The 252,574-nt window shown below is 33.8% G+C and overlaps 11 protein-coding genes and 1 long non-coding RNA gene across 25 annotated transcripts; 5 read left to right on the plus strand and 7 right to left on the minus strand.

Moving 5' to 3' along the window:
• Window positions 1-1,238: 1,238 nt before the first annotated feature.
• LOC129805784 (sodium- and chloride-dependent GABA transporter ine) lies at window positions 1,239-36,490 on the minus strand. 8 transcript variants are annotated; one of them, XM_055853924.1, is made up of 8 exons: window positions 36,362-36,490; window positions 30,752-31,208; window positions 28,763-29,021; window positions 19,473-19,660; window positions 5,948-6,082; window positions 4,470-5,644; window positions 1,801-1,977; window positions 1,239-1,730 (listed from the first exon to the last, which is right to left on the minus strand). In XM_055853924.1, the coding sequence occupies exons 2-8, from the start codon at window positions 31,083-31,085 to the stop codon at window positions 1,488-1,490; spliced, it is 2,511 nt and encodes an 836-aa protein (XP_055709899.1). In that variant the 5' UTR covers window positions 31,086-31,208; window positions 36,362-36,490; the 3' UTR covers window positions 1,239-1,487. The 8 variants fall into 8 exon arrangements, with proteins under 8 accessions (XP_055709899.1, XP_055709900.1, XP_055709898.1 ...); XM_055853925.1 differs by having other exon boundaries at window positions 36,359-36,490; XM_055853923.1 differs by having other exon boundaries at window positions 36,344-36,490.
• Window positions 36,491-39,963: 3,473 nt separating this feature from the next.
• LOC129805786 (CKLF-like MARVEL transmembrane domain-containing protein 4) lies at window positions 39,964-54,624 on the minus strand. 2 transcript variants are annotated; one of them, XM_055853933.1, is made up of 4 exons: window positions 54,512-54,624; window positions 41,356-41,774; window positions 41,122-41,294; window positions 39,964-41,021 (listed from the first exon to the last, which is right to left on the minus strand). In XM_055853933.1, exons 2-3 carry the CDS (start codon window positions 41,755-41,757, stop codon window positions 41,166-41,168), a joined length of 531 nt encoding a protein of 176 aa, XP_055709908.1. In that variant the 5' UTR covers window positions 41,758-41,774; window positions 54,512-54,624; the 3' UTR covers window positions 39,964-41,021; window positions 41,122-41,165. The 2 variants fall into 2 exon arrangements, with proteins under 2 accessions (XP_055709908.1, XP_055709909.1); XM_055853934.1 differs by lacking the exon at window positions 54,512-54,624 and adding an exon at window positions 47,696-47,891 and having other exon boundaries at window positions 39,964-41,294.
• LOC129805785 (probable cytochrome P450 28a5) lies at window positions 45,691-47,663 on the plus strand. Its single transcript, XM_055853932.1, has 2 exons — window positions 45,691-46,159; window positions 46,219-47,663. Exons 1-2 carry the CDS (start codon window positions 45,722-45,724, stop codon window positions 47,293-47,295), a joined length of 1,515 nt encoding a protein of 504 aa, XP_055709907.1. The 5' UTR covers window positions 45,691-45,721; the 3' UTR covers window positions 47,296-47,663.
• A 65-nt stretch (window positions 54,625-54,689) lies between the features above and the next one.
• LOC129805787 (epsilon-sarcoglycan) lies at window positions 54,690-58,367 on the minus strand. Of its 3 annotated transcripts, none has more exons than XM_055853935.1 (4): window positions 57,207-58,347; window positions 57,070-57,129; window positions 56,845-56,979; window positions 54,690-55,338 (listed from the first exon to the last, which is right to left on the minus strand). In XM_055853935.1, exons 1-4 carry the CDS (start codon window positions 58,148-58,150, stop codon window positions 55,239-55,241), a joined length of 1,239 nt encoding a protein of 412 aa, XP_055709910.1. In that variant the 5' UTR covers window positions 58,151-58,347; the 3' UTR covers window positions 54,690-55,238. The 3 variants fall into 3 exon arrangements, with proteins under 3 accessions (XP_055709910.1, XP_055709912.1, XP_055709913.1); XM_055853937.1 differs by having other exon boundaries at window positions 57,076-57,129; window positions 57,207-58,339; XM_055853938.1 differs by lacking the exon at window positions 57,070-57,129 and having other exon boundaries at window positions 57,207-58,367.
• Window positions 58,368-58,672: 305 nt separating this feature from the next.
• Window positions 58,673-60,010, plus strand: LOC129805788 (uncharacterized). The gene is made up of 3 exons (XM_055853939.1): window positions 58,673-58,862; window positions 58,919-58,999; window positions 59,067-60,010. The coding sequence occupies exons 1-3, from the start codon at window positions 58,791-58,793 to the stop codon at window positions 59,883-59,885; spliced, it is 972 nt and encodes a 323-aa protein (XP_055709914.1). The 5' UTR covers window positions 58,673-58,790; the 3' UTR covers window positions 59,886-60,010.
• A 3,491-nt stretch (window positions 60,011-63,501) lies between these two features.
• Window positions 63,502-139,691, plus strand: LOC129805789 (schwannomin-interacting protein 1 homolog). Of its 2 annotated transcripts, none has more exons than XM_055853941.1 (10): window positions 63,502-63,779; window positions 108,991-109,276; window positions 114,123-114,282; window positions 114,450-115,429; window positions 122,174-122,600; window positions 122,683-122,780; window positions 126,741-126,867; window positions 132,666-132,973; window positions 133,051-133,325; window positions 138,490-139,691. In XM_055853941.1, exons 2-10 carry the CDS (start codon window positions 109,001-109,003, stop codon window positions 138,569-138,571), a joined length of 2,733 nt encoding a protein of 910 aa, XP_055709916.1. In that variant the 5' UTR covers window positions 63,502-63,779; window positions 108,991-109,000; the 3' UTR covers window positions 138,572-139,691. The 2 variants fall into 2 exon arrangements, with proteins under 2 accessions (XP_055709916.1, XP_055709915.1); XM_055853940.1 differs by lacking the exon at window positions 63,502-63,779 and adding an exon at window positions 81,739-82,189.
• Window positions 139,692-139,744: 53 nt separating this feature from the next.
• LOC129805790 (tetraspanin-7-like) lies at window positions 139,745-141,202 on the minus strand. Its single transcript, XM_055853942.1, has 2 exons — window positions 140,920-141,202; window positions 139,745-140,851 (listed from the first exon to the last, which is right to left on the minus strand). Exons 1-2 carry the CDS (start codon window positions 140,995-140,997, stop codon window positions 140,198-140,200), a joined length of 732 nt encoding a protein of 243 aa, XP_055709917.1. The 5' UTR covers window positions 140,998-141,202; the 3' UTR covers window positions 139,745-140,197.
• Window positions 141,203-144,488: 3,286 nt separating this feature from the next.
• LOC129805791 (G-protein coupled receptor Mth2-like) lies at window positions 144,489-173,568 on the minus strand. Its single transcript, XM_055853943.1, has 8 exons — window positions 172,640-173,568; window positions 153,231-153,409; window positions 149,258-149,389; window positions 149,068-149,188; window positions 148,885-148,938; window positions 148,786-148,810; window positions 145,271-145,452; window positions 144,489-145,196 (listed from the first exon to the last, which is right to left on the minus strand). The coding sequence occupies exons 1-8, from the start codon at window positions 173,517-173,519 to the stop codon at window positions 144,658-144,660; spliced, it is 2,112 nt and encodes a 703-aa protein (XP_055709918.1). The 5' UTR covers window positions 173,520-173,568; the 3' UTR covers window positions 144,489-144,657.
• A 6,962-nt stretch (window positions 173,569-180,530) lies between these two features.
• LOC129805792 (trithorax group protein osa-like) lies at window positions 180,531-191,049 on the plus strand. Its single transcript, XM_055853945.1, has 3 exons — window positions 180,531-181,312; window positions 181,417-182,050; window positions 189,741-191,049. The coding sequence occupies exons 2-3, from the start codon at window positions 181,429-181,431 to the stop codon at window positions 190,715-190,717; spliced, it is 1,599 nt and encodes a 532-aa protein (XP_055709920.1). The 5' UTR covers window positions 180,531-181,312; window positions 181,417-181,428; the 3' UTR covers window positions 190,718-191,049.
• A 14,243-nt stretch (window positions 191,050-205,292) lies between these two features.
• On the minus strand, window positions 205,293-232,262 carry LOC129805793 (uncharacterized). Of its 3 annotated transcripts, none has more exons than XR_008752122.1 (5): window positions 232,134-232,262; window positions 212,684-213,617; window positions 211,986-212,626; window positions 205,644-207,829; window positions 205,293-205,551 (listed from the first exon to the last, which is right to left on the minus strand). XR_008752122.1 is itself a non-coding variant. In XM_055853946.1 (4 exons), the coding sequence occupies exons 2-4, from the start codon at window positions 213,564-213,566 to the stop codon at window positions 205,718-205,720; spliced, it is 3,636 nt and encodes a 1,211-aa protein (XP_055709921.1). In that variant the 5' UTR covers window positions 213,567-213,617; window positions 232,134-232,247; the 3' UTR covers window positions 205,293-205,717. The 3 variants fall into 3 exon arrangements, 1 of the variants encoding a protein (XP_055709921.1); XR_008752123.1 differs by having other exon boundaries at window positions 212,684-213,608; window positions 232,134-232,253; XM_055853946.1 differs by having other exon boundaries at window positions 205,293-207,829; window positions 232,134-232,247.
• On the plus strand, window positions 218,782-219,907 carry LOC129805794 (uncharacterized). Its single transcript, XR_008752124.1, has 2 exons — window positions 218,782-218,962; window positions 219,056-219,907. It is a non-coding gene; the product is annotated as an uncharacterized LOC129805794 (long non-coding RNA).
• Window positions 232,263-235,094: 2,832 nt separating the features above from the next.
• On the minus strand, window positions 235,095-243,912 carry LOC129805795 (multidrug resistance-associated protein 1-like). Its single transcript, XM_055853947.1, has 7 exons — window positions 243,557-243,912; window positions 240,414-240,495; window positions 239,439-240,348; window positions 237,718-239,382; window positions 236,983-237,636; window positions 236,180-236,785; window positions 235,095-236,100 (listed from the first exon to the last, which is right to left on the minus strand). The coding sequence occupies exons 1-7, from the start codon at window positions 243,584-243,586 to the stop codon at window positions 235,512-235,514; spliced, it is 4,536 nt and encodes a 1,511-aa protein (XP_055709922.1). The 5' UTR covers window positions 243,587-243,912; the 3' UTR covers window positions 235,095-235,511.
• Window positions 243,913-252,574: the final 8,662 nt, after the last annotated feature.

The following is a 252,574-nucleotide window of genomic DNA, read 5'->3' on the forward strand; positions in this document are numbered from 1 at the left end:
GTGTAAGAATTGTTTTAAGTTGCATAACTTCGTAAGGAACAGTGTCCCGATAAGCTCTCTGGTAGACAGTTTCTTACACTGAATGTAGTATATCTAAAACTGCAACTTTGCTAAAAACTGTTCAGTGAGCATACTTAAAACTGTCTTTCACGTAGTTTCAGAAGTTAGAATTTAATGTTTATTTGTTGGACATACACTGAGAAAAAAACGGGGGTGCGATTAACTTTTTTTCCTCATAACTTTAACACTTTTTAGGTGTAAAAATATATGAATATTTTCTAATGTTAATTTTACACCTTTCTAAGCAGGGGGGTGACATTAGCTCTGAAAAATTCGACCAGTTTTAGTGTAAATTTTGTCCTGTTTTCGTACACATTTCACGAGATACCTCCGAAACTACGTAGGTTGCCAATTTAAGGTTTTCAGTTGCCCATTCCATATTAAATTGGCTTTTATTTTGTATTTATATTTTTTGTTAATTCATTCCACAATGACAGAAAACACCGAATGAAATCCAAAGTTTTTTCGGCACGCTAGAAACACATGGGAAACATAGGAAACGTCATGCCCCTGTTTCTAAGGGTAAAAGTAACATGAAAAGTGGTAACTTTAATCCCTAATACACCTAAAAATCATAATATTTACACTGATTTTGGATAAATACTGCAGGGTAAAATAAATATTTTCGGAATGTTATTTCAACTTTTTCGGATATCTCACAGAAACTGTACCATTTCATCCTGAAATTACACAGCAAAAAAGGACTTCCAAGAATTTTACCATTAAGATATAATCAGTTCCTAACAATAAACTATTAAAATAATTAGGTATCAATGTAATTCATTTATTAATTCCACTAAACTTAAGTGTTTCTCATAAGATTTTCTAAATTTTGATTTTTTTATCGTCCTTTTTGTAAAATAGTCTCAAAATCCAATTTGATATTAAACTAACTGCATTCTTCTCTTATAAGTTGAATACTATTGCCAAACACCAAATATAGAGGTTGTAAATATTCTAATATAGGTTATATGGGCTATTTTCAAGCCAGATATAAGAGTTAAAAAATTCCTCTTGAGTATCACAGTAATTAAAGGTCCCCAGCAACACCAAAAACCTTGTTAGGTTGAAACCTTGCGACATCATTTAAAGATCAACCTAATAATTTGTTTATAATTTTGCACCTCCTTTCTCATTAGACAAGGAAAAGCCCAGAAGATTAAAAAAAAAACCACAGGTAAGTTATTTACAATTTATTCAATTTGATTGTTCATGATTTTTCGCTTCACTTCTCAAGATAATACTCGCAGCATTTATTTTTCAACTTCTCAATGTCTTTATATAATCACAACCGTTTTACTTTATAATTTGATCTTTTGGATTTTTGCCTCATAGATTCCTACCTCTTGGAAGCAGTGATTTTGACTAAAAATGGTTCTTTTGATCTACTTTTGCACTCTATTGCCAATTAATCTATTCATCATCTGTCAGGTTCTCGTTTCAGTGTGATTTATCCCATTTTCTGGACTTCCAGAAGTACCTGGCATTACTCTGTTGTTCCCCGGAGGTGGTGGTTGCAAGACAATGGGAATATTAGTTACACCAGGAGCTCCCGGAATGATAGGATGTAGTTCCGCAACAGCCTGATCTTCAGGGAAATCATGCTCGCAGTGATGTTCTCCGCAAATCTTGCATTCGTAAATATTGGGTTTAATGGAATTTTTTAATTTCTGCAAAAATGAACAAATAAAGGTAAGATCTTTGCAGATTAAATACTGTTACATATTGAAAGATGCTGACCTGTAGGAATGTTTCACCGTTTGCTCGGATGATGTTAACAATTGCATAGGTTGGAATGCAGATGAGAGATGTCGAGGCAATGGCCCATCCAAGAGCAATGGCCCAATTGGGATAGTTGTACTGACCATTGTGATATGTTGGCTGTTTGTAGTTGATTAAACTAAACACCCAGAGTGACTGAAAAATTAAAGAAAAAAATTGGAATCACAAAAGCAATTTTATAATGGATTTGAATGGAAAAAAATATCACTTAAAGTTGTTCGTAAATTATATAGCTTACCAAAAAGTTTCTAAAAGTTTGTAGTGTTCTAGTGAACATTGTTCGTAACATGATCACTAGACGAGCATTTTTTTGTTCATTTGCAAACATTTGTTCGTACATTTTTGTATGTCTGACAAAAACTTACGAACAAAGTGATACATTTTACGAAAATTTTTTGTATCTTTACAAATATTTACGAACCGATGTTTGTAAGAAAATAAAAAATGCTTGTTAAGTGATAATGTTACGAACAATGTTTGTGAAAAAAGTACAAACATTTGCGAATTTTTTAGTGGGTTATACGATATACGAGCATTTCGTAAGTGTCCAGTAGGAATTCACAAAAATTTACAAAGAATTTTACGAACTACTTCCTTCTGCGTATACATATATGCAATAAATAACTTGGAAAGTATAGGGCAAGTGTGCCAAATTTCGGCATAATTGCAAATAAGCATCGAAGTCCTAAGTTTGAAATGCAATATTTTTAATTCATATTGATATTTCTTGTTAGGGGAAAGCGCGCTACCTTCGGACGACTCAAGCTTCGGACAATTCAATTTTTTCTCTATGTTGCTTATAGATTTTACTCATAGCTCTTTTCTTAAAATTTGAGGAAATGAACTAGCTATTAAAATATAATATTATATTGGGCCAAATGCATTTATAACACATTGAAAAAAATGATATGTGCGAAACATAAATCGTCCGAAGGTAGCGCGCTTTCCCCTACTTCCTTTTCGGGAGGTTTTTGTGAAACCTTGAAAACTAGTTTATCACCTTTGTTTTCTTTAAATCACTTCCTAAAATATTGAAAAATTAATAAAAATGTGGACATTACTTTGGGTAGTATTTCAGCCACTTTGAGTAAAATTCCGGCCACCTTTTTTCTGACCACCTTTTGTGACGGAACGGATAGAAAATTTCAAAACGTCAAGCGGAACGAGTTTAATATTTAGTTTTATAAGTTTATGACCCACAAGCCCTAAGATCTTCCGTGTAATTCGTCCTGAAGACTTGAAGAGTATTGAAGAGTAACATTTTTTAATGTAAATTTTACACCTTTTTAAGGGTAAAATTAACGTGAAAAAGAGTAACTTTAACCCCTAATACACCTAAAAAGCATAATATTTACACCGATTTCGGATCAATACTATAGGGTAAAATAATCATAATGTCATTTTTACTTTTTCGGATTTTTCTCAGTGGAGCAACGATACGGTATTAACGTGACGATCCGAGGAACGCTGCCGATCGATGGCGCTCTTCCCTTAGTTAATCTCTGCTAAATCTGCAGTATTAGTAAAAATCTGGTCATCGTTAGTCTATCTATATTGAATGTTTTTTGGCCAAACATATTTTATTGTGCCTGAACAATCAGAAATAAGGTTTTCAATTGGAAATCCTCCAGAATTTCAGTACAACATCTAAAGACTCTTATAAAGCATTATTTCAAAAGGAATATTCCAAACAAAACAATTCAACGTCCGAATTTTTAAACACCGTTTCGAAGCTTATTGAGCTTTTATGTTGCTTTTTTTTTTAAGAGATTTCACTCGGCCTTTTTTCTGCATTCCCCGAGCTGTAAATGACGAATTTGGTGGAAGCCGCGATGCACGAAAAACATTGAAAAAGAAACGAAATAAGCAGATGATATTGAATGAAGAACTTTTGGCGGTTTTTCCGGGCGCATCGAACGTTTTTTTGAGAGGGATGAAAGAATGGCACCAATTTCACAGAAAGCTTCTGTAAAAAAGTCGAGAGAGAGAGAGAGGTTTGTCGAAATAAAAAATCCGTTGAAAGAAGTTGATTAAAACTTTTTCCCACCCTTTTTCAATTTAACAATACAGCGAAATTTATTTCTTCCGGATTGGACGTGGTTTGCACTATTTCCCATTTAAATAAATATTTAAAAGCAAAATGAATTCATTGACTATTCGAAGATTAAATATATAATTTTAATTAATTTATTTGCTTGGCCGAAATTACACTCAATGTGGCCGAAATTAGATGTTGGTCGAAATTTGGCACACTTACCCTATTAGAGCTATGGATAAATTGCGAAATTGCAATATCTTTTGGGTTTTCTTGCTTTCTAATTATCCATTCGCTTTTAGACTTTGGTTATCCCTGATTCTGGGACCGAATGCCTTTGTATACTTGGAAATAAAAGTTTTGTCAAATGAGAAAAGCTTGTCCAAAGGGTATTCTTCCATACAGAATATGATAAATTGATAAGAACATCCTTTTGACAAAATCCATTTGTCCGCTTAGCAAAACTTATAATCCTTTATCACAGTCATTTTAATAGAAATGGGGATACGGACAGAAAATTTTCAAGTAATGTAGGCCACCTATCCCTGAGTATTCCCAAGTAATCGTGAGATTTATGCAAAATATTACTCACGATTAAAAGTAATGGTGCTCCGATGAGCCAGCAGAATCGGAAGTACAATGAAGGGGTATTTCCAGTCATCTGCTTGACATTCTTAGATAAACGTGGTACTCCATAGAACCACGCAATGGCAGTGATCTGGAAGAATGCCAGGAACATGATGGAGATGGATGCGGCATAATGATCGATGAGTTGGAAAAAGTAGATGCCACCCTGGATGAGATTTGGCAGGCCAAAGAAGAAACTCACAACGCACACAATCAGCACCAAGAGCTCGTGATAAACCAGCTTTTTGCGGATCCAATTGGGAAATCCATCCTGAATGGATGTCACAACGACCTCAACGATGGCAAATTGACTGTTGAGTCCTAGGCAGAGTAGCATGAAGAAGAATAACACTGCCCAGAGATTTGATACTGGCATCTTGGCCATAGCTTGTGGATAGACGATGAAGATGAGCCCAGGACCATCGCTGATGACAGCTTCTACGGTTGTAGATTGCTCCAGGGCAATGTTGCCAATGGTGGCAAAGGCGAAGATCCCCACGAGAACACTGGTGATGGCATTGACGAATGATACGGCTAGAGTGTCGTGGAGGATGTTATTGTTGTACTTGTTGTAACTGGCGAATGAGATCATTGACCCAAAGGCGATGCCCAGTGAATTAAAGTTCTGCGATGCAGCATTAATCCATACATTGGCGTTGCGGAGGAGTGACCAATTTGGCTGGAAAAAGTACCTCAGACCATTCTCAGCTCCATCGAGTGTTAGGGAGCGACCCAAGAACACGAAGATGAGTACGAAGGGAAGTGTTGCTGTAAGATACCGCACCTTTCCGGAGGATTTGATTGACTTCCAGATGGCAAAGTAAACCAGAACCCAAGCACAGACCAAACAAGCTACAAGTTCCCATCGCATCCCACCGGGATATTCAATTCCTGGACTGATCTGCAGAACTTTGTTCTCAAAGAATTCTTCAGGAGGTGTCCGGGAGACGTGTGGACGCGTGAGATTGGATTCCTGTCGCTGTGGAATCCAGCAATCTGGAGTATTCCAGCGATTGCTGCAATCCGTCCAGGGTAATTCTGGTCGAAAGGAAGTGAAGAAGTAGTAAATGGCATATGCTATGATCACACTGTAGTACGTCGACATTAGGAAGGATACTACGACACTTGCCAGTCCAGCTCCTGCAATAAAAAAAATCATCTAACTTTGTAGATTGATCTCTAAAGCATAATCTTCAGACAAGCTTCAGGTGCACTCATTTCCTCTTCTTTCATCTGAATAGTCTGAATATTTGAAAGTCAACTAGGCTATAAATTACAACCTTTTCAGGCAATAATTTATGGCACGCAAATTAATTGTTCATTTGTGGAATTTTTATTTAAATTTGCTGTATGATTTATGTTGACAATCCGGGTGGGTTAAAACAAGTGTTATATCAATGGAGCAATTAGCACACAAGCGAGGAAAATTCTCAATGCGCATACCTTTGAAGAGTGGGCAGATTTGACCGAGAGCACCAATAGGTCCTCTTCCTGTGTATTGTCCAACTGCGAGTTCCATGAACAGCATCGGGATGCCACAAATGACCAAGATGATAAAGTATGGCACGAGAAAGACTCCTGCAAGACACAGTTCAATGTATGTACTAAGGGTATTAAGGTGTTTATTGAGTGTAATTGAAAGTGTTATTGAGTAATTTATCTCAATTGCTAAAGGAGATTTGCTTAGAGTTCAATCATTTTAAAGTGTTACAAAATATTTTTGAATTTTTCATTGATTTCTCGCAACGAAAGATGCAACTAAAACAGATAATAATACAAAACTCAAAGTTAAAACTTATAATAAAAATGATAATAATCAAAATAATAATACTGAGTAACTTAAAGGAATCCGGCCGATAACTTGATGATAATAGAGAAAACACGGAAATTTCGATCAGAACGTTGGCTAGAAAATAAAGGAGGAGAAGAAGCAGGTCGAAATTTTCGTGTTTTCTCTATTATCATACTGAGTAACATCCCACGGAGGAACACTTCTCACAGGCGAGATTTCTAGAGAAATATTATTATTTTCTTACATCAGGAAGGAACAATGTCATAGGGGAATGTAGGCATGGTTCGCACAGAGTGAACCTTCAAACGATGCGAATTTTCTCTTTGTTTGGAAAGAGCTGACTTACCATTTATCGTCTCATATCATGAGCTTAATAATTATCTATCTTATGGCTAAGAAATGATGAACTAGCTCTTTGCAAACAAAGAGAAAATTTGCTTTGTTTGGTTAACTCTGTGCGAACCATACCTACATTCCCCTATCTTCTGGTATCAACTACGGAATGAAGTTTAGGAATACGATTATAACATCTTTAAGACCAGAAAATTTTCTGTTGGTATAAAATACATTCGTACACTACAGTTAATAAAAAACTATAGTATTGAAACAACTCTATCGTCCAGTTGAATTAACTCGAAGAATATAGATGTGATTGTTACTCTTTTTCGATGTAAAATTTCATCTCGACTGAAGTATATGCTTAAATTTTTTAAATTTGGGAATATTCTTCAGTCAAAATGATTTTTGTTTGGCAAAGTTCACATGAAACTTCAATTAGAAATATATATATAACAATGTTTCATGAATACATCTGCAGTGCATCATATGCGAGTATCTCGGAACATGGGAAGCTCGAGATAAAGAAAAAATAAATATAGGAAATTGTAACAATAAAATAAAAGTAAACAAAAAATAAATAAAAACAGCAAAATTTGTCTAATTTCCGATATGAAAAAGAATTGTTTTCACTCTTAAAAAGAGTTATTACTTCTTTTTCATATTATTGTAATTTCGGCCATTTCTTTTGTTCCTTAAATTTCCATGAATTCTTAGTTTTTGCATAATCTAGAGTATAATCTCTATCTCAAAAAAATGTCTAGGCGAAAATGATTATGTAAAAAATACTTATGAAGAACTCCAGAAGGGCATGAAATTATGAGAATAAAGGTGGCCGAAATTAGCCACCAAAGCCATATCTACATTTTTTATTCATTTTATTACGTAATAAAAATAATTTTAGAGAAAACAAAGACGATAAATTATCTACAATGTTTCAAGCACCACTTCTTACAAAGATGTACTTTTCAAACTGAAGAATTTGCCGCTTACATGCAACTATGCTAAAATTTGGTACACTTACCCTACACCTAAATATTGAAGTACAATACCTTCAAAAATATAGTTCTTCGGAAATCACATGAGCTAATTTAACAGTGATTAGAGTACACCGAGAAAAATGTGGATGGTAAAATTTACCATCCTCCATACAAAATTCTAATGGCCGGATAGTAAAAAAGTCACCCAGCAAACGCGATATTAAATTGGACTGTCAAAAATTGTAGAATATATTGTATGGATAGTAAATTCTAATAGCCGGATGGTAAATTCTAATATCCCGGATATTAGATTTTACTAGCCGGATGGTAAATTTTACTGACAGGATAGTAAATTTTACTAGCCGGATATTAGAATGAAAAATGTCGGAAAAATTTATTTTTCCCTATTTTCATTGATTTTTGGGCATTGTTTGAGGGCTTGGGGCCCTTCCTGGATGACATTCTCTGTATTTTCAAGCCATTTTGGTGCGTGAAAATTGACGACTGCGCCGAGATTTGAACACGCGACCTTTGTGATGACAGTCCAGCATCTTCTAGCTGCGCCACGAATTGCTATAATGTATTCAAAGCATATCGGGAAGCGTTCCATCGGCACCCACGATATTCCAAAATGACATTCTAACAGCAGGATGGCAAATTTTACTGGCTTGGATAGTAATTTCAATCCAAATTACTATCCTCCGTTAAAATTTACTGTCTTCCAGTTAAATTTTAACATCTAATATGCGGCCAGTAAAATTTACTTCCCGGATATTAGAATCTAAGAGAGGTCAATGTAAAATCTAAAGGAGGATAGTAGATTTTACTATCCGGCTGTTAGAATTTACTATCCATAGGATAGTAAATTTTAAAATGTCAAGATGGTAGATTCTAAAGGAAAGTTTCTATGGAGGATGGTATTTTCTACTATCTTTTGAGATAGTAGAATTTAAAGACACGATTTGTAGAAAATACCATCCAAGTTTTTCTCGGTGTAAGTTTATTACATGCACTTTCGGTTAAATTCAAATTAAAATTGAGAACAGTCGAAAAGGTATTTAATGGTCAGTCGGGATCCCGGGCATTCTGTGTTTTGTGTTTGTGTCTGTGTGTAGTGGGGCACTGGAGATCGCCGAAGGCGTTATAATCGGTCACCTTCCTTTGGAAGGGCAGTCTGGATTGGAGTCTGAACGAGTGTGCCTCGCACTAAAATCTATTTCCTCCTTAGGGAAGAAAAGGGGTGAGGAGTGGTTGTGAGAGTGAGGAGGTGCAAGTCCTTCAGTGCAGTGGGAGTCCTCGACATCCTTTTACCCACGGAGGGAACAAAGGATATTGGTTATGGGTGGAGAAGAGAACTACCGTGCTTGGGAGGTAAACCCATAATACTGATCCGGAAGAGGAGGCTAATCTGGGGATCTTCGGAACTACCACCATCATCGGAGGAACGCCATGAGGAACACCCGGTGCGAATTTGGATTGAGGTTATGTGACCAGAGACCTCTCGGGATGCACCAGACGGAGGGTAAAACTGTATCACTCCACGACTTCGGGACCCTGAGGACTCATCAGATGCCACAGATTCCGGAAAAGAATAAGTACCCCCCCCCCCCTGCATGTCAATAGTCCCTTAAAGATTTTTAGTTATTAAATTAATGTTTATATGGGCCCTAAAAAAGCTTTCCCTTTGCGGTATTGTGAGTGATCATTGGGGTTATCCATAAAAGGAAGATTGCAAATGAACATGAGGGGCTTTGAGTTGATGTGAGAGGTAAGGAAGGGTGGTTGGAAAAGAGATCAGGGGGAGAAGGGTGAAAGGATCTGTCGGATGACTGGAGGAAAGATCAAATTGCACCGGTTCAACGTAAAAGATAGTTATATTTGGCGCCCAACTCGCGGCTTTATAACCCTATTTACAGTAACTTAATCTATTTATTTGCAGTCTCATTCTCTATTTTATTTCCCACGGTTAAAGTCTTTTTTCTTTTTCATCATTTTCTTTTTTTTTGTAAGTGGGAAGAGGGTTGGTATCATGGTTATCGTCCTCAAATTTTCAATTTTGAGTCCAGAATTTGCATTTATCAGAACTTTTCTTTGGGACGAATGAGAGGAGCTAATGGTTAATTTCGTATTGATCATTTCCTTTCCCCAAAGACGTTCTTTTAGGGTATTTCATCCCTATAAATTTAGTTTTATCGGGAATCGTCTCTGGGACGAATGAGGAGGGTTAATGTCTAAGTAGTATGTGGGCATTCCTTCTCCCCAAGGACTTCCGGCAGTAATTTAAGTAATTTTTCTTTAACCGTATAAACCCAGCATAGCTTCGAAATAAATCCGTGACTTTCATTGAGCCTCAACCAGACTGAGTTTGTTCAATAATTTTTACTTTAGTTTTGTCCGGCCCATATAATACTTTTATGCTACTTTAGATTGCCTTAATTTATCTAATCATCCACAAAGGGAATTGGGGTGGTAATTTAAATGCACTCAATGCAATAATTTTAATTCTACGGAGCAATCTTCGCTACCCGGGCATTGGGGTGGTAAATGTTAGAACATTTCGGAAAATTTTAAATGATTAGGGCAAATCTATATGTGTGTGTTGTGTACTTTTTATGTTATTTCCGTGATTTAATGTCCTGGTGATGAGTGATCTTTAAAAAGGGCTATATTAAAAATAATTTTAAAAAAAATGTTCAGAATTTCTTCGATAAATTGGCACATGGGGCGCGTGTCTCGGATTGACTTGGATTATTTCAGTGGGGTACAGTTAGGATAATCCGATTATCCGATGGGCCATTACTTTTTTGTCTTGGCATTATCCGACAGTATGGAATAAAAAATTTCTATACCTATTATTTTAAAAACAGCTACTGATTATTATCCGATTAAATTGGATTTTTGTGCCTTTTTTACATTTTACTTGAAAGTGTGCCCTGAACAAAGACTCTTTTTGCCACGTCTAGCTGTATATTGTTTTATTGTCGACTTTTGGTGAACTTTGAATATCCATGCGATCCCTACTATTTTCTCGAATTTTGTTGGATTTTGATTGTCCCATAACCCATAGTATTTGGCTGTGAATTTTATATTGGCTATTTTTCATCATCGGGAAATTATAGATGGGGTGGGGGGCAACATCATCTTGTAAACCCTATAAGTGCTTATGCTCTCCTAAGATTTATGGAACATCGTGCGCTTCGGATCATGAAGCCGAATGGGAGTTCAATGCAGCTGGACATTGCCTTTATGGGGAAGTTTTGGGATTGTGGGGATTCAGATATGAGACCAAATTTGTTTCGTGTTGAAGGATATAGTACAACCGTCTATGATTCGGAAAGCCCAAAATTCTACCCTTGAGATAGCTTCGGTCTTCGGAAATAAGCTGAGCTATACAACATTTTGTCGGATATATTGAAATCTGAAATGAATCTTTCGGCTAGAAACACATCCTCTGGATGGTGCTCTTACGGTTGGCGCGGGTTATTCACTGCAGGGATATTATACCGGATTTTTCTTTTTCTATTCTATTTCGGTCCAATTTTTTTTCGATTCAGAATTCGGATTCCGTTCCGGCCCCTAATTCTATCTTTCCTTTGCGTTCTTCCATCCGCATCTTAGACAGCTTCTTTAGAAAGCGCAGGCGTTCGTCTTTCAAGATGCCCTAGTTTATTATCCCTTTTCTTCGGTCTTTTAAAGCTTCATTGGGAAGTATTGACGTCGGCCTTTCTTGGGGCTAAAAATCGGTTTCGGTCTTTCGGTTTTTGGCTCCTTGGACAGCTTCCTGTCGAAGCATTGGCGTCTGCCTTTCAGGGTGCCTAAAGCCATTTTCTTTCGGTCTGACTACTCCTTGGACGGCCTCTTTCGGAGGTTTGGCGTAAGCCATTCAGGGATACTGTCGGAGTCGGTGATATCTGATGATATCTCCTGTTCGGAAAACCATCCAATGTGGTTTGTGGCCACGACTACTTGGATGTCTTCGGTTAACTTTCGGAATATTCGGTCGGTGCCGGTCATGATTGCCCTAAAGTTGCAAATCCTGCTCTGGAGCCATTATCTATTCCGCAAGGGAAGTGCTCTAGTAAGGATTGTAGCTCAGGCTTTTGCGTTCGGTAATTTTTGACAAAGTATGTTTCGGATAGTCCTGATATTTACTTTTTATTTTTCGGTTCACCCATTCATTCGGTTTTCTGTTTAATCCTTTTCGGTACTTTTAACATTACACGGTATAAGTCTCAAATTTGAATATTTTTACGTGCACCTTCTTATGATAGTTCAGTTCGGGTTCCTTGCCGTTGACCTAGGCATTCTGAAATGCAAACATGCCGGTCGGATATCAGAATTTGCCCATATTTGAAGTTGTGAAGAGCTTTCCGTGCCTTCCGAGTGGCGAACGTTGAATTGGTTCTGAGAACTGCATATAGTACCCCGGGAAATCGGTGTCCATTCCGGTATACGAAGGGGTCAATGTAGTTCCACTATAAAGCCATATTTTGGTTAGTCCACTTTCCACACTCCAGTTTGATGTTCGGGGAGGGAGATCCGACCGCTTAGGCATCTCGGCCATTGCCTTTTTCAAGGCAACCTTCATGGAGAGTAGCACCGTCCTTCACCAAACGTCCACTCGATAAACTGCGGAGAACATCTGAATCTGCCACAGGCATTGAACATGTCACCGCTTAGCTAAATGTCAAGCCTATAAGGACATCTGCAGAAGGTCTTATAGTCCACAATGCGGTTGAAAATAGAAGCAAAGCAGTTTCACTCAGTTACACATCATGGAGGTAGTTCTCAGGACATTTTGAGGATCGAAGCAATCCGCGTGTTAATGTAGCGGTTTTGATCCTGAAGGAGAAATCGACACAATTCCTTTGTCGATGTTACGATCTCAATATCGGCGCTGAATTGAAATGGTCTCCAGCATCGAAAAATCAGTCACAGTAACCAGTCATAGATCAAAAGCAGACTAACAGCTGACACAAATTTATCGGATTCCGGAAGTTATCGGAGCTGACAATGCAGTCTGAGCCTGAGCAAGCCAAAAGCTCAAAATGGTATCAATGTGAACCGGACAGCTGGCTGAGAATGGAGACAGGCCGAAAACAAGTTCGGTAAAGTCGGGAGAGAAGGTGCCGTGGTTGGGTTCAGAAGAGCGAGGGGGTACCGTCCCTTGAATTGATCCTGGAACTGGAGAGTGGATTGGCAGTCCCAGTAACGTTTCCCCTGTTTGCCTTGCGAATTGATTCCCTTCTCTACCGGTGTGCATCCTTTGTCGGAGGACTTATGGGAGTTGAGTAGGGATTCGGTGGGGGTCCGAGTGGAAGGTTTGGGAACTCATAAATTCAATACATATATCTAATTACGGCAAGGTTCTTGTAATTTGTGCTGTCTGATTTTCTTCATTCGTATTCACCTGGGCTACGGAATGTCCAGAGGGATGATGAGGGGGGAAATCTAAGATGAGTGTAGAGAACTCATGGAATTGTGGTTGAGTTTCAACTTTGGAACTTTGAGCATCCGGTGTATTGTTGGGTGCGCTCAATTTGGAGTTTGGGTCGATGGATTCGGTAGGTGTCCTGATGACTTTCCTTACCCCTTTTTCTAACCTATTTGAGGATTCTCTCAGAGAGACTTGTAAGTTTTTCATCGAATGGGTGAAGGAGTGGGGGTGATATTTCTGGATTTCTCATTTCTCTATGCAATTTTTTTTCCTTTATCCTCTTAATTTTTATTCTCTATTTCCTTAACATTTTTCGGAAACATCTTCTGGTGTTCCTGCGGTGGATGATCGTTGCGTTAGTCTGAGCATTGACAGATTCTTATCCTATTTCTTTTATTATACGAAAGTATTTTCATTTAATAATTTTAATTCAGTTCTAATAGTTTAAATATTTTAATTTAATTTCTTTTCTTATCTTCGACTGTTTCTTTCTTCCTCGTAAGTTAGAGCATTTTTTTTCTTTTTCTTTTTTCTTTTTTTTCTTAAGAAAGAGGAGATATTACATGCACTTTCGGTTAAATTCAAATTAAAATTGAGAACAGTCGAAAAGGTATTTAATGGTCAGTCGGGATCCCGGGCATTCTGTGTTTTGTGTTTGTGTCTGTGTGTAGTGGGGCACTGGAGATCGCCGAAGGCGTTATAATCGGTCACCTTCCTTTGGAAGGGCAGTCTGGATTGGAGTCTGAACGAGTGTGCCTCGCACTAAAATCTATTTCCTCCTTAGGGAAGAAAAGGGGTGAGGAGTGGTTGTGAGAGTGAGGAGGTGCAAGTCCTTCAGTGCAGTGGGAGTCCTCGACATCCTTTTACCCACGGAGGGAACAAAGGATATTGGTTATGGGTGGAGAAGAGAACTACCGTGCTTGGGAGGTAAACCCATAATACTGATCCGGAAGAGGAGGCTAATCTGGGGATCTTCGGAACTACCACCATCATCGGAGGAACGCCATGAGGAACACCCGGTGCGAATTTGGATTGAGGTTATGTGACCAGAGACCTCTCGGGATGCACCAGACGGAGGGTAAAACTGTATCACTCCACGACTTCGGGACCCTGAGGACTCATCAGATGCCACAGATTCCGGAAAAGAATAAGTACCCCCCCCCCCCCCTGCATGTCAATAGTCCCTTAAAGATTTTTAGTTATTAAATTAATGTTTATATGGGCCCTAAAAAAGCTTTCCCTTTGCGGTATTGTGAGTGATCATTGGGGTTATCCATAAAAGGAAGATTGCAAATGAACATGAGGGGCTTTGAGTTGATGTGAGAGGTAAGGAAGGGTGGTTGGAAAAGAGATCAGGGGGAGAAGGGTGAAAGGATCTGTCGGATGACTGGAGGAAAGATCAAATTGCACCGGTTCAACGTAAAAGATAGTTATAAGTTTTAATCGTTTTTTTTCGAATGTGCTCAAGATATTTGCATCATATGGCGGATGCTCAACCAGTTAATCAATTTCTTTCCTAATCTTAGCCATAAGTGTTAAAATTTTCTGCTAGCAAAAAAATCTCTCAGTATGAGAAAAATGCCAAAAAATTAAATTTTTATATTATTTTAAAAACTTAAATTCTTATGCCTCTCACAGAACTTTAGATCGAGAAGGTTTATGGAAACAAAATTACCATCCGTTTTTTTCTAAACTGCTTTGTATATATCCAAATCTTTTAAATTCAAAACTAAATTGAATTTGTTCTGATGGTCACGTTATTCATCGCCTGATTGTCAAGAGAAATTAGACAACCAGAATTATGTAAAATCTTTGGCCAGACAGGAATCAAAAAAATATTAAGGTATAATTCTAGAAAATGAAATTAATCTAGGTAAGTAATAAAATAATTTTAGAAATAATTTTTATTTGTGGATTTTATTATTTGAACAATTTTTGGACAAAACAAGCAATGCTCAGAAATTGAAAAATTTTGATCCAGAAAAATTAATTTAATGAGTCTGAAAGGATTGTGATTTGATCATGGTAGGGGAATGTTGGCATGGTTCACACAGAGTGAACCTTCAAACAACGCAAATATCTCTTTGTTTGCAAAGGCCTAGTTCGTAATTACTATGGCGTATACACACTAGTAGAAATTTCTTTAAAAAATGCCTTTTTAAAGAAAATTTCCCTTATTCTTGTAGGCAGAAAAGTCACATTTTTTTAAAAAAGGCAATTTTTGATGAAAATTGCTTCTAGTGATGTAGACGCCGCCATAAGGTATGTCATTATTAAGCTCATGAAACGAGATGAGAAACGGTAGGTTTGGTTGCAAACAAAGAGAAAATTCGCATCGTTTGAAGGTTCACTCTGTGCGAACCATGCCTACATTCCCCTAAAAGGTAGATAAATTTTATTTTTATTTTTCTAAAACTGTTCTTATGTGTTTAATTTAGAAACAGCGAGAAGGCAATTCTTTACCATATCCGTAATTTCGTAATTTACCCTTATCGTTGGTTGCATTATATTCAAACAAATAAATTTTTGGAAAAAATTCAAATAGTCAAAAAAAATGAAAATCGTACAAAAAATGAAAGTTTCTCAATGTGAAATTTAAAATTTTGAAATTGAAATTTAAAGTAAATTTTTCATTTAATGAAGTTATTTTTTTTTTAACAGTTTGTCCTATATGAACATTAAAATATATCGAATTTATTAGTAAAAGCCGGACTTGATTTACAAAAATTACTTGAAGTGAAATAACAACAAAAGTTATATGGAATAAATAAAAGTGACAGAAATTTTAATAGGTCCAGCCAGACACTGGATTCGTGGCAGGACAAGACCCTGTACCAACATACTACACCCTGCTGTGTACCATTTGGTATAGGGGAGACTGGGGCACATGTAACCATTTTCGATAGATGCGAATTTGAGGTGATTTTCCAAGGACACCGTGATTTTTTGGAAAATATTTCTTAGCTCATGTTTTACCCTTGGGTATAGGCAATTCGTCGAGGGTAATGCGGATGCTGGAAAACAATTGAGTTTTCCATAAAAATAAAATTTGTGTCACTGTGCATTTTTCTCTTTTCACAAAATACCTGGGGTAGAAGTAACCACTTTCTGGGGAGGATGTAAACACCTTTTTTCCCACCCTTGAAATTAACTTTGCACCACTTTCTATTATTTTAATGACTTAAGAGATATATAAAAACTGTATATTTTTCAAAAAATCACGACACTTTTTACAAAGAATAATTAAAATAGCAAAAAAAACTAAAAGCATGCATATCAAAGACATTTTTCAATGGATTTTCCCCATATTTTGACATCATGTGACTTTTTATTGAACACAGTGCCACCAATTTTTTTCGTAATCTATGAATTATAGATATTTCGCATGAAGGTCAATTCCCGCTCTTTTACCTACTCATTTTGTGAAATTGAAATTGCCTGATTACATCTACCCCATATGCTGTTTTCTGACCAATTATTAATTCTTTCAAAAAAATGAGAATATGAATTTCTCTAGTAAATGCATAAATATAATCCAAAAAGATGTAGGAAAGAACTGATATTGCTACATTTCGATTATTCTACACAGTTTTTAATTTCCAGGTGGAAATCCAAATGATCAAAATAATTGAAATATCAACATTTTCAGGAAAAATGATTTTTATTTTTAAAGTATTAGGATTATATTGACCAATTCATCTGTGGACATACATCCCCATGGTATCTATGAATGCTTATGGGTTTTATCCTCTGGAGTCTTAAAATTATTGAAACAGTGTTTACAACTACCCCAGATTACTACTGCCCCAGTTCCCCCTATTATATTTGAACATCTCTCTCTGCAGGGAAAAGTATATTACAAAAAAACGTCATATTACTTACTTTTTACATAAAAGAAATTTCAAAATTTTGACAAAAGTGTCATTAGGGGTTCCCTGTCGAACAGATGTTCCTTCGGACCTTAGTATCTCATTAAAATTAATGTTTTTCAATTAATTTTAATGAGAAATCATATAGAAACTTAAGTCCATTTAAACCAATGTTCCTGTTCTGTTTTTATGAATAAATAAAACAAAATCTTTTAATTTCTGTTATTAAAAATTTATAAATTTATACTCATGTAAACACCTCATAATTTGAATCGTCTTAAAATTTTTATGTGATGTGTTATACTAAATTATAATAATATTGTTTCTAATATTCAGTAAATTCTAAAACAATTCTGAAAGATTTGTTTTAGGTTCTAAATTTTTTTTGAGCTTGGGTAGTTTCCGTGTTCAGTAAAGAACCATTTTAATTTAAATCAATTCAAGCTATAGATTAAGAAAACTCATAAAAAATTTTGCTTTGAAGAAACTTATAAAAAAAAAGATTTTTTGAAGACATTACAAATGAAAAATTACAATAAATATTTCTTTTAAGGTTCAAGTGTATTTATAATCTAAAAATTTAACAATTTAATATTTTTTTACAATTGTTTAAAGCAGAAAATTTGTACTTTCTGTTCCATTATTAATATTTAGAAATTAAAAATGGTCAATAAAATATTGTTGTTTGGTCAATTGATATCCTTTAATTCATTAGAATTCTCCTTAAACTTCTAGGTTGTAAAGATGATTACCAATTTTTTCAAATTTATTTTCATTAAGGGTGCAATTGGTACAAATGGTAAGCACGTTTGGGTCTTGGGTGGTGGGACCCTTGACTCGACTGTCACATTTATGAGTTCGATTCTCGTCCGGTGCAAATGATTGAACCGTCTGAATGGATATTTTTTACGAAGCAATATGAATAAAAATTTGGAAACTGAACAATGTACAAAATTGAAATAAAAGCCGGGTACTGCAAAATAAATTTATAATAGTAATATTTTCAAAACCCATTTATATTTGACGCATTTAACAATATACATAAACTTTAGACGATTTAATCCAATTTTTTCTGGACGATTGCTTTAGTTAAAAAAGCATTAGTTCTTGAATAAGGTGGGAAAAAAACCAAACAAAACTAGAAATTCATTACGCAAAATTTTAAAATTGCATCGGTTTTGATAAATTTTTTCTTCTTTCTCCTTTCTTATTTGAGTTCTACTAGATGACAAATGTTCTTAGAAATTCATATTACGTAAATAAATGTAAAAATTTTAAATTTAGTTATTGATAAGGCTCATGTTTGATAGCGTCTCATTACTCATCTGATAAGATGCTAGAATCATCTATCAATCAGCAATGAACAAATTCCAAAATATAAACATTCCTTCACCGGTATTTCAAGTAAATACATTTGCTTTAATGGGTTAGAAATATTTTACACTACCTCAGTCCCAAAAAAAAGTCATAGGGGGAAGTGGGGCAACTTTGAAAGTCGGATACCTTTGAAATTGTGATTTTTCATCTATTTTTAAATCAAATTGAAACTTATGGTGATATAATTTAGCTGCACAAACATTTTGATAAGCTAAATTAAATTATGATTTAGTTCAGTTCCACCTAAACATAGGAGAAAAATCCCAATTTCAAAGGTGCCCCACTTCCCCCTACCTTTGGAAAAAACTTTAATCCATAGAAATGTTGTTTCTTGCGAGTGAAATCATTGATCATGAGGGATTTCTTAGGGCAAATTTTGAATGTTCTGCAAATGCTTCATGTATACATGTATTTAAGACTTTTACCAATAATATAATAATACTTATAAATCATTTCTTAACATTATTTTTTTTATTATTTTATTCTTATTATTCAAATTATTTTTTTAATAATTTGTTTATAGTAAAAGTAAACGTAGTGGAGACTATGCAGTCAACATCACTTGCAATGAAAGTGCTGTTTAATTGTGGATTTTTATAATATAACTGTGGACCACAATCGTTAGTTTATGTCAAGACATCATGAGCAAACAATGTGAAATAAGGTTTAATGACTTCTCATTGAAAATAGCGTAATTAAACCTTGCTTTATTGCACAGCAATTTCCAGTAGGATTTCAAAGAGAGTGGATTTTTAGAAACATTTCAGCAATATTAAGAATTTTGAAATCAGTTCCAGAAAAGAAGATTTTTCCATTAAGAAACATTTTAGAAAAATTTCCATTACTTTTACCGAAGATTTATTGCTTTTTGTTTAGTCTTTTTTCGCAATATTTAGAAGAAACCAAAAGAAACATTTATTCATCAATCAAAAATCTTTCTTATCAGCTTATCACAATCTACTCTGTGGGAGATTACTAATTGCGACAGCTTCTCTGACATCTCGTGCTTGTAAATTTCGTGAAATTTCTGAAACCTTATCTCAGCCGCTGAATGGGCTTAATAAAAGAGCAAAACAGATAGGAAGTTGCGATATATGACTGTCTTCTTGCCAGGGAGAGTGGGTGAAAGATAATAAAGCTGGCAATTGAGCTTAATATGGCAAAAAGAGCAACCTACCTCCGCCACTTGAGTAGCACAGATACGGGAACCGCCACATATTGCCCAATCCAACGGAATATCCAATGCAAGCCAGAACAAACTGCATCTTATTGGCCCAGTGCTGTCTTCTTGGTTTCAGATTAGCCGAGTCTGAATTATCGGATATTCCAGCATAACTATCATTCTCGAAATCCTCCTCTTGTGGTCTGCAATTGTCCATGAAACCAGAGAAGAATATTAATTAAAAATTTAATTGTTCATCAATCATATCAACAATTCAATTGTATGTCAATCACAGGACAAAAGCTCAGAGAATCTTAAACTACCTTCGGGTATTTGTAGGGAATTTAAAAAGACTGGGTTCTTTAAAATGATTAGTGAGAATTGTCGTATCCTGCTTTTCTACTAACACCACTTTTGCACTCTTTTCACCGGGCATTTTTTTAATCTTTTAATATCAGTAAACACCTTGTTACTCCATTGAGCCTCACTTTTAGACTAAAAGAGACCCAGTTTTGTGTGAGTTCAGCCTCATTCTCACTCACCCAGAGCTTCGGAATACCAGGTGCTAAGTAATCAAATAAATGCGGCAATATCGTCTCACTTAGCAATTTAGAGAAGAGTGATGCCAAGTATAGTGCATAAATTTCACTTTCGTGACCATCATTTGGTTCTTATTATGTCATTTGATCTCTTTGATCTCAAGACCAATTTAAATATTGCTTTCTTGAAACACTTCTATCAGTGTTTAGACTATAGACAATTTCTATAGATTGCAATGCTTGATAAAACACTTTTCAAAGTTCACAATTAACATGTATGAATATTTCGTGTCAATCAAGGTTAAAATAGTTTTGACGTTGGAAAAAAATTGATAGCAACAATTTTTCTATGATTAGAATTGGAGCAATTGAACGTTCGTCTGTAAAAATCTATGATCCAATGGTTGGCAGGAAACATGAGACAGGAAAGTGATTAACCACAAAAAGTACTTGTTTATTTTAAATAAAAACTAGCACAATTCACTCATTAATTTGATCGAGAAAGAGTAAATGTGAATTTAATTCAAAACAAATTAAATGGCAACATTTAGATTTTGACGTCATTCAATACAATTTGAAAGTTTTTGCATATTTATGAAAAAAAGCACGGAAGTTTAATTTAGTTTAATAATAAGTTTTCTTAAATCTAAATTTAGCCCTTGGACGACTAAGTCACAAGGGTCATAAGAGACACAAAGAAATTTTTAAAGTTTCAAGGTCTTTTTTTTTAAGTTTAAAGGTGTAGTGGGTAGTGACCCACTACACTTACACCTCCCTACTATACCTTGATCGTTAAATCAAGTATAAAGATTCAAAGATTTTAGTGCTTAGGGGAAACTGGGGCACCAGCAAACACGGGGTACCACCAAACACTGCGATTTTTTAATCGAATATTGGATATCAGACGATAAGACCGATTGGAATTTATTAGGCACTATAGGGATGCTCGTCCACTGAAGGAATGGTCGAGATAGTCCAAGTAATTTAGAAATAAAAATTAGTGTTTGGTGGTACCCCGTGTTTGGTGGTGCCCCAGTTTCCCCTAATTGTAAAAGAATAAGATTTTTAAGATCAAATCAATCTTAAAAATCAATATTAAAAATATATATACAAATTACAAAATTTTAAAGAAATTAAAAAAAAATTAAAAGTCACTTTTCAATTTTTGATTTTCAAAATTTTCTTTGAAAAATCCGACTTTTAGGAACTTAGAAATTTTTAGAAAAATTTAGAAAAGGGGTGACAAAGCGTATCATGCTTTTGGAAAAACATGGTTTTGGAGTGGAAAAGGAAGGATGCAGGGAAAAATGAGAGGCATGCTAACAATCCTTGGGTTGACTTATGGGGAAGTCCCTCCATCTCTAACCATTTAGCCTCTAGAGCTGGCGACATCCGAACGGACAAACATCGTGGGCCACTTTTGAAATTAGGCATTTTTCTCCTACTTTTAAGAGGAAGTGGACCTTACTGTGAATAATTAAGATCTACAAACTAATTGTGAATCTAAATTGCATTATGATAAGGCTTAGTACTATTTGAAAATTAGCATAAAAACGTCTAATTTTAAAGGTGCTCCAATTCAAAGATGCCCCACTTCCCTATATTAAAAATTACTTGAAAGAAAACAATGACTATAATCTACTTTTCAAGACTCTAAAATACTCCTGAAAAGGAATTTCAAATACAATTCAATTAGCATTAAAAACTAAGGCAAATCTAGGACAAGATGGCTAAATGAAATTCAGGATCTTGCTTTGAAGCGTCTTGGGATTGGCCGCGAACATCTTCCTGAAGTTGCGGAGGATCGACAGGCCCGCGACCCCATTAGGGATAGGCGGTTGTAAAAGTTGCTGATGATTAAAATTTTTGCATTTCAAACATAGAATTAAGAAGCTTCCATGAAATATGTCCTAAATTAGGAAAAAATCTGCTTTTATTTGACTGATTGACTTAAAATTGAGAGAATAATTTTAACATATTGCAATAAGATAAAAATACGAAAAAATTAACAAAAATACGTGATTTTAAAGTTCATCTAAAATGCCTTAACACTTTAAAAATGAAAGGGCCTAAAACTTATGGCCTATACACACTAGAGAAATTTATGTCTATATTGAAGAGTTTTTCCTACATAAGCGTAGGGAATTTGCTTCAATATGGACATAAATTGCTCTAGTGTGTAAAGGACATTACTCTTCTGACTATTTAATGCAAAAATACATTTATCAGAACGTAAGGAAACCTCTAAATTTAGTCAGAACATTTATTTGGTTCATTGCTTAACCACTTGCCCTTAATACCCAGCCAAGTGGTAGAGCACCCGCTCTATGATGCAAGTGTCCCGGATTCGAATCCTCTTAGATCACCAGGCATTTTTCTGGCGTTAAAGGTGTTCGAATTGCATCCAGTGAGCTTCACTGCACTTGATTCCACGGGGCATGGGACTGATAACCTAATCCCTGTACAGTAGAATCCCGCTATAGGCTATCGCTCTATAGTCCACAATATATCGGCCGTTGATTTCAAAACACTGATTTTAAGTTAGATTATGTTTTTTTTAGTACGCGACATGCAATGTTGTCATAATTATTTTAATATTTTTGGCAAACTTAATTGAGTAGTTGTGATAATTGTGATCCATAATGGAGAGAGCGAGGACAACTACCACAATCGCAAAGAAAGTGGAAGCCGTCGAGCAATTTCAATACTAAAAGTCGTTGATAATTTTAAAAAAATGACATGGACTATAGTGGGACCCAAGTGTCAAATCTGGAACCAAAAGTGGCCTATAGCGGGGCTCTACTGTATATACAATGGATCTGCCCTCCCACTCAGAGGGCTAACCTTAGGGATAAGGCACATGGTGTACCCAATCAGTCTTTGGGGATTCATAAGACTGTATAAGAAGATACTGTATAAGAAAATATAATAAATGGATGTCCCGAACTCGCCCTTGTGGGAAGGCCTATAGTTCCTCTATGGAACTTTTCTTTTATAAACATCTTTTCAGTCTGACTACAACAAGTAACATAACAACAAATTTGAAAAAGTTTAATCTTGCGTATATTTCTTGTGCTTCCACCAATAAATTACAGAGAATTATTTGCAAGAGACCTATTATATAGTCTTCTACTGTACATTTTTTGTTTTTAAAATTAAGATGTCATAGAACATTTGGAAATATTAGTTCTATTTATGAAAAATTAAGAAAACACAATATTGCATATCCTGACTTGTCAATAGGACAAATTTTTTAAAGGTTTATTTAAAGGATCAAAGCCTAATATACAAAAAAAACTATCGTTTAATAAAAGATGTCAAAAGAATATTGAAAATTGAAAAAAAAGTAATTAAATCGCGAAATTCTATTTAACAAAATAAGAATTCAATACTTGAATAAGTCTGTTAATCAAAACTGCCAATTTAACATCTGCAACTATTGCATTGCATTCCATCCAGGAAGTATTTCCTTTCCTCCCAAAAGCTTTTAGCACTAAATTGAGCGCCCACGGACTTCTTGTGGAGGTGCATTTGAATAAAATTGCACTTGACAATGCATTGATCAATTTAGCGGTCAATCTTGTTTATGTTGACGATGGTGAATGACAAAAAAAGTGTGCAACAATCGGGATGTTCATTAGCAATTTGTGGGCTTAGAGTGCAATTTCCTCAATTGAGTTTCACTGGCGGTCATTTCATTAACATGGAGTGGAAAAAAGGAAGGTTTTTCAATGCCAAACCGCACTCCAAACGAAAATCAGGCAATTTTGTGTGTTAATTCATAAATAAAGCAGAAGATGTTAGTAATAAATTTCGCTAGCGACATGCGTTCCCATTAATTGTGGACACCACATCTTCTCCAGCCTCTGCAAAATGGGCTTGAACAGCAAGAAAAAAGCCACTTTTAAAATATATTGTATCACCTGTGATGATCATCTGTGCAAATAGATCGAAAGCCTGGAGGAAAAGATGTAAGAAAGCTCGCTTTTTTAAACTCAACAATACACCCGTATTTTAGCTAGAGTTGTAAATTCTATAGAATAATCAGGCTAAATAGCCAGATTTAATATTATCAAATAGATGAAGTAAATGATCTCAAAATGAGAAACATCCACTTTCGAGCTCACAGACACTCTGTAAACAATCTTGGTCTGAATTCTCACACCACAATTTGACGTCAATTTGCCTGTGAGAGAGACCTGACATCCAGTCATATGATTGTGAATTACAAATTAAGTATGAAAACTCTTGTGTGCAATTGTAATAAATTTTTTGTCAACTTCAGGTTCAAACCAGGCAGTATCAAGGAAAAATCAGCCACCATGGCGAAAATGCACTGTATTTCATTGGGAAAATAATGGGAAAAAAATTCTGCAAGTAATCAAACAACTGGAGATGATCAAGTGACCGGAAAATGACAACAAAGTGCAGGAAGAGCATAAATGGCTGAGAATTTTAAGAATTTAAATAGGTCGTAAATTATCTGCTTTTCTTATCATGCGATCGTGTGTCTAAAGTGATCTCTTTTAAACATGTTCATCATTTTTATTGCCTAATTTTTAATGAGGTGTAATTTTTTGAAGACTTATTAAAAAGAGGATTCCAATTTGCAAATTTAGCTGTTGATCAATTTCTCTTCATAGGTCAAACTAATTGAATGATTAAAATTTAAACAATCAAAAGAAAAGCGAAAAGCAAAGGGTCGAAAGCTTTGGAGTAAAATTTTGAGTTTTTAATTGAGGAAAAAGCTGCCCCTGACGAACACCGAAAGATCTGAATCCTATATAATCCGTCAGATACCCCACCTATTGGATTTAAACAAACATTATTCATTTTAAATTTAAATATTTTTTGATTGAAATACAGTTTAAGAAATATAGTTTTGTGTATATCTATAACTTGATATAAAATGCCTCAAAATTTATTTTCTAATCGAAATCGCTTTCATGAGTTAAATCATTAAATTACGGAAATGCCTTTAGGACTCGCACACATTCTGTATTCTAACACTTTACATTTATTCCCAAAATTCCCAAATGTTCAAAATCCTGAAAGGGATGAAATTATATGAAGAATAGTGTAGAATAATTTCCCTAAGCACAGATAATTTCCCTTTGCCTCCAGCAAGCGCGAGTGCAATCGTGGGACTAGCTATGACACTTTTAAGAATTCGGGTTTTTGGCTTTCGGGATTTTGGTTTTCGGGATTTTGGCTTTCAGAATTTAGACCGGGATCCGGAAAAATATGAAGTGTTCGAAGATTAGATGTGTGAAGCCTGAAGGCCTTCCCCTCTTTATTAAAAAAATCATTAAAAAAGACAGATCATCTAAGTGTCCTAAAAGATTCTATTATCTTTAGGAATATAGAATCGTTGCTTTTCTTAAATTGAAGATTAAATGAATATTCCTACGAATCTGGCTTAGAGGAAGGTTTTCAATCTTTGTACGTACACATTCTGGTTTCGAACACCACATATTCTTTTAATGTATCTAACCCTTGATCTGATCCAGTTTTTTCAGGAAATGTGTGACTTAAGACTAGCTATTAAAATATATTGCCATACATTCAGATTGAGTAAAGAAATATGCGAAAAATATGAAATGTTCGAAACCAGAATGTGTGTGAAGTCCGAAAACCTGCTCCTACATAAATTTTTATTCAAGATAAATGGGGAAGAATTATTTATACAAAATGATTCACACAATATTTTGTTTTTCTTGAAGGTTTAGGATTGTATTTATTTATTTAATAAATACTTTAAGAATTTTAAAAGACTATTTTATATGAAGTAAATATTATACAATAATTTTTCCATTAGTTCATCTTGGGTATTCTCAGATTATTTGAGAGACAATTCTGCATACGAAAACGTTCAAAATTTTAGCAAATTTATAAAACAAAGTGAAAAAATATTAGAATTTTTCTTTCACTCAAATAATTTTTTTTATATTTTTATTTATTTGTTTCTTAATTACACTAAAATAGTTAAAGCACAATTTTTGAATATTTGTAAATAATAAAAAAATCCAAAAAGAAATTAGAAATATAAATAGTAATTATTTCTCATCAAATCAACATTTCTGAAATAATTTAATTTTTCAAATTCTGAAATCAAAACAAATGCTTAAAAATAAATATTTGATGGAATGGTGAGTATAAATATTGCAAAAATTTACAATCTTTTAACTCAAAGATCACAGCTTGGAGTCGTGAGTTGGATACTTAATAACCCCTTGTAAATCATGTACCATCAATTGAGCAAATATTTCCGTTTTAATCTGTAATTATCTCAAATCATACTAATAATCTGTTAATTAACAAAAGAAGAAAAATTAAAATGGTATGTTTTAAACAAATTATTATCAATTATTAAAAATTATTAAACAAAATATTATCAATTCTATCAGGCAATGTCGTATTAGACATGGTTTACTAAAGCATTATCCGCAATCCAATGAATTTTTGAAACCTGTATAGTATGTTGAAAAATATTAAATAATTTAAAAAGTTATTTGAAAACGAAATTCTTTTTTCATTTATGTTTTTATTTAAATTATAATTATAGTTTACCTATCAGACTCAATTTTCAGACAATAATTCACATATAATTAATTATTTGATCTTAGAAAAATTTTTTTTTGGCGTACTCAAATAAGTTATACCACGTGGAAAAATAGGTTGCAGAAGATTAGGTAGTATTTTGGTAAAAATGTTCAGTAAAACAGAAAATTGATAAATATGGTGAAATATTAGTAAAGGGAAATTTAAAAATCTTACACTATTTAATTTTTTACTGACAAAATAGATTTTTACTAACTTTAAGTTTATTTTTTGATGAATTTTAATTTTTTCTTAACAAATTTGCTAATTCACTAATCACAAATATATTTTCGGAAAAAACACCATAAAGTAAAAATTATGTCATGAGAATTTTAGTGGTACGTAATTAAATGACTAGGGGTGGCCCTAAATTCTAGACGCTCCGTTACCTAAATGTTACGTTATTTTTGCATAAAATATCTATACCAGAAACTTACAAAAAGTTAATAAAATCAGTCTATTAGGTGTTTTGCTTAGATTACTTCCGTAATTGTTTTCTAGGTAAATTTTACGTCAGTCTAACGTAAATATGAATACGTATTTATGAATAAGATGCATAGATTTTTGCTCTGGTTTCTGGTTTTGATTTATTCTTACAATTGCATATGATATTTCGGGGGCACTTTTCCCTTTCCTTAAGAAGTTACGTGGGTCATGAAAACTAAAAAAAAACAGCATATTTTCCTTTACATCTTTTTTCTTTAAAAAATTATTACTTGTCTTAAGCATATAAATCAGAATTGAGGGTGCAGATGCAGAATGCAGACTCGAATTTAAAAAAATGTGCATCTTATTGCAACATTTTGAAATTGAACTCAAGTTCGATTCTATCTTTTTACATATTTAAAGAATTTTCAACGTTGAGAGGTTATGATACTTTACTTATTTATTGAATTTTCTATTATAGTCTTACTACATTTTGTTAAAAACAACGCTATCGTTTTTTTTTGTATAATGTTCTCATTCTAAATGATGAAATTTAACATTCTTTATAGTCTTTTAAAATGGTTGTCGCAGATTAATCAGTATTTTGATAAAAAATGATCAGTAAAAATTTTACTTGATCAGTGAAATAAGATGCAAACAGTAAATTGTTACAATCACAATCCTAAAATAACAAAATATTAATGGAACAGTTATGATCCATTTCGGCATTTTCAATATGTTTTTATTAAATAAAATAGTATTTTTTGAGCGACGTAGTATTCCATACTAACCATTTTGGAATATTTAGTGACTAAAAATGATAATACCTTTTTAAATTATTTTAATGTCTCCACTATGTCTCTACAACTGAACTTCACACTTGAATACAACAACAGAATGACAAGTTTACGCAATTATACAATTTAATATAATAATTTTACATAAAATCTCTATAGCAATAAATCAGCTATAAAAATGTACGTGGGACGAATATACCGGAAAACCCCTATAAAAATGGATAATTCAGTGGATTGCATTTGTAAAATTGCAATAAAATCGCGAGAATGACTTTCAAATGCTCAAGCATTTCTAGTTTAATTATTGTATTATTTGCATATCTTTCATGATGTTTCAATTCTAATCGCGTTCATGAATTTTTATTTGGTAAGATCATCTCATTCATGATCTGCTAAAATTTGCTGACAGTTAATGATGAAAAATGTGATATAAAGTGAATCGTTTGAGACAACTATTTTAGATTGATCCGAGGGCATCTATTTGGTGTGAAAATTGGGCTGATCGAGAGGAATCTGGAGTGGAATTGCGCAAGGGAGTCTCATGAGAGAAGATTCATCAAATTTACTTAATTAACAGAATTTTTTTTTCGGCGCTTGTGCTTCAATACCGGTAGAAGTCACGCAACCATGTAATGAGAATCTTCGCAACTTTTCAACAAGAGCAAAAAAAATTGCCCTCCCGATCGCCGTCTAACCAATTTATCTTGCTCGCGGATGCCATAAATAAAAGTGTGAATTTTGCACTATTGTGAGAAGGTGGTCAGTTGATATAGTTATAATGAAATAGGGGCCAATGTTGACATTGTTTCTTTTGCCATAGATTGCGGTGGCAGTGACAGGAAAATTATAGTGTCCGCACTTCCACTTCCCAATCGATGTATTGTTAATTTTAATTAAGGGAAATTGGACATGACCTCTGAAATCTGTTTCTGTGTACACTTACATTGGGGGATTGAGGATGGTGAGAAGTTCCGTGGGGGAGTTTGGCACACGCCGGATGACCATTTTTCGTCCATCCGTAGAACCCATTCCAATTGATGCCAACGATCGTACAGACGTTGCGTCTGAGAACAGGCGCGCTGATCCACAATCGCTGAAGACGTAGGAGCCAGATCGGGCGAGAGATGTTGGTGGATGATGTCCAACGTGTCCAACAGTTGGAGTGGATGTAGCCAGAGCTCCATCGTGATGCATAAGAACACCTGCCCACAACAAAAGTTTTAGAATCATTAGAAACGGGCATAATTTCCAACCAAAAAGCAGTGCAATAATCTTTGATCTTTCTTTTTAGAATGCTTTTGGCTTTAAACCCAGTAATAAAATCTTTTTATTATTTTATAAGTGATTTTTATGGTCAATTTTTTCTAATAAAACTGCGGCATTATGTCTAGTCTAGATTAAATACAACACTTTTAATCATCAATGACGTCAATTTACGACAACAATAATCATCAACAATAAATACCACTTTAAAAGTGTTTCGGTAAGAAATCGTCCATTGATTGCCAAGCCTCTAAACTAATAAATCATTTCTTAAATAAATAAATAAAATTGTTAAATTGAAAGAATTCTGGAAGATATAATAAATTCTTTAAAACATGTTTTATGAAAGATTTAGAAGTTTGATTCTTATTTTTCCTTAAAATATATTTTAATAGAACAACCTTTTTTTCGCGGCTAAAGTTCCTGTCATTATTATGAATTCCCAGAGACTGATTGGGTACACAAAGTGCCTTGTCATTTAAATTATTTTTTTACATAAAAAAATTATTTTCTAAATTATTCGTAATTGTTTTTCTATGGCATCTTCTGGAACAGATTTAATATCAATATAATAAGTTAATTTTATATAAAAACAATAAATTTCAATTTGTAACAGTGATTTTCTCCCTGGGATCTTAAGCTATTTTTTCTATTGCTTAGGTCAAATGTTTTACAAAAATACTCATAATTTTGATTTAATTTTGTTTTTGTGCCTGGAATCTAGAAAACCGTTTATGCCGTTTTATGATACTTGTATATTATCATCGATTTTGCTGAATCGATTAATTTCTTAATCAAAAATGAAGCTAAAAAATTCGGTATTTCTTAATGAAAGAAATCAACTTTATACCAACTTTAATCAAAGATATCTCGAAAACTAAAACTGTCTTTTACAATCTGTTTTATGGGTTTAATTTAGAATTTTATTACCTATATTTTACTTCAGGTACATCTTTCTCTCAGATTGTTTTTTACCCTCGATATTGAGGTTAAAACGAGAATTTATTATGTTGAAAAAAAAAAAATAGAGAAAATATGGTTGAAAATTGAATCACGAATGCGATATTTTTTTATATTACTACTAAAAGAATGATTATTTCTTCTTTATCCGCTCCAGTTTCTCTAAAAACATTTTTTTTTAAATAATTTCTGCAATTTTATTTGGAAGTGTTTCTTTTATGTCAAAAGACAAATCTTTCTGAAAATCGTACTTCTATTTCCATACCGACTTTAATTACGAATTCATTTGAAAAGTGTTTTTAAATTTTCAATATAAGTCTCTCAACCTATTACGAGTGGAATCGGCAAAGATTTGCAATCAAATATTAAAACCGAATATTATTAATAACTTTGTTTTTTTTATTATCGACTAAGTGTTATTAGATTTACCACATAAACCGAATTAAAACGTTTATGAAAATCTTTAATAAGATTAGGATTATATAAAATCGTGGCTCTTTTTAGCTGCCGATCAGTAGATCTAAATCTCACAATTCATTCACCACTAATCCTTCTGATTTACCAACTGATTTTATTTAAACTCAACAGATTCATGAAACTATTTTTTTTTCTTTTAAAAATTTGATGTTAAAATATTTTTCAAATACCAAATTTGCTTATGCTAATCCCTTTTGGAATATTTAATCCATATAATATTGACTTGAGGTACCTGATCTCACCGATCTCATGCTGTTGAAGTGCTTAGGTCTGGCTCCCATGGGCAGTGGAGACATGATGGGGCTCACATTGGATGAGGCGATGCTGTCTGTAGGTGATGCAACAGCGAGGGTGGTCTTCTTAACACTCGATGGCACAATGATGAATTTTTTGGAGGTGCTGGGCAGAAGTCTAGCAGACTCCTCCGTTGTTGTGGGTGTCTCCAAGGTATGTTTGTGCCTCATACTACCACCCATGGCATTGAAGTGGAGCTCAGCCACTGTTTTGTGATTCCTTTGAGCATTGATGGACACTGTGTCCGATCCATTTGCCGGCGGGGACTCCATGACTGAGTCCCTTTGGCAAGTCACACACTTTTCAGTTCACTTAACTCTTCGCGAACGAACTCGTCAGAGTCTTTGGCATTCGCGTGTCATTTTCCTGGGGAGGTACTCAGATAATATACCATTCTGCGAAAAATTGAAAGAGATTGCGATCGTGCTTTTCATAGAATATTGTAATTTTCTGTGAAAAATTGCAAAGAGGAATCTTTTTGTGACAATATGATGAGCTCATTGGGTGTCTCTTCTGAAATTCAATCATCTGTTCCATTACTGACCTAATGACTCGGTCAGTGCGTGCGCCATGTGGCTGATTGGCGGCACTCACTGAGACGCGGGAGTTCCCGATAAAAATAATTTCTTTTCATAGCTCTTTTTTCCTCACTCTCCTCAATTCTCTTAACCCAATAATAAATTCTTCTCACGACATACAAAATGCTCGGAAAATGTTTTGTGCGAAATTTGATGTCCTCGCCTCAAATTCTGTATCTTTCTCGTATTTCAAAGGCAACACAGAGACAATTTGAATCAGAATTGGAGAGTTATTGCTGAGAGATTACAAAGATTTCAAAATTCATTAATTTTAATTTTTTTAGATTTTTGAAAACATGAAACATTTCAGTTAATCTGCGGATAAACGGGTTTAATTTAAATTAAAAAAGACCGAGAACTCAAACAATGTCAGAGATACTTTCACTGAAATAGAATAATTTTCTTAATTTTTTTTTTCAGAAAATGATATGATATATGGAGAGAGTGGGGCAGTTTCATCCATGAATTGTATATTTAATTTTGTGTACGTTTTGCAAAAAAAAATGATAAACAGAATTTGATATTAGTTGTACTTCTTTTAATTTCATTGGTCTGTTGTGCAGAAGAAGATTTCACCTGACTAGCAGAATGCACTAATCCATCAATGTGGGGTAATTGCACTCAAATATTGGGACAGTATTAATAAAATAATAATTAGTTTTTACATAAAATTCGCATATTCAAGATGGATTTAAATATTTTATTTTAAGACATTCGAAGATTGTTAATCAGAAAACTATAATCAAGGAAGAATTTTATAACATAAAATTCATTTTAATTGTATAAAAGGCAGGAAACATAAAATATTATCATATATATCTGCTTTATTGCTCGATTTTAATAATTTTTATGCGGATGGAAGATCTTTTGTAGATATATAAGCTATGAGAATTGAAAGCTTCTACAATGAACTGATTGGTACTTTCCTGTTTGGCACAAAAGCCTTTTTAATAACATTTTGAAGTCTTAAATAATTATAATAGGGGAATGTAGGCATGGTTCGCACAGAGTGAACCTTCAAACAACGCAAGTTTTCTCTTTGTTTGCAAAGAGCTAGTTCGTCACTTCTTAGCCATACGATAGATAATTATGAAGCTCATGAAACGAGATGAGAAATGGTAAGTCAGCTCTTTGAAAACAAAGAGAAAATTCGCATCGTTTGAAGGTTCACTCTGTGCGAACCATGCCTACATTCCCCTACTACAGAGGGAACAAAATATTTTAAGAAAAACATTCCGTAACATTATTATTACAATTCTCAAAAACACTGAAAGATTTCTTTAGTAAACTATCTATGTATAATATATTTATAATTATGGAAAAGTGTTTTAAAAATTCCGAATTTTATTTACAGAAACAGTTAGCAAAAGATTTTATAACATTTTGAGTTATTTTTAACAAGTACCGTAGGGGAGACTGGGGCAAAAAGTCACAAAACGGATATTTTATTTTTTTGAAAGCTACCCGAGCACCTCCAAAATTTCTAATTAGCACAGTTTTATAGGAAATTTAACGCTCTACAACTCTGTGAAAGTCATTTTCTTCTATTTTGTAAGGAAATATATTTATTGAACTGTTTTCTAAAAGGTAATTTTGTGACTATTCTCAAAAAATGCTGGGGCAAATAGTATCAGGCATAGGATACTATCACAGTTTGATTCGCTGGGATTCCGTAAATTTAAGTAAAATAGCGAGATTACATATTTTCATGGAAATTAATTCTTCTACACCTTTGTAAAATACCGTTTTCTCTGCGAGAAAAGTGAGAAAACGAGAAAAGCGCATTTTAAGCTATTTTACAAAAAACACACACAAAAGACTGCAAATCGTTTGACCAATGCAAACAACAAGCGGCGACACATAGCATTGACGTTTCTTTTCACCGTGGAACATCAGAAATTGTTTCGGTTTTTGTTACTTTTTACCCCAAGTGGTCATTTTTAATAAAATGATTTCTAGAGAACACAATCTTTATAAAATTCTAAAATAGATAGCGGATTCGTATTCAAAGAATATCCAGATAATTTGGGAAATACTCACCAGTGCAGTGCATCAAATTTAAAATAAGTAGCTAATAATTGATATCTTCTGCACGGAAAATATTTAATAAATAGGGCTAAAAATTTCGATATTTTTTATTTCGTTAATTCCTTGTTCAAATTCTAACAAACTTACGACATTGAAGAAGACCTGTGGGGGCTTTTTATGGAAAAAATTTTAAGCCGCTATCTTATTTATCTTAAAAGATATTGAATTTTAAAATTTTCGATTTGTGACTTATTGCCCCAGTCTCCCCTATATATGCGGGTGACTTTGCACTCCGGGTGTGACTTCACACCAAAATTTTTCGTATGCTTTTCTATAATTCTGTCTGGGACTTAAGGATAGTCCTCACAGATCGGACATAATAAGTTAAAGTGTCCTCAAGTCGGCTGGTTCCTCAACTTGGCCGGTGGAATTATTTAACCAATTTTTTAAAGGTTTTCATATAATAGAAATAGGATCATATTTTAGAAAATGTATGTAAATTGAATAAATAACCCCATACTGGTTGATTTGAGGAATCGGCGGACTACAGGATACTTTATCTTACATCAGGTCGAAGAATCCTTAAGTGCTAGAATTAGAGAAAAGCTTACGAAAACAGGGATGTACTGCTACCTTTGCAAAGTCACTTGCATCTACGGTATAGTAATTTAATGGACACAAAAGCTTTCTAATGATCCTGTATACGTAATTTGTGAACTTGAAGCAAAATTATCAGAATCTTCATAGAATTCTTCCAATATTCGAGACCTTATTATAATAATGCGAGCGGTAGTAAAAATTAAAATATTAGAATTACGTTATTTTTATAAATAATTCAATTTGTTCAGAAAATGATGAAAATGCTGGAAATAAGATATGCTAAAAGTTTTTTTTAAAATCATTTCCAGATGGGGAATTCTAAAACGCTCTGGCAATGCTATATGACAAATTGGGTTCGAATCTTAGGAGAGCTTTTTCGGAAATGCGATTCTGTAGCCGTGACATTGCCATTTCAGATCACGTGGCATTGTCAGAAGTCACATATTTGAGATTTCTGGCAATTCAAATGACAATGAATTTTGTTAAACAAATCAACCAAGACGTACTGTATTTTCGTAAAATCATCAAGTAAAGGGATTTCATTAAAAAATCAATGAATTGCATTTTCGAACTCATATGACATGACAAAAGAAAGCTCGATTGGCATTGTCAGGTTTCGAAGTCACGCGTGACAATGTCACGTAAATTACAGAATTCTCCTACAGATCGCAAAAAAGAAGCTTTTACGAAAATGATTATTTTTGTAAGCATAGAGATTTAGACACCACTTTAGTAACATAAAAAGGTGTTATCCCATTTCTTTCAAAATTCAACTGGACGTTTACAAAAATTATTTTGAACCAAGAGATTCAAAAGATACGAAAGAAGCAAGTCCCAAATTCGTTTATTTGCGTATTATGACGACTCAGGGAAGCCCAGTGTTCCACAATTTATATGCATTTAGCAAATTTACCAATTTAGTAAATATGAGAAATAAATAAACCAATGAAGCAGCACAATGGTATAAAAAAGTTCTGCGTGATGTCAAACAGAAATTTTGACTAAAAGTAGTTTTTTCTGCTTCTTTCTCAAGTTTATCGATCAATTCTATTATTCAGTAAAAAATGCTATTAGGAGAACAAACTTTTCATCTCCTTTATTAAATATTCGTTGTGAAGGTTGTATTTTGCCTGTTCTATGTTATAAAAATTATTCTGGACCAACTGATCTGAAGCTTTTATAATATTCTTCCTAATACTTTATTTAATAGCCGCATTTTTTGTATCTGATAAGGAATCATGTAACATCACTATTTTAATAAGAAAATTTTAGCCACAAGTAACACGAATTTAACAAACACAATAAAAATATAAATATTTTAAAATTTGTGATAGAAAACAAACCGTTAAGTTTTGCACAGGTTAATAGTCTAAATCTAGTAATTAAAACAAGACGTTTTTTTGTATGGTGTCCCTCAAAGTGAAAAACATTACAGAATAGCGATGAAGCGAATCATCTCTAATAATTACATGTGCTTCTTTTTTTTTAGAATTTCATTTAAAGCTACAAGTAAATGCGTTAAATTGTATCGTGTGTTGGAGAAAGAAACACCCACAATCGCATATTTTAGCGCACTATTTTGCCATTTTTATTAGCACACAGTGTCACTAAAGTGAATTTCCCGCGCCATTCCTCTCTAGTGAATTATGAATTAGAGCAAAATCTTCATGTGGATAATTGTACTCTGTGTTTTCTTAAAAATATTTCCTTTTCCCGCAATTTAGAGTACGATGCTCTCAGTTAATGAAAGTTGGGGTAGATTGTGATGCGATAGAGTGGAGCAACTCTACAAAACTGCCCATAAAAGTACTTTAAAAATTGTGTATCTGCTGAGTGTCTTTTTGCCTTCGGTAATCGACTTTAAACATTGAATTGCGATAAGGTATTTCACATTGACGAGTGATAAGACATCGCACCTAGAATTTGTCGTCACCAATGCTTTTCTTGATCGAATTGTCTCACAGATATGGTGCTCGATGGTCAACATTGGTGGAGGTATTACAGCGAAAAAAGGGGTATTTCTGCGGTGAAGAAATACATGCGAAAAAAAAATCACAGAAGATTGAAATTGATATGAAGAATTGTGATAAGGTCTTTTCCAGTGAAACTCTATGAACAATTTTCGATTACACAATTCTACAATCACTTTTTGCTTTCACAGGTGATCATCAAATTTAAAATTGGAGCACATTGATAGGGGATTGAGTAAACGTTGTGGTAGTGTATTCTTTGCTAAATTAACAGAGATGGATAGATCATGGGCACAGTGTTCAATGAGGGAGCAAACAAGGAGAGATTCCACTAATTATTTTTAATTTTATGACCATCACACAAAATACCACAATTAGTTTTTTTCGTCTTTCAGCGCGCTCGATCACTTGCGACTTTGGCGCTCAAATGTCAACTAACAACACCAGTCTGATCAATTCCTCCGGGAGCTGATCCGTGTGCCTCTCCCGGTGCGAGAGAGAGACTAAAACAGCTGAGCACCACACGAAAAAAACTGCCACCAACGTGATCATATCGCATTTGTCATACACAATTTCATCGCGAGCCACATTAATTTTCCACAGAACATGCGATGGTGCCTGCACGAATACACTGGAAAGCAGTCCAGTGCGAATCATTTGGAATATTATCAGTAGCATTTGATTACCCAAAGAGCGATTTCTGCATCCATTTTAATGGGTTAATTTTCCCAGGACCAGGCGCCTCCGCTGCAAGTGGAGACGCCTGGTCCACCAAGTTCAACGATTTTATATTGACACAGAAATAATTCCGAGGTAACTGATGGCGCACTCAGACGCACTTTCACAACAATAGCAACGATTGAGAATTATTTTTGGGAGCTGAAAAATACAATAAACGATTTTTTATAGACTTTTTTCACAGTATGACAGGGAAATAGGCCAAAATAATCTCACAATGAAGTTATAAAAATCCCCCACGCCGGAAAATCTATTCTAGTTCGTGGTTTTCCTTCAATCCCAGAGATTGATGTGCTTGCAAGTTGAGGAAATTGCTGAAGAATTCCCGCCAAATTGCAAATTTAACTACAATCAGGCGCTAGAAGCACGAATGAAACATACATTAACCTTATGTATGTTTCACCTTTTCATGCTGCATGGCTGAAATAAGAGAGAAATATGGTTGCTTGTATCCAATGGTGTCGTATCTGTTTCTTGTCGATTTTTTCGTTATCATTACTCCAGTACTATATGATAATTTGCAATTTATTAAATTTAATATGCGAAATATTAGCCGTACTCACTATGGCGCTGTTATCATGTAATATCGTTATCTCGATATCTCGTTATGTTCTCGTAATGTATTTTATAATTGAAAAATTATAACAAGATAACAGATTACGGAGATTACGAGATAACAACGCCATAGTGAGTACGGCTATTGTATTTATATAATATCATAACTATATATTTTATTTTATATTTTTGATTAGCTAGATTTTAAAAATAACCAAAACTTACAAAGTTTTAACAAATTCAAAGTACCTTTTGAATTCAAATGTTTTATCGGACTTTTTCTATTTTTTTAATTGCATGTGACTGTCAGAACCACTAACTAGGGGAAGGCTTTCAGGCCTCGCACACACTCTGGCTTCGAACTCTTCAAATTTTTCCCATATTCCTTTAATGAATCTGATGACTTTTGAGCAATATATTTTAATAGTTTGTCTTAAGTCAGACATATCCTGAAAACATTTGGTCAGATTCATTAAAGGAATTTGGGAAAAATTTCAAATGTTTGAAGTCTGAAAGTCTTCCCCTATATTGCACTTATTCACAGTGAACAAACTGGGCTTTTCTACATGGTCATTGCTTTTTTACGCATTCATTGCTTTTTTACACGTGGAAAAAATAATCAATATAAAATAATCAAAGTAATATTGAAAGCCTCTGTTAAATAAATTGCTTATGTTGAGGGCGTCCAAGACAGGATGCCTACAGTATCAAGGCAAATTTATACATTCCGCACTTGTAGCGATCTTTTTATTTTGCTCTGGATCAATCCAGACTGAGCAATGGGCTTGTTTTGGGGAGGACCGGGAGGACAGTAAGAAGTTCATTTAAAACCGCTGATCACAGCAGAAAATTACGCAATATGGGCTATATCATTTTCTGGGTGGAGGGAGCACACTACATCTCTTTTTGCTCAATAATGGGAAATGTGGGAAGTAATAATGCTTCTACCCCACTTATATGTGTTGAGAGTTGCTAGCCTTCATTTTAAGGATACTTGAAGTAACTCTCTCCTTTTTAGGCAGAGCATCCGCTACGCTCGGAGAAGTGAGCTATTTCACGTGATGAAGTCCTCAGTTGCAACTTTTACAAGATCAGTAATCTTGCTCCATTAGTGATATTCAGTAATCTCCGTGACTACGTCTCCAAATTCACAGAGAGTAACACTGCGTTTTCTGTCACTCGCATCCGGACAGACTGTTAGAAGAAATCTCAAACCGAGATATCAGTAATATTTTGATTTGATTTGATATAATCTTTTTTTTAATGTTTCTTTCCTGTAAACATCCTGAATGGCTCAATGTAGCTTACTCTTCTAAGTTTTATATTCCTAAAGATTTAATAAATTAAATTAAATTGAATTGAAAATAAAAAAAATATAAGGGAAAGTGCCCATGCTTCGTAGTATCGCAAGCTTCATAATGTTCCTATGTTTTTTAATGTTATACGGGCTTCAGACTAGAGACTTATGGCTGAGACTTAGCACTTAAGTCATAGTCTGAAAAGATCGAGTTGTGGTTTAGCCCAAAAATTTGGAGACTTAGCTAAGTCCTCGTTGAAACGAAGGTTTAGTGCATTGTTAGTCATCCTAGCGAGGAGCTCGCATTAGTTTCAACTCTGAAGCCGGCCTTAGATAGATAGATAGATTATATATAGATAGAATAGCACGATCTGTGGGCTGCAGACACCTATGCTCCATTTAAGCCCCTTTTGTCTACCCAACTAACCTTATTTCAATTCTTTTAAAAATTTATTGGATTGCAGAACATCCTGAGCTGTCGCTCTTTTGATATCCTCCAGTGTCAGTACTTCTTTCTTTAAGATTTTTATTCTCTAGCTTGAGAATTTAGAACAATAACATAAAATGTGTTCTACTGTTTCCGGACTCTCTCCACAACCCTCGCATGTTGAGGTAACGTCCTCGCTCAACTTTGAAAGATGTGAATTTAGCCAGTGTCCTGTGTAAATTCTTATAATTTACCCTCAAATTCCCACTGTTAAGATTTAACAAAACTTGAGATCTATTTAAATCAAATCTATCTATTACGGATTTTGCGAAAACACAAATCCATAATATATTTAAAAAAAAACTGCGGACTCTCTCTTAGTTTTTAGAATATGAGTGCCATGAGTCACATTCATTGAGAAACATAGGAAAAATTTAGTCACTACGAAGCTTGGGATCGTACGAATTACGGGCACTTTCCCCTAATATCAATTACATTTAAAACTTAAGACATTGGGATTTATATGCAACATGCCCGAGATTTGACAGTGCTACTCTAGCTTTTAATTGATGTTAATTTTTATTATGTCAAACTTTAGTTTTCTTACTTTTTTGTTCGATAAATAAATTTGTTCTTGATACAATTAACGTAATTTTTTCTTCCCTAATATACCAATAATGTACTTTTCACGATAGCAGAGACGACATTTAAACATTTTTAACCCTTTAAAACAATTAACAACATTTCGAGAAAAAAACACGTCATCTTTATACTTGTACAAATTTATGTAAACGCAAATGTGTTATTTTAATATTATTCCTGTCACATGTAAAAATTTTCGTGCTTAATGTGTGTGAAGACTTTTTTGAAGAACGATTTAACAATATCCTGAAAAGTTTAAAAAAAGAAATTACGATACAAGGTTGGAGAAGCGACGATGTAAAAAAATATATAAAATTACATCAACTTGTATATTTTATTTTACACACGCAAAAATATCCATTTAAAATTACATTAAAATATACATTTTACGACTTATGTTAATATGATGTGCAACAATTAAGTTTCACTTTCATCTGATTGTTTATTCTTTTTTGGGATTTATCTCAAATATTTTGGTCCGTGAGTGTGTAAAAAATGACAAAGTACAAGAGTTTCGTTCCCAGAGATATATTTTTGTAGAGATATATGATTCTAAAATAATTTCAATGATATTATGTCGTTTCTGATAATCTCATTTTGGAGAGATTCAGATGAATAACGTTCGTTAAAATGAGATAAGGTTTTGTCTGAAGTATTTTGCATTTCGGGTTTTTTTAAGATCATGTCAGAGGTGCATAAAATATAGATAGTTTTCTAAGTTTTGTGATGTTTAACGATTTCTTCTTCCGGCAGAAAAATAAAAACAAAAGAGCAACAAAATTAAAAAATCAACAGAGAAGACATAGATCAGTTTTTTTTATCAACTATTCATTGTTATGACGGAAAGCATATTCATTTTCTTATAATTATTTTATTCAACAGCATTGAATTATGATTTCTTTTTATTTTGCAGAAATTAAAATGCATAGTTCCTTTTACATTTTCTTAACCTAATTAACAAAGAGCAGTAATTACTGCCTATGATCATTTAAGCAACAAAACTTGAATATGTATTGAAAATTTACAAAACATCTCTTAAAAATTTGACTAACTTCAAACTAACAACTTTTAAGATTAAAAAGACTTCAAAAAATATTTTAAATTATTTCGCAACAGCTTTGTTACATTTTTAAAGTATATAAATGCTTAAAATTTACTTTTCTGGTTCTTATAAAAATTTGAAAATATTCTTCCGGTAATAGTTTTCAAAAATGTTGTATAACTAATATTTTTTACCTTTAAAATCTTTAATGTATGTAAACCACATAAAATTTAAATTCCGAATAATTTACACTAATAATTTCCAAAGGCCTATAATTTAGAAACATCCCATTTAACACTACAATATCCCCATTTTTGTAAAAAAATACACCCTCAAGATACCAAAAAAAAAAAAATAGAAAAAGAGAAATAGTAAAAGCGAGATCGAAAACGAAAGAAGAAATCGCACAACTGACTTTCAATGCACCTTACCGAACAATCTGATAAAGATCCATGGCATTTCTAAAGTGGACAGATTAAGCTGTCGCTGTTTGCTGAACCGTCGTCTGTTGGCGAGTTCCTTGGGCAATTTGTCCGGATTGAACGGCTTTGTACTTGAGAAACGCATCGTAACCATATGCCACCATGGCACAGAATCCAAAGAACTGTGGAGATAGTTAATTAACGCCCAATATTTGAGAGATAAAAACAATAACATCAACTTACCGCAGCTGCTGTGTACGCTTCCAGACCCATGGCAGCAGCCAATCCTGCCGCCAGGGCATAGAGGAGAGTCCAAACGGCATTGAAGACCATCTCAATGTGGAGCCAGGGTAGCCTGTAGAACTTCTCCAGGACGTGGAAGAGGTAGAGAAGGAGCATTATGCCCGTAAACCAGAAACCCGTCATGGATACGGAGTTGAAGAAACTGCCACGTGAATGATAGCTGAAGGCGGACACCTCAATGCAAATGAACCCAATCAGGTTGAGTACGATACAGACCAGCTTAAGGATTCCCGGCACAGTACGAAGGTACGAAGGATCGTACCGGATCTGTGGGCTCACGTGAGTCTCAGTTGTGGTCATCGTGGCCGTTGTGTGTTGTGCTGGGAATCCAGGATCAGTCATCTTGCTCTAAATGAGATCTGCAGAAATAATAAAACAAACTTTGATTATTTATAAAAAAAAGTTAATTTGAACCTCAAATTGGAGAGAAATTAAATATAAAGAATATGTACCATGAATTTGCATTAAAATCAATATCTAAGGCTTGATATCTTAGGAGAAAAATTAAAATATGAGTATATTTTAGACCCAAATAGCTTTGAAATATCTTTTAATAAATTAATCTTATCTTAAGGCCTCTACACATTGGGAGCAATTTTCGTCAAAAATCGTATTTTTGACAGAATTTTGACATTTCTACCTATAACAGTGCGGACTATTTCTTTCAAAAGCCCAATTAAAAAAAAAACTGCTTACAATGTGTAGACACCCTTATACTCAAGAGCCACTTTAAGGTAATTCCTTAGACATATTTACGACTTGAGCCGAAGGACAGATTAATGTAATTGTAATTAAAATTATGAACAGATACACTTCCATCAATTTCTGATTAATCCGTCTCTCGGCTTATGTCGTAAGTTTGTCGAGAGCGTAAGGTTTTGAAATTAGAGTGTCATTACACTGACTGAGAGAAATCCGAAAAAGTTAAAATAACATTCCGGAAATGTTTATTTTACCCTGCAGTATTGATCCGAAATCGGTGTAAATATTATGCTTTTTAGGTGTATTAGGGGTTAAAGTTACCCTTTTTCATGTTAATTATATCCTTAAAAATGTGTAAAATTAACATTAAAAAATGTTGATATATTTTTACACCTAAAAAGTGTTAAAGTTATGAGGAAAAAAAATTATCGCATCCCCATTTTTTTCAGTGTAGATTAGAGTATCAGTCCAATGCACAACAAATTAAGATAGTTCCTGATTGCAGGGAAATGTAAGGATAGTGATCCGGAACGAACCATAACACCCGTTAGCGAGACTCCCGCATCCATTAAGGACTGTCGCCCAGTGTCCTTATGATTTTCAGGGAGGAAATTAGGAGCCTCCAGCCTGTTTGCAGGAAATGAACTTCCTACACATAAGCCAAATAAAAACGATACAAGAGAGATAGACATTCAGTACACCTGTTATTCTTTGGAAATTGACCTAGGATTGACGATATTGTCACGGATTCAAGCCTGTACCTTCCTTTGTCAGGAAATAAAAGATGTTTTACCCTTTTTTGCAGTGAATGTTAGGCCCCGTTTGTAGTATATATTAGGAACTGACTTGATTATGATCCAGAGCATAGTCGTCTCTCTGGACCTTAGTCGAAAGTGTACCCAGCGTGTAATGCTTAGCCATACGGCTTAACTTCTATTAATTCTTAATTGTTAAGTTTTTTTGGAAAATTTCAACTATGGATTGGATTATTTTGAACAAATGATTCATAATTTTCTGAAAATCAATTAAATTTTCTTGCTATTTAGAATTTTGATACATTCGGGAACTGAGCTAAATCTATAGCTTGAAGACTTCAGAGAAAAACTTTAAGTATTGTTTTTAGCTTAATGTGCAACTGATGTATCGTACTGAAAGTTTGTCATAATCGTTGCGCCATAGTAATTTTAAAAATTGTAAATTTTGTGTTCAGTGCTACGTAACTTCTCTGACACTGATTTTACGAATTTTTGGTGGCCAAAGAAGTTAAGTTTCATGAGATCTTTTTTTTTAATATTTATTAAGGGTCTATAAAATAATTGCCTTGTTCATGGGATCTCGCATCATCGATTATCGTAAACTGAAATTATAGATTTTTTTAAGAGCTTTTTTCTTAAAGAAATCTTTTGAAATTTTCCTGGAAATTTTGAAAAATATGAAAATTTTAATTTTTAAATTTTTTGTAATGTACTAAATTTACATAGAAATCTAAAAAACAAAGTTTTGTTATTACAAAACATTGATCCTGAGATTTAGTTTTATAGTCTATTCTAAAAAATTCATAATGTGGAAGAATTCTAAGCAATGCTTCTCTAAATACTTAGGGGGGGGGGGGGTGGGGCAGTTTCACCCCTAAATTGCAAAATAGATTTTGAGACCATTTTGCAAAAAGATGATAAACAGAAGTAAAACTTAGTACATTCTTTGGATTACAGTTGGGTTTAGGGTTAATAAAAATAATAACAACAATCTTTTAATTTCATTAGTCTATTGTGGAGAAATTCATTTCACTTGAAAGGCAGACTGTGTGAAAGTGCCCCATTACTGGGTAATTTCAAGATAATTATGAGGCAACTTTTAAGAAGGATAAAACGAGTTTACAGGAAACTTGCGATACCAGAATTGATTAAAATTACTATTTTGAAGTCTTCTAAGACTCTAAAGCATAAAAATATAATCGAACAAGAACTATATAACAGAATTTAAACACTAATTAACCATACAGAGAAAATAAAATATCGCCAAAGATTTCCAAGCCTATTTCTCATTAATTTGAGCAATTTTCTTTAAATTTTTATACGAAAGAAATATTTTTTGTAATGCTATAAGCTAATTCCGTACATTGTTGGATCATTATATCGCCTTAGAACATATTCTTTTTAGTATAACAGTTTTATAATAGTATTTTAAAGGCTTGAATTTTTATAATACTAAAAAAAATTACAATATCTTGCTGAAAACATACTGAAAAGATATTATAACAATATAATTCATAATATTTATGCACTTAAAAAACACTCAATGATTTTTATTAATTTTTTTTTATGAACTTTTAGGAAATACTACTTCCCATAATTTTGAACTTTATCGACAAAAACAGCTACAAAACGTTTTCAATGATCATTTTAAGTTAATTTTGATTAAAAAAGTAAATTGCTAGACACTGGAAATTTCTCGGTGAGCTTGCATAAAACTGCCCCTCACGCACTTTCGGAACTCAAATCAAAATTGTTAGTACCGTCTTAGAATTCATTCAACGCTAAATGCCTTATAATAATCATAAAACCACTGGTAATTTAATACAATTATGTTACTTCGATAGATAAGTGCAATAGTTCAGAAATTGTTGAAAATAAAACATTACAAAAAGTTTCATTTTGATGCAGTTTTATAAAATTAGTTACAGTATTCAAACGAGAAGCGTCATGAAATTATTTATTTTTATGAACACAGGTCTCAGTTATCTCTTCAATAACATAAAGGTTTTATCCCATTCCTTTCAAAGAGATAAGGAGAATATGCAAAAATTGAAACTGCCTCGTCGTTAAACTGCCCCACCCTCCCCTATTTACGTCAAACACTCATCAACGACGATAAGTTTTAAATCTATGATTGTCTTCAGATCTAAGATGTAGCCACATGGCTTAATTTGTTTATTTTTTTATTATGGAAGACTTTTGGGAAGATTTTGACTTACAATTAAGTATCAAGGGTCAATAATTTAATATGTTTTGAAAATCCTTAAAATGGCATGTTGTTTAGAATATCAATCTCCAGTCCGAAGTCTGAATACATCCCGCATTACAATGTGTATTAAATTTAAAACATGCAGACCCCTTCTTGAATTCTAGAAAATTATTTAATTTATTATATAATTATTGTCTAATACTTGTAAATTTACTGTCAAAATGTCAAGTAACTAAAACTACAATAAATTTGCAACTAAATAGGTTTTTAGCTAAACCACAAGAACCACACACAAAACATTTTACGATGATGTTCCAATTTTATGACATCAGAAAGTAACAGTCTGTGAAAGAATTCAAGGCTGCGACTCACAGAAAACAAATTCGAATTAGGTTTCCCTCATTTTGTTGTATTTGTTGTCTTTTCAATGGTTTTTATTACTAATCGTATAGAAGATTCTTCGGATCATTGATCAAACTCACAGACACACGCATTCTACAACTCAATAGATTTACTGACGATATTTTTCTAAAAATACTACAAAAGTTCTACTAAAACACTCAAGAGTTTTCCATTCTTGCTACAAAACATTGGCAGTTGCAACCAAAATATTTCTAGTGCAAAAATTAAACGAAGAATTATGTTTCCGTTAGAGATTTTAAGTGTTTTAGTGAGTGGAATTTTGTGCCTCTATTTCTACTTAATCCGCAATCACAATTACTGGGCTAAGCGTGGGATTCCTGGTCCGAAAGCTGCTTTTGTGGTGGGCAATCTTCCAGGAATTTTCACTCAGAAAAGAAATGCTGTTTATGACATGGAAGAAATTTACAACAAGTGGAAGACTGATGCCAATTTTGTGGGATTCTTTAACATGTTGCAGCCGCAAATTCTTATACTGAAGCCTGAATTGGTCAAAACGGTCACTGTGAAAAATTTCCAGAACTTCCATGAAAATGACTTTGCGGATATGTTCGGTAAAGATAGTGATCCAGTCTTTACTAAGACGATATTTATGCTTAAAGGAGCGGAATGGAAGGAAAAGAGGGCAGAACTTGCCCCTGCTTTTACTGATAACAAAGTGAGAAATTTTCATGGGTGTTGTTTTAAAATTGTGATCAATAGTTCTTTAATTTTCAGATGAAATCCATGTTCATCCTAATTGAAGAGATTTCTGAGAGATTGTTAAATTATTTAGATAAAGCTGTAAAGGATAAAGGAAGTCCCCTAGTACTGGAAGCTCGAGAACTATCCACAAAGTTCTCCATAGATGTTATTGGAAATTGCATTTTCCGTGTAAATGGAGGAGCTTTTGGAGAAGAAAATTCTCAAATGATGAAAATGGGCGAAGAACTTATGAATCCCAGTGGATCATTTCTTTTATCATTCCTTCTCCTTCAATTTTTTCCAATTTTAAAAGGAATCATCAAGCCACAACTCGTTAAGAAAACCGTTGCAGACTATCTTAGAAACCTCATCAGGGAAGTGAACGAAAATCGAAAGGAAAATCCAGCTGAAGGGGGAGATTTTATGTCTTTTATGGAACATCTTCGAATTAATCGAGGAACTGATCCTGCACAGATTTTAGGACATGTTTTTACTTTTTTCATCGATGGTTATGAAATGAGCAGCAATGTCTTAGCTCATACCCTCTATCAATTGGCGAAGAATCCTGAGATTCAGGATAAATTGCGGAATGAACTGCAATCTTTGGAATCTCTGGGGTACATTGCAAATCCCAATAGTGAACAATGTGAATATCTCCATAGAATTTTACTTGAAAGTCTCAGGATAAATGCTCCTTTGCCCTTTGTCACAAAGAGATGTACTAAGGAATGCAAATTATCTCTTCGACAAGGAGAAGATGTTCTTATTGAAACCAATACCCCTGTCGTCATTCCTATATACTGCATTCAAAGGGATCCTCAATACTACTCTCAACCCAAAACATTTGATCCTGATCGATTTCTCAATGGAAATGCCAAGAAGTTCCAGAATGAAGGCATATTTTTGCCATTTGGAGATGGACCACGCATCTGCATGGGAATGAAATTTGCCATGATGCAGGTAAAGTTTGGAGTGGCTACTATCATCAAGAATTACCGATTGACTGTTGATCCCAAAACTCTGGATCCTTTTCGACTGAATCCCAAGAGATTTACAACAACTCCTGAAGGTGGATATTGGTTAAAATTCACACCAATTGACGAGAAGTAAATTTTCACAAAAAGCAGTTGCACTAAACATTACCACTTACTCATGTGAAAGATTTCCTGAATACTGAGAATTTCTCATACTCACATGACAGTATTTGTGACATCCACAATTAATGTATAAAAGCGAAATTTAAAAAAAAATGAGGAAGATACATAAATCACGTGTTCAAGAGACACTCATAAAATAGAAATGATTGTATTTATAAGTTTTTTTTCGTTTGAGTCGAATAATTTTCAAATTTGTTTGCGTTATTCCACTACAAAGATTTTCCCAAGATTTTCTATTAAATCACATTTAAATTTTAAAGAAATAAAATAAATAAGAATTCAGATAACAAGAAAATTGGTAGTTTTACCAATTCAAAACTATTTCTGGTGTTAATATTAGAGTGAATAAATACCGTTGAGTGCTTTTGCCAATCTCTTCAACCGCGCAACAAGACGAAATTGATGGGTGTGTGAAAACTTCCACATTCATTCAACTTCTTCAATTGAATTTACATTCACTCCATTCACTCCTCTCTTATTCATAAACAAACAGATGACCGAAGAATTGCGAGTTTACAGAATTATGTCATTCACATTACAAATGCAACTACAAACTCCACAGGTTTGCATGAGAATTCAGTGTGAAGTGTTTTAGGAAGGCAGCCAAACGATAAGGTACTTTAAATTTACTTGAAAAATTATGACTTATATTTATTGATAAGGAAAACATCGACGGGGACAACGGGGATTTTTAAATGATTTTTTACTTTTGAATTGGCGGAGATTGATAAGAAGATATGGCAATTATTATTATTTAACCTAAAAAGATTTACGAAAGGAAGCGTATTTTTACAGTATATACCCGAAAATTTGATTTTCTATTATTGCTATTGGATCACAAAAAATCCGGACAAGAAACTTAATGGTGAAAAATATAAACTTATGGTTTTCATTAACATTCCAATAAATTGAGGTCAGGAGGTGTCTTTTCATTTTTCGTCCGACTTCCAACTATATACTCTGTAAACGATTTTAATGATTACTTTCATTTTTGAATATATTTTGGAAATAGTCGATATGAATATTTCGTCCATTGATACCAAATATCAGAAAATCCACTTTTTTTCATTTCTCAAAGTCAAGGATACTTCACCTTAGATGCTTAATTTCTCAACTGATCTGGCCAAAATTACATTTAAGTGAAAGGTCTTGAAATTTTCTATCCGAATTCTCTAGGGCTAACCGGTAATATATCTGTAAAGAATTGGTAGTGGTAATTGATTTATAATTAGGGGATAAATTATGATTAGGGTTATGCAAGTTATGCAAAGTTGAATAAATTGAGACGCTCAGAGCAGAAGTGGACTGTTTTAATAGGGAAATGCATACAAAGGAGACCACTTCTGCTCTAATGAATGTCTCAATTATTATTATTAATATTATTATTATTATTATTATTATTATTATTATTATTATTACTATATCAACATTTGATCTTCGTCAAGTTCCCGAAAGTTGACATTCTTTTTTCCGCAGCTTTTTTTCTTCACATTCAAAACCATTTCTATTATTTCAAAAACGGCTCTGAAGATTTTATTGATTTTCAGATATTAATACAAAAAAATTACAGGCCAATATATAAGGGGGAAATGAAGCACCTTTGAAATTGGGATTTTTCAACTATTTTTAAATGAAATTAAGCCTTATCGTGACATAATCTAGTTTCTCAATCTGTTTGTGCAGCTAAATTATATCACGAAGGTTCAATTTTATTTAAAAATTGGCGAAAAATCCCAATTTTAAAGGTGCCTCACTTCCCCTATCGTCTTTAAATGCGAATTATCTTCGTTTATTTCCCTTACTCATTCTTCAATATCAATAATCAAAGCGCTCTAATATTATTTTATTTCCAAATGTATAAATATTGCTTAAAAGTTTGAGGTTAAAATTTATAAATAATTTCAATTTGGTAGGGGCAAGTGGGACACTTTTTAAAGCGGGGTACCTTCGAAATTGGTATTTTTTTCCTATGTTTATATGGAACTGAGCCATACCATAATGTAATTCAGCTTCTCAATCTGTTTGTGCAGCTAAATTATACCACGGTTTAATTTTATTTAAAAATAGGTGAAAAATCCCAATTTCAAAGGTGCCCCACTTCCCCCTAGTGAAACAGTACCTAAACAAAAACTCTGAGCTTGAGCATTCCTCAAAGCTGAGACGCTTTAGCAAATGTATTTTACTTATTATTTATTTAATCTCTTGTTTCAAAATAATTTCTTACTATTTTATCGATGGTTTTCAAATAAATATTTGTTTATTTACATATTTTCTATAAATTAAATAATAAGAAACGTAAGCATTGTAACAAATTGGTATATCATGGACATGGACGCTTAAATTAACTTGAAGCATATTATTTTGAATTACAATTTATAGTATTAAAGTTTTTTTTAAGTTCTACATTTAAAATATTTCACGGTTTCTTACTGCTTCTAATTTAGGCATGAAATTGAAGAAGAATTTCGTTTTTAGTATAGTGCAGTATAAAGTTTATGACTTCAATTTTCTAATTAATTTTAATATCATGAATAAAAGAAACAATCTCGGTCAGAAAATATTTGACTAGCAGTATAAATGTATCCCAAATGATAAAAGTGAGGTTCTTAAGTTCTTAACAATTTCATCTTTCCAGTAGGGGTTTATTGTGTAGGTTTATTGCATGTCTCCTTACCACTCTCTCTATAATAAATATTATGTTGACAAATACCTGTAACGTACTTTTTTGCACTATTAGGCCTAGTATATAATTTGTACACACTACCTTACGATTAAGATTAAGATTGGTAATAGAACCTTTACCTTACGAACATGTGCAGGAACTTTAAATATTTTAATAATGACTTTGCAAAATTCTTTCAAAAACGAGTTACATATCTCCCACTTTTTTTATGAGTTTCCTACTCATAGTTTGATTATATAAAACAAACAGTTTGTAGATTTTCCAAATAAATAGACAACAAAGTTTGTCAAATAACTCGGAGGAATGTGTGAAATTACGCACATGTGAAAACAAATTTACGAAAATTACATGTAATAATTGTATTACATATTTATCAATTCATATGACTCATTTAACTTCCATCTTAACTCAATGAAAATTCTTGAACCTGTTAAAATCGGTTATGTATTGGAGTAATGGTGATATCCAAAGGAAAAATGAATATGTTTTTTTTTAGCATTTTACTGTTTCTATTTCTCAAGTGCTTCTACATAATCGACGATTTTGTGTTGGTTGATGCTACGACTGTTTGGTAGTTTGCAAATACGGCGAAAACTGGGGAAAACAGTCGAGATTCGAGACAGAAACCAACAGAATGAAAAGTCGATAGTACAGAGCCACTTAAAAACAGTAAAATGCCAAAAACACGTTCATTTTTCACTAAAATAGCACCATAATCATTTATCAAAAAAAAAAAAAAATAAATAATTGGGTTTTATTGTTATTTGCATGTGATATACAGGATAAATCATAAGTTTGTTATGGTGCTCATTTCTAGTTAAAGAGGTTTTGAAAATGTATTGTAAATATTTTTAAAAATTAAGTTTTAGATTTTTGAAAAGAAAATAATTTTATTCTTCATTACTAATAAAATGAAATAAAAAAAAATAATCTAACCTTTCATCGATCAAAAATTGGTTACGGTGTACGAAATAGTCAAAATGGCGACCCATCCAAGAAATGTTGTCGAATTCATATAATTGGTTAAGTTTATGAGTGAGAGTTTTCAAGATTTTTTTTTGGTAAAGAAAATGATTTTTGCAAGAAAATAGTTCTGTGAGATCATACTTTTTTTTCAGACATTGTGTGTCCACGATGTGTAATTGATTAGAAATTGAACTTTTTGGAGTGGCAGGAGGCAGGATATCATAAAGGGTTCATATAGCGATGAATCAATAACAAAAATTGCCGATATTTATTGAATATTATGGAATACAATCAGGAAAATGAGCAGAGTTCAAGGACAGAAAGGAAGATCTAAACCAAAAAAACTTCTGGTAGACCCAGGTTTACAATTGAAAGACCGCATAAACGCATATTATAAGTCTCTAATACAGGCCCGTTGATAAAATAGCCTCATAACCAGGTTCACCTACTTTCGAAGGGCAAACAGGCCCCTTTTTTAATTATCAACGAAGACTATATGAAGCAGGAAAGAATGGGAGAATTTATAAGAAAGGTCCCCTTTTCAGTAAGTTTAATATTTACAAAAATGGCTTCAATTCTATATATTTCTTATATATCAAAAACCTAATTTATAAAAAAAATTTAAAAAGGTTTTTTTTTAAAGTCTCCTTCAGTAGGAATGAACAGAGTAAAAAACTTATGATTCCTACTGTATGTGTTTGTTTGAAATTTTACAATTTTATCATAGGGGAAAGGCTCATAATTTTGTCCAGTTTCTTATTTTGGACACTTTGAGGATAAAATTGGACACTTAAAATAAATTGATTAAAATTATGGATTTTTATTCCAATATTTGTTGAATAATGAATTGTATCTAAATATTTGTTCTTTTTGGAAGATTTTAACACTAAATACGTTAAATTTTGAATATGATTTGAGTTAAAATTGCTTTGTTGAAAATTCAGTGTAAGCAATTGCTTACGAGAAATATGACAGAACTTCGTGTTTACTTCAGTCTTATTTAGCTGTGGTGAAGTACTAACAATGTTTCTTCGGTTTTTTTTTGAGTGATATTATTGAATATTCATTGAATATTGTGTTGATTCACATTAGTGGTGATTTGTACATTTGATCTGAAGTGAGGTTTGCCTTGTGAATTACGTTTTTCGTGTGAAAAATGGGCAATTTTTTAAGACATTTGCCAATGAGGTGATAATCCTTATTTTGGACAGGTGTTTTTCTCTGGAAATTTCGTGAAGTTTTAGCTTTTGTAATGACTAGGTTAGACAAATGCCTGGAGAAACAAAGGAGCATCATCTCTATGAACGAGATGCAGTGAGAAAAACCTTGAAAGGCTCCCGGAAGGGCCAGGGAATGAGCGAATCCGCACGTACTTGGAGTACCGAAGTCAACTCACTTTAATGAATGATATGGAAAGTTTCCGGGCTTCTTGTGACATTCTACGTTTCCCTTACATGACCAGGAAGAGGACTTGGTAAGATTGGTTCATGAAATGAAGAACAATGGGCATCCTGTTGAGGCGGATTAGCTGTCCATATTTACAGCCAAGTTGTCCGAATTAATAACCAAGTTGTCCAAAATAAGAGTCAAATTCACCTCTACATATCAATTCATTTTTAAACGTATTAAGACTAATTTTGGTAAAATCAAAGACAATAAGCCCTTGACAAGTATCTAAACAACCCTTCTGAAAAGAGAGTAGCAAAAAAAATCAATTAGTATTGAAAATATCGCACTTCAAACTTGGAACATCTATGCTTATAAGCAGACTGTCCAAAATTATGAGCCTTTACCCTATAGTAGTTTATATTTTCTTTAGAGAAGGTATAAAATTTGACCATCTTATTTTCCAAAATTTATGCATCAGTGAGTATTTTCTAAATAATTTTTGGTCCGCTGAACACGATTAGAAAAAAAGGTAGCGAAGATTTTGCTGAGCGTTCGTACCGTTTGTATAACTCTTCTGTTTTATCGTAAAATTTCGAAAATTTCTATCTTCATCATTTTTGCCGAAGATATACTGTTTTTTAGGAAGAATGGAGGGTACAAATAAAACGTTTAATTCTTAGTATTTTTTGACAATTCTGTCTGAGGTTCAAATAGTTTTTCAGTCGAAAATTTTGTTTTGAGGTTTCCCAAGTAACATTATATGACAACAGCTGTTAAATTTCTCAGAGGAGATCTTTACCCGTCTTTTCCCAGTTGCTTTGAAATTGAAAATGATTGTTTATCTTTTGAGATCGAGGTTTAAGATCTCTTTAACTCCCCTAAGAGATGAATAGCAATTTCAAGCTCTGTCGACGAAACCAAGACTTGGAGAGAAGCCTCATTGAACCGCTTAAATACTGAATGTATCGTTCCGCCTCCAGAAAGAAACACTCTTTAAGATTCTTCGACAATTGCTAATTCACAGTGTGATTCGCTTAATTGTCCACCGACACCCACTCAATATCCGGGCTCATTGAAGAATACGGTGAAACTTTATGTATCAATGCACAATAGTATTGTATGTCTCTAAGTTCGAAAATGTATAAAATATTGCCTCTTTGCACTCAAAATAAACTAAACACACCTCGATATTGCAAAAGAAACTCCACAGTAACTATAGGAAGGCTAAGGGGATTAACGAGTTAATAGGAGAGGGATTAATGCAATTCATGCGTAACGGAAATTGAAGTTAAGGGTCATATTTCGGTCAGTTGATAGTAATGCCAAATGTAGTGGGAGGTTAGTGAAAAATTTCTGCGATTTTGCCTCAAGTGTGGGTGAGGAGTTTTGTGTGAAAATAAAATCCCGTGATGAAATTTATCTTGTCGTGCACGATTTTGTCACAATTTTCCTCTTGAGTGTGTTGAGTGATTCCTAAAATAAAAATATTATCTCATACGACCGGCAAGAGCATAGCATTTCTCTGTATTTTCTGAGTTTCTCTTTAACAAAAAAAATCATAAAATTCACATTGCTATGGCTTTTTTTGCTGACCTCTCAACACACTCAAAGACTCTTGGAACCTCCTTCAATCACCAAATACACCCAAAAACAGCAACATTTGAGATATTGTGACAATCAAAATTAAAGCTAAACTTGGCAAAATAGCCTCTAAAATAAAACCAGTTCTTTTGTCGTGTCAACACGATCTTAAGTTACGCTCTGGGGGTGTTTCATAAAGGGGGGTAGAAACAACCCCTATGGGGGAAGGCCAAATGACTGAGGTCACCCGCGAAGTTGTAGCGTGTCAATAATAGATGCAGCACAGCGGCGACAAAATCAATGATATTTCAGTGCCAACACCCGCAAATGACCAATCAGGGACCAATGAAATATTTTATCGCAACTTTAGCTTATTTTAGTGCTTTTTAGCTAGCAATTAAAAGAGCTTAAAATGACGCGCGCCAAAAGATTTCGTCACTTATGGGCGGAGATCGCACCTAAAGATGCAGCATCCTCTTCAATTTTCCATCACTTTATCAATTGATTAGATGATATATTTCACAGAGAAATAACATTTGATAACACTCACCTCGGTTTTCGCGCAAAATACGCCCGACTTTGGGGTGAAATGCTTGGAAAAAACTTAACACGAAAAACTAAACCAAAAACACTAGTTCTTCGCCAGAGGAGGCGTTTGTCAATGTTTCATTTCTTTGCATTCCGTCAGGGGGCGGATCATGCATCTGTCTTATAATGTTCAAAACAAATTTTTATGGCACTGGACTTTATTATCGCACTACTGAGGAATACATTGCTTTAACAAACTCTACTAAGAAGCGTATTCAACTTACGAAATCCGATTTTACGAATTAAAATATTGTTTTAACTTCAATTATTCTAAATAAAATGAATCATGAAACGCTTACTTTATTTTATGTTTCTTGGGTTTTGCTAATTTTTTCTTTCCATTCTTCCTCGAGACTACTTTATTTTCTGAAGTTTTCCAATGAATATAGGCAAATACTCAAAAAAGTGAAAAAAAATTTAAATAGAATTAATATTTTGTTAATATTCATACTCCAAAACTGGTTAAAAGTGTTTAATGTCCTTTCCAAGCCTCATTGTATTAATGAAGTTTAATTAAATCAATTTAATTTATAAAATTGCTTGAATACGCCACTAAATTCGCGAATATGAACAATATTCAGCTAAAAATGCGATATGCAGGTGATATTTTATCTAATGATTCACTACAGATGCTTTAAAATGATCCTTGGGTTGTCTCTTTAGCAGAAGAGAACTCTTGGAGCTGATTGTCATATGTGGACGCCGTTTCTTTTGTATGGAGGAGGTTTTGGGCGCATGTAAACGTTGACACTTGAGTCCTGACCAGTAGGATCCTGACCGTGATTTGGGCTGTAAAGTTAAATTATAACAAATTTAAAGATTTTCTAAAATAATCCTAAAACAAAAATTTATACACTAAAATTATATCATCCTTCAAGTCTGAGACAAAAAGATAATAAAAATTGAAATTAAGTATTTATGGCTTCGGCACACCTTTTAGATCAGGAAAATTTCATGAAGTCGAAATTAGAATCCCTCTCTTTCTCACGTGATTTGCATATGACTGTCTCATTCTTTCGCATACCAAAATCGATTGAGCTAAATTGAATTTGCAATGATGTTTAAAAGAAGAAGAAGAGTGCGAGATAATGAGATAGACATATGCAAAGCATGTGAGAAAGAAAAGCATTCGAATTTCGACTTCATGAAATTTTTCTGATCTAAATGGGGTACCGCAGCCATTATGATTCCTTTCCAGCATACCTTTTGGATCAGGATAATTTGATAAAGTCAAAATTCGCATCCCTTTTTTTCTTAAAACTTTTGCATATCCTACTTTTTCGCACTCTTCTTCTTTTGAACATCACGCTTAATTTAGTTTAGTTCAGTAAACTTTGAATCCGCATGAATGGGATAAACTTATGCAAATTTTTTGAGAAAGACATGGGACGCGAAATTTTATTTCATGGAATTTTACCGACTTAAAAAATAATTTCAGTCAAATTTAAAAATTCTTTAAAGTTCTAATAATATAAGGTACTCCTAACCGTTTGAAAAATAAAGAAATCCTATAGGCCCAGTAGGAGTGTGACATTTCCATTTAGCGTGAAAGTTTAAAGAAATTTGACACTATATAATACATAATTGAAAATTTACAATAGACTCCCTCAAATTCGGTCATTCGGGACCATAATCCCACTCGAATTACAAAGAAATTCGGGTGTGACAACAATGGCTTCGAACACTTCATACCATACCATTCTTATGTTCTTTTAATAAATCTGAACTATGAATGACCCTGTATAATAGCTAGTCTGAAATCAAATACTTCCTAAACAAAAAAAAAAAAATAGGTCTGAATCGGTAAAGGACTATCGGAAAAATTTCAAGTGCTCGAAGTTGCAGGGTGTGCGAAGCCTGAAAGCCTTATCCCTTACTTGCATTTGTTGTAAATTCCATGAAAATACCTCAATTAAAAGACATTACAACGTTGTATTAATATCTGTAAAGGGCGTAGCTTAAAATAATTGTTGGGCGAATTCTTCTAGAAATAATCAATCAAATAATAGAAAGCTTAAGAAAGAATGGGGCAAGGGGCAGCACCTATTTTTTTTTAATTAGATATTCAGCTTAAAATGACGAGACCTATATAAATTCATAGATATTATAGGGATGTTTGGCCAATGAAGAAATTTTGTCATCGTCCTAATTGTTTAGAAATAAAAATCATTATTCGGTTCTACCCCATGTTCGATGGTGCCCCAGTTTCCCCTACATATCTATACAACATACGATTAATAACTTTCTAATAACTGAAGTATGCTACTTGGGATGATTTTTCTTAATATTTCTCACCTCTGAGAACTAAGACTGACACTTTCTGCATTCAAATTCGGCGCATCTTTGAGGCTCTTCAGGAGTGTTGTGGTGGGATAATTTGCAGAATCTTGAGTCAATTTAACAATTGGGACAGTTGGATTCTTCCTTTCTCTGCAAAATTGAGATATTTTTAAAATCTCAGCTATAAATGTGTTAGAAAATTTTAAATTAAAAAAAAACGAAAACTAAGTAAAATAAAACCTGAACTCTTTGCAAAGATGGAAGATTGTGTCAAAGAAATACTCAGAATGGGGATCATCACTGAGAAAAAAAAATGTAAAATTATTTAAAATAAATTAAAATTATTTTTAAAAATATTTTAGAAATAACATAGTTACATAGACTTGTGCTGGAAACAAAGGATGCAGGAGAGAAAAGCAACAAGAATTGCAAGAATCATCCCAGGAATTGCTACTGCAAAGGTAAGTTCATCGATATAGTTCCTTTGTGGGGCATCAGCCCGACTGATTCCTTGCCAACGGTCTTGACCACGATCCAAACCAATTCCTTGAGTATTCTTGAGACTATCTTCAGCTCCAGAATCCACTCCGACAATGCGAAAAGCGCACCAATCCAATCTAAAGCCTCCATTTTCAAAAATGGTTTGAACGGAAGTTCTTTTGTAATTGCAAGTGGAGATTTTGTAGAGGGGCTTAACTTCCTCTTGGAGCTCCAGGAGCCTTTCGGAAAACATTGCATTGCTTCCCAGGTGAACGATTACTCCTTCATGGAGTTGTGGGAGGACTGGAAGACGAGCACCCATCTTTGTGGCTGCTTCCATGAAGACAATGTGAAGATCCTTGGCACTTTCTGGCCAAAGATCTTTCTGATAGATATTCTTGAGATTTTCGATCCTTCCGGGATCCATAAGATGCACCCAATCGAGGTTATCAATTTTCATTTGAACAACATTCCGGGCTGCCATTTTTCCCGTCATCCAGAGGGATAGGACAACCTGACGAGTCTCGAAAGTTTGGCGGTTGAGACCTACAATCTCCAGCCTGACTTCCTTTCCTGCCAATCTGTCTGGTGGAGTGCCGTAGAGAAATCCCGCTCGATGCTCTCCACTGTACATGTATCGCATCCATGACGGTAGATCTGGATACCCTTCCAAGGAGGGTCGAAAAACATACTGATTGGGTGTTAGGGTTGTGCTCCAGTTAAAGTAGGTAGCATCAATTCGCAGAGAAAACAGTTCAGATACGAAAATGGGATCCAAATTCAAACTCCCAGACACGGAAATCAGCAACCCAAATAGGGAAATCATAAGAATTTTCCACATTTTTTACAATTTCCGTTACACTTTTCCAAGAATTCAAATTACAACTGCCTTAAATAATTCATTTCACTATATTTGGTAACAGCAATTAGTGAAATAGATTTAATTTTCTACCTTTTAGAGAAGATTTTCTTTAGGATCGATAAAAGTCACTTCATCCATGGAAAATTGGGAAAATTCACGCAGGTCAAATGTCTGTCAAGATTTTCTTCTTGAATCTATTTATTCATATAGAAATGTTTACATTTTCCAGCACATGCGCATTGTAAATTATTTTCCGGCGATATTTAAAGATTTTTCGCGAAAATAATTATAAAAATCTTATAATGAAAAAAAAATGTGTTCTTAAGGTTTACAAATTTATTAAACTTTTTGAAAAGTATTTGAAAAGTGTAAGTTACATTCAAATTTTAACGGTCTCTTTTGAATCAATGGCCTTACCTAACCTACAGTGTATGAGAGAAAACCCATACACCTATAGCATATATCCAGCATAATCACACATACAATAAAAGATAGTGACATCTGTCAAACATGCTATAAACGTGTTTGAGACAAAGCGTGCTGAAACACTTCCAAAAGAAATCTTCTAATTTGTTGTGAAAATCTTGTTTTAAAAGTTTAAAATTAAATATTTTTGAAAATGGAGAAGAAAGACAACTCAGATTCGAATAAGGATCTAACTGAACAACCAAGGCAACCTACAAGCCTTCAGGTAAATCCTACTCAATGATTCATGTTCGAGAAGAATCTAATAGAAGAATCTTCCAGGGTCTTCTAAAATTTGCCATGGAAGCAACAAAAGCGGAGGATGCTCCTTGTGATAGTACAATGGCTCCTATGGATCCAGAAGTATATCAAATTCATTGATAGGATGTTTGCTTAGCCCTAAGAATCGCTATTTTTTTTTTAAATCTAGAAGCAAAAGTTCCTGGAAGAAGCTCTCAAAAGCATGACTGTGAATGTTGGAGAGGAGTTGGTTAATTCCATAAAAATTATCACAGATCCTGCATCATCAGAGGATGATCAAGTGGATGCTCTTGAGACCATCAATCACTACATCCTCAATATCGATCAAGCGGACAATTTTCACAAAATTGGTGGATTCTGTATTCTCAAGCCCTGCCTCAGTTCTCGCTATCAGTCTGTCAGGACGGAAACTGCAGCTCTGATAGCCGAACTGGCACAGAATAATCCCTACTGCCAGCAACATCTCCTGGAGAACAATATGCTGCAGGAGTTGACACCCCTCCTGACCCAACCCGAGCCAGTTTGTACTCGTGCTATGTCTGCAATCTCAGCCATGGTAACAAACTTCCCACCAGGAATGGAAAATCTCTTTAGCAGTGGCGAAATCGACAAAATCGTCGCAGTTCTAGTGTCCAGAAAAGAGAACAGGCTAATCACCAAAGTCACATTCTTTCTTTCAGCCATTCCCGGATGCCATCCGGAATTTGTAGACAAGTTCCTGGACATGGGAATAATGAAGTACCTCTCGGGACATATTCCTCCAGTTACCAGGGGAGATTTGGAGGATTCTCAGCTATCGAATAAACTCCAAAATATCCTCCTGGCCACTGTGAATTTCTGTGCACACAATCGGGCACGTGATGATTTAAGATTTACCGCTGCTGATCTTCCGGGAAGACTTCAGGAAATTGCAAAAGTCGCTAGAAGTGACGAAGCATTTGCAGAGATTCAGGAGAGTGCAGAAAAACTCTTGAAGTTGCTTAAATAATAATTTTTGTACTTAATAAAATATAATTTTTCGCCTTGTAAAAGTTCTTAGGGTGAAAGGAACGTCTATTGACACTTTAAGAACTCGTGTCAGAACCTATTGACACCCTACTCTGTACCATTTGGGATATGAAATTTGAACATCTCTGTTTATGGTAAAAGGTATATTACAGAAAAAAGTTATATTACTTATATTTTACTAGATACATTAAATAATTTTCAACATTTTGACAAAAGTGTCAATAGGGGTTCCCTGTCGAACAGACGTTCCTCCGATCCTACTAGGTAATTTTTTTTACAATCTCAGCTTCTGTGGTCCAAGTTAAAATATAACCAAATGGCTCCTGCATACTTTGTAGATCAGGGAAACTTTATGAAATCAAAATTCACATTCCTTTCTTTCTCAAAGTTTTACATATTATAAGTCCAAATGGGGCTCATCTAAATTACTATACTTTTTAAAAGGAAAATGAGGAACTGGGGCTGTTACTCTTACTTCAACTTCCTGAGAATGAACTGTCCACTGCAGATGATGCTTACTCACTGAAGTGCTGGGTGCTGGTGTTAATTGCCCAAAAAGAGCATCATATAACAACTTTCAGCACCCGCCTGGGGATGGTAGGTATTCGGCGTGTCAAAAGAATAAATGTGATATGTTTCCTTACGTGAATGATATAGTGAACGGGTTACACTGTTGTCCTTGTTCTGTGCGTGAATGTAGTGAATTACAATACCTGTGATAATGAAGCTTGCTTGAGAATTGTGTGAATGTCTGTATGCAATACCTGTAAGGTCTGTAAGGATGATGAATAGGAATGAATGAATAAATCTGGTTCGAATGGCAAAAATTCACTTTCATGAGAAGACTTCAATTAGACAAATTTAAAGAGTGCCAGAAGGACCAAAACAACTTCAGGATGACACTTAAATTTAAAGATTTTTGCGGATTTCAGCAGGTTTCAGAAGATCGTCCTTCTTGCGTCGTGGTTGCCAGAAAGAATGTTGAAGGGGTAATGAAGTGCTTGCTAGCTTGATAGTGTGCAAGTGTGGTGAATTTGGAAGAGGGGATTTATGGCATACGACCGTCGACTGTGTTGACATGTGTCGAATAGACCATACGATTTTACAATAATCCTAATTCGCATTCATTCCCACTCTTCTTTTTTTTAAACAACATAGCAAGTTCAATTAGGTTCAATCCAAGACAGAAAAGGATGAAAATTTTGATTCTATCAAGTTTTTCTAAACTAAAAGAGGTGCCAGATGCTTTAAAAAACTTTTTCGTAGATATTAATCCCATCATCTCTGTCTGTAATACAAAATATAACGCATAGATATCGACTTGCGGCTTTCTAATAATGTTAAATATCGAGACGTCCGTAAAAGATGTCGACAGATTTATTCTCAGCTTTACTGCTCCGAGCGCTCCGACATATGGGATGCTCAAAAATAAAACTCTTGACAGATACACAGCTCAAGCCAAGAGACGACTAAATTCGTTCATAGCGCAGTTTTGTATAAATTACAAACTAGACTTAGTATTTACTGATACTCAGTGGTACTCACGAAGCTTACGCCCTAGATCACTTACGACTTAAGCCGAGAGACGACTTAGTGGAAAATGATGGAAATGTGGTTTAATCATTATTTCGAATATAATTACACTAAGCCGTCTCTCGGCTAATCTTCAAGTCTGTCGAGGCCCTTACACAGCTCTCTCCGAATCTGGCTGACAGCTGCCAAACACTGACAGTTGATGAATTCAAACTTTTTTTTACTAAATACAGCTTGTCCAGCATGAATTAAAATATTATTTTCACTTTATCACACCCTTTGATACTTAATTGTGGTATAAAATGAAACATAAGCGCACCACAAAGAAAATTCTGTTGTTTTTGTCAGAAAATAAATTCACACAGCGCAAAATAACGAACATTTTGTGAACTTCTACAAACATATGTTCGTAAACACACAAAAAATCTTTTTTAAATTTTGTCATTTGTTCGTATTTATTCGTAAATTTTTGTTTGTCTGGCAAAAATTTACGAACAAATGACAAAATTTTACGAATATTTTTTTGTGTGTTTACGAAAATTTACAAACAAATGTTTGTAAAAATACAAAAAAAATGTTCGTCAAATGATCATTTTACAAACAATGTTTGTGAAAAAAGTACAAAATTTTACGAACTTGTTTGTGGGTTATACGATTCACGAGCATTTCGTAAGTCTGCCATAGGATTTCACAAACATACATATACGTACAATTTTGCAAAATATTTTTTTCTGTGTATGCTAACCGTTGATTAACAATCATTAGGAAACCATGTAGTGGCGAATAGGTTGCATATAAAACATAATGTGACCTGTCAGAGATGCAATTCGGTGGTGAATGTTCTGAAACATATCCTAGGTATGCGCTTCCATATAAAAGAATACGCATGGTTCACCATGACAAATTCCAGGATTTTATACAGGGAGTTCCGGTTCAAGTGAAAACGGATTGAGAGACTTTAATATGAATTGCTCACTATTGGGAGCGGATTTATGAAATAATTTTTTTAATGTACTTAAATGTATGCTAATATTTTTCACATATTAAAAATTTGAAATACGTTTCTTATGGCTCCGTCACACCTTTTAGAATAGCAAAATTTCATAAAATCGAAATTCACATCCCTTTCTTTCAAAAAAGTTTAGCATAATGTCTGTCTATCCTACTCTTTGCGCTTTTCTTCTTCTTCTTTTAAATACTACACCAAATTAAATTTAGTTCAGTCCAATTTCGAGTGGTCGACTGGATCGACTTTATATTCTACAACGAAGATGGGATTTGTTGACATGCAGAAGGATATATTAAAAAAAATAACATTTGGTTCCGTACTGGTCTAACGGCGTTATCACTCTTGCACATTAAAATTTTAATGTGATTCACATTAATTGTCGCTTGTGAGCGTCCAAATATGTTATTTGTGTCTTTGAGTAACTTAATATTTGGGGTTTTTCTATTTATTGATAAAGAAGTGGACTTGGCCTGCAAAAATAACTTTAAATTTACCTAAAGCATAAATATTTTTCACATTAAAAAATTAAAGAGAAAATCGCATTAATTTTTCGCATTAATGCTATAAATCAATTTATAACAAAATTTTGCGGGTCAAGTCTACCTTTTTATCAACAAATAGATCAAATTTTGAATATAAAATGATTCAAACACACAAATTACACATTTGGATTCTCACCAGCGACAATTAATGCGAATCATATTAAAATTTTAATGTGCAAATGTGATAACACAGTAAGGGTTTGAACGGTTTCCTGACGCATGGATGGAACATTTAAATCCCTCCCTTTAATATTATTTCAAATAAATTCATAGCACTGAAGTACCCATTAATAAATTAATTTCTTGAATCATTCGTTTAATTATCTTTTACTCTTTGCCGAATTAAAAATCTGTAAAGTTAGGGAGCCTGAGCTATTCTTGCAAATACCCCTGGTTTAGCTTGGAAAAGCACCAAGCACTCGATGAATTTCTGCGTCGAACCCACGCAGATTTTCCCTTCTGAATTTTCACCACTTTTCACCACTGTCAGGGAGCTTTTCTCTCGAGGATGTCCGGAAATTGTATATTTTTTCACGAGACGGAGGAATCCGAGGGGTCTTATTTCTCATTCATTCAGTTGAGTTCGTCACCTCGACTGAGATTGATTGTGTTTGTGAAGTACCGTGATTCACTCTTGTCTGGTTTAATATGGAATAACTTGGTGTCTTACGGGATTGAAGAACTAAGCCTGAATCACCATCATCTGTCTGATTCCGGAGATTGCAAGGACAATTCGCTCTGTAACTAATTTGAGAAGATTGTGGATAATTCAGAAGCGAGTGGCCAAAATGTAAGTAGACAGTTTCATCCCTTATTGCTATATCTAGAAGGAGTATATATCTCTATAGAGATGAGAAAAAAAGTTTAGAATTGTCCCAACAGTAGAGAGTTTTTCATATGAATGCAAATGTGGGTTAGAATTTTTAGAGGGATGGTAGGTGCTTTTTGTTGGATTTATCTCTCGGCAGCCACTGAATCATCATCCCATAAGCTGGGGTGGGCAGAGTGCCACCCAGTGTCGTGCTTGGTGAACACGATATAAAATAATTAGGGTCCAATGGCAACATTGAGACTTCAAGGGTACTTTTTCCATCCATTCCCTCCCTTGCCAATTGGAGCGTCTCATAAGCTTCCTGCGTCTGGTAAATCGGAACTGAGATTAGATCACAAAAGCTTCAGTGAAAATTTTGAAAAAAACACAGGGGATAAAAACTTAATTATTCCACGCTGTTCTATTAATCACAGAACAAATAGTGCTATTTCCACACAACAAATTAATGATATTCTATGTTCAAGTAATTAAAATATATTAAATTGTGTTTTAAAAGAAGATTTAATACAATAGAAGATATTTATAAACAACTTTTTTGGAATATATTATAAGTGAGAATTAATTAAAATAAAAACAAGAACTTTATCGTTGCAATTATTTGGACGCATAATTAATTCTGGGGAGTTAAAAAAATATCTATTTATTTTTATAATTTAATTGGTAACCCGAAAAATTTTATTACCAGAAAACAATATTAGAAGAAAAAGAAAAAAAATCTCTGCTTCAAACTCTAAATTATTATAAAATTTAAATTTTCAAATTTTTGCAATTTGCTATCCATTTTTTCATTATTTTCGTATTATAAAAACGTGTACGTAAATTATCAAGCAATACGAATAAATATTATGGATAAAATTTCGATAAGATTTCTAAGACATGTACAAAATCTTCTATTTTTTCTGTTCTATTAAAATATTTTAAAACTTTTTATAATTGAATTTAAATACCATTTAAAATATTAAAATTAAATCATTATTAACACGAGACCTATCAAGATCCGGTCAAATTGAACGGTTTAAAAACTTTTAAAAATTAACACATATTTTAACGGTACAAATCACTATCAAACTTTATGAGTGTCTCAAAATACGCATGTAATTTGTCAATGTTTAAATTTTAATTATTCTTCTTTCCTAAGAAGAAAATGTTGAGTATTCTCTACCGCGGTCTGTTATTTGACCAAACACGCTGGGAAAAACTACAAAAAACGGTTGGTAGGTGTAATGTTAAAAATAAAATTTAAAATTAAATTTGGAAGAAAAAAATTAATACTGGTGTTTTTCTAATTAAAAAAGAATATGTTTTTTTTAGAACATTACTGTTCTCAAGTGCTTCTGCATAATCGACTTTTTCTTGCATTGATTCATATAACGACCGTTTGACGGTTTTGTAACACGGCGAGAACTGAAGAAAACAGTTGAGGCAAGAACCCCAAACCAAAAAAAGTCGATAACGCAGAAGTACTTCAGAACAGTAAAGCGCTAAAAATATAATGTTCATTTTTCGTTAGTCAAGCACCATATTATTTTTTTTACTAGTTTCACGTATTTTTTAACAGGTAACATATTTTTCAACAACGTCTACGTCAATAAAATTTCTCTTTGCAAAGAGTAGATTTCGAGATACACAAATCAGTGAACAAAATAAACTAAAAATAAGTATGAAAGAACTTACGGTTTTTTAATTTGGATTAAATTACAAATAAACTCAAAGTTTTCTAAAAGTTTAAAATGATAGTTTAATTAATTTAATGTTTCAACATCATTTTGTTATACAAGTTTTCTGCAAATTTTCGTATCTTCTGAAATTTTCCACTTCAAGCAATTGAAGCGGAAGAAGCCTAGTATTAATTGATACAATTAGTACGAGGAATGTTTCATGAAAAATAATGTGAAACATTGTTGAGAACAAGAACGATGTTAGGAGATGGAGAATGTCTCTTTCAAAGTGAAGCCAGTTTCCATAAAAGATCATTTTGATAAATGAATTTTGTTAAATTTGTCGTCACACTGACTAAATTTTCCTCTTGATTGTGTTATCCCCCAGAAAACAGTCACCCACACAAATTTACACATAATTAAGCTTTTCAGCACCCAGAGATACTCTATTCTACCCCCGGTGTTTATCATTCCATGCAATGTTCCACCTCCAAGTCGTTTCTTTCTATGCAATTATTCAAAATGACTCTCGTTGAAACATGAAACTTATGCGATATGGCAGACATTTTTGCCAGAAGAAAACCAGAGGAAGAAAAATCATTAGTTTCACATGGAGAAAATTGACTATATCTTTATGCTTTGCCTCTTTTTTTTCTCATCCTTCCTTTGTTCCAGAAAACACCGAGTCATCCTTCCTGGTTCCACTACTATGATATGGAAAGAAAATAGGCTCAAGAATAAATTGAAATCGTAAAACACAATCCCACCAGTCGTACATATTTAAATTATACAAGGGTGCATCAAGAATAGTGTATTTTTCCTTTTGTGTTGCTGACTTGTTCCTTTCTTCCTGCAAATTACCAAGTTTCAGCTGAAATTGCCTCAAAAATCAAATTATCTCGCACCATTGAGGGATCAGTAATTTTAAAATGGCATTTTCTTGTCAAAGTTTCAGCAGAAAAAGCGAAATGGTTGATTTCGACAAGCAATTTTCTAAATGTGGAAAAACCAAAAAGCCTCTCAATCATTTAGTTCAGATAAGGATTTTGTGATGATTTTGAGACAAACTCATACGATAAACTAATTTTGTACAATGTAAATAAATTATTTATAAAAATAACACACAAGCACGCTCAAGTGAATTATGATCGATTGGCTTCAAAAATAATATGTATAGATCCATCCAAGAATTGTTTACCCAAATTCGTTAATTGAGAGTTATATATTTAAGCATTGGATATTCTTGACTTTTTTCACAAATAAAAATCCAATTAACTCGTATTCTTGCTACATTTATATAGTCTGGTATTATTTGACTTAGAAAGATATAATTAAATTCTTAATATATTATTTAATGAAAAACGAAAGCAAGGCTTCTGAGTAAATATTTAAGCTATCTTCAAAATACTAAATGTGAAGCAGTTGAACAACACTAAACACGATTAAAAGTTATGATTTCTTTTCCAACATATATTTTTAATTAAATTTGGTAATCCTACGGGTGAGATATTATACGAAAAATGTGTGCATTACTCTCTTAAAGGACTACCTCTGCGCATTCATAATTATGAAAAATATTAGATTTCCATGACCACATCCAACAATAAATGATATCTTCCCCTTGTATCAATGTATCAATTAACTTAACTATCGTATATTTAAATGCAAACTATAGAAGATTTTTGACAATTTATTTCTTCGCAATTAGTACCAGAATTGCTGAAGGGAAAGGATTTTTTAGTTACTTCAGTTCTTCAAAGACGTCATTCTCTAAAGTCCGACTTTTAAATATGCAAAAGAAAGTAGTGAGGTAATGTTTTCTAAACTAAATTATGGCCCAAAAAACTCAAAAATATCATACGGTTTTCATTATCTCTTTTAGTTTAGACCCAAAATGCGAAAATAAAAAAAATTGGAACTCTTTTAGCTCATAAAATTCACATTTTCATTCTTTTCAATTTTCTAAATTAAAATTTACAAAGTAGGATGACATACCTTTGAGTAAAAAAATAAATTTATTTCAATAAGATTACATTAAATCTGTATTTTTATTGAAGTTGTAAATTCGATTTTAGCTGATATTCATTTAATACCTATTTAATAGCCAATTTAATCCATTTCGATGGCCGAGAACCGTTTACTCGACGCGATTCTTTACCCCAAAATTCAATTCACAATTGAATTTTCACATATTCCGAGTTCGAAGCTCCCCTAGTTGCACGCATTCCGAAGTCACATGTAAAGAATCTCAACTACCATAAGCTCATCTGGGCTTATCACTCGTTTTGCATTTTTTTCAATGAGCATCCCCCCACACTTCCTTAATTTTTTTAACTAAATAGTTTATTAGCCAAATTTCTAGTGAGTTAGATATTACTTCAAAAACCAAGATTATAAACCAAATTCTGAATAGCAATATCTACTTATAATTAAAAACTGTTTTAGGAAAATCTATTCTCAAAGGTATATCAAAGAACGCATAGCACCAATAATTCGAAAAAAAACATGAAAGACAAAATTTTCAGTTACGAATTGTTGGAAAACAATATATATTCAGATACAACATTTTAAAAAGGAAAAACCAATCAATTTCAGTTAAATATCAGGTTAATTTTTTTTAGTTATGTTAGAAGGATGCGAATAAGTTTCATAAACGTATTTACTCGGTTTAAGTTTTCAAGAAACCAAGGCAAAGCTGTCTGAATCTGAAGATTCATATACATTTAAGCTGATTGATCCACAGGAATATTGAGATTATAAAACTTGAGTGTTAAACTTTGTCCCAAACTGCCTTACACGAAGAATAAGGTTTATACGGGTTTTAGACCTAAGGTTAATATATATAGTTTAACTACTCTAATTTCTCTAAAGAAAAAATGTCTGAGGAATTCTTGATTAGAATTTTTTAATTGAGGAAAAAAGGATTTATCAGATTTTGAAAAAAAACATTGCAATTTCTTGATGTATAAAATAATAAAGATTTTTCGGAACTGGATTTAAGCGGTTTTTGCCATAGAGGTTTAACCAAGTTCCCGAAGATCTTAAACCTTAAATAAAAATCAATTTTATAGGTTTTTCAGTATCTAAAGGACTATTTACCCTTAATGGCCTCTACACATTGGGAGCAATTTTTGTCAAAAATTGCCTCTTTGAAGGAAATTCCCTGCAGCGTTGTAGGGGGAAACCTCAAATTTCTGTCAAAAACGCAATTTTTGATGAAAATTGCTCCCAATATGTAGACGCCTTAATATGCAATCCTAAGTATAAATTTCCCAAAAGATCTTGACTGATAAGAATTGTTAAGCAATGTGGCTAAGGGTTATACGGGATTCAGACCTAAAGCTTAGTAGTCAAATGGCTTACCTGTTCCAATTTCTCACCATTTATGATTTTTTTGTGGAAAAAGTTAGCATAAAATATCAATATTAAGGGAAAATGACTTCTTTAATTCACAAAAACCAATAAAATTTATTGCTGTTTAGAATTTTGAGACCTTGAGAACTGTGCTAATCGTTTAGTCCAAAGACCGTTTCAGGTATGAGCCGTTAAAGTGAGTCTATTTGAATATTTAAAACTCAAGTTTTAAAATGCTCAAACCTTTTAAATATTTATAAGAAGAATTGTTGGTTCAAATGTTTGTAAAAGCCTCAACCAGCGACAGCCAAAATTCGGAAAGACAAAATCTCGAATGTTCAAAATCCTGAAAGGGATGATATTATGTGGAAGATGTGTCTCCTAAAACACAGAAAATTTTCCTTTGCCTCCAGCAAATGCGAGTGCAATCGTGGGAGTAGCTATGACACTTTTTAAGAATTCGGGATTTTGACTTTCGGGGTTTTGGCTTTTGAGATTTTGACCGAGACCCGCCTCAATTGCATTATCGATATGTTACTTATAAGGAGTAAACGCGATCGAATGTGAAATTATTCTAGAAGGCTTTTATAGGACATCTATTTCTATGATATCTTATTCAGAAATCACTGAACAAGACTGTATAATGTCATGACTAATCCTATTCTATGAGACAGAATTTAATGAATAGTAAGAAACTTTATGACAATAAAATGATATCTCAGAAATTGATTAAGTTCAAGTTTATTCAGAATAATAAATAAGAAGGATTTATAAAACAAATAAATAGAGAAATTAAATTTTAGAGTTCTATTTAACTTTTAAATAAAACCTAATGGTTTAACGTTCTGTTTTAAAATTCACGATAAAGACGTTCTTCATAAAATCTTCAAGACTGACTATCCTGAAGATGGTGCTTCTTCATAAAAGTTATGATTAAGTTATAACCTGGAGCTGTAAAACCATATGAGAATTTTATATGTTTGGCACGAACTGAGTTACATGATAATACGTTAATTAATTTCTCAGAATGACTTTAAATTCATATGTCTTTTCATGGCCCAATTGAGGGATAATGCGTCCTCAAAATTCTGTCATAAGGCCCTGTCTGAGTCAGTATATAGGAGTAAATTTGAATTTTCAAAAATTAGACAAAACGACATTTGCCAAATGGAATCTTTGCAAAACTGGGGCTTGGTGTTGAAAAGTGTCATTATTCGTCTGCGTGTGGAACTAACGATATTTTCTTCCTCAATTTCCATGCATGACATGGAGAATTCTTGGCCCATTACACTGTACACTCAATTACTGGCGCCACCCTCAAGACCACCCCCTGAGAAAGTTCCTCCTGAATCATCCCTTGTGATATGCGAATGAACCTTCGCCTTGCTGTATGTGTGTTAAAAAATTGCCCCAAAGTAACTCGCGCGCATTTTTCGGAGGGGTGATTTGATGTTATGTGTTCTGTACTTGGGGGTATATGCTGTAGATTTATGAGTTGACGGGGCATGAAAAGTTCACCCAGAGAGATCGTTAATGCCATGCAATAAATTGTTAATTTTCCTTCAACATTGAACCATACGTGTAGACTTTCACACCCCTTCCATTTCTACCCTAAAGACTTCCAGCATTCTGCAGGGTACAATGGCTTTCTATCGAATTTTTGAGGGTGTCTCACCTGCTATTCTCAATTGTGTGTAAATTAGTTTCCGGGATTTCTCTTGGAGATGCCGACAGAGCTGTGGGATTTGGGAATTGTGTCTAAGGATATGTTATACTATGAAGGTTGAAATAAATCGAGGAAAAAGTATCAATAAAATCTTACTAGTTTGCAATATTTTCAACCCCATTCTATCTCACCAACATTCTCGCCTTTCTTTTTCCTTATCTCGTGAGGCCAACAAAAGGCAAATGCGAATATAGGATATGGGGAGCTGAAGAAGAAGAAAAAAAGAACATGAAACTCATTCCCGTTTCTGGAGAGAAAGTTTCCTCCTATATTTTTCTTTCTGATTCCCCAGAGCGATTGTGAGAGTGTACAATTGAACGGAGAATTTTCCTTTAAATCAAATTAATTTTTATGAAGGTTCCACCATGAATTTACCTCACAAAAATATCTCTTTTCTTCTACCTTTAACCCATGAATTTTCCAGTCATATTTTTGAGATCACTTCAACACAGGCTGAATTAATTTCCCAGGGCAAAAAGGGACACTAATTGATGGCCACATTGAGCTTGTCAGCATCCAAAATTAAGTGCTCTCCTCACCGTCAAAAATAGCTTTATTGCAATTTAAGCGAAAGCAATGATGAAAATCATTTTATTCCATAAAATTCATTCCATCATGTGTCCTATCCATCCAAAAGGACACAAAAAGTCCCCAAATGGTGGTATCTCTTGAATAAAAATTCGAGATTTGAGGTGGTGCAACTTTTAATGAAATAATTTAGAAGTTGTTTGAACTTTCTTAATTTCCCAGAGTGTCGGTGAAAATTTTTGGGGGAAGTTGACGGTTTTTCTGCCCAAGAATAATATTTGGGTTTAGTGTGCCCACAGGAGAAAATTTCCCAATGTTTAGAAGCTTGTGGTAAATTTATGTGCAATTCAAATTCCACATTGTACTAGGGATGTACATAAATATTTAAATGTATTATTTCTTTAGAAAATATTTAGTTTAGCTAACGAAAACGAAAAGCTACAGTTGTTCTATGTACGTTTTGATATAAATTAATAAGGTATGTCAACAATAAAATTGTCCCAAGGGAAATGTATCAAAAACAAAAACTAAAGTACAGATCGCCATTCAAACTATGATTTCTTTTAGGAAATATGTAACAATTTGAGAAAAAAAGCGATATGAATTTTGATTTCATGAATTTTTCCTGATATAAAAGGTATACTGAGGTCAGTATTTCCTAATATTAATTTTTATGCTATCTTATTTTAGCTAAGAATAATTTCATGAAATGAAAATTTGCGTTTCTGTCTCTCTCATTACATTTACAAAAGTGCATTCCATTCTTTTGGTCTCAAAATTGGACTGAACTAAAGTAAAGGGGAATTCTGTAACAGTATGATAATGTCATATGACAAATTTTCATGGTAAAATTTGAGAGTAGAACAACATAAAAGCCCAGTGAGCATCGAATGGTCATTGTAAGGAACTCTATGAAGCTTTTAGTAACTGATATTAGTCGGATTTATGGTTAGTTCTACATGATTAACCATATAAAAAAGATTTAAATTTGTCACATGACATTGTCATAATATTACAGAGTTCCCCTACTGGTGTGATGTTCAAAAGAAGAAGAAGAGTGTGAAAGAGTAGGATAGACATATGAAAAACTTTTAAGAAAGGGATGTAAATTTTTCGATGAAATTTTGGTGATCTAAAAGGTATTCCGTTCCGGAGCCATTACAACTTTAGAGTCAACTTGGACCCAAATTAACTCCGATAGAGTCAACTTTTCCATTATTATTGAACTAATAATATTTTATGACTTTTTTGAAATTAAAATCAATGTTTCGGTGTATCAATGTAACGTTTTTAACACGAGAAAAACAAAATTATGATAAAATTCGTATATAAACCGAGTATTCAATTTTCGACAAAATAATTTTCTTTTCGTGATTTAAAGCGCTTTGACCCAGTAAAAGTTCTCTTGTCTTAAGGTTTTTTGATTAAACCCTATGACCCCGTATGAAGTGTTTTCCTGTAATCACAAAAAAAAAAGAAAAAAACGAAAAATGGTGAAGAAGGGTAAGGTTAGGAAGGAAATGAGGGTCTTAACGATAATCTCCAGGTTGCCTTTTTGGAGGTCATCTGGAGACCTCAAATAGATATTTCTAACCATTTAGCGCCCATTGTTTTATTGCTCTTTTTGTGAAGTTTAGAGCTGTAGTTGTCATAATGAAAAGAACAACTATCAATCTCGCCTTTCGTACAATAAAAGTTTAAAACAAATTTTAATTAATAACGTTAATTGCATCAGAATTTTCTACAAATAAATATCTTCGAATCTCTTCTAAAAAAAGTGAAAAAGAAATCTTTTAGACACCATTTCCTTATCTTAACATCGTGGGTGAACCTCAAAATTACCACATTGAGAGTAATTTATACTTAGATATTTACTAATAATATAGAGCGTGTAGAATTTATGGATTAATTAAACAAAATATTCTACTATTATGTTAAATTTCTCAATTATCTAGTACAAACATACAATAATACTCCTTTATATCAAAATTTCATATTTTGATTGATTTTTTTCGGACTCCGATAGAGTCACCGAATCCAATGGAGTTAACAGACTTGGAAATAAATAGTTGGCTCTATCGAGGTCCAACAGTACTTCATTCTACTTTGCTGAATATATTTCAATATTTCTATGCATGCACCAAAAAATTAAATTATTATTTTATATGTCTAATTATCAAATTTGTTAATTAAGCTAAATTTTAAATAAAAGTAGGGTAAGTGAACCAAATTTCGGCATAGTTGCATGCAAGCACTAAGGTTTGAAATGTAATATCTTTAATACAAATTGATTTTTTGTTACTATTTTTAAGGAGTATTGCTTGAAATTTCGTACATAGTTTATCGCTTTAGTTTTCTCTAAAATCATTCTCAATACATTTTAAAATGAATAAAAATATAGACATGGCTTTGGGTAGGATTTCGGCCACCTTGATTCTCATAGTTCCTTGCCCTTTCGAAATTCATACGAAATGTTTTCCACTTCATCAAGTTCATCAAAGAGACATTTTTTGCAATGTTTAATTTCTAGATCTAAAGTATGCAAAAATTAAAAATTTGAGGATCAAAAGAAGTGGCCGAAATTGCAAACTACCAAAATTTTGTACCCTTATCCTGATATTATTTCTCAATATTTTTTAAAAAAGAAAATATTAGGACATTTGCATTCTGATATTAGGAAACCTTTAAAAAATATTTGAGGATCTCTGTTTTTTAATTAAAATCTTTGGTGTCTATAATATTAATATTTCAAATCTTTTATAAGTTCTACTACAAAAACTCAAATTTGATCTAATCTATTAGTAGAAATTTAGAAAATTTCAATTTGATTAAATGAAAAAAAATATTATTTGTTCGTTTTAATGTTCTAAATATTTAAGCATTGAGTAGCACTGGCTACAATTTTTGGATCGATCACACATTTTGTTCCTTCCAATTTTATTTATTTTTTTATTTTTTTTTTTGTAACCTCCAGTTATTCCTTTTCAAATTTTTGCAAGATTAATTTTAAAAACTAGTAGGTTCAAGAACATGGGAATAATTTCTCAACAGATTTTGGTCAAGATCAAATCATTTCAAAAGTTTTGTAGCTCCAAAGAGGTTGAAGAAGTTTAAAGGACGGTAGTAAGTTCACAGTGAGCTATACTCATAAAATATTTAAAATAAACTGTAGTACTTTTACGTGATTTAGGACATTTTCTGTACTGCACCGATTTTTGAAAAGGTTTGCTCGCGTTTTCTGTGAAATTGTGTATTGGTCAAATTTTCTTTGCCGTTTTTTTTTAATATTAAAAAAATTAGGAATTTGAATTTAAAAGTGCATTAAATTTAATATTAAATTTTGCAATAATATTTTGTGTAATTCAGATCAAAAGAAAAAATAGCTGAAAGTGTATTCCACTTGTGAATTTTAGTTAAAAGAGAATTTCAGAGGAGAATTTCTTATTGGCAGGCGTACAGACTTTGTGAGTAACACACCCCATGAAATAATATGAGCAGAGAATTCTTAAGCAATTTTTATGCCTCAATATGTTCTTCAACCCCTTTTCCCTTCCGGGCAACAGGAAGGGGTTTTAACCGTCTCTCCTTGGTTTTTTTTCACTCGTTTCCTCCTCACCAATCAATGAATTGACAGAAATGGAAGAGAAAAAGAGGAAATCCATTAAAATTCTGGTGTGGAGGCTCTGTAGGGTTGAAGCTAAAAATAAATTATGTGAGAGAAAATTCAACTCGGATATCGAATGAATTATTTCTGCATTTTGCTATAAATTGTGCTATGTGTAAATATCAACTTTACACCATGGCTATTGTCCTTATCACCCTTTGACCTTACATCCTTGCTCTACCCTGCCTTTGGTTGAAATTGTCTATACTATGTGAATAGGACAGTCACACCTTCAATAATTTCTTCGTTTTTCCGCTCCATTCTCAAATGAGAAACCATTTGGTGGAATTTTGATAGAACATCTTCCGATTACATTTCACCCTCACCTAACTTTATTCACTCTCTGTTATAAGGTATTTGTGGGAAAATCACAGGAAGTAAAGGTGAAAGGGAAATAAAAATGAAATATTACAAGGCATCAAGCAACACAAGTGCTTTTCTGTCCTATATATTTTCATTGTATGTTTGTGATTTTTAGATATATCTCCTTAAAATTTTTCCTTTCATTGAGAATACAACAAAAGATCCCTTTTGTGCTTTTGTTACAAATTTTTGTGTTAGAACACTCATGCATTCAGCGGAATCAAGTGGGAAAAATGTATTAAAGTAAAAAAGAGCATCGAACGATGCTGCTAGCAAAAATCAATATTAGTTTGAGGGTAGAAAAGTGCAAGAAGGAATAAAAAAAAAACATGTAAGGATGGTGTTTGAGCCTTTGCTGAGTGCTCGACCTCCTTGTAGAACTTTTTATCGTGAGGAAAATAAATTATCTCTTGTTCTAGATACTTGAATCAATTGAAAAAAAAATGTACAATATGCCTCTATCTCTAAGACAATCTACAGAGTATTGGGGTTATTTGACAAGATTTTGATTAAAAAAAAATAAGAAAGAAAATAAATGAAATTTCCTTCTGGCGACAACTTTCAATTTAGCAGAGATAGTGGTCAGAGATTGGAAGTCATGTGGTGGAAAAAGTTTCCTTAATTAGTGATATTGTTGAAAGAGCAGTTCAATAAATCTTTTTATTTACTCACACACCCACTGTCTAAACACATTAGGAGACATAATAATTTATTATCCGTCTTACCCCAGGAGTTTCCTTCGACATGACTTTTTTTTATCCCCACTGGTTCCCCCAGCTTTTCGTCCTGTGAAGGGGATTTGTGTTTGGATTGTGCGTTGGAGGGAGCTTTCAAGTGTTCAGACTCCCCATAAAAATCATTTTCCTCCTTCACGTGCTATTTTTTTTTGGGAGCCCCTCGTGGAGGATAAAGTGCAAATGGGCAGTTGAATAAGTAATATTTTGATAGACAGCCTCTTGCTCCATAAAATGCCTCTCTTTGGACTGGGATCACTTCTGAACAATCACATGAATCTATTTCACCCTCATTTCTTTTTTTTTCCTTCATGGATTCTCAGTTTTATGTTGAGCTTTATTTTCTTTTATTCTCTTCAAAATGTTCCTATATCAAAGAGGATATTTAAATGTGATGTTTTTCCCTGTGCAGACATTTTCTTCTCTTTTACCGTATTGTCTTAATTTTATTACACGTTGAGTGATATATAATCTTTCCTATACTGGGAATTGTAATAAAAATCGTCGTTCAAATAAAAATTCACATTTCATCAATTCCTGGAAGGGGATTATGGAAAATTCAATTTAATTTAAAAGCGTATTACATTGATTTATTGATGACTAAATATAGAAGATGACTGTTGAGTGTGGGAATCGGGAAGTTTTGCCAAAGTTAGCATCTTTTAGGCTTATTTTGGACCTCTTCTCGGTACGATGTAGCTAAAAGAAAATTCAATGAAATCCATTAGAAGTCATTCTTCCGCACGATAAGATTTTCATGCTTTAATTCCCATGTCACTGCTTATACTAAATCTTTGAGGATATTGCCGATGTGAGCGGAAAATAGGACCGAGATTGATGAGTTCATGTTTATTTGGTACTTAATACCCGAAGAGCCATTTTTACTACAAAAATCATAATTTTCGTAAATATTGAATATATGGGCGTAGTTAAATTATGAGAAGGTCATATTCATAAGTTCAGATTACTTGTTATAATCCTCTTTAAAATGAGTAGTAAAAAAATAAATTTGGCAAGAAAAAATCAAATATGAGCGGGACTTAAATTTAGAATTCAAAAGCAGTGCTATTATTATGCAAGTTTTGGCACAGGGAAAATAAAGATGTTTTTACTACACCTGAAAACTTCTTACATGCTAATTTTACAGTCATATGCTTTCAAATTTTATATAGATCATAATTTAGTATCCTACTGAAAAAATATCAGTTTTTATTGCTCATTTGGTTTTTCTCTTTGCTAAACAAAAACTTAAATAATTTGTTTCTGAAAGTCTAATATTTTTAAGAAGATTTTCTTAGGAATAATATTTGTAAATTTCTTTTGTATTTCTCAATAGTTAAAAAAAATGTAACCAAATTAACCTAATCTTATTATTCTTCTCGTATTTTTATCGTCAGGAATTTCAACCACTGACTGTAGAAGTTTGTAGTATTGAAAGAAAAATATAAAGTATAACCATTAATTCTTGTTTTAGCCATGACACCTGGAGGAGATTATATATATTGTAGGGAGTTTCTGTCTCAGAAATGAACGACTATCGAAGGTTTTCCTAGACTCACCTATGCATAGAACAATGAGAAAAATTTTAAATAAAAAAAATCAAATTTCAAATTTAAATGGCTTAATCCAGGGGGTCCCAGATTTATGCGCGTTTTCGGGATTGAAAAAAAAAACCGTGCGAAATGACGTTATAGGGGAAAGTACTCTGCCTTCGAGCGGTCATGCCTTCGAATAATGTGAGTTTTCTTTTATTTTTCCTAAGTGACTTACATATTTCTATTAATTTATTAGTTAGCTTATCGTCAATTATTGATAATTACGTAATAATTATGTATATATGGCTTAGGGAAAATAAAAGAAATTCACATTATTCGAAGGCAGGAACGTTCGAAGGGAGAGTACTTTCCCCTACATCCAGAAAATTTCCATTACCATAGGAGATTTCTTTCAAATAAGTTGTGAAAAACGCCGTAATATACGAAAAAAACTTGTCGATTGTAGAACGAATTCCGTGCAGAGTAAAAGTAGGATCAACTATTAAAAAAGCATTATTAATAGTACTTTTTGCTCTGAGTTCCTCAATACATTGCATTGTTAGAATATATCAAAATGTTACCTAAAAGAAACTAAAGTTTATCTGATAAATAAGCATAAAATGTTGTTAAATTAATCACGCCACGAAATAGTGCATTCAGACATATTTCTAAATTGATTTCATAAATTGGCTCCAAATAGTAGGCAAACATGCTTAATTGTGTGTATCTAATTCCATCAGGTTCATGATCCCGAAGTGCATAATCCCAGAATCCCCTTTAGGCTGCTTCTAAATGGATTTATTTAAATCATTGTACTACTGACCGGTGAGTCTCGAGAACCCATGTGGTTTGTTCCTATGAGATAGTCTTTTCCACATTCTGTTATAACTTCCTTAAATGTGTCCTGACTAAAAAAAAGGCATGACCGGTATGACTGACTTTTTATTTTAGTTTTTCAATCATACGGTATTTTGATTATTTTACTGCTCAAACTCCACAAAGAGAGTAGCATATGTAGGGTAAAGGCTTATAATTTTGGACAATCTGCTTATAAGCATCGATGTTCCAAGTTTGAAGTGCGATATTTTCAATACTAATTGGTATTTTTATGTTACTCTCTTTTCATAAGGGTTGTTTAGAAACTTGGCAAGCTATTTATCGTCTGTTTCTTACTAAAATTAGTTTTAATACGTTTAAAAATGAATTGATATGTAGAGGTGCATTTGACTCTTATTTTGGACAACTTGTTTGTATATTTAGACAGCTAATTCGCCTCAATAGGATGCCTATTGTTTACTATTTTAAGAACCAATCTTACCATGTCCTCCGAAGAAGCAAAATAGCTGCCTTATAGAACCAAGTATTAGACAAGTCTTTTAGTGCACTTTTAAAAGGCTTAAAGTGAATATTTTCTGTTGAAATTCCCATAGCAGCTCTTAAGATCCTTAAAAGTGCGCCACTTTACTCATAGTAATCTCAGTGATGGAACCAAGAGCGTTATAAGTAAATAAATAGATTTTTGGTTCTATAGTGCCTTTCTTAGGGAATTCTACAAGACTATTTCAAGAAAAAAATGCTGCTTGGGCTCTTCCTGTTTATGTAAGGGAACCATAGAACGTTACAAGAAGCCCAGAAATTTGCTATATCATTCATTAAAGTGAGTTGACTTCGGTAATCCAAGTACTCGCAGATTCGCTCATTCCTTGGCCTTTCCGGAAGCCTTTTAAGGCTTTTCTCACTACATATCGTTCGTAGAGATGATGTTCCTTTGTTTCTTCAGGCATTTATACAACCTAGTCGTCAAAAAAGCTAAAAGTTCACGAAATTTCGAGAGAAAAACATTAAAATGAGGACTATCACCTCACTGACTGGTGAACCTCGTAGAAAATTTCCCATTTTTCACACGAAAAACGTAATTCACTTCAGGTCAAATGTACAAATCTTTCAAAATCTAACGAAGATAGAATTCATTATTCATCAAATATTGGATTAAAAATCCATAATTTTAATCAATTTATTTTTGGTGTCCAGTTTTATCCTCAAAGTGTCCAAATTTAGAAACTGTCCGAAATTATGAGCCTTTACCCTAATCCCTGATTTTTTCATCCCCCAAAATTTCCGCCTTCCTCTCCCTGGGGACCACTTTTCTCAACACATCTTCGCGCTTCAGACGATTTTGGGAAATGATGTCTCGCTACTTGTCCGTCTGTCCATCTATCCGTCTGGGTGTCGCCTGCTCTAGAGTTCAAATAGTAAGAGATAGTGAGTCGGAATCCTCGGGAGACCTCTCATAAGTCGACCCAGGGATCTTTAACATGTCGCTCATTTTTTCTCCACTCCTCACCTTCCCCTCCAAAACCATGTTATTGGGATTGCTCGAAAACGTACCGTGCGATTTCTACATTTTCTGATATGTTTTAGAGATTACCCAGGCGGATGTTTCGTCCACAATACAGTTTAATCGTTCCTAATAAGAGTTTTTCAGGTAATGACTAAGAAGCCTCTAGAGAGCGCATTTATCAACCGAATGGGGTCATGTTTAGACTTAGTTGGAAAGTTTTTGGATTTTCTGACAAGACTTAATCGTCAACAATCGGTTATGAACTTAGTAAAAAACCGACTCATAACCGATAATTAATTTTTATCAGAAAATGAATTGCATTACTCGTAAGCTATTTTAGACGATCTCTGAATAATTTATTAATCAATTCAAATCAATTGCAAAACAGTAAATGATAAATAATGCGAAAGTAATGCACTAGACACACTTACGACTTAAGCCGATAGACAGTTTAAAATTATGGAAATATAGTTTGACCATTACTTCTGTTCTGATATAATTACACTAAGCCGCCTCTCGGCTGATCCTCAGGTCTATTAAGGCCCTTAAGAAGGAAAGAATTTTAAACAAATGTTAAATAATTTTAAAATATTAATTAATTAAAAAGAGGGGGGCTCATCTTAAGTTATGTGGCTTTCGCTTATTCCTCAAGTCCTTCACAAGTATAAGTATCTAGAACAAGTTTTGTATAGAAAACAATAGAAAAATAAGTTTATCCAGTATGAAGTATATTGAAATTTTCGTGTTTTGTTATCGGAAAGAGTAAGATGAATATGCTTTATATTCGCTACAAAAGCTTCTCTGACTCTCGTATTTTTAAATAGAGTTCACAAATGGTTTGTAGAGCAAAATCATATCATGGTAAGATCCAGTTTCATTTAAATTTACCAATGAGGATAAGTAAGGAGAGAATTCAAAGCACGAATCAACTTTATGATTTTTTAAAATGCAACAAAATGGGACGGGTCAGATTTTTAAACTTTCATCCCTTTCATCCATCTCCAAGTATAACAGAAAAAATGTTGAGCATTAGGGAAAGTTATGAACCTCCCTCATGTGCTTTTCTCTAACAAAGTGAAATCTTATGAGAAGCTTTTCTTCGTCACTTTTCCAACTTATATCCAAGACAGAATTTCTGTAGCTAAGACACGATTTCCTCTGAAATTTTCCAACCAAATGGTATGAGAGGAAATTTTCATGTAGATCCAAATAGTTTGGAGAGACCTGAATTTTCCAATTGAGACGTCTCAATTATGAGGTCTTTTCTCATGACATCCCGTTGATCCTTCCAGAGAGAAAATTGACTTGCTATCTTGATTGTCCTTATGTGTCCTTTTTAGGATAGAAATTGCACCATTTATATCTCTCCATTCTTCATCATTATAGAAGGTTTTCTTTGAGAATTTTACAATCCATTGAACCCCTACATCCTGACTTCTTGTTGTTGCTTCTTGGGAATGAATAATGAGGGATTGAAGATTGGAAAATCAAAGTAGATGTAGATATATGTATGGATTATTTGATTATTTGTCAGTCAAGTAGCGTAAAATGTTGCGTCACTGATTGAGGAAAATTTCACGCTTCATCGTTTCAATGTTTCTCTACCAGACCAAAAAGATGATTTTTCCGTGAACTTCCGTTCAAAAGGGAACGAAGAGAAAAGTGCCGGAGGAAAAGTCAATGGGGAAAAAAGCTCCAAGAGATATTCGGTGGTATTTGTTGGGTGGAAAACTAGCGTGTTGTAACGTCATACACTCAGATTTCCACTCAATGGTAAAGTGGTATTACATCCCTCTCACACACATTCATTGAATTCTGTCGTATTTCTCTATATTCCATGGACTTTTCCACACAACATCTCCCCAGTTGCCCCCCCCCCTCCAACCCCGAAAGCCAGGAAAAAAGAAAATACTCACACACATGGCCCAGAGAGCATGAGCACAAGAGAGAGCGAAATGCTGTGCAGCAAAATTTTCCTCGAGGACGAAAATCAAAATCGTTGAGAGGGTTTTTCAGTTCGGGAAAAGCTCTCAAACTGTTCAGAGGTGATTTTTTTTCGAAAGCCCACCCATCCCCCAAAACAGAAGCACTCAAAGTTGTCTGAATACTCAGGGGTTTCTAGTCGTGTGGAAAGTGCAGCAACAAGAATAAAATAAGCGCGACCATCCCCCTATAACCCTTGTTAGCCATTTTTGTCACTTTCCCTTAATCCCTTGCGCTGTTTCGTGTTTTAATTTATTTATAGGATATTTTAAATGGGAGGGTTCTAAAAGCAAAAACCTAAAACACAGAAGCAGTAAATCGGATTCCATTGGTGTGGCTTTTTTCTCTGGTGAAGACGAGAATTAAGGGTAAATTTTGAGTAGTGAAATTTTCATGAAGGTGCAGACAGAGACACAAGTCGTGGATTTACATTTGCGTCACTTCCTAACCACATTCAGGAAGTAATCATGGCCATTTTTGGGGTGAGTTCCTAACCACTAAAAAAAAGAAGACGTGTACGAGCCGTTTTTCCCTCCATGTATTTTTTCCGCTGTTTTTTTTTCCATCCCAAGGAATTCATTTTCGTCTGTTTAACAGCCTTTTTATCATCCTCATTAAATATTTCACCGTGTCCTTCTGCAAAGTGTTTTGCCCTCCCCCCCCACCGCAAAAAAACAGGGATTTTCTGTTGTACGTTTATTGCAAATACCACAAGCAATTTATGTATAGTTTTATTGAAAATTCCAGTGAAAATTCTCACCACTTTTCCAATCAATCCCCCTACATCCACTGTCATACCCATCCATACATTGAATATACCCACACATGTTGTACAATTTATTCCATCGATCGAAATTGAAATTGTAGGATATATCGTAGATATGAAAATAACACTTCACACAAAGCTTTTATTTTTAAACCGTCCAAAAAAACATTTGCGTTGTATAATTTACGGCTAAATGACACGTGATACAGCTTAACAATATTTAAAAAAAACAGCGTGATTTGATTAATATTGAAAGGCAAATTCCAGCAAATTCGTTAGGCTTGAGGTATTTCAAATTAATTAAATTTGAGCATTGTTTCACACTCAGCTGTAGGAAAAATGTGTAGAAGTCACATGAGACGTGGTCATTATTAATGCTCACGGAAATTTCTCATGAAATTCACCCTGTCGAGAGAGACATAATTCATAAACAAAAAGGGCATGACACCCATATCCATGCAACATTAAATGTATATGGTATAAAAAACGTTGGATAATTGCTTTAGGGATTAATATAAAAAACTAAACTTTGAAAAAAAATGCGATTAACTACTTCCTTCAGTTGTGATTCTTTCACTTGAAATGATAATACATTTTTTGATGTTTCTCATTATGAAAAATCTGCCTTTAAAAACTTTAGTACTCAACAAGGGAGAGATTTTAGTCGAGGAATCGTGTACACTACTTTCAGCACTTCCTAAATTTATATGGAAAGAATTCCACACTTCTGGAAGTGCTATAGGTGATTTCCAGCACTTCTTGCACTTCTAAGCACTTTCAAGCTCTCCCGGCGTTTGAATTTAAAAGAAACGACTAAAACCTAATTTGCATTTTCATCAACAGTTGGATTTGTATTATTATTTTTTGTTTTTCGGATATTGTAATTGCATTTTAATTCAACTGAAAATAAAATTTTTATTTTAATTATTTCTCGTGGAATGCTAGTTTTTTATATTAAACTGGAAAAACTTATTCATACGGAATTATTCTGCAAGCGTCTGTCTTATAATAAATTTATTTTTTCATGAATGTCAAATATTTAAAATAAAAAATGGTATTCAAAAGAAAATATGAATTAAGAAATTTGCATAGAAAATAGCATATTTTCTTGCTGCATAATGCCATTTAGAGCGTTTTTTCGGTCCCAACATATGCATAATCCCGGGACTGAGTGTAGATGTAAAAAATATTCAAAATTCTACCAAGAGCATTAATATTTTTTTAATAGTTTTTAATCTCTCTATTTAAATCATTGTCTAGAAAAAAATATATAAGTATAATATAAGAATATATAAGAAAAAAATATATAAAAAAAACGCATTTTGTATGTGAATGATGATATATTTTGATCTCAAAACATGCGAAAATCTAGTTTATAATACAAATACCACGTTTCTAAAGAAAAAAAAACAAGTCGTTTTAAGTTAAAAATGTTATTTTTGTATACAAAAAGTGCATAATAAAATAATATATTGCTGAATTAAAACTCAAAAACAAAAGAACCATTTATAATCTTTGCAGATTTCGGATTTACACAACTTTAGTCTACTATTAGTCAAAAATAACATTTGTTCGTAAATGTTCGTAAATAGGAGGAATGTACTCTTCCTTCGAACGTTCATGCCTGCGAATAATGTGAATTTTCTTTTAGTTTTCCTAAGAGACTTACGCATTTCTATTAAATATTATTTGGCTTATCATCATATGTTGATAATTCCGTGATAATTTTGTGTAAATATCTTAACTGAGAAAAAAGAAGGTGCGATTAACCTTTTTTCCTCGTAACTTTAATATTTTTTAGGTGTAAAAATATATCAACATTTTTTTATGTTAATTTTACACCTTTTTAAGTGTAAAATTAACATGAAAAAGGGAAACTTTAACCCATAATATACCTAAAAAGCATAATATTTACACCGATTTCGGATCAATAATGCAGGGCAAAATTAACATTTCTGGATTTTTATTTTAACTTTTTCAGAATTCTCTCAGTGCTACGAAAAACAAAAGAAATTTACATTATTCAAAGGCATGAAGTTCGAAGGGAGAGAACTTTCCACTACACAAAAAATGTGCATAAAATTATGTCATTTGTTTCAAATGCCTTCAAAAAACAAAAACTGCTCGTCAAGAAATGAGAAAAATATAAATTTTGGTTTGGAAGCCAGAGTGTGTGCGAAGACGGATAGTCTTTCCCTGCTAATGTAGGGGAGACCGGGGAGGAGTGGGACACTTTTTCATGTTTTGACTTTGAGACACTATTCTAAAAAACCACGATAGTGTATTACAATTTTATGCGGTCAGTAGGATACTTATGGGTGTTGACTTTATAAAAAGTATTCGATAGAACTTGGAAAACAACTGAGTTTTCTTGGAGAAGATAAAACATTTTACTTGACGCTTTGTCCCCAACCTCCCCGATATGGGGCAGTATGGGACGCAAAAGGGGATGTTTGGGACGCGTTTTTTCTCGCATAATTTGTATTACTGTAACACGTTAATTAATTTTAAATACCAGATTAAAAATATTTCTGATAGAAATAAAAATGTTTAATCTTTTATTTACACTTAGAAATTAATATCAATTTTATTTGTACAGTAGAATCATCTATTATCAATCAATTATTTAAAGTATTTTCTTCTTATCTTCCATCTACCTTTCTTTTATTTTTTTTATTCTAAATATTGCAATCATGATTCTGAAATTCCTCAGGCGAGTAGATTTTCTTGCAACTCTTAGTTTTGAACTCATTGATTTTACGACAACTGCATTGTACCTGTTTTCTCATTATTTCTCTGAATTAGCTCTTGCCTTGCCTTTTCTGGAGAACTTGTTCGAGAAATTTTCGAAAAAAATAGTTTTTAACTAGATTGGGCAAAGATCGAATATCCTCTGAGAGGGAATTATTGATTCCCAAGACAATGATGGTTTAATTGTCCCTGTAGTTAGAGAAATCTGCTCCACTGGTAAACTTTGCACAAGAAGGAGATTTCCAGTAGAAACTGGGCATTACTCTTCATTTTGACAATAAACAATTGCAAACAACCTACAATACTGTCGAAAATCAACGTCCCATTCATCCTCATTCAGGTGTCCCAAACATCCCCACGTGTAGTTTTGGTATTTAAAACCTTTATGTAAAAAACAAGAGCGTATAATCTCTGAAACTTTTATAAAAATATGTTTCCAGATTACACTGCTACCTAATGAGATAAAAAAGTTTTGATTATATATCGCTGATATAAAATACAAAGAGGAAAACTGAGACGTCAAAATATAGGATTTTTATCAATTTAAAAAAAAAAATGTTCATAGAATTAAAACAATAAAACTGAGGATATCCATTCTTTTAGTCAAGATACATCTTAATATTGCCTACGATACAGTAATGGTTAAATCCCATTTATTTCAAAAATTAATTGAAAAAATCGCTTTGTCCCACACTACCCCTATCCCAAACCTCCCCGGTCTCCCCTATCGTAAATTCTTACAAATTCGGACATTTGAGACCGAAATGTTGCCCCAATTAGAAAAAGTTCGGGCGTGAGACTGTTTGAAATCTACCAGTTATTGTTCTCCAGATAATTGATGCGTTACTCCAGATAGTTGATGTGTTAAACCAGTCCTGAAACAAAGGATTTTTGTAAAAAAAAATTTGCAAAGACTCTTTCAGTAACGTGTTTGGCGCTTTTACTACTTTTTTACACGTCACTGAAAAAGTCTTTGCAGAAAGAAAATTTAGAAATTATTAAATTGTGAAATATTTAAATCCCATAAAAACCTTCCCAACTGATTTTTCCTGCTGTGATGTTTTTCCTTAATTCCCACAAAGTAAACGAATCCTCAAGAAATCACAGAAACATAGTCGTAGTCGAGCACTGAAGAAGTTCCGTATCCGGACCGAAAGCTCTGGGCAAGATTAAAAAGTTGTTTTAGTCTTGAGGTGAAGAAAACTTTCACTGGTGATTACCGGAATTTTTCTATTACCAGTTCTATTACCTATTGTTAGACGAAAAGCCACGATAAGCGTAAAATCCCTCTGCTGTGGCTTACCCATAGAGTTTATACCATAACGGTATGTCCCACACGAGCATAGCGTGCACCTCGAGGCGAGATATTCGCTCATTGCTCGGCCAGTCACTCAGTATGTGACGAGTGCCCAGGCAGTGAAGTGGAGTCTGAGGGTCGTCCTCAGGTGTTTGCAATATTTAAGCCTCGATCTCACTGATTTCGGTTAACAAATCAGAAGAATGGGATCGCAACCTAGCCCGCGTGAGTGTAGTGAGTCACGTGATAGTGAAAAGTGAGTGAAAAAGCCGGAAAATTGGGTAAAATGAGCTTGAAATGCCGGCGTGTGCGAGAGAATGTTCTGAAACATTCTCCAATTCTTGGAAAAAAAAAGCACACAAAGGCCGGTTTTCAAGGGAATTTTTGCCCAAAGTACGGCGAAAAAGTGCTGGGAAAGTGCTTGAGAGGGCTCTAAGAGGGGTTCAGATGTGCCCCAAAGAAGCCCAAGTACATCCCGAGTGAAAATAGTGCCAGAAAAGCCGTGGAAAGACGGTGGAAGCAGAGCGTCGCAGCTGAAGGAGAGAAAGAGAGCATCTCTTCGGGGGATTTTCATCGAGGAAAATCCGCGAAAGCAGCGATCATCGGCATTCGTGATCGGTGGAAATAGGTAAAAGAATATTAAGGGGAAATTGTTGTATTAATTTTTCCCTGAAAAGCCGCATTTTCTATGATTTTTCCCCATGAAATTGAATGCATTTTTGTGTGAATGGCCGGCCATGTGAGTGTGAATGAGAGTGAGAGAGAGGCGTTTTACAGTTCTCTTTCCAGAATGTTCCTGCTATAGCGTGTGCAGAACAAGTTGCTGCTGGTGAGTGCACACAAAGATATTTTCATTTATTTTATTGAGTGAAATGCTGAGTGAGGCTCAAAAAAAGAATACACTCAGAGAAAATTGTGCCGCAAATGCTGCGAGAAAAAAAGCAGAATTTTTAATAAATAATTTATTTGCGAGTTTCAGCATTTCACGGCCTCCTAAAATATTCTGTGAATTAAAAAAAAAAATAAATTTCGCGAAGTTGAATTAAATTGATTAGAAATCAAGAGTGTTGTTGTCGCGGGAAAATAATAGAAACACTCGGAAAAATCGATGCAACTTTATAACACTGAGAAAAATCAGATTTTTGCGAAGATTATTTTCAATAAATTGTAATTAATTGTGAGTGTTTGTTGTCGCAGTAAAGCACAAGAAACACTCAGAAAATTCATTTTTTTCAATAAGCCGAAAATGAATGATTAGAAAAAAATGTTTTTATTGATTTCAATTAGAAAAAAAAAATCAATTCCTAATTGAATGGTTTTAGCTGAAGTTAAGCACAAGTAGAACACCAAGAGATATTGATGCTTTCGAATTAAATTTTGTAAGCTGTTTGAAATAAAATTTCAAAGAAGATCTTCTGAGTATTCTTCCGCGATATTTCCTATTAAAATACTCATGATAAAATATATTGATTTCAGATACATTTTTAGTTAAATTGTAAATTTATGGCGAAGATCTTAATGCTGGCAATTTAATTGATTCGGTTCGCCTAATGAATTTAGCAAAGAGTATTTGTATTTAAAAAAAAAAGTGTGTGTTTCCAGCTTTCTTCAAGATAACTTGTTCTTTGTCCACTAGTCGAAGAAAAGTTCAAGGGAAATATTTTAAGATATTTCTCTATTATATTTGAAATTGTTGCAGATTGAGAATATCATGATGGATATTAGTCTGGGCTGTCTTGGGTTTATTGTTTTCCTAAGCCTCCTTGGAAATGAAACCAAGTTCTTGGATTTAGTGTTTTGAAGGGAGAACTTTTGAAGATGGCCTTTTCACAGATTTTATTTTACGCGTGTTGTCCTTCATACGCCAGAAAACGTAAACACCAAACCTTATTTTGGGCAGTCTTAGAAATTTTTGGGTTGAGCGTTAAACCTGATTTAACTCAGTAATTAGTGAAATTGCTCACGATAAATTCCTGAAAAATCCCATGGTTCCTTAAATGAGTTAATTTTGGAATCCACCGAATTTTCTACCAAATCTTTAATGAGAAGAACGAGTTGTGCTGGTAAATCTATCTCCTTTTCTATCACCTAAACCTTTGAAGGTGTTGTAGAATTAGTGCGTGCTTTGTCTGCTTGGTCGGACAAATCATTCATGGCAATGATGATGGGTCTTTGAAGGGAATGTTGTGCTCCCATTGTAAATAGATAAATGGTTACCATTGTCCACTAGTCCTTTATCCAGGAACCTCAAGACTAGATCCACAGTATGCAGTCTTATGTCAGTTCCTCTAATTTATTAGAATAGTATGAGTTGGCTTCGCCATGAATAAATTAAATCATACCTCCAAGCTCGAGATTTTAGAGTTGCAGCTGTCAGATGATATGAACTAAATTGAAAGTAGTTATTATAACAGAATGTTCTTTGGAGTCCTAAGTCAGAATTAATAACTGAGTTTCAAGTGTTTCCTAAAGGGGCGAGTTTAAATTTCGAGAAAGTTGGTGTTTCAAAGATTTCGATATTGACTGCCGTATTCTATTACAATTACGGATTGAAGTCTCTTGAGTTTCAAACCTAGTGGAAACCCGAAAAAGTTTGTGGATGGCATTTCCACAACCTGACGAAAATTCCTTGAGACATTTTTAGGTAATTGATCCTTATGGGTAAATTTCCCTGATGCAGTAATAGTCGTAGATTCTCAGAACTGCTCTGTTTTTCAAGAGGCCATCAGTTCGACTTCAATCATGCAGATGGCAACTTGATGTTCTGTTACGACAATTCGAATCCCTGTTATCAATTGTTGACACTTATCGTCCTGAAAAGACGGACATTTGGGCCAATGGTTGGTAGGGTAGAATTACAAGGTAATGCATAGACATCAAGTGGTTATAGAAAGATGAAGTTCTGTTAATCTGTCCAAGTTCGAGAAATTGTTGTGTTGCCATTTACCCAGTTGCGAGTATTATAAGCTCAAAGAAATCTGAGAAGTACCAAAGTGTTCGAGTTACGAGTGAGCTAGTGATCTTTTGCTAGACTTGATGACATAATTTGCCGTTATTTAGACTTGTGGTCTAGAAATTCACATCTGTGTTTCAGATTGAAGCTTCTGTAAGATCTGAGTTGGTTTGCTCCAGAATCATGACCCATAGTTAGCGAAGCAAATATTAAACGGTGATCATAGATACGCAGATAGGGAATAAGGAGAATTAAGAATAGTTGAATTGAAATTGGTTGAATTGAGATTTGTGTTGAGGTCGATTTCATCAATTGAGTACAGATCGTTCTCTGGTCTTGAACCATGCAGTTCTTAAACGATCAGAATAGAACATAGATCGGGTTACAGCATATTCTAAAAGTAAATATCCAGAGTTCCAGAAGAAGTTCCACGATTTTGAGATTTAAGGTTTTTGTCCAGAAAAGGTCCGGTTATTGCTATAAGAATTAGTTTAATGTATTTTGAATATGTTGGTTGCTGTTAGACTTTCCTGATCGATATACTCGAACGATTGGAAGAGAGTTTTGTGGTCGAGTGTAATTCCAGAAAATGCAGAATAATCTAGGATATTTCTCAGGGGCATTATTCAAATGGTGATTTTAATGCTAAACTCTGACATACATTTCAGCTATGACCCAGAATATCGTACTGCAGTTCTAGATATAGACAGATGGTAATTCTGTGATAAATTGAGTACGAAAACAGGTTCTTCTTTACAAGTCGGAAGACTAATCTAAAAGTGTTTGTAGACGTAAGAGGTCTACTTTAAAGCCCTATTACAGTGAAAATGAATTCATGTTGGTTGTATTCTCCATTGTTCCCCGAGGAATAAGATGGACAATGAATGGTCGCGGGGTTGTGTGTTTCATAATATTACCAAGTTCCAGTTATTTTAACTCTGACAGTATTCCACTTTCGAGACCTGACTGGAAATGTTGCCTATATGGATAACTTAAGGTATTTTAGTTTGAATATGGCACTGCATTAAAGAAAATAATGGCAGGAGTCTGAAAACTAAAATAAAGAGAAGTTATTTATGCGTGCTCTTCAGTCTAACTGACTGTCTGCTGACGTGAAAGCTGTCCCTGACACAGATGATCTGAGATATTTTGGTTTTGATTCAGCGTTGTGGCCAGGCAAATAGTCACAGAAGTTGGTGAACTAAAATCGGTTATGGTTATCTGTGGTTATCTTCCAGTTCTTATCCAGATTATGAAGTCCATTTGTGAGTATTAAGATGGCTTAGAGTTGATGATTAAATTCATCGAAATACAAATCAATAGCGAGAAGGGTTTTGATACAGGAAAGGAACATGGTTGTAGTTAAAAGAAAAGTGAAGTTTCAAAGTAATTCCTTTTCGCTGACCTATAGAATAATGGAAGTTCTGGTTAAGTACCAGTGAATGGTTGTTTTCAGTTAACTCTGGCTGTTCCCCATTAATTGTTCTCTTTTGAGTGAAGAAACGATCGGACACAGATAAGAAGTACTTTATGTTTCGGTTTGGCTCTATGACAAGCTAAAAAGTTGTAGTAGTCAAGAAACCAAAGTATGGATGAGTTATCTGTGGTAGTATTTTTAGAATACGAATTCTCTGTCAAATCTTCTCTAATTTTGAAATTCATTGATGGGAACAACAGTTGCTTTCTTCAGTTGGTAATTCATTTGAATGAATGGTTAAGGCGAATCTTAGTGAAGAAAGTAGTAGTCTAGCTGATTTCCTTAAGAAAGGTCAATGAATTGTTTACGCAAGCGTTACCCGTCTTTGCGGAGAAGAGAAGGCTGTTTCAAGGCTATTTGAAATTATTGAAAATTAGAAATTTGCTAAATGCAGACGAATTAAGAAACCATATGCCAAGAGGTGAAACTAGACAAGACCAGTTGAAATTGCCTAGGTGTTTTATTAAGGCAAAACTACATTCCTGATTATACATGAGTAACATGAGACTCTGAGGTGGTAATATGTTACTTGAATGTCTTGGTCTCAGAGTTAATTAAGATTGCAGTAAAATGCCAGTAAGGCGGATCTAACGATCGGTTTCGAGTTTTCGTTTCAGATGCTGACTGACCGCTCGTTACTCCCATCTAGATGCCATAACATCGTACGGATGGTAGAGCGGTAGCAGTTAGAGCGTAGTCAGGCATCGTATGGTGGCCACCGAACCGAAAAGAAACACCGGATCCGAAGGAAGTCTAGACTACATGTTCCAGAGGACGTCCAACAAAATTGCGCAAATGTCGAGCAAGTCACCTAAAGAAGCTCGATGGTGGATTCTGGTTAGAATTCACGGTCTATGCCAATCACAGTGACTTGGTGAGCGCCACGAGAATTTAGTTCGTTTCTCTCACGTACTATCATGCGAAAGATTGGTATAGATGGTTCCTCCTCGATACCCCCCGGGTATAATATAGAGTTGGACGCACTGGTTGTCTCATTACATTGCGCAATGTCTGCCAGTGGATACATGTCTAGCGGCCTAATTCCTTGCCCTTGCGTTCTCCTAACACCGAGGACGGTGATTCATCAGGAATGGCCGATTGTTAGACGAAAAGCCACGATAAGCGTAAAATCCCTCTGCTGTGGCTTACCCATAGAGTTTATACCATAACGGTATGTCCCACACGAGCATAGCGTGCACCTCGAGGCGAGATATTCGCTCATTGCTCGGCCAGTCACTCAGTATGTGACGAGTGCCCAGGCAGTGAAGTGGAGTCTGAGGGTCGTCCTCAGGTGTTTGCAATATTTAAGCCTCGATCTCACTGATTTCGGTTAACACTATGGATATTTTAATATACAAATGTTGTTTTTAGAATGTTTTAAACAAAATTTGTTCAGAATACTACTTGATTATATCTAATGTTTAGGTCAATAGTGCTATTAATTTCCATAAACAATGAAGGCTTTCAATTATATCTCTCACAATGTCTAGTTTACGTGCAGTCAAAGCTAGAACAATATTATGCATGCATGAGAAAATTAATTAAAATCACCAACAATACTTCATACTTTACTCCCTAAAAGCGAATACTTGTAACGATATTTTCAATAATCGCATTGATTAAAATGGATCTGGTGATTTTCATATTTTCCATATCGCCAGTCGAACACGCTCTGGCTTATTGAATTTTTGGGCAGATGGGTGGATGCAATGCTGAATATTAAACTGAATTTGTGCTATGAAATTCGATAAATTGTATGCACTATACCTGAATAATACCAATATCTCAGAAGCCTGTCACAAGAGATTTTCTTTCAGATTCAACCATGTCGCATCCAATTTTCTCTATTCTGCAGAAACAATCCCCTGTCATTCATTGAGAATTATAGATCTCTCCCACTATTTGTACCATTAAACAAGCAGGAAATTGCTTGAGGTCATAAAGGCGACTGAGGGTCAATGCTATATAATAAGTTTAATCCCAGGAATACTATCATGGCATTTTTATTGATTTTGTCGCACTCTCTGTGGTTAACCAAGAAATTGCGTGGGTTCTGCTATTGCAATCAGGGTGAAAGAAAAATTCATCTCTCGTCGGAAATATAACCATTAATATCCATTTAGTGCACAGACACAAACACACATTTTCCTTTTCGGGCCTACCGACAACCCATTTCACTCTTTGAGATTGTGTCACATAAAAGATGTATTTTTGCTGCCAAGAGAGGGTTTTGGGGTTTTACGAAATGCTTTCTACGGTCGTTTTTGCAATTGCTCTGTCCTTCCAAATTTGATTTGTTATTCATACTGACCTCATTTAATTCACAATTGCCATTGTCAATTTTTTTAAACCCTCGGCATTGAAATGGAAAATAAAAATAATTGGCTAGTTCAAGCCTGAAAGTTTAATTTGATAATAAAAATTTAACATAACTTTTATTTCTGTTTTATTATATATATTCCTGTTTCCTTATTTCTTAAAACAGTAAGTAAAAACTAAAATTTGAATAAAAGCAAGGGAATAATGAATATGACTGTCTGAACTTTATACCCTTAATAAAATTCTTCAAATTTTATTTCTATAGTATGGAAAGCTTGCACAAAGCTCACTTTTGAATTAACTCCAAATTTATTTAGAGGAATGATACTTTTTTACTGTTTTTATATTTTGACACATTTTTTGACGTTGTTATTTCCAGTAAGTTAATTTGCTGAATTTCTAAAGAAGAACATTTAACCTGTAAAATTTAAAAACAATAAGGACCCAATAATAATTCACTAATAATAAACTGGGAACACTGAGAGAAGGCATTGCTCTCTCTGGAAACTGTTCTCAATTTTGAATTCTCAAGCTTTTAGTCAAAAAATTCTAAAAAAGCTAAACATAGAAGTGGGACACCTTTGAATTGGGGCTGCTATGACATTGGGCTTTTATCTCCTATTTTTAAATGGAATAAAGCCTTATCATAATGTAATTTAGCTTTGCAATTGGTTTGCGGAACTAAATGATTTCATAGTAAGGACCAGTTGCATTTAAAAATAAGAGAAAAATGTCTAATTTTAAAGGTACTCCTATTTAAAGGAGCCCCTATTCCTCCTAACTTAATTTGGCGAATATCAGTTTAAGGTTTTTCTAAAATATAAGCTCTGAAACAATATGCGAATTAAGACTTAGTATATGCGAATTAAGACTTGGCTATTTCACATACATAGGGGAGGGTGGGGCAGTTCACCCCTAAATTGCAAAATGTATTTTGAGACCATTTTGCAAAAAGATGATAAACAGAAGTAGAACTTTTTATATTCTTTGAATTACAGTTCGGTTTAGGGTTAATAAAAATAATAACAATAATTCATTAATTTCATTAATCTATTGTGGAGAAATTCATTTCACTTGAAAGGCAGAATGTGTGAAAGTCCCCCATTGCGGGGCAATTTCAAAATAAATATGAGACAATTTTTGAGAAAGATAAAACGTGTTTATAGGAAACTTGCGATACCACAATTGATTAAAATTACAATTTTGAAGTCTTCTTATACTCTAAAACATAAAAATATAATCGAACATGAACTTTATAACAGAATTTTAACACTAATTAATCATACAGAGAAAATAAAATATTGCCAAAGATTTCCAAGCCTATTTTTCATTAATTGAGCAATTTTCTTTAAATTTTTATACGAAAGAAATGTCTTTTGTAGTGCTAAGTTAATTCTGTACCTTGCTGGATCATTATATCACCTTAAAACATGTCCTTTTTAGTATGACAGTTTTATAATTGTATTTTACAGTCTTGAATTTTTTATAATAGTAAGAAAATTTTACAATATCCTGCTGAAAACGTTCTGAAAAGATATTATGACAATAAAAATTCATCATTTTTAGGCACTTAAAAAACACTGAGATTATTTTTTTTAATTTTTTATTAACTTTTAGGAAATACTACTTCCCATAATTTCGAACTTAATGGACAATTACAGCTAAAAAACGTTTTCAATGATCATTTTAAGTTAATTTTGTTAAAAAAGGAAATTGTTTTACACTGGAAACTTTTCTGTGTGCTTGCATGAAACTGCCCCTCACGCAGTTTCGGAACTCAAATCAAAATTGTCAGAACTGTCTTAGAATTCATTTAACGCTAAATGCCTTATAATAATCATAAAACCACTGGTAATTTAATACAACTATGTTACTTTGATAGATAAGTGCAATAGTTCAGAAACTGTTGAAAATAAGACATTAAAAAAAGTTTCATTTTGATGCAGTTTTATAAAATCAATTACAGAATTCAAACGAGAAGCGCGTCACGAAATTAATTATTTTTATGAACATGGGTCTTAGTTATCTCTTCAATAACATAAAGGTTTTATCCCATTCCTTTCAAAGAGATAAGAAGAATATGCAAAAATTGAAACTGACCCGTCGTTAAACTGCCCCACTCTCCCCTACCTTTGTATTTTCGATTTCTTATTATTTAAGAAAATTGATTAATAACTAGTTTTATTTGCCAGCATATGCTGTGTTGGTCGCGATATAGACAGCATTTATTCAGGTAACGGACAGATCCTCTGGGAGCGAAACATGGATTTACAAACAAAAATTATTATTTTAGACTATGAATCTAATTAATTATTTTGTAATTTGTCTTTTTGTTTAAATTCTGTATTAGTCGGAGTGAAACCTGAGAGGTAATTATTAACAAGCGTAACCAGATAAGTTTTTGATTGGTTACTGGTTAATATATTTTATAAAGAAAATTTTGTCTGAATGCTTAAAAGAAAGGAAAGCGTTTCGAATTAATACAAGATGGAATGTTATACGAGATAACTGATTTTTACTATGGCTAAATTTCCGATTAACCAGGCAACCGATAAACGAAATAGGCAGTAACCAGTAACCAGTTGTGACTGGTTACTTCCAAGAATTTGACCCCTACAGCTTCCGGAAAGATTGTTGGTAAATGGTGTCTGCACCTTTTAGACTTTCGCTGTAATTTTATTTGTATGCTTAAGCTCGGATTTAACGACAGAAAATTCACTTTCGACTCACTTCACAATCCGTTTTCAAGCTTAGGGGGAGGGTTTAGGCTTCGCACATACTCTGACTTCTTCACTTAATATTTGTCCCATATTCTTTTAATAAATCTGACCCAATAGCAATATAGTTTAATAGTTTTTCTTAAGTCATACACTTCCTGAAAATATAGATCAGATTCATTAAAGGAACATTGGAATAATATGAAATGTTCAAGACCAGAGTGTGAGCGAAGCCTGCAGGCCTTCGTCTAGATTGTTTTACTTAACTTACGAATATGTTTTCCTCTGGTTTTCTCCTGAAAATTTTTTCAATAAAAATTGTTTTGTGTATCCTTGAAGCTGTTTAATATGAATTAATGCGAATAAATTCACACTGAAAGTTGTTTTGTGATAACAAAAACATAACCTGCATATGAAAATATTTATAGACGTAAATATAACGAATTGAATTTAAATTTTACGTAAGGTACTTTTAGGTGTGGCTAAGAAAATTTCAGTTACGACAATTGAGTATCGCGTATTGCATGATGAAATTTTTAATACATCAATTTCGATTTTGATTTTCAGTTATTATGCCTTCGACATATCTTTTAGGTCAGGGAAATTTCATAAAGTTAAAATTCACAGCCCTTTCTTTCTTAAAAGCCTTGCATATATCTATCCTACTGGTTCGCACTCTTCTTATTTTTGAGCATCACAGTAATTTTAATTTAGTTCAGTACAATTTAAAGACCGAAAGACTGGGGAAGACTTATGTTGACTTATGCAAACCTTTAGAGAAAGAAAGAGAAGTGAATTTTTACTTCATGAATGATCTAAAAGTTGTGCCGGAGCCATTATTATTATTAATCGTAGCGAGATATATACATTACAAAGGTAATTATTTTTACAATGTTCGTATTCCGTGTTGGAAAAATATGCTAAGTCCATTGTAGATCGCCCAGAAGCGCCTTTCCGGCTGTGTGGATGCTGCCGGAGCTATTAATAGCATACTATAATGTAACTGATTTTTTAGTCTTTGAGCCCTTGAAATCAAATTTAATATAAATACCAGGTTTTAAACATTTAAACAAAACTTGAATAATAGCAGCCACCTCCGTCTTAGAATATCCAGAGTAAAAACGGTGATAAACTCTTCTTCAGATTTTATAAGTTATCTTAATGAAAAATCGAACTTTTTGCTGTTTTATTATGTAATATAATTCAATTCTATGCTTTTTGGAGAAATAATATGAACCTTTCCTTCTCTAGAAATTGTGAAAACGTATACAATTCCAGCAAATGATATAAACGATAAATTACTGATGTCCTGCCCAAGAAGCAAAATAGCTGCCTTATAAAACTAAGTATTAGACAAGTCTTTTAGTGCACTTTTAAAAAACTTGAAGTGAAAATTTTCTGTTGAAATTCCTATAGCAGCTCTTAAGATCCTTAAGAGTCCGCCACTTTACTTATAGTAATCTCAGTGATGGAAGCAAGAGCGTTATAAGTAAATAAACACCTTGTTATGGTACCATTTTAGAGACAGGAAGTGATTCACGACTTTCAAATTATGACCGTCGTAATCTTAATAGAAAACATACTTCTATATTAAAAAATAAACAAATGACATTGTGCTTAAGATGAAAAGTTCTAAAAATATTCTGTAAAACTACTCTCTTTCAGCAAATAAACATTCTTTATATGAAACTTTTCAAATTGAGCTTACCACATCATGTAGTTCCATGACAGTTCCTATTTATTTCAGTAAATTTGAATACACGTGTTAGATAAAATGTAACAGAAAAGTTATTGGACCATAATAAAAAAAAACTTCCATCGAACTTTATATCTAATTAGGAACTTTATTTCGAGTGACTTCATAGAAAATCCCAAAGTATCTCTGAAAAAGTTCAGATGAAACTTTCGAAGCTTTCAATTTAACTTTGAAGCCCTACTCTACTCCTATAGTGCTAGATCTTACTGGAATACTTGACCAGAGTACTCTTGGGAGACAGAGATATGTAGATTTGGATCTCGAAGGAGTGCGATGAGAAGTGTGAGAAGTGATATAAGAAGGGTGAAGTTGGTAAACCATACTATTCCATTAATCGAACTGTGGGTGCTTTTCTCAATATCTGACTTTGTCTCTTTCGCCGAATGATATTAAATAAATGGTTCTGAGCTGTGTGTTGTCTCTGGGGAAGTCCGGGTTTCCTCTGTATCATGTCAATAAAATGAGGTGACTTTCCCATAGGATGCCAAAAGGGTGGCCTTTTTTGGGGGGGGGTAACTTCGAGGACAAGTGTGGGTGACGGTAAAACATTGCAACACGCGTGTGTCGGTAGCAATAATAATATATGTAATGTTCCTCCCCGGTTTTACGTTTTCAGCCTCCTGGCACACCCTTCACGGGGGAGGATGCCCCAAAAAGTTGATTTTCACGGTGAAAAGGGAAAGCATAAAACCCCATAATTGTATAACAATTTAAGAGGTAAAACTTGGCACGGGATACTCAAAATTTTGTGCACCTCACCACCCCAAAAACAACACCGGGGTGTTGTTCAAACCGATAATATGATCTCAAATGAACCCCTTTTTTGCTATTCACGGTGTAATGTGCTTTTAAGTAGGTCGAGGTGGTGGAATATTTTGGCAAATTGCCGTAATTTACTTAATCTTCGAAAAGTGTTTACCACACAATTATTAAATCAAACTCTTTAAGAGGGATATAAATTTACCCATAGAATGTATTAGGAAGAAACATACACCCAGAGGAAGAAGTCACAAAATGGCATGGGTAGCCTGGTTTGGGTGTAAAAGATACTTTTGCTGTTTGCTTCTTGTTCTGTGTTTTATTTATAATATTTTCCTTTTTCATTGTATTTTTTTTTCTGCTTTCTTCTTTGCCTGGGTATTTGCAGAGCAGCATTATCCTTTAAGACATAAATGGGTGCTATATAGGCAAAAATGTTCATGAGAAACGGCATTCATTGGGAGGGGTTGAGGCTGAAGGGTGGATCTCGAACATGAAAGTGTGTTTAATAATAAAAGAAGGTTCCAACCAATCTGCAACATATACACAAATACAATAAAATTGGGTAGGATTGAGACTTTTCCTTTCATTTCTTCTCTACAACTTCTTATATTCTAGGAGGAATGGGGATAAAACAGAGATATCAAATTGGACGAAACACTCTCAATATAATGTCCTTAAAAGGAAGGCAAAAGTAGATATTGATAGTTTAGCATTCTTTCCAACTTCAGAACTTCTGGGATATACGTAACATGAGGAAACAGGATAAAGCTGGAAAAGGCCATTGTTGCGGGTGAAAATGAATTTGTGCGGGTGCGAGAATAACTTACGGATAATAGGATCAATTCATTGTGGAGGGAAAAGAGGCGATCTAATAGAGAAATATTCATTGTTAGAATGTTGAGGGGTTGTCATACAAACTCGATGGCTCAATCTATACAAAAGATGTGTCGTTTATGCTTTAGTATACCCTCAAATACTTGTTGGAAATATCCAAACATTTTCAGTGGAATTTTAAACTATATATTGCTTTAGCTTTTACAATTTCATTTGATTAACCTTATCACTATGATTATATGCGAAAATTAAAATTAACTTTTATTTGTGTATTAAATTAATTTATGCCTCCTATAGGAACAGTTGAACTCAATAATATTTAAATGAAATTTCTATAGTCATTATATTTAGCTTTTATACTGACCATTTATTAATTATATGTTAATTAAGGTCACTCACTAATGAATTAATAAATGAAATTGCGAATTGAATTTTATGATTTTATTGAAAAAAGTTTATACGTTTGAAAGTTATTTAATTTCTTTTTCATTAAATTTTTAAAATTTTACTTTAACTAAATATACCTGAATTAAATACATAACATGAGTGAATGTATTATGAATTTGAATAACCAGGAATCTCCTTTTCCATTTGTCAAATTTAGAACCTAGGGTGGAGTAAGTACTTTTGGCCACTTTAAGGTTTCATGTTCTTGTAATTTTTAAAATCTTTATTTAAATAAAATGAAATTTTGTACAAAGATACCTTAAAGCCCTTTCTTCCTAATAATCTATAAGAGAATTCCCAAAAATTTTTGGATATGTTACTGAAAAATGCATTTTATGCAACTATGCATGTTTCAGTACTTTTGGCCACTTTGCAAGTACTTTTGGTCATTGTCTGTAAGCGCTTTTGGCCACTTGTTTCCAATATAATTTTAATAAAATAACAGAAGACATGCTTTCGAAAACTTTCACAAATACACAGCACAAGTCCTATTCTTATTTAACGCCAATTTTACGTGATTATTAGAGTATTTTAAACGATTTTTTGCACATTTTCTATTTGAAGTAAAAATCAGTCAAAAGTCACGATTGTTTTACTGAAATCCGCGAGGTGCGCCACGTGTAAAGTGTATGGGAAAATCAATGGCCAAAGTACTCACACAGCCGAATAAAGTAAGCTCATTTAGCCACATCCGATTTTCATTTAATTTGTTAGAAAATCTTATTAAGGATGATATCACAATAAAATTTAGTTAATTAAGAAATGGACTTTCATTGAATAATATCAAATATTTTTATCAAAATTATGAAATAATGCAAAACAATTTCTCTTAACATTAACAAGTTTCTTAAGAATCCAATGTTTTTAGTGATTGTTTACCTTGTCGAGAATTTCTTTCAATAACTTAGAATTAATCAAGTCGATACAAAATCAAATATGGTTTTCTGATTCGTTAGATTACAGGTCACGAAATAAGACCTATTTTCCTTTTCTAAATAACCTCATAATTGCCTTACAATGTAATTTTACTTTAGGTGGACAAGAGTGCTTACATGGCCAAAAGGGCTGACTCTACCCTACTTATTAGAATGAATGATACACTAAGCTCCAAGGTTTTCTTTTTGTATTTATAATACTTAAATTTTTAGAGTTACTTAATATCTTATACCAAGCTTGATAGGCCACATAGCTGAAACTCTGACATATTTTTTACTGTATCTACTAAATTTAACCGATATCTAGGCACTTATAATAAAAAAAACTACTAGAAAGACTGCCGGCCCTACCCTATTGTCGTATAGGTATGAAATATCCGACAAGGTATGACCTACCCCCTTGAATGTGGCCTATTTTGTTGTAGCCAAACCTCACATTTATATACAGATTCATATAGGATTTTTTTCTAAATTTGCAACCATTACACGAAATATCTCAAAAGTGAGGACTGGACTCTGGACCCCTTTTGTAATATCCTGGAATCTGTGAGCTGAGTCTATGAACCGGCTTCTAAATAGCTCCTTATAAATTAGACAACTTGTCATAAGTTTGATGAGACCCAATATGCCAGTAACGATGTAAATTTAGAACATTTTTTTTTTACAAAAAGAGATGGCAAAGCGTCCCAGCTTTACGAAATGCTCGAACTCACGAGAAACTCCTCTCCGTTAGCATATATTTTTGTATGCACATAAGGTTACTGCTGATTTAATCTTGTTTGTGGACAATGAGAAAGCCATTAAGAAATTATTAAAAATATCTCGTGAGTTGGAGCATTCTGAACCGCTGGACCGGTTGACATTTCTTGCCAGCCACAAATTATCTAAATGACCACCAAATATAAATAGTTATAAAAAATCGAAAAACATTTTTCAAGGAAATTTTTATTATAGGGGATGCAAAATTATTCAAAAATCGGTACTTAACCGGTTGATTACCGATGAAAACTGATGCAGTCAGGTTCGAAATTTCAATACCTTTCCAAAAAATCCAAATTTAACCAAATGGGTTTATAAATGGGCCCTCCAAAGTGGTTGACCTTTGACCTTCAAAAATTGAAAATGGCGAATTTTCCGGTCATAGGTATGTTTGGGCGAAATGTTCACTTGGACTACCTCTAAAATGCTTGGAAAAGCTTGAGCCAATTTTGAAAAAAAACCGAAAAAACGTGGTTTTTAGGGGGGGGGACAGGGCAAAAAGGGGAAGACGTCTAGAGATATTGCTTTTTTATTGAGGGTCATAGACGACCGGAAGTCAGGGGCAGATGGGTGGATGCATTTTGTCTCTTAACGTTTGTCTTCTAGCTCGAGAACAAATTTGGGGTCAAGTAAAAAAAAAATTCCGAAAAAAATTACTCAAAATCGGTACTCATGAAGACCGATACAGCCGGGTTCAAAATTGCAATACCTTTCCAAAAAATCTAAATTTAATCAAATCGATTGCAAAATGGGCCCTCCAAAGTAGTTGACCTTTGCCCTTGAATAATTCAAAATGGCGAATTTTGCGGTCATGAGTATGTTTGGGCGAAATGTTCGCTTGGATTACCTCTAAAACATATCCGAAAATCATTGAAAAACCTTGGACCAATTTTGAGGAAAACCAAGAAACATGGTTTTGGAGGGGATTGAGGGGGGGTGGGGAGGAGGAAAAAAACGTCGAGAGATATTTTGTTTTTAGTGGGGGTCATCGAAGACTGGAAGTTGATATATTTTACCGGTTAAGCTCCAGAACAGTGGCAAGTTGAAAAAAGACGATTATATAATTGCTTTCTCTTTGCGCTCGAGCAGTAAAAAAATGCAAGATTGCCAAACTTAATATCGACCACTCGGAATATAAGTCGAACAACTCGACTTTTTACAAAAATCGTTTTGGATACTTCTTTATACCCTCTATCATCCCTGTAAATATTATACTTGATAGATAATATTATTTTCAAAGTTATAGAGTTATTTACTCTCCATAATCTCAGCTTCAAATCGTTTTCCTGTAAAATTTTCTTACTGCGAGTTATTCGTTTCTTATTCTAAGTGGTTGATATAATATGGTTAACATCACAGTGTTCCACTATTTAATATTACAAAATTTACTTTTAGTATTATACGACAGAACGTATTTATTTAAGCAATTATTTATTGGTATTTATTGGAACTGTATTTATTTAAAAAATAAATGCTACGTGTACTGCTTGTCATTTACAATTTGAATGAATCCTTTTTCTGAGTGTGCAGATGTCATTATACGCGATTCAGTTCTCCGAAATCTATGCTATTTATCATAATTACATTTTCGTAACTTTAACAGAAAAACAAACTATAAAATTTCGGAAACATTTATGTCTATTGAATATAAAGGTATAATTCCACAATGGAAACTGAAATTTTTAAATGTTTTAACAATCTTTAGGTCCCATGAACATTTCCATAATTGCGGCAATTGCGCATTCTAATAAAGTTGGATAAAGTTTAAAGCCACCTAACTGATATGGTATGAACATGGAATGAAATTCAGAGGCGTCCAATTTCACATAGAAAAGTTTTATCAATTCTCATGTAGTTTGCAAATTGCAATGATCATTAAGGAGTATCCTTACGACATGCTGTATGATAAAATGTGTGAATTTTCGTGGAATGTCTGACAATTTTCACGGGTGAATGTGGTATTTTTCCTTCAAGAGATACGGTTGACTGACTGTGAGATGAAAACCATGACTTTGGGTGAAAATGGCATGAAAAGTGTGACAATAAATAATACACGGAAATTCGAGACAATGCTTATCTTTCGGCTTCTATTCTTGTGGCATTTTTGCCAAGGATTCTAGAGGGAGGGGGGATGCCCCAAGTCAAAACGTGAAGCTCAAAAGTCTGCGTTTTTTTTTTCTCCAAAAGAATAAACGCCGTGGCAGTTATATGGATATTTTATGAAGTGACGAATGTCAGGATATGGCCTCGCATTTCTCCTTAGCATTCGCATCAGGTGACAGTGAAATGTCGATAAAGGATATATGGGATATTGTGAGAAATGGAGAAATACAATCGCCATTCCTTTCGTGTTCATCATATGAGTAATAAATTACATAAGTACTGGAAAACCCAGCCCCGACCCATTCTGGGAAAAATGCACGAAAAAGAGCAAGTCCCATGCGAAAAAGTGATGATGAAGGAAAATAAAATTCAAAAAATAAAATATTGTTCTCCTGGGACATGACACCAACTGCACAGAAAACATACTCCAAAGCAATTTTATATCCAAGAGAGAAGAGTCGGTGGAATAAAAAATTTACAAATGAACTTCCTATATTTGGCGGAAAGAGGCAAACACTCGAGTGTGCTGAAAAAGGAGCAAAAGAAAAAAATAAGCACTGGGAACAGGTGAAATTTTCATAATAAGTCTGTTAAAAAGGATGCTATGGAGGAAATGAGTAGAGATTTTGGAGGATGGTAGAGAGACTATGTAGAAAAAGTTGTAGCATCTGGAGAGAATAATAAATTAACGTGCCAAAATACCTTCCTGCTCCATAGAATACCAGACGATTTCGTGCGTGTTGCGATTTTTTTTCCTCAAGATACCCAATACTTTATTTCCCCTCCAAACACTTTCATTCACTCCAAACGTAAAGGATCAACGTTGAATGAATTCATTAATAAGAGCTGAAAGTCCCAATGTACCGCTAAATCCGAACCAATTTTCTCGGAAAATTTAACTGAGATTTTCCATCAGTAAAATTTACCAAAAAAAAAGCTAACACTTTGAACAAGCACAATCAACATTTTTTCATCTCATGAATTTTGTATTTACAGATTGATAACAAAATTGCTAAATTTTTCATGACACGAGAAAAATGAAATAAAATACACTTGCTCCATGGTCTCCAGGGGAAAAGTGTCCGTTGGCAATTGTCAGGTGTATCCAAACTGACACTCTTTTGAACGTGAACAAACATGGGCTTTAAGAGCTTTGGGTAATGCTTGATAGAATGAAAACATTTGGGGAACATGGAGAAAATGGGGAAATTTAAAATAACGCTGAGCTGTTCATAAAAGCTCTACGACTTTTTTGTGTCTCACTCGTTACTGGATTATTGTTTCTCGGAGGTAATGGCTTAATTTATTGCAGACAATATGTCTAGCGGTTAGTAATGTATTAGGGTTCTTACATTTAAAGTACGTCTCAATAAAATGAAAATGAAAATGAAATCAAAATGTTTTTGCAATAATTTTCAACAGATATTTCAATACAAGTTGTGGGATATCATGGTGGGATTGGTAACAGAATTAGTTCTTGGACGAACAAACCACTGGCTTGAGTTCTGTTGGGGAATTGAGCCCCGCCTAGTGTAAGAAGATCATATGTTTTCTAAAGGGGAATTTGTCACATGTAATAGAATTTATTGAGGTAAAACAAACAATTCTATACCAATAAAATGCACATAACAGTTAAAATTAATATCTGCATGTCATCAGATCCAAAGGTTGAACGATTAGAGAAAAAGGTCTTAGAACTTTCAGAGGAAACTCTCTTAAGTCAATCCAAGAACCACTAACATGACCATCAGTCTCCCGTTTTGGGTATATTATCGAGAACGCATGATCCGATTTTTAATGTTAATCTTTGAACATATTTTTTGAACGGATTTATTGGAAAGGTTTTGTATTCATTAATAAATCTAAATCGAATCCAATCGGTTACTATATTGTTGCGAATCACTTTACACTGTGAAGGTGATTTTGCACCCCTACTTTTCGTAAGCTTTTCATTAATTCAAGCACTTAAAAATAAAAAAAAATTGAAAAAGTCTATAAACCGTAAAGGTACTTAGGGATGGTCTAAAAAACTATTCTTAAGTGCTATAAATAAAGAAAAGCTTACGAAAATCAGGGGTGAAAAGTCACTCTCATCTATGCACTGAGAAAAAAAGAGGGTGCGATTAACTTTTTTTCCTCGTAACTTTAACACTTTTTAGGTGTAAAAATATATCAACATTTTTTAATGTAAGTTAAGGGTTAATTTAACTCCTAATACACCTAAAAAGGGTAATATTTACACCGATTTCGGATCAATAATGCAGGGTAAAATTAACATTTCCGGAATGTTATTTTAACTTTTTCGGATTTATCTCAGTGTGGTATAAACCGGTAATAAACCGATTATGAACTGATAACAATTTTTTATTCGACATACAATTGTATTAGGGTAAGTGTGCCAAATTTCGGCATAGTTGCATGCAAGCGCCAAAGTCTCAAGTTTGAAATGTAATATTTTTTAAAACAAATTAATTTTTTTATTCCTTCTTCTTAAGGAGTATTGCTTGGAACCTTATATACAGTTTATCGTCATTATTTACTCTAAAATCATTCTTAATACATTTTAAAATGAATAAAAATGTAGACTGTAGACATATTGTCCCAACTCCCGTGAAATTCCCTGCGTGGAGAAGTAGTTTCGACTTCGGTCCAGAACCAGGCCTAGGTGGGGTACGGCAGAGTATGACAGAGTAGTAACGTCAAGTAGGTAGAGGTCAGTAGTGTAGTGTGCGTCAAAGGGGTCGCCCCACATTGGTCGGAACCGGTTCTTCTGATTTAGGATTTATAGAGTAATAATAAACCTGCCGGGGTATATTGTACAACAAGACATAGCTTTGGTGCCCTATTTCGGCCACCTTCATTCTCATAGTTCCTTGCTCTTCGGGAATTTTTCCAATGTCTTTTTCACGTCATCTCGTTTGTCGAAGCTACATTTTTTGTTATTAATTTGCATTGTATAATCTCTAGGGTATATGAAAACTAAGAATTCATGGAAATTTGAGGAACAAAAAAGGTGGCCGGAATTGCAAGCTGGCTGGAATTAGGCACACTTACCCTATCCCTAAGCAATTTTGAAAGATCTTCTCAGTGGTACATGAATCAGTACAAATCGATTGTGTACCGGTATACATTAAAAAGAAATATTTTGTTAAAGGAACACTTTCCGAAATTCTCGTATTTATGAATATTATGCCTTACCCCAGAATTTGGAACTCTAAAGATAACTTTATTTGTTAACGTAAATAATGTAATGGTTACTTTTGGAGTTTACAATATAAATCACGAGTTCGGGTGTTTCACAAAGCTAGAACACTTTGTCATCCTTTGTAAGACGAAATAATATTGCAAATAAATAAGTACCTACAAGTCCTATAATAAGTAGGGCAACTGTACCGAATTCCAAAAAGATTGCATGTCGAAGGGTCTCGTTTCTTATATATATTTAAAGTTTTTTTTTCCTTTTCAAGGAGTCTTGTTTGAATCTTGTAGTTTGTAGTCTTTGAAGAAAACAAATCGACAATTGGTACATTTTATTAATGGAAATCAAACTGTATCTGGAAACTGCGGTCACTCTTGGCATATCAACAACTTTTTCCAGAGCTTTTGGCTCAGTTTTCAAGTCTTCAGAGGATGTGGGGGCATTTTGTCTTAGTGTACAATAAGATGTACGTAATTTTTTACAAAAAATTTTGCTGAGGATTTATTAACTATCAAGCTTTTTCCTGTTCAAGTGAAGCATCTGAGACTACTTCTTTGTACAGAGTGTCCTAAGAGTGATTCCGCCAGTGACGGCCAAATTCCGAACGTCAAAATCTCGTATGGGTCGAAATCCTGATTGGGTTAAAATCCCGAAAAATCAAAATCACGAAAATCCAAATTTCCCTAAAGTCAAAATCTCGAAAATCAAAAATCCCTAATGGCCAAAATCCGGAAAAAGACAAAATTATACGAAATATAAAGTGCAGTATAAATTCCCAAAGCACAGATAATTTCCCTATGAATAGCTATGAGCAGGGGTCTCTCGACATTTCATTTTGCCATACGTTTTTGCATACAGCCACGGAAGACTATTGGCAAGTTTTTTCCTAAAGAGAATTGACTTATCAGCCTGATATATTTTGAAATCGTGCACTAAATTCTATCTAAAAATACATATATCACAATGTTTGCCGAAGTAATATAAGAACTACGAGCAAATTTGTTTAAGTCGCAAAAATTTTTACAAGGAGAAGTGAAAAATAGCTTCACTTTTTATTAGGCTTGATGGGCCCCTGGTTATTAGACTTTTAAGAATTCGAGATTTTAGCGTTCGGGATTTTGGCTTTCAAGATTGTAACTCATTAGGGGACTTTGGCCAATTTGGAATTTTGGTTTCCTAGATTTTGTCGTTCAGGATTTTGACCCATTTGTGATATTGGTTTTTTGGGATTTTGACCCAATCGGTATTTTGGCTTACAAGATTTTGGCTTTCGCGGTTTTGACCGGGACCCAATTTCTCGTCCGCAGCGAACTTCTAATCCCATCAACAAAATTTATCGTTTTTGTTATATCTGAAAATTTTATTAATATATTTAAAAACTTATTTAAAAAATATATATTGTCATTGCTCTATATACAATATGGCACAGTTTCTTGCCTTTCCGGAAGCATGTAGATTCCATTAAGCATGAACTTCACTTGTCAAATATATAGGATTATTTCAATTACCACCATTCATCTTCTGTCGCATGATATTAATTTTGTAGTTCATATTAAATTTGATGAGGAGATTATCATCATATATTCCCAAATGAAATGCTCCTTGAGGTCCGTTTGTAAATTTGCTGATTGAAGAGCTGTCTCTCACAGGGTGAATGAATTAGGATAAATGCTACTTCTCGTTACTTGAGTGCCATAATGTAAATTTCCTTGAAAGTTGTGCTTTTTGAGATTATACGGAAGTCAAATGATGATGAATCGATGTGAATTGTAAATGTGTGGCGAAGGGTAAATTTTCCAGAGTTCAAAATATCACAACTAGGAAAGTATATTTGAAAGAGATCCATTTTGTGGGATATGTCTCTTGTTGGGCTTCCTCTTTAGCATTTTTGTGTCACTCCCACAGTCACCAAGAGACATTCTGCTACCCCACACAGCAGTATCAAGTTTCATTCTGCTTTCAAATATCGTTTGCCTCTCTTTTTTTTTAAGGAACGTTTGAAAGTGAATTTCCCTCTTGGTGTTTTCACTACAATTTAAGTGTTTCGATCGATAGTATAAGTAAAAGCAAATAAAAACAAGCAATATACTTCTTGAGCAGTTTTTTGCCCTCATGAATTTTCTCTCTGATGCACCTTGTATTGCATAAATGAGTAAAGAATAGTTTTTCTTAGAAACTCATTTGTTCTATTATACATCCCATTTGCAGATCGACAAAAATGCGATACAATCAACCTGTTGAAGTGAGTCACTCATGTAGCAACAATAACAATAATTTTGTGGAGACATTGATCGAAGGAAGGAGCAATCAATCAGCATTCTTCACACCACAACACCTAATTGAGACCAGAGGAAATAATTCCGCCAATTTGAATGCATTCACTGATAATTTATTGGCTGAAGCAGCAACTCTCTTGTGCAATCACAGAGAAATTAATGACAATGTGAGAATCCTTCCTGTGGAAACGAGCCAAAATCACCGTCATTCCTTCCAGGTACGTGAGTTCATGCCTATGGGATTCCAACCTATGTCCCTAGATCCCTAAATTAGTTATTCGGAGATGAGATTTTGGTTACTTTTAGTATAACTCTTTAAATTAATCGACACTAGAAATTCTATATTGGAATAGTGAAATAGTTCAGGAAAAAGGATGAGGGATTCTGTGTATTGCACAAAAATCCTTGTGGGCATTTCAATAAGATACAGAGAAGTTCAATAAAATATTTGATGAATATATTCACAAAGCCGAATATATCATGTATTGCCAAGTATTGCGATTCTATATCAACATGAAAAAGTATCATCAAAGATTCACTATACTTCAGTAGAGTGCCGTATTACATTTAAATTTCAATCCCTTATCTCGTGAAGAGGCAACAATATAGATACTAGAACACTGAATTTTTGTTACTCGAATTTACTTAATTTTTTGTCCGTTATTTTAAGAAATTCAACTATTTAAGAAAATGGTGAAGTTAAATGATATTTTAATTCTTAGTAGGAAGCTTAAACGGTTAAAGATAGAGGATTACGGGGGTTTACTTGGGTTACAGATTAGAGGTTTAGCCTAATTCGCGAAGGTCTCGTAATCTTAATTTTAGTGTTTTTTTTTAAAGTGTAATAGATTATTTATACTCTTAATATCAGATCTTAACCCATTCCTTACCATGGTATTATACATCATACGCAAATTGAGTGATTTTAGATGATTTATTCCTAGTCAATTGATATTCGAATTTCTGCCGGGAATAGATTTTTAGTTACTTTAGTCCTTCAATTACTTGGAAAAAATAGCCCGAGAGAGATGAGAATACATTTTGTTGTTCTTTTCGTGCTTCGCGTGCAGTCATGCAAAAATTTTGCTCAAAATGGAGGACGTAAAATTCGACATCCCGTCGAATTTGGTAAAATTGGCCTTCATCCTTATTCCTGATTTGAATTCTGAATGCCAATCTGTTTTCTTGGGTAGATACTCTATCTAAATCAATAGAGTTTGTAATGGATTAATGTACAGAATTTAAATTCAGTGACCGTTAAGACGCGTGTTTGAAGGAGGCTCCCCGCGCCCCCATAATGGATAAAAAAAATTTCTTTTGAAAAAATTCATCTATTAATTTGTACCAAACTAATCCCAAAATATGAACATTCTATCTCAAGTATTTCTGGTACATTGACTGAATGGGTTAATGACAGAAATTTCCCAAAAATCTCTCGACAAAAAATTTTAAATAAAAGAACTAAACCTAAAGCTGGCTTCAAAAGGTTTAACTAACCATATGATTATATTTTTAATTTCTTATCAAACATTTTTTTGGGAAAATTTTGACTTAAAATTAGGTATTAATGATCCATTATATTTGAAAAAACCTCTAAAACTGTTATTTAGGATTTCGAGACATTCGCGAGCTAGATTAAATTTCAGAGTTTTGTATTCTCTGTCAGGGTCTTCTAAGTCTAACAATTCCACAAATATTGGTTTTTTGTTACTCCTCATACTTCTTAAATTTAGGAGTAAATTGATTTCTTAAACTGAGGGAAAATTTTGAATGGGATTATAGTTGATAATATTTCTTTGTTGATTGATTTCTTGATTGATAATTAGGTGAGATTCTTAACAATCTCACCTACTATAATCCTAACAAAATTTCATGTCCTCCGATCGCGCTCAAACTTGGCCAAAATGTGTTTCGCCACTTCCTGATCACGAATATATGGGGGGCTAAGTTACGTTCCCGGCCGGCCGGCCGGCCGGCCGTCCGGCCGGCCGTCCGGCCGCTCTTTGGAGCTTAATAGCTCCTAAACTAAAAAAGATATCGACTTGCGGTTTTCGGCAAAGGTTAAATATCGTATGAAAATTGCAACATGGTGCATTGACCCCCCACCCCCCACCCCTCCTTCCGCCATTTTGAAGACCCCCCTTTTTTGTTTTCTCAATAGCTCCGCCCCTATGGCATCGAGCGGGCTCAAATTTTAGTATGTTATAGCTGGGCCTTAGAGCTTTCCATCAATACCAAACTTAAGGTCCCCCGACCCCCCTGACCCGAGCTATAAGGGTCCAAAAAAATTTTCTTAAAATGGCCATAACTCCGGTTCTAATTGTCAGAATTTAAAAAATGAGGGCTTTTTGGAAAGCTCTCGTGAAATGCCACTTCCCCTTCTAACATCGCAAGTTCATAAAACCACCGCTAGGGGCGCTATTATTAAAAAGAAAATTTTTAAATCTTAAAAGTTAAATATCTCAAAAATTCCTTATGCAATCGGGCTGAAATTTTAGTATGTTGTAGCCGTTGATTATACCTATCAAACAAAAAAAACCTTAAGTCGATCCATAACCCCTGACCCGAGCTATAAGGGGTCAAAGTTCGAACATTGACCGGCCTCTATCTCCGGTTCTAATTAACATATCGACCTAAATTTTACCTTTTTGGTTTCGTCTCGATGAGCACTTTCAGATGGAAGTTCAAAAAGTCACCACAGGTGGCGCTGTGATAGCGTCAAAATTCATCGAAATTCAAAGTCACTTTTCTCAAAAACGGCATTGTGCAAGTTAATGAAATTTTAGTATGTTGTAGTTCAGTCTAGGACGTTTCCAAAATGGTGCGTATGCGCGCTGTGGTTTCAATAGAACCGGAGATATGAGGGGTCAAAGTTCACGAAATTCAAAAAATCATATCTCCGGTTCTATGTGACCGATTTTGATGAATGAGGGCTTAAACGAAAGATCTCACCAAATGCTACAACTTTCTAGAACATTTGAACTTCGTGGGACCAACACCAGGGGCGCCACAGTCAAAAAACCAATTTCAATATCACATAACCTCAATTATCTCGACTGTCGCTGAACCGATTTTGATGATTACTTCGACATAATTGTAGAGCACATTTGTCTCTACATTTCGTCCATACATCATTTTCCACTCAGACTAAGCTATCACTCAGATTTTGCCGTTTAAGTGTGAAAAAATTGATTTTTCCCATAATAACGCTTTGAAATCACTCAGATGCCAATTTGACTGCCTCTACTCCACCAAGACACTTAAAATAGGGTTTTGAATGGAAAGTCCCACAAAAGACAACAATTCTTTGATTTAGTTGAAGTTCAACAAATGAACACTTGGGGCACTCTGGATGAAAAAACGAGTTAAGAAACAAAAAACCTCGCTTATCTTGGCTTCTGAGTAATCGATGAGATCATGTTCTATGGAAAAATTATAGAGAACATTCTGGTCTACATTTCACCCATATAACACTTTTCTGTCAGTTCATCCAAATCCTTGATATTTTGGTTTAAATACAAAATTTGTATAATTTCACGAATTTTATTCAAGATAACTGAATGGCGTCTCCCTACTTCAGCATCAAATCGAATTTGCATGCACTCCGAGTTAGCTCACGTTAAGAATCTCACCTACATAAGCCGGTTAGGATTATCTGTCCCTATTTCTTTTTGACGAGAAAGAGACAGATGAGGTTCATCACAATTTTAGCTTCTGTGCTCTAAGTTGAAATCCGACTTTGTTAGATCTGGCCCAACTAGAAACAATTTTCGTGAAAAACCGTATTTAAAAAAAATACGTTTCCATCTTCAATGATAGGGATTTTTTTAAAGTCTATTTTAAAAAATTCTAGTTATATAGAGGCATTTAGGCTATCACGTTCGTTTGTTTCATCCGTATTGTATAGATAGAAGATAAAATGAAAAGAGATATCGAGAAGCGGTTTCCGGCAAAGAGATTTTTGGGCAGGACCCCTACTCTGATTGTCAGAATTTGATAATCGTCGGTGATATGGAAAAATCTCCTCAAACGATAAAACATTATAATCCAAAAACGGTAAAAAACCAAAATCCAAGGGCTGACTCATTCCCATTTTTTCTGACAAGGGTTTCTGGTTTCTCGAGTTTCGCGATGCAGTTCGTGGGTTTCTCGGGTTTCGCGATGCAATTTTTGGGTTTCTCGGGTTTCGCGATGCAATTCTTGGGTTTCTCGGGTTTCGCGAAGCGTTTCTCGGACAATTGACGAGGGTTTCTCAATATGAGTTACCCCTTGCCAAAATCCCTAATGGGTCAAAATCCTGAATTGGCGTTCGGGGTTTTGACCTTTCGGGATTTTGACCTTTTCGGGATTTTGGCTTTCGGTATTTTGGCTTTTGGTAATCTGGCCGGGACCACTTTTCTTTGAAATCTTATTGTGTTGTAGCTGGGCCCGAAGCCTTTTCAATGGCATTCCCCTTTGGATATACATTGGGCTATAATCGAAAACTCAAATTTCGAAATTACGTTGTCCCACATTCGGAAATCTTCATTTTGAATTTAGATTGTTATATCTTTTATCAAGAGATTTCCAATGACGAGGTCACACCCACTCCTTCTTAATGTACCCTAATCCCAGCTACATTGGATCTGGGTCTAGTTCCGGTGTTTATTAACCGATTTATATGAATTTATCTTTATAGTCTTTCGATTTACAAACTATTTAGAATATAGACAATAACCAAGGATAAGCCGATATAAGTTTACGGTAGCTGAGATTCTCAAAGGCGACCTTGGAATTTCGGCAGTTTTAAGTCTGAGAATACATTTAACCAATATATATTCTCAGGCATAAAATACGATGCGAAAACGAATATAATTTTTGTGCATTCCGAGTTCACTTGTAAAGAATCTCAGATATCAGAAGCTTGCCTTGGTGTAATATTTCGCGTGAGAGTGATAAATCTGTTTTAAATTAAAATTGCATTACGAATTTCGAGGAAGTAATTCATTCCTTCTAACACGCACTCCAGATTATTTTATAATTCCTCTGCATTTATCTAATATGGATGAAATTTTGCAATTTAAGGTGAAATCACTCGGGGACGGTGAAATAAATTACTTGAGACTGGGCTTGCACAAGGTAGATCAACTTGACGAGGAGGAAGAGGATTCTGAGGAAAATTGCAGTTCACGATTTTCATGCTCCACAGAATCTAGCTTAGCAGACAGTTTAATGGACGATGGAGGTGAGTACCTCAACTGTGCTTTCTCTATCTTGTCTATACTATGAGAAAATTAAATGGGTGGTGATGGGTGGGCTTTACAGAAAAATCAATTGCTATGATAAAATTTTAAACAGGGTATTATCGGATTTCTGTTTTCTCCGGACCTGATTTTCCTTTCTGCATAATAGGAAATGATTTCTCTTCGACACCATCAATGAGCTCACCAGAACCAAATTACACACGTGGGATTATCAATCCGAATTACCCGGGATTTCAACACTTGGCACATACTCTATCAGAGCACTTTGCCAATTACAATTTTGAACAGTTGACGGATGACAGTGAAATATCCGAGGAGTGTGACAATGATTTGAGCTTGGGTGGTGGCGTTGACTTTGTGAACAATTTCAACAATAACAATCATTTTGCGGAAAATAGCAATATTTTGTCAGAGAATGGGAATGATGTGGAGAAGAATATAAATCTCCTCCAGACATCAGAATGTAAAATATTCTGTGAAGAGAAAAACTTGGCACTGGTGTCATTTGAAGAGAAAATATCAAATGCAGCGGTTGATGCCAAATGGCTGAAGGATGAGGCTAAGGGAAATCGAGATTTACCAACACCAGATATCTTGCTCAAGAGTGAGGATACTCCTGAGGCGGACAATTTTTGCATGAATGACACACCATCAGAAACATCGCCACATGCCAATTTCCAACCAGATCTCCTGCGGAATATCGATGGCAGTCGAGAGATCAAACGGCAGCACCGGGACGTTGAGATTGTCGGGCAAATTGAAATTGAAACGCAGAGTCGACAGGAGGAACATATCGTAAAGAGGGATGAGCCAGACGTGGCTCAGCAGCAAAAGGCACAGAACGGTGTTGGGGATGTTCATGTAAATTGTACTGATGAAGAGCATACCGAGGACGATGAGGGTGAGATCAAGAAGATGACAACACCAGTATGGGGAGCAACGCCAGTTGATATTGTTGGGGATTTTGGTGAGGAAGTTGAGCGTGAAATTGTACTAATTGTGTCCGGATATAGGAAGAGCACTAGAGGCGTATCTGATAGCAATTTCAACAATTCAGCTCAAGACACCAAACTCTGTGTAAAGAGTCAACCCAGCGACTCAAATATCTCCACATTGATTCACAACAAGGTAATTGAATTTTAGCCCATTTCGCCAACCCCACCATCGTTTAATATCGTGGCACTGAAGGGTTAGTTGGAAAGTTCGGCGAGTAAACGATAAAACACTATTAGCGCCTTTAAATTTCGGTGCCTTTAAGGGCCGGGGGTAACATTAGCCTTGAAAAATGCGACCAGTTTTAGTGTCATTTTTTTCCTGTTTTCGTAAACAATTCACGAGATATCTTCAAAACTACGTAGGTTGTCAATTTGGGGTTTTTGGTTGCCTCTTCGTTATTAAATTGGCTTTTATTTTGTATTAGTATTTTTTACTAATTTTTTCTACAATGACAGAAAACAGCTAATAAACTCAAAAGTTTTTTCGGCGCGCTAGAAACATATGGGAAACATAGGAAATGTCATGTCCCTGTTTAAGGGGTTACATGGGTCTATAAGGTCAAAAAATAGGCTTTTTTTCTGATAATAATTTATTGTGTAGAAAATATTTTAGAAGTTCCAACTTTTGGAATATGAAGAGTAACTTTAACACAAAATAAAAAAAAATTAGAAAAATTTTGAAAATTCGACCGTTGGTAGCTGATTTTCAGAACCCTTCCTAAAAAAACAGACCTTGCGGTAGGCAGGATTTCTCCCAGTAGATTCATCTGGAATCAAAAAACCAAATACATTCTGTTAGTGGATTGGTTGGACCCGCGGATGAACGAATGATTTTTGAAAAAAACAAAATTAGGATTTTTGGTTAAAGTTTTCGTAAAAAAGTATCAATTTTACCGTATTTTTTAACACATTTTGTATTGTAAAAATGTTTCTGAATAAAGGAAGTGCAAATCCTTCGTTCAAACACTAGATAATACTTTTCAAAACAAGTATGCAAAATTTCAGAAAGATCGGTTCAGTAAATTTTGAATAATCTTGACTACTGCATTGTAAAACGGTGTTTTGAGAAAAACGCGTTTAAAGTTTTACAACAATATGGTCGCGCGGGCGGAATGCATAACTAAAACTGCTCTACCTCCGAGAGTTTCACACCGATTGACTTGAAATTTTCAGAAAATATTTTTCAAATGTTATACTAACTATAAAAAAATTTTTTTTTGACCTGAGGGACCCCTGTAACCCCTTAACAGAAAAATTTATTGTACAACTTAAAGTTCGTTATAGAGCTGTTAGAATCAAATTTAAATTCAAGTTTAACATTCGAAGAGCTAGGTTTTCTTCATATGCATTTAGTAAATTGATTTAAATAACTTTCTAATCAAAAATTTAAATTTTGCAAACAAACCTTTTGTATTTCTTAAAAAAAAAGAAAATATGCTACAAATCTATTTCCTTACGTACGAATTAAAATTTGACAAAATAATAACATACAGTGGGTGTCAATAGTGTGTTGCCTAATGCATGTTTGAAAAATTAAGTGAAAAAAATGATAGAAAAATATACTTTTTCAAATTTTTCTTTTTGCAGATGAATTCCCCGTAATCCGTAGATATTATTTATATTTTTCAAAAAAAAAATTTTATTTCACATCAAAATAATTGTTTTCCAAAAGTTGGTCATTTTAGATTCATCAAAAGTTTGTTGCATCATTTAAAAAACTAATTCAAAATGAGTTTGTACATTTCTTAAGTTGCCAATAGTAAATATATGTATATAAAACTAATGATAAATAATAAGAAATAATCTGTTTTTGATAATTTATAATTTGGGTTAAAAATGGCCAATTACAAAAAGTTAGAAGATCAGAAATTGGGCAAAGATACTATTAGAATCTCTGACATATGACTGTTTTGATATGAAATAAAATTAATTATTTTCTTGAAAAATATAAATAATATCTACGGATTACAGGGAACTCATTTGCAAAAAGTAAAATTTGAAAAAGTACATGTTTCTATAATTTTTTTTTAACTTGATTTCTCAAACATACATTTGGCAACAAACTATTGACACCCACTGTATGTACAGTTCTCTTCTATTAAAGAAATGATTATCTTTGAGTAGTTCAATAATTTGCAAAGAAATTATGTTTTAATCATTCATTTTCATATATTTTGATTTTTTTATAACAATATTTGTTTCAAATTAAAAGTAGAGGAAGCCTTTCAGACTTCGCACATACCCTTGTTTCAAATATTTCATATTTTTAACATATTCCTTTAAAGAATCTGACCTAGTGGCAATAATATTTTAATAGCTTGTCTTAAGCCACATATTTTATGAAAAAAAGTCATATTCATTACAGGAAAAGGGAAAATATGAAATGTTCGAAGCCAGAGAAAACAGAATTTAGTAAAAGTTACGTTTCGCTAAGTTCGGAAAATTTTGAATTCTTGGGTCTTTAGCTAAATTCCGTAATTCCGTTTCGGAAATATGCGACTGCATTGCGGTCATTATAAGTAACATGATCTCTTAACGAAAATTTTTTATTTTAACTTTGTGATGTTTGTTTATAAATACGAAAATATTTAGCTGTTTGTTCGACCGTTTTTAGAATCTAAATTTCATTTTTTTTCCAGTAATGGCTCCGTCACACCTTTTAGATCAGGAAAATTTCGTGAAGTCGAAATTCGCATCCCTTTCTTTCTCACACATTTTGCAATGTCTCTCATTCTTTTCCTCTTCAAATTCAATTGAGATAAATTGAATTTGGTGTGATGTTTAAAAGAAGAAGAAGAAGAGTACGAGAGAATGAGATAGACATATGCAAAGCGTATGAGAAAGAAAGGGAGTCGAATTTTGACTTCATGAAATTTTCCTGATCTGAAAGGTGTTCCGGAGCCATAATAGTTTTTTTTTAATTTTATTTATAAAAAAAGTATCTTTTGAAAAGGGCAACAGCGAAATTTTAAATTTGAGAAATACTCGTCGAACTTTCCTGATAACCAAACTGGCTACCCAGAAGAATATAGCAAAGTAAGAAGTATTTTAATTGAAATTATGTGAGTCAATTGCGAGAATGAGGTCATTTCACGAATCATCGGATTTAATTGCTTCGCCAGTTGATCGGCTTTACTCTTTTGCCCTCTGCCCAAAAACAATCTCTCTCTCTCCCAACCACCCACACAAAAATCCCACACGAACCATGTAAATTTTCAGTAATTAAAGGAGAAGAAAATTTCTATGCAGTGGCATTTTCCAGAAAAAAAATATTCCAGAGACATAAACTCCAACAAATGAAATTGTATTTGAACAACAAAAAATGTTTAACTCCCACACACTTTACGCACTCCTTTTCCCACTCTATTTTTCCTGTTTTTTTCTCAACTTTTCAAACACACGAGGGGGTTTATTTATAGTGAAATGCGTGTGACCCCAATTTCCTCTTCTTTTTCTCTCTTTTTTTTTGCCGATGTAAATGCTCAAGTAAAAATTGTGGGGATGAGGAGTTATGCTATAAAATGGTCATGTTGTGAAGAAAATTGCACTTCGTGCATTTATTATAAATGATTATAAACTATCTCGATTTATGATACAAAGTAAATTAACTTTAATTTTAATATTCAACACACTTCTTCTAATAAGCAATTGAAACGTTAACATAGTGAATAAAAGGTTGTGCGTGCTAGGAAATTTACGAGGTGTTTATGAAAAGTTTCTGAAATTTAACGATTTTATAATTTTACACGTCATATGACATTTATGGAAGCATTTATAGTCAAATCCAATTAAAAAGAGATAAAATAATTCAAGTTAAATGGTCTCCCTGCAAAGAAAATATCGTAATTATAAAATTTGTACAAAAGCATTCTTTTAGCATTTAACATTCGTTCTTACAATAGAAAATTTAAAAAAATAATAATTTTTATTATTTATATAGCTAATACTTTGAAATCTCGAGGAAACTATCTTTAAAATATCAATATATATTGAAAAAAATATTTTGTGAAATTGTAAAATTGCAAACCCACAAAAAAGTTCGTTAAAGTTTGTACTTTTTCACAGACATTATTCGTAACATGTTCACTTGACGAGCATTTTTTGTTTTTTTTTTTTACAAAAATTTGTTCGCATATTTTTGTCTTACAAAACTTTACGAACAAATGACAAAATTTTACGACCATATATTTGTAAAAGAATAAAAATGCCCGTTAAGTGATTTTACGAAATATATTTTTCTTGATTTAAATTATTAATGGTTTTCGCTCATAAACAATAGGTCACGCCCTAAGAAAATGTAATGAGACTAATGTGTGTACTACTTTCTTTTGATCTTTTTTCGGAATACGGTAAAAAATTTTGGCACATATTTGTTCCAAAAATTAGCTCGTCCACGGACACCATAATTTTACGAAATTCAAAAAGATAATCAATATTTTTAACGAATTTGTTTCAAAACGTAGCACGTCAACGGATACCAAAAATTTTTTAAATAAATTTGTACCTTTTAGGAGAAACAAAAAGATACCCAATATTTAACGAATTTGTTCCAAAAGATTGCTCGTCTAGTATAAAATCGTATCCCCCCTGTCACTCTGTCAGCCGTCACCAACGAAATGAAGAGGACGCCAAATCTGTGACAATTTTCGTGCAATATGGTTTTACTTTTTCAATTCGGGATTCCCTTCGCCCTCCTGCTGCCAGCGCTCGCATATGATTTCGTCATGCACGCGTATGTATAAAATACTCTTAAGTTGATTTTTATTTGATGTTCCTTATGAACTCTCGCCACCAAAATCCATCTCGACTGAAGTATAGGCTTTAACTGTAAGACGAAATCTTTTACACGAATGTAAAGCCACGGGGCTTTACAGTGGGGATTCTCGAGGACTCAGGGCTTAAGTGGCGTGAAACAACGGCTCACCGCACGAGCCGTGGCACTCCACTCGACAGCCTGAGCCATACTGAATGTCTCTCTCTGCCGATCGATAGATCGACAGAGGGCTCTACTGACTGTGAGTTTGAATTGAGCGCCAAGCTCTAACCGTTGCCCACTGTGCCTGTGAGGGAAAGACAAAGAATTGTCTAAAGGGATGGGGTGCCCACGGGACGGATTTGGATCCCCGTTTAGGCATGGCTTAACACGAATTTGTTCCCGACAATGGGAACAAAAAGATTCCCCATATGAGTAAGAGTTTCGTTCCAAAAATTACCTCATCCACGGACACCGAAAATTTTTGGAACAAATATGTTACAGATGTAGGGATAATATTGTTATAAAAAATATGTACCAATTTGTTCCTGACAGTGGGAACAAAACAGCCGAGTGCAACAAATTATATTCCAACTTTAAGGAACAAATTTGTATAAAAAATATTGTATAAAAATTAACTCAAATTTGTAAACATTCCACCGTATCAAAACGGTACCAAAGGAAAACTCTAACAGAATTGTAACAATATTTCGTAACAAAACTGTAAAGAAAACTTTTTGGAACAAACAAATATCTTCTGTAGGTACAAATTGATTCCAAAAAATTTGTTCGAAGGCAAACTTGTTCCAATATTTTGGTCAGTGTCCAAAAGTTTTTACCGTGTACTTCTACTCCTCAATCTAACTTGAAAAGTTTTCAATATCTATTAATCTCCTTTTTGATCATCACATTTTTCCTTTGCCCCACGCCTTAGTTAAAACGCAAAATGTGAAACATTTTAGATGAATTTATAAAATATTGTTTTATTGGGCGTGAGCTATATTTATAGTATATCGCAGGAAAATATTATAAAATCAAAGTTATCAATTCCTCTTAACCAGAGTTTAAAAAGGGGCGTGGCCTAAAATAATTTCTAAACTATGTGTACTACAATACGACAAATACAAACTTCAAGCAAAACCTTAAATTTAATGAAAGTAAATTTTCATTACTTATCATATATTTGTTATTTATTTATGCAAATAGTATAAGATCGTTGATTGAGACGTAACTCGACGTCAAAATTTTATTTGAATTCCTAAACGGTCATTTAAAGTTTGAGTATGGGTTTTAATTAATTTTTCATAGGTGCCTCACACTTTTCACTTTCAATGGAATTCTAATGTTTATGATTTATTATGATATAATGCAAAATAATTTAGTGAAAGTGCACTATCCGAAAAAGAAACACCCACAATATAAAATGAAGTACTAAAGTAATAAAGTGGGCAGTACGTTTTGGACAGTTAATAAGTGATAAAGTGTTCTCAAAGTACATTCCAAAATCTCAGGATAATTTCACACACATTTTCTCGCCTCATTTCCCACGGATCTTAATTCATTTCTGTGGTAGCCGGTACAGTTTTATTGTCCACTTTGGTAATGACAGTGAAGAATAGCTTGGGTGCTAAAGAAAAATTCCCGTGGACTTATTAGAGTGTTGAAAGATCATTAAATGGGATGCCCGAGGGAACGTGATAAAGTGATTTAATGGTGGGTGGGAAAATTTATAAATCGCATAATTTTCCCCATTTTACACACTCTGGGCAGACATTTATTGGGAGTGTGCTTAGTGTGGCAGATGGTGAAAATTGGTTGAGATGATAATTTTCCCTCTGGGGGTGTGCTTTTGATTGAAGTAAATTAAAACGATGGGAGACGACTGGATGCCAGAAAATCCCCCTAAATAGGCAACAATTAGGCATTTTCGGGTTCTGGAAGAGAAAATAATGTCCAAGGCATATACTCTATAATGATAATGTGAATGGTGGCAGATGGGTTGTAATATTTTGATGAAAGAGAGACAGAGAGATGCGCAAAAGTTTGAATAGTTGATCCATTTGAGTGTAGAGAAATTCCATGTTATCTAAATAGTCATTCTCTGAACACATAACACATTTGAAGATCGCTGATGCTGAGCTGTCGACAGCTGAGGAAAAGATCACGATGCGTAGTTCACTCGTGGAGTTGGATCGAGGCAGTGAAGTGCAGAGAACACGATCATCGTCGAGATCACTTCTTCCAACGGCAATCGTCAAACCAAAACAGTCTGATCAATTGGAACCTCAAGGATCTGTGGAATTCCTCAAGCCCTGGTGTGCTACCCAAAATGTGAGTAGCACATCCACCATCAGGAAGCTCCCCTCCTACGATCGCAAAATCCGCCAAGGAACTCAAAAGATCACAGATTCGAGTATTGCTGTCGTGACTCCGAGAAAGAAGGACCCCATAGAGGGTATCACAGAGAGAAAATCCTCAAAGAGTGTTGTAACCAAATGCGGAAGGAAGATGGATGAGACTAGCATAAAGAAAGAGAACAAAGATTTATCAGGTTCTATAAATATTTCATAATACTCTCCTCCCTCAAATTCTGCTACAGAAATATTGAGATAAATTTCTCTCTCATACTTCAGCTTCCTTCGACATCTATAACATTGAGACAGCACTCCCGAAAATTGACTTGGAGGCAATTGAAAACCATCTGAGGGTGGCCAAGGAGGAGGAGAGACGAGTGAGTATTGCTCTTTTTTTCCTTCTTAAAGTCCAAAATCAAGCCTCTAATTAGTGACACCGAAGTGGGATTTCTAATTAAACGAGTAGAGAGAGAAAAGGAAATTGGGGGCGGATAGCTAAGCGAATAGAAGAATACTTTTGCTGTATTATTCTTTTTTTTAAACCTAGTGAAGAGAATTTTCATGCAAGCAAATATGTTGGGTTATTCTACTCCTAAGGGCCATTTTACTCCACTTATGGCCATTTTTTATACAAAAAAAATCGTCAATAAATTTGGCACAACATAAGTACAAATTTAAGTATATAGCTGAAGAAACTTCACTTCAGTAATAAATTGTGATTTTATTTAAAATAAAGGTGTCAAGGCGTCGAAGTTTTGCATAACGTTCAAACGCGTTATTTGTATATTATACCCGAAAAGGAGACTTGCATCATTTAGGAAAGAGTACCCATGCTCCGTAAAATACCAAGCTTTTTAATGGCTAAATTTTTCTTATGTTTGTGAATACATGTCAATATTCCTTAAAAACTGGGCACTTTCCCTAGTTTTAAGTATACCAGATTCTAAAAACTAATTAACCAAGCTTTCCAACAATAGTTCACTCATCCAATTATGTTCATCAGGAGCTGAGATATACCACTCCAAACTTTAGACCTCTTCTACTGACAGAATATATGTGCTCATCTAATATGAATGCGAAAAATTGCTTTTATTGAGAAACATTGGAAAAAAATAGTCATTACGAAGCTTCGAATCATACGAAGCATAGGCCAATTCCCTACCGAAAATTTTGCAAAAATCCAACTTCCATTTTATGTGGGAAAACATAATGTTAGAGAGTTCAAACCTTTCGTAAAGTTTGTTTTTCACCGAATCATTTTTTAACGTTTATACAGACTACAGACTTAAGGTTTAGCTATGTGGTTTAGTTTCACTAATCTCGGAATAGGCGAGTTTATTTGGACAAATTATTAATTAAAATATTAAAGAAAAGTAATGAATTCTTTAAACTGTTAAAGTTCAGTGTCCCTACTTAATTTAGAAATTAGGAACCTTTGTGAACAAGCTTAAAACCCTAGTCTGATGAATGTTTTAGTGGTTTAAAAACTATTTTAAACTGATTTAGGAATCACATTGAAATTTTGATTTTTAATCAATCGGACTGTGGTTTTACTTAAAAATATTTTATTGAAAATTACTAATTGGTTTTTTGTTTTGTTTAGTACAGGCATGTGCTAAATCATTAATTACAACATTGTCTTATCAACATGATCAACAATCTTTAATTTAAAGTCAAGTTTAAAGTTTTTTTTCTCTAGTAGGTTATATTTATTTTGGCATTGAATAAATGAGCAGTAAAAAGTTAAAATTGATCAGTAACAAAAAAACTTGAAACAGTGATATTATCGTCCAAATTTTGCCAAAGGGAAAATAAAGGGCTTTTCACTCTATATGGAACAATTTTAAATGTTAAATATGTAAATTAGACTCATTTTTGTAAAGATTTAAGTTTTTTACTGACCATAATTAGATATTTTACTGCTCATTTTTAATATTTTACTGTCCATTTAGAATTTTTTACTGATCGTTTGTTTTTTGCCATTTATTTTTAAGCAAAGATATAGGGGAATGTGCAAGGGGTAGATAACTGTGCCACTCTCGGTTCACTCGAGTGCCTATCTGTCGATTTTTTGTAAAAATTGTGCTGATTTGCCGATTTAGCACGGATTTGTCGATCTCTTGCCGATCTGACAATCTCGTGCTGGTTTGCCAATTCGGCAGAATTGAATTGAATTTAATAAATAACACTACCGGTCGAGTTGAGGAGCCAGTTGTGTTTAGGGCACTTTGACTTATGCGAGAAAATTGTATATCAATGTAGTCCTACAGTTCAAAGTAACCTGACCTCCCCCTACATTCATTTTTTAGATTAATAGAGGTAGCTTAGACGGGATCAATATTGAAAGGATTGTTAACGCAAAATTATTCGCCGCTTTTTTAGGAATTATCTTTTGCATAATATGCAGCATTAGTATAATGCAACACATTTTGCATGAGATAATTGGTAAAAGAGCAGCGAATAATTAGCAGAATAATGATTTTATTTTATACAGAACAAAATGTTTTGTTTGTTCATAAATGTTTGTGAATTCCTGCACTGAGAAAAAAAGAGGGTGCGATTAACTTTTTTTCCTCATAACTTTAACAATTTTTAGGTGTAAAAATATATCAACATTTTTTAATGTTAATTTTACACCTTTTTAAGAGTAAAATTAACATGAAAAAGGGTAACTTTAACTCCTAATACACCTAAAAAGGGTAATATTTACACCGATTTCGGTTCAATACTGCAGGGTAAAATTAACATTTCCGGAATGTTATTTTAACTTTTTCGGATTTCTCTCACTGTGTGTATTTGGAACTTACGAAATGCTCGTAAAGCGTATAACCCACTAAAAAGTCCGTTAAATTTGTACTTTTTCACAAACATTGTTCGTAACATGATCATTTGTTCATTTCATTTTTGTCTGGCAAAAAATACAAACAAATTTTATGAGCACTTTTGTGTGTTTACAAACAAATTTTGAAAAAGTCCATCATCTTACGAGCACTGTTTGAGAAAAAAGTAAAAAAAAAACTTCTACAACTTGTACAAAAAGTACAAACTTTTAGACTTAAATTGACGATCCGATCTTCAGGGTCGATCATTTGTTTCCCTGAATACCAGCACATGTAATGTCTTACAGATCAGTCGCTCTTAATATAAATTCTAATTAATGATATTTTCAAAAAAAAATACCTGCAAAGGAATTAGAGGAGTTAAGCCATGTGAATTAATCTTAAATCTGTAGCTTGTATTACACAAACGAAATTGCAATGCATTTTGCATCAAATGATAGGGAATTAAATTAAAAATTCCTTATCGGAAGACGTTATACTTTTTGTTGTTTTTCTTTGAAAATCTTTAAAATGCAAAATACTTTTACGCTTTAAATCATTCGGATGCTGTCGATATGCCAGTTGTTGACCCCATGAGAGAAAACTACAACGAACCTTGAGTAAATCGCATGAGTTATCAACCATGACAAATTTTCCCTCCATCAACATTATATGGGAGCCACTCCATCAGCATTTATTGCACAATCATGTTGCTTTTTTTTCTTTCAACCAAACATCTTACATTAGTTGTACTTTCAGTGACAGTGTTTGTTGTTTTTTGTTGTGCAAAATTTGTGTTAGAACATCAAATCTCCAATGATGAATAATTTATTCTAAATAAGATTGCCACTCTTGTGCCTTGCCATAATTTACTTCCTGAGGGAAAATGGCAAGTGTATTGAGAACATTTTGTGATGTCGGCTCTGGCAACCTTCATAAAAATTATTAAATTTTCTCTCTCTTTTTGGCTTCTTTTTATTTGTTCCACAACATAACACACAATAAATTTACCACCACTTGAAGTGAATGTGAAGAAGTTTTGGGGGCGCTTGAGAGTCTCTTTTGGAACTATCTAGCACTTTGCATTTCAATTTTGGCCATAAGAAAACACTCTCTAGGCCCCAATTTCATCCTAAGTGTATGGCACAATTTTAGTATTTCGCATGTTAAGTTAGAACGAAAGAAAAAATTCAGTGTTCAGTATTAAGAAAACTCTCACCAAAAGCATTTAATTTCATTGAATAGTGAAAATGAGTGAAGGGGAAATTAATTTAAGTGATTGTAGGACTCGAATGAGACGAGAGTACAAGAAAGATAGTCTATTTGTATTTGATCTATATACATTGACATACGATAATCACGAAAGTCTGGATAGTATCTCAGCGCGTTCGGTGTTTATAGCCCGAGTATGTTTTCTTATATCTTGGATTACTTGCTCAAGAAAATCTGTATAGTGTTTCTGTTATTGTTGTATCTCGTCTTCCTCATGGTTCTGTTATTCTTACTTTTCCTCAATAGAGACGAAATGACCGGGAGGAAATTAGAAGAAGACTGGCCATGGATGCTGAGGACGATTATCTCACGAGACCTCTTCATAGTGATAAGCCAGGCAGAAAACCCAGTCTTCATTCCAGACTGCAAAGTGGTAAGCATTTTGTTGTTTTAATTTTACAATCATTGCTCCAATTAAATTTAAGAATTATTAGTTCAATTTATAAATCGGTATAAGCTCATGAATTCCAAAAACACATTATTTGTCTATTCTGCGACAGGTTTATATATCTTAAATATTTAATCAGCCAATAAAGGCATAATCCCACTTTGAAGCAAATTGAATAAATTTATCAATATATTTTCATGCATAGAACACTCTTTATTGTCATTTTAGAAACATATTTCCTACTTTAATATTTAAAATTTATTAAAGAGAAGAAATAAATATAAACCTATTGAAACAGCTCATTCATAAATATAATGCTTTATTAATTAATCTTTGTAATTAATATAAAATGATTTATTTGAATTAAACTGACAACAACCAATAACATTTAACAATAGCAATAATAGGAATAAATATGGTCCTACAATTCTTCAAAGATCAAAACCGTGTGTCTGTCAACGCCCTTACATTAGAATTGAAGGTTACTTCCTCAACTCTGAAATAAATGTTTAAGCAACAAGTTTTAAAATCAGCTTTTAGCCCTTTAACGACGAGACACATTTTAGGAACTGAAAATCAACAATAAAACTTAAACTGAGAAACATAATCATTGATAAGTCTTACATCTAACCTTGGAAAGTCCCTTAGAGTCTGATTCGGTGTATTTTGTGCTTCTATGGACGATAGGTACCAAAATAGCCCAAAAATTTAAGTAATTTTTCTGACAATACCAATGATTAATATTTTTCGCTTTCATGAAAAATATTACGTATAAGTATTGTAGTTTTTATTGCCAAAATGGTTTTTATTAAAAAAAATTAGAAGTATAAAAAATAAATAAAATCAATTATGAATTTGAGAATTTTAAAATTCGCTATTTTTGAGCTTAAATATTTATTACATAGCAAATAGATAGAGACTTGCAAAAAATATCCTACATTCTTTCAATTTTTTACTATACAATTATGTACAGACATAAGAAAAAATATAATTTTAGGTAGTCAGGACAAATTATTTTCTTTATGGGACACTGGTGTTCCAATCGTTCTTAAAGGGTTAATAACTGCTTAATATTCTCTGCTTAGAATTAGTTTTATTTTTTGTGATCAAATATTCATAAGAATTCACAATAATTAGGCAACAACGGGAAAATATCAAGTTTGTTTAGTTTTAATTCATTTTAGAATTGTAGTTTTTTAACCTTTAAATACTGATACTTAATTATTGCATATGCTCGTATGAGTGAAGACATTTGTTATGTATTACATATACGGGATGTGGTCTATGTACCGTCCACAAAGAGACCGGACTAAGCGCATTTTTATGGCGTAGGATGAAAAACTGCTTAGATACAGGTCGATATTCGCCAGGAGTCCTTGTGAAAACGCCTTTGTCATTTCGAAAAAATATTATTTTGACAAAGAATTACTCAAAATGAACTGAAGGAATCTTCACGAAATTTGGAATGGGGTTAGTGTACGGCTTAAGTTTTTAATCCATAAATATTACCCCCTTCCCCCACTCCTCTTTCTAATAGTCCCCAAACAAAATGAAGACTTTTTTCATTATAATTTCTTTTTAAGAGAGGTGAAAAACTAAAACTCACCTTAGATTCAAGGTTTATGGAAGGCTGTTCAGTCATATAAAATGTCATACGATTAAAAAATAAATAAATAAACCGCAGTTTAAAAAAAAATACAAAATATATATCGGTTCTTCTGAAATCGTTGCGTTGCATACAATGAGGCCTACATCTCTCCCTATAATGCATTAAAAATCCAAGCATTGTATACTAACTTTTTCTAAAGATATGCATTTTTTTATTCAGCGAAACGAGGTCGACCAAAGCACCTCTTGCGGTGGTTGTTCCAACTTCTTTATAGCGATACTGCACAGTTTTAAAATGATTGAGGAGAAATAGAAATATAGAGATTTGGAAAATGTTTCTCATATCTATATATTTTTGCCAAAACTTCTAACTTTAGAAAAGGTTATAAGAACTCCCAAACATATTATAACATAATTAAAATCTGATTAACCTTTTAAGGACGATTGGAACATAGGCGTCCCATAAAGAAAATAATTTTTCCTGACTACCTAAAGTTATTTTTTTTCTTCTGTTTCTACGTAATTCTACGTAATTGAAAGGTAGAAAGTTGAAGGAATCTAGGATTTTTTTTAAAAGTCTCCAGCCATTTGTTATATAGTAAATTTTTAAGCTCAAAAATGACAATTTTTTTAATTCTCATAATGAAAATTGATTTTAAATATTTTTTACACTTTCAATTTTTTTTAAGCAAGATTGTTTTAGAAAAGAAACTACAATACTCAAAAATAATATTTTTCATTAGAGTGAAAGTTATCTGTCATTGGTATCATCAGAAAAATTAATTAAATTTTTGGGCTACTTTTGTTCCTATTGTTCATAGAGGTAAAAGATACACCGAATCAAACTATGTTGGATTTACCAAAATCAAATGTAAGACGTTTCATTGATTTTGTTTATCGTTTAAATTTTAATTGTTGATTTTTGGTCTGTAAAAGTATGTCGTCGTTAAAGGGTTAATAATTTTGAAATTTAACACTTTTCTTAGTATTTTGATGAGTACGGGTGCTCCTTGCGGTAGACTTGTAAACTTATTCATCCCCTTATGGTTTTTCTAGACCTTTCGATAGATATAGAGTAAGAATTAAAGTTTTGACTTTAAGCCTCATGTTTCAATGTCCTCCCTCGCATGTTATGCAATGTGAAGACACATGCTTTTATGTTTATTTCGAGACCATACAGTTGTATCATATATTATATATTATATATTTCAATTTATGTTTTGGGTTAAAAAAAAGCAGTATAAATCTGAAGATTTTATATGTAAGAGATCATTTTTATTAGAGAAAATATTTTTTTATGCTTTAGAACTTTGGTCCCTGAACAAAAGTTATTACCTATACCCAGGGAAGTGACATTAGCTCTGAAAAATGCGACCGGATTTAGTATAATTTTTCCCCGTTTTCGTACACATTTCACGAGATATCTCCAAAACTACGTAGGTTGCCAATTTAGGGTTTTCGGTTGCCTCTTCGTTATTAAATTGGCTTTTATTTTGTATTAGTATTTTTTGCTATTTCGTTCTACAATAACAGAAAACAGCTCATAATCTCAAAAGTTTTTTCGGCTCGCTAGAAACATATGGGAAACATAGGAAATGTCATGCCCCTGCCTATACCAATGCCTATTCAATGATATATCTCATTGGCGGATGCACAAAAGACCACTTTTGTCAATTCCCCTTTAAAGAATTTAGGAAAAGAATTTAAAAAAGAATATGCTGAAGTGGGAAATCTTTAATTTTAACATTATATTTTTAACTTAAACTTTAAGCTGTATTTTTCTGATAATTGAGTGGTATATATCCGTTTTACCATATTTAAAGATAAATTAATTTTGTATATTTTCACAATAAAGCTCTAAAGAAATTTAAGCTTTAAAGTTCCAGAACTTTACCGTAAGAGAATAATAATACTTTAATAAAATTATTAAAAATTTCATCTCAGAACTGATGAGAAAAGTATTTAAAGTTCAACTTATCAAACTTTCCATAAAAATTTGAGGAAATAATATTTCCCATTTTTCCTTAAGTAGGGGAGACCGGGGAGGTTTGGGACAGGGGTAATGTGGGACAAGGCGATTTTTTCAATTAATTTTTGAAATAAATGGGATTTAACCATTACTGTATCGTAGGCAATATTAAGATTTATCTTGACTAAAAGAATGGATATCCTCAGTTTTATTGTTTTAATTCTATGAACATTTTTTTAAAAATTGATAAAAATTGTATATTTTGACGTCCCAGTTTTTCTCTTTGTATTTTATATCAGCGATATATAATCAAAACTTTTTTATCTCATTAGGTAGCAGTGTAATCTGGGAACATATTTTTATAAAAGTTTCAGAGATTATACGCTCTTGTTTTTTACATAAAGGTTTTAAATACCAAAACTACACGTGGGGATGTTTGGGACACCTGAAAGGGGATGCATGGGACGTTGATTTTCGACAAGATTGTAGGTGATATGCAATTGTTTATTGTCAAAATGAAGAGTAATGTCCAGTTTCTACTGGAAATCTCCCTCTTGTGCAAAGTTTACCAGTGGAGCAGATTTCTCTAACTACAGGGACAATTAAACCATCATTGTCTTGGGAATCAATAATTCCTTCTCAGAGGATATTCGATCTTTGCCCAATCTAGTTAAAAACTATTTTTTTTCGAAAATTTCTCGAACAAGTTCTCCAGAAAAAGCAAGGCGAGAGACAATTCAGAGAAATAATGAGAAAACAGGCACAATGCAGTTGTCGTAAAATCAAACAGGAATCCATCAATGAGCTCAAAACTAAGAGTTGCAAGAAAATCTACTCACCTGATGAATTTGATAATCATGATTGCAATATTTAGAATAAAAAAAAAGAAAAGAAAGGTAGATCGAAAATAAGAAAAAAATACTTTAAATAATTGATTGACAATAAATTACTCTACTGTACAAATAAAATTGATATAAATTTCTATAAGTGTAAATAAAAGATGAAACATTTTTATTTCTATCAGAAATAGTATTGATCTGGTATTTAAAAATTATTAACGTGTTCCAGTAATACAAATTATGCGAGAAAAAACGCGTCCCAAACATCCCTTTTTGCGTCCCATACCGCCCCACATCGGGGAGGTTTGGGACAAAACGTCAAGTTAAATGTTTTATCTTCTCCAAGAAAACTCAGTTGTTTTCCAAGTTCTATCGAGTACTTTTTATAAAGTCAATACCCATAAGTATCCTATAGACCGCATAAAATTGTAATACACTATCGTGGTATTTTGGAATAGTGTCTCAAAGCCAAAACATGAAAAAGTGTCCCAAACCTCCCCGGTCTCCCCTAGTTGTTTTAAACTAATTATAGAGTAGAAGATGCTAAATAATGACTTGGTCGTATCGTTTTAAATGACTAAAAAAATTGACTGAAAAAACTTCAATTAAAAATGGATCTTCAGTTTAACTTACTGAAATTTCTTTCTGAATTCTAGGAATTATACTTTAAATTTCTGAACATATCTGGCAAAGTTAAGCTGAAGATATACTTTAGAAGTAGGCCATCAAAGCCCCTCCTCTCTGCAAAAGCCCAAAAGAAAAATTAAAATTTAAGATTAAACAGATTAAACGACTGTTCACTGAAACTTTTTGGTTGAATTAATATTTTTTGATATTCATCTCCTTGTCTTCTTTGGAGAATTTTCATTCTCTTGCTCAGTGAGATTGGGGCTTTTTAGTCTCAAGTTTGCAATCATGATACGAGAAATGGGCTCTGAGGTTTAGGAATTGCCTCATATTCTTTTTCCACGGTAAAAGTTAAATCCTTCATAACACATATAAGTATTAACATAGGGGCTTCTAACACGGCTATTGTCAAAAAGTTTTCCAACGAGGAAATCTGCAAAAGTCTAAACCACTTTGGGGGAAAATGGTGCATTTGTGTAAACCGTGTAATTGAATTTTCTACATCTTAAATAGAAATAGGGCTCTTTAAGGCAACTCGGTGTAGAGACATCCGTAGAGCTATATTGGGGCATCGAATAATGAGGATGTTTTTGCAAGGTGATAATTTGGTTCAAATTGAATTTTCGACCTGCGAGCGACAGAAAAATAGAATTTTAGGGAGAATGTTTGTTGAGGAAAACAGCAAAATAGAATTTACATAATTAATAGGAAATTTGGTTTTTTCTTCTCCTTTCAAATAGGGATGAATCTGCAAATATGCTTCATGAATGAAACAGCGTCAGACAATGAGAGTTTGAGTTCAGACAGTGAGACATGTCCCAAATTATCAGCCCTGTCTCATGGGAGTCATTCTAAGGTGAATGTCGCGAAAAAGAAGTCTCCACCAAAGATTGTAAGGCCCAAAATTTCACGTCCACTGAGTCTTCCATTGGCGAATGTCGAGGCGGACGATGAAGATGCGAATTTCTTCACACGACAAGCTCAATTGCAGATTGAGGCTAGAATGGCCCTGGCTCAAGCCAAGGATATGGCACATATGCAAATGGAGGTATGGAAATTCAATGGAGGGAAAACTTGTGCTTGTTCCTACCATTAAACTAACGACACTCTTATGTACCCTTGCAGATCGAGAGACAGCGATTGAGACAATCACCCATCACGGAGATGATTCGAAATTCACTAGATAAAGTTGGGGTGCATTTCCCACCGGAGAAGAGGCGCCTCTCGAGATTCTTCCTCACGGATCTCAATATCGCTCAACTGCAGGTGATTGTCAATGAGATGCACAATCAAATTGAACTACTCAATGAGACCCTCGTGAAATATCTCATGGAGAGGGATGAGCTCCATATGGGACAGGATTCAATGCTGGTGGATATTGAGGATTTGACGCGATACTTGTGAGTAAAACATCTTCCTCTAGAGACTGACTTGGCACTTTCAGCACAAAAAATGCACAAGTCACAGGTGTTAAATTGGGTCATGAATTCAATAAATTTCTTTTCGAATACTTTAAGTTTGATGACGTGGATAAAATTTATTGAATTTTCATTATCCTCTTACACAGTCCAGATCGTTCAGATGCAGTGATGTTAAAATACTTCAGATACGTTTTTTATACAGATGCTTAATTGACATGGCTTATGTCGAGCAATGAAATATTTAATTCCAGGAATTAAAATAATTGAAATAAATTAGAGCAACAGTTAGTCCATTTAACCGATTTAACCCTTTACGAACGATTGGAACTCGTGTGACCCTAAAAGAATGCTATGACCTGGTTAGAGGAAGTGGGGCACCTTTGAAAGTTTGGCACCTTTGAAACTGGAACTTCTGTTCTCAATCTGTTTGTGTAGCTAAATTATATCACGTTAATGCTCAATTTTATTTAAAGCTAGGAGAAAAATGTCTATTTGAAAGGTACCCCACTTTCAAAGGCGCCCTCTTCACCCTATGCTTTGTTCTAAGAAAACAGAAAAAGTGATATATTCTGACTCTCAATTTTTTGACCCTCTCGTTTTTAAAAGGTTGATAGAGGGTCTAGGCCTTCTTGCAAATGGGATTTCTAAATGTGCGTTGTTACTTTTTTAAAATAGAGATATAAAAAAAATTGAAAATGTTTATTAGTCCCATGCTCCGTAGACTCAATTTCAGTTAAGTTCACAAGATACAATTTGAAAAATTATCTGCTGAGCAAAAAGGTTTCAAACCTGGGACACTTGTATCATAAAGCGAAAAATTTATCACTTGATCCAACTTGACCCATTGAGTGCCCTCTTAGTACACAGAAAATAATATTTCGTAAAACTGTTCGTAAATATTTGTGAATTTCTACTGAGGACTTACACATATTACCATAAAAAAATCGTAAAAGTTTATGCTTTTTCACTTATACATTGATCATAATATAATCACTTAACTAGCAGTTTTTGTTCTTTTACAAATATTTGTTGGTACTTTTTTGTTTGCCTAGTAAAACTTTACGAACAAATGACAAATTTTTAAGAAGATTTGTCTGTGTATTTATGAACATTTACGAAAAATTTTTTATCAAATTACAAAAAAAATGCTCCTCAAGTGATCATGTTATAAAGAGTGTTTGTGAAAATGTACAAACTTTTACGAATAATTTCACAAAATATCTTATTCGTGTAAGGAAATTAAAATAAATAAGTAACGTATAACAATAATAACGAATAAGTAGAATTTAAGAACTTTTTCTCTGGACAGTCCGATGGACAGTCCGAACGGAGAATGTGCTATTTTAATTTTTTTAAGAATCGAGTTAACAAATTATATATTCCGGAAAATTATATGAAAAAAATCTCACTTAAAATAGACAATTAGCTGAATTTAAATTTTTCGGATAACGTTAAAAATATATTGTCATATCATATACACCTCTCCGCTTCTTCTATGTAATTTGAACACCATAACCGCATCTCCAGCTTGTAAAATAATTTGTTTTAAAGTGAGATTAGAAAAGCTTTACAAACTGAAACGTAAATAATCCCGAGGCAGATTCTGTGGACTTGTGCGAATCGTCACGCAAAAACTATTTTGAGAATAATCCCGAAAAATTTCGAATGAACTACTTCTCTGTCTGATAATGTAAAATCTAACTAAATTTGGATTCTTAGTTAAATTTATAAATTAGGATTGAAGTTAAAATAAAGTCACGATGCATTTTTCCATATAACCAAAAATTAGAATAATTCAATCAGAAAAAAATATTTTGTAAAAATGTTCGTAAATGTTTGTGAATTCCTATGGGGGAGTTACAAAATTCTCGTGAATCGTATAACCCACAAACAAGTTCATAAAAGTTTGTACTTTTTTCACAAACAATGTTCGTAGCATCATCACTTGATGAGCATTTTTTGTACTTTTACAAACATTTGTTCGTAAATGTTCGTAAACACACAAAAAAATTATCGTAAAATTTTGTCATTTGTTCGTAAATGTTCGTAAAATGTTCGATAGGAAAGCAAACATTTACGAACAAATGACAAAATTTTACGAACATTTTTTGTGTGTTTACGAACATTTACGAACAAATGTTTGTAAAAGTACAAAAAATGTTCGTCAAATGATCATGTTACGAACAATGTTTGTGAAAAAGTACAAACTTTTACGAACATGTTTGTGGGTTATACGTTTCACGAGCATTTCGTAACTCCCCCATAGGAATTCACAAATATTTACGAACATTTTTACAAAATATTTTTTCTGTGTGTTATTTATTTAAATCGTGATATTAAGTAAAAAAAAAGGAAGCATAGATTGACAATTTAACCATATGCACTTATCATTAACTGCACAGAAAAAAAGTATTTCGTAATACTGTTCGTAAATATTTGTGAATTACTACTGGGAATTCATGAAAGGCTCGTAAATCGTATAACCCACTAAAACGTTTTGTAAAAGTTAATACTTTTTTTCACAAACATTGTTCGTAACATTATCACTTGACGACCATTTTCTGTTCTTTTTACAAACATTTGTTCGTAAATATTCGTAAACACACAAACAATTGTTTGTAGAAATTTGTCATTTGTTCGTAAAGTTTTGCTAAATAAACGAAGATCTATAAACAAATGTTTGTAAAAGAGCATAAACTTCTCGTCAAGAGATCATGTTATAAACAATAATGTTTATTACAACAATAAAAAACATAACAAAACTTTATGAACTTTTTAATGTATTATATGATTTATGAGTATTTAAAATACTCATAAATCTCGGTGACCCAGGAAGAATGTCCTAATTCAGAACTATTTCCAGACGCTTTAACTTTGACAAAAAAGATTAAACACTATGAGTTCAATTTTTTTCTAAAGAAAAATGCATAGATTTGCTCATTGACTCTACTAGAAAGCTACTGATGAATGAAAATTCTTTAAATATAATTTGAAAACTTCTTAAATACAAGAAAAATACCCGAATGCAAAGCGCTGCTATTGGAAAAAAAATAATCCAAATGGAAACAAGGAAAGTTTTCTAATTGGAGACAAACAAAGTGAAAGTATAAACCGCGACGAAAAGCTTACAAAGCCTTGTTGAGTTGCTCTTGAGTGCAAGATTTGTTCTTATTCCTGGTCTTTCTCTTTTCTCATCTGAAGCAATAAGAAAATCTCTCCAAAAATATCATAACTCTGGGTATGAATTCTGAGATTCATGAGTTTTTCACGTGAGAAAGAAAGTTAAGTAAGAGTTTTTCATGTAAATTGTCATGTAAAACTCTTATAGCACCTAAGGAAGCACGGTATACTTTTAAGGAAAGCTTCACAAAACGCTTACTAAAGGTGATCTCAGAGCCGTGAATTTCTCATATGAGTACCTCACGAATCTTAGAATTCATACCCTGGTGTTTCCTATTAAAGTCCTTGCAGACACTTCAGAAAAACACTTTTTGTGCACAAAATTGGTAATTATTTCATTTGAAAACTTCACGTACCGTTAACAATAAAGATTAACACTTAATTTAACTAAATTTAGCCAGAAATATGAAATATATGTTGAAAGAAAAACGAATAAACATTCACCTTATTGTGTTTTTCATTGGAAAACATCGAAAAATTGGATGGTGAAAAGTACACTTTCAATTTTTCTGAGAAATTAACAAATTAAAATTTGTGAATATGAATGGGTTTTCGCTTTATTTGGAGCAAAATTAACTAAATAATAAAACTGTGGTAAAGAAAACATATAAATAATAATTTATTACTGTATTTATCATGGGTAAAAGTGACGTTTCCATTTGGAGTAGCGAAAAATGTCCATTTGAAGCATGTTTTGAATTAGCTTAATAATTTACCCTATAAACCCAAAACATTTTCTTTATTTTAAGTAATTTTATCTACAAAGTAGTGAAAAAATATTTTTTATTTTCGGGTCAATGGTAATTCAATGGTTCCAAAACGATTAAATATGTCTAAGAAGACTTAACGCTTTAAGAACGATTTGGTCACCGGTCAACCAAAAATTAAATTTTTCCTGTTGCTAAATTTATTTTTTGGTGTAAAAAGGCAGAAACAAAGATTTGTTCCGATCCCAATTTTTACCCTTTCATCCTTACAGGGATAAACGTCTGGACTGTTTGCCGTGTTGTTATAGACAAAATTATTCCTTTTAAGAACTCTTCAAGGTTTGGGGTTAAAAAGGAAAATTAGAAAGCGTATTTATAAACTGATTAAAAAATTCTTATTCTCTTCAGTTTCTTCCGGTGTTCGTCAGAGGATTGTCTTCTTCTCAAACTGAAAAGACTAAATTTTACTCCAAAGTTTTCAACCCTCGGTATGGGTCTTCCTCCGAGGGTTGAAAGCTTTGGAGTAAAATTTAGTCTTTTTGGTTTGAGAAGAAGAGAATCCTCTGACGAACACCGGAAGAAACTGAAGAGAATATACAACTACGTCTGATACAGTATTCGAAAAGAAAAATCCTAACTAATCTGGAGGCCTTTTTCGACATGAATGGGTTTAATTCGCAGCAGTAAATGGGCGGGAAGACTGATCTTTTCTTGATTTTCACAACTTATTCTCTATGATTAGAGAATTATTAATAGTTTTAAAGAGAATAAATAAAATGTTTCACAAAAATAATTTATTCCTGTATTGAAGTACACTGAGAGAAATCCGAAAAAGTTAAAATAACATTCCGGAAATGTTTATTTTACCCTGAAGTATTGTTCCGAAATCGGTGTAAATATTATGCTTTTTAGGTGTATTAGGGGTTAAAGTTACCCTTTTTCATGTTGATTTTACCCTTAAAAAGGTGTAAAATTAACATTAAAAAATGTTGATATATTTTTACACCTAAAAAGTGTTAAAATTACTAGGAAAAAAGTTAATCGCACCCTCTTTTTTTCCTCAGTGTATAATATTGGGTAACGTCGTAATTTAACAGAGTAATTTAATATCACTGCTCTGCACAACCTGTATTGAGGCGAAAGTTGAGCAGATGTCCTTTGATGGAGAATTTGCTGAAAGTTCCAAACTATTGCAGGAATGCCAATATTTACCGAATGAGAATTTATCAGGGTTTCTTTTATCTTTTTTTTTTCAGTGGCGCCAAAGAAACATACAGTCTCGATCCACGTCCTCAGACGAAGAAAATCCTCAAGAGCTCTCAGAGTCTATCTCACTAAATTCTGATTTTTCTGTGAATGCGATTGAACGGAGAAACACCAAAACAACAATAACAATTTGTGTTATCACACTAGTCAAACAAGTGTAATATTAGATAAAATTACTCTATTAACTCTCTCTCTCTCAAACTTTCCACACTGATGATATTTATGAGAAAGGATTTCCGTAAAGATGAAATGAAAAACTATTTCCCCCAATGATATGGAATGAATCAAGCTTTTTGCTTCAGATACGTAAGAATTTTTCCCTCAAGTTACAAAAAAAAAGTCAGATAAACAAGTAATAATACTGTACATAATGGAATATTTAATCTCTTTCATATTAAAATGAAGAATAAAAAAAAACAAGATACATATATCAAAAAGTATTTATTGCAAAAACCCCTTCACTGATGAGAGTTGTAGTGTACAGTGGAGGGACTTTTAGTATTTGTGTAGCAATCAGTGTACTACTTAATTAGTTTTTTCTCAATCTTGAACAACAAAAGAAAGAAGGAACAAGTGGAAATGAACCTTATCAAGATGCATCACAGCATGTATATTTTTCTACCCCTTAGTGATGTTAGTTTTGTTGAGAGTCATTTATTTTTTAGGCGGGTTTTAGATAGAACAGTCGGTGGATGGGATTGGGTAGATTAGGATGATTGCAAAAGAATTGGTGCCATTTTGTAAATTTTTAGAACTTTGCGCTAAATATTTCAGCATCTTTTCATTTGACACTCTGCATTTTTAGCCTGACAAAATATTCCAAACAAAAAAAGACTTCTCAAAAATCGGTTGAAAAATTGAAAAAAATACAACATTTGCCTTAAATTCTTATGCTTTTTGTATGCGAAGTTTTGTCGATAAACCCATTTTAGCTTTTTCAGTGAGAACTATTGGAAAAAAAAGATCCAGTGAAAACTGATATTTTTCGAAAAGGGGAAAGTAAAGTTAAAAAAACAAATAATTCCTCTATTGTAATTTAAAAAATGAGGTAATAAGTGAAGGAGAATATCACTGACAAAACCTTTTTTCCTGAAGAGAAATTGAGAATTTAGTGTGGAGTATTCTTAATCACAATCATGTTGAATAAAAAATTCAGTGAAAGAAGAAATAAAGAAAAATTGAAAATAAAAAATATGCTTATGAAATTCTTAAAGTTACTGACCTTTGTTCAATAAAATAATTAAGTTTCTTTTATTGATTTTATTTGGTGCAACATTCAATATCGTGACATACATACAGACATTCAATTTTAAATATAAGTTAATAATTTTGTCAAATATAGTTTTTTAAAGTCCTTTAATTGTTTTTTTTTTTTTTGTAATATGTTTCAAAATATCAATACATTGTAGCTCACTAGTTTTTTTTAATTGTTCCAAAATGCTAAGATAATTTAATAATGTAGTAATTTGATTTTTTTGAATATTTTGTTCTGATCGATTAAATTTTCATCTATCTTGCATTGACTCTAGAGGAGAAATAAGATTTTTATCACATTTAGAGGATGAATTCAGAGCAAAAGTCCATAACATACGAGAGAATTTCGAGTGAATTCTTCAAGAAAGAAAAAACTTAATTTATTTTGCCCGTTCAACGTCAGTCACATCTTTTTTTTAATATTTTGATCCATATCTCGGAGACTTAGGCCATCTGTTCGTACTTGGTTTTGTTGATATTGGCAGCAAGAATGCAGGATAGAACTGTTCCCAGAAGTGGAAAGAGTGTTACACCTGCAGCTGCACCTGCAATCACTTTCATATTGGTTGTGAGGAAGTCAACGACCTTCTGGAAGCATCCCTGAGTCCAGATAAGAGTTTCATCTTGGGTATCGCATCGACTATTGACTTCTCGACAGCAAGATCGTGGGACGGGTCTGGTCGGATTGAGATTGTACCAGTCTTCATAGCTGTGAATTCCACAGCATTGCATACGGGCCTGAATCGTGTCGAAATCCCCAGTCTTTTCCTCTGTTCCCGGCAATCCGTAGCGTGTCATGCTCTGATTGAGACCACGGTCGAATCCATCGGCTAGGTTGTCTTTGTAGGCGTAGATTGAGCTGGCCAGGGAGAGTTCGATGACAAACACAACGGCCAGGAAAGCTCCATAGAGATAGAGAAGACTAGGCTGGCCCTTTACGGTGCAGCAACAAGCAAGGGATGAAATAAGAAGGATCAGGGCTCCAGTTCCAACAAGAACATACGGCCCCGTGTTGGAGAAGTTAGCATTCAATTCCAAGTATCTATGCAATTCCACCTGCATCCATATTCCTGCGCAAAGAATCGCCAGTCCGGAAGCCTAAAATACAAAATAAAGTTAAGAATATTCACAGAGTCCCTGAACCTCATGAGCGACCGAGAACTTACCCAAAATGCCAAGTTGAATATCATAAGAAGGGATTTCATGCATGCCATCGTGGCCACTGTTTGAAAATGCTTGCTCATCTTTTTTTTCCCACCACTCACTAATGCACTATCCACAAATCAGTCGTCAATTCCTGTTCAGAGTTACAAGTTGCTGGAGCCCAAAGAAGGACAGTTGGGTCTCCCCAGAAGGACTCGCCCAGTTGGTCCGTCACGGAAGTGTGAAGACAGGAAAAGGAGCAACAAGCCTCAGTTTTCTGCGCACACTGGAATGGATCGATAACTCGAGAGGAGGGTAATTTCGTCCTTTTACGCTCTCAATTTAACAATGAAATGAAAGAAAGACCTTCCACTGGAAGAGTTTCAACGGAATTTCATGATGAATAATTCAAAAAATGTTTCATTCGCGTTTCACTCACGTTTCGTGATTGGTGAAATGCACAGGGTGCCTATTGAGACTGAATTTTTCTTTATAATCCTTCATTGAGAAAAAAACTGACGTGCGATTAACTTTTTTCCTCATAAATTTAACACTTTTTAGGTGTAAAAGTATATCAACATTTTTTAATGTTAATTTTACACCATTTTAAGGGTAAAATTAACAGGAAAAAGTGTAACTTTAACCCCTAATACACCTAAAAAGCATAATATCTACACCGATTCCGGATCAATACTGCAGGGTAACATAAACATTTTCGGAATGTTATTTTAACTTTTCCGGATTTCTCTCAAGAGTTATCTATAATTTATTGGATATAGTCGATATAGCTTTTATAAGGTTTTCATAATTAAATTAATCGTAGATCAATGCGATAATATATTTTATCGGTTTTCATAGATGTTTAAATCTAACATAGAGTCTATTATAAAATTAAAAAAAAAAACTATAATAAACTTCTATCCTAGATGAGGGTTGTTGCTAGGTGAATATATTCTTACACACGTTCATTGACAGAGCTCAGGAATTAGGTATCATGGCTTTTAAGAAGCCACATTATATGATTATGAAAGAAATAAAAAGTGAAACCGAAATATTATGAGCTTCGAAAAAATGAAGATGAGATAATTCCAAGGGGGAGATATTAGAGGGTAAATGTGTACACCACTTCTAGACACTTCCGCAATTTGTATGGAAGAGCCCTTTACACTTCCAGTATTTCAGAAAACTCCCGAAAATGGTGCAATACTTCCAGCACTTCTTGCACTTTCATGCACTTCTCATACTTAGGAATCAATAACTTATTTAGTAATTATGAAAAATCTAATTAAGAAAACGATATTTTATTATTATCTGTGTTTTACGATCAACAGAATTTCTTTCTATGGATTTTCTAAGACATTAGTGGAACTACTTTTGGAAAAGAGAGTCTCTAAAAAAAAATGTATTGTTGTTTCTAACTTTTTGAAACTGTCTTGGAGAGTTTTTCTGGTTTTAGACAGCTTTCAAGGGGTCCATATTTTTGCATACCGCAAATTATTTTATTGAGATTGAAGCAAATGATAGTCTGAAGAGTCAATACCTGAAAAATATTTTAGGTTTTGGAGAATTTTCCATTGGTCTATTGTTCGACGCATGATTTAGTGTTGTTATCTAGCAGGATTATGCTCTTTCTTTCGTCCAAAATTGGACGTTTTTCATTAAATAAACCCATTGAATCTAATTAATGAATCACAGTGCTTATTTGATGGCATGGGAATGGGAGTAGCCCAAATAATTTCCCTGGAATTCCATAAAATTTGCATCAACACTGCCTATTTTTTCCAAGACCTTTTCCGCTGTTGTTGTATTAGATCATTTCTCAACATTTGTCACAAATCGATCCAGAAAAATTCTTTATCGCAACATATCTATCAGGAGGGCAATCGCTATCACTGCGTAGTACATATCTTGTACTTTAGATTTTATTCTTTCTTGTGCGCTGAGTTAGATTTACTTCTTGGAAGAAGCTGTTGGTTTAATGAACAGTCTTATTCTAGCATTGGGCTCTAATATTACTAATTTGCCTATCGTTCATCAATCTGAAATCACACACCTGTCTTTCGACGCTCCAGCTAAACGTTCTAACCTTGATATTGCAACGTTTAACCGATCCATCAGATTGGCGTAAGGTTTTTCGCAGTTGGGTATCAACAAATCCAGCCCTTAAACAACTCTTTTTCGTTATTTTAAGTTCAGACCAGCATATACCGCAACCACCAAAATCAAAAAATTGGATTTCTCAATTTTTATATCATCAATATGAGCAAGAATTTAGTATCTAATCTCATCAAAACCGACAACCCAGTCAATTCTTTTCTCAATATTGGCTTATAATGGCCTGGCCACAGATCAGGGTGTACTTCGAACCTGTCCTAGAGGCCGATAATGTCAAGACAAGCTCTTTCATGCTTCCCTACATCTCCGTACAATCTCCGAAGGTTCAAGCCCGTTGTCCAGCGTGATTTCATTATCATAACCGAACTTGTAAAATGTCAACAAACTTTTTTTTCAAATTATACTGCCGCTCGAATTAAAAATCTGTGCTAAAAGTAGGGTATAGTCTGCAAAATTCGGAATTAGACAGAGAAGACTTTATTTTCGGATACTTCCACTTCCAAAGACTTCCAAGCACTTAATTTTCAGCTGTACACCACTTCCGACTCTAATATCTCCCCCTTGGGTAATTCGAAATTCGAACTTCAGCCACTACGCGAATTAATGAAACGTGTAGTAAAAACTTATTTTATTTGGCTTTCGAAATCGATCTTCGGAACTCTTGTAGAAAATCCATTCATGAACGCTCGAATTTCCCAGTGAATTTAAACAGAGAATGAAGTTTCATATATTGTGGCCCATTAAGGCTCTAACTGAAACTTTTTTCGTAAACATCATGTAGAGTTTGTTCAAACACAAGACTTACTTGACTTACTTACCTGGCTGTATAGCAAATTACTGATTCTTTCCGTACAGAAGTAGATCTTGAGAAATTCGAAAATCTATGTGAAGATCCAAAAAAGAGACTTTCTTACTTCTTGATAATTTTGCAAGGTAGCTGGTGTACATCCTGTTCGAATTTCGAAGTTCTCAAATGTCAAAATGTGTCGGTCTTCACATTGTTGTGAGGAAAAAAACAGAACAACGAGACTTACTGTTCTTATCCCATTATTTAATCACTCCATAATCACTGAGTAACTCTTTTGCCAGCTTTTTAGTGCGATATTTGATAAATTTCCCCCACCTTGTTCGAAAATTTAGCATGAAAATTCGAAATTGAATTTAAATTCTTCGAACTTCAACGACTTTTTGTGCAAATAGAGTTCCATTTACCTTTCATCCAAGACACTATTGGAGAATCAAAGTCTACTTCTGTTTGGGCTCATTATGGTTTAGATTTCGTGTAGAGATAACAATTTCGATGATATGGTTATATTCAGCGCATCCATGAAGAGAGACTCCGCGGATAAGCTATGCAAGAAACCTCCACCATAATTCCTTAGGTTTTTTATCAGTTAAAATCCGAAAAAATATTCTGGAAACTTTGGAATTATTCTTTTCCTGTTTCTCATTGACCGACTCCAAAATTAGCCCAACATTTTCCATATAAAGATAACACGTCTTTTATTTACCATTTTCATTTCCTCAATACTGCCTTATATCTCGCTGCAACAATCTTTCTTTCTTGTCTAAAATATGGATAAACACAGAAAAGCTTGTACATTAAATGTGGTAGTTTTGAAAAAAAAATCTCCTAGCCAAAGAGCTTAGAATTTGCGGCAGTTATTGGAGATTGTTACAGAGGAACTACTGGAATTTTTGCTGAGCTTTCCGTATTTTGGTGAAGTAGCATCTGAACTGATATGCTGGGCTGAACCCGTAAGTGTTGTTTTAGTTGTGGCAGCAGTTGCCTCACGGGTTGTCTTTGCAGCCATTCCCAGTCGCCTCTTGATGGCTTGCAGAACATTCCGCTTGAATACGAAGATGAAAAAGACACATACTCCCTGAAGAACATTGAATGCATCCGACACGTACCACATCTCAATTGGTTCACGGAAAATTGTGGCTAGAAGTTCCATAAACCAAGAAACGCCCATTACGATGAAAAGTTTCACATTCATGGCAAGACGAGCTTTGTCTGCGAAGAAACGCTTTTTCTTCTCTGTATCACTTTTCTGCATTCGATGGATCTCACTCTTGACCTTGTTGCAGTGGATTGCCGTAAGGACAAATAGAACAACATTGGCCACTATTTGAATGCCCACCGGTAGCAGGAAGAACAATCTGTGCCCCAGACCGTTTGATTCTTGAAAAGTAAAGAATTGTTTATTTTTGGAAGTTGCTCAGGAAATATTTGCTAAAAATTTAGTAGATACTTACGAGAGAACCAGCAGGACCGGATGCCCATGCTTGGACGATATTCCTCTGGGAACCATTCAAAAGTGTCTACGGCGTAGGTAAAAAGGGTTAGAATAAGAGGAATTCCCCAAGCATATAAGGAGTAACAGGTGAATCTCCAGGCATCTCGGGTTTTCCTCATTCCACGGGAATTCCTCACAGTTCTATATGAAATTAATATTAGGATTAATAGTTTGTTAAACTCTTAACTTAAAATTTTTAATTTAAAGCTTCTTTTGCTCAGTCTAAAGAACCATAAAATATTAACACTACTTCTAAGAAAAAGAATGTTTAGAAAATTTAATTAAATATTTGTTCCTAAAATTAAATGTTTAATAATCTGAGATAATAGCTGACGTTCGCATTTTACGAGGTCTTATAATTTTTATTGCAAAAGAGTTTTAAAAAATTTTAATTCTTCGATATCATTCAAATGAAGGAAAACTTAAAAAAAATGTTTGTAAGTCCATTTGAACTTAATTATTTTAAAATTTTCTACGTTTTATCTCAAAGACTTAACACTAAACCTACCAAGACCCGTTCACATTGACCGGTTTAAAATTAAGACATATTTAAACAGGACAATGCCATTATCAAACTTTATAAATTTCTTAAAATATGCATATAATATAGTTTTTAACGTTTAAATTTTAATTTTCTGCTCTTTTCCAAGACAAATTTGTTGAGTGTTCTACCCTACCAAGGTTTGTCATTTGACCGAAAAACGACCAAAAACGGTCGGTGAGTTTAGTGTTAAGGACATAAATACATTGGAATTAAAGATTATCATCAAAAAATACGAATGAACCCTTAATAACAATAATAATTTATTAATTAATGTTCAAGTAGAGGAATTCTGTAATTTTCGTGGCATTGTCACGCGTAAGTTCGAAACCTAACAATGCCATTCGAGCTTTTTTTATCATATCATATGAGTTCGAAAATGCCGAAAATGCAATTCATTGAATTTTTAATGAAAACCCTTTACTTGATGATTTTATGAAAATACAGTACGTCTTGGTTGATTTGTTTAACTAAATTTATTGTCATTTGAATTGCCAGAAATCTCAAATATGTGACTTCTGACAATACCACGTGAGCTGAAATGGCAATATCACGGCTACAGAATCGCATTTTCGAAAAAGTTCTCCTAAGAATCAAACCCAATTTGTCATATGGTATTTCCAGAACGTTACAGAATTCCCCTCCAGTATCGGAATTCTGTAATTTTTGTGAAATTGTCACGCGTGAGTTCAAAACCTGACAATGCCATTCGAGCTTTTTTGTCATATCATATGAGTTCGAAAATGCAATTCATTGATTTTAATGAAATCCCCTTACTTGATTATTTTATGGAAATACAGTACGTCTTGGTTGATTTGTTTAACTAAATTTATTGTCATTTGAATTGCCAGAAATCTCAAATATGTGACTTCTGACAATACCACGTGAGCTGAAATGGCAATATCACGGCTACAGAATCGCATTTTCGAAAAAGTTCTCCTAAGAATCAAACCCAATTTGTCATATGGTATTTCCAGAACGTTACAGAATTCCCCTCCAGTATCGGAATTCTGTAATTTTTGTGAAATTGTCACGCGTGAGTTCAAAACCTGACAATGCCATTCGAGCTTTTTTGTCATATCATATGAGTTCGAAAATGCAATTCATTGATTTTAATGAAATCCCCTTACTTGATTATTTTATGGAAATACAGTACGTCTTGGTTGATTTGTTTAACTAAATTTATTGTCATTTGAATTGCCAGAAATCTCAAATATGTGACTTCTGACAATACCACGTGAGCTGAAATGGCAATATCACGGCTACAGAATCGCATTTTCGAAAAAGTTCTCCTAAGAATCAAACCCAATTTGTCATATGGTATTTCCAGAACGTTACAGAATTCCCCTCCAGTATCGGAATTCTGTAATTTTTGTGAAATTGTCACGCGTGAGTTCAAAACCTGACAATGCCATTCGAGCTTTTTTGTCATATCATATGAGTTCGAAAATGCAATTCATTGATTTTAATGAAATCCCCTTACTTGATGATTTTATGAAAATACAGTACGTCTTGGTTGATTTGTTTAACTAAATTTATTGTCATTTGAATTGCCAGAAATCTCAAATATGTGACTTCTGACAATACCACGTGAGCTGAAATGGCAATATCACGGCTACAGAATCGCATTTTCGAAAAAGTTCTCCTAAGAATCAAACCCAATTTGTCATATGGTATTTCCAGAACGTTACAGAATTCCCCTCCAGTATCGGAATTCTGTAATTTTTGTGAAATTGTCACGCGTGAGTTCAAAACCTGACAATGCCATTCGAGCTTTTTTGTCATATCATATGAGTTCGAAAATGCAATTCATTGATTTTAATGAAATCCCCTTACTTGATTATTTTATGGAAATACAGTACGTCTTGGTTGATTTGTTTAACTAAATTTATTGTCATTTGAATTGCCAGAAATCTCAAATATGTGACTTCTGACAATACCACGTGAGCTGAAATGGCAATATCACGGCTACAGAATCGCATTTTCGAAAAAGTTCTCCTAAGAATCAAACCCAATTTGTCATATGGTATTTCCAGAACGTTACAGAATTCCCCTCCAGTATCGGAATTCTGTAATTTTTGTGAAATTGTCACGCGTGAGTTCAAAACCTGACAATGCCATTCGAGCTTTTTTGTCATATCATATGAGTTCGAAAATGCAATTCATTGATTTTAATGAAATCCCCTTACTTGATTATTTTATGGAAATACAGTACGTCTTGGTTGATTTGTTTAACTAAATTTATTGTCATTTGAATTGCCAGAAATCTCAAATATGTGACTTCTGACAATACCACGTGAGCTGAAATGGCAATATCACGGCTACAGAATCGCATTTTCGAAAAAGTTCTCCTAAGAATCAAACCCAATTTGTCATATGGTATTGCCAGAACGTTACAGAATTCCCCTTCAGGTTACATAATATAACAAAAAGGACTTAGGTTGATTTAAGGCAAAAAAATGAGCACTAAAAGAATTATTATGCTAAGTAAAAAATAAACTTGGTTAGTAAAATATTGAATATTGGTCCGTAAAATGTAAAATTTTGATCAGTGATAAACATAAATCTTTACGTAACTGGGTCTAAATTAATTTCAAATTTGTTAATATTTTGCTGACCAAATTTTATCTTTTTACAGCTCATTTGTACAATGTCATTTAAAATTTTAATATTTTTAATCATAAGGAGGTGTCCAAATCATTGTCATATTTAAACCACATCTGTTTAATCTTTTAGAAAATTTACAACCAATTTATCATCTAAGAAAATCTTTCAAAATTATGTGTAGCTTATTTTTGAATTCTATTTGTATTTTTGGAATTTTATCTCACAACATCTTGTCAAATTCTGCAGCTGTTTAGCATTTCAAATGAGATATAGATCCAGAAACTAGCAAGTGATTTATACAAGATATACTCAAAATTGTCACTCACCCAAAAGTCCACCAAATGTCGAAGCCTAAGAACAAGCCACAGGAGAAAAATGGAAAATAATAATGATACTTTAAACAACAGAATTCCGTTTAAACTTACACATAACATTAAGCCAGGAAAATGCGGCCAGGAAACTGAAGTAGATGAACATGGCTGGAAAATTAAATTCAATCAATCATCCTCTAAATTGTTTATTATTTTTTTGGGCAAATATTTGCCTAGCCCCAAATAGTGAGGGTAAAATAGCTCGAGTGTCCATTGATCTCATGCTTTGACACTCACCCACAGTATGGCAGAATTTTGGCTGGAAGTCCGTGCCAAATTGGATGTAGGAGAGTCCTGCGTAAGCAATTAGGAGGCTCAAGACGTGACTCACCAATGTTTTTCCATGGAGATTCATCAGCTGAAATGGGAATTTTTTACTGATAGATTTTCTTTTTATTTCCTCTGAAGAAATCTAATTTCCTTATACCTTGGGCAAACAAGCATAGACAAGAAGTGTGGCGGCCAGGAAGAGGCAGGAAATACTCAATCCAATAGCATACACCATAAAATGTTCTTTGCTGTGTCCAGGTGGTGTTTCAAAACAAAGAAACGTCCTGAGCTGAGAAATGAAGAATAAATTAATTAAAGCTATTAAAGCATAATTAGGAAAGTTATAAAATGTTACAGTATAAAATTGAGCAGAAAATGTTTTCACAAAATTGATAATTTGCTATGTCACTTAGCACGAATAAGAAAACACAATACATTTTAAACATTTGAAAATATCGATCATAAAGCTAATTATTAGCACATGAATTATGCAATTCTTGTATGAACTAGTGAATCACGAATAAGATTTTACTAATATAAATAAGCACAAACAATAACTTTTGCTATAAATTAGTGAGTGAAGTTAGATTGCAATATAATCCTTAATATCATATATTTAGGAAAGGATGAGAATGGAAGAGACGGAAGAGACCTTTGAACGTAGGTCAACATTTATAATACAGTTTTTTTCTTAAATTCGATTATGGGGTTTTAGAAAATTTCATAAAGTTGCAAATTTTAGGTAAGGAAGGGTGAGGCAGGTTCCAACACCTGAAGTGATTTTCAGGGCGTTATCACTATCAGCAAGATAAATTAAGTTCACATAATGTCTCTATTTGAAAATGTGCATCATATTTTGCAATATTAATTTATTATTCCAAAATTTTAAATTTCTATTGGTCATGCATGCGTGAATCTGCCCTACTCTACTCCTTATTAACGTTTGAAATTTTAAACAACGTAAGATATCGCACAAACGGTACTATATAAATGAGTAGTAAATAGTTAAAATTAAGCAGTAATAAAAAATGTAAAACAGTATGATATTATCGTTTGAATTCGGCAAAATCTTTTTGGTCAGAAAAAAATTCAAATTGGTCAGTAAAAAATCAAATTCGGTCAGTAAAAAATAAAATATGGTCAATAAAAATTAAATATGGTCAGTAAAAAACTTTTAAAAAATCGGAAAAAATTAAATTTGGTCAGTAAAAAAATAAAATTTGGTCGGTAAAAAGTCAAATTTGATCAGTAAAAAATCAAATTTGGTGAGTAAAAAATCAAATACGGTCAGTAATAAATAAAATTTGGTCAGTAATAAATAAAATTTGGTCAGTATAAAATAAAAATTTGGTCAGTAAAAAATCAAATTCGGCCGGAGAAAAGTCAAATTTGGTCGGTAAAAAGTCAAATTTGGTCAGTATTTTTTTTTAAATCAGTAAAATTTGAAATTTAATCAGTGGAAACCCAAGCAGCAATTTTTTCTTAAAATGGTCTTGTAGAATTCCCTAAGTGAGGCACTATAGAACTAAAAATCTTTTTATTTACTTATAACGCTCTTGCTTCCATTACTGAGGTTACTATAAGTAAAGTGGCGCACTCTTAAGGATTTTAAGAGCTGCTATAGGAATTTCCATAGAAAATTTTCACTTTAAGTCTTTTAAAAGTGCACTAAAAGACTTGTCTAATACTTGGTTCTATAAGGCAGCTATTTTGCTTCTTGGGAAATTAAATATTATCAGTGAATAATAATTTAGTCAATAAAAAACTAAAAGGAAATCAATAAAAGTTAAAACTTTACGTATCCAGATAAAAAATATTGCACATTTCGTATTGCGTATATTGTAAAATATAGTACATTTCGTGTTTTACCATTTCGTATTTCATATTTCGTATTTCCTAAATTTTGTACAAAAAATAAACAGGTGCTACTGATAACTTTCCAAAGCACAGAAAATTCCCCTTTCTCTCAACAGGTGCTACTGATATCTTTCCAAAACACAGAAAATTTCCCTTTGCCTCAACAGGCGATAGAGATAACTTCTCAAAGCACAGAAAATTTTCCTTTGCAACAAAAGGGGTTACAGATAACTTCCCGAAGCACAGAAAATTTGCTTTTTTACTGACCAGGTTCTTTATTTTTTACTGACCACATTTTATATTTTACCGATCAAATTTCATTTTTTACTGATCAATTTTGATTTTTCACTGACCAAATTTGATTTGTTCTGACCATTTGACTTTACCGACCAAATTTGACTTTTCTCTGGCAGAATTTGATTTTTTACTGACCAAATTTTATTTTATACTGACCAAATTTTATTTTTTTACTGACCAAATTTGATTTTTTACTGACCAAAATATACACTGATAAAATTTGATTTTTTACTGACCAGATTCTTTATTTTTTACTGAACATATTTTATTTCTTACTGACCGTATTTTATTTTTAACTGACCGTATTTGATTTTTTACTGACCAAATTTGACTTTTTACTGACCAAATTTAATTTTTTACCGATTTTTTAAGTTTTTTACTGATCATATTTAATATTTTACTGATCATATTTTATTTTTAACTGACCATGGTTGATTTTTTACTGACCAAATTTTATTTTTTACTGACCAAAAAGTCGCAGCCTACAAATTCTGGCAAAAGAACAAGAAAGGACATAAAAGGCCTTTCATTCTATCTGTAACAATTTTAGATGTTAATAATATAAATTAGACCCATTTTTGTAAAGACTTAAGGTTTTACTGACCAAAATTAGGTATTTTGCAGCTCATTTTTCATTTTTTGCGTATTTTTAATTTTGCCCGAACAAACTAATTTAGAGTTCAGAGAACTCCATTTAAATATAACCCCTAATTCCTACATAAATTACATAAATTATTAAAATAATTTAATTAATTAAAGTTTTATTTTTCTAAATTTCATAAAAATCAGTCTTCAAAATATTCTAGAATTTTTAAACAGAAAAAACAATAAAAACTAAAGGATAAAAATTATTATCATATTATGAACCTGTTAAACTAGTTTGTTCGGAATTTCGCATTGTTCAGTATATTCAATTTCACCCTTAGGATTTATAATTAAAAAAAAAAACAAATTGACTAATTTTATATTCGCGTGAAAGTACTCTATCCTCTTCTATACAAATTTTTCGTCCATGTAAGGCTAAGTATTTAGGCTCTTCCTATAAAAAGCTGCAACTTTGTGATTTAATTCTTAATATGCAACAAATTAGTATTCAACTATTTAGCAAAACACTTCTCAAAAAGTATTTTGGCCACGCCTCCTTTTGTACATATAGCTCCCTAATATAGCAGTTTTTGATAAAAAAAAACAACCAGCTAAGGGGTTCTAAGACATTTTAAAAATAAGTCTTAACAAATTTAATTTTAAAATAATCTAATTTATAAATTCATCACTTAGATACTCCTCTTATAAAATCTAGGGGAAAGTGCCCATGCTTGATACCATTGAAAGCTTCGTAATGACTAAGTTTTTCCTGTTTCTCAATAAACGTGACTCCGCAACATATTTTGAAAACTGGCCACTTTCCCATAGTTTTTAAAATGTGGTTGCGATGAGTCACATAATATTGTGAAACATAGAAAATTTAGTCATTACGAAGCTTCCAGGTATCAAGCATAGACACTTTCCCCTATATTGAAAAACTAATAAAACTAAGTTATTAGAAATGTGTGTAAAAATAAATATAATTTTAAATCATTTGTAAATAGATTTGTGCGTTATTTTCTAGATTCTACAGTTTATAATGTTCCGCACGTTCTGTCTTGATTTTTTTTAACTTCTCAAATTTAAGAGAATAAACTTCACAAAAAAGCATTTATGTAGTAGCATTTTCATTTTTTTCCTTTAGCAAATTTTAATTTTTAAAGTAAATGGAATTATTCAATAACATTTATTTGAGTCTGCAGACTTGCTATAAAATTTAGACTAAAGCCAAAATAAATATTTATTACTAAATAAATCTATCATTGATGAACAAACTTCTCTTTGCATTTTCGAAAAACAAATATTCTTCTATAAACTTCTTTTACCTCTGCTGCAATTTATAACGAATATCAAGCAAAATAGATTGTTACTCTAGATATAGATTGTGTTACCTCTATAAAATCAGGTGCAAATTCAACAAAGTCCATGCAATAGCCACTCTCCGGGATGGGATCCAAATTATCAAGGTGCACATGCCCAGTCTTTGAATTGAAATAGTGATTATCTCGTGGATCACTTGCTGCATCCAAGATGTACTTTTCACACTCCTGCCCATGCCGAATGCCGAATTCTGAATAATGCAAGAAACCTCATTAAATAATTAAGAAGAACATTCTATTTTTAGCTACATTCAGTCTTCACACTGCTGAGTAATAACACACTTGTGGGTGGAATTGAATTTATCATTTGGAGTTATTCCCTCTTTTTCCGCCTTGATTGATTTTTCGCCGAAGAAGAGTCGCAAAAATGTGAGAGTTTTCACATGAAAATGTGAAGGTGATCATGTTTTTTTTTGGTGGAAAATACAACACTATTTTTATCAATTAGTCTGCGTGAGAGGAAAGCATCAATAAATTGATAAGGCTTGTGATTGTGACCCTTTGTCAAATTTTCCGCCTTTTTCGCCAAGGCACAAAAAAATGTGTTCGGCCAAATGTTAGGAAAATTAATAACTTTTTCCACGGAATATATATCAATAAATTCAGCGTTGTTAATCTTAATTGAGTGTTGTGTTAACACAAGCTGACAAATGAAACAGGCAAATAATTTTCTAACTATGCATTGTATTTTACACGAGTAAGGATGTCTTATATTATTGTATATTTATTTATTTAGAAGCAATCTGAAACCTTATATCCACCATTATATTAATTGAATTGTAAAGTTCAATAAAGTAATAAAATTCAATTAGCAGTAATAAAAAGTGTAAATGATATCTATTAATGGAATGAATTGCATCATAAAAAATATTGAAAATTTTTATAATAAGAAGTCTATTCGCATTTCCTCTAAAAGTTATTAGAAAACATCTTTTGAAAGAATTTTTAAATATGTGATCTAATATTATATTAAATAAATGTTTGTAAGCTTTCCATCTCAATAGTCAACCTTATTGTTTATAAGACTTTTGAAGCATTAGTCCAAAAATATAAAGTGCAATCAAAACAAAAGTAATACTATCTATAAAGAGCGTAGATGAATACTGATTTGAAAAGCGTCAAATGAGTAGTTATGCTTCTTATGAACTATAAAGCCGTTTAAACTAAACAACTAATATTTATTCAATTCGTAGCAATGTTGTACCCCTAAAGCCTTTAGAAATATGCAATGCATTCAAATGACATTCAATCCCGAAATATTTCTATACTGAAAGTCTTGTAAAAGTGGCGCTAGGGTAAATGTCCTAATTCAAAACCATTTCCAGACGTTTTAACTTTTACAGAAGATTCAACACATTAAGTTCATATTTTTTCTGAAGAGAATTACATAAATTTGCTCCTTGACTCTTCTAGAATGTTACTGTTTAGTGAAAATTCTTTAGATATAATTTGAAAACTTCTTAAATACAAGAAAAATACGCAACCGTAAAATGCTTTTATTGGAAACATATTAATTCAAATGGAGACAAGGGAAAGTTTCTAATTGGAGACAAACAGTGTAAATGAAACCGCGACGAAAGGCTTCCAAAACCTTATTGAGTTGCTCTTGAGTGCAGTAATTGTTCTTATCCCTGATCTTCTCTCCTTTCCCATCTAAAACAATAAGAAAATCTCTCCAAAAAAAATCATATTTCCGGGGTTTCCTATTGAAGTATTTGCAGACACTTCAGAAAAACCCTTTTTGTTCACGAAATAGGTAATTATTTCTTCGAGAACTACACGTACCGTTAACAATAAAAATTAGCACTTAATTTAACTAAAACTAGCCAGAAATATGACATAAATGTTAAATGAAACGAATAAACAACAGTCACCTCATTGTGTTTTTCATTGGAAAACATGGTCGATCGATGAAGAATTCGATGGTGAAAAGGTACACTTTTAATTTTTCTGAAAAATTAACGAATTAAAATTTGTGAATGTGAATGGATTTTCGCTTTATTTGGAGCAAAACTAACTAAATAATGAAACTATGGTATAGAAAATATATAAATATAGTAATTGAGTACTGTATTTATCATGAAAACAATGATGTTTCCATTTGGAGTAGCGAAAAATTTCCAATTGGAGCAGGTTTTGAATTTGCTTAATTTACCCTATATACATATTGATAAGATGCAAAATACAATTCATTATTATATTTTATCAATATGTCTTATAGCATTCCTTTTGAGTTTTTCTTACATTGGAGATATTTTTCTAATGCATATTTATCAGATTGATCAGGTTAGGAACACAAGCATTTAGGCATGGGTTTCCTGAAACATTACTAAATTTATTAGATTCATAAAATATGTCTGTTATAAATTATTAGATACTTTCTATTCTTATTCTAGCAACATAGATATGTTGTGAAAATCGTACCCAGGATATCTATGTTTAATAACGACGGTTCTTTACTTTATAGAAAATTGACTTTGTTTAAAATAGAATCAAATTATGTCAGTACCAAATTAAAAAAAAAATTAAAGCATTGCAATTATCCGAGCAAATTTTATCAAAAAGAAATAGTTTCTTTTTTAAAATATTTTGCTTAAAATCATTTTAAATGCTAATTTTTTGAATTAGATACTACGATTTTTGGAAAAGAATAATTTTTTATTGATCAAAACTTAATTTTTTCCCTTTACTCTTTATTTATCTATATAATGAATGGTCTACCAAAAGGATCCTTAACGATTTTAACGATCATTTAGTGATATCAGACACTGATCGTCTGATCTGTACATTTTAATAAGTATGATTGATTAAAATTATAAATTAATCGCTCGAACCCTGTAGGAAGAGCATAATACGTAAACCCTCTTTATCTTCAATCCATCTTCAAATCAAAATAATTTCCAAATATTATATCAAAGTGTTTATAAGTCAGTTCAGTCTGTCTGCTCATTAATAATAATCTGAGCGAAAATACATCAGAAGGCTGGACGGTTGGGTAATGCGACTTAGGGGATTTCAATGATAGACCCCCCCTTCCAAGAAGTTAAACTTCGCATCATTAAAATAAACTGCGCTTCCCCGCATCACACCTTATTGCCCAGGAAAACATGTTTTTAGGACTATACGAAAGCGATTAGTCTACCTTTTCACAGAGTTTGATTCTCCAATAGTGTCTTAGGTGTCTACACACAAGAAGCAATTTTCGTCAAAAATGGCCTTTTAAAAAAAATCGGACGTTCCTGCCCACAAGGATAGGGGTAATTTTCTTTAAAAGGCATTTTTTAAAGAAATTTCTACTAGGCCTCTAAAGGTAAATTAAATTCTATTTGGACAAAATATCGCTGATGTTCGAGGAATTCAAACTCAATTTCGAAATTTCAAACTCAACTTTTTCATAAGGTTGGGAAAACTAATGAAATATAGCATTCAAAAATAGTTAAAAGAGTTACTCAGTCAGCGATTATGATGGGCAATTATAATAATGAAATGAAACAAGAATATACTGAGCTTTATTGCTTTGTTTTCTCTCACAACAAAGTAAATACAGACCCGTGACTCTTCGGAATTCAAAAAGTAGGGGAGACTGGGGCAAAAAGTCACAAAACGGATATTTTATTTTTTTACAAGCTACTCGAGCGCTTCAAAAATTTCTAATTAGCGCAGTTTTGTAGGAAATTTACCGCTCTACAACTTTGTGAAAGTAATTTTCCTCTATTTTGTAAGGAAATACGTTTATCGAGCCGATTTCTAAAAGGTAATTTTGAGACCATTCTCAAAAATTCTGGGGCAAATAGTACCATACATGGGGTATTATCATATTTTGATTCGCTTTATTACGGGCTTCCGTAAATTTGAAAAAAATACCTAGATGACATATTTTCAAAGAGAATTTATTCATCTACACCTTTGTAAAACTGCAAGAAAAGTGGGAAAACGAGGAAAGCGCTTTTCAAGCTATTTTAGAACAAAAAAACACACACACACACACAAGACTGCAAATTGTTTGACCAATGCAAACAACAAGCGGCGAGACATAATAATGACGTTTCTTTTCGCCGTAAGACATCAGAAATTGCTTCGCTTTTTGTTACTTTTTGCTCTATACCTTTTGTTACTTTTTACCCCAAGTGGCCATTTTTAATAAAAAGATTTCTGGAGAAAAGAACCTTTGTGAAATTCTAAAATAGATAGCGGATTCGTATTCAAATAATCCAAATTATTTAGAAAATATTCACCAATGCATCAATTTTGGAAAATAAGTAGGTAATAATTGTTATCTTCTGCAAGGAAAATATTTCAAAAATAGGGCTAAAAATTTTGGATTTTTTATTTTCTAAATTTATTGTTCGAATTCTAAGAAACTTGCGACATTGAAAAAGGTCTATGGAGGCTATCTATAGAAAAACATTAGAGCCACTATCTTTTTTACCTTGGAAGATATTGAATTTTGAATTTTTCGATTTGTGACTTTTTACCCCAGTCTCCCCTATGTATTTCAATCACCACGCTTGTCGAAACTGAAAGTAAAAATCTTAAGCTTTCAAAATTGTTCCTTGATTTTTTTTTTAAATGTTGATGTAAAAGAATAAAGTGCGTTTCTTTTCTTTAATGTTATTTAGGATTCCTATAGGTGCACATTATGTCCTTAAACGAAAATGGCCTTGAAACATTTTTCAAATGGTTTGGTAAGTGCGCTCGTTTAAAAGCTGTAGAAATTTTGTTTATTAACCAATTGAGACAAATATATGTAGACTCATTTGATAAATCTTGAAACTACAAATTGAAACATCAGATGAAATGAAAATGAAGTAATAAATCTAGGATTTTAGACCAATTTTTTAATGGTTATTTATCATCTTCCATTACAAACTACACTATCAATATTTAAAAAAGAACAGTACGTCGCCATCGGCGTCGACTAAAATCGGTTGTAAGCAAAAAATTAGAAAAGTATTACGATATTAAAGGACTTTGTAGAATGTTACAATTTGTTTGATAAATTTTTGGAAAAAATCTATTTTTTACTGATAAAAGCGGTAATTTTAGGACTATTTTTGGTTGTTACTGATTAAATTTATTTAACTTTAAAAATGACCAAGTTAGAACTCTTTTGCCATGAAATCGAACTATAACCAATTTCATTAATCAGAATCTTCACAGATAGTGCGATCAACTTTCGGGGTACAGTATTTTACGAGTTCGAGCATTCCGCAAAGCAGCGACGCTTTTTCATCGTTATTAGTCAAAGTTTCGAAATGCCTTTTGAACTTCTGTGAACATATTAATACCTATAAAAATAATTTTGATTAATTCTTCAATAATAAGATTTTTCCAAGACTGATTTCTCAATAGCTCTAGTGCTTCAAATATTCTTGCACATTATGTTTTCTCCTCGTCTATTTATAAACACTGTTAGATTAATGGCAATTTTCAGGATATTTTTTGGGAAATTAATTTTCATCTCCGGATGAAATCCATTATAATTTGTTTCTCTCACTGGGCCTCACAGTTTGAAATAATGAATTCTTACGATTATGTTTATTACTGGTCTTGTCATATTAATTTACATTTTGGGCCTTTAGCTTAAAAATCACAAAAGCATGAGGATAGTATCAATAATTGTCTGTAATTAAATTAAATGGGCAAGAAGTAATTTAGCACGTGCCAAAAGGATTAAAGTTAATGATAAAATGGCCATGATAAAATTGTCTTGGTCGCTATTGCAAATAAAATCAGCTGATAGTATTTAAGTTTAAATATAAATATTAAAAATAAACACCGTGTTATTTCATCAATGTGGTAAAATCTGCTGCGTTTGTGAATGGTGTGGCTTGGTAAAACAAATAATTACAAACGGACAGATATCAATTGCATGGAACGGAAGTTCACGTGTAAGAATTATTCTGCTACCGGTGAATTTTCTGCTTTTAATTTGAAGTTCTGATGGCACTTTTCTCAATCCTTACCCGATATCCATCAATCCCAAACACCCGACTCCGGATTCTTTCACCTTTCAATTCTTCTCAATATTCCCTCTTACAAAGAAACACCAATTCTTCTCTCTTCAATTTCCACAATTAAACCCTTTATTCCTCAGCAGAATTAATCACAAACCCCCCTTTGATTTCCCGAAGAGACCCTCAGTTAAAGCCCATATAAAATTGGTTATATTATACCGAAATTTACACAATTATACAACACAGAGTTCTACTTAAGGTTTGTTCGCTTATTTGAGTCCGGTGGCCATTCTTTCTCCCTCTCCGTATTGGGGCTCCCGCAAATTCTGAGGGACTAGCAAGATGCGGGGATTCTTTGTGCCAGGGTGGGCTCTTGCAGATTCCAATTGAGTGGTGATGCGCACGCTGATTACGTCGGGTGGCACAATTCCCGGATCCTCAGGTGACTACTTTCTCGTTGTGGAGGGTAACCGTGTAGACACAGAAGACTCTCTCCGAAGACTTTTCCGATCAGACCGAAGTTTTTTGCCTCCGCCGATTTTCCTCCGTAGGAAATAGGTTTCCGGATCTGGCTTAACACTTCTTGCGCTGTTCCTCACCTCGATACCTCCGTGGTAATGAGGGTTGACCAGGATTATCTTCCGACGTCCTCTTAACCCACTAACTCCACTCCACTCACTACTGTCTTCTCTTCCTGAGGGGGAGAGAAATGTTAAATCACCTTTCCTCTTTCGCAATCCAATCCAGACTGACCTCATTTTGCCCAGTGATAATTAATACCACCCGGAAGATGGGACGAGAGACACACATACACACAAAAGTACACTGTACACCCAATTGGAGATCCCGGTGACACTTTCAGCCTACTTCACGCTGCAATAATTTCTATTTAAAACGCCAACGGTTAGCGCACGTAATATCTCCCCTTTCTTCCGAAAAAAAGAAAACGGTAAAAGAAAAAAATGTCTTGAGGTGTCCGGAGAAAAAAATGTAGTTTAGGAGGAAAAATTAGATATCTAAAACTGGTTTAAATTAAAGAAAAATTGAAAACTCTATCAAACCAAAGAATAGCGGTAGAAGACAGTCTGTCAGTGTTCGAAAAAGCACAAGACTCGTTACCAAAAGGAATGGCCAGAAAGATCAGAACATAAAGAGGGTTCGCAAGTCTCCGTATCCGGTAATAAGTATATATTATAAGTTGTAAGCAAAATTAAGTTTCATAATCTTCCAGTGAAGATCTCCTTCCTCCCACCACCCAATGGATACAATCCTCATCTCTCTAGGAGAATTTCAGGTAGGTTAGGAAGGGATATTGAGGAGTAAAGTGTTTTACGAAATAAAAATTCCGTAAATTGGATGCTCAAAATCAGAAAAGATACCATTGGTAAATAATATACTCAGATTGAATTAATCATTTTCAATTTCTCCTTCCGCATTTCCCCTCTGAGATACTCTGAGTCTCAGATAATCATTGTAGAGGAAAATAATAAAACAAAATAATGAACGAAAGATCTCTGCTGTAATCGGATAGGAAAGAATAAACTTCTATCAGCTTCCAGAACCGCCCTAGAGGAGTCCGCTGAACCCCTACTCAGCTCCACAAGTCCACTCGGCGAAGAATGCACACCGGATGTGCCAAAGGGACCAAAAAAAATTAATAAGCTGACACTAGGGACTGTCATCGATATTCCACTACCAGTGTCCACCCAATAGACGGTACCCCCTCGCTCGGATGCACCCAACCACGGTACCTTCTCTCTCCATTCGCCGGATTGACTTCGGCGTATCTCCAACACTCCATTATTATCCAGCCATCCGGTCCGATTTCTTTTGAGCTTCTGACTTGCTCATTTCTTGATATGATCAGCATTGCGATCCGGAACCCGGTGATTGACTGAGACCACTCCGTTTGACTGTTTGGGGTCTATGGCTGTCCACGAGATGAACTTCAACACTTCAACGTTGTTGGAGATTGTCCTGCTGCTGCACCAGCGTCGGAACCACTACATCGTCTGGTGGATTGCTCCGAACAAGTTGTCAATACCAGAACCACCACATCGACTGGTGGATTACTCTGATCCTCAAGATGTCATGGGGAATCACCACAGAAGCTTCCTGCTTCCTTCTTCCTTTCATTGATTTAATACCTCATTGTTGACGGTGAGGCTTTCTTCAGATGTTCGCATGCTTTTAACGTTCTGCATGGTGGATGTGTTCATCTGCTAGTTCATGTTTCAGGTGTTCGCCATTGTTTTTGACTGTGAGGACATCTTGGGAATGTCTGGTGCAGGCCTCCTTAAAGGTTGCCTTCAGAAAGGCAATGGCCGGAATGCCAAAGCCGTCGGATCATCCCTCAATGGGTATCACACCGGCAGGTGAAACATAGAATAACCTGACGTTACAAGATTATGGGAGCTACACTGACCCTCTAAACACCGGAATGAACACCGTTTCGGCAGGGTACTTGTGCAACTCTCGGAACCAATCCAGTGTCGCCACAGGGAATGTCTGGAAAGCTTTCATGTTTGAACATCATTACCTTGAAAAGTAGAGATCCGACCGACAATTCCGCATTTCAAACTGTCATTCGCACAGCAAAGAACCCAACGCTCAAAATTAAAAATATAAATGGTATCCAAAAGTGATTTTTTTTTTTTTTTTTTTTTTTTAGATATGATAGAATAGAATTCCGGTTTTGAGACTTACTCCGAGTATTTTTGTGTAAGAAAAATATTAATTTATATTAGGATAAAGGAAAAGGATATAAGGAAAAAAGACAGTGAAGAAATTCTCCGAAAAAGAGAAAAAAAAGACCGATTTCTGTACCGAAAATACTCATTATGAGCAAAGTCCAAGCCGCTGCACCCGCCCTAGAAGCACTTCCCTTGCGGAATTTATAAGGCTCCGAGGTGGGCACGGGCTATCCGACTAATTGATCCGGTTTTGACCCGATCTTCCGATGATAAACCGATCACACCTTAGAGGTCGTGCGCACAACCTAAAAGGGTGAATACCGAAGAGTATATCACAAGATATCTCTGTCCGACTACTCGAATAGCATAAGCCATTGCTTCCGGAGGAAGCTGTCCGAGTCCGAGATTATTATACCGAAAAAATTTTGAAGACCTTGAATGGCCTAAGCCCACATTCCCAAAAGAGAAAGTCCAAGGTAGGATATTTTCCGATGAAATTAGAAGAACCCTGAATGACATAATCCGAACTTCTGAAGGAAGCAGTCCAGGGTGAATGTTTAGAGTAAAAACGGAATGACTTGCTACTCACTCATTACAATACCCTCACTCCCAACATACCGGAAAAAAGTCAAGAGAAAGATACTAATCTGGCTTAATGTCCTTTTTATGGTAACGACCGGTGCTGCCTGTAAGAACATCTTCCAGGTGATAAGTGTCTCCATGACGCGCCGTTACTTTGGCTTTGATCCAAGGCAAAAATTTGTGTTGAACGCCTTTAGCCGCATCCGATTGGCCGAAGTTGCGCCTCCAGACTATTTGACCGACCGATAAAGTCTGAGGCCTTTTCCGAAGATTATAATATTTTGCAGCTAAATCATGAGCCTGTTTCAACCTTTCCGGAACCAGTTTACGGGCTTTTTCCAATTCCTTTAACCGAGTTTTAAAATCTTCAGGAGGGCGCTGTTTAAGGATATCATATTGTTCCGCGTGAGTTATCATATGCTGACCGAAATTTAAGAAATACGGAGAAAACTTAGTGGACTCCTGAACCGATGAGTTCACTGCCCCTTGAATTTCGGGAAGATGGTCCGCCCATTCCCTATGTTCCTTCTGAATAAAGGACCGTATAGAGGTGATGATAGTCCTATTCATTCTTTCAGTTGGGTTTGCTTGGGGGTGGTAAAAAGGTGTCTTAAAGTGTTTAACTCCGTATTGGTCGAGCATTTGTTTGAACATATTAGACTGAAATTGGACGCCATTATCCGAGACAATTACTTCCGGAACTCCATAAACATAAAACACAGACTTACATAACGTTTGGACAAGGAGTGGCGTTTTTGCGTTTCTCAAGGGAAATAGCAGGACGAATTTTGAAAACTTGTCCAGGACCACAAGAAGGTCGGTGAACCCCTGCCGAGACCGAACCAAGGGGCCAACGTAGTCCAAACAAATTGTCTGCCAAGGGCGCTTAGCCTCTACAAATTTTCCCATGGGAGGAGCCAACGCGGTGTTAGGCGACTTGGATGCTTTACACACCTCACAATTCCTAATCCAACGCCGTACATCACTTCTCATCTTCGGCCAATAATAAAATTCCCGAAGACGAGTATAGGTCTTCATAAATCCTAAATGTCCAGCCGAGGGGTCATTGTGAAACTTTTTGAGATAACTTTCCTGATCTTGCTTCCCCACAACCAACTTCCAATGGTGTTCAACCACTCCTAGAGAGTTCTTTTCTCGGCAGTTTTTATACAGCTTGCCATTCTCAGTACGATATTGAGGGTGTTTTTGGGGATCAGCAGCTACCAAAGAGCACAAGGAACTGTATTGTGGATCAATGGAATACGCGAGAGCATCGACGTTCAAACATCGTGATAACGCGTCCGGTACAACGTTCTCACGGCCTGGTCGGTGGGTTACTTCGAAATCGAAGCCTTGTAACCGGAGAATCCACCGTGCCAACCTACCCTTCGCATCCTTTAGCTTTAACAGCCAAATTAAGGCTGAGTGATCCGTTTCCAGGAAAAATTTAGCACCCATTAGGAACTGCTTGAACTTCTCTATACTGTATAAAACCCCTAAGAGCTCCTTCTCAGTAGTGGTGTAATTTTTTTCTGCAGATGTAAATTTCCGAGACATATAGGCGATAACCCTTTCCTCCCCCCCAACCTCCTGAACAATAACCCCCCCACAGCCAAAGTCACTAGCATCGGTTTTTACCCGAAAAGGTTTTGAATAATCCGGTGTGGCCAAAATAGGGGCAGAAACTAACAGGGACTTAAGGGTTTGGAAAGCCTGGTCCGCCTGAGCATTCCACTGGATAGTTGTCGGGTTTCCCTTCAGAAGATCAGTCATCGGAGCGACAACAGTTGCAAAATTAGGGATAAATTTCCTATACCAAGAGAACATGCCCACGACCTGACGGAGGGACTTGACGGTCGTTGGGACGGGCATCTCCAAAATAGCGCTCACTTTTTCATTGTTTGTCGCAATACCGGAAGAAGATAAAGTAAATCCCAAGTAGGTAAGGCTTTCTACGCAGAACTTAGATTTAGCGACATTAATTGTAAGATTAGCCTTCCTCAGGCGACTCGCCACCTCTTTCAACATTTTGATATGGGATTCAAAGTCAGGTGTGACAATTAAAATATCATCGAGATAATGGAAAACTTGGTTTTCAAGATCATGACCCAAAACCTGCGACATTAATCTTGCCATGGACATCGGTGAATTTACAAGGCCGAATGGGGTTCTCTTGAAACAATAAAGTTTCCTACCAGGCAATGCAAATGCAGTCTTAGGTTGGCTTTCTTCGTCCAAGGGAATCTGGAAGAATGCCTCGGAAAGATCTATCGATGATAAGTATGTTGTTCCCGACAATTGAGACAATATGCATTCAATGTGTGGTAATGGAAAGGTATCGCGAGTGGTCACCGAGTTAAGCTTCCGCGCATCTAAACATAAACGAATAGCGCCAGTCTTTTTCACGCTCACCGTTATGGGATTTAACCAAGGAGTAGGTTCGCATTCGCGAAGAACTCCCAATTGAACCAAGCGGTCGATCTCCTTATCCACGGCACTCATAAGATGTGTGGGGATCGGATAGCATCGTTCATGCACCGCGGGATGATCGCCTGTATCTATGTGATGCATCACTAACGGAGTACATCCAAAGCTTTCAGGTGTTGTAGCCGGAAGGGCTAAAATTGCCGCATCAACCTCCAACTTTTGTTCGAGGGTCAAACTGTGGGCTGAACTTTCCGCTTTAACTTCACACAAACCCGGAGGTGAAGATTGAACAATCTTAAGCCTCCACTTCTTAAAAAAGTCTACCCCCAAAATGAGAGGTGAAGATAAATTTGGGACCAATAATACTGATAGTAGATTCGTTTCATTATTACAAGTAAAAGGTATATCGGAGACCTCAGTAGATTCATGGATAAGTCCGTCGGCCGTTCTAATAAAGACTCGAGATGAGCTCTTTCTCTTCATAAGAGGTGTATCCCTAAACAAATCCTCTGCCATAGGGCCAATACATGTGTGAGTTGCCCCGCTGTCCAACAACCCCACCATTTTCTTCCCAAAAATTTCTACTGTGGCATAAGGCCTAGGGTCACCCACATATTCCTTTCCCATGGAAGTGTCATTCACCTCACACACACTAACGGGTAATGTGGAAAGCTGTGGCTGAAGATTTTCGGAGGAAAAATCTATAAGAGACTCATCTGAGGATTTCTGTGGCTCATCAAAATTAATTAAAGGTGGATCAAACTCATCCAAAAAATCGTCGAGTTCGAGTGAATCGGAATATAATGCTTCCTGAGGGGAAACATTATCATAAAGGAGCTGATCAATAGAATTTAAAGAAGATAATGAATTATTTGAAGAAAGTGATCCCGAAAAATTATCAAACAAAAAATAATCATGCACTTCATCGTCAATAAAGAATTCTATGGGTTCCAAACTCACGTTCTTCTTACTCCCCCCATTCCTTCCCTTCCGGAGGACAGATGCACAATTTTTCTTCGAGGTTCGCGTCCTCCCTACGACCCCGAACCATCTCCCCCCGCGTCACGACAATTAGGACAGTTTTCGCGGATTGTGTTCTCCCTCCCACAGCCAAAGCATAGGAAGGGGGCTCTCTGAGGTTGTGTGCAATTTTTCACCAAGTGATGTCCTAAAAAGCAATTCACACAGAGGGGATAGCCCGATGGTGAATTTGAGGAGGTATTGCGATTTTCCTTCTTGTGTGATGAATAATTGTTCCTCCAGTTTTGCTGGGACTTGCCGGGTCTCGAGGAATTTGAAATGGCGGAAACCTCGTCGATTTCATTGACCCTAGCACTGCGGGAACGAGATTCAGGAGCGGCGAGTAAGAAATTACTTTCAACGGTAATCACGGTCTTTTCCAACTCCTGTAAGGAATTAAAGTTCATAAATAGGATGGCATCGCGGATTTGAGGTGCTAGATTACGCCTGATTAATTGGATTTGTGAACGAGGGTCCATGGGGACTTCTAATTCCCGGAAAAGGGAATAAATTTCCGCTAAAAATACCCCTACCCGTTCACCATCTCTCTGTCTGCGATCCTCTAGCCTACGTCTCACCGAAAGATCCCCATCCAATCGCCCAAAAGTGGCAGATATTGCCCTAGAAAATTCTGTCCAGGTAGGGAAAAGCTCACATGAGCGGTACCAGGTCAAAGCATCACCAGCCAGACACAAATGTATGGCGGAAAGGGTAGAATCAATAGGTACTTTCTGGGTAAGGGCCATCTTTTCCATATCTCGAAGGAAATTCTTAACTTTCAACCCCTTAGAATCCCCAGAAAAGATAATACCCCAATCCTTTACTGGGATAGGCTTGTATGCTTGCCTTCCGCGGACACTAAACCCACCGGATGTGAGATCCACTTCTTCAGTTTGGGACGAATCATTCGGACGACCGGAATTATTCAAAGGGTTAGGCAAAGGGTTTCCTGAAGTTGGATTAGGCTGATCATTCCCCCTATCTCGAAAATTGCTTAAATCTGGACTTGGATTTTGCATCCTATCAAATCTCGTCATCATGGAAGCCATCATATCGCTAAGACTTCTTATGGAATTTTCCATCTGGGACATTCGAGTTTCCATAGACGTAGATGGGAGATTCGAACTAATAGGGATTGTTAAATTCCCACGACCTCTTCCAGCGGAACTTCCAGATGCCACAGAATCAGTAGGGGATTGGGGTCTACGATCGCGTGGATCGTCTCTTGTGATCACCATGATGTTAAAAACTGTTCAAAGTTCGACGAAAAAAATGTGATTAAAATTGCAAAATACTGCTATATTGGATAAAGAAAAATTTTAATTTAACAAAGGCCGATAATTATTAGAATATGAAAAATGGTCCCGAAATTAATTGTAATTTAAATGATATTATATATTTGTATAGAAATGAGGCACAGAAAATTAAAATTGTATAGACGAGATAAACCCCAGTACAAAGAGTAGATGGTCCAACCGTTAATCCGATTTGACCAACTGTTACTGCTTTGCACTTCCACAATCTGTGGTCTTTGTACTTATAGACTGATAATCTACTATAGACAATTTTACGCTCTTAATTTTATTTAAGCCCGATTTTTCCAAAATGAGAACCAATTTCAATTATTTTAAATCAGAAACTTAATTTTTTAGCACACTCCTACACCAAAAACAGCACAAAAGCAAACAAATATTTAAATATCAGATTTATCCCAATTAATTATAAAGCTTTTTTTTTATCTTTTATCACTTTTTATTGCCTGGATAGCGAAGAAGGCTTCCCAGTTTCCCGAAACTAGGTGAAAATTGTATTAAATAAATCTAAAATTATTTTAAAAACTATTAAAATGGGCCGAAAATGATACTAAAACTAGAAATCAATCTAACACTCAGTTAAGACTTGAGACTCGTATCAAATATGGGATAAACGAGCCAATGTTGGGCGCCAAATGTAAGAATTATTCTGCTACCGGTGAATTTTCTGCTTTTAATTTGAAGTTCTGATGGCACTTTTCTCAATCCTTACCCGATATCCATCAATCCCAAACACCCGACTCCGGATTCTTTCACCTTTCAATTCTTCTCAATATTCCCTCTTACAAAGAAACACCAATTCTTCTCTCTTCAATTTCCACAATTAAACCCTTTATTCCTCAGCAGAATTAATCACAAACCCCCCTTTGATTTCCCGAAGAGACCCTCAGTTAAAGCCCATATAAAATTGGTTATATTATACCGAAATTTACACAATTATACAACACAGAGTTCTACTTAAGGTTTGTTCGCTTATTTGAGTCCGGTGGCCATTCTTTCTCCCTCTCCGTATTGGGGCTCCCGCAAATTCTGAGGGACTAGCAAGATGCGGGGATTCTTTGTGCCAGGGTGGGCTCTTGCAGATTCCAATTGAGTGGTGATGCGCACGCTGATTACGTCGGGTGGCACAATTCCCGGATCCTCAGGTGACTACTTTCTCGTTGTGGAGGGTAACCGTGTAGACACAGAAGACTCTCTCCGAAGACTTTTCCGATCAGACCGAAGTTTTTTGCCTCCGCCGATTTTCCTCCGTAGGAAATAGGTTTCCGGATCTGGCTTAACACTTCTTGCGCTGTTCCTCACCTCGATACCTCCGTGGTAATGAGGGTTGACCAGGATTATCTTCCGACGTCCTCTTAACCCACTAACTCCACTCCACTCACTACTGTCTTCTCTTCCTGAGGGGGAGAGAAATGTTAAATCACCTTTCCTCTTTCGCAATCCAATCCAGACTGACCTCATTTTGCCCAGTGATAATTAATACCACCCGGAAGATGGGACGAGAGACACACATACACACAAAAGTACACTGTACACCCAATTGGAGATCCCGGTGACACTTTCAGCCTACTTCACGCTGCAATAATTTCTATTTAAAACGCCAACGGTTAGCGCACGTAATACACGTATACCAAAATGTCTTATCAAATACTACAATTTTTTCTAGAACTACATTCATGTTTCTTGTCTCGATAAAATTAATCGCAAATAGAAGAATTTTTACGTAAGCAAGCAAAAATTTTGATTCAAAACCATATTGCATAGACAATCAAATGCATTGTGGTAGTATAATCAGTTTGAGTAAATATTTGGAAAAATCCGACATGTTCTTATTAATGAAAATTTCTTACAAACAAAAAAAAGTGACAAGAAACAGCAACTGAAAAATGAATCACTCAATTTATTCCATCAATGATAATTGGTAATACGGAAAACTCCTCTTTTTCTCTTTCACACTCACAATAAGTGAATTGTCTGGCAGAAAATCAGTTATTTGTGGAAAGTAGAGAATTTTGTTTGGATTATTCCCGTGTGAATGTGTAAATTTGTTTGCTGTTACACTAAAATGCGAAAATAATCTTTTTCCGCGTCCAACAACTAAGCGAGAATAACCATGATATCCCAATTGAATTTTATGTGGGATAGAAAGAGAGTTGAGATTAGCTAATTAATTAGGATTAAGAAAATACTTAAGAACGGTCCAGACTGTTCAAGATTCATACATATTTTGACCAAAAATAATATAATAAGCATATCAACTCTTGACATGAAGGATGTAGATAATCTCGTCAAGTCTTGAGTGGTATTCTGATTAGAAATAGCTAAGCCAAAGGCATGTCATATTTGAAATGTTTGCAAAATTTTACTATACGATTTCGCGAATTGATAAACAATAGTATTTGTCGTTTTTTTTTGCACCAAATCCAAAAGTGCTGACTTTCGTTTGAAAATGCTTAAATATTTATTTTCTCATTTATTCTCAATGTTGTGAATTAAATTTTTCTTGATAGATTGGTTCATTCAACTATTGATCACTTCACGTTAAGAACCTGAGTAAATATCTAGATTTAGCTGTCGTTAACATGCATATTATTTACATCTTAAACAAAAAAAGGATTTAAAATTAAATTCACAGTATCACTTAACCCACTTAACACATTGCCTATCTTTTTACCTGTATATTTTTTCCAATTTGAACTTTAAAAAACTCAAAATATTTTTCTTTCCTGTAAAGACATTAAGTAAAGGAAATGTTTCAGAATGCTTCAAATACTTCGGGAATAACTATTTCAAAATATTTGCTCGTCGAAAAATGTTTTAGGTGGCTCATATAATACTTTAATCCAGATAAACCATTTTGGTCAGTAAAATATTTCGTTTGTGGCAGTAATCAACATAAAATTTACTAGAAATTAACTTAAGTGGTTTCTAATTTCTCAGATTTCATTTTTTCCAAGAATATTTCAGTATTTTTTGTTTATTTTATCCTTTAAATATTTTGTAATTTGAAATTCAAATATTACACACGATAAGAAATATTTTGTAGAGTTGCTCGCATATGTTTGTGAAAACTTCCAGTGACTTACGAAATGCTTGAAAAATCGTACAACCTACAAAAAAGTTTGTACTTTATTTACAAACATTATTCGTAACATATAGTCATTTAACGAGCAGTTTTTGTTATTTTACAAACATTTATTGGTAAATGTTCATAAACACATAAAAAGTGTTCGAAAAATTGTGCCATTCAACCAAAAATGTTCGAACAAATGTTTGTACACAACAAAAAATGCTTCTCAGGTGATCATGTTACGAACAATGTTTGTGAAAAAGTACAAACTTTTACGAACTTAATTATGAGTTATACGATTTATGAGCATTTTGTAAGTCCCAGTAAGAATTCACAAACATTTACGAGCAATTTTAAGAAATATTTTTTTTCTGTTCAAATTGTAATCTAAATATTGCAAAATGTTGTTACTTGTGGTGAAATAACACATATTAGAACTAAGAAAGTAAAATTAATCAGTTAAAAATTAAAGTCGGACAAAAAATAAGAACTGCGGTGAGCAAAAATTTAAATATTGTCAGTAGATCTAAAGTTTTACAAACAAGCGTTTTAATTTATTAAATTAATTCATAAGATAGATTTCCAGTTAAAATGGAAAACTTTTTATTTGTTTTTGCCAAAAATTGCATGATTATTTCACTGCTAAAGTTTTAAAACAAGGTGACGATAAAACTTGTCATTTTGCTGAACAAATTTAATTTATTTACTGAACATCTCCTCCTGAACATATCTCATTCCAAATAGTTTATAGTATCAAAATTAAATTTTTATGGGGAAAGGATATCAATTGCCCTTTAACTTAAAGGAAACTAATTTCCTAAGATCTTCAACATTTTCTCCTCTTTTTTTTAATCTAAGAAAATTATTAATTGAAGCTTATCAAATTTTTAATATTACACTCTTAGAAAAGTTTAGACATCATTACTAATGAAAATTAGTTGATCGGGTGATTATTATCAAATCTATGTAAAATCGTTTTTAAGATCTTAAAATATTTTACTCATAATAAATTTATTAGTAGTGAAAACATAAGGCAATACTTGCGTGGATAAGTTGCAGCAATTATTTCATAATGGTTTCATATTAATTATATTTGCTTGTGTTAATTAAATGAAATGGATATCCCAATATTGGACACTAATTTCTTTTAGTTCTCACAACTAATGCAAATAAATGAGCCTATATTTTCATATAGTTCTGACAACTTTTTCAATAGTAAAGAGTGGTTTTCACTTATGTATTAAAGCTTTTTCGAGCCTAATAGTAACCACAACTAATATGATGTAGTTATTACAGTCCATAAGATGGGTATCAACCCTATTTATTTAGTTATTGGAACTAATATGTTATAGTATCCGTTACTAATCTAATTTAGTTATGATAACTAAATGAAAAAGATACTGTAACTAATATTGCTCAAATATTTCATTTAGTTACCCTAGCTAAATATATGGATGGGTCTATGCTTACTATATCTTATAGTTTCCATAACTGTATATGAGTTAGTTGGGACTAAATTTTTCTAGGAGTGTATAAACAAATTTCGCCAAATAAATATAAAAAGTCTCAGTTTGTTCACAATCATTTCGTAAACATTTGGAGTTTATTTACTGATCGAAGTAAATTTCCGAATTCTGGATAAACTATTTAGGTCTCGGACAGCTTTTTTAAAACTTGATAAAAAATAAATACAATAATTATTGTTTGTTTTCAAAATTCAAACTTGAAAATAGATTGGTCCTGATTTATGGCTTGTCCGAAATTTAAAATTTCACCACATTATTATTTTTAATGGAAGATTTTTTATTCATCAAACTTGTTTGTTTAGCTCTAGAAACTATAAAGATGTGAATTTTTTCTGACCATAAATATCGACATATTACAAAATAACGTAATTATTAATTAGATAAGCCGTCTCTCGGCTTAAGTCGTGTGTGTCTAGGCCATTACATTCTAACCATTTTCCTCGATGCTAAAAATTCAAATGCTCAACTCAGACACAAATGATAATAGAGGCTTAATTACCATTTATATTAACAGTGTATAAGAAGTTGTTATCTTACTCAAATAATGATTTCACCGCTAATGTTTATAAATATATTTTAGAATTTATTAGTCCCCCCAAATGTTGTAAAATCAACATTGATTAATAAATTCGTAAAGAAAGTATTCCTAGTTAAATCACTTTCGGTTATTTATTTAAGAATTACAAATTTATTGTTATTACAAATCAGTATTTTAGTTTAACAAATGCAAGGGGAGTTCCTAGAATTATTGATGTTGCTTCTTATTTGGTACTGTTTCATGATTCATGAGAATGGTATAAAAAGATGTTCGTAATTTGTAAGAGAATCCTCACCTCTTGGCTCAGCTGTCGGTGGATCAGTATCTGGAAAATCATCTTCATTGAGGACATGGAAAGTGGGATTAATGTCAACGGAATGGGATAAGCAAGTAGCTTTGTTGTTCACCCTGGCCATTTTTTTCTCATGCCCACAACACTTCCTGACACAAGGGATTCTCTCGCAGATGCTCTCATGGCGACAAACCCTAGTCATCCACCGATTTTCATCCTCCTCAGAGGGAGCACTGTCCACACAGTATGAATTAGGATCGACAAATTCAGACACAGGACGTCCTCGGTCGAACGTCGTGATCATGAGCGTGGCTCCCGAGATTGCAATTTCGTGAGTGCCAGACATCAACAACACCATCACTTCACTTTCACGACACTCTGGAGCACCACGGATAAACAGTGGAGAGGATTTTGGAGGCAGTATGCTCCTCATGGTACTATTCCCAGAAACCACACACTCTCTCGCCTTGATATCGTATACAAATTCCTGACCACAGCACTTCCGGACACTCAGAACCGTGAGGGCATCTGGAATGGGATTTTTGGAGGAGCACGTGAGGAGGATGTAGTCCCCTTGAATAACATCCACACAGCTGTTTGGGGACACAGCAATCAATTCCCGCGTGAACCGGAACAGCTGCATTCGCCTCGCTGAACAAGAGGGAAAGCTCATTTTCTCATTTCCCGTCGTGAAGTCCCCAAAGAAATCCTCCTCATCGAAAACAGTCATATTTTCACGTTCGGGCATACAATCGTAGGACTGATGCCCATCTTCACTCACAATCACACTAAATTCAAAGCCTCGTGGGCAGCATTTATGGAGCCGGCTGTAAATTGAGGGAACCAGAAGGGTCAGTGTTAGCAAAACTAGAAGACGCTCCATTGCGCGTCAAAATGATCCGTATCACACCACGAGCAATTCGCAACTGACTGGCTCGATTTTTCGCGGATGCCACACTCTCCATCTATTCCCGAAGGTGATTATGTTCCAAAAGAAGAAAAAGAACTATATACGCCTGAAAAAAAATCTTTTGGGATTACTAAATATGACGATGTAACGTTCACTAATTTTTGCTAAGCATGATTTTATTCTTATTATTTAAAGGTCAAGGAAATCAATTTAATGCATGTGGCTACCGGCAACTTTGTAATTCGTTATGATAAAGTCTCCAAGGAACTTGAGGGTCGTGATCCTGTAGTGTAGGGGAATTCTGTAATTTTTGTCATACGTGTGTTCGAAACCTGATAAAGCCAATCGAGCTTTTTCCTCATATCACATGAGTTCAAAAATATTTAATTGATTTTTTAATAAAATCTCTTTCCTTAATGACGGTATGCAAATACAATACGCCTTGATTGATATATTTAATAAAATGCATAGTCATTTGAGTTGCCAGAAATCCATTGTCTTTGGATATAAGTAGTCCCATAAAGACTCAGTTTTCTTTATTTTATCTTATATGGCGCTGCAATCGCTTTTGAAATGGCAATGTCATGGCTACAGAATCACATTTTTGAAAAATCTCTCCTAATATTCGAAAACAATTTGTCATAATAAAAACACTGCCTGAATTGTACAGCATTCTTCTACTGATCTTAATTGAAAATCACGACAGTTACGATAAATACATATCATCAGTATAAACAATTATCAATTTATTACGTTATTCTATCGAATTTAAGAATATGTGTCATGACATAACCTATTGGCACTCTTTCAGTACGAAATAGGATGCAAATGAATTGTACAATGGTAAAAATAAAGGGATCAAATTGATACTTTTGGAAAGGATGGATCAAATTTACATGTTCTATTATGAAAAATCTTTTGCAAAAGGATCAAATTTGGATCAATTTTATCCTTTTATTTTCACAGTGTATTAAATACATTAAATAATTTTCAATAGTTTGACGAAACTGTCAATAAGTGTTTCTTGCTGAACACGTGTTTCTTCGACACATGTTCTTTGACATCCGCCCGGGCTTTTCGAAATTCGAACGGGAAATACTTCAGGCATTACGCAGACGAAACTAAAATTAAATTCAGATCGGTTTAAAGGAGTGAGAATCTACGACATCTACACTGAGAAAAAAAAGGTGCGATTAACTTTTTTTCCTCATAACTTTAACACTTTTTAGGTGTAAAAATATTTTTTAATGTTAATTTTACACCTTTTTAAGGGTAAAATTAACATGAAAAATGGTAACTTTAACCCCCAATACACCTAAAAAGGGTAATATTTACACCGATTTCGGATCAATATTGCAGGGTAAAATTAACATTTCCGGAATGTTATTTTAACTTTTTCGGATTTCTCTCAGTGTATGTACACGAATTACTTTATTAAATAATACTGACTTAGGAATTTTATTTGTAAATTTTGTCGAATCAACATTTTCGTTTTCTGCTCTCTGGCTAGATACAAACTATTGTGTTTTTTAAGAATATTTGAAAAAAGATTTATCAATTACGAGTACTTTACCGATTAAGTCCAATGTAGCCTGGTCGAAAATTTGAAGATCTTTCAGAAAAATCCAAATTTAAGCGAATCGGTTGAAAAATAGACCGTCCCAAAGCGGTTGAACTTTGACTTTAGAAAATTCTATATCAAAATGTTTTTCGAACCTACAGTGGTGGCCAAAACGATAGGATCACTTTGTAAAACTGTAAAACTTATATTTGTTTAAAATTTTGTATCTTTTCCCAACTTGTTGCTGTGAGATCAAAATAACCGAGGACTTGGAAATCGGGCATAGTAGCACAACTGGTGGTGGTGGCCCAACAAGATTTCTCTTGTTAAGGGTGTGTTGATGTCGTTGATGTACTCGTAGCTCAGGATCAACTGTCTGTCGGCTCAGAGCATTATATCATCGGAAGGCATGATCGCTCTCTGCTTAAAGATGCACACCCTTCACCTCCCACTCAGAGGGCTAACCCTAGGGACAAGGCACATTGTGTAGCCAATCAGTCTCTGGGAATTCATAATAACGGCAGGGACTTTAGCCGCGGAACCGATTCGTCTTACATTGCTATAAATTTGTTGTAGAAATCTTCAAGTTATTAAGATCGTAGAATAAAAGTTGTTTTGTCCGCTAGAGGTCTCTATATTGTGCAGAATACATAAATACTGAAATTCAAATCGGACAATGAAATAGGAAAATTGCCTTTTATTGTTTCTAAATATAGCTTTAGTTCCAGAATTCGATTTATAGGTCACATTCATTTATTTAAATGAAAGTGGTCCTATTACGTTATTAAAACAGAATTTCACTATTGACATATTCTGTGAAAAATAGAGACATCTTGCGGCCCAAACGATATGTATTCGACGTAAGGTAATTATTTGAACATTTCTACATCAACATTATTTGAACAAATTGGAATAAAAAAAATAGAAAGAAAAAAATAATGGTTTTTGCAGGGGTGGTCCTATTATTTTGGCCACCACTGTAGATGTCTTAAGAGGAAATATTTACTTTGCCAACCTATAAAACATATTTGATAAATGAAAAAAAAATTGGAGTCGTTTTTGGAATATCAATCAATAAACATGATTTTGAAGGGGAAGGAGGGGTGTGGGGGAAAAGGAAAAAAGACTGTGTTAAATAATATTGACTTGGGTTAGAGAAGAGCAGGGTCGTCGAAGACCGGAAGTCGATATCTCTTAATGTTTGGCCTCTAGCCGTGTCACAAGTTGAAAAATTAGATTATAGACCTGCTCTCCCTTTGAGTTCTAGCAGTAAAATACTTTTGTTTTGGCAACTAATTTTCCCTTTCAGTGTTACGATATTAATTAATCGATCTGCGGGTGATATCACCTTCAAATTTTTCTTGTGTTATGTTCATCTCTCCACAACCACAACATCTGACCACAAAAAACAATTAAGATGTTTTCTCTGAGTTAATTAAAGAAGAGAATTCTCTTAATTCGTGTGGAGAAAGCATAAGCATAAAATTTTGGCGCAATAACATTTCATCAGCTTCGCATTTACGCACGTTTGGGTGCGCCACTGTCGCTCAAGGGAGTGTTCGGGAAATTTTCGCGCTTGATAGTTGAGTTACAAACCAAAGCCCTCAACTAACTTTCTCTGAAGAATTCTCAATGACTTGGATATTTTTTTAAGGCATTCTCTTAATTAATTGATGGAAATTATGACCTGTTCTCGTGACCACTGCATCTATTTTTACACGGCGCCGCGAGCTTTAGCGCCCAGTGATTACAGAAGTGGATATAAGTTGCTTTTAGTGGAAATTTCACTGAAACATGACTCAGGAATATCAATAATTCAACAAGTTTATGCCATTAAGGACTCTCAGTATGTATGAAGAAATATCCTCAATTACTTTTTCCTTATTTCTATAAGGAGCCACTACAACTTAAGAAATACTTCTCAATTGCTCTATTTTCCGGACAATGGCTATAGTTTTTAATCGATAGGTAATTGCTCTCTTCGTGATGCGGCTGGTGAGCAAGGTGGCAAGGGAGGAAACCTAACAGTTTTCCCACACGCTCCTCTGTCGGAATCACATAACTTTAATTAAATTCGTCATCCGACAGTTTTCATTATATTGTTGCACAATATTATATGCAAATGACATTTATCTCGAGAAAAACGCATGAAAAAAGAAAAATTTCATTGGAAATCCATACGAATTCAACTACGTAAATTGCTAGCGTATTATTTTTCAGCGAGAAGTCGCTTTGTGACTCACCTCTTTCCCTTGTTGGTTCCCTTCTGAAATTTGCAGGAAAAAAATCTCTGCAATGAATCTCTGTTGATGAATTTTGGCAGTTGGAAGACGTGTCTGCTGTTTTTGTTCCCTGTCTCTTCCATAGAATTCCCGGTTTTTGCTCACCGGGCATCACTTTTGTCTGGTTGTGACCCTGAAATTAAATTCTCGTTTGTGCTAACAGATTAAGCCATTCAGGTAAGGTCTGCAATTTTGAAAAATTTCGTGAGCTCTTTTCAACTTTGTTGGTTTAAATGTTGAACTATAGAGGAAAGCTTTCAGGTTTTGCACTCAATCTGGCTTTAAACACTTCATATTTTTCCCATATTACTTTCATCAGGGGCCCATCAAGCCTAATAAAAAGTGAAGCTATTTTTCACTTTTCCTTGTAAAAATTTTGCAGCTATTGCACCACGTCTTAAACAAATTTGCTTGTAGTTCTTATATTATTTCGGCGAGCATTATGAAATATGTACTTTTACATAGCTTTTAGTGCACGATTTCGAAATATATAAGACTTATAAGTCAATTCTCTTCAGGAAAAAACTTGCCAATAGTCTTCAGTGCCTCTATGCAAAAACATATGGAAAAATGAAATGTTGAGAGGCCCCTGCCTTTAATAAATATCTAACCTTTCAGGAAATGTGTGATTTTATACTGGTTGATAAAATATATTGCTATCAGGTCAAATTCAGTAATATCGTATGAGAAAAAATATAAAGCATTCGAAGACAGAGTGTGTGCGAAGCCTGAAATCCTCCCCCTATATCAGCCTTACAAGTATAAAAACACCAAACCTAGAATTCTCAATTTATTCAATTCTAAAAAATTAATATTTCTATTACTCTAAAAATTAAAAATCGAAAAATGTGAAATTGATTCAGTCATTTAAATTTTTGTGTTTTCTTTAAATTAAAGTAATTAGAATAAACTACTTTTAATTTCATATCATTAATTTTTATTTTAAGTTTTATCTGAAACTAATCCGAAATTAATAATTATTTTCATTTATTATTTTTTTTAACTTCTCTTTAATTCGTTAAATCAAAAAATAAAGAGGTTTAATTAAAATTTTGTATCAATTTAGACATTATTTTCTATACTAAATGTTTTTCAAAAATAATTGTTTATAGGCTCTAAAACTTTTTTTTATGAATATATTCAATATAATTTTAATCTCTGATTTTAAATAATCCCACTCGATTTTCAGATAAAACTGATGAGCGTTAAATACTTAAATCGGCCATTTTAAAGCCTAATTCATATATTATTCGCTAAAGATCTCCAATTGTAAAAAGGATCAAATTTCCTGAAGCCTTTGAGGTAAAATGTAACAAACTTCACAATAACACAGCTGAAATCAACGTAAATCTTTAATTTTGGTATTAAAAAGTGAATTTAAAGCTTTAAAAATAAAATTTTTAAAGGAATTCGAAATTTCGATTTCATTTCTTGGAAAAGTTCGATTAAACTTTCAAATATGATTTCGTTATATACAAAATGTCAATAATATTTCATTCTAAATACGAAATCATTAATTTTTGGCATAAAATATTTAACTTTGATCCTTGATACCCTAGGCATACTTACGACTTAAACCGAGGAATGGCTTAGTTGGAAACTGAAGGAAATGAAGTTAGTATAATCATTACTTTGATTACATTATAGTTGCGTTAAACTGTCTCCCGGTTTAAACCATAGATGTGTCCAGCGCTTGAATATTTTGGTCTGAGAACGGTAGTCTTGTTAATTTATAAAACTTTAACTCCCTATAGATCAGATCAAGCCGATTAAGCGGGTCCCAGCCAGAATCCCGAAAGCCAATACCCCGAAAACTAAAGACTCGAATGCCAAAATCCCGAAAGTCAAATCCCGATTAGGTCAAAATCCCGAAAGACAAATCCCGAATACGTCAAAATCCCGAAATCTGAAAAGTGCTTATTCAACACAAAATCCTCCATATAATTTTATCTCTTTCAGGATTTTGAACATTCGGGATTTTGACCCTTTAGGGATTTTGGCGTTCGAGATTTTGGCTTTCGGGATTTTGGCTGTCTCTGGATTAAGCAAATCATAAACATGGATCAGGGTAAATAAGGCTAATTCAAAACCTGCTCCAAATGGAAATTTTTCGCTACTCCAAATGGAAACGTCAATGTTTTCATGATAAATACAGTACTAAATTATTACATTTACATATTTTCTATACCACAGTTTCATTATCTAGTTTATTTTGCTCGAAATAAAGCGAAAATCCATTCATGTTCACAAATTTTAATTTCTTAATTTCTCAGAAAAAGTAACAGTGTACCTTTTCACTATCGAATTTTTCATCGATCGACCATGTTTTCCAATGAAAAACACAATAAATTGACTGTTGTTTATTCGTTTTGTTAAACATTTATATCATATTTCTGGCAAATTTTAGTTAAATTAAGTGCTAATCTTTATTGTTAACGGTATATAAAGTTTTCAAATGAAATAATTACCTATTTCGTGAACAAAAAAGGGTTTTTCTGAAGTGTCTGCAAATGCTTCAATAGAAAACTCCGGAAATATGATTTTTTTTGGACAGATTTTCTTATTGTTTTAGATGGGAAAGGAGAAAAGACCAGGAACAAGTACAAATCCTGCACTCACGAGCAACTCAACAATCACTGTTTGTCTCCAATTAGAAAATTTCCTTGTCTCCATTTGGATTAAATTTGTTTCCAATAGAAGCATTTTGCACTTGTGTGTTTTTCTTGTATTTAAGAAGTTATCAAATTATATTTGAAGACTTTTCACTAAACAGTAACATTCTAGAAGAGTGAAGGAGCAAATTTATGTAATTCTCTTCAGAAAAAAATTGAACTTAATGTTTTGAATCTTCTGTCAAAGTTAAAGCGTCTGGAAATGGTTTTTAATTAGGAGATTTACCCTATTAGAATAAATTCGTTTAGAAAATTTTATTACAATTATAAGGCATGTTGTGATTAAGCCGTTAATGGATTTTAGAACCTTGAACACTTTCAAATACGCAATATTTTGTTTCACTGGTTTTTCATTTCGACATTCCATATTTAATTTATATTGTAATTAAGTGTTTTTTAGTTCATATAATTTTTCAATTTCTTTAATTTTCATGAAAATTATTATTCCATCAAAGACCTGAAGCGATGTATATTCACGGAAGAATCCAGATTTGTCGGTTTTTGGCACATCAATCGCACTAAAATACATTCTCACGATATGAAATAAATATTATTTAGCTTTCAAAATTTTTTTTACCGGTGAAGAATGCGGAGGAGTGGCTCCAAGAATGGTGTAAATTTTTCTTCCAAATTAAGATCGATTTGTTAGCAATACCTCTTAAATTTTTGTTATAAAGATTTTCTGTGAGAATGTGTGACCTCATCTGGCTATTACGTCTATATGAGATTGGCAAAAGAGTGAGGGAATTACTCACAAATACACTCAGAGAAATTACTTTGGCTCCATTCTTCAGTTTATTTTCAACCGTCAGTGTGAAAAGTTGAGCACACGCGAGGCTCTCAGCTTTAGACGCATTATTGAATGACCTTTCACTGAGTAATAGAGTGATTCTTCCCAGAGGATTCAGTGGATAAGAATACAGAAGGAGAAGTGGGGGATATCCTCCGGTGATTTAGTGGTTATTTCGCGGGAGATTTCTCAACAAATCCCCGCCAAAACGGCACCATAGCGAAGACGCGCTTTTAAGATATTGAAGCGTGACGAGTGTACAATTGAATTAGCATACTCTCAGCCTTGAAAATTGTGTGTGATTCTAGTGGAAAAATCAGGAAAAAGAAGTGTGCGTGAGGAAAAGTGTGTAAGGTGGATTTTTCCTCAATTTACCATCTCATATTCATCAATCGTGGAAACGTTGTTCCAGAAGCCACCACGTACGCAGAGAAAGTGCCTGAAGCAAAAGTATTTTGAAGGTAAGAGCCGTGAAGTTAAGCTTAGAAATTCAATAATATTATATTTTTTCTGGTTTTAAGATTGAAACAATACTAACCAAACCCATTTATTTTTCTTGGCACAGAGCCCACAAAAAATGCCCAGGACAATGTCATCTGAGTCAAAGAGACTCTTGAAAACACTCAGCATTGCTATTCTACTCCTATCACTTGCTGTCGCCGGAGACGCCAGGAAGACACCTGGTAGCTCGAGAAGAACTGGCTCAAGCAGTTCAAGTAGATCTAGACCGACTTACACTCAACCATCACGCTCTTCAAATTCCCATGCCGATCAGGCTAAACTCAGCTACCCATCGTACAATCAGCAGCCAAATCGGCCTCAACCCCAACCTTCAGCCCCAGTAGCTCATCCAGCTCCTGCTCAACCGTCTCAGAATATCGGTTGGAATACAAATACCCAACAAGGGAATACAGCAGGTGGCAGCAATAGGCCCATCGGATGGAATGTGGATCAACCAGCACAGAAGCAGAATATTGCTCCTGCAAATTCAGCCAATCCACCACCCTACTCAGCAGTACAGAACCATGGTCCACCTCCTCCATACTCAGCCCAGGCTCAACCAAACCCAGCCACTGGATATCATGCCCCACCACCGTACAGCCCTCAGGCAGGAGCACCCAATCAACCTCATTATGCAGGGGCTCCTCCACCGTATCAGCAACATCCAGGAGGATTTCCTCAACAAGGTGCCCCTCCAGGTAAGCAGAGTTCCCCATAAGGCCACAAAAACACCTACAAATGAGCAATTTAAAAACTCCGTCTGTACCTTGATTAAGGGGTCCGTCATTACGTGAATGAAGAAATTAAAAAGCAAAATTTATTTTTGCTAGAATTTTTAATGGTTCCGGTTGTTAAAAGTAATTTCAAATGAGTTCCCTGTAAAATATTACTCGAACAGAATTGATTAAACACTATCTTGATGCAAAAATACCGAATCAAAATACCAGGTATAAAACCTTAAAATTGATTTAGAATCTTACAAAGCATAATTCACATGTATTTAAATACTTATTTAATCCCATAAAATATTTTATTTCTACTGCTTTCTTTAAATGGGAGGAGCTTTGAAAGTTTTAAAGTTTACTCGCAGAACGCAATAAAACTAATGGGATAGACTTTTGTGGGATTCTAATGCTTAACACTCAAAATATTTAATCAGTTGAACTAAAGTCAAGTGAGAAATTTCAATAATAGTAAATTGTATAATCTCTTCACTGAGTGAGAGAAATTCGAAAAAGTTAAAATAACATTCCGGAAATGTTAATTTTACCCTGCAATATTGATCCAAAATCGGTGTAAATATTACCCTTTTTAGGTATATTAGGGGTTAAAGTTACACTCTTTCATGTAAATTTTACCCTTAAAAATGTGTAAAATTTACATTAAAAAATGTTGATATATTTTTACATCTAAAAAGTGTTAAAGTTCTGAGGAAAAAAAGTTAATCGCACCCTTTTTTTCTCAGTGTTGGTGATTTAGAATTAGCTTTAATTATTTTTCGGTGTTTTCTTTATTCACTTTTAGAAAAAATTGCAACGCCTGGAAACTAAGTTAGATTTAAAAAAAAATCTTTATTTTGAATTTTCATCTTGAAAAACCAACAGAACAAGGAGACAACAAAGGCCGAAAATTTGAGTTGATATTGCGTTATTCAATGTGATTCTAAAACATTATAGACGTGAAATTATTTTAATGCAGTAAGAGAAAATCTACACGGTAAAAAATTTCGGCACATATTTGTTCCAAAAATTAGCTCGTCCACGGACACCACAATTTTTGGCATAATTTTGTTCACTTTACGAGACTCAAAAAGATACCCAATATTAGTAACGAATTTGTTCCAAAATGTAGCTCGTCCACGGACACCGAATATTTTTGGAATAAATTTGTATCTTATAGAAGAAACAAAAAAATACCCAATATTAGTAATGAATTTGTTCCAATAAATAGCTCGTCTAGTATAAAATCGTATCCCTCCTCCTCTCACACTCAGTCACCCGTCACCGAAGCGAAGAGGACGCCAAATCTGTGGCAATTTTCGTGCTACATGGTTCCACTTTTTTAATTCGATACTCCCTTCCCCTCCTGCTGCCAGCACTCGCATATGATTTCGTCATGCACGCGTCTGTATAAAACACTCTTAAGTTGATTTTTATTTGATGTTCCTTATGAACTTTCGCCACCGAAATCCATCTCGACTGAAGTATAGGATTTAACTGTAAGACAACAGCTTTTACACGAATTTTTTCCCGATAATGGGAACAAAAAGATTCCCCATATAAGTAACAATTTCGTTCCAAAATTACCTCGTCCACGGGCATCAAAAATTTTTGGAACAAATATGTTACAAATGTAGGAATAATAATGTTATAAAAAATATGTACCAATTTGTTCCTGATAGTGGGAACAAAACAGCCGAGTGCAACAAATTCTGTTCCAAATTTCAGGAACAAATTTGTATAAAACGAAATCAATTCATATTTGTAGACATTCCAATGTATCAAATCGGTTCCAAAAGAAAACTAACGAAATTGTAACTGCATTTCTTAACAAAACTATAAAGAAAACTTTTTGGAACAAAAAAAAAACTTTTCTAGGTGCAAATCGATTCCAAAAAAATTTGTTCCAAGGAAAACTTGTTCTAATATTTTGGTTAGTGTCCAAAAGTTTTTACCGTATACGGGTAACTCATTTCGGGGAACTCAGATCAGTCTGTCCGGAAAGCATATGGTTAGTACGTGAGAACTCGAAAAAACTGCGAAATTTAGGAACTTCGGACATATTATAAATTCATAAATTCGGGAACTGAAAATTTGGATTACAGTGATTACACATGAGTTACCTTAGTTATACCCCTTGTGCAAAAGTACCTGAACCTTAAGCTTGGAAAGCTTGAAAAGCTGATGAAAACAACAATATTAAAATTCTTCACTGAAAGTCAAAGATTAAGATTGTATACAACCAAAATTGAATGCATTATTGTTGTGGGAAGCAGATCAAGATCTTACGAAGCAAAGAAAACAAATGTGTGACCTTCAGTTCCTTGGTTAAATGCAACAGAATATGTAAAGGAAGCAGCATCTTTGCACATCTATTACAGCTGCATTACTTATTATTTCAACTTTAACACTCTACATAGCAACTAGTAGAATAAGAAAACAAAAACTTCTCAAGAGAAACCTATCTTGCTTATTTTTCATTTTTTTTTGAATAAAACGAACCTCATTATTTGATTAGATCAGAAAAACACAGCTTAATGCAATCTTGAGTAATAGTATTAAAGTCTCTTAGTTAGGTACAGAATTTTAATAATGTCTAAATTTAATACATTAGAAGCAAGAATTTAAATCAAGCTGATTTTAGTCGTCAATGTGACAAATAAAAATAATAATAATAACGTTGGCACAGCTTTCTATAAAGGGAGTTAGGAATTCCCGCAAGGGGAGTTCGGAACATCCATTATTTTTTGCTATACAGGGATGGAGTTGTCAGTCCCATGCCCCGTGGAATCAAGTGCAGTGAAGCTCACTGGATGCAATCCGAACACCTTTAACGCCAGAAAAATTCCTGGTGACTCAAAGGGGATTCGAACTCGGGACACTTGCATCATAGAGTGAGTGCTTTACCACTAGAACCATTGAGTGCCCTGTTACAGTGGGAGGTTTTAAAAAGTCTTACAATTTTATAGAATGTTTTAAGTTCTTCAAGTTAACGCTACGAATACAGGGGTGAATAAATGTATTCAGAGACTGAACTGGGAGTAATGCCCTAGACACACTTACGACTTAAGCCGAGAGACGACTTAGTGGAAAATGATGGAAATGTAGTTTAATCATTATTTCTGATATAATTACGCTAAGCTATCTCTCGGCTAATCCTCAGGTCTGTCAAGGCCCTAAGGCGGTCTTCAGATTAGGGTTTTAGTTCAGTTCTCGAAGGTCGAAAAATCCCAAAAGACTGTTTTATTGATTTTAGCTGAGATTCTTTTTTCAAAATATATAACACATATCATTTGCCCTTAATAATCCAATCCTATGTTAAAATTTTCCAAAAAAATTTAGTAATAAGAAATTAGAGCAGTTAGTCCTTATAAATACAAGACGTATGGCTAAGTCTTAGGTCTAAAGCCTGTGTAACAGGTGAGCTGATCTGTACCGATCAACCGTTCTGATCGACGTCGTGCGGTCTCCAAGATTGGCTGATTAGTGAACAGTGAATGGCAGACCTGTGTGCTTTCTCTATAGAGATACATTACCCAAAAAATTGGCCTAATTTTAGAATTCCGAAAAAAAATCTTTAATAGAATTTCAAGCCAAAATCTTTCATATTACCAAAATTGATTTATATTATGAATCACATCTAACAAAAGCAAGCGCAAGCTTATCACATCTAAGTCAATACCCAAGCAAAAATTTGATAAATATTTAATGTTGTTTTCTGATCTTTAACCAGAATATCACACATAATTTTAAGTCATCAAATCCTCTCAATTCCGAAAACTCATCTACAATGCTATTCATACAAATAAAACCTCGATAAGAAAAATTCAGTAAATTTTGACCGAAATATTCAAAGTCTTATCTTCAAGTTGCGTACACTGTTTTTAAAATAACTGACCCCTGTGACCATTCATCACCTTGGGTATCAAAAGCAAACAATGTATCACGTGGAGTTTGCTTTAACCATTAAAGCCATATCGATTCATATGATGCAAAAAGCAAAATGATTCATGAAAGTTACATTTTCTTAGGAAATGTGCAAATAGATTCAGTGAGATCCATTTCTCTTTCTCCCTTTCGAATTGTTTTACTGAAACGCAAAACTTATACGAATGTTTTCAATTAAAACATTATGGAATTTGCAGATCAAATGTCAACATTTGAACCGTGATAATAAATTAAGCCTAATAGTCGAAAATGCCGCAGTTGGAGGCTGTAGAATTTTTCAAAAGCGTTCAGAATTTTAATAATAAATCAATTCACGGTTTGATTACACTTTTCATCTGCATGAGAATTTATTTGCTGGAAATGATGAAAATGAAATTGCTGGTTTGAACTGAGATGTTCCATGTGATAATTCAATTCATGGTGGTTTAGCTCATGGTGTCACCTTCGATCAAGAGACATTTACCTACTGCAAATTATCGCAATTATTCAGAATATTCACCGCGAAATGTAAAAATCCCCGTAATTTTTCAAAATCAATGCCAACAATATTTTTTAACACTTTTAACATTTATTTTATTGCTTCTGCAAAAAGTTTATTCCTACTATATTTATCTCTATTTAATATTTGTTTTTAATTCTTTCCTTCTGTTTAATTGACGACGGAAACAATGGATTCCGTGGTTTTTATCTATTACTGCAATTTTTATATCCATTCTGATGAGGTAGAAAAACACACCCTGACACATTTTCTTGAATTCCATCTCCATTGTCCATTTGTATTGATTTTTCTCATGAAGCTGCTTGTTTTTGCGTCACAAATGAGTCAATGTGTCCAAAATTAAATGACATGGAGAATGACGCACTACGAAAGCGAAAAAAAGTAAAGGCAATCTTATATGAGAAATTAGCGCTCGAAAGGTCACATGATGGAAATGGTAATTGAAAAACACAATTGGTTTACTTTCGAAAATTTGAAAATTAAAAAATCTGCAATTTTTTATTGTTTAATGCAATAAATTTATCTATAATTTGTACTTCTTTTTAGCCCTGTTAGTAGTCTTTCTGTCTATGCTTGAATTTAATGCTTGAAGATCAAAAAAGAAAACAAAAATAATTGAACATCAAAAATTTAAAAATGCTAGGGGAAGACTTTCAGACTTTGTCCAAAATCTGGTTTCGAACACTTCGTATTTTTTCCATGTTCTGTTAATAGGGGAAAGTACTCTCCCTTCGAACTTTCATGCTTTCGAATAATGTGAATTTTCTTTTATTTTCCTAAGAGACTTATGCCCTAGACACACTAACGACTTAAGCCGAGAGACGACTTAGTGGAAAATGATTGAAATGTAGTTTAACCATTATTTCTAATTATAATTAAGCTAAGCCGTCTCTCGGCTGATCCTCTGGTCTTTCATTGCTCTTACACATTTCCATTAAATATTAGTTAGCTTATGATCAATTTTATTGATAATTACGTGATAATTGTATGTAAATGTCTTAGGAAAAATAAAAGAAAATTCACATTATTCGAAGGCATGAACATTCGAAGAGAGAGTACTTTCCCCTACGCATTCCACTTCATCAGTTTAATCCGCAATTCCCCAGGAAAAATAGGAAGTAGGGGAAAGTACTCTCCTTTCGAACGTTCATATGCCTTCCAATAATGTGAGTTTATTTTATGTTTCCCTAGAGATTTACACATAATTATCACGCAATTGTAAATAATTAATAATAAGCTAACTTTTAATTTAAAAAAAAATGTGTAAGTGTCTAAGGAGAATTAAAAGAAAATTCACATTATTCAACGGCATGAACGTTCGAAGGGAGAGTACAAAAATCATGGCAAAATCTTTTTGGTCAGTAAAAAACTCAAATTGGTCAATAATAAATAAAATTTGGTCAGTATAAAATAAAAATTTGGTCAGTCAAAAATCAATTTCGGTCGGAGAAAAATCAAATTTTGTCAGTAAAAAGTCAAATTTGGCCAGTAATTTTTTTTTAAATCAGTAAAATGTGAAATTTAATCAGTGAATAATAATTTAGTCAATGTAAAACTAAAAGGAAATCAATAAAAGTTAAAACTTTGCATATCCTAATAAAAAGTATTGCATATTTCGTATTGCGGAAACTTCGTATTTTAGTACATTTCCTATTTTACCATTTCGTATTTCATATTTCGTCTTTCCTAAATTTTGTACAAAAATTAAACAGGTGCTACTCATAACTCTCCAAAGCACAGAAAATTTCCCTTTGCCTCAACAGGCGATACAAATAACTTCCCGAAGCACAGAAAACTTTATTTTTTACTGACCAAGTTCTTTATTTTTTACTGACCATTTTTTATATTTTACCGATCAAATTTCATTTTTTACTGATCAATTTTGTTTTTTCACTGACCAAATTTGATTTTCTACTGACCAAATTTGACTTTTTACCGACCAAATTTGACTTTTCTCCGATCGAATTTGATTTTTTACTGACCAAATTTGATTTTTTACTGATCAAAATATAGGCTGATAAAATTTGATTTTTTATTGACCAGATTCTTTATTTTTTACTGACCATATTTTAATTTTTACTGACGGTATTTTATTTTTTACTGACCGTATTTGATTTTTTACTGACCTAATTTAATTTTTTACCGATTTTTTAAGTTTTTTACTGACCATTTTTAATATTTTACTGACCATATTTAATTTTTAACTGACCACATTTGATTTTTTACTGACCAAATTTAATTTTTTTACTGACCAAAAAGTCGCAGCCAAAAATCATCTGATAATTGCTAAAATTTAGATAACGACTTGTCTCCACTTCGCCATTTCATCCTTTCTTAAACTAGATAAAATTTCTATTGGATAAAACAGCTTTAAAAAATATTTAAAAATGCATTCTTGTTAAAATAGATAAAAATAGTCTGCCACACCAAATACACACCAAACCAATCACAACAATCATGGTTATTGCATTTGTCGATTTCCTGGTTAGGGCAGAATCACATTGATAGTCAAATTCTCACCGTCACCGTCAAAGCCTCACCGTATTTCGTTAATTTTCACATTTTCTTTACAATTCTTACGGAAATTCTCAATTACCGTATTACCTTATCTCATACTCGGTGACACTATGTGAAAATAATATAAGAAAACTGAAGAAATAAAACGAAAATGTGATAAACGTTGAGCAAAAAAAAAACTGTACGAAAAATTGTAGCTAAAAAATCTTACAGTTTTTTTTGCTCACCGTTTGTCACATTTTTATTTTATTTATTCAATTTTCTTATATTATTTTCACCTAGTGCCACTGAGTATGAGATAAGGTAATACGGTAATTGAAAATTTGAGTAAGAATTGCTATGAAAATGCGTAAATCAAAGAAATACGGCGAGCATTTTACTGTTAATGTGATTCTGCCCTTAATCATAAATTTAAACATAGTAAAAACGAATTATCTCGTACACCATTTTGTTTAACTCCGAAACACTTTTCTTCCTTTTAAGCAGTGAGACAAAATTATCTTTATAAAATATATTAACCAATAACTAATCGAAAACTTATCTGGTTACGCTCGTGAAATACCTTAGGTTTCATTGCACCGTTTTCAAGTAATTAAATCTTTAAATTAGTTAACCCGGCCAGTTGGTTTACGCCAGTAACCGAAGTTTAGATACAAGACTTAATGCAACAAGTAAAATCGTAACCAACTTTTTCATTCATTTTAGCTGGTGGCTATCCACATCAACCGGGTTATGGTCAGCCTGGCTATGGTCAGCCTGGCTATGGCCAACCTGGATACGGTCAACCCGGTTATGGTCAACCTGGATATGGTCAATCTGGCTATCCTCAGCAAGGCTATCCCGGTCAACCTGGCCAACCTGTTGTAAATAACTACTATGGAAACCAAGGATCATCCGGTAGTTCAGGATGGCAAACGGCAGCTTTAGCTGGGGTTGGTGGTCTTGCTCTGTACGGTGCACTCAAACCTAGTGAACACAACACCATCGTCATCAATAATGGAACACAAGCTCCTGCTCCTGCTGCTCCGGGTGAAGCTCCGGCAAATGGAACAGTTCCAGCAGCTCCTGTTAACGGAGCTCCACCAGTAAATGTGTCTGATCCAGCCTACACGGCTCCTTTGGCACCTTATCCAGGAGGAATCGATTGTACTCCCTATTGGAATCAGATGAATCAGATGAACCAGATGAATCAGATGAATCAAACGAATCAGATGAATCAGAACTCGACGTCAACGTCTACGTCAATGTCCACTGCAGCTCCTACTACAACTGGCGAAATGTCGACAACTGAGGGAGTCACAGCCACAACAGAAGTGGTAAATTGTACGGGGGACAACTGCACAACGACAACTGTTGCCACAGAACTTCCAACAACAACTCCAGTTCCTCTGGCTATTCCTCCAGAGTGCATGTATCCTCAGCAGCATCAGATGGTCAATGGTGCTCCTATTCCTCCATGGACGGCAACCTACAATCCTCAAGCTCCTGGACAGCCTCCTTACCAAGCTCCCGCAGATCCATATAATCATCCCCCGCCCCCAGCTTCGTCATTCCAGAACCAACCTATCCAAACACAGCAAACCCAACAATCCCAACCTGTTAGTTCATCAGTGTCTAAGACTTTCTCTAGCGCTCTCATAACCACAGTCACAATTTTTGCTGGTATACTCATCCAAATATAATCCAAGGAAGCAGTAAACTCAAATACAAAGAGTCTGAATTCATCCAAAGGCCCACACGTGATCCAAAATTTGATCTGAAATTTATTAAAGTGTCTTATCTTGGAATTACTAAATTTGCCACTGCAAGGTGAAGGCACTGTGAGTGACTTAGTGTACACTTTAAAAAGAGCTGTTAAACTTTTATGAGAAGTACAGAATTTAGTTTATAGATATTTGTGAAAACTACTTTTTTTTTTTAAAAAGCTGTGCAAAAACTGTATTTGACATGTATATTATATGATTGTCTCAAAATATTCAAGTATCTGAGTGAATAAAAACAGCCTTTCCAACAATTTTATAAAAATTTTATTTAACAAATTTGTTATTCTGAAACGGTGATGAACGGTTATCTTCCACAAGTCGGGTACTCTGAAGGTTTTTCGACGATTAGCAAAATCTCAGGTTTCCATAAAATCTGAAAAACTCAATATTATTTTCTTTGACGAATGGGCTCATTAGACAATTATCTTCACTTACACGTGGCATAATATTTGCATAAGATATATTTTATGGGAAAACCATCGAACTCTGCAAATTGCGTGAAGCTGGAAAAGGCCTTAGAAGTGCGTTGAATTGCGCAATTTCTTTTAACCACTCATGCGAGAGACACATTCAGTTTGTAAAAAAAACAACTTCCTCATTTTTTTTTTGGTCAAGCTGTATAGTTTTGCATTGAAATTTAAATTTTGATGTTTATTCAATATGAAAAATAAAATTAATTTACCAAAAATAATATATTACGAATTCTAAAATTAGCTAAAGATGCGGTGGTTATTATATGATGCAGTACTCCATTAGAAAATCTGACACTTCTTCATAAATTCTTCGTAGATCTATTCCATTATTAACAAATTAAGTATATATCGCTCCTTGGAAACTACAAGGGGCCAACTAATTTTCGGCCATTTTCAGGAGGCAGCATGAAAGATTCAACTTTGTGTAAATAAGTATCTCAATTTAATGACTGAACAAAAACAATTTATTTATTTTCTATTTGTATAAGCACTAATATAAACATCGAAACTTTTATATTTTTACCTTTCAAAATAAGTTTTTTAATGAGTTAGTCCCTTGTAGTTCTAAATAATGTGCAAATTTTCCTGAAATTAGAATGACAAGGGATCAACTTGCTTGAGTTAGTCCCCTGTTACACAAAAATTTGAACGATGAATATATTTTGCGCCCCTTTACTTCAAACAAAATTATACAAGTAATCAAAGCGATTAAAATTTTGAAAAACTTTTCTAATAACGAAAATTAATTACGTATATCATATGAAAATTTATTAAATTGTCTTTCTAAGTGCATTAGAATCTCAAAATTGCAAAAAGTGAGTTGTAATTTCCAAGGAGCGATATATAAGAAAAAATAAATTCGATTCAATACTTATTTTACCTCAAAATGAGAAAAGATTTCAAGTTGGAGAATTCTTGGTACTTAAGTTCACTGAAAACAGTGTGGAATGGAACAATCGATATAAACTGGACTTTAATTCAAAATTTAGTTACAAACATAATTTCTTAATGCAAACTTAAAGGAAGTGTTCAGAAACAAAACGATACCGTAGATAAGGAGAATTTGATTTCCGAGTGTGACATTATCCCATTGCTTTTGGTAAGTTTTTCTTTAGGGGAAACTGGGGCACCACCATACACAGGGTAGCACCAAACACTAATTTTTATTTCTAAACTACTTGGACTATCTCGACCATTTCTTCTGTGGACAAGCATACCTATAATGCCTATAAATTTCTATAACTCTTGTCTTCTCAAGTCGAAAATCCAAATAAAAAATCGTAGTGTTTGGTGGTGCCCCAGTTTCCCCTAATTCTTGATCCTAAGGATGATCTTCAGCGAACCGATCTATAATGTCCGATTAATGGAAGTGCTTACTAATTCTTGTTTTATGGCGTCAACACACTGGAAGCAATTTTCGTAAAAAATTGCCTTTCAAAAAATTGACGATTCTACCTTTAATGATAGGGGATATTTTCTTTATTTTTTTTTATTTAAAAATATTGCTTGTGTAGAGACCATTTTAGAATTAAAGTAAAGCTTGAACAGCAGAGTGTTATAGAATGCTTATATCCCAATTATGACCCTATTTGCAGTCATATCAATAGCAGCACATATATCAATTTAATTACTTTTCTAAGTTATTTTTTAAAACTTAGTATCACCTCGTATTCTTAAAATCTAAAGTTTATCTAAACTTCCAAAATTGAAATAATAGTATAACTACTTTTTGGATCTCATATTACGAGCCCAGAGATGAAAAGATGATTAAAGATTAAAGGTATCTCCTTATGGTCTATAAGAATCTCTCTTCACATTAATATTCTTTTTTTTACTAAGGTCCTCTCCTACCCATGGAAAAAATAATTTAGAAAACACATAGATGATACAGGTTTATTAAAATTTTATAATGTAATTGAGAGGTATTCTATTTAGGCAGACATTTCAGTTCGCCATCCCGGTTTTTAATTCGTTATTAAAGGTATGTATGACAAAATCCTCCAATAAGCAATTTCCGTAGTAAAAATCAGTAATTTTCGTAGTCTATATCCATCATTATTGTACAAAAACTATTAATTTAAGTAATTCTAATCTTAAAAAGTTTATGTTAAAATTAAATTAATTTAACACTGTAACTCTGCATAGGCATTTTGAGGCTAGGGAAAAGCGCGCTACCTTCGGACGACTGAAACTTCGGACAATTCAATTTTTTTTCTCCATGTTCCATATGGATTTCACCTATAGCTATTTTATTAAAATTTATTCGACAACCTATTGAAATATAATAATATAATTGGCCACAGGCATTTACAACGCATTGAAAAAAATGATTTGTGTAAAGCATAAATCGTCCTAAGGTAGCGCGCTTTTTCCTATATGCTTTTTTTGTATACTTTCAAAACAAAATCTTTAATGGATCATTATTATGAATTTTTTTTTGGATTTTTTTTCATGTAAAAGAAAAATAAATGAATTTCATTTAAATATAGTGAAAAAACTAAAAAGCGATTTATCCATCAGACTTTTGAGTATTAAAACAGTATTTCGTCAAGTCTTAATCGATCGAAGTTTTTTTTTAACCAAATGAATCGTTAATAATAGGGAACTTCGTATTCTTTCAAAAGAGCCATATTAATAGTAAGTAAACTAAATAGTATTTTATGTAGGGGAGACTGGGGCAAAAACTTGTCAAAACGCATATTTAATTCTTTTACGAGCTCTATGAGAAAACTTAAACGTTTTATAATGAGTATATTCTTATAGGAAATTTACTGCTCTACAACATTGCAGAAGACTATTTTCCTCTATCTCGAAAGAAATGTGACTTTCGAATCATTTTCTAAAAGTCGATTTTGTTTAGATTCTTAAAATTGTTGGGGCAAATTTTGTCAGTCTTCGGATAATTTGTGACGTTTTACTGTAACAAACGTTAAAAATATCAAATAGACATATTTTTTTAGGAAACTTATTCCTCTACAACTTTGTCGCAGATAATTTTTCCCAGTCTCAACGAGAAATTAATGTGCTTAAATTGATCTAATCAGTATTGATATTTTCTGTAAGCCAAATATGCCAAAAATAGGGCTCAAAATTTCATTATTGTTTTATTTTACATAATCCTTCATCGAATCCCTTGAATCTTTGTAAGTTTAAGAAGTTTCATGAAGGCTATCTATAATAAAAATTTCAAGCCTAAGTCTATTTTATTTTAGAAAATAGTGAATATTGAACTGTTCGTGTTGACAAATTTTGCCCCAGTCTCCCCTACTTCCACTTATTGTTTTTCTGATGATTTTTGAATAGCCCTTAACCCTCTAAGGACGATAAGGTAAACACAACTTTAGAAGGCCATAGGACAAATTTCATTTTTGGGTCACCGGTGACTCAATCGTCCTTAAAGGGTTAATGTAATATTTATAATGTTTATCGAATGTTTTCTTATGTAAAAGTAAAGTTCATTTAAAATATCTTAAAATTATTTTTTGCATTGTAAAATTTTACTATTTTTCATGGTATTTATTTGCCTTTCCGTCTTAACAATAAACCCCCACCAATTACCTTTGAAGTTTAACTTTGTACGGTATTATTACAATTGTCTTACTTAGGATATAAAATTTAGTAATAACACTGTTCCTTCTGCAAAAATTTGGGAATTACTGAAAATTTCTGTTGAAGCAATTTTCGAGATAGAAAATGTAGAATTCGTTTTATAGGGGAGAGCCGGTTTGTTTGAGAGACTTTTCTTTATATTTTGACACTAAGTCATTATTTTTAGCATATAAACTTCATTAAAATATTTCATTAACTTCATTAATATTAAAATAATCTAAAAGAAGAGAATATTTCATAGCGATATATGTTGTTTTGATTTTTATTAGCAAAAGCCAAAGTCTGAAAATAAATTTAAATGTTCTAAATGACCCAGTTTTTTCTACTTCAAGTGTGAAAACTTTTTCTAACATTTACTAAACCTATAAATTTTCTGAGAATTTTCAAGCCACAAGATTACAGCACAGATGTTTTCATCTTTGCTTCACAATCTTGTCAATTGTTATTTAACCCCTTGAACTTTCACAAAAACAGCTATCACGTGCTTGAGATAATTTTTGAATCATTTTCCGAAAATTCTGGGCAAAAAATGCTAATTAGAGTAGTATTGTGATTTCATTTTATTAACATGGAGAGGGGTCTTTTTCTATAAAATTGGCAGACGACAAAAAGTTGTTAAATATACTCACATTTGCGGAATGAACTTTCAAATTGAACGTAAAGTATATTGTCCGGAAAAGTGTTAAAATTTTCTGTTGAGCATAGAGAAAGGTTGGTTCGTTGACTTTCGAGACCCAATCTCCAAATTCTGGCTGTGAAATCAATTTTGGATAGGAGGAGCAATTGAGCATTAATAATCTGTATTTATTTTTTCAATATTTTATTTCATATCTTTTTTCACTTCCAACCAACCAACATAGATTTCGTAACTTATTGAATACATAATATTAAATAACATTTTAGAAATATTTACACAAAACAGGGTTTTTTTCTTGTTTTATTGATAAAACTGTAAAATGACTGTGAAATTGAGGGTAAAACCTGTCTACAAAACTAATTTTTTTATCTGTTAGAGCTTTGGTGATTTTATTTCATCTGCTACATATTTTTTTCAAAGTCATATTCACAGCAAGGCACTAAAATGTTTTGTGTTTATTTTTTGTGTGAGTTAAAAAAGAAGTATATTTTGCAAATATTAAAAATCTCCACTAAATTCGAGAGATTCCCCAAATACATTCTCATCATTGTATATTCTTTCACTGGAAATATATCTATATCCAAAAACTCCCAATAAATGCATTTAAGCAATTTCCATCAATCCATTGCAAAAACTAAGACAATATTCACTAAAAATAATTGTCTAGGTGTTTGAAAAAATTAGCAGAAGTAACACTTAGAAAAAGAGGAATGAAATTGGTGGGATTTTTATCTAGTTAAAACAATTTTCTACGCAAAAAACTCAATGGCCTCAAACTAATTTGTCTTGGTAATCTTATGGAAACTAGTGAATACAATTAAACTCCACCCAAAAGATATTTTCTATTTCGTTTTCAATAAACATTGAGAAAATTCTTCGCATCTTGTTGGACCCATAAAACCTGGTTTTTCGATTTTTTTCGATATATATAATATAATTCATTATTAACTTATTTTTATTAAATCTAAACACACGCACACGTGCATAAATTCATAAATCTTTTTATATAAATATTTTTTTTTATCATTTCTCGATAAATATACAAATCTGTTTCAATAATATATTTTTTAAATATTTTCCTACATATATATTTGATGTATATGTATATCTGATGTCTGCACTTGGTTATTTTTCATCTAGTATCATCTATAAAATATATTTGTAAATATAACACTCAATATGAATAAATATTGGAATATTCTACAATTTCACTGCAAATCTTCTTTTGTTGTCTACATTAATATCAATCCCTTCAATCACACATTTAAGTAAGTACATTAAAAAAAACCGCCTCCGTATAATATTTATTAGGTTTCTATTAAAATATGTTATTTCTCCAAATCCTCCCCCCAAAAAACTGTAAAGAATGCAACATTCTTAATTTATTTTTCTTCAGTTTTTTTTTCTCAATAATTAATATAATTTTTTTCATTTCATTTTTTATTTTAATTGAAAATAGTCAATTTTTCAATTTTAACCATATCAGGAAATTAGCATAATTGAAAATGATGTCAATGAGATCACTTAATTTATTAATGACTTAATGTTTTTTGTTAAAATTTTCTATTAAATTTTAGTGTTTTTTTCTATAACAATTTTAATTACAGAACCATATATTTCTTACAAATGGTAAAATGTGTAAGATTTATATTATCTATTCTTTTGGAAAATATAACGCTTTTGAAGCTTGAGAGTTTTTTTTATTAAATAAAAAATTAACAAAGAAAATAAAACAATCTTGATGCTTTCACTTCTTTATATTGTATTTACTTTTTTTTATTAAAAATTCACTTGGAAAATTGACAGAACTTTGGTAAAAATCGTGGTGCAAAAAAATATTTTAAAAAAAGTTTTAAAATAAGCATTAAAATTCGTTAAAACGTATCAAGAAACGCTGATAATGCAGCCTGACTTCAATAGCGACAACGCATAAATCATATTCCAGCAGTTGTCTACATTAGTTATATTTACTAGTTCAATCTTTCAAAATTTTCACAGTTTCTTTTTGAAATATTTAAATCCTCGAGAACTGGGCTAAACCTTTAATCTGAAGAGCGCCATATGCCGTAGACAGACTTATACGGGCTTCAGACCTGAGACTTAGCCATATGGCTTAACTGCTCTAATTTTTCAACAATCAAGATTTTTTTGAAAAATGTACCTTAAATTCAGAAGAAGCAATAAAATTGGTTGCTATTTAGGATTTTGAGATCTTCGGGAACTGGGCCAAACCTCTAGTCTGAAGACCATTTTACGGTTTAAGCCGAGAAACAGCTTAGTTAGTTTGAAACTGATGGGAATGTAGCCTGATCATTATTCTGATTATAATTACTTTAAGTCGTCTCTCGCCTTAAACCGTAGAGCGGTCTTCAGTCTAGAGGTTTAGGTCAGTTCCCGAAAGTCTGAAAGTCCTTATTAACGAAGAATTGTATTGATGTTTGAATCCTAATAGGTCACTTATCTTTAACCCTTTAAGGACGATTGGAACACCGGTGTTCCATAAAGAAAATATTTTTTCCTGACTACCCAAAGTTATTTTTTTCTTATGTTTGTACATAATTACAAAGTAGAAGGTTGAAGGAATATACGATATTTTTTGCAAGTTTACAGCTATTTGCTATATAACAAATTTATAAGCTAAAAAATCACAAATTTTTAAATTCCTATATATTGAAAATTGATTTTAATTATTTTTTATAGTTTAAAATTTTTTAAGCAAAACCGTTTTGGAACGAGAAACTGCAATACTCAAACATAATATTTTTTATTAGAGTAAAAATTATCTGTTATTGGTATCGTCAGGAAAATTACTTAAATTTTTGAGCTATTTTTGTCCCTATCTTGAGCAAAAAAATACACTAAATCAGTCTCTGTTGGCTTTACGAAGGTTAGATGTGCGACGCTTCACAAGTTTTGTTTATTGTTTTCATTTTTATTGCTGATTTTCGATCAGCGAAGACTGTCTCGTCGTTAAAGGGTTAATAATCCGATCCTCCGTTAAATATTTCCAAAAAGTCGTGGGTGATAAGAAATTACAACAGTTAAGCCATATGGCTAAGCCTTAGGTCTGAATCCCGTAGGTCTGTCCAACATATAACATTCACTATAGAATTTTATATACTCAAAATTTATACGTCGACACTACTGTAGTCGCACAGTTAAATTTAATATTTTTGAGAAGACGCTTTTAAACACTAATTCTTTAAGGACGAATGGGACACCAATGTCCTAAAAATAAATACTAATTTTACGGACTATGTAAAGGACAAAGTAACTTTCTACAGTCAAAAAATTGTTTTTATTTTTGGGACACCGGTGTCACACTCGGCCTCAAACGGTTATTTGAAAATAGTTAGCTTCTGACCCCGTCAACCTTCGAATATTTCATTGAATATTGCAATTTATTTCTTTTTCCTTAAAAAAAACTATTCTATTATTTAAATAATAAAGAATTAATAGAACAGATTTTTTTATTCGGGAATTGCAATAAAACTTAAAGACTGAGGATATTCGGTGGATCATATCCAAAAGATAGCGCGTTCGAGAGCTTACCACTTTGAACTATGAATTTTAACTGAATTTACATTGCAATTTTGTGGTTTGTCCTGAAAATAAGTTACGGTACCACCATTTTCTTGAGAACTAAAATATGAATTACTTCAAAAAACAAAATATTATGAGAGCAATACATCTCATTTTCGAAAAAAAATCAATATTCGATTCATAACCACATTGCGATCGGTTCAGACTTAGAAATTTGTAGACCTTTTCAAGAAATTCAAACCGCCCGCCTAGGCAATTAATAAAACGTATCCAAAAAGAGAAAATTTATTTTTTTGTTACTTCTTTTTCAGAAGTGTTCCTTGAAATCTTGCAGATAGTTTATCATCTTAATGTTTTCTAAAATCGTTCTTATAATACATTTTAACTCTTTCCGGACCGCAGCATATGCTACAAGCCAATTTCACAATATTTTAATCAAAAATATCTTACATTTGGACATCCTTATAGTTTGTAATCATCCAAAAGAATTGAATATTTCTCAGTTCTGAATAATTAAAAAAAGGCAGAAAAACAAACGAGCAGTAAAAAATTCAAAATGAGCAGAAAAAAATTAAAAATGAGCAGTAAAATATCTAATTATGGTCAGTAAAAAACTGAAATCTTTACAAAAATGGGTCTAATTTATATATTTAACATTTAAAATTGTTGCAGATAGAATGAAAAGCCCTTTATTTTCCCTTTGCCAACATTTGGACGATAATGTCACTCCTTCAAATTTTTTGTCAATGCTCAATTTTAACTTTTTACTGCTCATTTATACAGTGCCATTAAAAACACTGTTTTTCACTGAATATTCATATGCTGCTTCGGGTACTCAGAGTCCCAAAAGAGACGAAAGAGTTAAAATGAATAAAAATAGAGACATAGCCATGGGTAATATTTCGGCCATCTTGATTTTCATAGTTCCTTGCACTTAAGGAATTCTTTCAAAGATTTTTTCACATCATCTCGTTCGTTGAAGCGACATTTTTTTATTTGTTGCATTGAATAGTTTCTAGAGTACGTAAAAGTTAAAAATTCATGAAAATTTGAGGGACAAAATAAGTGTCCGAAATTACAAGCTGGTCGAAATTTGGTGCAGTTACCCTAACAAATTTAGTTTGTTAGTATTTGCGTAATTTCATAACTCTTTTATCCTTTAACAATATTTCTCAAAAGCTGTTTTAAGAAAAAGGAAAATAGTTTGGGAAATATAAGAACAAAATAATGAAAAAAATTGGAATAATAAAAGGTTTTAGAAGCAACTTCAAACGTAAACTTTCATTTAAAATACGTAACTGCAAATTAATAGAAAACAAAATTAATGTATCAAATTTAAAAAATTGGGTCAAAGGGACATCTCTTCAACAGGGTACCCCTATTGACACTTTCTTGCTATTAGGATAGCACGGATAGTCAGGGCCGGATTTAGAAATGTGGAGGCCCAATGCCCATTTGTGAGGGCCCCAAAACTTTTACGTTTTTCAACAGAGCCATTGCTTTAAAATTTTATACAATATAATGCTTTCCATTCTACAGGTAAAGGAGAATGGTCAAAAGTATATGGGCGCTGGTCCCGGAATCGCCACAAACAAGAGTAGGAGCATTTTGTAGGTACTGATATAAGATTTAAAAATTGCCGGGACTCAGGACGATAAACGCTGGGAGTCCTTGTAAAAAAGCCTTTATCATTCCGCAAAAGCGCTGTTTTGACAACGAATTACTCAATAACGGCCAAAGCGATCTTGATGAAATTCGGTATAGTGTCTGTGTATTACTTAAACTTTTTATCCATGCACACCACCCCCTCCCCCCACCCTCCATTCTGACAGCCCCCATACAAAATGAGAGCATTTTACTTTATAACTCCTTTCTGAAAAGAGGTACAATTCTGAAATACGACATGCGAACAAGGCTTAAAGAAAACTTTTTAACCATACATACCGAACCCTTCTTCCATCATCCCTTCTGGTAGCCCACATATAAAACGAAAGGATTTTAACTTATAATTCCTTTCTGAGAGGAGGTAAAAAGCTGAAATTCGACATGGGAACAAAGCTTAGGGAAGACTCTTTAACTAGCATACCATCCCAACACCCTCCTGTCTGATAGTCCCAATATAGAAAGAATTCCTTCACACAAATATAATTATTAATCCACTGAATTTCATATTAGTACAACTTCTGTAGACAATAAATCGAGAAGCAACTCCAAGACCTTGATTACAATATCAAAAAAAATCACCACTAATGCCAATTAGATTATATGAGAATATTTTTCTATCGTTCAAGTACCAACAAATCTCAATGAGGCGAAAAATGAAATATAAAAAATCTGGAAAGTAATTGTTAACGTTATTACTTATTCATTTTTTTTGCATTCAATCAAGCTCGATCAAAAAGTTCTTCGTGACGATTTATGAAAATACCTCTTCTCAGAAAGGAGTTATAAAGTAAATTGCTCTCATTTTGTATGGGGGCTATCAGAATGGAGGGTGGGGGGAGGGGGTAGTATGCATGGATAAAAAGTTTAAGTAATACACTGACCCTATATCGAATTTCATCAAGATCGCTTTAGTCGTTCTTGCGTAATTCGTTGTCATAAGAGCGTTTTTTTCAAAAGGATAGATGCTTTTTTACAAGGACTCCCTGCGTTTATCGTCCTGGGTCCCCATATTTTTTTTTAATTTTATACCAGTATCTGGAAAATGCGCCTACTCTCATCTCTGGATAAAGATGAATCGGTGCCCATATATACTTTTGACCATTATTCCTTCTAAGAAATAATTTTTATGCTCTAGTATTTTTCCTCCATAGTTTAGAACATTGGTTCCAGAACAAAAGTTGTTACCTATACCAATGTCTATCCATTAACATAGGTCCCGTTCGTGGCGATTCCGGGACCGGATTTGACCATTCTCCTTTAACCCTCTAATGTCCAATTTTTAAATATGCAAAAAACAGAAGTATCATAATTTTTTCCAGGCTCATTAGGGTCCAATAAACTCAAAAAATACCATCCGTTTTTTATTATCTCTTTTAGTTTAGGCGCTAGCTGCGAAAATATAAAAAAAAATTGAAACCCTTTTTGCTTTTCAAATTTACATATAATTTTTTCATTGTTTTTTAAATTAAAATTTATAAAGTAGAACGACATATCTTTGAGTAAAAAATAAATTTATTTTAGTCCGATTACTTTAAATCGTTATTTTTCTTCAAATTACAAATGCGATTTTTTACACAAAAAATTTTCCTACTTTTTCTTTGACCTGTCACACAAAACTAGGGATAACAACTAAACAAAGAGTCAAAATAAATTTGAATTTTCAGTAAGACTATTACCAAGGATAGGGGAGACGGGGCAAAGTCACCAATCGAAAAATTAAAAATTCAATATCTTCTAAGATAAAAAAGATAGCGGATTAAAATGTTTTCTATAAATAGCCCCCGTAGACCTTCTGCAATGTCATAAGTTTCTTATGAATTCGAACAAGGAATTTAGAAAATTAAAAAAAAAAATATATTGAAATTTTTAGGCCGGTTTTTGAAATATTTTCCTTACAAGAGATATCAATTATTACCTACTTATTTTCCAAAATTGATGCACTTGGAAATATTTCTAAAATGATTTGGATTCCCTGAGTACGAATCCACTATCCGTTTTAGCATTTTCCAAATATTCTTCTCTCCCGAAGTCTTTTTATTTAAAATGGCCACTTGGGGTAAAAAGTAACAAAAGGTATAGAGCAAAAAGTAACAAGAAGCGAAGCAATTTCTGATGACTCACGGCGAAAAGAAATGTCATTAACATGTCTCGCCGTTTGTTGTTTGCATTGGTCAAACGATTTGTAATCTTTTGTGTATTTTTTCTAAAATAGCTTGAAAAACGGTTTTCTCGTTCAGAAAGAGAAAACGGTATTTTACAAAGGTGTAGATGAATAAATTTTTTATGAAAATATGTCCTTTAGGTATTTTTTTTCAAATTTACGGAAACCCATAATGAAGCGAATCAAAATATGATAATACCCAATGTCTGATACTATTTGCCCCAGCATTTTTGAGAATGGTTATAAAATCACCTTTTAGAAATCGGCTCAATAAACGTATTTTCTTATAAAATACAGCAAAAATTACTTTCACAAAGTTGTAGAGCCGTAAATTTCTTATAAAACTGCGCTAATTAGAAATTTCTGAAGCGCTCGAGTAGCTTGCAAAAAAATAAAATACACGTTTTGTGACTTTTTGCCCCAGTCTCCCCTATTATAACACTTTTAAATAACTAAAACCTTTATTGTCGCTGTATATATTATTTTTGTGATGCTACCCTGGAGTGACTCTTAGGGCCCATTTATAGCTATGTAAAACACCACCGGTGTAATACCGAGAAAACAGTATAATTAATCAATTTTTTGCCTATCAATTAGACAAGTTCAGTGAAATTGTATCTTTGAAATTTTGAGTGATTCGAACTCTGATTCAATTCATTTAAATAAATTTAACAAGTGGATACAAAAAAAAAACGCAAAACAAGAAATTTTACTAAATTCTCAGACTCGAAAGCACAATACTTTTTCCATAAGTTAGACCAATAAAGAACTTTCAAAATTTAGGTAAATTATGCGAAGGTACTTTTCGGACTGAGCACATTGTTTTATTTTATTTTTTCTTGTTGTTAGTCAATTTTTTACGATTCTTAATAAAATTGAACTTGTCCATAATGCCTACGCAGCTCAACTCTCTCAAAATATCTGTTTCTGAACTAAAAATTATCCGCTAATTGTTGGTAGGGAATTTATTGTGGCTGTAATGAGTTTTTTTCTTGTTGATTGATTATTCATTCTTAAACTCGTCTAAATTATTTCGCGCCTAATATTTGAATGTTAACGAATTCATCATGTGCCCAGATACATTTGTGGAGGCCTCAATAGGAAAAAGGAAACAAAATATTGCAAAAGGAATATTTTAAATAAATAAATGACTCTGTGAGGACTCAGTAGGAGGACAGAAAACGCAAAGTAGTAGAAAAGTGCCTAATAAATAAAATAAATAATTTTGAGTGGAGGCCTCAGCACAAAAAAAAAAGGAAACATTTTCCAAAGTGCAAGCCACTTCAACTTTTTTCATATTGTTGGACATTAAATGCTCTTATAAGCTAATAGCAATATAATTTGCAATTTTTTTCGTAGTAATTTTCATTTTGAGACCATTGTGACCATAGTAAACTTTTTAAATGTGGAGGCCCTTAAAATGTGGAGGCCCGGTTCCTTGGCCTCAGGGAACCCACCTAAATCCGGCACTGCGGATAGTATTGTTCTCTGTTTTACATTTTAGTATTTTTCTCTGTTAAAAATTTAGTGGAATTAGGGTAAGTGTGCCAAATTCCGGCCAGTTTGCAATTTCGGCCACCTTTTTTCTTCCTCGAATTTCCATGAACTTTTAGATTATATGTACTCTAGAGATTATACAATACAAAAGAATAACAAAAAATGTAGCTTCGACAAACAAGATGACGTGAAATAGGCATTGGAAGAATTCTTGAAGGGCAAGAAACTATAAGATTGAAGGTGGCCGAAATAGGGCACCAAAGCCATGTCTACATTTTTGTTCATTTTTAAATGTATTAAGAATGATTTTAGAGTAAATAAAGACGATATACTGTCTACAAGGTGTAAACTTTCTTCAGTCAGAATTTCACCCGCGTACCAAAAGGAATTATTAGGATCTTAGAAATATTAGAAAGGGGGTCAGGGACGAGATTTAAACCTACCACCCGTTCCCCTCTTTCAACCAGATCCTCCCTCTGGTCTGCACGCAGCACGTCCTTACTCATCCGAGTCTAGTCACTAACTAACTAACTCTCTCTCTCGTCCGTCTCTTAATTAATACTCTCGCTCTATTAGCGATCGTCGCTAAAGTCCAGGGGTGTCAAACCCTAATCGCGTATGCGTGCAAGAGGGAGGAAAGTGGTCATGCCATGATGTTGTCCCATCATAACACACAGGGGTAGGCCATCTCCATGGATGATAAGGTGACATCAAAGGATGTCAAAAGGTCAAATGCCCGCCGGGTTTGGCAGTCGGCAAGTCTGGGGCTTACAAAGGTTCTAAGCAATACTCCTTAAGTAGAAGGAATAAAAAATCAATTTCTAATAAAAATATTACAATTCAAACTTGACACTATCCTATAAAATGCAGACCTGATGAACCATAATAAAAAAATACTTGCACCATCAATTTTATCACAAGACTGTACTTCTATGTAAACTTAAATAATTGTAGTTTTCTTTTGATTTTAGTGAAGTGAAGAGCACCATAACAAAAAAAAATGCTAAACAGAAAACAATAAATCATCTTTTGTAGGATGAGATGGTAAAGAGTTCTTTGAATAAAATAATTGCACATTTTGGTATTCTCAGGGTTTTCTCTATGTCTTTGATTTTTTGATTTAGGATTCCGCAAGTGGAGCTGCTCGAGGGATAAGGCTCGATTTTGTCTGTTGAGCGGAAAAGTCATAATTTTTGTACTAAATCACTTTTTTTTTGTTACCGCACAGGGAATATTTGTACTCTTATCATTCTCACTTACCAGGGGAGTACCTCGAGCAGTAACCAGAAGATTTACTTTTTTTTTGCCAGGAGAAAAGCAGCCTTTGCACAATGTTACGTATACATTTTGCCCAGTTTATCGATGAGGACACTCCTTTCGAGTTTGACAAAAGGGGAACGAGTTCCGGATCGGTCAGACGATGATGATGTGGAGCTTGACGTGGAGGACGACGAGGTCGATGAGCTTCTACTGCTTGAGCTGGTTGAATTGCTAGAGCTACTTCCTTCGCTACTGGTACTACTTGTATCTGAATCTCTTGAGCAGGATTTCATCCTTCCGATAGTCTTTTTGTAGTAGGAGTCCGCATTGAGCAGCATTTCGTCAAAATTGAGTTTTTTATGACCTTTTCGGAGATCCTGCTCGGCTTTTCGCTTTGTAGACACATTGGGCTCTTGGCGTTTGAGATCTTTGGCAACACGATGAGATTCAGAAGAGCTTCTTCTCTTCTGATTAGTCAAGGGAGGACTTTCACTTTTGTTGTGTCTCTCCTTTGGTCTCCTATCCCTTCCATCTCCCTCGCTCGAGCTCTTCTTTGGACTGTAGTTATTGTTGAGGGAGTTTTTGTGGTCTTTTGGAATTTTCTTCGTTTGACCATCGCGTTTCGTCTCAATCTTCAGACGCTTCCTTTGCACGGGTTGATCAATGCCTAGAGACATTCGTTCCCGACGATGAATGTTCAGGAGAATTCGTGAGTAACGCTGATAGTAGAAGTACTTCCTAATCATCTTCTTCACCACATAGAGCCTTTCGTGTTGCGGTTTTTGGATGTACTTTGATCGCAGGTACTCACAGAGCTTCTCCTTGCGATCCCTGGCCACATCCACTGGTATTATCTCCTCGGACTGAATATGGTTGCTCTCACAGAGATCAAACAAGCGATAAGATTCGGTGTCAGAGAAGTAATTGGCATCCATGTCCAGGAGAGTCTGTTCAGTCTGCACAGGTTGAAGGAGAGTAACTGGGCTGACGGGTTGAGGCAGAAGTTCCTGACCTGCTGTGGAGATCATAAAATCAAAGCAAATATTTGTACCATCCGGAACCTCACTAAAGTCATCCAGATTGATGATAAAGTTATTCAGCTTGAGGACATCCTCACAGAGATCACTCAGTCTTGGGACTCGTGGAACTTCCTCCAGAGCAAAGAGGTTCCTGTGGCTGCAGATGAAAGATTCACAGATCTCCTTGAGGCTCAGTGGTTGCCTGATTGAGATGAATTGTCTCTCACAGAGCTCCTTTAAGCTCGGTACACGTCTGCAGTATCGTCTGGTGTAGCGATAAATCCGTTCCTTCTTCTTCACCTGCGGAATGACTTTTTTCCGTTTGCATGTCAAGTACTTCTCGTAGGATTTTCGGAAATCTTTGGAATTTATCACTGAAATGCATAGCTTCTGCAGGCTCTTGACCTTCTTGGGAGGCACAATTGGGTAACATTCAACACTATTAACACCCAGACTAGAAGATCGTCTCTTCTTCTTCCTCTTGGACTTCTTTGTGCTCTCAAGTGGTGTCTTCTCAGCCTCTCCATTTGCCACAATCACAGACTCTTTCCTCTCAGGCTGATTCACTGGCTGTGCAGGTTCCTTCACCTGCTCAGTATCCTTCTCATCGTACTCCACATTCATCTCAAAGTCACTCTTGAAGTAGTTTTCGTGATTTGACTCAATCTCTTCAATGAACTTGAGGGAACTCTCAACGCTAGCAGAAAAGTCCTTTCCATCTCCTTCTGGTTCTCCATTTGCAGCAAAGTGAACAATATTCTCAGGCAATTTATTCACAACGCTGAGGTGTTTGTATTTGTTGAGTTCAGATATGGGTACATCAATAGATTCCAGCACATACAATTTCTCCGAATTCACCAACAAGGAATTATCTTCCGATGACATCATCTTTGGTTTCTCAATGTCAATGATAATATCTGGGAGATTGATACTCTGATTTGTGGTGTTGTTGTCAATGGTGATGCCCACGTGGATTCGAGGATTACCTTCCGTGTCAAATTCCTTTGGTCTGCTCATATCGTAGATTGTATTCCCATAGCTACAATTTACACCGCTGCTATTCATTTCCGCCGAACGATTGTGTTCGTGACTCTGCTTGTTCTCCTCCTCCTCATCCTCATTCCACGATGACAGGAAGTCTCGCACATTAGTCTTTTTAAGCGGCACCTGCAAATGCCCAAAAATTGCACCATGAAACATTTAATAGTGTAGCAATTTATATTTATACACCAAAGTTCGATGCTTCTGTTTTCAGTTCATTGAACAAAAGCTCTGAGCTTCCTTAAGTGCTTCAAGGTTAACGACTCATTAATATTATTATTAGAAAAGGGGTGGCAAAGCGTCCCAGGCTTTGCAAAATGCTCGAACTCGTGACATAGATGCTATACCTCGAAAATACTTTGGCATCATTTACCGTTTACCCGTTACTCAACCGATTTGAATCGAATCATAAATCATTCAATAGATTCCACAAAATACTTTAAAGAGTAATAAAAATTATATTCGAACAAAAATTACTTATCGGTAAATAACCGGTTCATTATCGATTCAGAACTGATTGAAACCGGTTCAGTTATGTCGGAAATTCCAAGACCTTTCCAACGATCCCAAACATGACCCCATTCGCTTGATAAATGCGCTCTCTAGTGTCTTTTTAACTTTTGACCATGAAAAACCGTTATTAGGAATGATTCAACAGTATTTTCGTGTAAGGACGAAATATCCGCCTGGGTAATCTTTAAAACATATCCAGAAAATAAAAAAATCACACGACGCGTTTTCGAGAAATCCCAAAAAAAACATGGTTTTGGAAGGGAAGGGTAGGGATGGGGGAAAATGAGGGACATCTTAACGACCCTTGGGTCGACTTATGGGGGAGTCCCCCTTAGATCCCAAGACGCTATCTTTAACCGTTTGGCCTCTAGAGCTGATGACAGCCGGACGAACAAACAGTACAAACAGACGGACAAACAGCGTGACGCCAAATAACTCGAAACTTCAGATTTCCAAAATTCTACCAAAATACGACTCCTTGGGGGGTAAGGAAGGAGTCAAAATATATGTATATAACTTAAAATCCAGGGATTATAATATACTGCTCTCTCCGTGGAATTCGAGCAGTAATATTCTATATATAAGTTTATTTGAGCATTTCTCCATTTAGTATATAAAATCTGTTAGGATTTAAGTATTCCTTCATAGTTTTATAAGTGTATAAAGTAAGTTCTTAAAAAGTACTCATTAAGTCCTTAATTAAGGCATATACCAACCGAAAATAGTGACACACAGGGGCGTAGGAACGAATTTTGCTCACGGAGAGTGGGGGTGGCAATTTTTTTTTAGGTTTCAAATTTTTTCAGATATATTCATCCTGAATTCACAATGTTTTTAGCGGAGAGTTTAAATTAGGAGACCAAAAATTGTTCTTTTTTTTGGTTTTACGAGATTCTTTTAGACGAGAAGGACACGATCATGTCCTTATTATTTCGAAAAAAAAATACAAAATGGCTGTCTAAAGTACTTAACTAGAACGCCTCGTCGTGAATCTTGTGATTATTCGCTAATGTGATTCTTATGCAGAAAAATTAAAATAATTTTCAATTTTATTTCACATTTAAATTTAGAGAAACTAGAGAAAGTTTTGAAATCGGAACTTCTTTTCACGTGTTTAAAAAATTTTGATGTTCGCTCAAACACATGCAAATTTACTTGGCAGTCCTTGGGTTTTGTCTCTGTATTTTCGAAAACACTTCGAATTGGCTTCTATAATTTTTGTGGTAATATTCTTAGTTAGTTTATCTATCGATTTAGCCAATCAAAAATTAATTTTCTTGCCATTTTAATTCAGGCTCACATCCTCAAAATGGAGTTATAACAGGGTGGAGCATTCCCATACATTTTCCGTACAAAATTATGGTATATTTTCTCTTAAGGTTGTCTACACATTATTGGCAGTGATTTACATTTTTTTTGTTTAGGAAATTGACAGTTTTTCTTCCAAGACGAAATGTACAAAAAATCCTTTAAAAGAACAGTTTTCGACGAAAATTGCTCCTTACAAGTAGAAGAAAAAGAAAATAGAGGCAAATTTAAAAAAGTTTTTTTTTAATATATTATATTTTACAAAGGCGTTCTCGGATTCATAAATTTATTTATTTTTATTGATAAATTGCTTTGAAACTTGAAATGAATTGCTTTGATAACTTTAAAAATAGTATATTTTTAAAGATCACACACTTAATGAAGCCTTAATAAATTAATGAAGCTATAGTTTAAGAAAACATAGTCTTTTTTGCATTCCCTTAAGGGGTTACATGGGTCTCTCAGGTCAAAAAAAATTTTTTTTTATTTTTTTTATTCTATAGTATAACATTTGAAAAATATTTTCTGAAAATTTCAAGTCAATCGGAATAAAATTATCGGCGGTAGATCAGTTTTAGTTATGCATTCCACCCGCGCTCGTATATTGTTGTAAAAATTCAAACGCGTTTTTCTCAAAACACAAGTCAAAACAGCGTTTTATGACCAGCGCACAATAACTTTTGTTTGTAAACATGCTTTCAAAATTTCCCATGAGAATGAGCGAGATGACTAGATCTAGATCTCACTCACTCTCATTGAAATGTTAACAATATGTTTACTAAACAAAAATTATTGTGCGTTGGGCATTACAGTCCTGTAGTCAAGATTACTCAGAGTCTACTCAACCGATCTTTCTGAAATTTTACATACTTATTTTGAGAAGTATTATCTAGTGTCTGAATGAAGGATTTGCACTTCCTTTGATCAGAACCATTTTCACAAATATTATTTTTACAAATAGGGTAAAATTGACACTTTTTTACAAAAACTTTTGCCAAAAATCCAATTTTTTTTTTTCAAAAATCCTTCCTTCATCCACGGGTCCAACTAATCCTCTAACAGAGTATATTTGGTTTTTTTGATTTTAGATAAACCTACTGGGAGAAGTCCTGACTACCGCAAGGTCTGTTTTTTTTTGAGGAATGGTTCCGAAAATCAGCTACCAATGGTCGAATTTTCAAAATTTTCCTATTTTTTTAAAATTTTGTTCTAAAGTTACTCTTTCATATCCCAAAAGTTGGAATTTCCTAAATATTTTCTACACAATAAATTATTGTCAGAAAAAAGGCCTATGTTTTGACCTGAGAGACCAATGTAACCCCTTAAACGAGGACCTGCTTAATTTCCAATCTGTTAAGAATATTTTAGTAATTTGATGCATTATTCTGTTATTACCTATGAGTTGAAATGAATATCATATTCAATATTTGTATCAAAACTCCGCATATATACTTCAAACATTAGACCATGAATAACAAATAACCAGTACATTTATTAAAACTCTTTATTTTTCACGAAAATATGGCAATATTTTACCGTTTTGGTTTTACAGAAGAACAACAGACAATTTGCGTAAATTTTGAGATAGACGCATTGGCCTGCTCAAGGGGGGGGGGGGCAGTGGCAGGTTAGGGGGGCAATGCACTTCTGCCCCCCCCTTCCTAGTCGTTACGCCCCTAGTGACACCTAATGGAAAAGAGTGTAATACGACTAAAACATTGTAGGTAATTTACAATTTTATTTGGTAAGTTTAATTCAAAGATCTTTATTTGTCCCAAATTCTCTTAAAACCTTTTTTCGGTCCCTCAACTTGCTTTCCGGCAGGGTAAATTGCCAAAAAGTATTAATATTGCTCACATTTAAGGATAGAGAAATGTAATCTACATCTCCCAAACGTATATACGGGCTTCCGACCTAAGGTTTAGCTATATGGCTTAACTACTCTAATTTTTTTTTTATCAATTACGAGTTTTTGGAAAAATTTAACTTAGGATTGGATTATTAAGGACAAATGACCTATTAGGCTCTCAAAAAGCAATAAAATTGCTCGCAATTTAAAATTTTGAGACATTCGGGAACTGGGCTAAACCTCTAGTCTGAAGCCGGCCTTATAATTGAGGAATTTGACTGCATAGCCGTAAAGGAACCACTTAAAAAGCACTTACTCAAAGGTACTTAATTAGGTACTTAGCGAAAGTATTTTTCATGTCTTTAATACAAACTACTTAATAAAGTACTTTCACAAAGGCCTTAGTTAAGTACTTAGGGATTTTATTGTCGCTTCTGGCAGGGAAGCGCTTTTTTATTTCTTAGGAAAAAATATAGGAAAATTCACATTATTCAAAGGCAAGAACGTTCGAAGGCAGAGTACTTTCCCCTAATTGAATCAAGAACTTATAAAGTTCTTAATAAGAATTTTATAAGTGCTCAATATTTCTGACGTACATGGTAAAAGGCTTACCTGACAGGATGTTGCTGGATCTGCAACCTGTGCATGATGACCCAAATACTGGTAGTGAGACGCCTGGTAGTAATCTGACATCTGGGGTCTGCTGGTTTTCAGGATCTTCGAGCTGTTTATCTGCTCCTCCAGATCAATGTAGGACTTTTCGGTCTGCTGTTGCGTCTCGTAGTATCCACGATTTGGTTGCTGCGACGTAGTCTGGTTGACCGGATAGCTTCCTTGATATGCATTCGAATAGCACATTTCATTGGCATTCCTCGAGCCCTGATACACAATTTTGGATGTCTGATAGTTTGCAGGAATCACAGAATTCCTCATGGCCGGCTGCTGTATTTGATTGGTGGAGTGATGATGGTGATGATGATGGTAGTCTTCATACTGCGGAATGTACTTCGGAAGCGTGTTGTAGTTGACTTTAGCTCCGTAGGGGTCTTCAAAAATGCCATTTTCCACGTATACCTCCTTTTGGGGTACATGATGTGCGGCTGGACGATTGTACACCTGACTAGTCGGCTGCTGATACCCATTTCCCGGTCGCATGACATTGTAGTAAGGATGCGGAACTGGAGCTTCTCCTGTTTGCTGTATCATCGATCGCACGGCCCGTGGAGTAGATCCAACGACAACTGGATATTTTCCTATAAAAAAGAACCTTTGAAAATCTTGAACAGAGTTGATGTTTATTCCTGACTTACCATTACTCGCGGGTTTGTATGGATTGGCGGGATTGTAGTAATTGGATGGATATTTCTCAGTGCAGGCATATTCCTGAGACATGTAGGGATGATTTCCCGGACGCATGTACACCGCTGTTCGACTGTATGAATCGTCGAAGGGATGCCGAACCGGAACTACTCCGTATGCATGTCTCATGTCTTTGGCTGGAGGTGCTGGAGCCGTCTGACCAGGAGACGTCCATTGGTTTGGTGCAACTGGGGCTGCCGGTGGGTTTTTGTATCCTCCTGCTACTTGGTAGCCATTGTACTTAATGGTACCGCCATAGGCATTGGGAACATGGTTCTTGGGAGAGTCTGGATATTCACTGAGGACAATTGGACTGGATGATGAGGAGGAGGCATTGGCGTAATTGGGTGTTGTTGCTGCTGAATTGTGTTGATAGTTTTGGTAACCGCCGTAAGTGTTGTCGTATCCAGCTTGGACTTTGGGGTAGTAGTAGGTGGGACTCTGTTCTACGCCGCTTTTAGCGTACTGAACAGAAGAGTAATCCACGCCACATTGGGCTATTGGAACACTTGGACATTCACCACTGTTCACAGAATAATTGAGCAAACTCTCGCCGTTGGCACTGTAGGTATCAAGGACGTCGTGCTTTCGATGGAGTGGCGACGAGACACCATAGTGCATCTGCTGGACATTTTTCTGATGATACAGCTGCGTCGACTGGATCTGCTGGCTGGACTGTGATTGCTGTAGTGGCTGCTGGTAGGCCTGATGATGGTGATGCGGCACGGGATATACTGTGGCTTGTTGTTGCTGCTGATGAGGCAACTGCTGACCAATTTCACCCGTTGCACCGGAATATGTATTCACATCCGGATAATAGCCATGATGGTCCATTTTCTCCTTACACAGTCATCAGAAATTCATCTATTCTGCGTGCTATTACTCCTTAAAATTTGACCGTGAACGCAAAACATGTAACAAGAAAAGGCACATCGAAAAAAAGCACGTTAATTGTGAAAGTTATTGTCCACCTGATGATATTAACCTTGGTTGGATGGAGGGCGAAAAAAATTATATACTCTATTTTTTCATATACAAGGTGCACGCTTCTAAAAACGTGAACTTTTTTATCACTCAATCACATCAAGAACTAATGAAAAATTATGCCGTTTTTCCTCATTCCCCAACACTTTATTCCCATTTTTCATCTATCAACCCATAAAAGCAATATAAAATGTTCTATTGCAATACTATTCAACCAAGCTCCAACCACCCTTCCCACTCATTTGCCCAATATCACAAGAATAAACTGTGAGTAGCCAGAAGAGATGGCATCCAGAGAAAATTTCGTTTATAAACAAGTCAAATACGAAAGAATAAATGATGTAAATTACCTCAAGACGTGATGCGTTAATATAGTTTTTAACAAAAATTCATTTCGTCATTCTTCTACGAGTTCCACTCTCGCAGACATCGAAATACTTCATAGAATGTTCTATCGTCAAGAAATACAGTGTAGAACAGTTACAAGAAAAAGCAGTGACTAACTCCCCGTGAGGGCTTCTGTTCCTCAGGTCAGTGTTCTTTATCATTTACACCAATATGTCACCTAAACATAAAGAATTCCCACAATAGAGACAAAATCACTCTCTCGAACCAACGAAAATTAGTACTCAATCAAGTTATTGCGATAATAAAGAAAAACCGCTAAACCTATAGAATTCTCATTAGCATCTTCACCTCATGAGCGATGTGACATAAGGTTTCAGTCTTACCACCTTCGTCAATCATGCTAAATGTTTTCCCTCGGGTTTGAGTTGTGCATTCTCACTATGGTTTCCATATCGATGATTTTGTATTTTTTCTGTCTCTTTTATTTGTGCTTCTGCATACATTTTTTACAAAAGGGTTGATAATTAATATGATTTCTAATACAAAAGGAAAGATTACCCAGAAAAGCGAGAAAAGCTATGCAAGCCATTATGAGGAGACCTCGATCTCGGGGCAGAACTAGGACAAGGTGACTGAATAAAATTCAGGATTTTGCGTGGAAGCGCCTTGGGATCGAACCCGAACATCTTTCTGAAGTGGCGGAGGATCGACAGGCGTGGGCTGTTAAACTTGGATTAATGGGCCCGCGACTCCAATAGGGATAAGTGGTTGAAAATGAATAAATACAAAATGTTCAAAATTCATTGACAACTATTAGGGGAATGTGGGCATGATTCGCACAGAGTGAACTTTCAAACGATGCGAATTTTCTCTTTGTTGGCAAAGAACTGGTTTACCATTTCTCATCTCGTCTTATGAGGTTAATAATGAACTATCGTATGACTAAGACGTAACGACCTAGCTCTTTGCAAACAAAGAGAAAATTAGCATCGTTTGAAGGTTCACTCCGTGCGAACCATGCCTACATTCCCCTAGTATTTATAACAAAATCTGTCTGAAGCGTATGACCTGTTCGATTATTGTTAATCCAGTCGACGAGCAAACATATTGCCTAAACTATGATTTTATATAAAGTCTAGGGATACTTTGAATCACAAGAGCTATAATTGTAATAAGACCTGTGCTTAATTAATTTTAATAGTCAATTACAAATCTGGCAAAGAACAACGCATTTATGAAAGCGATATTTACAGACAGGTTTTATAATTTATTACTAAAATAAAAGAACAATAGTGCCTGATCGTCTGTTCGATGCCCAGCGAAATAAAATGTAGGAAATGAAATTCAAAAACTTTAAATTCCAGAATCAATACAGGTGTCCTAAACAAAATTCGAAACAATGACATTTACTTCATAGATTAAGTGCTCTGCAACATGCCCTAATTGCAAACCCTTAATGGTTTTATTAGGGAAAACTTACTTTAATAATATCTAGTAATTGTACTGTACAGAATATCAAAAAGTCACACAAAACATGATTTGGAAAAAGATCATTGAAGAAGGGATGGAAAAGCGTTCCAGTTTTGCGAAATGCTCGAACTCGTGCCTGATGCCCTACCTAGATACACTTATGACTTTTACCGAGAGACTGCTCAACGTAATTATTTGTAATACAAATAATATTTTGACATTTTGACTAAATACCAATCAGTAACAAAGCTAATCAGTAAGATCAACGATCAGTAAATAACTAAGTAAACCACTTCTCGGTTTAAGCCGAAAAAAGGATTAGTCGGAAACTGCTGGAAATGTAATCAGATCCTTTTTTTATTACAATACGAAAAACCATCTCTCGGCTTAATTCGTAAGAGTATCTAGGGCATTAGACACTACCTTAAAAGTACTTGCGCATCATTTACCGTTTACTGGTTCACAACCGATTTATTTAACGGGATAAATTACTCAAAAAAATCGCCCAAAATATCTTAGAAGTACTATAATTAAATTAATGATAAAAATTGATTTGGAACCGGTTCAGTTTTATCGGAAATTCCAAACCCTTTTCAAAGAACCCAAACATAACTAGGGGAACGTAGGTAGCCTTCGCACATTTTTTCGTGCTTCATATTCATGACTTTTTTCTGACTAAACTGCATGCTTAGTTCACTATCACAGAATTGTTGGTTTTTCCTGGACAGGAAAATGAAAAAAAAATATGACGATTTGTGCGATTCTTGCCCCCGGGGGCAGCGTTCACACGATGGGGGTTTGGATTCGTCATTGCTTTTTTTCTCGAAATAAATTTTATCTTATGTAAAAAAAAAAATTCCGATTGTTATGTACCCCCGTGAACCCGCTGAAACTATCACTGCACTAAAAGAAGATCTTCAAAACACCTTTTTACATTTTCTGGAGCACTGTTTTTTCTTCCAAATGAATATCGAAAAATCGACTATGAACATGTTCACACAGTTCACACTGTCAATAACCGTCGTTTCATGGAGATGGGAAGGAGACTATACGCCTGTCGAAGAGGATATGACAACGAATCTCTCACTGTAGCTTATGAGGCTTTAGTGAGGTTATGATTTTTAAGCTGGAGTTGTCTGATGGATGTGCGAATGCTCCCACATTCAGTGTTTGAAACCACACACAGTGTAGTACTTAAGAATTTTCCGCCCCGTAAAAATAATTTCCCTCCGATGCAAAAAATTATTACGTAAATATCATCTCAAGTATAGTCTTCATCCATTGTGTAAGTGATTTTTTTAAGAAATTAGTTTAAATATGAGAAATCAAATAAAATGTGCTCCATCAAAATTACTCATTTTTGGCCAATTTTTTATTTGTGATCCTAGCGTCTAGGATAGAAGGGCTTGGCTGCCTATTTTTACAATGAAGATAAGGTTCATAAATACTTAACTTATGGCTAAGAAATGCGGAACCAAATCTTTGGAAATAAAGATAAAATTCGCATCGTTCGAAAGCTCACACGTGCAAAGCCTGCCTAGATTCCCCTAGAGCTTTTTTAACCTTTAATTTTGAAAAACCAGTATTAGGAATGATTGAATGATATTTTTGTTTATGAACGAAAGATCCGGTTAGGCAATTCTTAAATATCCAAAAATGAAAAAAAAAATCGGGTGAGATTCCCAAAAAATTTGGTTTTGGGATATATGGTTGGAGTGAGAAGGAAATGAGGAGCATATTAACGATCTTTGGGTCGACTTATAGGTGAGAAAATCCATCGAAGGTTCCAAATCTCTATCCCTGCGTCTATCTCTATCTCTAATCGTTTGGACTGTACGCAACAACCGAACGGACAGACAAACAAACAGCGTGACATCATTTCTTTTATATTGTCTAAAACATAAATATATTTTCCAAGGGAGGAGGAAGTGGAAATTTCAAGGAGTGAAAAGACCGAAGGATTGTGTATACTGCTCTTTTTGTGAAGTTCGAGCAGTAAAAGAAATTCAAAAAATAGTATGTTAACAAAATTAATCTTTAAGTATAGTTCTTCCTATCGGTGGCAGTCAAAATCCCGAAAGCCATGTCCCGAATGTTTAAAATCGTGAAAGGGATAAAATTATATGGAGGAAAATGTTTAGAATAATTTCCCAAGACACAGAAGATTTCCCTTTGCATCCAGCAGTCGTGGGTGCAATCGTCAGAGTAGCTATAACACTTTTAAGAATTCGGGATTTTGTCTTTCGGGATTTTGGCTTTCGGGATTTTGGCTTTCGGGGTTTTGGCTTTCGGGATTTTGGCTTTCGGGGTTTTAGCTTTCGGGATTTTGACCGGGACCCTTCCTATAATAGAAAGAACTTCGAGCTTAGGATCAGTACAGGCAGTGAGAAATATGTAGTATATCGTTCATGTATTCAAAACCAAAAAAAGAAGAAGACAATTCTCTGCGTTTTGTAGGATCATATGGGAAACGTGGGAAACTGTCAATGGACATTGTTACTAACAAGAATCCATACGAATATTCTAAAACTATGAACGTTTCAGGAAGTTCATAAAGGCTATTTGTAAAGAAATTTGTTACGTTCTTATCGAATTTTGAAGTTTTCCATTTATCCCAGGTTCCGATATATTGCAGTTCCTTATTACTCCTAGATACCATAACGTTTAAAAATATTGATGTATAGTACATCCAGAAGAAAGAACACAAACTCTAAAATTTATATAGTTATATTGCTAAGAAAAATGTTACTTAAAATCCCCTCCAAAATACACATAAAAAATCGTGCGACATTTCGTTATTTTTCTGCATACAATTTTCTACTGACTGACTTTTCAATCCGCTACAATGTCAGTGATGAAGAAATGTTATGAATTAGCGTGTAATAAAAGAAAAGAATTCTTTGTCATCTTTCCATCTTGGGCAGATTCTTGCGGCTGGAGACAAATTTTCACACTCTGAATACCATTTAGGTGGTAGAGAAATACTCAAATATTTGAGCAATATTTTATGTAGAGAGGATTTATCACTGGTGGTTGTGATTGAAGGCAATGATTATTTATTACCACTATCAACTACTTTCTGATATTTTCTCATGTTCTCTGTGGCAATAATTTATCGCAAAAAAAAAGTCACGATAGAGGGAGACGACCAGAGAAAATCCAGACATTGGAAGGCTAGAACAAATAATGTTAATTATTATTTGAAGCGACACATTGCCCCATTCTATTGACAGTGTGATAAGATTTCTGGGTCTTTTGTCGCTCCAGTACCACGTGGAATTTCAATTGATGCTCAAAAATTCATCGTACAGTTTTCACTCTCTCTTCTGCAACTACGAACATAAATATTTCCGGTAAAAATTGCACAGTGAATTCCATACAATCTCAATTAGCAACGTCAACATTATATCCAGTTGCTCTGGATGCAGGTACATTATTAATATAATTTAATTATTTATAGCGATTAAAATTATGTCCACGTCCAAATGCCATTTCACTCATGTCATTTTTATTAATTTCAGCTATCACGAACATTGCGTGGAAGCGACATGTACAACAATTTTTTATATTTTTTTTTAAACTTACAATTGTCGGGGAAATTTCATTGAGAGCCACCAGTGTATACAAAAACGACAATCATTGTGGGAGGCTTTCAACTGGTAAATCACACCTTCACGAAATCAAGGCATTTAAATTCATGAATTATAAAAGATAAGAAAGGTCAAAAACATTCACAGTTACTTTGATAAAAAAAATTTTTGAATGCAGTGGCTCAGATAAAAATTTTAGTACAGAAAAATTTCATGAAACCAAAATTTACATCCTTTTCTTTCTCAAAACCTTGAAATAAGTCATTCCTTCAAACTCAAAAATGGATTGAACTAAATTCAATTTGGTATGATGTTCATATGAAGAAGAAGAGTGCAAAAGAATGAGATAGATATATACAAAACGCTTGAGAAAGAAAGGGAGATTAATTTTGATTTCATGAAATTTTTCTGAACAAAAAGTTGTGCCTGAACCATCTGTATTACTCTCCAAATTTAGAACAATTTAATTTTTTGATTAAAAACGTTACGAATCACTTCAAAGATTACATTGGCATCCCTATGACATCATAATGCATTCTTATCTTCACATAAAAGACACTATTTCTGAAAAAATAATTATTTGCGTACAATTTGCAAAGAAAGAAGCCTAAATGAAAATAATAAGTATTAGGGTGGCGGCATTATTGTGGCCTCTTTTTTACAAAAAAAAATTTCACAAAATAATTTCGAAAAACCTCAAAATTAAAAATATTTGATATTTTATAATAACATCACATTTTTTTTGGTTTCCGGAATTATTTTTTAACAAAAATTGCGATGAGGCCATAAGTATAGACAGGCCACAAGTAATACCGGAACCCAATAGTGAGTAGAACGATTTATGCTTTTTGGTTGAATAAATAATATATAATATATAATAATGGTAGTACAACGTTCCATAGAGGAACTAGGCCTTCACACAAGGGGAGTTCAGGACATCCATTATTTTTTTTTCTTATACAGGTATGGGGTTGTCAGTCCCATGCCCCGTGGAATCAAGTGCAGTGAAACTCACTGGATGCAATTCGAAGACCTTTAGGGTGGAATAACCGGCTATCGCCATGTTTAGGAAAAAATTAAATTCATTTAATCATAACTTTTGAATCCTTGTTACAAGATAAGTCAAATTTGACACAAAGTTACTTAGATGTATTGGTTCTAGATACGTGAAAACAATAATCCTAGAACATAACGCTGGACTACTTAAAAAACTGATTTTTATTAATAATGCAAAAATAACCATTTCGTCGCCACTTTTTACCACTTTTCGCCAGTTTTGTAAAATTTGTAACCACTTCTCGCCACCCACTTGAAAAGAACCACACTCGGTTATTTTAGGCAATGCTATGAAAAGAATACATTCACCATTTCTCTTTCCTTGTGATCACTTTATTATTACTCTCTTTAAATGATTTTTCTTCACTTTTATTTGAGAAATCAAATTATCGGGCTTTTGCAGAAAGTAAACAATGCAGATTTGACAACTGAGAATGTACGAAGTGAAGTTAGCGTCGCCTATTGAAAAGATATGGCGACAGGTGGTAAAATCAATTCCAGAATATTACCACTTCTCGTCATGTCTCATTTTTATACAAAAATAATATAAAATGAAATATTAATTGACTAAATACAAATTTTATGTATTCCACAAGTGCAATTAAATATTCAATAGACAAATTATTTACCCAAATAGGTATTTTTGGCCTGATGAAAATTTGACGACACTTAGTACATTTGGTAAGAGATGTTGGATTCGATGCACTTGCTTAAAATATTGCTCTAAAAAGTGATCAAAATCGTGAATCCAAAACGAATAATTATTATTTTTCGATTCTATGCGTAGAAGCAGAAACAATACAAAAAAATTGCGACTCATTTATTTTATAAATTGCGAAAAATACCGATTTCAATGTAAGTGGCGAGAAGTGGGGCACTGGCGAGAACTGGTGATTCCACCCTAATGCCAGAAAAATTCCTGGTGACCTAAAGGTGATTCGAACCCGGGACACTTGTATCATAGAGCGAATACTCTACCACTTGACCCATTGAGTGCCCCATTGAGTGAATAAAGGTTTTACACATTTATTCCTTTACCATAATACTATAACACATTTCATTGTTTAATTCTTTCCCGATTTCCTTTCTGGAAATTGTGAAATTTAGTGTTTTCTAATTCGTCTCAACTTATAGAATTCTATAAAGACGATATAAAATCAAGCATATTTAAAGTTTGCTTGTATAACTTATGAGGCGGTCACCGTGGTTCTAATTAGTGCTCTGCCTCTAAAATACAGCAAACGCCTTAATTCGAATCGAGACGTTTCTGTCGCAAAAATTATAGTAAAAATTTCCACTATATATGCTTATGAAATTTTCCATTTTTTCCATAAAAAAAATAAAAATTTTACGATATGCCTTAATTAAGTACCAATGCTTTTCAACTTTGCTCAATGCTTGAATTTGTGGCTTTAATGCCAGAGTTTGCAACATACAAATATTTTAAATGAAAAAAGTTGTTTTTCGGTTTAAGCTTACGAAGAATGAATTGTTCTTATAAGTTTGATTTTTCGACATTAGTTAAGAATGTTTTAGTTTTATTGGTTGACAACTTTTGAAATTAATTCATAAATGGCTTCAAAACATGTTTAAATTTCGGATAGTACTCAATAATTGGTTTACAACTGATTAAAACTGGTTTCAGCAAGGGTTTAAGACTCGAGAACCTTTCCAATGAACATTACACGGGCTTCAAATTTAAGGTTTCGCCATAGATTATTAAGAAAATTTGCACTTAGAATTGGGTAGTAAGGGTAAATGATCCATTAGATTTCGAAAAATCATTAAAATTGGTTTTTATTGAGGATTTTGAGACATTCGGAAACTGTGCCAAACCTTCAGTTTAAAACCTGTACTGCCTAATACAATTTTTTTAAAAAATTTACTCTCCAGGATTTTTCATCCGTAAATCTTGAAAACCTGGCATAAGTAACTCCAGTTTATTAACATAAAGTCATCCCAACAGTTTTGTTCGAAATTTGCAACGAAAACGATGTATCACTTTATATCAAAAAAATATGGTTTTGACTATTTAAGGACGAGAAAGTCAAAAATAGGGGTTAGAAAATGAATTCTTATGTTTGTTAAAGGAATAATAACTTAAACAAGGAACAAGGCCTTCTCGCAAGGAGATTTCTAGACATGCATTATTATTTTTTCTTGTACGGGATGAGGTGGTCAGTCCTATGCCCGTGAAATCAAGTGCAGTGAAGCTCACTGGATGCAACTCGAAGACCTTTAACGCCAGAAAAATTTCTAGTGACCTAAAGGGGATTCGAACCTGGGACACTTGCATCATAGAGCGAGTGCTTTACCACTTGACCTATTAAGTGCCTTATGTCACTTGAGATAGCCATTTTGCATTGGTCTAATTTCATTTTTTGATGACCAATGAGCCAATCGTCCTTAAACGGTTTAAGGTACTGCTGAAAGAAAAACTATAGTCGTGTTTGTAGTTGGCTGTGAAAAAAAATCATTTTTTTCGTATACGAAGCTGAGCCTAGTAGTAAATTACATTAAATCCACAATTATTTTGTCTTACAGTTCAATTTCCATAAGAAATAAACGAAAAAAATACGTTTTCAATGTAGCCCCACCTTCCCGTTGACAAATTCCAAGCGTCCCTTGAAGGTCCGAAGTCTCTCTGTCTAACCGTTTGGTCTCTAGACGGGCAAACGGATAAATAAAGAGCGTGATTATTTGGTAATCGTAAAATTCGTTAAAATAGGTTAAAAACGGTTTCCAAGGGGAAATTTCAAGGTATCAAGGAATTATAATTGCCGTCCCTGTGAAGTTCGAGCAATGGAATCAACAACTGAATCAACAATCGGATTTAAACCCAATCAAACTGCTTGAAAGCGGTTTGGAATTGTTTGGGGAATCAAAGACCTTTCAAATCAATCGAAGCATGTTCCAATTATGGTTAAAAGATATTCTCTCTAGGGCTATTTAACCTTTAACCTTGAGAAACGGTTAAAAAGAATAATTTAAGTCCTACGATGTTACTCGATAAAATGCCCAAATGGAAAATTTGCAAAACATATTCAGACATGAAAAATAATTCCACGACGTACTTTCGAGAAATGTCAAATGAAAACTTTACACAAAAGTTTCATGCACTGTGCCTTTTATCAATAGTATTTTCAGCAATTAAAAGTTTATAAGTTAGATTCTGCGAATTTTCAGAGCAAAAGTTTTAGACAATTCCTTTGTCTATCTTTTTTTTTGGTGAACTGATAAGAGGTGGCACGTTTTTGGCCTTTTCTGTGGTCTTCCTCAACAATTGCACGTCTCCAGGTGCAAAAGCCCCTAACTGATAAGGCCGGAAAGTGGCATATAGAGAAAAAGAGACGGAACTCAAGCAACTGCGCGCACAAAATCGATCGACAATTGGATAATTGAACTTAGGGGCCACTCTGAATAATTGTCTACTCTGCACAATGAATGGAGTGGGGCATTGAACATAAATATGCGTACTGTATATATGAGTTTATATAAAAATATTTTGTGGGTCACAATGTAGATCGTCTTGTCAGTCATTCAGTGGGTTTAGCTGTCTGTGTCTCAAATGGAACAATATTGTAATGCCTCACGTACTATTTCAACATATTCAGCAGTGAAATAAGGTGGATATGCGCCCTGAGACAGAAGCAAATGCCGAAAGAGCAAAGTAACTTCTACTAAATTGATACTTCCTCGACCACTTAACCAAGACTTGTTTTAATTGATACATTTTGTTGTTTGATTGCTTAAAATTGGTGCGGTCAAGAGGAAAATAAACAACAGACTGAATTACATTTCAAATGGATTTTCCCACGACTTTCCTTCGAAGATATCAAACACTTTCAGTGGCATTTTATTTCTTTTTCTTTAAATTTAATATTTATGATATCGATAAAAGTTTGACGCTTATTATTTCAATCCTATGCTATTTGTATTTCGAACGATTTTATTGTTCAAATCCTGAGAAAGAAAGCAATGTTAAACTTCACCATTTATATTTTCTAAGAGAGTCAAATTGTATCACAGTCTCTTTAAAAAAGACGAATATTGAGAAAATCACTCAATAATATCCTTCTATTTATTTGTCTACGCATAACAAAATTTATAGTGGACAAACGGTAAGTAATACCTGCGAGAAACCTTTTGTTATCAATAAGATAAGTGTATGAAATTTTAGATATATTGCATATAGAGAAGTTCGGGGCAGAATTAGTCAGGGGTAGAGTTACACAGTAAAAAAATTACACTATTATAGTGTGTAATCTTTCACACCACTATTATAGTGTTAAATTTGGAAAAAGTGTTTAATTTAAAATTGTTTAATTTAAAGTTGTTGAATTTCAAAATGCTGAATTTGGAATTGTTGAATTTGAAAATTGTTGAATTTCTATGTGTAAACTTAAAAATTGTTGAATTCTGTTATTGTTGAATTTTCATTTCATTTCAAAGATTTTGATTTTTTGCCTTTTTAGACATTTCTAATGCTTTTTTCCTGTACTCGGGATCCCCCCTAATGCGAAATTATTACATATGATGCTCTGATCTTCACGATACACTTATTATGCTTATAAATATTTGATGTTCTATATGACTTTTGCCCAATGAAAAGCATCTCGACTGAAGTATAAGTCCTAAATGGAAATTCAACAATTTTTACACAACTTTTGTTTAAAAACTCAAAATCTTTTGTCTCAAAATTCGACAACTTTTGTTAAAAAATTCAACAACTTTGATTGAAATACATAAGGCTTCACACTATAATAGTGTGAAAAATTATGATAAAACTATAATAGTGCTAATTTTTAGATTTTTTCAACATTTTTATACTACGAAACATTTTTAAAAAAATATGACTATAATATGTTACCCAAATCGCTATTAATTAATTTATCCAATTTCACACTATTATAATGTTAAAATTTTACACATTTATAAATTAAACAACATTGTTGAAAATTTTTGAACCGTAATAGTGGGAATTTTCAATCACGTGACAATAAATTACCAAAATATTGTGTATTTTTTTAACATTTTTAAATTAATCAAGTAAAATGGTAGATTTTGCACTATTATAGTAGTAAAATTTTACACATTTTTTTACTGTGTAGATAGTGGAGTGTTATAGTTTTTCTTAGAAAGGATATTGAGCAAACTCCAGTGGATTCCCATTAATGCTTATATACGGTAACATTGAAAATTAGAGAAATTGGAAAATAGAAATATTCAGAATCACAAAACAGAAGTATCGATTTCGATTTTGATTATTCCCTTGGGTATAAATGTAAATTTTTTAATAAAAACTGAAAGTTCCGTAGACACCGCTGATTTTGCACCCCTGTTTTTTAGTAAGCTTTTCTTTAATTCTAGAACGTAAAAATGCTCTTTAGAACAACTTTAAGTTCCCTTTTATAGTCTTTGTACCATTCTTAAGCAGTAGAATTTAAGAAAAGTTTACGATGAGCAGGGTTGCAAAATTACTCGCATCTACGATTTTTGTTACTTCTTTTAAGTGTGTTGTTAGGAACCTTTAAGAGGTGTTTATTACATTTTTTCTCTTTCGAATATTGTTATAAAATCAATAAATATTATATGAAGATATTGCACTTTGTGCTATATCAGGCACACAAATTTCTAGAAGACTTTTGTCTTCTTATTTATAATTAATCTTATTTATAATTCCGTTTGCTTATGAATAGAATTCTGGAGATAGAATAGCTGTTAGCATTAAGAGAAAAATTATATTAACCACAAACTTTTACCGTCACCATTTAAAACTAAACTCGCAACAATAAAAATTGTCTGTTACGTTTGTTGAAGCATTCTGATTAAAAAAAAAACAAGACAAATTCTATAAGTCGAAATTGGTCGAAATTGTGAGAAACGGTGGAAACAATATTATTAGGTAAAAGTAACGTTTTCTTTAAATAATATTTTTAAATTAGTAAGAAACTGTGTTCGACTTTCGGTTCTCGGGTGACACGTCATAAATTGTCCTTAGCATCAATAGCTCAAAATTCCTCTCAACTTCCTACTTATTTTTAATATTATTGAAAATTATTTAACTATATTTATTTATGTTTTGAAATGAGTTTCTGTAAATGTTTTCATTAAATAGATAAGTCTGAATCATTTTAATCATATGAAGAATAAAGAATATCATAAAATTCAGAGTGAAAAAATCTAAACGTTCGGTTATTATTTAATGTCTAGAGTGTAATTAACTAAAGAGGACTATAGGGGAAAGTGGGGCACCTTTGAAAGTGGGGTACCTCTCAAATTGGGATTTTCATCTTCTTTTATATAAAATTGAGCCTTATCGTGATATAATTTAGGTGCACAAACAGATTGAGAAGCTAAATTACATTATGATATGTCTCAGTTCCACAAGAGAAAATCCCAATTTCACAGGTGTTTCCCTAACAATATTCACAATAAAAAAATCACAAAAAGAATAATATAACTATACGGTCGGTAAAGAAAAACAATTTTAATTACTTAAACAAACAACGATTAAAAAAATTGAAATATGGTACCACAAACAGACAAATTTTGTTCACTATTTTTACAACGATTTTTTTTTGAGATGTAATCATTCAAGAGAACACCAACCAGACATTCTGGGAAATGTTTTACAAAAACTAGGTACAAAACTCAAGCATATCGTCACTTCCCAATATTTTCCTGGGGGAGATCATGTTACTCCAGCAGGGGATTTCCCCAAGAATTGCCCCCGACAAGCACACCCTGACTCCAACTCTTTAACCACAACACGAATAGAATTTTCAATCAATGGATCGATCAAATGTTCAAAAAGTGAAATGTACAGTGAAGAAAATAAAGTAGTAAAGAGGCAAAACTTTGCAGTGTGCGAACATTGAGATACAATGAGATGTGATGTACTTTTAATTTTTAACTAGCCTAAACTTGATTTAAAGATAGAAGCACAAAGTGTTATTTAAAAAAAAATGATCTTGTTTTTATGGATTATACACCCAAAAAAGCAAAGTAGTGATGAATTAGAAAAATATTTTTTATAAATTTATTAAAATAAAAGAAATCAATTTATTTAAATATTTGTGCTTTTACAATCAAGTTGGGAGTAAGTAACAACCAAGAATCAACCATAATATTAGACAAACATGATGGCCTATGGACATCTACGTGATATTAATATTTTATTTTTTATTTGAGTTTAGAGCAGTAAATGAATAAAAGGGGCAAAAAGTGAATTGTGTTTTTCTTCTATGGATTTTACCTCGGAGTAACATATTATGCTCCCCGCTATATGATACATACCTTTCAAAACATGAGAAGGAAGTGCTTCACTGAGAGAAAATTATGGTATCCTTTTGAATAATTTATATCGCCGGCAATTAAATAATTGCTCTTAACGAAATTACTTTTAATCTTCGACACAATTTAATTTAGAATCCATTAGGGATTTAATACACTTTAAGTATTCAAAGCACCCAAGGGGATTTTAAATTAAACGGTCTTATGGTTTTTAAAATATTTGAAAAATATTGAAAAGGAAAATGCTTGAATTAAAAAAGAGGTCACGAAATGTGGGCAGTGGGCACCCAATGGGTCAAGTGGTAGAATATTCGCTATTGATGTGAATGTCCCGAGTTCGAATTCCCTTATAAATTTGACCAATTTTGAAAATACTGATTTTAATAAAAATGACTTGTGTCTAGTAAGAAAATTCTGTAACACTCTGGCAAGGCCATTTGACAAATTTCATTCGAATCACATGACCAAGAGCCCTTTTTCGATAAAATGATTCTGTAATTGTAACATTGTCATGTGACAATGTCATAAAAATTACAAAATTCCCCTCCATTAGGGGAATTCTGTAACAGTATGACAATGTCATATGACGAATTTAAAAGTTTTTATGTGATAAATTCGCAAAAATAATCAAAACCAAAAAAAAAAAATCTTAAGTTTTTACCTAAAATTGATTTCAAAAAATCATAAAATTTTTAGTTTATGTTGTGATTAACAATTTTGTAGTTTTTCGAAATCTGTTTTAGGTAAAAACTTATGATTTTTGCAAGCTGTCCATTAGGGCGTTTCAACTAGGAAAAAAATTTTTGGCACTATTCTCAGGGTGCTGTATTTGATTAGACAAGAAAGTTTTTCTTCTACGACCATATGATCAGACGCTTTTTAGAAGTGGCTGAACGACCCTCTCTGTAGAACAAATTTCTGATTTTACCGGATTTTACACTACAGAGAGGGTCGTTTAGCCACCTCTAAACAGCGTCTGATCATATGGTCGTAGAAGAAAAACTTTCTTGTCTCATCAAATACAGCACCGTGAGAAAAGTGCCAAAAAATTTTTTTCATAGTTGAAACGCCCTACTGTCCATAAGTGTATAACGTCCATAAGTGATGACTCCACCCTAGTTTGTTTTCCTACAACTACGGAAAGTCAAGCAAAAGCGTTAAATTAAGTACATATTAAGTGCTTAATAAGTACTCAATGTATTAGTCAGTCTGTATATATCAGAAATCGACTAGTCACAATTTAAAACCGTTTTTTTATTTTTTATTTTTTCAAAAAAGTTATGGAATCAGAAGTGTCGTAGCAAAAAGTTATTAGCTTAAATAGAAAATGAAACCAAACTAAACGGTATTCCAAACAGAAAATTTTGGCACTGCGGGTTATCGCCCGGCTGAGCCAAGATGAATAAAAACAAATAACAAAGTAATAAAGTGGGCCAGATGGCCACATCGGGCTAGTGATGACGTAGACACTTTTTGGAGGTTATGTTAAAAATCATCTGTTCGTGACTCGCGCCAAAACTCTCATGCGAATACATTTCTATAAAATGTTGGGAATATATCAAAATTATTAGTTTAATTGTTAACAGTTATGACTATTCTAATCAATTAAACTAATATTTGATGTTATTTCTGTTTTTCTCATACTTTTTTGCTACAAAATTCCACTGGATAAAAATTATTTCCACAAAACCCGGCAGACCATACACGATATAAGCAAATCACAAATTTGTCAGAACATTCAGTAATAATATATGTTCTTTGGAAAACTCAGAATAAATAAAATAGCACAGAATTCAAAGCATATAAATCACGTAGAATACCAAATTTATATAAAATGCCGAAATCAGACATTCTAAACAAAAAGCAAACATTAATTTCGTAAGACTTCTGCAACAGTTCTAAGAACTCATAAATCCATTTCCCCATTAAGATTTCCTCATTTTTTATTTTGTATTAAACTAAGAAAAAACAAGAAAAATCTTAAAATGAGTTTTCATTTATTTTATTAAGAAAAGCTATTTTATTAAGTTTTTTTTCCAACACTTTAGCGAGAATTCGATCACACATATCAATATACTTTCCTCTAAAATTGATATCTTTACGTATGTATCAGGTATGTATGAGTTTTTTTAAACAATTTTATTTAACTGTCAAGAGCAATTCAGAAAAGAAATTTAAGGTGACATTTGAATTCTCAACTTATGGTTCTTTCAGTACTACTTTACGACAAAGGTTTAACAAAAAAATTGTTGAAAACCCATTTTATCGATATAGAAACTATAAAATGCGACGTAAAAAGAGAATTGTGGCGCTCCACAACTCCATAGGGGGAAACTGGGGCACCACTAAACACGGGGTAGCACCAAACACTAATTTTCATATCTAAACTACTTGGACTATCTCGACCAATTCTTCAGTGGACAAGCATCCCTATAATGCCTATAAATTCCCATAGGCCTTGTGCTCAGAAGTAGAATATCTGATTAAAAAATCGCAGTGTTTGGTGGTACCCCGTGTTTGGTGGTGCCCCAGTTTCCCCTATATTGGATTGGCCAGTACCGCTAGCCTTCACTAGAACGCTGTGATTTTTTTTCGATGTGGTCTATAATTTTTCAAAAATCTTAACAAAATTGAAAATTGACTAAGATGTTGTTGATGAGAAATTATTGATGTTTAATGGCATAATATGGACGATATTTTATCCTAGGCAGTTTTAATATCATACCATTTAATTATATGTGGTCATATTAGTAAAAAAGTGTTTTTTTTAGATCAAAATTTATCATACTATACTTATTTGAAGTTTATTAGCAGAAGAACAATAAACTTATTTTTATTTATAAAGAAAATTAATTAATCTTTGCAAAATTATTCGACTCTTATGACCAGCGCACAATAACTTTTGTTTGTAAACATGTTTTCAAAATTTCCTGTGAGAATGATGACCAGCGCACAATAACTTTTGTTCGTAAACATGTTTTGAAAATTTACCATGAGAATGAGCGAGATGACTAGATCTAGATCTCACTCACTCTCTTAGAAATGTCAAAAACATGTTTATTAAACAAAAGTTATTGTGCGTTTGGCATGAGCGAGATGACTAGATCTAGATCTCATTCACTCTCATTGAAATGTCAAAAACATGTTTACAAAACAAAAGTTATTGTGCGTTGGACATTATTTTCTATTACAAATGTTTGACAAATCTGATTTGTCAACACTGCACTGTACCAGTTGGGTAAAAGTATCTACGTCACTGGCAGTTCGATTTGGCCCACCTTATACTTGAAACGTCTTGCGGCTGAACCCTACTGATCATTTTCGGACTCAGGAATATCCAAAACATTTATGCTGTAAATATCATACCAATAAGAGATGGTTGAATAAATATATGAGTGTAATATTTTGCGAAATATTCGAATTCATGAGGACAATGCCATAGGTCTGCTAGTGAACACTGTTAAAGCGACGGTAGAACTTTAATGCTGTGACACCTCTTTTGATGAAATCACCTCATTAGACTTTGGGCTTTTGACCAAACTCGACAAATCTTCTTATTTATTTTTTCTTAAAGCAATTTAAGAAGATCCTTTAATACTTTGCAAAATACGAGTATTGTTCCACAGTGTTTTGCATGATTGTTAGTTGATATGTAGCGTATTTAACGCCACCCTGAGAATTTTCCCCACATGGTAACATAAAGTTGAAGAGCAGAAAAAAAAGAAAACTAACAGAGATTGCAATTAAAACATTTTTAGTGTGTGACATTGGTTGAAAAATTTATGAAACACTTGTTTGCTATTATAACCAATGATAACGCACATTAGTGGAGATTTTTTTTCCCGGTGCGTTCTGAAACAACCCAGAGTATTATGGGAGTGTGGAAAAACCACAAAAGCCACTTTTTGGTATCATTTCTCACTTTTCACTTTTCAGTTCACTGTTCGTCTCGAGGCACCACATACCAAAGTGTTCAGGGCAGTTTGGGGAGGCACTTTACACTGGGTTGACCCATTAATCAGAAATACATAATTAATAATAGTAATTGCTCTGTGGCCGGAAATCACAAGAGACCGTCCAAATGTAAAACGCAGGCCTTTAAAACTCTCTCTCTCATTCTCTCTCGCTTCTTGGCCAGTCTATATTTTGCCCAGATTGAGAGAGATCTTACATGATTTGAAGCCCAAAACGCGCGCTCAGAGATCAAAGATGTTTTTGGCGGGAGATTTTTCAACGTACCAAATGGTATGGTTTTGGGGGTAGAAAATTGGGCAAGAGATTGCTCAAACTGATGGCAAAAAGGGTGAGAAATGGAAGAATTTCTATGGCAACGGAAACATATCGCAATTGTTGTGTCACATACTTCATTTGGTCTGAGCATAAAAATTGTGTGTTAGAACTGTGGGAGACAGCAATAGGGGGTGAAAGTCACAAGAACTACCATCAACCCTAACAATCAACCCAATACAATATACTCTATCGATTATTTTGCATACGTCGTGATGAATTTTTCCACAGTTTCTGGCCACTTTTCCCCCCTAACCCAGCAGATATTCTATTCCAGTAAACATATGCCACAGAATCAACTGCACATTAATCACCAATAGCATAAGATTTTTACCATAGTATGATATGCAAATAATTGAGGATGATTTACCAGATATTTTTCAGCAACTCCACTGAACTTTCACGCACTTTTTCACTACGAATTTAACAAGAAAACTCAAGACGAAACGTCAACACGTCTGAAAATAAATCGCCATATTGTCACTCTCCATCATCTGACAATTTGTCCCCTCGGGCTGTCACTTTATCAGTGAAATTCAGTGGCGTCCGTTAATTTAATTCCTATTTAAATTACTGCAAATAGAAGAAGAATTTTATCATATAGAGACATTTACATAACCATTTTAGCAAATATTGACACTCCGATGACACAATATCAATAAATTAAAACATATTTTATGGTATATTATACCCATTATAAATTTGCTTTATCATGTGATAACCAATGAGTCTCAACTAAAATTTCCTGCCTCGATGTGTTGTCTATCGGGTACGCGCACCGGGTTCATGGAGTATATTTACTTCGAAAATTCATCGATGTTCTACAATGCCTCACATAATGTTTGGAACAACTTTAAATGGTTCCCTAAATACGTGAAAAAATTAGAGATGTGATAAGTACTCTATTAAGTAAGATTGATCTCTCCTATTTTAATTCTCACAAAATTTCATGATCGGGCTGAAACTTACACAAAATATTTTTCGCAACTTCTTGATCACGATCATCTTCTTTGCGTTTCACTTTCAATCTAAGTTAAGCACAAAATGATGAGAAATAGAGACTTAGATGACAAGAGCAGTCCTATGGATTGCATTGATCTCACGATCAGTCTCCAGGATCGCTCTGATCGCGTGATTAGTCTCCAAGATCACACTGATCGGCATTAGTGAACCATGAGAGGCAGACGCGCTGTCTGCTCCCTGCCATACACTCTATTTTTTGCAATATGGAACCGCTATTTTTTTGTTTTTTTTTCACTGGTTCCATTCCTAGCATAGATCAAATAATTTTAGTATGGTATAATAGTAGAACCTTAGAGCTTTCGATCAAAATAACTTAACCCCCATGAACCCCAACGGATGCCCAGCTAAACAATTTTTTTAAAGATTGTGATATTTATCCCCCCCCCCAATTCTGAGATAAATCTTTAAATCGCCCTTTAAAGGCCGATTCGTATTCTCTGATAAAAATTTTTCATTTTAAAGTGTCAAATTTATTTAAACCTTTAAGACTGTAAATTTTAAATTCTACGCTAAAGTTTTACAGACTTAAAGATGTCAAACGTCTATAAATCGCCTACAATTTAAAAGCTGCTCGAGAGGACCTTTTAAACCTTTAAGTCCAGTTCAATTTAAGATCTTCAATTGTTCAAGAGGTGTGTTTAATCAAAAAGGTGAGTTTAGTTTATCACAAATATGTATATTTTTCTGGAGAGTGATGTACTTGATCCTTTACATAGTTTTTGTTTATTTTCAGTTTTCGAAGTCAATGGATCCAGTACTGGAAGAAGCTGTGTATCGAGATCTCAAAAATGAACTTCTGAACTGATTTAAAACTTATTATCCTCTTTAGTCGTGCGCATATATCACGCATAAGGTACTTGGGAGATGAATTGAATCCTTTTGATGTTCCGGAAAGAGCGTTAATGTCTTAAATGTCGCTTAATGCGTCCAGAGTATCTCTGTGTTCCAGGACAAAATTGACGAAGCACTCATTCTGGCTTAAAAGTGTGTTGGGGCCCCTCTTTCTTTTATTCGGTCCAGATGAAGCTTCTGGAACCATAAATTGACCTCGTCACTTGTCTACAACAACTTCTTGTTTGAATTACTTACTACTTGAAATTAATTGACCTAAATTGCTCATTTTTGACAGAAAGAATTCTGAAACTGGGAAATCTCTATGAGTATCTTCCTGTGCCTTCTGCTAAATGGGTTTCGTGTTTGGTGGAGCAACAGCCGATAGTTCAGCGATAACTGAACCCTGTTTGATATACTGCAGCGGAATTGCGACACTGAAGAGAGGAGGAACTGTGGAGATTGTTCTTTTTGTTGACAAAAAATCGGAACTTATGCACCATTAAAATTGAACGTCTTGTTTTGACATCTTGGATAATCAAAATTTTTTAGTGGCGCTAAAGGCTATTTTATCCAAAACCTCTATAACTCGGAATGCGAAATCTTTAGTGTCAAAGTTAAATCTTTAACTTAAATCTTTACCTTAGAATTGGGGGGATTTCAAAATTCTGGAAAATATTTTTCGACTTCTAAGAAGCCCCTACACTCAGTCCCGGCATTATGCATTTCAGGATTATGCATCTCACGGCATTTATGCACATATAATTTTGCATATTTGCCTACCATTGGGATTGTGAAATCATTTTTGAATTACGCCTTAATATATACTTATTTTGTGACGCGGGAAATTTTTAGAATAAAACTTTAATTTACTTTGTGAAGGTAAAATTTTGAATATTCTAGCAATTTATTAGAGAACTCTGACCAAAAAGTACTTTTTATTGATGCATTTCTTTTAAACAGTTGAATATTTTTGTTCTGACACTCCGCGCGAAATTCGTTCTACGGTCCATTTATTCAGAGGAAATCTCCTGCGGATATGTAAATTTTCTCGATACATAATGCCATATCACGCGTTTTTTCGGTCCAGAAAGTGTGCATAATCCCGAAATTGAAAAAAGATATTCTTAGATTCGATAAAATTCGAAACTTTCGAGTGTTTTTTATATAAACTGAAATCAATTTGTATTATTTGTTTACAGAAGGTTGAGCGTTGTTCAGACATCTCGACTGAAACCCATCCCCCGATACTAATCGAAACAGATATAGAAAAATTCTAACATACATCCAAGTTTGTACTGGTGATACTTATGTATCAGTTCAATTCTTGACAAAGTCAGGAAATTTTCCTGTCTCTGGCTTAGTGAGGATTTGAGATTGGATATGGGTATGATTAGAGAGTTAACTAAAGTTGTTTTATCGAAGAAGTTCTTGCTCTAAACCTGTAAAACCTAGAAAAATAATAATACCTCCAAGGTCTATTAAAATAGTATTTATTGAAACTACAACTTACAAAGTTACGATTTTTAATTATAATTACATTAAAGACATTATACAATATTTTTGGAACCTATATTGGACCATGTAGAGACTACAGCTTCAAGTGTCAGTCTACAAAACTTTTAATAAATAATTTATTATTTTGGTATAATTCAAACTTCTTTTGTTTTTCTACTTTGACTTAAAATAACTTAATACCCGTAAATTTTAATTTCAAAATACTGAATCTTAAACCCATAGTCTCCATGACTACCTAAAAATCTTTGACGAATGTGCATGGGAATTCTAAGTTTTAAATCAGTCGTCAATATTTGGGATGGCAGTTCCACTAAACACTACCATACTTTTATTTTCTAACTATTTAAAGTTTAAACCATTCCCTTAAATTTTTTAGTTAGCTAGTTGTGTTGCTCAACAGCCCTGAGTTCTTTGCCATGCTGTGGAAGATGGAATTAGGATTCTGCAGTAGATTACTTGGACTATCAAACTCAGCAATTTCACCCTTGTCCAATACAATGACCTTGTCTGAGTCCATGATAGTGTTCAATCTGTGAGCAATTGTTAGAATAGTGCAGTCGCTGAATTCAGATCGAATGGTCTTCTGAATAAGGTCATCTGTTTCAAGATCAACAGCAGCAGTGGCTTCATCAAGAACCAGAACCTTCGTTTTTCTCAGAAGAGCTCTGGCCAAACAAATTAACTGACGTTGACCCACAGATAGGTTTTCTCCTCCTTCGGATATTTCATGAAGAAGTCCAGCCTGCAGACCCTTCACGTAATGCTTCAGGTGGGAAAGTTCGAGAACGCGCCAGATATCATCGTCGCTGTAGGATTGGAAGGGATCAATATTCATTCTAAGAGAGCCAGAAAAGAGAACTGGATCCTGGGGAATAATTGTAAGGCGGGAACGAAGATTATGTAGACCAAGTTCTCCGATATTCTTGTCATCTATTGTGATCTTTCCGCCAGCAGCCTCAATAATTCTGTTGATAGAAATTCAAATTCGTTAACATGATTTGATACAAAAACATAATGAATCATTTATGAGAATCGAAAACATACCTAAAGAGAGCAAGAGTTAAGCTTGATTTTCCAGCACCAGTTCGTCCTACAATGCCAACCTTCTCACAGCTTTGCACGGAGAAGGTGATACCTTTCAGTACCAGATCCAAACCTTCACGGTACCTCACTTGGAAGTCATCGAATTCGACTCGTCCTTCATGAGGCCATAGTGGATCACGTTCTCCCTTTTCCCATTCAGCTTCTTTCTCCACATCGGAATATTCTTCCATACGTTCAATGGCTACAATATTGGTTTCCACTTCAGCAGTCATCCTCACCATAAAGTTGAGGACCTGAGTGGTTTGTAGGGCATAAGTCACTGACAGCCCTACAAGCGACGGATCGATGTTTTCGCGGCCAAGTACAGCAAATAGACAGGCAAACAGGATGACCAAACTACCTACAAGTTCCAATCTAATTGCTAACCAACGATTAGCAATGATACTTGGATACGAACACATCTGGTTATAGTCTACTTTGTCTTCGTTCTGCTTCGTAAAGCCTTCCTGTTTACTATATGCCCTAATAGTCGACTGTCCAGTAAGACTTTCTCCAAAGTGAGAGTAGATAGGGGATCTCGTAACGGATTCAATTCTTTTCAGTTGCCTGATCCAAAAAAAAATTATTAAAAAGTGAATTTAGAATATGTTTTCATATAACAATAGGTCAAGGTACTATTTTCCTGACTATTTGTTTCTCAAAACAAATTAATATCACAAATCACAAAGCTTGAAACACTAAGTCCATAAAAGGTGTTTGCAGAATTCATTAAATACAAATTCAACAAAGATAAGACGACTCACCTTGAAGTTGCTACGTAGAAGGTTTGGATGAAGTAGTAGAAGATACCGATCGGTATGATAACACTCATGAATATTGGGGTGGTTATACTGATAACCACAAATATGAATACAACTGAAAATACCATCAATATCCAAGATCTAATCGACATTGGTAGGATATTATCAGCAATATCGACGTCTTTCGAGAATCGATTCATGATCCTTCCCAGAGGAGTTGTATCGAAGAAGGACATTGGTAGACGTAGGGTATGGCCTAGAAGCTTATGGTGCAGAGTTTTCGCTGCATTTAGGCATCCTATAGCAAGGACTACAGTACTGAAGAAGAGAGTTATCGCCTGTCCTACACCTAGAGCTCCATACACACCAAGGTACATATCTCTGTTTGCGGGAAGATGAGCTTCTTCGTCTTCAGCCCAAACAGCTAGCCAAAGATTTGCTCCCGCTGAACAAGCCTGATTCAGTAGATTCATAAGAAGGGCCCAGAATGTCATCCATATACCTATACCCTTGAAATACTTTATGTAAACAGCCCAACTGACTTTTCCCGTTGCGGATTCTTCCTTTTCAATAAGAACTGTTCCCGCTTTCGGAACAACAATTTCATTTTTATCTAACTTGCTAGCTCGCTTTCTCATCGAACCCTTCTTTGATCCCCTGAAAATTAAATTATTAATCATAAGTCATAGGTATTTAAAAGATATTTGAAAAAAGAAGTTACAGAAATTTAATACTAACTTTGATGACGCAGATCTCACTGAAAGTGCTCGTTCAAGAAGTTGCCGACCTTCTGGTTTGATAGCTAGAACATCCTTGATTTCTTCTAGATCTTCATCTTCCTCCATCTCTTGAATATGTTGCAGCAAAAATTCTGAAAATGCACCCTTCTGAGCCAAAAGCTCCTTATAATTCCCACTCTCGCTTATTTCTCCATCGCTTATGACAAGAATTTCATCCATATGTGGTAAGTAAGAGATTCCATGGGTGACCAATAGTCTGGTTTTTCCGGCCAACAATCCTCGAGGACCAACAACATTATCAAAAATGTGTTTGCCAACATGAGCATCTACAGCGCTCAATGGATCATCCAGAAGATAAATGTCAACATTACTGTACACTGCTCGGGCTAGAGATACTCTTTGCTTTTGCCCTCCAGAAAGATTGATACCTTTCTCACCAATTTCCGTTTGATCGCCACCAGGAAGCATGTCAATATCCGATTTCAGAGCACATGCTTCAATTACCTTGTCGTAATACTCACGATTCATCTTCAGACCGAAAAGGATATTATCTTGAAGAGTAGCATTTTGAATCCAAGCTTGTTGAGGAACATAAGCGATAGATCCGTCTGTGTTTACCTTTCCTTGCTTCTTCTCCATTTCACCCAGAAGTGCACTGATCAAGGAACTCTTTCCACATCCAACTGGTCCAACGACTGCTGTAAGTGACCCCTTTGAGACTTCCATATTGACATTCTTCAGAGTGATTTCTTCTTCTCCCCATGTGAATACCCCGTTTTCAACAAGGAGAGCACTCCTATGAGGATTATGAGTGACGTTATCAGGATCTAGTTCTTCACTGTTCATAAACTTATTGATACGTTCGATGGAAACTAAAGCTTGCATAGACATTGTTATGATCATTGGGAACATCGTCATTGGCATACGTAAAATGTTGAGTAAAGCGAGAGACATGAAGACAGTGGTTGCGTCAAGGTTGTTGTTTTCATCCATAAAGACGTAAGTTGTAAAGCAAGCCAAAGATACCAGGAATGGTGCCAGAGTCCATGCGAAGAAAGTACCAGCACTGTAGTATGCCATCCTTATCAAGACTTTCATTTCTTTCTCACGAATATCTTTGACATTCTGTTCAAAACTTGGCTCCCACGCATAAAGCTTAAGAACTTTCATACCACTTAGAATTTCGTTCATTATCTTCACTCGATGGTCTTTTTTCTTCATTTGATCCATTTGCAAGGCTCGCAACTTAATGGCAATCCATGCGTTGAAAGGTATCATTAGGATCATCACGGCCAAACCAGCGAAAATTGCAGCTCCTAGAAGATCGTAAAGGAAGTACAGGGCGAGGGCCATAATCAGAGGTCCAGACCACAGCAGATGCAAGTAAGACACCAATTCAAAGAATCTGTGAGCATCAACTGCCATTAGATTCACAATTTCACCAACAGTTGAATCCTTCTTAGCAGAACTGGATACTCGTAAGGCTTTCCTATATATGGCAGAAATCAAGGCACTACGAATTCTAAATCCCACCACGAATGTTAAGTGGAAATATTGTCCGTTGAGGAAAAGTGTAAGTAGGGCTGCACCAAACATCAAGAAAGCGTAAAATAATCCTCTCCAGAGTGGTTCTTCTGGACTAGCTGTAAAAGCGATCAGTAGCCTAAAAGTATGGATAGATTTTAGTCATAATATAAGTACAACTTTATTATAACTTACCCTAGAAGCTGTGGTGAAGCGAACGACAAAAGATCGATGATAAGCTTAAGGACACCAGCAAACCAGAAAGGTCCTCCAAAAGCTTTGACCATAGCTGGAAGAACGGATCCATTGGTTTTCCCATGAGGCTTATTGTGACTGGAAGATTGAAAAGCTGTTCCATTGCTATATCCGTTCTGTGCATTTTTCTTAGCATTAATATTGGCATTTTCCTTGGTTCGATTTTTCTCCACACTTTGGTACCAGTATTTATCAAAATCAGGAACAAGGCTTCGTGATCGATCATCTGTGTTTAGATCCCACATATCATCAATTTCCAGGGGCCTCCTGTATCCTTTCCATGTCATTGGATCAAACCACTGGAAAAAGAGCTTCCTCAGAAAACTCGATGAAAGTTCAGGACTTGGTTTTCCGACTTTGATACGATCTTCGGGTGGTGCATCAGAGAAGCAGTTCAAGAGTAAGGCAATAATACAGAGACTGAAGTGTGTTATCATACTGCCATATTGGTATGTATGAAAATCTATTTGTTCCTCGACGGCATTACCATCTGGATCGAAATTCATCAGTTGTGAACGGAACCTAAATATTCCGAGGAAGACAATCATAAACCAGAAGAGGAACATGAGTCCTGATGATCTTATGCCTTTCTTTTTGTGAAGCAGCATCAGGGTCGATGCTATCAGGAAGGTAACCATAAGGATCACAGGTGTCACTATGTGAACTGGATAGATCCCAGGCTCTTCGGCTATCCAGAGATCAGTTCCTATAGCAAGGTCAGCTGTGGCCAGAGTAAACAGAAGAAAAGTTGTAATGGTTTTACCCACATTCAGAAAGGTCCAAGGAATTCGGCCGTGTTTGCTTGTGGCAATAAAATACAGCTCCAGCGGTGTGAACAAGATAAGAAACCCTTGAAAAGATAGATATTTTTATAAACACTTGATTGTTCACCAGAATCCACTTTATATTACTTACCACATGGCACCCATATCATAACCGTCTTGTGAAAGCATGGCGTAAAGTCTGGGTTTTCCGTTGCCCACGTGAGATCGTCGTCCTAGGAATAAACAGGAATAAAAATGAAAATCCTTAAGAGTTTCATCCTGAAAAGTTCCTTAAAAACGATCTCCAATCTTTTGTAAAAGAACGCCGATCACTGTGGCGGACGTTGAACAAGATGACTGAAGCAAATTCAGAATCTTGTTTTGAAACATTTCTAGATTTACCCTAAATACATTCCTAAAGTACTTATGATCAAGGAGACATAAAAGTCTAAACCAAATACCTTCAGTCCGCAACCTCAATAGGGCGACGGAGTAGAAAAAAATTATTGAATAAATGAGAAGTTTTGTGTATTGTAGCCAGTCCGTTTTCAACCATTTGTAATTCAAGTTAGGTGAATCATATATCCTTAGTGACCCTGACGACGTCATTCCAATGGACAGTTAATAAATTCATCCAATCCACCCCCCCCACATTTCCCAAAAGAAAAAAACCTGATAAGAGGTATGAGACAGCAAAAAGCGAAAATTTATCGCCCACACTACCTCTCAAGTGCACATCTTCGAGAACCAAAATATTGGAGTAAACTTTATAATGTACGAGATAAAATACACCAGGGGCAGAGCATTAAGTTGATTGAAAGCAATATCATTGAATAATTCAAAAATTGATGAATCATTTTTTTTATTATAATATAATATTACAAACTTATCAATTCGGGTAATTCGTCATTATCGGCATTATAGACAGGAAAAACGTTTACAGGCGTATTGTAAAACTAAATTTATCAAATCATTTAAAAAAGAGGTGCATTTATTATAAATGATTTTTTTTAATAAAAATTACTCCGAAACTCAATTAGGTTCAAGATTACACAAATTACAAAGAATATTCAATTCAATTCAATTCAATTATATATTTCTCCTGAAATCTTTCTTAGTTGCGTCTGCCGCCGACTTACCACTACCGATCTCATCAGGTAAACGACAGAAACCCTCAATCATAGATCGTATATGCCTATGATATATGAAATATATAGGGGAGACTGGGGTAAAAGTCACAAATCGAAAAATTCAAAATTCAATATATTCCAAGATAAAAAAATAGCCTCCATAGACCTTCTTCAATGTTGTAAGTTTTCTGGAATTCGAACAAGGAATTTAGAAAAAAATATCGAAATTTTTAGCCCTATTTTTGAAATATTTTCCTTGCAGAAGATATCAATTATTACCTATTTATTTTCCAAAATTGATGCACTAGTGAATATTTTCTAAATGATTTGGATTTTTTGAATACGAATCCGCTATCTATTTTAGAATTTTACAAAGATTCTTTTCTCCAGATATTCTTTTATAGAAAACGACCAAATGGGGTAAAAAGTAACAAAAGGTATGGAGCAAAAAGTAACAGAAACCGAAGCAATTTCTGATGTCTCACGGCTAAAAGAAACATCATTACGATGTCTCGCCGCTTATTGTTTACATTGGTCAAACGATTTGTAGTCTTTTGTGTGTTTTTCCTAAAATAGCTTGAAAAGCGCTTTTCTCGTTTTCTCGTTCAGATAAAGAAAACGGTGTTTTACAAAGGTGTAGATGAATGAATTTTCTATGAAAATGTGCCCCTAGGTATTTTTTTCAAATTTACGAAAGCCATTAATGAAACGAATCGAAATGTGGTAATACCCCATTTCTGATACTATTTGCCCCAACATTTTTAACATTAGTCACAAAATTACATTTTAGAAATCGGCTCGATAAACGTATTTCTTTACAAAATAGAGGAAAATGACTTTTACAAAGTTAAAGAGCGGTAAATTTCCTATAAAACTGCGCTAAATAGAAATTTCTAAGGCGCTCGAGTTGCTTGTAAGAAAATAAAATATCCGCTTTGTGACTTTTTGCCCCAGTCTCCCCTACTCTTTCATTAAAAAAAAGACTAATAATAATATTTCTTTCCGTATTACCGTAATACTATTGAGGAAATGTTTACCACCCTTCACTGTTCAATAAATGCTATTTAAAAAAATATTCTGTATTTATCGCTCCGGTATATTTCAGGAAAATTTCAAGAAATCTAAATTCAAAGCCCTTTCTTTTCTCAAATGTTTGGCGCATGACTATTTGACTGTTTCGTACTCTTCTTTTTCTTTTGAACCTCAGAACATATTCAATTTAATTTAATTGAATTTTGAGCGTGATACAGTGCTATAGACATATATGCACAACAAGCGCCTGGAAAGTTGGCCTTTTTATATGGAGCTATTTGAAGCCAATTTCCTAAATTGATCTCGGACTCAGCTCACAGTGTTCCGAGGGAAAAATGTATTTAAACAAAAATTTAGTATATTTATTATTTATCCCTCCATACGGTAAGGTATCTTATAATGCGAAAAAACTTCTCACTTTTTAGATATTTAGCGTAACGGTCGCGAGTGCAAAAAAAATCCCATATAAATTTAAATCGAAGTATGAGAAAGTGGCTTCAAATTTCAGGCAACTTGCCAAGGGCTTGATGCAAAACGTTTGAGAAAGAATGGGATACGAATTTTGCTTTCACGAAATTATCCTGATCTAAAAAGCGTTCCGATGGAATTTACTGGTCAAATCAAAATTTTACTGACCATATAAACCAATACTGCCCTAATTGTTCAAGCCAAATATTTTTTCTCACTATCCTTATCGCTCTAGCTTACTCATTTTATATTAAACCAGTATATCTTTTAAATCCATGACGTCAAGAGCACATTTTTGTATTAGTTGACCACCCCAATCGAGATTATTAAGTCAAAATATGCGAAATTATGCATTTTTAAACCATAAATCTTACGAAAGAAGCTCCATGAAAAATTCCGAATAAGGAAATGGTTCAGTCTTTAACTATCTTTAACAACTTTTTCCGGGTAAGATATCATCTCACTTTTCTTGAAAGATTTTTCAACATTGTCACTCCACTGACCATTTATCAGCATATTTTTTATCAAAAAATTTTTGCACGTATTTGAGCATCGATATCATTAATCGCTTGTGGTTGTGTGGGTGGGGATGATGAAAATTCAATTTTCCTGAATTTCACAAGAATTTACAACACTGAGAGAGATGAGAATATTTATTACTCACCCAAAAAGGACCTCCACAGAAGTCTTGCATTGTCCTTGCTCCAATCTCCCTTTTTGGTGTTGAGATAAGATGGCTTAAGTATTACAATGAGACGTAGAAATCACTGAATCACTATACGTCAATCTAATTTTATTTGTCCTTCTGGGACAGAATAAAATGTTAGTGTCCTTTTTGGAAAAGTATTGTCCACAAAGGTTTTACACGAACTTTTCAATCAGTTTCAGGTATTTTGGGTCATTGCTGTTGTGAGAAAACTCACAATTTCTCTGTGATTACCACTTCACTACAATCAAGATCAAAGATCACAAGATTGGTCAAAGACGAATGTCTGCAAATATCACAAGTTACAACGAGGACCGCGGTTAAACAAACTAGAGTAAAGCGATGAAGCGAGCTTTTTATATGAATCGCCAGTGTGTTGATAGTGCAAAAATCCCATTGTCATGTTATGAGATGATAATAGAAGTGATAAGGTGGGACTAAAGAGGTGACTGAGGGTGACGGGGGGATTTTTGAAGATAACTTTATATCACTCACACTGAGAGAAAGTGGTGTAACAAAAGGGAAAATTGTGCTATTTCATCAATACTTTGCAGATGTATAGCACTACATTCTATAAAATGTTTCGCGGATTCTGCTGGTATTGAATTAATGTATCAGAACTGACTCAGACTAACTTTTATAGGAATTAGTATTTATACGTCAGTGTGACTATCCAGGGCGGAAAACAAGCCCCTAAACCTATTCCCAATCCCAAGTGCATTGTATTCAATTGGATATGTACATATTCTTTAAAATTCAAATAGTTTTAATGGTGAGAATACTAAAATAAAATCGAAAAATCAACAGAAAAGGAAATTTGTTTAAGAAACGAGCAAACACCACCGTAGCGTCTCATCATCAACCACAAATTTGCGTCATCATGGTTTTGTGAATGAATGCACAGTTAACACGTCTCGTGAATTTGTTCATTCACATTTATATATAACTGCATTAAGCCTCTTAAATATACATCTAATCACGTAATTAGAATATGCAAATATTTGTTAATACCGTGTACTGCATTCCGTAAACACAATGCAACGGGATATTATATAGGACTGACAGAATATATAAGACAGATGCAGAATTTGAAAATTACCAATTGCCTTTAGAATTGGGTTATTATTCTATTTAGATGATATTTTATATCAAATTTTCTCTATCTTAAAATTTTGCTTGAGAAGCATGATTTTAATTTCGTCACTTAATGATACAATTTCGATTTAAGTGGCCCCTTCAAGCAGTGTGACCGATAAAAGTCACGCTTTTGGTGTTGTGGCACAATTTTTTATAGATAAATCGCCAATTTAATCAACAATTGCCGAAGTAATAGAATTCACTGAAAAAACTAATAAATGTTATAATAATCTTTATTCTTATATTAAGTTATACACTCAATTACCTCAATATACTCAAAGCTCACTTCCAAATCAATATTTTTACTCAAATCAACTTTATAGACATCGCAGTGAATGGTGATGATAGCAATATAGAAACATCTAATTGATTGTCAATGTAAAGTGGGGCTCAAGCAGTCCTAGCCCAGGAGCAGATGAAGAGACAACAGGTATGGCTGCACAAGAAACAAAGTTCTGGGATGGCCACAGTATAATGAAACATGGAACCTACCCTCCAGTCACTGGACAGATGAAGTTGGTAGTTGGTAAGAAATGCATTGCTAAAAGTGAACAAATACAAAACTGCCTCTATCCATTTATTTTTGAAGTTTGCAAAAGTGCGATTCTATCTCACTCAATCGAATCAGAATTCTTTGAGTCAAAGAGCTCAGTGTTATTGCCAATCGAACCAATGACAACCCATTCCGCTATCATATTACTACAATATACAGTAGCAAAAAACCATGAAATGGGAATTCTTATCATTGCAATAATATCAATTCAGTTCTGTTAACAATTATCAATCAATAAAAAATTTTCGTCGTTAAAGTATTTGTAACTATTACAATTTACATTGAGAATCTATCAGTATATTTTACGATTTAAATGGAACATAGGGAAACTTCACTAAATTTCGACCAGTTTGAAATTTCGGTCACTTGTTCCTCAAAATTTCTTGAATTTTTAGCTTTTACATAGACACTCTAGAGCCTATGCAATGCAAAAAATAACAAAAAATATCACTTCAATGAACGAGATGATGTGAAAAAGACTTTGAAGGAATTCCGGAAGGGCAAGAAACTATAAGAATCAAGGTGACCGAAATTTTGCCCAAAGCTATGTCTATATTTTTATTCATTTTAAAATGTAATTAGGAATTTTGGTAGAGTACTGACGACAATGAGCATAAGATCTTGGACATTGATCTGAGGCCAACTCTCCTGATCTGAGATCTGAGATCTGAGGACATGGATCTGAGTTGAGAAAAAAAATCTACTTGTTTGAAGTTTAAGTCGTCCGAAGGTAGTTTAGATTTATTAACTTATTAGTAAATAACCTAAAAGCTGAACTGAAAACTAATAGAGATAATGAACAATAAATTAATAATAAACTTTAATTGCTGATATCTTACCGCTTTATTTCTGGTTAAAATTGGTGTAGTCGTGTTGAAAGCTGTAATGAATATTAAAAAAAGCAAAAAAGTTTCATATGGGAACAAGGCTTCCAAGTTTGCTAAATACTATAACTTGTTACTCAGATGCTCGGCTCTTAAAGAAAACATCATGCACATGAGTTCGAGGATTTTACTAATTTTCCATTTAACTTTTTTTTAAGTTTATAAATTAACAAATAGTTTGAAGTTTGAACTGATTTAAAATCCACTCAAATGATAGTCCAGTAGGGGAAGACTTTAGGTCAAGGAAATGGAGTCCCTACGGATGCGTTAAGGGGTGTAATCCTTTCAGGACAGGAAAACACAAAATTCTTTGCCAAAGCTTTCGACGCTTCAACGCGTCTTCCTCAGTGGTCAAATCTGTGATTTGTCTCTTAAAACTTGTTCGCACTGTCTATCCACTACTCCAAATGAGGATCTACAGGAAAACTTGGAAATTCATAACGGGTACTCCTTCTTGGACATTGATCTGAGGCCAACTCTCCTGATCTGAGATCTGAGATCTGAGGACATGGATCTGAGTTGAGAAAAAAAATCTACTTGTTTGAAGTTTAAGTCGTCCGAAGGTAGTTTAGATTTATTAACTTATTAGTAAATAACCTAAAAGCTGAACTGAAAACTAATAGAGATAATGAACAATAAATTAATAATAAACTTTAATTGCTGATATCTTACCGCTTTATTTCTGGTTAAAATTGGTGTAGTCGTGTTGAAAGCTGTAATGAATATTAAAAAAAGCAAAAAAGTTTCATATGGGAACAAGGCTTCCAAGTTTGCTAAATACTATAACTTGTTACTCAGATGCTCGGCTCTTAAAGAAAACATCATGCACATGAGTTCGAGGATTTTACTAATTTTCCATTTAACTTTTTTTTAAGTTTATAAATTAACAAATAGTTTGAAGTTTGAACTGATTTAAAATCCACTCAAATGATAGTCCAGTAGGGGAAGACTTTCAGACTTCGCACACTTCATATTCCTTCTATCATTAATAATTAATCAGGCCAAATTGTAATATATATTCAATAGCTTGTCTTAAGTCACACATTTCCTGAAAATATTAGGTCAGATTTATTAAACGGATACAAAAAAAATATATGAAGTGTTCGAAGCCACAGTATGTGCGAAGCTAAAAATACTTCCCCTTTATCTTAGAAGTAACACAATTTATATTTTGGATAAAATAGTTATCGGTTGATAACCGATTCAATATCGGATATTAACCGATTCGGATAGATTCAAATCTGTCAGAAAACCCAAAAACTTTCGAATGAAGCTGGATACGGTTTCATTTACTTGCGAATTACTGGAGTTTTTTAATTTTTAAGTTTGAAAAACCGTTTTTATAAATCAATCAAAAGTATTTTCGAATTAGACGAAAAGATCGCCTAGCAAACCTCTAAATTACGTTACAAAATTACAACACACCTATTTTTAAACACTAGACGAGTCAAGCTTCTATAATATATTTCCATAATGAAAATGACATATGAATTTTTCAGAAAATGTAAGGAATATGACTAGAGCTTATGTAAAAAAATAATTGTGGAAAGCTTGCGTCATTCCAAGGTGCCGCACTTTCCCCTATTCCTTGCGTAAATATTTAACAGTGAAAGTTTTTACTTCTCAAAATTAGGAAATTAACGACCAAAAGTTTTTTTTAACTATTTTCAATTGAATATATTTTATATAAAAAAAATTAATACTCACTTGATTTTAGCCTTTCGACACTTTCATACTGAGGCGACTAGTACTTCCCACGACGAAAGATAAATAAATGAGATTGAAGTGTGAAATAAAAAAAGGAGTGTTTCTTTTCAACAGATTTAATATTTCTTTCTCACCTAAACATTTAGTAATTCTAATAATTTCTCTTTCATGATTTGATTACCTTCTCTTTCAAATACAATATGATTTAAAATTTTTTATATTGTTTCACACTAAGTAAGGCCTCTGTATTGTGGTTTCTTTATCTTTCACTTCATCAAATTATCTACTATAATCCCTTAAAATGTTAAAATAAACTTCTTATATAAGATGATGCAATTCAATGTGTTCCTTCACACTACATTGTGATAATAGTTTTTCTTTCTTTATCTAACTGCAATAACCATATTAAATGGGTGGATTTGTATTTTTCCTTTAATATTATTTATATTTAATTTAACTTTTAAATTTTTCCCAACTATTGTGATTTTCCGGGAGTTTCATCGGAAACTTTGTCTGTACGTGGAATCCCTTTAAAAACCATTACTTTTTTTCTGCCCTGTAATTGTGCTTCACTTTTTCGCTCTAACAAACACCATTATTCTCGTGAAAAATATATATATTTTCTCTATTTTCTCTATTGCTTTAAAGTGGTTGGTTGTGGTTTTCAACGAACTTTTCCATTTGTATAACTTTCGTGTGATTTGTGGCCCCTACTTCAAAAGTTATATTATAATTATTATATTTCACGTTATATCCTTTTTTTTTGGAAATCTTCTCGACTACAAAACACTTATGCTTAAGTTTTATACATGCTCAAGTGAAATAATTAACAATTCTCTCATTAATTCAAACTCTATATACTCCAAATGACATGTATTTGTTGCATTTAGCTATATAATTTTTAAATACGATTTTATCTAATGAATATGCTCATTTCAAAATTATATATATTTTTTTTTTTAGTTTCACACAACTGCAATGCATGAATATAAAGTGGTATTCATAAATAACATCTGTTATTTGTTCATTTTAACAATAGAATTTATCAAGTATGTAATAAATTTAATCTTTTATCGATGATTTTTTTTGTCTGTGAAAAATTTCAATGAAGTTTCCCCAAAAAACGGATGATACTTTTTATGTCTCATGCACCATCAAAATTATTATTATTCGTTTGGGAAATCGAAACGATTTTGATAAATTTCATTGGGTGTTGTTATGAACCAGGAATAATATAAAATAAAAAAATATATAACACATTCTTTTGTTTTTGAATAGGTTTTTTTTAATTGTTGTCCTTGATATGAATTTCAGATATCAAATAAGAAAACTGTTTATCGTATTGAATTGTTTGAAATTTAAGAATTATGCTGCCCTATGTTAACCGATTTTATCAAAACTATTAACCCTCAAGTAGACGCAGTAACAGTGAAATTTAAGCGTTCCTAAGTTCAAGATAAAATATTGATCACCAATTCTAAAATTCTCTATTGTTTTTCTTGACGATTTTTGGCTTAAAACGTAAAATATTTGCAGATTTGTCAAAATTTGTGGACCATCGCTAATAGTGTTTCAGTATTATTTTTTGGAATATGAGATAAAATTGAACATTCTCATAAACAACAACAAAAATGTAAAACCCAATTTAGCAATTTTAGAAGCACTATCAAACTATAATATACTCAAACTGAATCAGTTATTTGTACTGTAAGGGCCTTGACAGACCTGAGGATTAGCCGAGAAACGGCCTAGCATAATTATAGTAGAAATAATGTTCAAACTACATTTCCGACATTTTCCACTGAGTCGTCTCTCGGCTTAAGTCGTAAGTGTGTCTAGGGCATAAGTCCGAATGACTTTGTCCTCTTCGGGTAACTTCTCACCCTTGCTGTCCATAAGCTTTCCTTTAATTCGAGGACTTATTAACGGTACTCGCCGATCTGGTCTGCCATGCTTAGGTATATTTTGTAACACTAATCGGTTTCGTGGCTTATCCTGCTGTTATTATGAAAACCCAAAGACTGAATTGGTACAGAATGCACCTTGTCCTTAGGGTTAGCCCTCTGAGTGGGAGGTGAAGGGTGTGAGTCTTTAAAAATAACATAAAACTTTAAACTTAAACATTAAACTTAGGGGAAAGCGCGCTACCTTAGAATGACTCAAGCTTCGGACAATTCAATTTTTTCTCAAAGTTTCTTATGGATTTCACCCACAGATCTTTTCTGAAAATTTGAGGCATTGAACTAGCCATTAAAATATAATACAATAATGGGTCAAATTAATTTATAACATAACGAAAAAAATGAATTGTGCGAAGGTAGCGCGCTTTCCCCTATATGTCTTACTATGGTGCACTCTTAACAACTATCAATTGATCCTGAGCTGAGAATACGTCAATGCGTTCTTAAGAAGAGTAATTTTGTCAGCCAACCTTCACCAGTCGTGCTACTGTGCCCGTTTTCTTATGTACCGTAAGTGCGGGTGACTTTGACCCCCTCCTACACGTAAGCTTTTCTTTACTTTTAAGACTTAAGGATGGTCTTTACCGATTCGATCTACCATGTTTGATCAGTGAGAACCGTTCTTAAACATTAGAATTATAGAAACGCTTACGAACAGAAGGTGGTCAAAATCACCTGCATCTACGGTACCAAATATAATACAATGATCTGTAAACGGATAGTTGTAGTTTCAGTAATACCCAATAAGATGCAAACATTGGTATTTTACCAAAATCGACTTTCTTTCTAATAGGGAAATTCTGTAACGATATGACTTTATCACATGACAAATTGTCGTAGTTAATTCAGGAGCAGGACAACATTAAAGCTCAATGAACATCGAAAGCGAGTTCTATGAAGCTCTTTATTACCGATATAAATCGGATTTTCGATTAGTTCTTCTGAATTACTAGATAAAAAAAATTAAATTTGTCATATGACATTGCCATACTGTTAGAGAATTCCCATACAGGGGTTCAAAGTGTAGCAAGAATTGCTACGGGTCCACGTCAGAACATGCTGGAGCATCCTTCATCGATAGCCATCCGGGATTGAGCCCCCATTGCTCATACCTAGAAGGCCACGAATCCAGCGTCCACCTCGCTTCACAGGTGAAGACCGACTGAGGAGCCGATTCGATTGTGCCTTCGGAATAACTCGTCGAGCACTCACAATCCCATATAGCGGGATTATATCGATATCGTAACTTGAGGTTAGCCGTCATTACAGCACCTCTCAAAGTTACCACCCCAGCTGGTCAGTGATTTGATACCATTTGCTTGGAAGAGTCTTCGTCGGGACTGGCTTTCTTCCTCTCTATCTTCTTCTTTTGAACTCAACAGTCCTACTACAAAAGTCTTTTTTTTAGAAAAATATGTGAATAAAAATTATCCAATCATATAAGAACTTAAGACAAAATGCTCGAGATCTACAAGATGGAGAATTTTCCAACTGAATTTGACATTTCTGTCCGCCAATTTTAATAATCGTCAAAACCTAAATGTACCTATTCAACTGAAATTTTAGTACGTTGTAGGTGATGTAAAGGCCTATTCAGTACGTATCTATGTTCCAGTCTAAGTCAAGCAATTGTATAGATACAGGCGTTTCAAGTTGAAAATATTGACATACTCACGAATATATGTTGACAGAACTATGGGACGCGGTTTTTTGAAACTATCAATAAAACGACAGCAACTTTAATGTAAAGTAATAAGACCTAACAAACCAACAAAGGGAAAACTGATGATTTTCCTTGTAACAACATATTAATTGGTTTTATATTAATTTTATTAGTTGGTTTTATATTTTAATCTTAACGACCAGGATTTGAAAATGAGATGTCATTTTTTGTATTCATGCGGGGAAAGGAATAGAGTTCTTGTCAAAAAAGTTAAAGCTTCGATTTCCGGGTTCTGGGCTTTTGAGGGCTGTAATAGTTTATTGTTTTGGGACCCAGAACTGAAAAGGCCTTGACATCAGCTATAACATACTAAAATTTTGTGCTTGTGACACAAAATATTCACGCTTAAATATTTTTATAGCGTAAAGTAAGAAAAATGGACAGTCAGCGGCATTTACGGTAGGGGAAAGTACTCTCCCTTCGAACGTTCATGCCTTCGAATAATGTGATTTTTTTTTATTTTTCGTAAGAGATTTACACTAAATTATCATGGAATTATCAACAATTGATGATAAGCGAACTAATATTTAATAGAAATGTGTAAGTCTCTTATGAAAACTAAAAGAAAATTCACATTATTCGAAGGCATGAACGTTCGAAGGGAGAGTACTTTCCCCTATATCTTTATATCAGCAAGAACCTTATAGACGAAGTAAAACATACAACATCTTCTGAAGATTGTTTATAGCTTTGACTTTATGCAATTATTCTTGATAGAAGGAAACTTATTCAAATGCTTTTCAAATTTTTATTCAATCGGAATAGTATTGATCCAATTATCTTAATCTCTTTCCCAAAATTTTGGAGCTTGAAATAACTTTTCAAAATGGTCAAAATAACTTAAACATGTCGAGAATATAGAATTGGCAGCGAGTTGAACTATAATTATCTGAAGGTTTTATCGTCGACTCCCCCATTGTTACTTGTTTTATTTCAGTCAAAATATAATCATTTATTATTTAAAATAAAATTAAGTAAAAGAAATTCCGTATTGAACTACAAATACAAATC

This window comes from Phlebotomus papatasi, chromosome 3, assembly GCF_024763615.1.
Source record: "Phlebotomus papatasi isolate M1 chromosome 3, Ppap_2.1, whole genome shotgun sequence".
Classification (NCBI taxonomy): Eukaryota; Metazoa; Arthropoda; class Insecta; order Diptera; family Psychodidae; genus Phlebotomus; species Phlebotomus papatasi.

Bases quoted from the DNA above. Each gene is read 5' to 3' on its own strand.
- LOC129805784 (XM_055853924.1), bottom strand. From the start codon at position 31,085: ATGGAGTCCCCGCCGGCAAATGGATCGGACACAGTGTCCATCAATGCT. The intron at 6,083-19,472 runs GTAGGTTGCTCT...TGTGTCTTGCAG, and splicing joins GTGCTACTCAAGTGGCGGAG to GAGTCTTTCTCGTGCCATAC. The intron at 1,731-1,800 runs GTCAGCATCTTT...TCATTTTTGCAG, and splicing joins ACGGTGAAACATTCCTACAG to AAATTAAAAAATTCCATTAA.
- LOC129805795 (XM_055853947.1), bottom strand. From the start codon at position 243,586: ATGCAAGACTTCTGTGGAGGTCCTTTTTGG. The intron at 237,637-237,717 runs GTTAGTATTAAA...TTTAATTTTCAG, and splicing joins GTGAGATCTGCGTCATCAAA to GGGATCAAAGAAGGGTTCGA. The intron at 236,101-236,179 runs GTATGTTTTCGA...TTCTATCAACAG, and splicing joins TTAACTCTTGCTCTCTTTAG to AATTATTGAGGCTGCTGGCG.
- LOC129805792 (XM_055853945.1), top strand. From the start codon at position 181,429: ATGCCCAGGACAATGTCATCTGAGTCAAAGAGACTCTTGAAAACACTC. The intron at 182,051-189,740 runs GTAAGCAGAGTT...CATTCATTTTAG, and splicing joins TCAACAAGGTGCCCCTCCAG to CTGGTGGCTATCCACATCAA.
- LOC129805789 (XM_055853941.1), top strand. From the start codon at position 109,001: ATGCGATACAATCAACCTGTTGAAGTGAGTCACTCATGTAGCAACAAT. The intron at 114,283-114,449 runs GTGAGTACCTCA...TCTGCATAATAG, and splicing joins CAGTTTAATGGACGATGGAG to GAAATGATTTCTCTTCGACA. The intron at 115,430-122,173 runs GTAATTGAATTT...ACACATTTGAAG, and splicing joins CCACATTGATTCACAACAAG to ATCGCTGATGCTGAGCTGTC.
- LOC129805793 (XM_055853946.1), bottom strand. From the start codon at position 213,566: ATGGACCATCATGGCTATTATCCGGATGTGAATACATATTCCGGTGCA. The intron at 212,627-212,683 runs GTAAGTCAGGAA...TCTTTTTTATAG, and splicing joins ATACAAACCCGCGAGTAATG to GAAAATATCCAGTTGTCGTT. The intron at 207,830-211,985 runs GTAAGCCTTTTA...GGGCATTTGCAG, and splicing joins ATCCAGCAACATCCTGTCAG to GTGCCGCTTAAAAAGACTAA.
- LOC129805790 (XM_055853942.1), bottom strand. From the start codon at position 140,997: ATGAGCAAGCATTTTCAAACAGTGGCCACGATGGCATGCATGAAATCC. The intron at 140,852-140,919 runs GTAAGTTCTCGG...TTTGTATTTTAG, and splicing joins TATTCAACTTGGCATTTTGG to GCTTCCGGACTGGCGATTCT.
- LOC129805786 (XM_055853933.1), bottom strand. From the start codon at position 41,757: ATGACTGATCCTGGATTCCCAGCACAACACACAACGGCCACGATGACC. The intron at 41,295-41,355 runs GTAAGTTGATGT...CTATCTCCACAG, and splicing joins AAGCGTACACAGCAGCTGCG to TTCTTTGGATTCTGTGCCAT.
- LOC129805788 (XM_055853939.1), top strand. From the start codon at position 58,791: ATGGAGAAGAAAGACAACTCAGATTCGAATAAGGATCTAACTGAACAA. The intron at 58,863-58,918 runs GTAAATCCTACT...AGAATCTTCCAG, and splicing joins GGCAACCTACAAGCCTTCAG to GGTCTTCTAAAATTTGCCAT. The intron at 59,000-59,066 runs GTATATCAAATT...TTTTAAATCTAG, and splicing joins TGGCTCCTATGGATCCAGAA to AAGCAAAAGTTCCTGGAAGA.
- LOC129805791 (XM_055853943.1), bottom strand. From the start codon at position 173,519: ATGGAGCGTCTTCTAGTTTTGCTAACACTGACCCTTCTGGTTCCCTCA. The intron at 148,939-149,067 runs GTGAGTGTCAAA...TTAATTTTCCAG, and splicing joins AAAATTCTGCCATACTGTGG to CCATGTTCATCTACTTCAGT. The intron at 145,197-145,270 runs GTAAGTATCTAC...TTACTTTTCAAG, and splicing joins CCGGTCCTGCTGGTTCTCTC to AATCAAACGGTCTGGGGCAC.
- LOC129805785 (XM_055853932.1), top strand. From the start codon at position 45,722: ATGTTTCCGTTAGAGATTTTAAGTGTTTTAGTGAGTGGAATTTTGTGC. The intron at 46,160-46,218 runs GTGAGAAATTTT...TTTAATTTTCAG, and splicing joins CTGCTTTTACTGATAACAAA to ATGAAATCCATGTTCATCCT.
- LOC129805787 (XM_055853935.1), bottom strand. From the start codon at position 58,150: ATGTGGAAAATTCTTATGATTTCCCTATTTGGGTTGCTGATTTCCGTG. The intron at 57,130-57,206 runs GTAACTATGTTA...TTTTTTTCTCAG, and splicing joins TGTTTCCAGCACAAGTCTAT to TGATGATCCCCATTCTGAGT. The intron at 56,980-57,069 runs GTTTTATTTTAC...TCAATTTTGCAG, and splicing joins CATCTTTGCAAAGAGTTCAG to AGAAAGGAAGAATCCAACTG.